The sequence below is a fragment of the Pelodiscus sinensis genome, chromosome 1 (assembly GCF_052426305.1).
Source record: "Pelodiscus sinensis isolate ZL-2025 chromosome 1, ASM5242630v1, whole genome shotgun sequence".
In the NCBI taxonomy this organism is placed as follows: Eukaryota; Metazoa; Chordata; order Testudines; family Trionychidae; genus Pelodiscus; species Pelodiscus sinensis.
The window spans coordinates 331,232,280-331,520,637 of NC_143052.1; the positions used below are offsets into that span (position 1 = coordinate 331,232,280).

General features: G+C 43.7%; 3 protein-coding genes across 12 annotated transcripts; 1 reads left to right on the top strand and 2 right to left on the bottom strand.

Annotated features, from left to right (window-relative positions):
- The first annotated feature begins 25,764 nt into the window (after positions 1 to 25,764).
- CHORDC1 (cysteine and histidine rich domain containing 1) lies at positions 25,765 to 56,570 on the top strand. The gene is made up of 11 exons (XM_075919381.2): positions 25,765 to 26,099; positions 33,222 to 33,271; positions 35,900 to 35,956; positions 36,673 to 36,833; positions 37,340 to 37,443; positions 40,859 to 40,917; positions 42,427 to 42,497; positions 43,024 to 43,129; positions 48,575 to 48,694; positions 49,344 to 49,406; positions 54,624 to 56,570. The coding sequence occupies exons 1-11, from the start codon at positions 25,826 to 25,828 to the stop codon at positions 54,774 to 54,776; spliced, it is 1,218 nt and encodes a 405-aa protein (XP_075775496.1). The 5' UTR covers positions 25,765 to 25,825; the 3' UTR covers positions 54,777 to 56,570.
- Positions 56,571 to 73,132: 16,562 nt separating this feature from the next.
- On the bottom strand, positions 73,133 to 136,480 carry LOC102456275 (N-acetylated-alpha-linked acidic dipeptidase 2). Of its 4 annotated transcripts, none has more exons than XM_075919382.2 (19): positions 132,917 to 136,480; positions 129,323 to 129,383; positions 123,853 to 124,039; positions 121,162 to 121,263; positions 120,154 to 120,279; positions 119,104 to 119,290; positions 118,343 to 118,436; positions 116,831 to 116,929; positions 110,255 to 110,340; positions 108,920 to 109,039; positions 108,328 to 108,410; positions 105,266 to 105,329; positions 95,960 to 96,027; positions 90,839 to 90,930; positions 87,694 to 87,784; positions 86,770 to 87,034; positions 78,991 to 79,072; positions 77,048 to 77,140; positions 73,133 to 75,673 (listed from the first exon to the last, which is right to left on the bottom strand). In XM_075919382.2, exons 1-19 carry the CDS (start codon positions 132,996 to 132,998, stop codon positions 75,484 to 75,486), a joined length of 2,172 nt encoding a protein of 723 aa, XP_075775497.2. In that variant the 5' UTR covers positions 132,999 to 136,480; the 3' UTR covers positions 73,133 to 75,483. The 4 variants fall into 4 exon arrangements, 2 of the variants coding, with proteins under 2 accessions (XP_075775497.2, XP_006118445.3); XM_006118383.5 differs by lacking the exon at positions 129,323 to 129,383 and adding an exon at positions 131,883 to 131,994 and having other exon boundaries at positions 132,917 to 136,479; XR_012900760.2 differs by lacking the exons at positions 73,133 to 75,673; positions 129,323 to 129,383 and adding exons at positions 77,369 to 77,516; positions 131,883 to 131,994 and having other exon boundaries at positions 132,917 to 136,479.
- Positions 136,481 to 138,192: 1,712 nt separating this feature from the next.
- Positions 138,193 to 191,774, bottom strand: LOC102455710 (Putative N-acetylated-alpha-linked acidic dipeptidase). 7 transcript variants are annotated; one of them, XM_089775760.1, is made up of 19 exons: positions 191,541 to 191,774; positions 189,752 to 189,860; positions 183,964 to 184,150; positions 182,786 to 182,887; positions 171,103 to 171,228; positions 168,155 to 168,341; positions 166,854 to 166,947; positions 162,595 to 162,693; positions 161,290 to 161,375; positions 159,638 to 159,757; positions 155,756 to 155,838; positions 152,596 to 152,659; positions 151,672 to 151,739; positions 147,256 to 147,347; positions 145,554 to 145,598; positions 144,717 to 144,811; positions 142,598 to 142,679; positions 140,293 to 140,385; positions 138,193 to 138,645 (listed from the first exon to the last, which is right to left on the bottom strand). In XM_089775760.1, the coding sequence occupies exons 1-19, from the start codon at positions 191,656 to 191,658 to the stop codon at positions 138,456 to 138,458; spliced, it is 2,040 nt and encodes a 679-aa protein (XP_089631886.1). In that variant the 5' UTR covers positions 191,659 to 191,774; the 3' UTR covers positions 138,193 to 138,455. The 7 variants fall into 7 exon arrangements, with proteins under 7 accessions (XP_089631886.1, XP_006118442.3, XP_075775502.2 ...); XM_006118380.5 differs by having other exon boundaries at positions 144,717 to 144,981; positions 145,554 to 145,644; positions 191,541 to 191,773; XM_075919387.2 differs by having other exon boundaries at positions 144,717 to 144,981; positions 145,554 to 145,644; positions 191,473 to 191,589.
- Positions 191,775 to 288,358: the final 96,584 nt, after the last annotated feature.

Consider the following 288,358-nt stretch of genomic DNA (forward strand, 5'->3'; position numbering starts at 1 on the left):
TCTTGAGTGGAAAAAGTTAGAAGGAACATCAGTCTCAGTGTGGGTATTTTATGTCTGTTTAAATATATTCAGTCATGTATTATTTTAAATAGAGCAGAGGGAGTTATTTATACTTCTTTAAATTCCATCGTAGCATATATGTCTGTATTTATTCCCAGAAATCATTGCACTTCATCACTGTTTTGGCTGGGGAACAGAAAAAGAGATTGCTATAGCTAATGCATATCTGTAAGTATACTACACATTATTCATTTGCATAATTTTCTTTTAATTACAATTATAGCTTTGCAGCTATCAGTTTCAGTCTTTCTTCTGTTTCTGTCCAGTTCTCTGAAAGCAAGACAGAGACATCTCCCTTCCCTGCTCTGCACAGCAAGCAGGAGGCTCAGGGAGGGTGGTGGAGGAGGGACAGCTCCAAGGCAAAGGGCAGGAGATGTGCAGCAATGGGGGAAGGGGCAGCTGAAGCTGTGCTTGATAGCATCGTGGCCAAACCAGTTAGGATCACGTGTCAGAGGCTCCAAAATCTACCAGTAGATCCTAATCTAGTGTCAGTGACCACTGAGCTAGGTTAAAGACAGCTTGGGTACGTCTACACAAGTGCAGACACAACCTATGATTGCAGTACAGACATGCCTTCATTGAAGATTTTATCCTCAAAATGGCTCTGTGAAGTAAGGAAGTATTATTTCAGTCCACAGGGGTGCGCAGAGGCACAAAAGAATTAGGGGTGACATTTTCAAAAGTGCCTATGTGACACAGGAGGTTAAATCCCAGTTTCAAAAGTGATTTAGGGACACAGACCTAGATTTTTAAAGGTATTCAGATGACTTGGGGTATGTCTACACTATCAAGTTTTGTCAACAAAATTTATGTGGACATCCAAATGTGAAAAAACAAAAATCACCAGGGGATGTTCAAAATTTCCCCCCTCTGTTGATAGATCATGTCCACACTGGAGGACATGTCCATCATCAGCAATGTGAGCAATGCACTGTGTATGTGTGCTGTGGGAATGTGGATCTGATCCCTGTGCATCTTGAGATTCCCCCGTAGTTCTCTGACAGCCTCTTCAGCTGCCGGGAGCAGCATCATGCATAGCTTTGTGAGGTCTCTGTGCTGAGGAATATCAAAGCAGCAAAGCAGCCTGTCCCACTTTCCCTGCAGCAGCAATTTGGCTGCTTCTGTATTCCCAGTGCAGGGCAGAAGAGAAGCAGTCCAATGATTTGCTTTTTGTTCCCCAAATGGAGCAACTTACTCAGCAGTCAGACACTTTGAAAGGGGAGGGGTTCATGCCTGCAGGGCAGCAGAGATCAAAGCTAAGCAGAGGCATCAGGGCAGGCATTGTGGGATACTGAGGGAAGCCAGTTCTGTCAACAAAACAAACAGGAGTGTCTACCCTGGCTCTTTGTCAACAATAAAGGGGAGGGGAAAGAAAAGTTTCTTAAGGGGTTGGAATTTTTTTATTGCTGAAACTGTGTGTTTTTCCCAACAAATGTCCCATTGCTATGTGTGTGTGTGGATGCGCTCACTGTTTTGTTGCCAAAAAGCAGGTTTTAATGATTAAACTCTGTAGTGTAAACAAAGCCTAGCTCTCACTGGCCTGCCTAATAAGCCACTTTTGAAAATGGGACCTAAGCTCTTAGGCTGTTTTGAAAGGTTTACCCTAAATCAGTGGTGTTCAACCTTTTTTAATTCGCGACCCCAAAGGCTGGGAAAATTTTGGTTGAGCAAAAAAAACCAAACCATTTTGTTGTGGCCCCTTTAATTTAAAGCACCAGTCCGCTCCGCTGCCACTCCCTTGCCATGCGTACGTTGGGAGCCGAGCCAGGAAAACAAAAAGGCGGCTGACACAGCGCTGCGACCCCCCCAGGAAGACAGCCGCGACCCTACGGGTTGCACATAGGGTTGCCACAGTCTGGTTTTTGAGCTTTCTGTCTGTGAAACAAATTGAGGAAATACTGGACATATAAATATCTGGTATTTTCTAATTAAGTGAGCTTTATTATTATCATGTGCATCGGTACGTAGTTGCATACTGCCTGGCTGGTTGACGCGCTCACGCTGCGTGAGTGTGTCGACCAGCCAGGCAGTACGCAACTACACAGTAGAGAAGAGAGGGGCGGGGGCGGGATGGAATCCCTGGGACCGGACTTGCCCGTGCACCCCCCTGGGACTGTAAACGGGACGGGCAGCACCCCGGGATCTGTGTGCACCCAGGCCAGCCCCGCTCCCTGCTGGCTGGTTCGCCCCCTCCAATCTCCCCCAGCCAGCCCTGCTCCCCCCGAACCCCTTCCGGCCAGCCCTGCTTTCTGCTGGCTGGTTCCCGCCCCTCTCCCAATCTCCACCGGTCAGCGCTGCTCCCCTCAACCCCCTCCCAGACAGCCTCTCTCCCCCCCCCATTCTGAGATCATGTGTGTCTGTTATTTTTTTGAAACCCATCTGGTAACCCTAGTTGTACACCACTGCCCTAAATGACTGTTTGAGGGTCACACTGGCCCCCCAAAAATCTATGGGGCAAAGTTAGGAACTGACCTACCACTTTCCTGAGTCACAGAGCAGCTCTTTAACACCAACCCCATCCTTCCCACTCAAAGCCAACCGGTGTTAGCATCAGGCATGGGGCATTTGAAACAAGACCTCGTTCCCCTCCCCCTAAGAAAAGCTGGCATTTTAGAAAATTGCACCAATCAATAGCAACCCCCCCTCCCCCCGAAAGTGACAACTCTTCTGAAAAGATCTGCTTCTCTCTGAGCTGTGACAGCTTCAAATGTTCTGCCTGTCAAGTCTGAGCACAGATGGTTGAGTTGGACAGTTTCTCACAAGCTCTACAGGTTTTAGAATCTCTTACCTTTCCAAGTATTTAAATTTTCCTTTCAAATCTCTCGTAAATATAACCTGATGTAGTTACAGCAGGAGAGATTCTTTTCTTAACACAGTTGAAAAATGCTAACAAACATTTATCTAGCTTGGTACTTACATGGCCCCCAATTACCATTCTATCGAAGCAGCCCCTGACAAACATTTGTGTGCTTATTCTGCCAACACTCCTGTGATGAAGGAAGCACAGATGAGGAACTGAAGCATAGAGAGAGTAAGGCCTAAATCCACAAAAGGACTTCAGCACCCAAGTCCAACACTTAGGGTATGTCTAGACTGCATCCCTCTGTCAGCAGAGGGATGCAGATTAGGCAGGTTGACATTGCAAATGAGGCAGGGATTTAAATATCCCATGGCTAATTTGCATTAAAATGGCTGCAGCGTTTTGCCAACTCAGCACTTTGACAAAAAGCAGCAGTCTAGAGGGGGATCTGTCGAGAAAGAAAGCCTTTTTCGACAGATCCCTTATGCCTCCTGCAAGGAGGTTTATAGGATCTGTCAAAAAAGACTTTCTTTCTCGACAGATCCCCCTCTAGACTGTCACTTTTTGCTGACAAAGTGCTGAGTCGGCAAAACGCCAAAGCCATTTTTATGCAAATTAGGCATGGGATATTTAAATCCCTGCCTCGTTTGCAATGTCAACCTCCCTGATCTGCATCCCTCTGCTGACAGAGGGATGTAGTCTAGACATACCCTTAAGGTGCATCTACACCGCACCCTAAACTCAAAATAAAATAGGCAATTTGCACTATGACTGCGCAAATTGCGTATCTCATTTTGAATCTATTTCAAAATAGCTTATTTTGAAATTTGGTGTGTCTACACAGTGCCAAATTTCAAAATAACACTATTTCGAGCCATCCCTTATCCTTCGTACCACGAGGTTTATCGGGATGGCAAAATAGCTCACCTGTTATTTTGAAAAATATTACAAAATAATGGGTGGATTGTGTCGATGTGGGGTAGAAATAGTCATGCAGAGTAGATGTAGCCTTAGGTGCCACTGAGATCCTCAGGCCACAACCCCTGCTCAGTAGTCAGTGCTGCCAATCCCTAGGTGCCTAAGTTTACACCATTAAAGTCTCCTAGGCACCTAAGTTTTCTGCCTATGACCATGTGCACAGCCAGTCAGGCCACTGATGGGCAGACATAAGGAACAAGTTGCCCCAGAAACAAGGGCTACAGGCCAATATTGCATGATCTTTAAACATTAATGGGCGTTAGGTGCCTAAATACATTTACAAATCTGGCGCTTAGACAGAATCATTCTATGAACATGAGAATAAATATCACCAGAGCAGTGTTTAAAAATAAAATCCAGGACATATTACTGGATGGGTTCTCAAACTGGACTTTTTTAGTCAGTCAAAATTCAAGTGGAAAGAGGCCCTTTAAATCTATGTAAACTAATATGTCCACTTGCAGTCATAATCATGAAACAAAATAATAGTAAAATAATTTATTGCAGAATATTTTGCTCTTGATGCACAGTCAGTGTCACTTGCCTCAGAATTTGACCACGTGTGCTAAGGAAATCAACATGTGAAATGCCAGCATACTATTGGCAATATATGCTATGTTTAAAGAGGTTTCATTTGAGAGAGAGAGTAGCCTGCATTAACCAATGCATTTGTCTTTATCCTTTAATATTTTAAAATTAACTCATCAGAAAGCACTAGAAAAACAATAATGTTTGAAAAAAAGAGTGCTAATAAGTGAAAAGAGTGGCTAGAGGGAAAGCAGGTGTATTGTTGCAGTCATCTGCTTTTTTATATTGCCACTGCATAGGATGAAGCAGGAAAATGTGGCCTACTGCTACTTATCTGAATATAACTGAATGCATGAATTTCAGTCTCTGATCACGTGAAGAGTTGATATATCATGCAAGCAAAGAACTAGTTGCATCTTTTCAGCTCCACAGATATCAATAGAAATGAATAGGTGAAACTGAGGGAGGTGGTACAAAAAATCATAGTTAAAACATTCATTAATCCTACCAAAATATGTACAATAAGAAGGATTTGTTTCTCAGCAGGACAATTTGAAACACTTGTTTTTCTGCTGTGTGTGGGTTTCCCTGGAAGTCAAGGTAACACTGACATGCTACAGCCCTCAATTACAGAATACTGGACCTATGGCAAGCCAATTTTCATTGTAGTTCATCTCCTGAGTTCATCATGTGTTTTAAGTCTATGAACAAAGTATCAGAAAGTTCAATGTTTGATGTATTCTCATAATATCATATATAGCTACATTTAAAAATATGTTAAAAGAATGTTACATTTCCAAAATCCAACACTCAAAAGCTAGGAAAAATGCCAAAAATTAACTTTGCCTGTGCAAACTTAATTTGACCCTATTGTGCACATAATCTTTCATTACATAATTATATCTTACTTTATCCACATGACCCCAGCCTCAATCAGTGCACAGAGTGGATCCGTCCTAAGAATTAATCCTGTGATTCTCCCACTCTCATGTCAGGTCCTAGGCTACAGCATTCTGTGATCAACTCTCCTTGCCTATTCCAACAGTTCCAACTGAGTTCACATTCTTGTAGCTCATTCCCTTGGGACCTGTGTTCAGTGGTCTATACAGTGATTCACGACTACACTTTTCATACCAATTACTGTGTTGTCTTAACATAGGAACAGAGCACAACAAATGGTTTTGAAAAAACAAAAAGTCTATTTGCATGTCCATTTCATGCTCATCCTACTTCATTGTGTTTCACATCAAGTCAATGTCATTATGCCTACGCAACCTTAATCAGACATGACGGGACATGAGCCGTGCCCACTTGATGATGTTGGTGTACCGTTGTAGTTGCTTGCAGGCAGCAGTGGCAGTTACAGAAAGCTATGTGCAAAATGCATTGTTTAAGTAATAATTTTTTTTGCAGTCTATCCGAAACAGAGATGACAAAAGACAAAGCAGCATGCACTCAGCAAGCCTGAGAGTAGCAGTCTCAGGAACAGTTGAAGGGCTGGCTAAAACCTGTTCAAGGAAATTGAAGACAGGCCTACCACAGTTACTGTAAAGCTGAACTGTCTGCCAAGGTGAGTGACATTAAAAAACACAGCCTTACCTCAAAATGTCTACAGGAGGTGCAGCCCTTTACAACTCAAAGAAAAGGCACATTAACGTCACATCTAAAGACAAAAAAAGTACCATCAACACATTGACTTGACGCCTGATGACAAACAAAAGGTACCATTATCGTAGAAGACAAACTTTCAGCGTTCATGGTGGGCTGCTCTATTTTGACATGTGATAATCTGAGCAATGTCTGCAAAAAAAGCATGTGGTGGCACAAAAGCAGCTCTCAGTTGACACTGCACTACATAAAATGTACAGAAATTAAAAAGGAAGTGCTGATGTTACACTTCAAATATGCTGTGCTAAGTGACTTAAGCAAAATAAAAAACAGCCTTATCCTGGATAAATCTACAGACATCAGAGTGTCAAAGCAATTAGGAGCAATGATGCGATATTTCAGTGAAAAGCAGGATAGAGTGGTCTCTACATTTCTGGAGCTTGTTTCATTACAATATAGTGATACAAAGGGCATCGATGTAACTGAAAAATCATAACTGATACTACAAAACCTTGCAGGAATTGGAACTGAGAAACCATCAGTGATGATGGGAGTGTACAACGGGGCTTTATGAAATACTGAAAGAGGAATATGGATTACCTCATCTAGTTTTCGTTTGCTGCATATATAATTCTTTTCAGCTTGAAAGGTCCCATGTACCTGAAGGGTCCTGTGAATTCCAATAAACGCCAAATTCCATCCAAAGCAGACATAAAATTGCTTTGCCTCATCACCCAGTCGACAAGAAGCATACTACCAGGTATATGAAACTATAAACTGCAGAGAAGAGCCTTTGAAGATTACCAAAATGTGCCCCACATGTTGGCTCTCTATCGAACCAGCCATAAGTAGGATTTTGAACCACTTCCAGGACTCTCAGAAGGATAGAAGCTACGTAGCTGAGATGCAGTTTTCCATGTGCAGTGATGAACACAACCACAAGTACTTAATTTACCTGAAGTCTCTTCTAGTGGAGGTGCAGCATGCAGTCAAGACATTCAAGGGTGAGACTATGGACCCCGCTCATCTTCTTGACATATTGATTGATCTCTAATTCTGTTTGTACAAAGGTTCTGATTCCTATGGCACAAATTGATGTTCTCACTACTTCCATCAAAAATCACTTGAATTCATCACCTTACTGAGGCTTCAGTTTTCAAAACTCAGTCATCACGTCCAGGCTCTCAGCAGAAAACTTCGATGTGCTCAGGAAAAGATGCATTGCCTTGACTGTCCAGCTCAGCACAAAACTTTGGAACTGTCTTCCACTGAACATGAAAATACTGCAAATAATGTCACTGCTGAGCTCTGAAAAGCACTTAAGACAAATAAAGGCATGCCGGATATAACTGATCTAGCCCAGTTCTTTGCATTCAGTTTCAAGGCCATTTACAGGGAGAGTTGTGACCCAGTGGAGAAATATACACTTCACCAGGTGGGAAAACACATCTCAAACCATTACTTTTGGGCCAAAGACAATACATTTAGTGATGCAGGAAACATAAATCCCTTTGCAGACCTTGCTCATTGGTGTTACTGGAACTTTCACTGTCTCATTCTAACGCTGAAGCTGAATGTCTGTTTAGTCTCATGGATGTTGTCACATTAAAACTGCATAACCATCTGGGCATAAACACAGTGAACATTATCCTGACTGAAAGGACTGAACTGGAACTGTTCAGAGAATCACGCTGCACTTACAACCTTCCTGATTCTGTTACAAGACAATTTGAAACAACTGCAACTCTTTTAAGCAAAACAGCCATCTAGCAGCAGTCAGAAATAGGAGCCAGGTACCAGTAATCAAGAGCCATTTATATCCAAAGAAGGTAATGGGACTGAGAGAAGGATACTTTGGAGATTTAGATATGCCCAGTGCTTAATTTGTGATGAAAGAGATGCCAAGGGGAATCAGCACTAGTAAGCCCCACACAAATTAAACACTACCCAGAGGCTTTGTCCTTGTCAAATATATCTGATTGGTGTGAGGGTCTCGCTGCTTTGAGGCTAATAAATATCCCCCTTTAATCTGAGTTTCGTTTATAAGCGACACTATGTTTTTGCAACTGTGAGGTTATTTTGTTTTGTTTTTAATTACAATTTGATCCAGAGGGGAAGTGGTTGAGGATTTACAAACCTCAACTGCAAGGACTTTGTTGTTTGTCTAATTGAGAGTTCATTTTCCACCTGCTTAAGGAGACCTGAAAGAACCTCCCCTGGCCTTGATTAAATGCTCTCCCCCTCTCCAAGGCTATTCAGCAGAACAAATTTTCCTCCAGTGATTCAGAAAGCTCAGCAGTGGCGAGGGGGGGAGGGAGCACTTGCTCCCGGGCGCCATGCTAGGGGGTACCAATTTAGTCCTCCTCTGCTCCCCCTGTCATCTCTCAGCTTCCTTGCTCCTCCCCCACCCACCGCCTCCTCCCTGCCTCCTCACTGCCAGCCCGACCCTAATCCATCTCCGCTGGCAGATTAGTACATGCAGGGGCCCGGACCCAAAATGGAGAGGGTGGGGGAAGACAAGGTACAAGCCCTTCCCCCCAGGTTCGGGGCCCTGCTGCACGGAGGGGGGGAGCACAAATTTTGCCTTTGCCCCCAAGCACGTAACACCCTTACTATGCTTCTGAAACTCAGTTCTTTTTCACTTGCAACTCCACTAACACTGCGTGGAAGCTGGCTTTGTATGTTTCTAAAATAAAGAGTAGGATTATCAAGGGGAACTTGGAAAGAGGGGAGAGAAACTTAGGCCCTGTGTATGCTATACAGTTTGGTCAAAAGTCAGGTTTCATCAACAAAACAGAAGAGGTGTACCGACATCATTTCTTCTCCCGCCACTTTAACTTTTCTGACATGCTGACATTGGCGTGTGCACGGGGTGTGCCAGGTGTGCCCAGGCACACCCTAATGTTTCAAAGGGCCGCCCTGGTGCACAGGGGAATGGACGCTGCGCAGGGTTTGTCACTCATGCGTGGTTAAACCCGGTGGGTCTTAGAACCCCACGGAAACAGGCGGCAGAGAGCAGAATCATCACCCCACCTCCTCAGCAAGTGAGGTAAGTTTAAACCCCGGGCGGGAAAGCGGGAGGTGTGCCCGCCTCCGGCAGGGGATGGGAGCAGCGTGGTTAGGCCAGGGGTCGGCGCGGCGCGGCTCAGGAGCAGCACAACTGGGGTTGGGTTGGGGCAGTGCGGCTGGGCTGGGCTGAGGGTGCTCGGGACCGGGAGCAGTGCAGGTGGCCCGGCCCGGCCTGGGGTTCAGGGGCAGCGCCGCTGGGTCGGGACAACGAGGCTGGCCGGGAGGGCTGTTGGGGGCAGCGTGGCTGGTCCCTGCCCCCCCCCCGGAGCTGCTTCGCATCCCCCTTTCCTCCCAGTCCCACGTTCCTCGACAGCCCCCCCCCCCCAGCTCTGCTTCCTGCATCTCCTTCCTCCCGGCCCTCCTTCCTCCCAGCCAGCCTTGCTGTCCCTGACCCCCGCCAGCTCTGCTTCCTGCCCTCCCCTTCCCCCTCCCCCACTAGAGGCTCCCAGTGCCGATTGCGCCCCACCTTCTAGTCATTCCCCCCGCCACTGCCAGGCTTCATTCTGGCGCCCAACCAGAAAACCAGGAAATACCAGACATTGAATGTGTCGGGTATTTTCTGGCTTTTTTTTTACCAGACAGAAGGCCCAAAAGTCGGACTGTCCGGTAGAAAACTGGACACCTGGCAACCCTATAAGTCGGACCTGGTGTGGGCACCAAGTGATGGGGAACCTGCCGGAACTTTGGGAACCAGAGACTGCGGAGTGGGTGTTTGTGGCCCAAGAGGGGGCTGAGAAACCTAAGAGAGGGTATGTCTACACTACAAAGTTAATTCGAACTAACAGACGTTAGTTCGAATTAACTTTGATAGGCGCTACACATGCAAACCGCTAGTTCAAACTTAATTCGAACTAGCGGAGCGCTTAATTCGAACTAGGTAAACCTCATTCCATGAGAACTAACGCCTAGTTCGAATTAACTAGTTCGAATTAAGGGCTGTGTAGCCACTTAATTCAAACTAGTGGGAGGCTAGCCCTCCCCAGCTTTCCCTGGTGGCCACTCTGGGCACCAAGAGGGAAACTCTTCTGCCTCCCTCCTGGCCCCGGACCCCTTAAAGGGGTTGAGCCAGCCACCCGCTGCCACCCAGCCCTCCGCCTCTTCCCGGGACCAGGCTGGCGGCTCCCGGGAGCCTGCACAGGTCCGCAAGAGGCGAGCGCCCGCCTGGTCTAGTGCGGACATCGTGGACCTCATCCACAACCTCCGCACTAGGCACAGGAAAGTGGCCATCTAGGGCAGGAGAGCTGCCAGCCTGGCCACCCAGGAACAGGTGTGCATGAAAATCAGGATGGTCCAGTGAGACCCCCAACCCTGAGCCCTGAGCTTACAATGGCTGTACTGGGTCAGACCAAAGGTCCCTCTAGCCCAATAGCCTGTCTGCCGACAGTGGCCAACACTAGGGACCCTGGAGGGGATGGACCGAAGACAATGACCAAGCCATTTGTCTCGTGCCATCCATCTCCAGCCTTCCACAAACAGAGGCCAGGGACACCATTTCTACCCCCTGGCTAATACCACTCCATGGACCCAACCTCCATGACTTGATCTCACTTCTCTTTAAACTCTGTTCTAGTTCTAGCCTTCACAGCCTCCTGCAGCAAGGAGTTCCACAGGTTGACTATTTGCTTTGTGAAGAAGAACTTTCTGTTATTAGTTTGAAGCCTGCTACCCATTCATTTCATTTGGTGTCCTCTAGTCCTTCTATTATGGGAACTAATGAAGAACTTTTCTTTATGCACCCTCTCCACACCACCTCTATCACCTCTTGGTCTCCTCTTTTCTAAGCTGAGAAGTCCCAGTCTCTTTAGCCTCTCTTTATATGGGACCTGTTTCAAACCCCTGATCATTTTAGTTGCCCTCCCCTCTCCCACCCTCTTTCTTCCCCTCTCCCATCTCCTTTTCCCAGTCTCCCCGAGTTTTGTTCAGTAAAGAGAGTTTCTATTTTTGAACACACGTGTCCTTTATTTTGTACATCAGGAAGGGGGATTAGGGAGGGATAAGTGGAAGGAGGTGAGGGAGGAATGGGTACGAGCCCCCAATGTGGAGGACTGGGGTGGCTCTGCGGGCTCCTCAGGGTGGAAGCTCTCCTGCAGCCCCCCGATTGACCCCCCCCCCCCCCCGGATGGCAGCCTGCGGCAAGTGCAGCCGGGCTGATGGCTGAGTGCTGTGATGTGCTGAGTGTGGACACTCAGGGCACTCCAAGCCAGGACTGCTTTGCAAGCGGGGAACCCCTGAGAACTGTCTGTCCGGGGTGGGGGTCGGGTCCCTTTAAGCACAGCCCTCGGCTAGCCTGAGACAGCAGCTCCATGCTTTAAGTCCTAACCTGATGCCCTGCCGGCACTGCTTCCGTCCATCCTTAACCTCAACCTCGGTTCAGGGTCCACTCTGTGTGGACATGCTAGTTCGAATTAGCAAAACGCTAATTCGAACTAGTTTTTAAGTCTAGATGCGCTAATTCAAATTAGCTTAGTTCGAATTAACTAATTTGAACTAAGTTAGTTTGAATTAGTGCTGTAGTGTAGACATACCCAGACAGAGTAGGGGGAACACCAGAAGGGTGACAGTCAGGGCGACCCTAGAACTCTGTTACAGACCAGCTGGCGACTGCTGGAGGAGGAGGAAAAAATAGGGGACAAGGGTCGGAGAGGAAGGGGCTTGTGCTGAGGGGCAGGTCAGGAGAAGAAAGGAGAAGGCACCAAGGGACGGAGTGGAGGAGAGAGACAAATGCCAGGGGGCCAAGTGGAGACAATGAGGAAAAGGGCAAGAGGGGAAGTGTCAGTGAGAGGGAGGACAGGATGATGCTAGGAGTAGAGAGGGGAAGGGCTTTGGGCAGTTTGAGGGGAAAAGGGGAGGTGCTGGGAGAAGGCTTGAAAGAAGGGGTGGGCATGAGGAAGGCAGGGATGGAGCAAGGCATGTGTGAGTGCACGTGGGAATGGGGGCAGAGAGTGGTGAGGGAGTGGGCATAAGGGAAAAAGAGGGCAAAGGGGGCAGGGGCAGTGAGGGAAGGGGGAGGCACCAGGAGGGTGCAGGGGTAAGGGAAGGTGCAGGTGCCAGGGAATTTTGGGGGTGAAGCAGAAGGGCAGACACCTGCAGGGAAGGGACCAGCACCAGTGGAGAGAGGCAGGACAGGTGTGTAGTGGGAGGTGTTAGGAGAGGGGATGAGGAGGGGTAGCTCACATGATCAGTATGGAGCTACTGGAGGAGTGGGCACAGGGAGGAGGAAAAGGCTGGTGGAGGGGGGCAGGTTGCAGGAGGGCTGAGGACAGTGAGAAGGGCAGGAGTCAGGACATCAGAAGTGGGTGAGGGGTTGGGGGGGGCCAGCAGGCACCAGGGGAGCTGATGGAGCAAGGGGAGGAGATATGGCAGCAGAGGGAAAGGGTAGAGGTTTATAAGGGTATGTCTACACTGCCACCCTAATTCGAACTAGGGTGGCTAATGTAGGCAATCGAAGTTGCAAATGAAGCCCGGGATTTAAATATCCCAGGCTTCATTTGCATCTTGCCGGGCGCCGTCATTTTTAAATCCCCGTTAGTGCGGACTCCGTGCCCGCGGCTACACGCGGCACAGAGTAGGTAATTCGAATTAGGCTTTCTAATTCAAACTACCGTAAGAAATTAGAAAGCCTAATTCGAACTACCTACTCCGTGCCGCGTGTAGCCGCGAGCACGGAGTCCGCACTAACGGGGATTTAAAAATGGCGGCGCCCGGCAAGATGCAAATGAAGCCCGGGATATTTAAATCCTGGGCTTCATTTGCAACTTCAATTGCCTACATTAGCCACCCTAGTTCAAACTAGGGTGGCAGTATAGACATACCGTAAGATACTTATTAATAACTTGGGTGCCACAGTGGCACATCCAAACAAGCCACAAACTCAGTACTGGTGCACAACTCAAAATTTATTGTGCTCATGGGAGGAAACTCTTAGAGGGGACACTTTCCCCAGCCTCTCCATACCCACACACCCCCGAGTTAATGTCACGCACATTGGGTTAAAGGAATTGCAGGATAGTTGTATGGGGGGGTTGGTGAGGGCCAAACTAATCCCTATTGGTAAGAAGATGGTGGACAAAGTTCTTGGGGGGGGGGGGGGTGTCACATGACACCTTTTATTTCTGGCCATGTGTCCAAATTTCCCCAAAAGTATTACCCCCAGAGGCTTGGCTAATGAGGGTCAGGGGGTGTGGCTAATGGGGGTCAAAGTACATTTAAAACAAATTCTTTGAGTGCACACGCTAATTAAATGTGCTGTGCATGCCTATGCATGCCGGCATAATAAAACCACCTTGAGGAGTGGCACAGACCTTCTTGTAATGAATTAAGAGTGAAGTAGGGTTAGTGTAGATAGTATGTTTGCTTATGTTACCCTAAGTGGCTCCAGGATGTGTCCCATAATGCCCATCGTGACAGCCCTGGAAAGCAATTTCTACTCAGCTGCTCTGCAGCCAGGTAAACAAGCATGTGCGCCTCTCCCTTAAATCCCTGGGAATTTTTAAAATTCTAGTTTCCTGTTTGTTTAGCATCGACAGCTCACATTGCATCATCCTAGCTGACCATGCTGGCTTTCTGCAATAAATATGCTCCCTCGGAAGTAGACCATAGTTGTTCCTTGCCGCTTCCTCCCTGTGGCTGCAGGCATGTGCATCCATGTGGCGGGATTGGGGCTCTCCTTGTGTTGCTCCATCAGCTGGAGCAGCACATAGCATGGAGACACTACCCCTACTTCCCCCGGCTGCTGAATGCACATGCTGGCAGCCATGAGAAGCAAATGGTAGGGAGCTGCTCTAATACTGCACCATTGGTGGTGGGGCCCTCTCGGACATTTTAAATCACCTGGGGATGGCAGGCAGAGCCACAGGAAGGGCAGGGGGAGTGCAGTGTGGCAGAGGGAGCATGCAGGGGCAGCAGCACCCAGAAACCCCCACCCTCCCAGGAACCATTGCCAGAGGGGGTTGTCCATAGGTAAGCATGGCACCTCCCATCAACTCCCCCCACATCCTCTTGTGCATCCCATTCCCTTCAGAGCCTGCACCCTACCCCCACTACCATCCTGCCCTCAACTTTCACGCCCCCTTCAGCCTCCAGGACCCCCAACCCCTGCCCCAGGCCAGAACCTGAACTCCAGACCTCCATCTGCAATCAAGCTTCCCTACCTCATCCCCTCTGACAGCCAAACTCCTTCTCAGAGCCTACACTCCCTTCTGCATGCCAGTCCCCTGCTCCATCCCAGAACCTGCACCTACCACCCAAATTCATAAGAACATAAGAATGGCCATAGTGGGTCAAACCAAAGGTCCATCCACATCCAACCCAGAATCCTCTCTGCCGACAGTGACCAATGCCAGGTGCTCCAGAGGGAGTGAACTGAACAGGTAATGATCAAGCGATTTCTCCCCTGCCATCCATCTCCTCCCTCTGATAAATAGAGGCTAGGGACACCATTCCTTACCCATCCTGGCTAATAGCCATTAATAGACTTAACTTCCATGAATTTATCTAGTTCTCTTTTAAACCCTATTATAGTCCTAGCCTTCACAACCTCCTCAGGCAAGGAGTTCCACGGGTTGACTATGCGCTGTGTGAAAAAGAACTTCCTTTTGTTTGTTTTAAACCTGCTCCCCTTTAACTTCATTTGGTGGCCCCTAGTTCTTATATTATGGCAACAAGTAAATAACTTTTCCTTCTTCATTTTCTCCACACCACTCATGATTTTATATACCTCTATCATATCCCCCCTCATCAACTCCCTCTCAGAGACTTAGGCAGGTGCAGGGGGAGAGTTTGGGTGGAGGATAGATGCAGGCTCTGGACATTCTGGGAACCACCAAAATTTCTGCAAACCTGCCATTACTGGTTGCTTCATCTGTTGGGTCTGCAAGCAGAGGAGGCTGTGCAGTTGCAGCTCCCATCCAGCTGCAGTAACTTTCATATCCAGGAACAGATTGCTTATTGCATGAATGAGATGGGGCATGACAAGGACACACACAATGTTATGTTAAGATCAAGGAGCTGAGGCAGGGACATCAGAAGGCAAAGGAGGCCAACCATCATTCGGGTGCAGCACTGAAAACATGCTGCTTTTACAAAGAGCTCCATGCCATTCTTGTCGATAATCCCACCTCCACCATCAAGAATCCTGTGGATATTTTGGGGAGACTGGAGGCAGTGACCAGTGGAGTCAATCCAGAGGACAAAGTGATGGATAAGGAGGTCAAGTTGGAGGATGGTGTGAGACAGAAGACAGGGATATCAAATGATGTGATGAGCCAGGACCTCTTTTTCATTTGGGGAGGAGATATCTAGCCAGTCCCAGGAGTTGGGCTTTGGTGCTCCTGAGATGGGATCTCCAGAATGAACTCATTTTGCTTTGGTACTGCATGGTGACATGAGACAGAAGTTTCCTTTAATTTGTTACATGGTGCACACGGGAAAAGGGATAGAAATAACAAGACTAAGCACCCTTGCATCCGCTTCTCGTTCCCTTGCGGTGCTGTACCGGTGGGCCCTGAGGAAAATTACTGTTAGAAGAACCAAAGCAGCACACAGAAGAGCAGCATATGAACCCAATCCGAAGCAACACACATTATAAAGATGCATGCAAGCATCTTTGGTTACCTGCAGTAGTGCGATTTGTTTTGCACACGCCCACCTATGAAAAATGGTGCCAGTATTCAGAATAGTGTCCCTAAGCACTTGTAGTGATTCTCTTCTGAAACCACACAGACCCTTTGCCCTGTCTTGCACCTTCCCACCCTGGGCCAAACTCCCCATGTTTGATGCTCTTTCTATATTGTGTACTAGCCAAGGAAAAGAGAGAAAGAGATGCATATAACTTTTGACGATTCGAGACAGAGAGTGCACACGCAACACTGATTTTGTGTACTGTGTTCTTTACTTGAAATAAGTGATGTGTATATATGGCCCATAACTTGAGCTATGTCTAGACTGCCCTCTCTTGTGCAAGAAAATATGCAAATAAAGTGAAGCGGTGAATATTGCTGCACCTCATTTGCATACTTAATGAGCCACCATTTTTGCACAAGGGGCTTTTGCACAAAAAGGATCTGTCTACACGGAAAACCCCCCTCTTGTGCAAGAGCCATTCTACCACTCTTTTTCAGGAAGAACGGCTCTTGCCCAAAAGTCCCTTGTGCAAATGGCGGCTCATTAAGTATGCAAATGAGGCATGGCGATATTCATTGCTTCGCTTCTTTTGCATATTTTCTTGCACAAGAGAGGGCAGTCTAGATGTAGCCTTGCAGTTGTCAAGTAAACTGAGGGAGCACAAAGCATCCAGCTTTAGCCCCTCCCCCCTCCATTCAGCCAATCAGCATTATAGTTCTGAGGGGTGGGAGGCTGAAGATTCTCTCCAGATGACCCAGAGGTGGCTCAGGTCACCAGTAGGGATCACTCTCAGAGCACTCTTCAAGTCCCATGTATTTTTGAGGGCCTCCTGCCCTGAGAGCTGGAGAGCAGCTCCTTCTGCACCAATTACAGGAAACCAAAAATGATAAGCCCCAGTGTCCCCAGTGAATGTAAGCAACAAAAGCTTCAATGGGAAAAATATTTTCCCACCTTCCATACCTAGAATTTAGCTGGCACGAGATGGATCAGGCTGAATAGGCACCAAACTTCTCTGAGACTCTTTCCCACAACTAATTTAGCTAGAAAACAGATGTCCTTGTGGAGAAGGAAAGTGGACAATTCCAAAGAGGGGCTTCCTTGCACTCATATTTGTGAATCTGATGGGTCTCTCAGTCCTCAAAGGGAGACCTCAAAATGGACACTGGCTGCAGCAAAGCCACAGGGATAGCTGAGATTGCCCCTGCCCTGCAACCTGTCCTGTCTAGCAGTTGTCATGGATTCTCTGTGAGGTCACCACCTCCCAACCTCCTTTGATTAATAAGGGGAGGTCCTTCAAAAGGCCCTTGTGATGTCACGGCCACACCCACCTATGCCTTGAAGAGGCAATGTCTTGGCCCTGGCTATCTCCTTTGCATGTTTCAGTTTCTCCCTCTGTATCATCCCTTTCACTCACTCTTAAATCTGGGGGTGAAGGAAGCTATACATGAAAATATTGGTGGCTGCTCACTGTGCTACACTCATGTTTTCATAGTGTTATAGCTGTAACCCTTCTGCCAGGTAGCATCAGTAGCAGCCAGGACAAAGTTCGATATCTAGGGGTGTGTCTAGACTACATGCCTCCTTCGACGGAGGCATGTAGATTAGCCAGATCGGAAGAGGGAAATGAAGCCGCGATTAAAATAATCGCGGCTTCATTTAAATTTAAATGGCTGCCCCGATCTGCCGATCAGCTGTTTGTCGGCAGATCGGGGGAGTCTGGACGCGATGCCCCGACAAAGAAGCCTTTCTTCATCGACACAGGTAAGCCTGGTTTCACGAGGCTTACCTGTGTCGATGAAGAAAGGCTTCTTTGTCGGGGCATCGCGTCCAGACTCCCCCGATCTGCCGACAAACAGCTGATCGGCAGATCAGGGCAGCCATTTAAATTTAAATGAAGCCGCGATTATTTTAATCGCGGCTTCATTTCCCTCTTCCGATCTGGCTAATCTACATGCCTCCGTCGAAGGAGGCATGTAGTCTAGACACACCCTAGGAGTTCCTCTCCATCCATCCAACACAGAACGGGTTCGAGTCCCCACCCAATAAGCTGGGCAATTCACACACACCCCTGGGTGCCTCTGGGAGGCAGTGCTTCCCCACTCACAAGCACAAAGTCTGAGTGTAGAAAATAAACATTTTATAAAAGGGGCAGGAAGTATCATGATCTGAATTTGGGGAAACACCACAAACAGAATTCAAAGAAAACACCACAAACAGAGTTCATTCCAAGCTGTTTTTGCACAAAACCCCCCTTTTTGTGCAAGATCCTTATGCCTCCCTGGGCAAAAACCCCTTGTGCAAAAATGGCTCAGAATAGATTATGCAAATGAAGTGCAACAATATGCTAATCAGCACTTCATTTGCATTGCCTCTTCCGGCAAAAGCCATAGTGTAGACATAGCCTCAGAAAGAGGCAGCAAGGGCGGGGAGAGGAGGGGGTACTTCAAAGCGGCAGCACTGCATGGAGCCTGAGGCTAGACTCCAGACTCCACGTGGCGCTGCCACTTTGCAACAGCATGTGCAGCCCGGGGCCAGCTGGCGTGTCCCCAGGGTGCATGTTGCATTTCAAAGAAGCAGTGCTGAATGGAGTTCGGGATCAGCTATGTTTCAAAGGGACAGCACCACACAGAGCCTGGGGGCAGTGTGTAAATCCCCAGCTGATCCCAAGCTCCCTGCAGCGCTGCCACTTTGAAATGCCGTGAGGAGCCAGACCTGGGCTCCCCCTGCAGCATTTTAAAGCAGCAGCACCACATGGAGACTGGGGTCAGCGGGGGAGTTCCCCCCGCTGATCCCAAGCTCCATGTGGAGCTGCTGCTTTGAAATCCCATGATGAGCCTGATGGCATTTCAAAGCGGCAGCATCACATGAAACCCGGGGTCAGTGGGGGAGTCACCAATTGACCCCAGGCTCCACAGGCACTTTCGCCTTTGAAGTGTAGCAATAGCCCAAGGGCTGTTGCTACACTTCAAAGGTGGAGGTGCCCTATCAAATAATTGAATAATCGATGCAAAATGCATTGACTATTCGATTAGTTAATTACTCGCAATTTAACATCCCTTGTTTTCATAATCTCTCATCCACATAAGGAGTAGGACTTATGGTGGCACAGGAGAACTGGAGTGACTGAGAAAATTTCTTGTATGGCTTCTTGTTAGTGTGGTGAAGAGAAGTGCTTTGTGGGGGAAGACCTTCAGGTTTGGGCTGTAAGTAGCCTTCTCCGTAAGCATTTTGCTCTGAATTGACACTCAATAGTGCCCCCAGAAAACCCACAACTGTTTTTTTTCTGGGGGTCAGTTGCCCCTGGTAGGAAAAAGGATCTCCAACCCCACTGTAAATAATTCTGGGACTTGATATGTGACTGGGATGTTTGGTGCACCGCTAAGACAAAAGGTTACCATCTTTCCCAATCCTTACACCAACAAAATAGGTTCACTAGTAATCAAGAAGGACTTTAAGCACTTACTTATTATAAACCCCTAATATGTGCTTTAAAAGGTGGTAATAATCATGCAAACTTAGGGCAGTGGACATTTAACCTGAATGTGGGCTCTTCCTAACATCATCCAACATGGGTTGGGACACATGAGTCATCGGTAACAAGCCAGTACCCCAGGGTAAAGAAAGATCTTATGGCCAAGATTTTAGGCAGTGTAAATGCAAAGTTAGGAAAACTCGTTGGAATTTATATGTTTCCAAACTGAAAATCTCTGGTAGGCAATGAAGGAGGGAAAGAGGGGAGCAGCTGGAATGGGAGGAACACTCCTTAACAATATTGATGGTGCTGATAAATAACATGAATGCAATTGGATCTCATATAAAAGATTTAGCTACTACACCTATCAACATATCATTTGGCCAATTAAGCTCTCTATAATACCAGGTGGCATGCATCCTACAATAGTGGGAGCCATCTCAAGAAAAAAAATGTTGCCTTTTGCCAACTATCACCACCCTTCAGGCTAATGTTTCTTTGGCTATTGTATGTATTCAAATACAAGTGTGGATAACTGATGTGGCAAAACATGTGATCTGTAATGGCATGAGTGGGGTACTCCCAACAGAAATCAAAAGCAGTAGTTGGGAAAATTCTACACAAACTGAAAGGTAGTTACAGTCCTGGTGGAAAACAGTACATTTTCCTATAACAAGGAATCAGAAAAAAATTACAGTCTTCGCTTTCCTAATGTCAGAAGCAGAAATAACATGGGTCTCCCCTTACAGCTTTAGATTTCAATATTAATCAGACTGTGATGGAGCCCATAAATCATAAGAATGTGGGTAGTAAAAGAGACCCAGTAATGGAATACAGTGGAATTATAATTGTTTAGAGGAACCTGGAATTGGATATGAATGCAACTAAAATGTCCTCCAGCCACAGGATGTGTGTTTGGAAACAACAAAGGGAAAATGCCATTATACTGTTACCCTATTTGCAAATAATGACTCTATGCTTCTGTGTATAGTCAGTCACTACATCTGTCTTAGAAGCTGATGACCTATGCTTCTTATGAAATACATGCATAAAGTAGCTCATGATTATCTTGGGAATACATTTTTGTACTGTGGTAGTGTTGGGCCCAGAAAAACAAGGCCTGGTCAACATTCTGCTAAGGAAAGTTAACAAAGGCTAATTTCATAGGCCTCTGAGTATTCTTGACCAGAACCAGGAAAGTGGTTCAGAGAGAGGCGTACCCTCCATGCTGGCTTAGGTTATAAAAGTAAGGTAAGTGATAAATTACATATTTGTACCTACTGCAGCTTGCTTTGGGAACTGGTCAGAAACTCCCTGTTTTTGTTCCCCTTCGCTAATCTTACCTCCCTATTTTTTGCCCTTTGTTTGTACTTGACTCTTTTTTCTCCTTGTTCCTGGTACCTGCCTTTTGTGATTGATAAGAAAGTTGCTGATGCGTTATGAAGCGCTTCTGGCCACAATGTATGGTTGGCTAAGATATGCATAGATGTTAATAGTTTCTAGAAAGGGGGGTAAGTGGCTTGGGTGAAGAGCTTATGACTCAACGGAACTGTCTTTATAAGCCTACCGGTTACTAAAATCAGGGCTGGTTCTCTTTGGAGACAGGCTGCTTTCTATTATTGTGTGCACTCTTCAATAAAGAGCTTGTGATTGGACTTTGCTGGTGTTGCCTGTCTCTTTGCGGTCAGACAACGAACAGAGCCGTCTGGGCTAGAGTCCCTGATAGTAGCAACTCAGGAATGAACTGAATTTCAAGAGCCTTAACTTAAATATAATCAGTTAAAAGTGACAAATTCTTGGTACCCTGCTAAAACACCTGTACCCCTTGTAATGGATTACCTGTCCTGTTTGCAGAATCAGGTGCACATGCCAAACAGGAATGGTGCAGAGTCATAGTTACTGTGCATCATAACATCAAAAATATTAAACAAGAGTTTATTTGCAAAAACTGGCCAGCACCTCACACACCACTGGTGAGAAGTGTTATTAGAATGGTCCCCCACTGCCACAAGAATCTTTGACCCTAAAGCCCACTGCAATAACTTAAGTGTTCCTAATAGTTGTCATTTTCTTTTCCAGTCTAATGACATGCTGAACTTGGTACAAAATTTGGCACTATAAGTCCCCCAACAGATAAGTTACTGGCTACTTCTACACTTAGAAAGGGAATATGTTGGATTTGCCACCCCACTCTCAAAGGGGTAAAGTTGAAACTTGTCTATTCTAATCTGGTGTGCTAAGTTTGTGGAATCCATCAAAATCATTTGCTTGGTCTCAGTGACAGACTTTAGTTTTTGTTGAATTGTAGCTCTGGTGCATCCAGTATGAGAGTGATGGTGGTAACAAAATGCCTGGCTGACTGCAGATAATCACAGTATCAGTTATCATGCTTATTGCCAAAAGCAGCTAATCAGTAGGTTGTAACATAACTGTGGGGACAGGCTTACATTCTGTGACCTAGAACTGCTGTGACTTCTTATTCTCCTAGTTGGTCAATATATTATTTACGTTTTGGCAAGCAACAGGTTGCAACAGTTACAGGATCTGTAAAAGCCTAGAGAAAAAGATAAGGTATGAGGAGAGGGGATGGAGCTGTACTTTATTACAGAATCTGGTCCTGTATAGTCACCATGGTATCCAATATGAGCCAGCATCTCCTACTCAGGTCTTGCTCACAGCCCATGGCTGCGTGACAGTTTTCAGACTCTGACTCAGCTATTTCCTACTGTGCTTCCTTCTCCCACCCTGCTTTTCCCTTTTGCTCCTCCATGCCCTGCCAGGGGAGCCTGCCGAACGTGGGGTGGGGTATCAGCCGACGGTCAGAGCAGTGTGTGCGTGTGTGTTATACACCCGAGACTTCAACTGCTGAGACCGGGGTCCCTTGCAGCGGGCAACCTGGAGGAGGTTGACGGGTGCCCCAATTCTGCCTACCGACGGTCAGGGCAGTGAGTGGTGTGTGTGTGTGCTATACACCCGAGACTTCAACTGCTGAGACCGGGGTCCCTTGCAGCGGGCAACCTGGAGGAGGTTGACGGGAACCCCAGTAAGTTTACAGGGAGAGCTTATAACACCTCAGATTTTAGCTGCTAGGATACAGAAATCCCTTCGCAGCGGGCAGCCTAGGGAGGCTGAGAGGTGCCCCAACGGATCTGTCCCCTGGAAGCGACACGATCCAAAATGTCCAAGCTCTCCCTATATCTGTCCCTTATGACTGGCTGAAGTTCTTTTAAAATTGTGCTTGGTTCTGTTACAGCAATTGAAGGAGTCAGGTTAAAGCTTAAACAGTTACTATTTTATTGTTACAGGGTAAACTTAGTTGTTAAATGCTACTACTGTGTTACAGATAACATAGCCACTACAAAGGACAGGACAGAAATTACACTAATAAGTCACTTATAGGTACCATGAAACCCCTTTGGTTCTCTGAGCTCTTATTAAATGCATGCAAATAAACACATAGCAGGTATATATTCTCACCCCTGCGTTCCAGACTTGGCGTGGCCAGCGTCTTTCTCTCAATCCCTCGGGAAGAAGTAGGACGAGGTTGGGCGTCCCACAGACCTCGGGAGACAATCAATACCTGCCAGCAGGTATAGATGATTGGAGCTCAAATGGGGTGGGCTACTAAACCCCTCTTTATACCCCTTGGGTCACGTAGGCTTCTTCCTGGTCTCAAGTGGCCAATTAGGAAAAATGGCTTTGAACGCCAAGTTTCCCACGAAGGGTGCAAAGCATAATTCACACCTGGGAAAATGCAGACAATGGGCACCTCTGGTATGTGATGGGCGAAGATTCCTCTCCTAGGACAGTGCAGGCGTGTCAATTACTGGTACTAGCCATCAGGGCGACGGGAGGCCCCGGGTCGTCAGATAGCCCATTTACTGTCTGGTTTCTGTTTATGGTAGAGTCAGGGACAGGCAGTACAACTGCGTTCCCAGGGCATCAAAGGCTGACTGCCTTTCTCTTGCTCTCTGGGGGGGAGGGGGGGTAAAAGATGGGGTTCGTGTCTGGCTACACGGGGCCAGGTAGGCAGGTAGCTGTCCCAAGCCAGGTAGATGTCTCCTAGACATCTTCCAAGCCCCTTCAGAACACTCCATTTTAAGGATGTTAAGACTAGTCAACTATCTGATAAGCAAATGATTATCAGATAGTCAGTTGACTAGTCGATAACTCCCAGCTGAGCATGGGATCAGCTGTGCAGTGCTGCCCCTTTGCAAAGCAGCAGCGCCACATGGAGCCCGGTGTCAGCTGGGGACTCCTGGGCTCCCCACAGCATTTCCGCGGAACCCAGGATCAACTAGGGAGTCCCCAGCTGACCCAGGGTTCTGGGGAAATGCCATGTGGAGCCCGGGATCAGTTGGGAGTCTCCAGTTGACCCTGAGCTCTACGTGGCATTTCAAATCGGCAGCACAACATAGATCCCAGGGTCAGCTGCCGTGCTGTGCTGCCGATTTGAAATGCATAAGAGCCCCCCACTGGGGACTCTTGTACATTTTAAAGCTGGCATGCCATGTGCAGCCCAGAGTCAGCGGGACATCCCACTGGCCCCAAGCTGCATGCAGTGTTCCGCATTCCTCCTTTGAAATGTACAAGAGCAGCGGTGGATATAGGACAGGGCGAGCGGGGCGGCTGCCTCGGGCCCTGCGCTTCAATAGGTCCCGGGCCAGCACCAGTGTTTTTTACATGGGCAGACTGGCCTAGCGGGATTCCGGGAATTTCCCGGTGGGCCGTCCGCTGAAGGGCCGGCTGGCGGCTGCTGGAGGAGGAGGGGGATTTGTGACAGGGCACCCCAGCCCCACACTTTAAATTCCCTGGCGCCGGCCATTATGGGGCACTGTAGGGCCAAGGGAGCGCATGTGCGGCGTGCTGAAACACCGTGCAACAGCTGGGAGGGGAGATGCCTGGGCGTGGTGTGATATCATGGCCCAGGACTTTAAAACCATGAGGCCCAGCATTGCACCACGCAGTCCGGCATGTGGGTCCGCAAACTGGAAGGCAGAAGGTGGGCTTGGGCTTAGGGGGCACCAAGGGACCACGTGGAGGAGAGACAAATGCTAGGGGGCTAAGTGGAGACAATGAGGAAAAGGGCACGAGGGGAAGTGTCAGTGGGAGGGGGGACAGGGTGATGCTGGGAGAGGAGAGGGGAAGGGCATTGGAGGCTGGAGGGGGAGGTGCTGGGATAAGGCTTGAAAGAAGGGATGGCATGAGGAAGGTGGGGATGGAGCAAGTCATGTGTGAGGGCTCAGAGGGGCATGAGAGGAACGGGGCAGAGGGTGGTGAGGGGGTGGGCATCAGGGAAAAAGAGGACAAAGGGGGAAGGGGCAGTGAGGAAATGGGGAGGCACCAGGAGAGTGCAGGGGTAAGGGAAGGTGCAAGTGCCAGGAGATTCTGGGGGTGAAGCAGAAGGGCAGATACTAGAACCAGAGGAGAGAGGCAGGGCAGGTATGTAGAGGGAGGTGTTAGGAGAGGGGATGAGGAGGGGTAGCTCACATAATCAGAGTGGTGCTATTGGAGGAGTGGGCACTCTAAATTGAATCTAATAAAGAATTACTTAAGATCTACTGTGAGCCAGGACCGTTTTGTAGGTCTTTCGATTATATTGATTGAAAACGACCTGTGTAAAGAAATGGACTTTCATGACATAATTGAAGAATGTGCTGCCAAAAGAGCTAGACCGCTATAGTAGACTTAAATACAAATGAAAATGTTTAATTATTAATGCAGAATTTTGTTTAAGAATTAATTACAATATAATTAAAATAAAATATAACTAAATTAAGTTTCTATTAAATTTACCCAATTCACATGTAATATGAAAATAGCCTTCAGTTATTTGATGCCTTTTTTCTATTTTTCTATTTTTCTATTTTTTTTCTCCGAAGGGGGGGGGGCGCAAAATTGTGCTGCCCGGGGCCCCAGAAAACTCTCATCTACCCCTATACAAAAGCCCCTGTGGGAAATTCCATTGACTAGTCAATTAACCAATATTTAACATAATTACTCCATTCCTCTAGCCAGTGTTTCTCACTGGGCATGCACTCTTTGTCCTCCTTGGAATGGCAAACTCTCCTTTCTCTTTGGCGACATCTACACTGCAGACTTCTTGTGCAAGAACTGTTTTGTGCAAGAGTGCTTGTGCAAAAGTTCTTGCACAAGAGAACATCCACACTGCCATGTCCTTTTGTGTAAGAGATGTGTTTTCGCGGAAGAAGGTCCATGGCAGTGTGGATGCTCTCTTGTACAAGAAAGCTCTGATGGCCATTTTAGCCATAGGGGTTTCTTGCCCAAGAAATTCATGTTGCCTGTCTACACTGCCTTCTTGTGGAAGAGCTCTTGCCCAAGAGGGCTTAATCCTCATGGGAAGAGGAATAACTCTTCCAGAAGAAGCCCTGTTTTCTGAAGCTGTACTATAAATTTACCTGCACAAGAACGCAGGTGCAGTGTAGACACCCAGCAAGTTCTTGCACAAGAACAGCTGTTCTTATGCAAAAAGCCTGCAGAGTAGAGGTATCCATCAAGTTCTAGCCCCGCCCTTTAAAATCCCCTCCCCCCAACCTTCAGAAGCTCCTCCTCCTTCGTTTGGATCCCGCCCTTTCTACTCCTGCGGGTGCCACACAGCACATGCGCACTTGTCCTCGTGGGCAAACGCCTCCGCCCGCTTCTCAGCCCCACGCCCGCGCCTCTGGGCTATGCAAATAGGCCAGCTACGCGTGCGCACCTTCGCCCCGCCCCGCGCTCGTACGCCTGCGCCCGGCCTCGGGGCCTGTCGGTTTGTCCCGAAGTTTCGCGAAGCTTCCCGCAGGCTCCGCTCGGCTTTTTCCGGGGAGACTCGAGAGCGAGGCTTCAGCGCTCCCGGCCGCTTCCTGTCTCCCGGCGCGTTGCTGTTCCCGGCTCCCGTCATGTCCCAGCTCTGCTACAACCGGGGCTGCGGCCAGCGCTTCGACCCCGCCTCCAACACGGAAGGTAGGCGCCGGGGGCAGGGGCTTGCGGCGGCTCCGAGGCGCCCCCCTGCCGGAGGGGCTGTGGCGGCGGTTGGCTCGTGCCGCGCATTGCCGGGCGGTGGGCTGGCCCGGGCTGCGCTGGCTGCGGGGTGTGTGCAAGGGCTGCGCTCGGGGGGGGGGGGGGGCGTGCTGATTGGGGGAGGGGGCAGGGCTGCCTCGATGTGAGGAGGGGCCTGCTCTGGGGGAGCAGCGTTTGCGCTGCCTGGGGGCCCCGGCAGGAGGCGGAGGGGCGAGGGGAGCCTGGCGGGGGGTGCGGCGGCGGAGGGATTGCGCTGACTTGGGGGGAAGCTGGGCTCTGGAGGGACAGCCCTTGTTTGGGAGTAGGGGGGGGGGGGGGGTGCAGGTCCGGATACCTGACAGCAGCGTTCGCCGTAAACGGAGTTTTTTGGCCACCCAAAAGAGGTTAAATGCCACCCCGTTAGTTGGCAGAGCACCCTCGGCCAGCAACATGTGGCTGTATGGATGGTGCCCCTCTGCACATGTCTCCGTGCAGGTAACACAGTTTATTCTGTACATGGATGGAAAAAGTTAGAGGGGCCGTTGCCTGGCAGGAGGGCTTGCTCCTGAGTGGGATCTGGCCAGAGTGAGGAGGGACTGTGCTGGTGGGGAGGAGCCTGTGAAGTGGGGGACTGTGCTGATGTCAGGAAGGGGGAGTTGCACTGATATGATGGGGTGGCTGTGCTGATATTGGGGGAAACTAACACAAGTGTATAAGGGCAAAATTAGATCAAGGCACAGAACAAGATGAAATTGGCTAGAGACAAATAGGGTAACAGACTATGAATCTGGTGGCACTTTAAAGCAGGGGTGGGGAACCTTTTTTGGGTCCGGGGGCCGCTGACCCACAGAAAAATCAGTCAGGAGTTGCACATAAGTGAGAAGTAAAGCGAGAAGCCCCTGACTGTGAAGAAAGACAGACACTCCCTACATTCCCCTTGACCACCAGAGCCTAGGAGGGCCCATACTAGTAGATTTTGTATGCTCCCGTCCTGCGGGTGGGTAGCAGGGGGCTGGAGCGTCAGCACAGGCTCCCTAATGCTGGGGTTTCCCACCCTTGCTTTAAAAAGTAACAAATTTATTAAGTTGTTAGGGCATGAACTTTTCTGAGCTACAACTCACTTTGTCAAATGCTGAAGAGAAAAGTATAGCACAACTTCACCAAATGTTCTACAGCAGTGAAGGTGCATTGGTACAACTATAGTGCTGTAGCACTGTGGGGTAGACTAGGGATGTTAAATTTAGATTAATGGGCTAATCGAATAGTCAATGCAGTTTGCATCGACTATTCAATTAGTCAGTAAGGGTGCCTCTGCCTTTGAAGGGTAGTAGCAGCCCTAGGGCTGTTGCTACCCTTCAAAGGCAAAAGCGCTGGCGCTGTGCTCCCCACAGCATTTCAAAGCAGCAGTGCCACATGGAGCCTGGGGTCCTTGCTGACCCTGGGCTGCATGTGATGCTGCCACTTTGAAACACTGCAGGGAGCCCAGCATCAGGCTCTACACGGCATTTCAAAGTGGCAGCACCGCTTAGAGCCCAAGGTCAGCATGGGAGTCCCCTGGAACCCCTATGCTCCACGTGGCACTACTGCTTTGAAACACCACAGGGAGCCACTTCCCCCCCGACGCTAGCTTTGTGGTATTGTGTCCCCCCCCCCCCCCGCCTCCCACCGGGTGCTGCTGTCTCTAAAGCAGCAGTGGCGGTGGAGGACAGTGGAGGCTGCCATGAAGCAGCCTCTGTCCATGGTGGCCTGAGTTCCCCGCGGAGCAACCTCTGTCTGTGGCAAGCCTGGTCCACAGCAGTAGCCCCTGTCCGTGGGGGGGTCCATGCTTCCAACAGACATGGGCTGTTGCAGTGGACCAGCATTTTGTTTGCGGGGAGCTCAGACTCCTGTGGACAGGGGCTGCTGCCTCTGTATCAGAGGCAACAGCGTGGGGTGGCAGGCAGACAATCTGTGCAGGAAGCTGGCTTTTAAATGGTCTCTCCTGATGGGCCAGCTCCTGCCTGCCACCCCATACTGCTCCCTCTGATATAGAGACAGCCGCATAGGGTGGCAGGGTGCTCCCCAGGAGTGGGGCCAGTAGCACACTGACAGCTGGCCCTACCCCAGGGACTATCAAATACTCATGTAACTGCTAAGATTCCATGTGGTTACATGAATATTCAATTACATGATATCTAACATCCCTAAGTAGGAAAAGACTTGATAACTGCTACTATGTGCACTGGATTAAATGGCCTAGAGAGGTTGTGGAATCTCCATCAGTAGAGATTTTTAAAGTAGTTAGACAAACACCTGTCTTGCATGGTGTAGATCAGGGTTACTCAACATGCAGCCCGCTTGTTTGTGGCCCACGGTGCAGTTTGGGTTTACACAGGGCTCAATATGGTGCCCATGGGTGGGATCTTTTGAACATGGCTTCCACTGGGAACACGCTCCACAACGGCGAGGCAAGTCCAAGGCGGGGTGAGCATTGAGAGGTGCAAGCAGACAGGCTGGCTAGAAAAGACAGGTACAGGGTGTTGGCATTTCTAGCCTCCAGGAAAGAGATGCCAGGAGCATTGGGGCGTTGTGGGAAGTGCTGACTGCTTAGCCTTGTGGGCAGAGCATGAGAGGTGGCTGGCTCAAACTGGCCGCATTGGGTCTGGCGCTACGGCCGGGCAGCCCTGCCTCTGTCCTTCACGGAGCGACGGACTCCCGTATGGGGATGTCAGCCCTGTTTGGAATCCAGGATGGAGCTCCCAGGTACCTGCCCTTTTTTGCCTCTAATGTCCGGCCTGACTTGCTCAGCTCCCCGCATGCTGCAGGTTGGAGTTCTCTGGCTTGGAAACTTTTCTTTTTACAGTAAAATCACTCCAAGAAATGCACAACCTGAAGCTTCAAGCTAAACATCCAAAACACTGGTATACAATTTTCTTTTTAATAAGAAGCATTAAAAATAGCAACAAAGAAGAGAGGCTTATTGGATGAACTCTGGGTTTTCAACTCTGTTTGGGAGAGGGAATTCACGTTTGTAGAGATAAATGGAAAACCAATGTGTCTTCTTTTAAAGAAAACAAATCTGCAACGGCACCATGAATCTTGTCATGCTGAGTTCAAAGACTTGTATCCACCTGACAGCAATTTAAGAAAAACAAAGATACGTTCCTTAAAGGAAGGTTAGTAGTTAAATTCCTGGACTGCAATTGGTCTTTAAAAGTGCTGTCATATGGGTGGAAATCAGGTAAATATTACATTTTACTAATATCAACAGAACTGACTTAAATGGGGCCTGCATGTTGTGTAGTCTTGCCTTAATCTTTGTATTCATACCCGTCAGTGTGAAAGAATCTATTTGCATATATATTTGCATGTATAGGCAACCACACTTAAGTTGGGGCCCTTGGCACATGTGAGTATCATTGTGGCCCCTGAGTCTTCTAAAGTTGAGTAGCCCTGGTGCAGACAGTACTTAGTCCTGCCATGAGTGAAAGGGACTGGACTAGATGACCTCTTGAGGTCCCTTCCAGTCCTATGATCGTAAGGCAGCTCACCCATCTTGTTTCTCTCATATAATGAGACCACATGGCTAAAATAACAGTGAATAATTACAGAGATCTACCCAGAGGTAATAAGTGGTAAATTATCACGACGATTCGATAGTTCCTGGAGATGGGGCTGGCAGCCAGTATACTTCTGGCCCCCTTCCTGGGGAGCTGCCTGCCACCCTGCGCTGCTGCCTTTGTATCAGAGGCAGCAGCATGGGATGCCATGTGGGAGCCAGTCTGTGACAGGAGGCTGCCTGCGGCCCCGTGCTGCTACCTCGGATACAAGGGTGGCAGTAGCCCCTCTTCATGGGGGGCCCGGGCTCCCTGCAGACAGAGACTGCACCAGGATCCCACAGAGCAGCCTCTGTCCACAACAGCATGGGCTTGCCATGGACTACATCGGCATCCCAGGGTCGGGATTCCTTATGGGAGGCAGCAAGGAGAGGGAGCCATGCAGCTCTGCAGAGCCAGCATGTGCCAAGAGCATGTGTTAAAAGCTGGTTAACAACATGTATCGGCTCCCCCCTCTCCCTTCCCCAGTCTATGCTGGTGCTTCCAATAGAGAGGCAGCAGTATGGGGGGGGGGGCAAGCAGCTGCACAGGAGACAATGCATGTGGGCAGCCTGCTTGAAAGCAGGCTTCCTGCATGTACTGGCTCCTGCCTGTCCTCTTAGCCCTCCACACTGCTGCCTCTGTATCACAGGCAGCAGCTTGGGATTGGAGGGGCAGGCGACTCCACGGGATCTGGTGCTCATGGACGCCAGCTCCCATCTCTTCCCCCCCCCGCCCTTGCTGCCTCTGATACAGAAGTTTGTGCAGCTGGGAAACTGATGCTTTATGCTATGATGGTTACGGTTTTGTCTCAGTTATTTTTAGGAAATGTCAAGGAGAGTCACAGACAACAAACAAAATGTCATTGAAGCTATGATCTGTGACTTACTAAAAATGGCATGAGTGGAAGGGAGAGATTGACTGCTGAGGTGGGGGAAGGGGGTGTCTAGCCACCTGTGGCTGATTTTACAAATATATTTTCTCTGCCATTATGTAAAGACAAGTGTACATGACAGCACTACATTGGTACAGCTGCACCAATTCACCTGCGCCTCTGTAGAACATCGTGTGCTATAACAAGACACAACTATGCAGCACTTTAAAGACTAACAAGATGGTTTATTAGGTGATGAGCTTTCACGTGTCAGGCCACTTCCTCAGATCAAATGGTTTTCTCTTCAGCATCTGAAACAAGTTGTAGCACTCAGCACATATCTGAATTTGAAGGTCTTTTGAAGTGATGGAATCCATGACCTTTATTACAAAATACTAGTGAAGAGTAAAGGGGCTGCTAGCATCCTGCCAGCAGTACTGAAGGACAGTGGTTCCTTCCAGACTACTGCAGCCTTTTCAAGAGTGTGATTTGTCTTGCATACCCCAAGTTTCACTTCATTTAAAAAAATACTTACATACCAAATTTGATATAAAAATACAAAAGTGTCAGAAAAATTGATGAAAAATTGCACACTTTCTCATTTTGCCATATAAATAAATCAATTGAAATATAAATATTATAACACTCGTGTAAGTACACTTGAGTGTGTGTTTCACCTGTGAGCCTTGTCTGAAGTGTGAGCCACAGTCTTGAGGCTGAAGCCTGTAACTTAGATCCATGGGGGGCCCTTCTGACATGGGAACCCACGCAGATGCCCTGCTTGCTGCCCCCTAATGGCATTTAATTTAAAAAAGGGGGAACTACACAAAAGTGAGGTTAAACAGAAATTAAAAGGTATAGTGCCAAAAGTAAGCTGCATGGAAACTTTTCAAAGACATGTTAATAGAGGCCCAACTTAAAAGTATACCCCAAATTAAAAAACAAAGGAAGAGAACCAAAAATTTGCCACCATGGCTTAACAACCAAGGAAAAGAAACAAGGAGAGATAAAAAGGCATCATTTTAAAAGTGTAAGTTAAATCCTAGTGAGGAAAATAGAAAGAAGCATAAACTCTGTCAAATTAAGTGTAAAAATATAATAAGAAAAGCCAAAAAGGTGTTTGAAGATCAGATGGCCAAAAACTCAAGAAGTAATATCAAAGTGTGTAAGTACATCAGAAGCAGGAAGCTTGCTAAACAACCAGTGGGGCCACTAGACGATCGAGATGCTAAAGGAGCACTGAAAGCCAATAAGGTCACTGCGGAGAAACTAATGAATTATTTGCTTCGGTCTTCACGGCTGAAGATGTTGGGGAGATTCTCAGACCTGAGCCATTCTTTTTAGGTGACAAATCTGAGGAATTGTCCGAGATTAAGTTGTCATTAGAGGACGTTTTGGAGTAAATTGATAAACTTAGTAGGTATGTTAAAATGGGGTTACATTCGTAATCGAGTAGCCAATAGAATTTTTTTTATTGGCTACTCAATTAGTTGAGAAGAGTAGGCAGTTCCAGCAGACAGTCTAGGTCCCAGCATAACCTTCCCTGCTGCTGCTGTGCATTATAAAGAACAGGGAAGTCGGCGTGCAAAGTTGCTGAGGCACTCCCTTGTCCTGTGGGGGTCTCATTCCTCAGCATAACTCCCCCTTCTGCTGCTCTGCATTATAAAGGGCAGGGAAGTTACAATCAAAATCCGGCGGCTCTTAACGTACAGTATTTAAAAGGCAGAGCCGCAGCGTAGTTAGCTCCTGGGGTTGGGAACGAACACTGCTGCGGCTCTGCAGTTTCCCCATTAGCTGATTAAATGCATTTCAACATCCTTACTCTGTAGTATAAAGCTAAGCTCGCAACACATGTAACCACTAAGATTTTTAGTAGTTACACGGTTACTCTATTACACAATTTTTAACATTCCTATTAACAAGTCCTCTACATTTCTTCTCTATCTTATTGATTGTGATCAAGCCACTTCTGAACTTTCTCTTTGTGGAGCAAAACATATGGAGTTTGAGTCTCTGGGTCTAAGGTATGCTTTGCAATCCTGTAATCAAGTTTATGAACATCAGATAAAGTTTAAGACAGTTTGGAACCTTTGGTGCCTTTGGCCAGGAGGCTTGAACACATCTCTCAAACTGCAAACAATTGAGTAATTGAGTGGAGTGCTGCAAAATTGAGTTGGCTATCAGATTGTCCTTCAAACGGACCAGGTGACACTTGTATCCAGTGAAAGGAGACCAGTTAAGGTTAGCTATATGTGAGTGCTGATCATGGCCTCCCAAAAGATCCCGTGATAAATTTAATAAGGGTAATTTTATTTATGGGCTTATATGCACTCAGTTGTGTATATGGAGAAAAAATAGGCTGTGCTTTAAAGAACTTAGTCAAAATAGGGTCTATGCTGCTTCATATATATTCTCTGAATGCTTATTCTGTCAAGTCTGAATGTGCTCTCCTGTGGAGTTTTCTTTGATTTAAAAGAGTGATGGGAAAAGGGTGGAAAGTCAATCTTATGTTTAATGTGAGATTTACATGTGTGCTGTTGTGACTGTAATTGTGTTTAGATTAATAGTTGCAAGGTAGGGTTTTTTGGTTCATTTAATTACATTCTCATTTAGTACAGCATTTTTCTTTGCTTTCAGATTCATGCACATATCATCCAGGTGTACCAGTTTTTCATGATGCTCTAAAGGTGAGTATGCCAGGATATAGCTAGTGAAAGGTTCTTTAAATCATTCAGTAGTGGTCCACCTTTGTTAATGATGTAGCAAATGTCTTCTCTCTGAAATGCAACCAAATGACTCCTGGAAATGGCATTTATGTAAAGTTGAAAGAAACTGAATGAATATTGGCTAGACTCAAGCAATAAGTATCAGGTATGTTATATGACCACTTACTGCAGCAATGATTATTTTTCTATTGGTAATCTCAAACCGAGCATGTTGTTTTAAGCATTACATATCCTCTATCGCTTTGTGGAAAATATAGTGCCTTGCCATAGCCATATAAAAAGCATTGAGTGTAGAACTGTTTTCAGTTATAGACATTTTAGAATTTCAGTACACAATCTTTGTTGTCTTTTTGCATTTTTAAAGGAAACTCAGTTTCAAGAATTGACTAATATACTTTGGAAAGGTTAGACTTTTTTCATAGTATTCTTACACCAGCAGCTCTTAAACTATGCTATCTGGATCATTGATGGTCTATTAAGTATTTGTTGATGACCTTCAGGGACCAGCAGCGAGGAGTCCTGTGGCACCTTATAGACTAACCGAAGCGTTGGAGCATAAGCTTTCGTGGGCAAAGACCCACTTCGTCAGATGCATGGGTCTTTGCCCACAAAAGCTTATACTGCAACACTTCGGTTAGTCTATAAGGTGCCACGGGACTCCTCGCCGCTTTTGCAGATTCACACTAACATGGCTCCCCCTCTGATTCAGGGACCAGGCTGATCCCGTGGTGTTGATTCTCAATTTTCTATACTAAGTTTAATTAAGACAGAGAAAATATATTAAATACTTCAGTTTGACCAGGTAAGCTATTGCTGTAGTTACCATGGAGATATGGTGTGGAAAAATCTGAAAATTCTTGGCATATGTACAGATCAAAGTCTTCAGGAATTATTCCTATCTGACTCTAAATGAGGCTAATGTGAAGTTTGGAAGTGGCAAAATAGTAACTTTAAAATATTGACTGCAAAAAATAAGGAATATTACATATGATGAGTATCTCAAACATGCAAAGTACATGAATTTGTGAGTGATTATTCAGTATGTGAGGGGACTTGAAAAGAAACTGCCTGGCATCAGCTTGATGTAAGTGTAGAGATCAGAAGTAAGTGGATTTGTTAGTCCACCTTCTGGCTTCTCTTCCTAGGACGAGTGGCATTTCCTCAAAACTTTCCTTCTTCCCAGTCTTGTGCTGACACACCATCAGAAACGGCCATGATTGATAAGGGAGAACTACTTATTGATAATGATAGGAATGAGCAGCACAGCTTCTTAGTTGGCTACGAATAGCTCTTGAAAAATTGGTTGTCTGAAACTGAACACCCAAATATCAGACAGAAATAATATTCAGAGTATTTACTAAGGGACAACTTGTCCTAAATTCTCAATTACTGAGGGGAAAATCTACACTCTCATTGCTGCATTTGCTTTTCACAAACTACTCTTAGTGTTTCTTTTTACAGGTGATGTACCCAAGTATTTGAATGCTAATATTTTTAATGTATTATTAAATTTCTTAGCTTTAATTTGGGGTATTGCAGATTACATATTATATATATTTTTATGACTTTAAACCCAACTTTGTACTTCAGGATAATTTAAGCTTTATACCCAAATGTATAGATACTCCTTCTTTAACCTGTGTATAAGATAATGTTAAAATTATCTTTAAGAAATTAAATGTGCTTTTATTACAGAACAACACATTCCATCTTAATTTTTTTGTCCCCTCATTTCCTGGTCTCTTTGAAAGTTATAGTGAGCCCGTTTGGGTGTAATTTTCCTTCTAATATGTGTCCTACATAAGCTAAATTATAAATGATCTTGTTTACAATATATTGGCTATGTAAAGAATGAACATTTAGAGGAAACAAGAAGCATTATGTTGCAGTAGTCTAAAGAGAGAATGTCTCATCATATCTTTTAGTTTGCTGCAGAAATACATTGTTTGTCAATGTCTTTTGTAATACCAAATTAAAGTCTGGCTCTTTGAGGTTTCCAGGTAAATTGTTTTGTGTGGTGAGGTAAGAGTCCTGATGCTAGAGAAACATCTATATCATCTGATAGAATAAATATTGGGTTTGAGTTGACCTTATTTAAGCAATTACTGTCTAAAGCAAACGACACCGGACAAGGGAAAATGAAGGAGGCTGATCTCAAATAAGTCTGTGACTTTCCAAAGATTAAAAAAAATTCTGTGCTATATTGCTCTTGAAAATAAGGACTGTGTCCATAGGATTAGCAGATTAACTCCACTTCAGAGATATCTATTTTAGTTACATTATTTTATCAGCTGTGTTAGTTTGCCTTTTTTCATATTGAATCAGCACCTCGAATAGCACGAGAGTATTGTTTCGGCAAGCTATGAAGGTGCTTTATGATGAAGTCAGCAAATGTGCAGTAGTGATGGCAGCTGTAGATGTTTTTATATTTTTCAAAATACAGAGATCAGCAACATCCAGAGAGAGGAGAGTGTTAAGACCATAAAGAAGCATATGCTCGAAAGAATTTTCATTAAGCTTTTGTTTCTCATGAACTTTATTGAACAGAGTGTTTGCATCTGTCTCATTATTCTTTTCCAAATTTTATAGGGCTGGTCATGCTGTAAGAGAAGGACAACAGACTTTTCTGACTTCTTGAGCATTGCGGTATGTTTTTTTTTTTTAATTAATACAATTCTGTATATCGTCTATTATGCTTTAAAAATCTTGCACAAAAAATCATAATTAACAGGGCTCGCCAAACTGCGGTGAGCCCTGCTCGCCAGCTGTGTTGTCTGGCGATCTGCACATGTGCAAATCGCCCGAACCCGGCTCCTCTGGGTTACAATCTACTCGCCATGGGCAAGTAGATTGTATTATTTGTTGATCCCTGATAATTAGATATTAAGTTATACTACTGCCATGTATTAAGCATATTTTAAATATGTCTTGTTAAACCAAAACCATTTTGAATCAAACATCGTAAAGACACTCCTTGTGGACTACATAGCATTTTATTAATTGGCTTTTTCAAAATGTGTTTGTTATATTGTTAATATGAGACTCATGGAAGAAGATGGTGTTTTTACACTCATTCGTCTAAATCATAAATAATTAAAGAGGTCTTCCTCAAACTTAAAAACCCCTCATAACAAGCACTGAACACTTAATTTAAGTGTTCCAGACAGTTTGTTTATATATTTGAATAATTTTTCAACCTTACAGCATGTGTCACTAGAACTCAGCAAAGGGAGAAAGGGAAAGGTGAAGAAATCAAATTGCATTAATTCATTAAACTTGGATAATATGTGGTTTGTTTTTGGACTTCATATATGAAGTGTTTTGTTTTTTTCATGTATGTTTTTGTTTGTTCTCTACAATAGGGCTGTACAAAGGGTCTCCATAATAGTGAGAAACCCCCAGAGCCTGTGAAACCTGAAGTGAAAACTACCTCTGAGCGGAAGGAGTTAGCTGATCTGAAACCTAAATTTCAGGAGCATATAATTCAAGCACCAAAACCAGTGGAAACGATTAATAGACCAAGGTACAGAATGCTGAATCAAATGTGTTTCTAATGATTAACTTCGATTTTTTTTTTTTTTTTTTTTTGCTTACTGTTGATTTTATGTTGAAGATACTATGGTGATGAACAGCTGCCTTAAACCTTAAGATAGAAGTCAAGTGTATTCTTTTTTCAAGTCTGGTATTGACAGTATTTAAATTACAAGCTCACCTGAGTTACAAACATCCAATTTACAAAAAACCCCACATACGAACGCTTACCTGCAGCCTGAGGAGAGGTGGCAAGAGGCACTGGTGGCAATGATCATGGGCTGGACGACTGGCAGGCTCTCCTTTGTCAATTTTTGGTCTGGCTTGAATTAATCCCCAGCCAGTTGTACAATTTCATAATGAAACTTCAATCTCTTCCTTGAAATTATTTTGCAGGTAAGGTATTTTATAGTGGCAGAAGAGGCCTGAGAGGTATCCTTTGTCATATTATATCATTTATTTTGACCAAGATAACATTCATGTATTTAAATATTTTAGCCCAGATGAGCCAATGACCAGTTTACAGCTGAAAGTATCAGCTTCTCTGAAACAAGCACTAGATAAACTGAAACTATCATCAGAGAATGAAGAAGAAAAAAAAGGTAAGAACCTGTAATGACACAAATTGAGATACCTAAGACACGCTTGTTGCCACATCTTTAGATAAATGATAGAATGTCTCAAACATTTCAGTGTTTGAGAATTAATAACTATGCAAAAATATTCAAGAACCAGATATTCTAGTAAAAATTTCCTTCCACAGAAGGAAACTAGCAATTAAATTGAAACTGACACATGGAGAGAGACATTTCCTTAAGCCAGGAGTTCCTAAACTCTTTGACACGGGGACCAGTAAATCCATTCACGAGCTTTTGGAGGACTGGTAACATTCATTTACATATTCGTTAATGATGAATATGCAAACAGGTTGTTTCTGGTCCTCCCAAAGCCCCCAGTGCCAGCTTTAGCAAAGCTTTTGATATGGTCACCCACAATATTCTTGCCAGCAAGCTAAGGGAATATGGATTGGATAAATGGACTGTAAGATGGATAGAAAGCTGTGGTTGTTGGTAAGAATCATCTTGAGGTTAGGTGGTTGTCTATAGGAGACTATGGGTCTGTCTACCAGAGCCTCTTGGAGTATGGTATCCTGTTCCAGTATAGGCTGTAGTTTATTGATAATGTGTTGGACAGGTTTAAGTTGGGGGTTGTAGGTGATGACAAGTGGTGTTCTATTGTTGGTTTTCTTGGGTCTGTCTTGAAGTAGATGGTTTCTAGGTATTTGTCTGGCTCTTTCAATTTGCTTTTTTATTTCTCCGGGTGGGTAGTTGAGGTTTATAAATGTTTGGTAGAGATCCTGAAGCTTCTGGTCTCTGTCAGTGGGATTAGAGCAGATGCGGTTGTATCGAAGGGCTTGGCTATAGACGATGGATCATATGGTGTGTTCTGGGTGGGAGCTGGAAGCATGTAGGTAACTGTATGAGTCGATGGGTTTTCTGTAGAGAGTGGTGTCTAATTTTCCATTGTTGATTTGTACTGTGGTGTCCAGGAAGTGGATCTCTCGTGTAGAATGGTCCAGGCTGAGGTTGATGGTGGGGTGTAGGTTGTTGAAATCTCTGTGGAATATCTCCAGTGTTTCTTGGCCATGCATCCAGATCATAAAGATGTCATCGATGTACCGTAGGTAGAGAAGGGGTAGAAGAGGATGGGAGTTGAGGAAACGTTGTTCTAGGTCAGCCATAAAGATGTTAGCATACTGTGGGGCCATGCGGGTACCCATGGCTGTGCCGCTGATCTGGAGGTATAAGTTGTTCTCAAACTGGAAATAATTGTGGGTGAGAACAAAGTTGCATAGGTCTGCTATCAGGTTGGCAGTGGTGTCCTCTGGGATAGTGTTTCTAATTGCTTGTAATCCGTCTTTATGTGGGATGTTGGTATATAGAGCTTCTACATCCATGGTGGCAAGGATGGTGTTATTGGGGAGGTTATCCATGTTTTGTAGTTTCCTTAGGAAGTCAGTAGTGTCTCGGAGATAGCTGGGGGTGTTGGTTGCAAAGGGTTTGAGAAGAGAGGCTACATAGCTGGATAGACCAGTAGTGAGCGTGCCAATACCAGAGATGATGGGACGTCCGGGGTGCCCAGGTTTATGGATCTTGGGAAGCAGATAGAACAATCCTGGTCGGGGGTCAGAAGGTGTTTCTGTGTGGATTTGTTCCCGAGTAGCTGTGGGGAGGCTTTTAAGGAGACAGTGTAGTTTCTTTTGGTATTCCAAGGTGGGATCAGGGGGAGAGGTTTGTAAAATGTGGTATTCGAGAGTTGTCTGGTTGCCTCCTGGTTATAGTCGGTCTTATTCATAATGACCACAGCACCCCCTTTATCAGCTGGTTTGATTATAATGTCCAGGTTGTTTTTGAGACTCTGGATGGCATGGTGTTCAGCGTGGCTAAGATTGTGTGTCGCTTGTTGTCGTTTGCGAATAATGTCAGTCTGTGCGTTGTTGCGGAAGCTTTGTATATAGAAATCCATATTGTAATTCCGACCGTCAGGGGGAGTCCATATAGAATTATTTTTCCTTTGGTGTTGATAGGGGGGATCTGGTAGGTCAGATTGATGTTCATTGGTGGTTTGGAAATATTTGCAGAGGCAGTGAAAAAAAGCCTCAAGGTCACCACAAAATTGTATCCAGTTTGTGCGGGACGTGGGGCAGAAAGAAAGACCCCGGGACAAGACAGACTCTTCTGCTGGATTGAGTTTGTAGCTGGAGAGGTTAACAATATTATCTGGTGGGTTGAGGTAGTTGCTGTTGCAACCAGTGGTATGGAGCAGGTTAGAAAATTTATTGTCTTTTCTTTGTTGTAGGGAATAGAAGTGTGTTGTTTAGTTTAGAAAAGAGAAGATCGGGAGGGTGGGGGGGGACACATGATGGCAGTTTTCAGATATCTAAAATAGTGTCATAAGGAGGAGGGAGAAAATGTGTTCATCTTGGCCTCTGAGGATAGAACAAGAAGCAATGGGCTTAAACTGCAGCAAAGGAGGTTTAGGTTGGACATTAGGAAAAAGTTCCTAGCTGTCAGGTTGGTCAAACACTGGAAAAAATTGCCCAGGGAGGTTGTGGAATCTCCATCTGTGGAGATATTTAAGAGTAGGTTAGATAAATGTCTATCAGGGATGATCTAGACAGTATTTGGTCCTGCCATGAGGGCAGGAGACTGGACTCGATGACCTCTCGAGGTCCCTTCTAGTTCTAGTATTCTATGATTCTATGATCTCTTTGATGTCCCATACTGTTTACTACAGAACTAAAGTCCTCTTTCCAAGGGAAATGGCCTTGGCTTTTAAAAAAACATATATTCATCGAAGTTCTAGTTCTCAATCTATCGCAATTAAATCATTGAATATATAAAAACAAGTTAATTGATCACTCCAAATTGGACTTATGCATTATATAATAGAATAGAGAACTTTCTTCTTTACATCAGCAAAAAGTATTCATTTATATACTGGAGAGTTTTAAATTCCCGGATCGTCCTGTATCAAGTAGTTATATTTCTAATGTGGTATCATGCTGTACAACATAATTAATTTTCAGAAAAAGGAGTTCATATTAAGGCATATGACCATTTTTTTCCTCCTAAAAATGCTGAGCATCAGCAGCTCCCAGTAACTTTTTCAGAACTGCATGAACTTTCCAGCATGCAAGGCGAGTGCACCCTCTGCTGTGCTCCCTTATATGGTGCACATTTCCCTCAGCATACCAGCTCAGTGTGCTTGAGGCTGAAGTGTATTGGAATCATGGTCCTGTGTTATCTCTGCTCACATTAGGGCACATAGAGGAAGTAGTTTCTCTGCATTTGACAGGCTTTTGTGTAGAGTGCAAAAAAATGAGGGATGCTCCTTGTACACTTCCCTCCTATAAACATATGGAAGAGTTTAAAACAACTGTTAGACTCTAGACTCTTAACTTTAAACTAAACATTTGATATTTATGAAAAACATCTGTATGGCTTCATTTTACAGAAGAGGATAATGATGAGATCAAAATTGGGACCTCATGTAAAAATGGAGGCTGTTCAAAGGTAAATAGCTGTTTTATTCCTTCTGTTTATATTGCACCTATAGAACTCTAAGAATATGAACAAGTCGCTATTTTAAAACGCATGTAATTCCAAGTTTGTAGGTCAACAAGTCTGAATAAATAGTTACACATTTCAGTGAATTCAAAAGGTCAACATGTAGGGTTTTTTGGACCAATGAGTTAGTAACCTTATATTGAGGCCCATTCCTGAGGTTTCTGGTGCGCAAATAAAAAAAAAAAAGTTTGAGCATCTCTGATATGTCAGTAGTTAAAAAATTAGGTGGAATGAGATGGTACCAAACTATGAAGGACTTTATTGTTAAATACTTCAAATTGCTTCTGGCAATTAGTGGTGTATTACGGCAGTCTGAAGTATGTACTAATCATCAAACAATCTGTGCTACTTACTGAGTAACACTGAAAAAGGGAGCACCCACATCTTACATTTTCAACCATGAGACCATTCTTCCACTATCGCCAACAATATCTCAGAACACATTCACTGCAGTTAAAAATCTTCAGCTAGCCTTTGCCAGCTGACTTGGGCTCAGGCTTAGGGGCTGTTAAATTGCTGGGCTTGGGCTGGAACCCACCTCTAGGATTCTGTGAGGTGGGAAGGCCCCAAAGGTCAAGATGCACCTAAAGAGAGAATGTCTACACAGCAATTAAACAGCCGTTTAGCCTGAGTCCTGTAAATCAGATTCAGCTGGTGTGGGCCACACACAGGAGTCTTTAATTGAAGTGTAGACATACTCCCACTTTCTCCCATGATAGCCTTCTACTGAATAGGAGGGATGTACACTAAAAATCTTTAGCACCCAGCAGGTCTGATGGATTTTGTTCTTTTGTCATTGAGGCTCCACTGGTGAAGATTGTGTTTGCACATGAGTTTTTGAGACCCTCTTAAGTGGATTGCATTAGTCCTGTTAGATTAAGAGGGACTGATATTACAATTAAGTGATAATAGATTCTTATAAAGCTAAACACTTAATACTGTATTGGGCTGCTTCCTTTTGATGACTTTTGTGAATGATCTCATTTTAACCTTGCAGTCTTTTAATTGTACATCAAATATATTACTTATTGCCTACGTGTGGGGGTGCGTGCGTGTGTGGGGGTGTTTATATATATTAATTAATTACACACACACACACATGCACACTTAATTTCATTGTGAGAAATGTGAACACAGAGTTGAATAGTTTTGGCTTTCTCTGTAAGAAGTCAAACTTGCCTTTAAGTACTGATAGTGATAGTATCCAGATATCTCACTGATTCACTATAAGGGATTCTTTTAAGGGTGTTGGAGGTGGCTCTTTTTAGGAATGAAGATTTAATATCTCTGAGCTTATTTTGCAGCATAGGGGAAGAAAGACCATTTTTGATTTGTTTCAAAATCATTAATATGTATTGGTCAGTGTTCTCAATCTGTTTTGATAATTTTCTGTGATAATAGCTTATTTTTATTTTTTTTAAAACAACACTTTAAGAAATTATTCTATTTCACCAGACATTTGAAGGACCACAGAGCACTGAAGAAATATGTATATACCATTCTGGTGTACCTATATTCCACGAAGGGTTAGTATTATGCAATTAATATTTCATTCCATGAGTTCTGTAAATCATTCTTTTTAAGTACTTGTTTGTTTGGTTATTTTTAAAGGGAAAAATGTTTATACTGTTAAAACTGTTGGAAATGATAAATTATTCCAAGTGTTTGAATTGTGTGTGTATTATGGCTAAGGTTAAGATTGTCGTGATTATTTCGAGTAAAAGACAGGGATTGGTCATGGGCAATAAACAAATTCATGGAAGCCTGTGACCTTTTCCTTACTTCTACTTAAGGAAACCCCCCCCCCCCCCCCACACACACACACACACACACACACAAACTGAACAAATGGGGGAGTTCCTGGATCTGCCTGTATGCTCCAGGGGCCTCCACCGACAAGTTCCAGGGTTTCCCTGTGGCAGCTGGGAGCTGCAGTGGAAAATGAGATCTCAAGGAAGTCTCTGGAAGTTATATATTCCACAACTTCCATGATGCAATTTTAGCCTCACTTATGGCTTTTTAAATTATTTTCTTTTCAAATTTCCTTCAAAGGATGAAGTACTGGAGTTGCTGTAAGAGAAAAACTTCTGATTTTAATACATTTTTGTCTCAAGAAGGCTGCACGACAGGAACACATGCATGGACTAAAAAGGATGCTGTAAGTAGTTTTATTGATTATGTACCTTCATGTAGCTTTGACTTTTAAAACAAACTTGGTGTTTGTGGAAAATCTAAGCACTATTCTCATATTTTAAAAAAAAAGGAGTATTTACAAACTTGTGTATTATGTAACGTTTTTAAGGGTGGCTTTAATACAATTTTTAACTTCGCCATTGGCTATTGATTGTCTTAAACTTCCCAGTCATTGAGAGAGTATGAAACTGGGCTGAATTCAATTTTAGTTACAGACAAATAATTCTCCTATTTCCTGAAGAATATAAATTCTCTAATGTAATGGAGCCTAAGATAATCTGAGTGAAATACTGTACTTCTCTGTACACAGTCACATTTTTTGAGGCATGTATTATGAAATAATATAATAAAATCTGTACACATCCAATAAATTTGTAAGGCTTATTGGGGGATAGACATCAGTACTTAGAAATGTTATACATATGCTAACAGAGTTCAAAAGATTTCACAGAGAAACATCTTCCTAAAACTAGGAAAGGAATACATTTAGATAGTCTAAAACAATCTTGCTTGACAAAATGTCATTCATACTAGATAACCCAGAAATAGTGAGTGTTCTTGAGGTAGGACTGATGGGAATACAGGCAGTCCCCAGGTTACGTACAAGATAGGGACTGTAGGTTTGTTCTTAAGTTGAATCTGTATGTAAGTCGGAACTGGTGTCCAGATTCAGCCATTGCTGAAACTGATCAGTTTCAACAGCGGCTGAATCTGGACGCCAGTTCTGACTTACATCCCCAAGTCAGCTGCTGCTGAAACTGATCAGCGGCTGATTCCAGGAAGCCCGGGGCAGGGGCTTCCTGTAGTCAGCCGCTGGTCAGTTTCAGCAGCGGCTGACTTGGGGTCACCTGGGGCAGAGCAGCTGGGGTGCTGCTGCATAAGTCGGATCTGCGTAACTTGGGGACTGCCTGTACTGCTTTTCTCACTACACCATTCTTCAAGTGAGATTTTCTTTGAACTAAAGCAGATTGTGTTGTGTAGTTTCATTATTTGTATATTAGGACACAATGTGCGTTTTGCTTATAGCTGTTCCATAGCAAAGCAATGAATAAACTAGACTGGTTAGTATGAACTTGTAAAACACAGGAAAATACTTACAATAAAATGTGAAGAGGCTCTCTGAGGATGCTACAAAACTAGAGTGACATTATACTAAAACAGTGATAGAGATGCAGCCGTGTTAGTCTGGTGTAGCTGAAACAAAAGACAGAACTATGTAGCACTTTAAAGACTAACAAGATGGTTTAATAGGTGATGAGCTTTCGTGGGCCAGACCCACTTCCTCAGATCAATATGTGGAAGAAAATTGGCACAACCATATATACCAAAGTGATAGAATTAAAAAAAAAAAAAGTGAACGCATGTGAAATTGACAAATCAAATTTTAGGACAGAGTGGGGGTGAGAGGGGAAGGTAAGTTTCTGTGAGGTAGTGACATAGGGGTGATAATTGGGGAAGCTATCTTTGTAATGGGTGAGATAATTAGAGTCTTTGTTTAAATCCATACATAAAGTGTCGAATTTAAGCATGAATGACAATTCTGAAGCTTCTTGTTGAAGTCTGGAGTTAGTCTCTTTGAAACAATATGCATATTTTAAGGTCATTAAGGGAATGATCAGTCTGGCTGAAATGGCAGGCAACAGCTTTCTTTCTGAGAGAGTCTTATATCTGTTTAGTGTGCATTGATTCTTTGGCGAAGTGTCTGAGACGTTTGTCCAATGTACATAGCAGGCACATATGGCATAAATTATATTTCTGGATGCGCAGGAATATGTGTTCTTGATCTTATAACTCACTTGGTTAGGTCCAATAATGGTATCAGCAGAATGAATATGTGGACAAAGCTGGCAACAGGGTTTGTTGCAAGGGAAGGTACCAGGGTTGGTATTAGTGTGGTATGTCCTGTGGTTGTTGGTAAGAATCATCTTGAGGTTAGGTGGTTGTCTATAGGGGTATGTCTACACTACCCTCCTAGTTCGAACTAGGAGGGTAATGTAGACATACCGCACTTGCAAATGAAGCCCGGGATTTGAATTTCCCGGGCTTCATTTGCATAAGCGGGGCTCCGCCATTTTTAAATCCCCGCTTGTTCGAACCCTGTGCCGCGCGGCTACACGCGGCACGAACTAGGTAGTTCGAAGTAGGAAGCCTAGTTCGAACTATCTAGTTCGTGCCGCGTGTAGCCGCGCGGCACAGGGTTCGAACGAGCGGGGATTTAAAAATGGCGGAGCCCCGCTTATGCAAATGAAGCCCGGGAAATTCAAATCCCGGGCTTCATTTGCAATTGCAGTATGCCTACATTACCCCGCTAGTTCGAACTAGCGGGGTAGTGTAGACATACCCTAGGAGACTATGGGTCTGTCTCTTGGAGGGTAGTATCCTGTTCCAGTTTAGGTTGTAGTTTATTGATAATGCGTTGAACGGGTTTAAGTTGGGGGCTATAGGTGATAAGTGGTGTTCTATTGTTGGTTTTCCTGGGTCTGTCTTTAAGTAGATGGTTTCTGGGTATTCATTTGGCTCTTTCAATTTTTTTTATTTCTCTGGGTGGGTAATTGAGGTTTATAAATGCTTGGTAGAGATCCTGAAGTTTCTGGTCTCTGTCAGTGGGATTAAAGCAGATGTGATTATATCTAAGGGCTTGGCTATAGACGATGGATCATATGGTGTGTTCTGGATGGGAGCTGGAGAACATACAATACAATCTATCGTCTATAGCCAAGAGACTTTAACTCCAGACTTCAACGAGAAGCTTCAGAACTGTCATTCATGCTTAAATTTGACTCTTTATTTATGGGTTTAAACAAAGACTCTAATTGTCTCACTCATTACAAAGATCGCTTCCCCAATTATCACCCATATGTCACAACCTCACAGAAACTCCCCTCCCCACTCCCACTCTGTTCTAAAATTTGATTTGTCAATTTCACGTGCGTTCACTTTTTTTATTGTATCACTTTGGTATATATAGTTGTGCCGATTTTCTTCCACATATTGATCTGAGGAAGTGGGTCTGGCCCACGAAAGCTCATCACCTAATAAACCATCTTGTTAGTCTCTAAAGTGCTACATAGTTCTGTCTTTTGTTTCATTATACTGAAACAATGTATCTGAGCATTTTCAATTTTAAAGATACTGTCTGATCACATTCTGCCTTTAGATGTGTATTGACAACTCTGTTGTCGAAATTTGTGTCCCTGACCTATAGAGTAATATCCATACAGCACATGTAGATTGTTAAAAGAAAGAAAAGAAGTGTAAATTCGTGCTATCTTTTCCTTGTATCATTTTTCCCCAACCTTGCATAGTTCTTTGGAAATACAAAATCCTTGTCAGTTCTATACCACTTCATGATTGTAACTGAATTTTTTCTTGAAGTAGAAAAATTAGAGTAAAAGCTACTAGAATGTGCATGCAGGGGGGTGGAGAAATCCCTTTAAAAGGGTTTTATTTTTTTTAATTTTAGTTGTAGCAACTTAACTAAAATACCTAACTGGCTGAAATGCTGCGTCACTAAAGTTTTCATATAGCCAAGCAACTGCCTCACTGAGTCAACCACGTTATATCAGTTGCTTTACAAGGTGGCTATGTGAATTGTGTTGAGATCTACTGGTCTGCAGTGCTGTGTTCAAACTTCTTTTCTCTTTCTTCCAGCAAAGTTTATGTACCTTTGCCCTGGGAATCTAGCATCCTCTGTTTGTTCTTTAACTTCACGCTCTCACAAAACAAGACAGATGACCCAGGGAAACATCTTGATTTTGTTTTTCACCTGATATCTCTTGCCACATCATTCCATCTCTCCCTGAGTAACTCTGGTTTTTTCTTTAGGAAAGGAATTGGACATCTGGTTTCCTATCCCACTGTCTAGAACTGAAAGTACGAGGTTCAGAGAGCCCAGACTTCTGTTTGTTTTTTGTATTGCCATTGAATGGATTTAATCTTTCTTCATTCCTGGACACTTCCTACCTTCCTTTGTCCTGTTCTCTGTACTCTTCCCAGCAGAGGCTGCTGTGCAGTCTTTTGTGGAATATTTGTAGCGGCAGTAACATGAAGCACTCTCGGGTGCTCTTTTGTTGCCTTGTTCAAGTTTAGACAACAGGCAGTTACTTTTGATTTCCTACTGTGAGATTTTTCTCATTCCCACTAATACTTCAAGCATTAGAGAGGGTATGAACCTGAGTGTCTGTCTGATTTTGCACTATGGCTAGTTCATAGATGATATAAAAAAATATCTCATCTGGTATCCTCTGCATATTCACAGTGTAGGAGATATGTCAATATACCTTGAACTGGTGGAACGTTCTAGTAGTGCTCATTGGAATGGCTCTTGTACCTCCTTTCTGTGACTTTGTGGCTCTAAACTTCTTGCACATCTGTTCTCAAATTGGGCCAGGACCTCATTTTAATGGCATTTTCAGGTCTGGCTCAGGCTTCCCCTTCCTCCCCCACACCCTGCCTGCGGCTCTGTATAATATTTGTTTTCAGAAGGTGGTATGCTGCAGTGAAGTTTCAGAACCTCTGTTCTAGAGGATGGACTATGAAAGGGATAGGGGTGATAGTCTATTTGGGTATGTCTCCACTACCACCTTAGTTCGAACTAGGGTGGTAATGTAGTTAATCGGAGTTGCAAATGAAGCCTGGGATTTGAATTTCCCAGGCTTCATTTGCACGAAGAGTAACGGTAGTTCAGAATAGGAAGCCTAGTCCGAACTACCTAGTTTGTGCCGCATGTAGCCGTGGGGCACGGAGTCCGAACTAGCAGACGTTTAAAAATGGCGGCGCCCGGCAACATGCAAATGAAGCCTGGGAAATTCAAATCCCGGGCTTCATTTGCAACTCCGGTTGACTACATTACGACCCTAGTTCGAACTAGGGTGGTAGTGTAAACATACCCTTAGTTTTAATTTCAGCCACTTCTATTTTGCTGAATGGGATGTCTCCTTAATAAAATAGGATGGAGATATTTGACAAAGCAAAACTGTATACATAGTTTTTCTTCACTTGTAATACCTGTCTCCTCTAATCTATAATCCTTGCTTTTGTGTATACATCTTTATATTGCTAATGTTACATTTTTAGTTTGCTTGTCAGGTGACTGAGTTAAGTGGCCCCTTGCTGAAGAGAGATTTCTCCATTGAGATTTTTTTACTTTTGCCTAGAAGGTTGATCTGTCATCTTTTGTGTATGGAATCTTATCCTGTAGGAGAGGAGAGGGCCTTCAAGCACATGCCATTATGTAATTTTATCTTAACATTAGTAGGATTTCTGTGCACATGTCTAAATGCAGAATGTAGTCTTGTACTAATTACATTTATCATTACAATGTTGTCCTACATGACAATTTTCAGAGCAGGTTTTTTTAAACCTGTATCGTGACTGTAGGATTTTTCAAGACGACACCTTTGTTTTTTAGGGGAAAAAAGTAGTTCCATGCAGGCATGATTGGCATCAAACTGGAGGTGAAGTGACTATTTCAATATATGCAAAAAATTCACTTCCTGAACTTAGCCATGTAGAAGCAAATAGTACTATGGTGAGTATCTGTGGCTTTTTTATTTTAAATAGATAAATATTTCATTTTGTGGCTAAACTTGATGCTTAAATATAGCAAAATAAGTCACTTTTGTGTGTAAATATTAAAATACGATCTTTTTGCTTTATTAAGAAAAAACACAAAGTAAAACAAGATAGCTGTCTTTGTGAGACATAATTCTTAATTGGTTCAGTTTTGGTAGATCTGCAGGCATTTTTTTTCCTTTTTTGTTCATTTAGACAAACTTTTTACGTTTAAACCTTTACAGAACTTTTTTAAAAGAACTTTATATAATTACATTACCAAAATATTATTGTTCGGTTTTTAAAAGTAAGCAGGCTCTCTCACCATATGTAACTTTGCAGAGATACTGTGCTATTACAGAGATTTTTAAAATGAAATATTCTAATTTCTGATTCTGTAAATACACATTTTGCAAAATTGAATAGCCTAGTACTGTTATCACAGGTAAAAAATGTTCACATTTAATTGAGATCCTCCATCTCCTAGGATCCATTTGTAGATTTGTGTGTTTGTGTGAAGTCCTGGTAACTTTAATGATGTAGGATTAGTGTACTAATGTCATAGTTTAAATTAAAAGTAAGTCACTTGACAATAATAAATCTCTTCTGTATTTTTTCTCATTTAGTTAAATATCCATATTATATTTGAAGGAGATAAAGAATTTGATCGCAGTGTGAAATTGTGGGGAGTAAGTATAACCTCCTGAATGTTTTGTTAAGACTTTTAGTTCACTTTACCCTCAGCCATAGCTTTTTCAGAATAGAATTAGGGGGTTTTTTCCCCCTAAAACTACCACATTTCTACAAGTCTGGATTATCAAGAGAAGTTAATTTGTGCAGGATTTACTAGTTTTATCATAATTGTAATCTGAATACTGTAAAAAATTTATATGCCATTAGAAAAGATCTGGCCTAGAATTGCATACACCAGACTTGTGCATTCATACAGTAACATGCGTATTGTACATGTATATGCACACCAGTTTTTCTCTTCATGGCTTAGAGGAGGAGTGCTTAATAGATGAACAACAGGTCAAATAAGTACAGCCACTCACAGCAGAATTAGGGCTTTAGCCTGATAAGTAATTAACTCTTCACTTACTCATCTTTTCATTTGTGGCTAAGCCATAGTTAGAGCACTACAGAATGCTGCATCTGATGTAACCCTGCTTAAAATACATGAAACTTTTCCATGATCTTCTCATGATACTCTTTGGTGCTTTTGGAAACTACAAGGATGCCTTCTGCATTACCAGAACTCACTGTATTCTGATTGGCCTGGGAGCAGGGAGAGCGCAGAGAGAGTCTTGCCCCCTTTCCTCGAATTGCCAGCTGTTTTAAAACAGCTGGCAGTTCTTTCTAGCCACCCCTTGCCCCGGGCAGGGGGGCGAGTGACTTGGCACACTCCCCCGCCCCCAGACCCTGATTGGACTGTGGGCAGGGGGAGTGTGAGAAGACTTCCTCCTGCTGCAGTGCCTAAAGGGAACGGCCAGCTGTTTTAAAACAGCTGGCAATTCTCTCTGGGAACAGGGGGGGGCAAGACTTCACGTACTCTGCCACCTCCAGGCCAATCAGGGTCTGTGGGCAGGAAAGCATGGGAAGTCTCCTGGCCTCATCCCTTCTACCTGAGGCCCTGTCCCTTCTGTGGCGGCCCACGGCCACTTCAGAAATGTATGAAGTGGCCCCCTTTTAAAAATTGCCAGCCCCTGTGTTACACAGTGATCTGGTCATGTCTACACCATAATCTCCTCTCTTCAAAACCAGGTTTCTCTGGTACTGTACCAACATTTTCTACACCACTCGCAGTTTTCCAGCAATGAGCACAACAGAGCTAAGGAGGTTCTTTCCTCTCACTCCCCTCCCCCCCCCTAGAACTCATTTAATAACAATACAAAACAGGTCTCAATCATCTTATGACATACCCCAGCAATTAGGAATAGGCAGTATAGGTACCAGCCATACCAACTCCCTTGGAGCCCCTCCTATCGTCAATGGAGGCCACATGAATGGCAACTGCAATGGCAAAGGCAAAAACAGCACTGACACCAGTCACCAACAGCAATATTCCAGCTTCTAACAATCAAATTTGAAACCTTAGTCAAGGATCTCCAAGATCTCCACCAGATCCAATGCTAGATACCAACATCCAACTCTTAGGAGGTTGTTTGCACCCTTTTTATAACAACTGAGCAGCTATAACCAACACATGGGTGCTAGATTTTATTCTCTTGGTATATACTAGCTCTTTCTTCTCCCTCCTCCACACTATTTTCTGGGACCCTTCTCACAAACTGCACTTTTATGTCCGAGACAGAACACTATCTCCAATTAGGAGTGGTGGAATCTGTTCCCAAACAGCACAGAGGCAAGGAGTTTTATTGCTGCTATTTTATTAACCCCACAAGAAAAGTGGAGGCTAGAGTCCCATCTTCTGTATCAGATGACTAAAATTTTTTTAAAGAAACAAAAATTTCAGATGGTCACTTGCCCAGATATCATACCAGTCAGATGGTCACTCTCACAAACAATCCACTGCTTCCACAAGATAGGCCTACAAAAAATACAGTGAAATCAATGATAGGACCTACACAGCTACAGTTTGTTGAAGCATATTTCAACTCCACAATGACTCGAGCATTCTTCTCACGCAGGTTTGGCTATATACAACTTTTAATTGCCTCAGTATGCAACTTCCCACAAATGAATATAATACTTGGGATGCATAGCGGTGTTCCCTTTCATTATGTAACACACACCTGCACATGCAAAGCAGCCCGTCCCCAGCAGCCAAGGCTGGCCTGAACACAGACTGCTCCAGTAGCGGTTCCATTCCCAGGGGGTGGGGAGTGTTTTCCAGCTCACCACTGGGACCTCCCTGTGCACAGGGGCTGTTGGACCTGGCACAAGCTGGGACAGAACAAGCCCGGCTTAGTCCTGGCTTGTGCCAGGTCCGGGACCTACCTCTGCTGCAGCTCTGCATTTTAAATGTAGTATGACCTGGGCTGTCTGTGTGCCTGGCTTCTACTACATTTAAACTGAAGAGCTGCAGCAGGGGTAGCTCCTGGTCCTGGCATAAGCTGGGTCAGAGCACCTTCCCTTATTGACCAGTCATGTAGTTGATATAAATTGTATTGACTACACAATTAGCCAGTTACCTGCCTCTTAACATCCTTACCCGAATCCCTCTTCCCCTACAATGGGACCTCCTAACTCAATGAATGGGGCAACTAAAACACCCTGGTCTACTATGACTTCAACTCAAGGAGAACAAGACTGCTCAGAACAGGTGCAACATATCTTACTCCAGAGCAGAGAACTCTCCACTCACTCTACCTGTACTCACAAATGGAAGTGGCGCAGGCCCCCTTCCCGCTTATCCTGGGTTACCTCTTGGTACTCAAACAATTGGGTCTTTCCATTACCGGTAGTTCTCTGAGGATACATCTTGCGGTAATTACCACTTTCCATTACCGGTAGTTCTCTGAGGATACATCTAGTGGTAATTACCACTTTCCATCACAGGATTAATAACACCTCACTCCTAGACTAACCCATCACAAATCAGTTTCTCAATTATATCAACATTTTCTACCCTGGCATAAGACCATGTGTCATAACACGCAAATTTTAAGTTTACTCCATGCCATTATCTAAATAATTGAAGATATTGAACAGAATTTGTCCCAAAATTAATCCCAGTGCAACCACACTTGTTATGCCCTTCTAGCATGACTGTGAACCATTGATAGCTACTTTCTGGGAGTGGTTATCTAACCAATTATGTACCCACCTTATAATGACCCCATCTAGGTAGTATTTCCCTAGTTTATTTATAAGAAGGCTGTGAGATTTTATCAAATGCTTTATTAAAGTCTAGATATACTACATCTGCTGCTTCCTCCTTATCTGTGAGGCTTGTGATATCCTATCAATCAAAAATATCAGGATAACCTGACATGATTTGTTCTTTACGAATCCATGCTGATTGTTACTTATCACATTATTATCTTCTAGGTGTTTTCAAATGGGTTCCTTAATCATTTCCTCCATTATCTTCCCTGGTACAGAAGTTAAGCTGACTAGTCTGTAGTTTCCTGGTCAGTTCTCATTTCCTTCTTTATAGATGGGCACTACATTTGCCCTTTTCCAGTCTTCTTTTACTTTTCAAAGTAAATAGCTATTGACTCAGATATCCCCTCAATCAACTCCTGGAGTATTCTGTAATGCATTTCATCTGTCCTGGGTCACTTGCGGGTATCTAACTTTTCTAAGTAATTTTTAACTTTTAACTATTTTAACTTTTGAACATACCTCATTTTCATCAGCATTCACTATGCTAGGCATACTGTCACCACCAACCTTGGTGAAAATAAGGAAGTCATTAAGCACCTCTGACATTTGTACATTTTCTGTTGCTGTTCTTCCCTCTTGATTAATGGTCCTATCCTGTCCTTCATCTTTCTCTTGCTTCTGATATATTTGAAGAATGTTTTCTTGTTAGAATTTATATCGCTCTAATTTGAGCTTTTGTGCCTTCACCTTTCTAATTTTTCCCTTTATATAATTTTGTTGTTTGTATTCATCCTGTATAATTTGACCTAGTTTCCACGTTTTGTAGAAATTGATGTTTGGATCATTCAGAATCCCCTGGCTAATCCAGGGTGGTCTATTGCCATACTTCCTCTCTTTCCTATGCAGTGGAATAGTTTGCTCTTGCACCCCTGATGTCTCTTTGGAAAACTGTCAAATGTATTTGGTTGTTTTTCCTCTTAGACTTGCTTCCTATGGGACCTTACCTATGAACTGTCCAAGTTAGCTAAAATCTTCCTTCTTGAAATCCATTGTCTTTATTTTTCTGTTCTTCCTCATACCATTCCTTAGAATCATGAACTCTATAATTTCATGATCACTTTCACTCAAGCTGACTTCCACCTTTAAATTCTCAACCAGTTCTGCCCTATTAGTTAAAAATCAAATCTAGAGTAGCCTCCTACTCCGTAACTTTCTCTACCTTCTAAAATAAAAAATTGTCTCCAGTACATTCCAAGAACTTGTTGGATAGTCTGTGTCCTGCTGTGTTATTTCCCAACAGTTGAAGTCTAGATAGTTGAAGTCCCCCAGTGCATTGGATGATTTTATTAGTTGCCAAAAAAAGCTTCATCCACCTCTTCTTCCTGCTTAGATTGTCTGTAGTACATCCCCCTACTGGCTGTGTCCAGACTCAAGGGTTTTTTCGAAAAAACTTCACTTGCGTCTAGACTACAGCTGCGTTCTTTCGAAATTAAATCGAAAGAACGCAGCTTTTCTTTCGATGGCGGTAAACCTAATTTCACGAGGAAGAACGCCTTTTTTTGAAAGTGCTCTTTTGAAAAAAGGCGTTCCTGAATGCAAACAGGGTGTTTTTGAAAGAGAGCATCCAGACTGCCTGGGTGCTTTCTTTCGAAAAAGTGGCTTGCTTTTTCTAAAGTACTGGTTGCAGTCTGGATGCTCTTTTTTGAAAGAGGCTTTTTCGAAAGATGCTTTCGAAAAAGCCTCTTTCGAAAGAGGCTTGCAGTCTAGACGTAGCCACTATGAGATCGCCCTTTGTCCTTCCCCAGAGACTCTCAACAAGTCTGTCTCCCATGTCTATCTGAACATCAGTCCAGGTGTACACATTTATAATATATAAGGCAATCTCTCCTCCCTTTTTCCCCCTGTCTATTCCTACTGAGCAAACTGTACCCTTCTATACCAATATTGTTGCAAATATTTGTGAATGGGGAAAACTCCATTCTATACTTTTGTCAAACTCAAATGTTTGGAGATTGCCAAACTCTCCTAAAGCATGTTGAGCATATTGTAATTGTTTACGCATGTCCAACATTCTTCCTTCTAAATTTAAGTGAAACATACTTACTCTGTTCCAGGTAATTGATGTGAAGAGGAGTTATGTAAACATGACAGCTACAAAGATTGAGCTCACTATGAGGAAAGCAGAGCCCATGTTATGGGCAAGCCTTGAACTACCAATGCCTAAGATACAGCAAAAACAAAATGAAGATATTACAGATCAAGAATGAAATCCTAAAGATATATAGACTGTTTCCTTATCATGAAGTGGTGACTTGCTACTGTAATGCATTTCTTTTTAAGACTTTTATTTTCTATAAGATCACTTTTTACAATAATTCTTGCATTCCAGATCAGGGCAAACAATCCATTGTGTGAAAACCTCATGCTTGATCTAATCAAGAGTGCAAGATTTATTGTAAATTTATTGAAGCTCAGTCCATACTGTACACTAATATTTTTCAAGCATCCTATTTAGACTGGAGCTACCAGAGTAATCGATGTTGGACTATACCTTTTTTTATCTTGTTTCCTGTAAGGGTACACGATATGAGTATGTGGAATGATAAACATGATTTCAGTGATTTAGAATACACAAATTTGATCTTCAGAAATCAGTAATAAATCCAGAGAGAAACTAGGCGCTATGCAGTTTCTTTCCTTTTACTTGTGACAGTAATGGCTGTATATTTTACTTGTACAATGGGTCACTAGTTTGTGAAGAACTTAGGTAATACTGGCTTTTTCACCATCTAGTTGTCTGGATTTGCTCTGAACAGTTTGAATGCATGTGGTAACAGTACTCATCCACTATCAACACTTGTTCTATTACCAGTAAAAGTGCAACAGCAGAAGACTTTCCAAAAATTTCCAAAGTAACCCAGAAGGGAAGAGGTTATTAAAATGTCCCTGCTCTATCCTTCTCATTTTGGTTTCTGAATTTTAAATAATCCTAAAACAAAAGGAATTGGATAAAGTGAAGCTACAAAAGCTTAGCCTCCCAGCTGTGGGGGAAAAAACAAACAGTCTCAAAACCACTAAGCCAGTTAATATGAAAATTTTGCAAGATACCTAATATATAACTATCCCTCCCTCAAATGCTCACAATTCTTAATCTTCCTCAAAGAGGGTAAATATTGAAGCAGGAGAGGATAATGTAGGTTGTGTTTGTGTCAGCTGGGCTGTGAGAAGATGATTAATGTTTCCATACAATATTTTTTTATTTCAAACCTTTTTAAATAAGGTTATTTAAATGTGTTTTTATTTTAACTTAATTTTCATCTGTATCAAAAAACAAAAAAAATCAACCTGTTTTTTATTTTCAGTTCAAGGTAGAGACCTTGCTGCCAAAAACTAGGGTATTGTGAAAATATGTGACTGAGTTCTAGGCCATAGCTGATGCAGTAATGCTTCTCGCCCTCACATCTCTAAAAGTAAGTTTGGGGCTGCAGCTGAAAAACACTCCCAAAAAAGTCTAAAGATATGTAGAGCACTATTCACATCCCCCTGTGTAGGCCAATTTCTACCTAATTAAAATTTACCATAGAAAACTTTAAAGTCCCAATTCATTTTACAGACCCAGGCTGTACATTGGAGCTGGAAGGTATAATGTACCAGAGGTCTGAGAAGACTGTAGTTGGTGTGGCTAGCTCTCCTCAGCCACAGCTACATTTCATGTGTGTATGTCAGTTCAAGCAAAAATCTAAACCTTCCATCTCCAGGATAGACATATTCTCTTTCATGCAGAGACAGACGTAGTTTGAGTTATATCACAGTTTCTTGATCCTTAGTCATTTTCCTGTCCTCAGAAGGAAGCCAAAAGAACGTTCACAGTTGGGAAGATGGGCATGTATCATGGGTTTGTATATAATAAGAGAAACAACTTCAGAACATAAAGACTAAAAGTAATTTAACCTTTAGAGTTTTGCAGCTGGGCTTAATTTATCTTTGTAGACTCGAGTTCAGGGTTCCATTTACAGCAATATTTAGACATAACTAAAGCTGACATGGATAAAAAAATAAAATAATACATATATACAGAAACACTGGCTTAGTGTTTGTCTGGGAATTTAAAGTCACTTAACTCCCATTGACTTAATGGGAATGTAACGGACTCCTTTAGGCTCCTTTGAAAGCTCCAGCTCTAGGTGCTTCACAAAACTGTGTAGTTTAAAACAAGGTGCAGATAAAAGAAATTTTATAATACTATTTAAAATGCCCTTATGGCTAGTATAACTTGTATACTCTTGAGCAGTGGCTTCCATCTTTTTGAGGATTTGGACCCCTTTTCAATCTATTAAAATGTTATGCGCCTCCTCTCCCCCCGACCCCAAACAATATAGCTGTGCCTGCAGCCTGCACATCCCTCCAGTTACGGTGCTTCCTGAATGGCGTCCCCCAGACAGCTGGGGAAGCAGCATGGGCTGAGGGACTTGCTGGTTGCTGACATGGGTCCTCAGAGGCTTCATGTCGGCAGTGAGCAAGTCCCTCAGCCCACGCTGCTTCCCCAGCTATCTGGGGGACGCCATTTAGGAAGCAGCATAAGCTGAGGGATATGCAGGCTGCAGTCACAACTATATGGTTTGGGGAGGGAGGGGACACATAACATTTTAATAGTGTAAAGGGGTCCAAATCTTCAAAAAGATGGGAGCCACTGCTCAAGAGTGTAGCCATTCCTTTGCAACTCTACCATCTTTGTTGCTTTGTGTATTACGAATATCTGTTTCTGCAGGACAGGCAGAATTCTGAACTTGGATACAAGGGCAAGCACAGTATAAATACTAAAATAAAATTCTGGTTTTGAAGGGTATGTCACTGGGCATCTATCTAATATTCTTATGCACATTCTGGTTAATTTTCTAAATCTTGAACACCTGAGATCATTTTTAAATCTTTGCATTTCATTTCAGTATCACTAGTTGATGCATCATGTCAAATCCATTTTAGGGACTTGTCAGCTAATTACAAGGCAAACATCAATCAATCTCCCACTGTAATGTGTGTCTAAGCAATTATCATCTTTACCCCAACCATGTTTATGATTTATGTTCTGGTAATACATAAAATAAGTTGGTGATAGTTATGTTTCAGAGTCTTATTATCAGGCTGAGTGCAAAACGGAAGCAGAGGTGGAATATTAATGGCTTGAGGGAAATGCTAAGAGGAAAGTTAGTAGTTTCTTGTATTCCAAGATTTAATAGGAAATTATAGATACTTTAGAGCTGCTTAACAAAAATCAAAGCTTTCCCAATAATATAGGAATCAGTTATTTAAAAAAAAAAATTGTTTAAAGAAGTTCAAACTTAGTTTCTTCTCTTACAATTAAAAACAATAACATTGTTTTATATATAAACATAGCTTTCATCTGGCCATGATGTAATATTTAAGAATAAAAGGGCCAAACTCTGTTGGCATAAATTGGCATAAGTTCATTAGTTTCTCTGAAGTTACACTAACTTACATCATCTGAAAATTCTGCTTTTTTTTCTCCCCTACTCTTCTGCACGATCACCCAGCAGTTTGTTTTAGAGAAATAAAAATATTTTGATCTATTGCTTGTTTTTATTAGTGAAATTCATTTTTAATTTGACACTGAACTGTCAGCAATTGAGGGCAGATGAATTGAGGCTACAAGTACTACAACTATTAGATTACACCTCAGAACGCTACATTTAGAGGGAGAAAAAACAAAGTTTGTAAAAGGTTGAAGAGGAATTATTTAACAATAAATTTTTAAATATATTGAACTTGTAAATATCTGCATAAAATAAACCAAAATCAGCTTGGTTTGAAAGATTTCTGGCAGTCAAACTTTCCATGTCTCATAGCTTCATTGTGCTACTTTTAATAGGTTCAATTGCCTCTTGCAACTTGCAGAAATTAGTTTATTTTTATAATACACAGAATTCTTACCAAACTATACTGTATTTATTGTATATTTGTCACAGACTTGGCTATCCAGTTGCTTGTAAAGCTATTTGCTTAAAAAATGACCACCACCACTATAGTATTCTTATAATTTCTCAAGTGTGATTTAAATTTTTCACAACTATTTTGCCTGCCCAATATTACATATGATTTCTGTTGTCTATTGAGTTTCAGAATATTCTCAACATCTGGTTGAGCTCTGGACCATTCAGTTAACATAACGTTTAATTCTACGGCATGTTAGTATAATTTTACGAAAAGTAGCCAATGAGAGTTTGTTTTAATACTTACCAAGTCACTGTTTTAGTTTAGTACTGTTTTGCTAGAAACTTTTTGCCTTTAAAAGGCATTCATGTATTCTGTGTAATGATGCAGTTCTTTGTGTTCTTAAATATGGCATGAGGATTGATAAATGTTATCTGTTAAATTCATTGTTTATTTTCTATTTTACTACTACAAATTGTACTTATCCATATTCAGAAAAATGATCTTTTACATTAATGAAGTTTTCAAGGTGTCTGGAACACAGTTATGATGGTAAATACATGCTTTTTGTAATGGCAAAATATTACTGTTTTGTCTGTTTTCTTCTGCAGGGGTGTCTCATTTCTTATTCATGTAAATTCTGGTTATGTAAACTTTTCTTGATATTCTCATGTCTTCATGCTCTAGTTTTCAATAAATTCTTACTACTGGCGGGGTTATACTTATGTTTCTGGTTACTCCTGTACAGAGGGAGAATTTTCTTTTGACTCTGCTGTAAGAGTATCCCAGTGAAGTATTTTTTTTTTTAGGTATTCAGAAGTTCAAGTGATTTTCCTCATGTCCATTCCACATGAAGTGTTTGTGCTTGCCACAAGCACTGTTGCCAGAAGTTTTTCTCTCTGGTACCGGTAGGGGAGCAGATCTGGTGCCCCCTTGAGTGCCACCTCCCATAGTGTGGTATAAGGCAGTGTTTCTCAACCTTACTTTTTTTTTTTTAAAGGGAGTAATTTATTTAAAAAAAAAATCCCCAGTACCTACAGTTTTCAGACACACAACTTTTTTTTCTCCCATTGCAACACATTTATTTAAACAGCTTAATTGTAGCTGGGCAAGCAATGAAATTTTTGGGTGTAAAAAGTACAAAAATAATAAAGTGCTGGAAAACTGAATTTTTTAGTTTTCCAATTTTCAGTTGTTGACATACATCTCAGATTTCTGTTGAATGCCCCAAGGTTACTCGTACCATTGGTTGAGAAACACTGGAGTAAGGGATGTTACACTCTTCCCACACGCTACCTTGTTTATAACTAATTTTTTTTTTTTTTTTTTTTGGTTAAAAGATCAGTATCACAGCAGTCATGAATACAGTTCTGAGATGGAGTTTTGTAGAAGTGGTGAGCTTTGCAGTTGCAAGTAGTTCTTCAAGTGCTGTCCCCCTGCGTGCTCCGCAGTTGGTGTCGGACTTGGCCCGGCACCACAGATCCGAGACTGTGAGAGCAGTGATTGGGCGGGCTGTGTATGCGCGAGCGGAGAGCGGTGCTCCCACCTTTGAAGGAGCGCACACAGCCCGCTTCTCCTCAGTTCCATCTTCACCGCCCTTGGCCACAGACAGAGCTCAATTCTCTCCTCCTCCATGCACTCTGCAAGACAAAGCAGAACCACTTTATCAGCATAGTTAGTCCTGAGGCGCTCAGGACACCCTTCTCTTTACACAGAAAACAAACAGAAAAAAGCTGCTGCCAGCCTTTACTGCCATACAGTGGCAAGCTGCAGCAAGCCAAAGAAAAGAAACAGGAACCAGCACCCCATGAAGAGTCAGCACTGCTTGTACAATTACAGCTACCTTCTGGAAGACATGCCAGACTTTCTTAAGGAGAAAAGATGTGGCAAATGCTGTGATGTCCACAGCGAATGTATATGCTGTTTGGGAGGACACATCTCAGAAATGTGTCCATTGCTATAACCTAACACAGTGGTCCTCAACCTTTAGAGGCTCCCGGAGGGTGGTGCCACTCATGTGCCGGGTGCCTGGGAGCGGGGCCGCGTGTCCGGGGGCACACCAGGGAACGGGGATGCCCTTGCACCCGGTGCCGCCATGTGCCCTGGGGCTAGGGCTGCCCGAGCACCTTGGGCTGTGGGCTCGGGGCCGGCGCCGCCGCCCCCGCCCAAGCTGCGTGCCTGGGGCCGGCACCAGCGCTGCATGCCCGCATATGCCCCGGGGCTAGGGCCGCCTGGGGTGGGCGTCTCCCATGCGCCGCACGCTGGGCCAGCCCAGGTTGTTGGCAGGCACGCACAAATGCCCCAGCAGGCGCCATGGTGCCCGCAGGCACCGCATTGGGGACCACTGGCCTAACACAAGAGCTCACAAAAAAAGGGAGGGAGCACACAGCATGCACATAGTCTATGGATAGAGCCTTGGACCCCTATAATTATCAAGGGGGCAATAAGGACTTGCGTGCAATTTCTCCTCAGAGCAAACCTCCAAGCCCTTCACCTCAAAAAGCATGCTCAGAAACTAGACCTTCACCAGCCTGCTCTCTCCCCTCAAGAATTAGCAAAGGAGATGAGCCAGGCACTTCAGGCACAGCAAAGTCTTGAGCCTCCTCAATAATGGGCTCAAAGCTGTGCTCGAAACAGCCCTCAAAATCAGCTACCACAAAAAGGGCCCATAACAAGGGCCCTGTGGTGACAGGCACCACCAGCATTAATGGCACCTGGCTTGCCACAGGCACACACTCAAGAGCCCCAGCACATTGCCAACCTACAGCACAACATTCACCTGTGGCACAGAAAAATGACCAGGCTAGCTCCAGCCTCCCACAGCACTTCACACTAATTCTAGGTCCCCTGGGTTCACTGCTATACACATGCCACCACCACAAGCACCAACCAGCGTGGCAGTGGGTCACAAGCCTGCATCCCACTGCTGTTCCTTGGGTCACAAAACACAAGTGCCACCAGGACATGACGGGGTACTGGGACCCTGTCCTGAGCCTTCACCATGACATGGTTCACGATCCCCACTACAAAGAAGGGGCTCGCCATGGTCACCGTCCTTATCAAAATTTAGTGCCTACCACACGGCTACAGGGAGCATGTTCTCCTCACAACACTCCTTCCTTGATAGGGAAAACGCACGTTATAGGGTATACAGACCACCATGTTATCAATATCCCCCGTGGCACACTGATTGGCATTACTATGATACTCATTGCAGCTGATGGTCCTCCTATTGTTACTGGGCACCATGACACACCTTCACTGCACCTTGTACGCTTGCACAATGGTGTCTGCCCTCTATGCACTCAGATACATCACATTCCCCATCTGAGGGCTTGGATCTAGAGGAAGGACAAATCGAGGATGACCCAACCGTCCACCGTTCTGATATAGCACAAATGATAATTCATCCTTCTCCTCCTAATGAAGTGGTTATTCCAAACGACCCAATACCCACTGATGATATCAAGTAATTCCAAGACCTATTTAAAAGGGTGGCTACCAGTTAGGAGGTAGTTTTATCAGAGGTCCAGGAGAAACAGCACAGACTCCTAAAGAATCTACAGCCCTCCCCAAAATCCAAAATCGCACTGCCTCTACATGAAACAATCCTCGAGGCAGCCGATGAAGTTTGGCAAATACCTGCCATGACCCCTCCAACTAACAAAAGGGCCGATAGGAAGTATTTTGTGCCATCTAAAGGCATGGACTTTCTCTACCTACACCCTCAGCCAAACTCCTTAGTGGTTGGTACTGCCAATCAAAGGTCCAAGAACCCACAACACAAAATACATACACAGGACAAGGACCACAAATGCCTGGATGTGTTTGGGAGAAAAGTGTACTCTTCATCAACCCTCCAGCTATACATAGATAACTATACAGCACTGCTTGCAAACCTCAGAGGCTCCATACACAGTTTTATTTAAGGACAAGGTGAAACTGTGCCCATATCCAGCGTTTTTGCCTACGGTGGTGTCTCAATTTCATGTAAACTTTCCATTTTTTCCCTTAAACCTCACAGTAATAAAGAATGAGCTCTCTACACTCTGGATGTGAAACATGTTTTAGCCTTTTATTTCAAGAGAACAAAACCCTTTTGATGCACTTAATCTAAGCTCTTCATGTCCACTGCTCCACAATCCCAGGAAAAAAAACATCTATAAGCAGACACTCTCTAAATGGGTCAGCGACTGCATGTTTTTGCTACTACCTGAAACAAGTCAAGCCTCCTGACTCTATCAGGACACATTCTACATGCTCTTTCTTTACATCTGCTGCCTTCCTATGTAATGTCCCGCTCGTTGACTTATGCAGGGCAGCCACATAGGCATTAATGTTTACTCAACATTACGTCCTGCTACAGGACACTGTATCTAATACCAGAATGGATCTGACACCAGAAAGAGCAGAGCCATTCTGTCTGCAGCCATCCTGCCTGATTTGAAGCCTCTACCTTTCTAGGGAATACTGCTTATAGTTACCTGAGTAACAGGGACATCTCTCGAAGAAGAGGAAGTTACTCACTATGCAGTAACTGGTGTGCTTTGAGATGGGTGTCCATGTGGGTGCACCACTCCCCACCTTCCTCCCCTCCACTTCGGATCTTAGACTCACCTGTTGTAAAGAAATTGAAGAGTCTTGGCCATGCACGAACAGAGAGATATCATGGGGCAATCACAGCATATGCGCCACCTGGAGGGGTACTGCTGTCAAAATCATAAGTGCTGGGACATACATTGACCTGAGTGGAACACCCACAGGGACACCCATCTCAAAGAATGTCAGTTAGTGCACAGGTGAATAACCTCCTCTTCTGCACAATGATTCTCTCCACTATGAGAATGCGGAGACACCAGTGAAAGCAGGAAGATGGCAGGAGACATACTGCCAGTTCACAGGGGAATTGTCGGGAGCTGGCCAAGAAAAGGAAGAAGTGGCTGAACTAGCCATATGCTGCAAGTAAAGGCATTGTGTCCTCCCTGCAAACTACTTAAAATCTATATTTGAAAAATTATCGTATGGTTAAATATCAGAATTGCAGACCTTGTTATTCAAAGCTGAATCTCAGCATAACCATACCTTTTACTTATTTCAAGTATTTTTTAGCACAAAGGTGTTTATTTTAGGAGAGTTTGGGCTTAGATAAACACATAGTAAAGTTAGAAAATTATAGTGATTTTGCTGCAAATATCAACTTAGTATAAAATGTTCCAAAACCTAACAACCAAATATAATCTATATAATTTTTTCTAGAGAAACTATAGTGATGTTTGTGTTCAAAAACAAAATAAGGCTTTCTGCTTTCAGGAGTTTCCTAAGTAGAGACTTTTTATAGCATCTAATGCTTTTTAAATACATTGAATGGTTTTTAATCAAATTATATTGTGCTTCATGGAGAAAACATTTTAACCAGAACTCTGTGTGTCTTTCATTACATTTCCTTTATGCCCATTTTTGTGAGAGTAATTCATATTAAGGACACCCACTAATGAAAATTACCTAGAGTAAAAGGTAATTTTACTTGGTTTAGAATTATTCTTTAATGATAATGGCACAAATTAAGAGGACGTCAGCACTTCCATTTTGAATTGCTGGCTTCCAAGGTTTACACATTGTAACGAAACACTTATTCCAGCCTGATAGCTGCAGTATTAACTTTTTTGGGTATGTGTATACATACCCCAAAATACCACATACACAAAATAGATATACAATTAGAATAATTTACCAAGAGTTGTGGTGGATTCGCCATTAGTGACAATTTTTAAATCAAAATAGAATTGGTTTCTAATAGCTCTACACAGCAGGTTGGCCTAGATAATCACAGTGGTCCCTTTTGGTCTTGGAATCCATTAACCTATTTTCAAACTTTAAGGACAAGGATTTTCAAGCATACAATGGAGCCTGAGAGGCTGTGTCTAGACTACATGCCTCTGTCGGCAGAGGCATGTAGATTAGGGTTGTAGGCAAAGGTAAATGAAGCCGCGATTTAAATGATCGCGGCTTCATTTACATTTACATGGCTGCCGCGCTGAGCCGACAAACAGCTGATCAGCTGTTTGTCAGCTCACCGCTAGTCTGGACGTTCCCCCTGTCGACATCAAAGCCCTTTGTCGGCAGCCCCGTTATTCCTTGTGGAATGAGGTTTACCGGGGCTGCCGACAAAGGGCTTTGATGTCGAAGGGGGAACGTCCAGACTAGCGGCAAGCCGACAAACAGCTGATCAGCTGTTTGTCAGCTCAGCGCGGCAGCCATGTAAATGTAAATGAAGCCGCGATCATTTAAATTGCGGCTTCATTTACCTTTGCTGAATAAACAAATCTACATGCCTCTGCCGACAGAGGCATGTAGTGTAGACGTACCCAGAGAGTGTGCCAATGTTCAAGGTTAATGCAATAGAATTCAAATGTTCCAGAAGGGAAAAAAATCTGAAGTTAAGGAACAGCAATACTTCAGTGATAGGTCAGGTCATACAAAACCATTCATAAAACTAAAACTCTTCTCTGTGTTGGTTGATATAGCTGCACAGCACTGCCACATGTATATGCATTGCATATGCACTTTTTAATATAATGATGCTACATTTTTTTGGATGTATGACCATTGGAACACTGAAGTGGGGATGGGCTAAGGAGTCTGCGTCTCTCAAAAAGCAAGAAATTGTGTCCAAATGTAAGCCTGCTCCATCTCCAGACAGTAAAAACAACAAAAAAAAGGTCAATTTTTTTGTAATCGTAAATTTAGGCAGTGAGCTAAAGTGACCACAGAATGAGTGTCCTTTCCTTTATCATTTCCTTCTCCTTTAGTCTTGTTATATTTTTAGCATGTGAGCTCTTTGGTCAGGGAATTCAGCTATATGTGTATTTTAAGTTTAATGCATACTTAATGGTGTATTTTATTACTCAACATTTATACTGAGAGAGAGGAAGGCCTTAACCATGTTGGGCCCAATATGCTAGTTAGAGTACAAATGTACATTTCACTGAACACAAAGTTAAGGTTGTAGTCAGCACCTCATACCTCAAAAAATGAGGAAGAACGGCTCTTGCGCAAAAGGGTTTTTTTGCGCAAAAAGGTGCCGCCTGCACTGCGCTTTTTTGCGCAAAAACCTCTTTGAGCAAAGGAAGAGGAAATGCAAATGAGAGTGCTCCATTTGCATTTCCTCTTGCAGAAGAGGCTCGTAGTTTAGACGTAGCCAAAGTGTGTTGTTCTTAAACCTTGGAAAACATAGAATAGAGGTATATTGGAGCAACCTTTACTTTGCCACCTAGAGTTGGCAAGAGCCACTGGAAGGCTACTTCTACATTGTGCTTTCTTGTTCAAGAACATATTGTGCCTCATTTGCATACTTAATGAGCCACCATTTTTGCTCAAGGGGCTTTTGCACAAGAAGGAGCAGTCTATACTGCTCCTTCTTGCACAAACCCTGCCTCCCTTGCACAAGAGCTGTTCTGTCACTTATTTTCAGGCAGAATGGCTCTTGTGCAAAAGCCCCTGGTGCAAAAATGGTGGCTCATTAAGTATGCAAATGAAGCGCAGCGATACTCATCACTGTGCTTCATTTGCATATGTTCTTGCACAAAAAAGTGCAATGTAGACATAGCTGAAGTGTACTAAATTATCATGCATCCAGACTGTGCTATATTAAGCAGACATGAGGAACGCTGAAGTACACACAGTCTGCCATTTTGTGTGGCATGTTGTCCCACAGAACCCTATTCTCTCATTCATTTGCAGGCACTCCATATGCTAGCAGCAGGTGTATTAAATGGTGCAAGGACTCATTGGGAGAAGGCTGTCCACAGCTCACATGCTGAGATAGGCATGTACCCCTCCTTTCTGTGTTGAGTTCTACCCATTGAGGAGCAAACAATCTATTCTTGACAGGGGACTTTATAGCATTCTGGTAACATAAGTGACAGTGCCCTGTGAGATAGATGTGCAGGTGCCATTTCAGGGGGAATCTTTGGGACAAGGGTTAAGGAGTGATAACATCTGGCAACACAGAGGACTTGTCTACACTTATAGCTGTGCCGCTGTAGCACTAACCCAGTGCAGCTGCATTGCTGCAGTGCTAAGTGACGTCAGCATAGGTACGCCTTCCCGAGTACTATCTACACTTGAGGTTATGTCATTTATAGCTGTGTCCCCCTGAGGAGTGGAATTTCTATCCCCCTGAGCAACATAGTGATACCAACATGAGATGGTAGCAAAGACTAAACCTAATGTGGTTTGTGTAAAGTAGCTCAAGTGGTTGAGTACGAACCAACGACTGTTCACTAGGCCTGCTCTGAGGACAACTTCTGAATTAATGAGCACAAAATCTGCCAGTTTCTCTTACAGTTCCCCATCTACTGAGTCACGGCAGTGCACTTATCCTCTGGAATGGCAGAGCTTTGTGATGATGGAATGGGCTGGGGAGTGACTCAAAATGCTTGCCTACCTTGCAAATGATGATATTGTGGCCTGGGTAGGTGACCAGTGCTAGCTGTAATGCAGGGCTACTCAAATTTGGAAGCCCCGGAGTCCACAATAATACTCACAACACATGCCAATGGCGGCAACTTAAGTGCGGTTGCATATACATGCAAATATATATGCAAATAGCTTCTTTCACACTGGCAGACATTAATACAAAGCACTTCCCACAATCCCTGGTGTTCCCGGCACCTCCTCCGTGGGGGGCTAGAAATGCTGACACCCTGCACCCATCTGTTCTAGCCAGCCCATCCGCTTGTATCTTTCTATGCTCACCCCACCTGGGAGATGCCTCGCCGTTGTGTAGCATGTTCCCAGTGGAAGCCATGTTCAGAGGATCCCATCTGTGGGCCACGTGTTGAGCCCCACATAAACCCAAACCGCACCGCAGGCTGCAAACATACATGTTGCGGTCCGCACATGGCCCATGGGCCGCGTGTTGATTAGCCCTGCTTTAATGTAATGGGTATGTGTGACAACAGTGAAGATGTGGCAGCACAGAATAGCCACCTGAGTAGTGCTGCCAAGAAGCTTGGGTATGCACATAGGTTGCTAGCTCATGTCTTTACTGCGATGGTTAGCTATGCCAGCTAGAGTAAAGCTAGCAAAGAATGTCTGCACATGCTACACTCAAACCTTCTATTTGCAGTGTAGACATCCCCAAAGAAGCTGGAGTTCAAGTTGAGGGTCATGATCATGACTAATGTGTTCATTAATATAAACCCCCCCGAAAATACTGAGATCAATTTGATGGGCTCTGTATATCTAGAACCTTTGCTTACACAACCTCAGATTTTAGATTACTCCCCCTACCCAGCCCTCTGTGAGGAACAGCAATATCCAAAACAATGCATGTGAATTTTGAAACAATTAAAAACAGCTGTTAAATTTCAACCTTAACTACAGTGGTATGACCCAATAATTAATGACAATTCCTGCTTCTAAGGGTGCGTCTAACACGGCACGGCTTAACTCAAAATAAGCTATGAAAATTGAGCTATGTCAATTGTGTCTCTTAGTTTGAAAAAGCTTATTTTGAAATAGGGAGCAGCTACACAGCACTTATTTCAAAATAGAGCACTCTTCTTCTGACTTCCCTTATTCCTCCTACAATGAGGGTTACAGGAGTCAGAGAAAGAAGTTCTCCAGCTTGACAGTATTTTGACACTATTTCGAAATAACTGCCTGCTGTGTAGATACAGACTAAGTTATTTTGGAATAGTTTTGCAATGTAGACGTATCCTAAGAGCTGACAGTCTGCAAGATCAAACAGATGAGCCAAACATGCAGACTTAGGTTACAGATGAGAAAAGGAAGACTTGGCAACAAATAAATAAAATAGCGATTATAAAAATAATGTACATAATTTTTATCGAAGCCGTAAGTATCGTTGGTCTCCGTTTGCTTAGCCAGGATGTAGTTTATTGGACACATTCTGGAAGAGCAAAGATGTGGGGAGCAACTTGGGAGGCAAGGTTGGTGGCTTTACAGATTCTGTCCTGGAGTTTTTCCCCCTTTATAAGCGGTGTTATAGGAAAAAGCATTTGTCAGAGAAGCAGGCAATCGAAGTTGCAAGTATATTGACTGGATGAGTGTGTCATTTGAATGTCCTCACTTGTGGGTCTTCTCAAAGTTGTAACAGATTGCATGGTTGGGAGGGATAGGCATTTCTCTTTGGTGTGTGTCACTGCTGCACCATCCATTGGCAAATGGAGTATTGCTAAAGGGAAACTTTGGGTCCTCCAATAGCCTCTCCTACACTAGCCTGAGGAGCCTGAGATCTGAACATGAGCTCTTGCCACACAGAGATGGCCCTTATGTTAATCTTCAGCATTATTTGAAAGTTTCCCACTAGAATTATATTAGTCAGCAGGACTGATCACTCTGGATCTTGTAATTGGCGGAAAACTGATGTACAAATTGTGTTGAGCACTACACCTACGAGGGAGCTGAACTGTATACAAGTGAAATGGGACTGATGGTTTTATCTGTGGTGAATATGTCTCTGCTTCTGTTTGGGACAACTACCAGCGCATCCATCACTGTAGTCCCAGTCTTTGGAAAGTAGAGTGCTAATAGCCACAAACTGAGAAACACACATAAAGCAATGTGGGAAACCTAAAACTTCCCCCTCAATTTGCTGCACCATTATTATTTGTTATATTTGTTGTAGAGCCCAGGATGTACTAGACACATTCCCATGCATATAATTGACAGTAAATGTGGGTCAGTGGAGATTTCACCTGCTTTTCATATAGTGTGTCTAGACTACCGAGTTTTGTCGACAAAAGTGGACTTTTGTCGACAAAACTATACCAGCGTCTACACTACTGCTGAGTTCTGTCGACATAATGTCGACAGAACTCAGCAGTTTTGTCAACGCTGGTATACCTCATTTTACGAGGCATAACACCTTCTGTCGACAGAGTTCTGTCGACAGACGGTATTATTGCCTGTAGGGTTGCGTCCAGACTACGGGGTTCTGTCGACAAAGCAGCTTGCTTTGTCGACAGAACTCAATGTGTCTGGACGCTCTTTGTCGACGGAAGTTTTGTCGACAGTATCTGTCGACAAAACTTCCGTCGACAAAACGCGGTAGTCTAGACGTACCCATAGGGGAATATGAAGTTGAGTTTAGGTTAGTTTATTCACTTTTGTTTTACCACTATACTACTGTGCTCTTCAGATGTACAAGAAGGAATGTTCCTACCACAATGAACTCACAATCTAAGGATGGACAAATAAGTGGGCAGAACTTGAGGAAGGGGAGCAATGAAAGAGTCTTATTATGTAATCAATAAGACAGTACTGTATAAGGAAGCACATATGAAATGGATTTTTATGGGCCTAAAAGTGGAAAGCATGGGTCTGAGTCTATGCCCAGTGTCTCGTTTATAAGAAGATTCTCTCCCTTCTTTCTCTCCACTCAGTGAAGAGCATTCTGATTTAAATATTAGTAAACCAAGTTAATTAGAGTGGGTTTTAACATCAAAAAGGAATGGGACAATTCATCAGTGTTGTAATCCACTAAAGTCAATGAAAGTATGCCAGTTTGATCTATTATTATTTCTCCCAAAGCTGCTCACAATTGTTGACTGACCTCCATACATCACTGAGTTAGAAATATATTAGTTTTTGACTGTCAACTGCTCTCAGATAACACACAGGCTTTAATGTCAGACTTTTTTCCTTGGGGCAGTAACAGCTGGTAGCAATTCTTTGCTACCCAGATGCCCTATGGGTTACGGGAAGTTGTACTGTATCAGTATTTAGCTGTGGCTCAGGTTTCACTTGAAAATATGGCCATGTTTAGAGATGATGAAAATGGCAACATAAATAACATGTCAGTGACTTTGTTTCCACTTACCAGATTAAGGCACTGCCACAGCAGAGCTTTAATGTGATAGTCTGGTTGCATGCTAGCGCTGGGAGAAAGTTCTCCTAGCACTTTAATAAAATTACCCCCACGAGGGATGTAGCTAACAGCACCGGACGCATGGCTCACAGCACTGGGCTCCTCTCTACATTGGTGCTTTACAGTGTTGAAATTTGCTCGGCTTGGGAGGGGTGTGTGTGTGATTTTTTCACCCCCCTGCATGGGAAAGTTTTCAAAGAAAATAGGTGCACCTTAGAGCAGTAGTGGGCAAAATACAGCCTGTAGGCTAGATCCAGCCCACCAAACATTTTCCTCCAGCCCACCATGAGCCTCCGTGCCGCAGCTGGAGTAAGATGTCCTGCAGTCCAGGGGCACTCAGGCAATCTTCCTGCTTGCTGTGGCCACAGCCAATGATGCTCCTGGAAGAGCTACGGCCAAGAGGCTGGTGGCAAGCGTGACTCTGTGTGCCCCAGGGGGGGAAGGGAGCAGCAGGTCTCCACTCTCTGCTCATGTTCCCAGCACCAGCCTCACAGCTTCCATTGCCTGAAAATTGGCCAATGGGAGCTGTGAGAGTGGTGTTTGAGGGTGTGGACAGCCTGAGGAAACCTGCTGGCTCCTTCCCTCAAGAGGTGCCCAGAGACATGCTTGCCAGCAGCAGCCAACAGCTTTGAATGGTGTAGGATGCAGGCAGCCTACCTTACTGAGTGCCCCACTCTGCTGCCTGCCAGGAGCCACCTGTGCTGGTAAACCTCTCCTGGCCAGAACCTGCACCTAGCACCCCCTCCTGCACTCCAAATCCCCTGCTCCAGGTCACAACCCTGTCTTGCACCCAAGCTCCCTCCCAGACCTTGCCCCCCTCCTACAGCCTTCTAAACCCAATCTCCCTCCCAGACCCCACATCCTCCATTAAATATAATAGAAAAATGCAGCCCTTGACCACTTACCAAAATTCTTGGAGTGCCCTCTTCTCCCCCCACTGTGAAACTTATTGGCCACCCCTGCTTTAGCGTGTGTCCTGGTGGCCAATAAAGTTAGCCTCTCACAGCCTACAGGAAACACTTCAATGTACAGAATTCATCCTGAGGAAAATCCCTTGCCAACAGCTCCCCACCCACCTTGAAACCAGCGCATCAGTAGGTCAGCAACCTGCCTCCATGGCTCAGCACTGGCCATATCAGGTACAGACACTTTGAGGTATGCAGGTCCAAACCCATTTAGGGCATGTAAGTTCCATCTGCTTAAATTTACTGTTGTAACTCACATTGCCTCTGTGTGGCATCAGGCCTGGTTCTGAGCTCTTACTAGATTTACTGTTGTGTCACTCCATTACTGTCAAGTATCAGAGGGGTAGCTGTGTTAGTCTGAATCTGCAAAAGCGGTGAGGAGTCCTGTGGCACCTTATAGACTAACCGAAGCGTTGGAGCATAAGCTTTCATGGGCAAAGACCCACTTCGTCAGATGCATTGTTTAGTCTATAAGGTGCCACAGGACTCCTCACCACTCCATTACTGTAATCGAGCTACTTTTGATTCTTATCTGTGTGAGACGGGAATGGTTTTAGGCTTACGACACAGTGGACTAATTTAATCACTGGTGAAATTTGTAGAGGCTTCTATGAAGTTGAACTAAGAATAAATTATTGCCCCATGTTCGTATGCATTACCATTTACCAGCTGATGTGCCATGGGAGACAGAAGTCACTCAAAAGATGCAACAATACCAGCAGCAACAACATTACAAATGAAATGCTCCTACTTTAAATATTATGTCTCATAGCTAAAGGGGTGAGTCTCTAACTTAGTTCAAGCTAGGGCCTCTTGTAAGGCTAAATAATAGAGATGGCAATTAAATGGTTGTTTTGCTACTTCTTTTTATGTTGATTCTTGTCCTATAGTCTACACTGCGACACTATTTCAAAATAACTAGCTCTATTCCAAAATAACTCTGTCTGCACAGCAGGAAGTTATTTTGAAATAATGTCAAAATACTGTCAAGATGGGAGACTTCTTACTCTGACTCCTGTAACCCTCATTGTACAAGGAATAAGGGAAGTCGGAGGAAGAGTGTTCTATTTCGAAATAAATGCTGTGTAGGCACTCCCTATTTCGAAATATGCGACACAATTGACGTAGCTCAATTTGTGTGGCTTATTTCGAGGTAAGGCCTGCAGTGAAGACACACCCTAGGTGGTTGATCACTGTCAACCTGGACTAGATTTGAACCTACTGTTTTACAATCCGCATCGACCCCATTAAGGCTGTGTCTAGACTACACCTCTCTGTCGACAGAAAGCTGTAGATTAGGCATGTCAACATTACTAATGACGTGCCTAATATCCCGTGCTTCATTAGCATAAACATGGCTGCTACTTTTTTTCGAAACAGAGCTTTTTTTAAAAAAAATGGCAGTCTAGACGCAGATCTATCGAAAATAAACCATTTTTCAAAAGATCCTGTAAACCTCATTTTTTGAGGAATACAGGATCTTTCAAAAAAGGGTTTATTTTCGACAGCTCCGTGTCTAGACTGCTGGGGGTTTTTTCCAAAAAAGCGCCATTTCGAAAAAAAGCAGTGGCCATGTTTATGCTAATGAAGCGTGGGATATTTAAATCCCTGCTTCATTAGCAATTTCAACGTGCCTAATCTACATCTCTCTTTGGACAGAGAGGTGTAGTCTAGACGTAGCTTAAGAGTAAGGCTCCTCCTATCTTGTTTCCACTGAAAATGTATTAAAAGGGCAGATGTACCCTATCTGGCAATGTTCCCCGAAGTTATTTTTCTGAGACATCTAGCAGACCAAACACAAGTTTCATCCAAGTTTAATTTTTTCAAACTGCTTTATTGTCCCCTTCTAAGCTTTAAATGCTGAGAGTCACAAACTTTAAGGCTACATGTCTCACAAATTGCTTCAGATTGGTTGAATAAATGGATCAAAGTGTAGGCACTGGATAAGTGGAGTTGTGAAGGGCAGTGTATATGATATTTAATATTATCCATTCATATTGACAGACTGATAAATCCCAAAATTCTTATCTGCAGTCAGAGTCACAGAAATATAGCCACCTCTGGGACCGAAGGTAACAATAATGTGCTATATTGCACACTCAGTGGAAAAGAAAAAATGTTGGTCAAGTCACGGAGGAAAATCCCTACTCCAAGCAACATTTGGTCCATTTTTAATATGCAGCATCTGGTTTCTGAGAAGCACTTCAATTCGCTTTTCATGTGGTCATTTTACTTTCTTCCTTCATCCTTGAATTTAAATTAACTTCTAAGGTGGCTGAAACTTGAGTTTTTGCAGGTAACATTAGAAGATAAAAATTGCGTCTACTTTAGTCCTCTAGAAGTTGAAGGAGAAATGCTGAGCATTCCATCCCTTCTACTCAGAACAGTAATTAATATCATTCTGGGAAAACATTTTTCACCTCTGTCACCAGACATCAGCTGGTGGGTGACGGCATGATATAAAATATCTTCCCCAATTAAAGAGGGCAGCTGTTACAAATGGAGCAGGTAGCTCATCACAGAAGGGACAGTGACATAAGCGCTAACTCTGTGGGTGCTCGCAGCTGTAGCACCCACAGGAAAAAAATAGTAGGCGTTCGGTGCCCACTGTCAGCAGAAACCTATATAGATAGAAATGTCTGCCCAGAGTCCTGTTGTGCCTGTCTTCCGCGGGTAGACATTTCTATCCATTTCTATCTATGGATCAGGGCCTCACCACACAGCGCTCTCTCCTGACGGCACTGCCTATAGATAGTGCTTTTCTACTGGCTCTTTTCCCTCTAAACACTACTGAATAGTGATCTTTTATAAATTGGGGTTTTGAAAAGGGAAATTTTAAAAGGGACTTTGGTGCTTAACTCTCCGTTCCCTTTGAAAATCTCGGCCTGAGGGCTTTCAAACTCCTGCACATAAAAATCTTTTTTTTTTTTTAGTATTTCATTTGATTATTAAAAATAGCATAAAAGCATCTGGACCTACAATGTCTAATGTTCACTGATGATGGGTGAGCAGCATGGGAGTCCTAGCGCTGGACTTTTCAGAGAAGGAGTGCATCCAATACCATGGAAGTAAGTTGGGACTGTGGTGCTCACCATCTCTTATAGACATAACCACAATCAAAGAGTATAGGTAAATCAGTCTCTATGAGGAGACAACTGTGAGTGTGTTGTACCTTTCTCTGAAGCATGTGGTGCTGATCACTGTCAGAAATGAACCATGGGTCTGATCCAGTACTGTGATTCTTATGCCCTAAATCACTGTACACACTAGAGGAACATTTATACTTAGCGCAAGATTGATGCTCCACAGGTCAATCTAGCATTCGATTTAGCGGGTCTAGTGTAGACCCATAAATCAAACACTGATACTCCTCCTTTTGCGAGGAGTAAGGGAAGCTGACAGGAGTGTTTTCTCTGGTTGGGCTTCCGTTGTGTGGACGCCACCAAGGCTCAGCGTAAGGTAAGCTGATTCCAGCTATACATTTTGCATAGCTGGATATGCATACATTAAGCCAACATTCCTGGTCTAGTATAGACCAGGCCTAGCAAAATTAAGTGATAGAGGAACCTAATGCACAAGATACCTCAGGGGTAGAAGCCCCAGTGCAGAGTTCAGAAGTTCTTACCATGTTGTTTAGTCCTGCTCAGAACACCCTTAAGTCTGATGGTGTTAAACCCCAGAACCCTGTCCGTATTATAGTTTCTACCACTCACAAAACTGCATCAATGGCAGGTTCTAGTTTCTCTAGTACACATGCACTTTAAGACCATGAATTTTTAGAAGTACTGGAAACCCAAAAAATGGAGGTTCCCAAAATTAGTGAATCCTTTGGACTATATAAGCCATGTTATTATATATTATATAACTGACATTATTCTCCAAAAAGGCAAAATTGATTTCTTTTTTTCCTTCTAGAGTCTTTTTCACTGTTGTTAACACAGCAGTTATGCCAGTTTCAGAGAACCAAGAGACAGGGAGTTATTTAACTATCAGTCCCATAACCACAGCTCTCACTAACTCCCATGGGATTTCTGTATGCACAAAATTGGTTAGATTGCAACCCTGGTAAATACTCTGCACAAAGCAGAAATGGCATCACTCTAGTGTGTTCACTTCCATTTTTTAAGAGTTAGCCATGTGGCCATGTCTGCTGGTGTCTTATTCCTATGCAACGTCCTTCAGAGTCCCAGCTGCAGCCTGCACAGTGAAGGCTGCAATGGAGATCTGCCTCTTTACTTCTTCCCAGGCTTTGCGCTGATCTGCTTTGTTTTCAATATCAAACATGGCATCATAGATCCCTGGGAATGACTCTCCAGCGTACTTATTGTGGCTGCTCGGAGCAAAAACAATGTGTCTGTGGAGAAAGAGAAAAAAAGCCTTAGGCAAGAAGGAGGGACAGGGAGAACAAGGGGAGCTACTGAAACATGTCTGAGGGGAATCCCTGAGAGAGCAAAAATTGTGCTGGAATGAGACTAAAAAAAGGTAATTTTCAGTGTATTTAATATCATTTGGCGTTTCCATACATTTTTATTTCAGTTTTAGGCCAAAATTAAAAACTTTTGGCTCCCCCTTTCATTGGGAGATGAAAAATGTTTGCCTCAAGTTTAATTTTTCTGCTTAGATGAAATAGCAGTACACTTTGAAATGATGCAAAAACCTGAGTTGTCCAAACAGCCACACAATGTGGGAGGAAGGGGGGGATGGTAATGTGACCAGCTCTAGCTGAAATCCTTGCAAGCATGGGGAAGGATTTAGTATTGGGAGGGTGAATGGTTGCTTCCTTGGAGGCTAGTGCACCTGAGGAGGCATGAATGCCCATTTAGCTCACAAAGAATTACAGACTGGCTTTGGATTTCTGTGCGCCCTGGGATTGAAATACATTTGATTTGACCAGGGGTCATATCACTGGCATCCTTTTTCTGAAGTAACTGGGTACTTCAATGAAACTGAAGCACTGAGGCAAAATGAGGTACAGCCATACGCTTTACACCAAAGAGGCAAACTGCTCCATCACTATAGGTACATGGCCATAAATGTTATAAGTACAATGTACCCTTCTTGTGAGACAGAATAGCATTACTGCACTCAAGTGTAAAATCCTTCAAGGGTATAATCAATCCTTACCATGTGATAAGAAGGATGGGCCAGTGGTTAGTGCAATAGCACCGGCATGGAGAAGAGATGGGTTCATTTGCTGTTTCACCACAGGTCCTGTGAGACACTGGACATGTCACTTAGCCTCTCTGTGTCTCAGTTTCCTTTTTGTAAAAATGGGGCAATAACAGTCTTTCCCTACTCATAGAGAGGTTGTGAGGATAAATGTGTTAAAGACTATGAAGTGCTTTGAAATCTAAGAACAAAATTCAGACACACTTAATACTACTAAAAACGCAGTCCTACATCCAACAATGGAAACTCAATAGCCCAAATGTGCTGTTGAGCTACATAAAGAATTGCAACCTCAGTGTTTTTTGGCACCCTCTTAGTCTCCCAAATCTGCTCCATCACCAGGTGGGATGGAATCAGCAGAACCATGTCCTCACTTCTGTAACCAGCACAGTTATTTTCATCTGACTGCTTTAAAACTGCCCTAGTTACTGTTTCTTGTAACCAAGCACTCTCAGTGACACAGTGAAGGTGTAGGAGGTGTTCACAAAAAGAGCTCTATTTTAGGAAGCTTGTTCACAATATGAAAATGTTCAAGAGCAGTCTGAATAACTTGTTTTACCTGTAAAATTTCCTGCCTGGTAAACCAAGAGGATCGATGAAAGCTCTTTCCACAAACATCAGCTGATCATTCATGATGCGCACAGCAAGTGGACTACAGGAGATAAAGAAAGAACCATTGCACGTGACAACAATGCACAAAAATGCATGAACCATATGGTTTCCTAATATAGCTGGCTGGGAATTTTTCAGTGTTGTTTTTGTAAGCAGAAAATGCTCATTAGGTGACAAATGTTTTTCAGGTGAAGTTTTTGTCAAAACCAGAGAGGGAGACACCTCCAAACTTCAGAATAGGCAACATCCTTGTGGTACGGACACTCACCTGGGATGTGGGAGTCCTGGGTTCAAATTTCTGTGCCAAATTAAGCAGAGCAGGGTCTTGAACAAGTTCTCTTGCCTCCCAGTTGAGTGTCCTGACTATGACACTATTGGTTTTTCATTGAAAAACTTCAAAAGGTCTCAGTTTCATCCTGATGCAGAACAATAAACATTTCTAAACTCTGAAAAATATTTCTGGGATAGACAAACCAGTGCCAGCCCTATTCTAGTTTACAAAGCACTAATCAAATAATAACTAGTTAACCTTCCCCATGCACTTGACTGGGCAAACAAGTATTATGATGTAAAAGAGGAAAATGACACCCAGGCATTGTATGTGTTGCCCAGTTGCCCGGTGCTAAGGAAAAAGATCGGTTCTAAACTGTTATTAGAATTCAAGAATTCTTGGATCATCACTATGTGCTCTACTAAACACATGGGCTACGTCTAGACTACATCCCTTTTTCGTAAAAGGGATGTAAATTAGACGTATCGCAATTGCTAATGAAGCGGGGATTTAAATCTCCCCTGCCTCATTAGCATAAAAATGGCTGCCGCTTTTTTTCTGCACGGAGCTTTGTCGGAAAAAAGCGTCAGTCTAAATGCTCTTGAAATAAGGGAAAAGGGATCTTTCGGAAAAGGCTTTATTTTCCACAAGATCAGTGTCTAGACTGGTGCTTTTCTCCAGCAAAGCTCCATGCGGAAAAAAAGCGGCAGCCATTTTTATGCTAATGAAGTGGGAGAGATTTAAATCCCCGCTTCCTTAGCAATTGCGATACGTCTAATTTACATCCCTTTTACGAAAAAGGGATGTAGTCTAGACATAGCCATGGTGTTTCAAACAAGGACAGCTGAATCCAGAAGACACTGCTTCAGACTGATTACTCTTCACACAAACTAGAAGAATAAAAACTGCATATTAGACTGGGGGGAACTTTCCATTATATAAACAACAAATCGAGAGGCCACCCTTTTAAGATCAATGGATACCTGTGTTTTATTAAACAGTACTAGAAAGAGCCCATCAAAGAAAGAAGACACTAGCTTTCCATTGGTCTCCGCTCTTTTACGTGAAAAATGTGTTCATTGTATTATGTAAGATAGTCATTAAAATGATCATAAAGTTCATATGTTCTTTAGTCAGTGTGCCCAAGAAACAGAATGTGCTGAGGCTCAAATCCTGCAGCTCTCGCTCAGGAAAACTCCTAGGGTAAATTTATACAGCACCATTATTTTGGAATAATTGATGTTATTTCGAAATAACAAAGTGCGTGTCTACACACAAGCAATTATTTCAACATAATTTTGAAATAATGTCCAGCCTTCTTACTCTGACTCCTGTAATCCTTGTGAGGTCAGAGGAAGTGTGCTCTATTTCAAAATAAGTACTCTGCAGACATGCCCAAATTCAAAGTAAGCTATTTCAACTTAAGCTATGCAAGTAGCGTAGCTCAAGTTGCGTAGCTTATTTTGAGTTTAGCCCAGCCTTGTAGACGTACCCTCACAGATTTCTACGAGAATTTTTTCTGGTTGAGGCTTCATTCAGGATTGCAGGACTTTGTCCTCATCAAACAAAGTTGAGCAACATGGAAGTGAATTTGTCACAACTATTTTTTTATAACTTACTTATTCACATCAAGCTCTTTGAGTCTTCTGTGAAAATCTGCAGCAGTTTCTGTGAAATTCATCACAGCAGAAAATAGGGGACCTAGAAATAGAAAGACCTTTTTTACTTCAGCTTCACACCAAGAGCTTTGAACAAAACACATTTCACTTACTGAGGAAAAACATGTATTTTTCTTTTTATTTGCCAATGAGAAATCCTTGGCTTTCCCATTTCTTCTGGATCTGACTTTTAAAGGGCTGTAGTGCCCTCTCATGACATGGAAAACCTATTTTATCCATGCCAGCAGTGCTGAGGAAAAGTGTCTAGTAACATTTCTACAGCAAAGGAATGAAACGAGTATTTAATGTAAAAATGCTGAAACCATTTCTTGGGGAACCTTCTGCAAAGGGGAAGTTCTGAGATTGGGGTGGATGGAGGGGAGGAAAACCCTGTATCTGCATTTTTAATTTTACTGCAGAGATTATATGACGAAGTGTGACATGTATCAAATTTCCTGCCCTTCTGCCTACCTGTGGAATGAGTGCATGGTTTTCACCTTAGGTGATTCTCCCCACCCTTTACTTGTTTTATGTGATCATTTTCTCCATCCACACTAAGACAAGCCTGGCTTAGTTTTTTTTACGAGGAGGATAAAAAGTTTTTTTACTAGGAGGGTGCTTCATCACCTTCTTAATTTTATTAGAAGGGTGGAGAAGCACTGGGAGAGGGGTCTGAAAAATGGGTGCCCCCACACCCTCACCTGGTCCACGTAGGGAGGTGGTGGAATCTCCATCCTTAGAGGTTTTAAGTCTCAGCTTCACAAAGTCTTGGCTCGGATGATTTAGTTAGGGTTGGTCCTGTTGTGGGCAGGCGGTTGGACTCGACCTCCTGAGGTCTCTCCCAATCCTATGATTCTAGTGAAATTCCAAGGGGGAAAACTTGCCCTGCCAAGGCGTAGAATGATGGTAAAGTCATTCTACAGACGCTACTCAACACCTGGATTGCCTCCCATTATGTGGGAGTCTAGGCCCATTGGATAATTGTAGTTGCAGAACACATATACATCCCCAAACTCCTCCTCACTTGTCCCTTAGCAACACATCCAAACCCTCTTAGCAGCTGCAGCAAAAATCCCAGAGGAACAGAGCTTTGTGGCATACAGGGTAGCCACGCCCTTGGGCAGGCTCTCCCTATGCAGCTGCAGAACTGTATTGGTTCTACGGCAGCCAGCATGGACAGGCCTTTGATAACAGTGTCTATTTCATTTCTACAGCTAATTTTCTTAAACCTTGACAAAATGAATGGTTCTGGGTCATTGAGTAATAGGGGCCAATTTGCAAAAAGGGTAAACTTCAGAACCTTGCAAAAAATACAATTTCTCTAGGCAAATAGGAAGCATCTAGAGTACTTCGTGTTTAACCGTGTGTTTCAGAAAACCCTGGCTAATCCAGAGTTGGTCCCTCCCTATAAGGCCATCTCCTCTCTAACTTGAATCACCTCTCTAAGGTCAAGTCTCTATGCTTGGCTGCCTCTGTGCAATGAATGGGAGTTATGTATGGCAAGGAATGAATGGCAAGGACAGAGTTTAGCCATCAGTGACATTATAGCCACCATTTAGCAACAGATCATGTTTCACAAACAGGAGATGGCCAAAGAGGAAAAAGGTCTCCTGAAAATATACACGTATATTTATCACAAACAAATCCAGTGCGGCTAACTCTAGTTCTTTTAAAAAAAATCATATTTACAATATTTGTTTCTTTAAGATCCACTTTTTGGAATCATGGGACATGGTGCTGAGGCATGGTGGTCAGAGGCCAGGATGGGGATATGGTGCTGTCTATGGCCCACCTGTAGTTGGGGAAGCCCACGGCAGCAAAGCCATCCACAATGGTGTCCATGTTGCCCAGAGTGACAACCCTCTATAGCAGCACGTGGTTGCTTGCCTTCGCTATTTGTATGAGCACAGCCCTGTCTGGGGATTTCCCCATGCCAAACTGGTTCCCCACGGAATGGTAGCTGTGCAGCGTGGTGAGCTTCCAGAGGGGGATGGCCATGTGTTTTGGCATGGGGGTGAGGGGTCTCAGTCAGGTGTCCTGTCGCCTGAGGCCAGAGGAGAGCCACTCGCAGAGCTCCAGGAAGGTGGCCTTCCGCATGCAGAAGTTCTGGAGCCACTGCTGGTCATCCCATAGTTGCAGGATGATCAGGTCCCACCAGTCCGAACTGGTCTCGTGCCACCAGAGGTGGTGTTCCACCGTGTCCAGAGGATTGAGGGGCATGAATAGCAGCAGAGCGCCAGGACCTAGGTGATAAGGGCCTGCGGTCTGGGCTGTTCCCCATCCTACTGGAGCAGTATGTGGGCAGTGTGGAAATACTGCGCCGTGAAGTGCAGCACGAGCCTCTTGAGCCTGGCACTGCTTTGCAGCAGCTTTGGCTCCATGGTGTGAGAGCTGTGGCATCCACTAAGGCCACCAGAGTACACTGCATCCATTTGGTGTCCCATGAGGGGGGAGGCAGTGGAGGAGTGGAATGTGAGGTGTGGCCATAGACAGGAGCCCCTGAAAGCACACACCACAGCTTGCCTGAGCAGCCTCAGGAAATCTCTGCCTTCCTGGTGTCCTCCCTTGAGTGCTTCCAGGGGCTCTAAGTCCCAGGCAGGCTCCAATCAGTGTGGACATGCTATTTCAAAACAATTCTGACTAATTTCAATGCTCCACCGTAGTGGGGACACACTATTTCGATTTTGTTATTTCAGGAGTTATTATTTTGATTTTACTTATTTTGAAATAGTTTTCTAGTGAGACATGTCCTAAGTGACTAGTCCAAGGGCGAACACAGCTGAGTCTGTAGTATAGCAAGGATGTAAAGCTGTATCTTTTCATTTCTAGGCTCTCATCACAACCACTAGACCATTCTTTGTCTACTGACGAAAGTATGATTCTGACCTAACAACACTTTGTCATATTAAGAAACTTCTTAGAGAGATTTTAAAATGAGTTGTTTTATTCTGCTACAAATCAACTCAAAGTTCAGTTTTATAAATATAAGTATTACCCTGGATTTTAGGGGTAGGTGTACAGCATAATTTGATCAAGCCAAATGCAACAAAATTATGTGCATTCAACCACCATAAATTAATAGAATAGAACACCACATAGTTAATTTTGAGTTATTTTGGTTAATTTGAAGTTTAAAGGTTAATTTGGAGTCAGATTTTCAGAAACAAGTTTCAGAAGCAACTAAGTACAGTCTCTGCTTATCAGATAGGAGGAGGAGAAATAAAGTGAACATCTGAGACAGAAAAAGTTGGTGGAAGGAAGACCTTAAGACTTCAAGTTTATAAAGAATTACAAGTTTATTAAAACTTAGAAAAAGTGATGATTTAGTAGGGGTCACTAAGGCCTATGTGTTTTATAGAATAATAGAACCATAGAGCTGAAGAGACCTCAGGAGGTCATCAAGTCTAGCCCCCTGCTCTAAGCAAGACCAATCACAACTAAATCAACCCGGCCAGGGCTTTGTCAAGCCGAGACTTTTTCTTTAATGGAGATTGCCTATCTCCTAGAACTGGAAGGGACCTTGCAAGGTCATCAAGTCCAGTCCCCTGCCTTCACAGCAGAATCAAGTACCATCCCTGACAAATTTTTGCCCCAAATCCCTAAATGGCCTCCACAAGGATTGAACTCACAACCCTGGGTTTAGCAGGCCACTGCTCAAACCACTGAGCTATCCCTCTCCCCAAAGAGGATGGAGAGAAGCTGTTCTCAGTAGTGACAGATGGCAGAACAAGGAGCAATGGTCTCAAGTTGCGGTGGGAGAGGTCCAGGTTGGCTATTAGGAAAAACTATTTCACTAGAAGAGTGGTAAAGCACTGGAATGGGTTACCGTGGGAAGTAGTGGAGTCTCCATCCCTAGAGGTGTTTAAGTCTCGGCTTGACAAAGCCCTGGCCGGGTTGATTTAGTTGGAATTGGTCCCTCCATCTTACCGTTCATTCATCCAATCCACATTCCCTTAACTCGCTGGCAAAAATATTGTGGGAGACCATTTCAAAAGCCTTGCTAAAGTCAAGGCTGACTTTCCCACGTCCACAAAGCTAGTTACCTCATCATAGAAACTAATCAGATTGGTCAGGCACGACTTGCCCTTTGTGAATCCATGCTGACTATTCCTAATCACTTTCCTCTCTTCCAAGTGCCTCAAAATGGATTCTTTAAGCATTCCTTCCATGATTTTCCCAGGAAACGAGGTAAGACTGACCGGCCTATAGTTCCCTGGATCATCCTTCTTCCCTTTTTTAAAGATGGGCTCTACATTTGCCTTTTTCCAATCATCCAGGATTTCTCCCGATCTCCATGACTTTTCAAAGATAATGGCCAAAGGCTCCTCAATGACATTTGCCAATTCCCTCAGTACTCTCAGATGCATTAAGTCCGGACCCATGGATTTGTGTACGTTTAGCTTTTCTAAATAGTTCCTAACCTGTTCTTTACCCACCAAGGGCTGTCCACCTTCATCCCATCTTGCGTCACTTAGTGCAATAGTCCGGGAGCCCACCTTGTCCGTGAATACAGAGACAAAGAAAGCATTGAGTACTTCAGCTTTCCCCACATCATCTGTCACTAGGTTACCTCCTTCATTCAATAGGGGCTGCACACCCTCTCTGATCACCTTCTTGTTAACATGCCTGTAGAAACCTTTCTTGTTATGCTTCACATCCTTAGCCAGTCGCAATTCCATTTGCGCTTTCGCCTTTCTGATAACCCCCCGACATTCTCTAGTTATACATTTAAACCCCTCTCTGGTCATTTGTCCAAGTTTCCACTTTTTGTAAGCTTCCTTTTTGTGCTTAAGTTCACCAAGTATTTCCCCTGTAAGCCAATCCGGACTCCTATCATATTTGCCTCTCTTGCTTCGTGTTGGGATGGTTTCCTTCTGTGCCTTCAATAAGACTTCTTTAAAATACTGCCAGCTGTCCTGGACTCCTTTCCCCTTCATGTTAGCATCCCAGGGGAGTCTGCCCATCAGGTCTCTGAGGGAGTCAAAATCTGCTTTTTTGAAGTCCAAGATGTGTATTTTACTACTCTCTTTTCTTCCTTTGGTCAGGATCCTGAAATCTACCATCTCATGATCACTGCTTCCCAAGTTGTCATCCCTCTACTTCCCCTATTAGTTCTTCCCTGTTTGTGAGCTGAAGGTCAAGCTGCGCAAGGCCCCTGGTCATATCCTTCAGCACTTGTGTCAAGAAGTTATCCCCAACATTCTCCAAAAGCTTCCTGTATTTCCTGTGTACTGCCGTATTGGTTTCCCAACAGATGTAAGGGTGATTAAAGTCCCCCACAAGAACCAGGGCCTGCGATCTGGAAGCTTCTCTCAGTTGTCCAAAGAAAGCCTCATCTACCTCATCCATTTGATTCGGTGGCCTGTAGCAGACACCAACCACAACACCACTGCTGTTGTTTGCTCCTTTAAACTTAACCCATAGACTCTCAACAGGTTTTTCTCCCTCTTTATATTGGAGTTCAGAGCAATCATAGTGCTTGCTTACATACAGTGCAACTCCTCCTCCTTTTCTCTCCTGCCTGTTCTTCCTTAACAGTCTATATCTTTCCATGACAGCGCTCCAGTCATACGAGTCATCCCACGAAGTCTCTGTTATCCCAATTAAATCATATTTCCTGGTCTGAGCCAGGGCCTCCAGTTCTTCCTGTTTGTTGCCCAGGCTTCTCGCATTAGTGTACAAACACCTCAGGTAACCAGTTCATCGCCCTATCTTCTTCATTTGAATCAGTTGTCCTCCTTTCTTGCTCATTCCTCTCTGCATTTCTTCCCGGTGTCCGACTTTCCCACTCCTCTCAGAGTTTTGGTCATCATCCCCCAATGAATCTAGTTTAAAGCCCTCCTCACTAGGTTTGCAAGCCTGCCCGCGAAGATGCTCCTTCCTCTCTTCGTTAGGTGGATCCCATCTCTTCCTAACAATCCTTGTGCCCAGAACAGAGTCCCACATCGAAGAAACCAAAGTCCTCTCTGCGACACCACCTGCGCAACCACGCATTTACGTCCTCAATTCGATGATCCCTGCCCAGTCCTTTCCCTTCAACAGGGAGGATGGACGAGAATACCACTTGCACTCCAAATTCTTGGATCCTTCTTCCCAGCGCTACGTAATCCGCAGTAACCGGCTCAAGGTCATTGTTGGCCATATCGTTAGTTCCCACGTGGAGAAGCAGGAAGGGGTAGCTATCCAAAGGTTTGATCAGTTTGGTAAGCCTCTCAGTGACATCCTGAATGCGAGCTCCCGGTACGCAGCACACCTCTCGAGATTCCAGGTCCGGAAGGCAGATGGATGGCTCAGTCCCTCTTAGGAGGGAGTCCCCAACCAGCACCACCTGTCGTTTTCTTTTGGGGGTGGTTTCCATGGAACCCCCATCCCTAGGACTATGCATCCCATGCCTTGCAGTAGATGGTGTTCCCTTCCGGTTTCTTCCTTGTGAGGTCCCTTCCAAAGCATTCAGCACTGTAGAGCCTACTTACCTCTATAGCATCGGGGGATTCCCATGCTGGCCTTCCCCCCCTTCTAGAAGTTACATGCTGCCAGTTATCTGCCTGGTCACTGGCTCCTCCGTCTGCCGTGCTTGAAGGATTAAACGCTGCCTTCTATCGAGGAAGTCTTCATCCTCTCTAATCGAGTGTAGGGTCGATACTTGGGCCTCCAGTCTTCTAATTTATTCTTCCAAAATGTCGACCAGCTTGCACTTTGTGCAGATGAAATCCGTTCTTTCTTCTGGGAGGAAGACAAACATGGCACATGCTGCGCAGGTAACAACAGCAGACCTATCACCATCCATAGCTGCTGTCCTGGAGAAGGGATTTTAAAAGAAAAGCACGAGACCCTCGCCCCCTTCCCTCTCCCCTTCCAAACTCCCTCTCTAAACTCTCTGTTAGCACTCACCTGTTTGGAAGCTCATTGGTCGCTTACCCACTGCCTTATAAGGCCCTGGAGTGCCTGAAAGTCCCTCCCCCTACTAAGGCTCAGCCAATCAGCAGAGGCTTCTAGAATTCAAACTTTAATTAGAAGCCAACAGCTTTCACCTGCCAATGAAGGGGAGGGGGAGGGCAAAGGGGAAGTAAGGGGGAAAAAATAAGCCTCACTCTCAAACACAGGGGAAAAAACAAACAAAACAAAAAAAGAACACACACCAACCCTCACTCACAACCACAAGCTCAGCATACAGCAAGAATGCCCCAAACACAATACACGCTTCCCTCAAGAGTGCTGTATCTGCTTCTCCTCTACCTGGAGGACTCCCACTCTAAAGCCTCACTCAAAAACACAGAAAGAAAAAAAGAAGTTAGTTATAAAAGATTAGCTAATAGAGTGTACTTTGGAGCAATCTTCTGAAGCCATCTTGCACAATGTTTTTCCTGACATCTTTTCTCTTTGTTAGGTGAGCAGCTGGCCACTGAGAATTTGCTGTTAATTACTCAATACTGTTCCAGAATTTAAGTAAACATCTGGGATATTCTAAACTTACAGTTTATCTCTGTGTGTACTTAAATCTAATAAATTGCACTGTTAAACAAAACCACGCTTACTTGCATTTAATCTCTGATCAGATGGAATTGCTGTGTTCCCATTGAATTATTCTTTACACCACCTGTAATGAAATAATTAAGTTGCCTCTGCTGGGGGTTCTGAAAACCCTGGGTAACACAAGAATGAATATTTTCCCCTCTGTGTTTTTCTAATTGATGCACTCAGGATATGAAAATGTTTAATGGCTGCACGGTCATTACTCACCAAATGACACTCCATAAGTCTCTATCTGTTCTTCATATTTCTTAGCCAAATTATAGATTCTATTTGTATATGTCCTTAAGGCTTCTCCATAATCTTGGCAGTTGAAAGGAATCACCTGGGAATCAGCAAGTTCATACACAAGTCCTCCTCGTAACTGGGCAACAGCAAGCTGTTTCATGAACGTGGGGTCATAAAATCGTTCTACTAACTCAAAGGTCTCATATGTGGTATGGTAAACTGGGTAACTGCTGAACTTGTCTGCTCTCTGAAAGAGAATAAACAATTGTTCTAAATAAAGCCAATTTGAGGAATGAAATTGGTCAGACAATGGCCAACATAGATTGCTACAACTTTCACATCATGACAGCTCTTTTCCAGACACAGACGAATTCTCCTATCAGGCAAAAAGCAATCAGATTTTGTGACGTACTATGGAGGAACAAAAGTTGCATAGCAATTTTTACATTCTGTCTGTAGCGGCCAGAAAGAGGCCCCATCCTGAGCTCCAATACCACTGACTCATTGCCAAAAAAGTTAAACAATCTGGTAGCACGCATGCAGCACACGAGTCCCACTGGATCTTGTGCTATACAGCCACCTCCTACACCTCTTCCCTCATTTCCTCCTCATCTTGCCACAGACTATAATCTTCCCATTGTCTATTCTTATCCAGAAGCTGATTCTACCTACACTTCATTGAGGTCCCTCTTTGTGTAAATATAGGTTTTAGAATACACACATCACCAGCATGCGTGATGTATTCCTTCAGGTTTTGTTGTTTCACAAATTCCAAAATTGCATTTCTGTGCACACAGGAATAACACTTTGTAAAATTACTGTTGAACATGCCAGCTGTAGAGTAACTGTTCTCAAATAAAGTCAGACCTTGGTATCAACTGCTTTCAGGAACACTGGATGGCTTACCCTATTCTTGGTATAACGGACTCTGGCTGATGTGATTCCCAGCCGCTGAAAATAAGCTTCAAAATCACTGCCTGATCCCAGTTTGTTTATTCTACAAGCAGGAAAGAAAAAAATATCAAAATGAGGCTACAGTTAGACCCGGTATGAATGCTTACATAAGGAGTTGCTAGCAGTGTTTCCAAAGTTTTGTGAGCAAGACTTTTGATAAGTAAGGGTATGTCTACACTACAGCGCTAATTCGAACTAACTTAGTTCGAATTAGTTAATTCGAACTAAGCTAATTCGAACTATCACATCCAGACTAAAAAACTAGTTCGAATTAGCGTTTTGCTAATTCGAACTAGCGTGTCCACACAGAGTGGACCCTGAACCAGGGTTAAGGATGGCTGGAAGCAGTGCCGGCAGGGCATCAGATGAGGACTTAGGGCGTGGAGATGCTGTCTCAGGCTAGCCGAGGGCTCTGCTTAAAGGGACCCGACCACCACCCCGGACAGACAGTTCTCAGGGGTGCCCCGCTTGCAAAGCAGTCCTGGCTTGGATTGCCCGGAGTACCCACACTGGGCACATCACAGCACTCGGCCATCAGCCCGGCTGCACTTGCCGCAGGCTGACATCTGAGGAGAGGGAGCAACTGGGGGGCTGCAGGAGAGGTTCCACCCCCAGAAACCCGCAGAGCCAGCCCAGTCCTCCCCATCGGGGGCTCGTACCCCATTCCTCCCTCACCTCCTTCCACTAACCCCTCCCTAGTCCCCCTTCCTGATGTACAAAATAAAGGACAATTGTGTTCAAAACTAGAATCTCTCTTTATTGAACAAAACTGGGGGAGACTGGGAAAAGGAGGTGGGAGAGGGGAAGAGAGAGGCTGGGAGAGGGGAGAGCAACTAAAATGATCAGGGGTTGGGAACAGGTCCCATATGAAGACAGGCTAAAGAGACTGGGACTTTTCAGCTTAGAAAAGAGGAGATGGAGGGGGATATGATAGAGGTCTATAAAAGCACGAGTGGGGTGGAGAGGATGCATACAGAAAAGTTCTTCATTAGTTCCCATAGTAGAAGGACTAGAGGACACCAAAGGAAAGGAATGGGTAGCAGGCTTCAAACAAATAACAGAAAGTTGTTCTTCACAAAGCAAATAGTCAACCTGTGGAACTCCTTGCTGCAGGAGGCTGTGAAGGCTACAACTGGAACAGAGTTTAAAGGGAAGTGAGATCAAGTCATGGAGGCTGGGTCCATGGAGTGGTATTAGCCAGGGGGTAGGAGTGGTGTCCCTGCCCGAAGTTTGTGGAAGGCTGGAGAGGGATGGCACAAGACAAATGGCTTGGTCACTGTCTTTGGTCCATCCCCTCCAGGGTCCCTAGGGTTGGCCGCTGTCGGCAGACAGGCTACTGGGCTAGATGGACCTTTGGTCTGACCCAGTACGGCCATTCTAAGCTCAGGGCTCAGGGTCGGGAATCTCAGTGGACCACCTTGATTTTCATGCAAACCTGCTCCTGGGTGGCCAGGCTGGCAGCTCTCCTGCCCTAGACGGCTGCTTTCCTGTGCCTAGTGTGGAGGTCATGGACGAGGTCCACGATGTCTGTACTGGACCAGGCGGGTGCCCGCCTCTTGCGGTCCTGGGCAAGCTCCCGGGAGCCGCCAGCCTGGTCCCGGGAAGAGGGGGAGGGCTGGGGGGCATCGGGTGGCTGGCTCGAGCTGTGCCAGGTGCAGGGTCTCCTGGCTGGGTGCTGGCAGGCTTGCACCTGGCATGGGCACCGTAGCCAGCCCGTGCCCCTTTAAGGGGTCCGGGACCGGGAGGGGGGCAATAGAGTTTCCCTGGTGTTGGCCAGAGTGGCCACCAGGGAAAGCTGGGGAGGGCTAGCCTCCCACTAGTTCGAATTAAGGGGCTACACACTAGTAAGTTTGAACTAGGCTTAGTCCTCGTACAATGAGGTTTACCTAGTTCGAACTAAGCGCTGCGCTAGTTCGAATTAAGTTCGAACTAGCGGAGCGCTAGTGTAGCGCCTATCAATGTTAATTTGAACTAACGGACATTAGTTCGAATTAACTTTGTAGTGTAGACATACCCTAAGGTCATAACTGTGAGGTAAGGCTATTAAGATGTAGACTCTACTGGAAAAGGTGACACATGGAGCCTGATGTGAGAGAGCTGAAGAATGGCACCTGGGGCATCTTGATGATCTCAAACATTAATAATCTACTGTTGACTGAAATCATTTGGGAGACTCTATATTAAGATGTGTTTATATGTAACAGACCACTGTATAATCAGTCTTGCAAATAGTTTCCATTGCAGAAGTAGCTGTTTGCTGGCATTAATTTCAAGTGAATATTGCCATCTGCTGGGCCGAAACAGCAACACAGAGGAAAGGAATAGCATACATAAACAAGTATATAGAGAAGGGAGAAAGCATGACAGTCTGTGTCATGCTTATGTATTTGCAAGTGTACATGCTTCTAGGAAATTAAATCTAATACAGGCCAGCTCTTCAAATTGCTTAAGTCAATAAAACTATATGTTATCGGTGGAGGAGCTGCTCATCAGTGGAGAGCAGGGGCTGCAAGACAACAGATTTAGGACAGATGACTCAAGTAACATTAGGGGCCAAATTCCATTTACTTTGCTGACATGATTAGTCCCATCTTGCGAGAAAGAATTTTGACAGGCAGAAGCATGCAAACAACTGTATAATTTCCACAGAAATGTTTTAGTTTAGATAGCAAAATGTACTGTGTATTTAAAGGAATTTAAGTATACACGTATATGCATTTGTCATTACATTTAAGAGTCAACATAATCAAAAAAGCATGATTAGTGCAAGAGCAACCCTCCCTCTTAATTACTGTTGCTGTTTCTTTTAATGAAATATTTGTTCATCCTAACAAGAATCTAACACTAGATTATTTTCCAAAGTGTTCACAGGGCATTTAATTTTTTGTCTAGCAATTGGCAGAGGTTATCCCCCATGTGGATTTGTAAAAAACTTTTCCTAAAGTCATAGATACTGCTAGCTACTCACCTGCTACCAGACAATTTTGTATCATCACGATCAATGGTAATGATGATTTTAAAAATAACACATAGTGATGCATTTGAAACACTGCCTAGGGAGAAGGAACAAAATCCTCACAAACATTAATGAACTTGCCTGGGTTGACTTTTACGTTCTGTCGAAGGGTCCTTTTCAAGCCAGCTCTCATAGAGAGTCTTGCCTTCATAACCCTCGTCAGGGCTTGCAATCTGGGTAAGCAAAGCACACAAGGAGACACATACTGATAATCTGCATTATTCTTGATTTCAAATGTTAACATACGTGGCTTTACATGTGTCATTTACTATCTATGGGTCACAATCCTGAGTCACAAACATCATGTACTTGGAACAACTCAAAGGGGTGGGGCTCCTTGACCCCAGTCCAATGCTGGTACTGATCAGGGCATAGTCCAATCACTGGTGTAAATTAAAACAATGCTGAGGGTAGCTCTGACTTTTGCCCATAGGACTGTTGCCCTTACGGATGCTCTGAGTGGCAGGCTGGGATGCCTCACCACACTCCCTTCCCCTTGAGAATGACCCCTTTGCTAGGAGGAGACAGATGACTCAAGTTTTCCCCAGCCAGGAGTGATATTCCTCCTGCACACATACTGGCTGAGCCTGCATTATGGCTGCTTTGTGTTATTGGAGGAGTGAAAAGCAAATGCACAGTAAGGCAGGATCTGGACCATAATAATAACCATAAGGGTAATGCCTTGAAGTTTTGATTGAGATTGAGGCTCCATTATACACAACATTGTATATAAACATAGTAAGAGTCTTTAAAATATTTGCAATCTAAATTGACCGGACAGACAAAGTCAGCATTATTATCCTCATTATACAGAGGGGGAACAGAGAAATTAAATGACTTGCTAGAGGTCAAATGGGGTGTCTGTGGCAGAGCTGATAACTGAACCCAGGTTCCCAATCACAAGAACGTTCTTCAAGAGTGAGAGGTAGATGGAATCCTGTATATTTAAATTCCTGTCTAAAACCAAGGTGACTGACAAGCAAAGTATGCAAAAGCAGATTAAACACATTTACCTAGAAAGCTGGAGATTTCACAAACCCAAGCATTATGAGGCTGGGAGTGAACTGTTTCAGAATACTCAAGGGGCTCACTTTCTGCATTGAATATACAGTATATATCTCCGAACTGTATGTGTAAGCGTGTACGCACACACACTCCAAACTGAGACTCTTTAGGGTTCTGAGCTCTGAGATTGTGCCTGCAGTTTACAGAAAAACAACACACTTGTGAAATAATTGCCTGGTTGCTATCATTTCCTTAAAATGAGGGATAAGGGATCTTTCGGAAAAGGCTTTATTTTCCGAAAGATCCGCGTCTAGACTGGCGCTTTTTTCCGGCAAAGCTCCGAGCCGGAAAAAAGCGGCAGCCATTTTTATGCAAATGAAGCGGGGGGATTTAAATCCCCGCTTCATTTGCAATTGCGATGTGTCTAATTTGCATCCCTTTTACGGATGTAAAAGTTATTTTGGGGAGTAGTTATTTTGAAATAGCAGCAATGGAGTATCCACACTACTACTATTTTAAAATAAAAGTTATTCCTCGTAGAAAGCAGGAGTTATTATTTCAAAATAACCAGGCCTTTATTTCGAAATAATGGGCTTGGTAGTGTGGATGCTCCACTTGTTATTCAAAATAAGGGGAATTATTTCAAAATAACTCTCTAGTGTAGACCAGGGCAGAGAGAGGAGTGAGTAAATAAGGATCTCACTTGCATACTGAGGATCATGCTTAAGCCTATCCCTCTTCCAAAACTTCCACTCCTGCATGATACCCTTCCTTACAGCCTGCTCTCTTGGGTGTAAGGGACAGGGGTAAAGGGGCCTTAGACTCATTTTAACTCAGCATAATTGGCGGACTTGTTGCATCAAGACCTTGTGGTACATTTTCTTGGTTCTCAATTATTTTCCCCAAAAGAATGATATTTCAATTAAAATTTCAATACTGACAAATCTACTCGTTCTGCATCCCAATTATCTATACCTTTGAGGAAAGCTTCCATTGACTTCCATTTTCCAACCACTACCCAAGTGATTCCTTTACAACTCAAAGTACAACATGCACTGTTATCAGAGAGACAGAACATAAGAATATGAGAACACCCATATTAGGTCAGACTAAAGATCCATCTATCCCAGTATCCTATCTTTCTACTGGGGCCCATGTCAAATGCCCCAGAGGGAATGAATAGAACAGGGAATCATCAAGTGATTCCTCTCCAGTCGTCCATTCCCAGCCTCTGACAAACAGGCTAAGGACACATATTATTCCTACCCATCCTGCCTAATAACCATTGATTAAAATATAAACCAACAAACAAACGAACGAATGAATTCATACCAAAATGTTTTGATTTTTCAGTTTAAAGCATCTTTGTTTCTAAATTTATTTTAATTTTATCAGTCTAAATGGTTATTTTCAGTTCCAATGAAACCCGCTGTTAGATTTAAACAGACTTTTTATTTTCTTAAAATTGCCGGTGAACTGAAAAATCCATTATTCACACATTATTCTACTCCTGGTTACTTGGTGAACTTTTTCCACTTTAAAAGAAGATCTTAGACTACCTTTGGAAGAGAAGGCATCCTAAAGGAGCATGTAGAGGAAAGTGCCTTTGTGCATCTGTCTAGGTTTGATTTAGGACTGTCTGTGGCTCTTTGACCTCTCTGGTTGTAATGGACTCAAGCCCCTTTCCTGTGCTGATTTTCACCAGCCCTGCCCTGAGGAGGATGAAGAAATGAAAATGTGTTCCTCCACAAGCCACACAAGGTTTTGCCAGTTCCTTCCTGAGGAATTTATGAAGGTAAACAATCAGCTCAAGGACATAAAGGGTATGTCTACACTGCATGCTTATTTTGAAATAAGCTATTCCAGAAGAAATACTCTGAAATAGCTTATTTCAAAATAGCATGTCTACACTACAGGGAAGCCTCAAAATTAGTCTGAGGCAGGCTTCCCTAATGTGGATGTGTTACCTCAATTTAGAGCCCCAGGAGACATTGGGGAGTAATTACTTTGAATGACTCTGGGGAGAAGCTATTCCAAAATAGCAGCAGTGGAGCGTCCACACTACTGCTATTACGGAATAGCTATTTTGGAATAAGTGTTATTCCTTGTGGAAAGGGGTTTACAGTTTTTGAAATAAGCCATCCATTATTTCAAACTTATTTCAAAATAACGGAATTGCTATGTAGACGCTCGCACTGTTATTTTGAAATAATGGCCATTATTTTGAAATAACTGTGCTGTATAGATGCACCCAAAAAGACAACTGCTCTAATTAGGGTTCTATTAGCTTTAGCTGCACTGGAGGAATAAACACATCAGAGATCAGAATCTTCTGTTCCCTCAAGAATGATGAGGATATGCTTAAACAAAGCAAGAAGAAAGTGAAAGAAATAGAAAATGAACCATCTCAGGTCAAAATAGCAGGAAAAAAAACCCTGGAGAAACTGCTCTTTGCTGCTCTTTGAAGAAAAAAAGAGAAAGGAACAGAATCAGAATAATGCTGTGTCTTCATCTACAAACTAATTTAAAAATAAACCCAGATCATTTCAAGATCGATTTCAAACAGCTCTGAGAATACACAAAGTTTTCCAATTATTATAAGCACATCCCCAAGATAAATGAAGTATTGGAGAATGTGAATGAATATAATGTAGTACAGGGAATTCCCTGATACCGAGAGCATTCAATTACCTAGTGCTTCTGAGACCCTCTGTTTTTCTATGCTACACGTATGTATTATTCAAGCTGTTAACAAGAGCATGGGGGCTTTTTCCAAAAGAAGACATGCTCGTGTCCCACAAGCATTTGATGATATTTAGATGGAAGTTATCTACCCAAAGCCAAAGCTGACTAAATGCAAACACCTAACTTAGGTGTGGTGTGTAATGGTGGATGCACTAAGTTTTTCAACCAAAGCATTTTTAACCACTTCTCTTTGCAGATGGCTCCTTGGGTGAAAGAGGAAAGAAAGTAATCCTAATCTGGTTCTTTGGGCAGTTGGATTGTTTGCAAGTGAAACAGACTTTTCTTCATTGTGTGAAGTGTCACTGCTATGCTGATGGCCTCACAAACACTTCCCTTTCCTCCCAGAGAGAGAGAGAGAAAGAGAGAGAAATAGGAAAAGAACGCACAAGGAAACACAAAGTTGAAAGTGTTGAGGACAAAGAAGCACACATCTTGGAATCCTTGTGCATTACTGTGTCCACAAAGAAGTGTGACATATGCTTAAAAACAACCCAGAATGTGAAGAGTCTTTCATAGCATGGAATGCTGGATATTTCAGTGGGGTCTAATTTTTATGTCTGTGCCAACAGTTGACAACCACTGGAGGGACCAGTGAGTGGTGGTCTCAGTCCATTTCAGAAGTCCCTCAGAAATGTCAAAGACTGGAGATGGAAAATGAATTAAACCTTCTGCCTGTGGAGGTGGCTCAGGATAAGGCACTTTGTTGACTAAATTTCACTATTCGCCAGCCCAGAATTCATACAAAAGACACTTGTATGGCAAGATAAATCTTGCTCTAGTTAACTGAAAACTATTTATTCTCATTCTTAAGAATAGAGAGTAGAATGCATTCTCCCAAAAAGCCACATTTTATGTGTGTTCAGGCAAAAGCATCCTTTAATGTGCCTGCCACCTACAATAACAGAAGAGTTAAATGAGCATTATAAATACTGAAAGAGAAAAGGGTAGATAGCAGGAACACCAATTTTATAAAATGGGTGCATCTGACCCATTGGAAGAAATAATTTAATCCTTAGATAAATAATAAGGCATTTGGGAGGTGAGAAAAGATTTAGGGAGATAAGCTGAAAAGAAAAGAGGATACCATGCCAATTTGTTGAACTTAGATCTTTTACATTCTCAGGATTTCTTCTCAAATACCATTTTTATTTGTTTTCCACCTTCCTGGAGTCTATATACCACTTTTCCAATAATCTAGCTTTTAATGGGTCTTCTCAGTATTGTTTTAAATATACGCTGTAATACAGTTTTATTTGCTTTAGTAATACTCTTCATCTTTCACTGACCACAGAAGAGCAACTGTGGGCCTCAATCATGTTCTAATGAATGCAAGTTTGCTGTTGATGTTCTCAGGAGTACGATCAATGTCTCTGTAGACTACAAACTATCTGCAATAAGTCTGAGACTTCAATTATCAGAAAGTCATGTATTGTAAACATTCCACTTTTGTACCTCTTCTGTCCGATTATACACCAATTTGTAGAGAAGGGGGCTGCAGTCAACTCTTAGAGTGTAGTTGCCTGAAAACCAAACACAGACAGGGAAATCTTTTTAAAGTGTCTTTGACTCCCTGCTAATGGAGCAAACCCTGATGTCCTTACCTGGACAAAGCTCTCCTTGACTCCAAGAGGAATTTTGTCTAGGCAAGACGGCAGGAGTTTGCACAAAGCACTTACAAACACAGATTGTCGAGTTAGATTTGAAATACATACAGCACTTCTCCTAAACTCATCTTTATGACAGATTCCAAACACAATCATAAAAATGAGATCTGCCATTGGTCTTCAGGCTCAACACCCCTAAAATATACACACTCTTACCACACATATTCTTGTTTGGTTCTTTCCCTAAAGCCTGTCTGTGCGAACAGATGCACACTGCAATATGTCCTGAAAAATGAGCAAATCTGTGCTGTTTTGGAGAGGGAGGAGGGAAAATGAGTTCTAATGTGAAAGTTCCCTCACAAAAGAAATCCTGCCAGCAGCTGCTTTCTCCTATAGTGAGGGATTTAGTGTTTGTCATATAATGAGACTTCGTTGACTACAACTGTAACAGTGAGACACTATGAGATAGACCATCACTCTAAGAAGTGATCCCTGGACAACGTAGAATTTTATATGTAAAAATTAAGATGCTAATCTTCACCCAGAAAACAGCAGTGCTCTGTGATCTGCGCTGGCTGTCTGTTGTGTTCTTTCCACAAAATTCACTTCCTAACAAGAAGGTGACTGCAGGGGTGGACTGGCCCGGCAGGATACTGGGAATTTCCCAGTAGGCTGTCCTCCGAAGGGCCGGCCGAAGGGCCAGCTGGCGGCTGCTGGAGGAGGAGGGGGATTATGACGGGACACCGCAGCCCTGCACTTTAAATTTCCCAGTGCCGGCCATGTACAGGGCACGGTGGGGCCGAGGGAGTGCATGTGCAGCGTGCTCAAATGCCGCGCAACAGCTGAGAGGGGAGACACCTGGGTAGCATGGCCTGGGACTTTAAAACTGCCTAGCCCAGAGTTGCACCGTGCGACCCAGTTCCAGGCCTGGCAAGTGGTCTGGAGCCCCAGAAGCAGCTGGGGCCACAGCTGTAGTAGGAGACATGGCAGCAGAGGGAAAAGGTCAAGGTTTATAAGATATTTATTAATAACTTGGGTGGCGCATCCAAACAAGCCACATGAACTCAGTACTGGTGCACAACACAAAATTCATTCTGCTCATGGGAGGGAACACAATTCATTCTGCTTAGAGGGAACACTTCCCCCAGCCTCTCCACCCCCTCCACCCCTGAGTTAATGTCACACATATAGGGTTAATGCAATTGCAGGATAGTTGAATGAGGTGGGTTTGGTGGGGGCCAAACTAATCCCTATTGGTAGGAGGACGGTGGGAAAAGTCCTTAGAGAGGGGTCACATGACACCTTTTACTTCTGGTCATGTGTCCATCTTGCCCCAAGAGTGTTACTTCCAGAGGCCTGGATAATGAGAGTCAGTGGGTGTGGCTAATGGGGGTCAGGGGCGTGGTTAACAGGGGTCAGATGTGTGGCTAATGGAGGTCAAAGAGTAAATTTAAAAAAAATTCTTTAATGTGAAACAATGGGCCATTCTCAACCCATTTCCCGGGCCTATTTTGATTGCCAGTCCGCCCCTGCTCCTACATTCTACCCTACTGTCAGTCTGCAAGTTAATTTAAGTCAAGACAGACCACACTACAGCAAGCCAGTATCTGGGTGGCAGAGATATAGATTATGACAGCAAGGTCCAGAGGAAAAATAAATCAGAAATGATCTTCTAATCAGAAAAAAAGTACATAATGGCTTTCTTAGAAAATGTTAACATCAGCTGAGAAGCCAATAATACCCACAGACTGTAAATTCTAACAACAAATGGTAGGTACACAGGGATATATAAGGACTCTGCTGTATCTGATAGTTTATGTTTTGTTAGAACTATTAGCAGATTTTGATACTATTTTAGATACTGTGTTGTTTCTGGCTGAAGAGACATATGACATTCAACTACATTAAAGCTATAATGGAAAAGAACACTTGGTTGGTTACATTAGCTAAAGCAGCCAAGGTATTTGTCTATTTAGCAACTGGAAATCAGATGCAAGACAATGTTCACAAAGGACACCAACCCTTTTCTGTGCTAAAGGACAATGGAGAAAATAAATATGCTATGCTATACAAGGCACAGTGCAGAATGTACTTTGATGTACTAACTGATTCCTCCAAGGAATATAGATGCTATCACACCATTGGGGATTTATATGCCTGATGTCAGGAGAAAGAAAGCTAATATACTTAAAACAGAGCAGTGAAGCGTGGCACCAGTTTTGCTTATGATATGTTTCACAATGCTTTACTTTCATATTTCACTTTGATACGCAGACAAAGGCATCACTGCATAATCCAGTTTTGGAAGCAAATTGGCATTGAATGAGCATTTTGGCTCCAATTCGTCTCCAATAAATTTGTTACAATACACACTGCGAATATGAAGTACAGATAAAGCTGTTATTTCAGCAGCAAGATCATCTGTAGGCGTGAAATGTAGGCTAAAAGCCTGCTCTATTTTTTACACAGCATGCAGGCTCTGTAACTGAAGCAAAAGCTCTGATTTCTGCCCCGGTCCCCAATTCTACAGAGCATTCAGAAAGCAGGGTTGGGTTTTGGTTTCCAATTATTATGGGACAAAGAGAATTCTCAGTTGACAAAAACAAAACTAAACTATTAAATATTTATGGTGAAAGCTACTTCACTCATGCAAAGAATCCAGAGTAATTGGGTTTACATAGACAAAGTGCAAATAGAACCAGGAAGGAATCCTCTAACAAACTGAGGCTATGGTGCAGCAGAGCACCCACTCCCCACTGGCTGCTACCCCAGGTATAGAAAGGTGACACTGATCTCTGGGATGTGCTTGGGTTTTGACTCCCTCCTAAGAGGGACTGCGTCATCAATTGCCATCCAGACCTGCAATCTTGAGACGTGTGCTGCTTACCAGGAGCTCGCATTCAAGATGTGATTTAGAGTCTTCCGAAAGTGATTAAACCTTTGGATCACTACCCCTTCCTGCTTCTCCATTTAGGAACTAACGATACGAACAAGAATGACCTTGAGCGGGTCATAGCAGATTATGTAGCAGATTATTATAGCAGGAATTTGAAGCTCAAGTGGTGTTCTCGTCCATCCTTCTGGTTGAAGGAAAAGGTCCAGATAGGGACTGTCAAATTGAGGAAATAAATGCGTGGTTCTGCAGGTAGTATCGGAGAGAGGGCTTTAGTTTCTTCGACCATGGGACTCTGTTCCGAGCACAAGGATTGTTAGGAAGAGATGGGATCCCCCTAACCAAGAAAGGAAAGAGCATCTTCGCGGGCAGGCTTGCAAACCTAGTGAGGAGGGCTTTCAACTAGGTTCGTTGGGGGACGGTGACCAAAGCCCAAAGGTAAGTGAGGAAGTTGGATACCGGGAAGAAACACAAGGAGGAACGAGCAACAAAGGAGGACCCCTGATTTAGCTGGAGAAGGTAGGGCAATCAACTGGTTATCTAAGGTGTTTGTACACAAATGCAAGAAGCCTGGGAAACAAAAAGAAGAATTAGAAGCCCTGGCCCAGTCAATGAACTATGATTTGATTGGAATAACGGAGACTTGATGGGATGACTTCCATGATTGGAGCATTGTCATGGAAGGGTATAAACTGTTCAGGAAGAACAGGTGGAAGAGAAAAGGAGGAGCAATTGTATTGTATGTAAGAGAGCAGTATGATTGCTCAGAGCTCCAGTATTTAGAGGGAGAAAAGACTGTTGAGAGACTATGGTTTAAGTTTAGAGGTGGAAGCAACAGGAATGATGTTGTGATTGGTGTCTGCTGTAGACCACCGGATCAGGTGGATGAGGTAGACGAGGCTTTCTTCGGACAACTGAGAGAAGCCTGCAGATCACAGGCCCTGGTTCTCATGGGGGACATTAATCCCCCTGACATCTGTTGGAAGACTAATGCAGCAGTACACAGACAATCCAGAAAGTTTTTGGAGAATGTTGAGGATAACTTCTTGGTACAAGTGCTGAAGGAACCAACCAGGGGCCATGAGCAGCTTGACCTACTGCTCACAAACAGGGAGGAACTAATAGGGGAAGTAGAGGTGGGAGACAACCTGAGAAGCAGTGATCATAAGATGGTAGATTTCAGGATCCTGACCAAAGGAAGAAAGGAGAGTAGCAAAGTATACACCCTAGACTTCAGAAAAACAGACTTTGACTCTCTCAGAGAACTGATGGGCAGGATTCCCTGGGCTGCTTACATCAGGGGTGTCCAAACTTTTTTCAAAGAGGGCCAGATTTGATTAAGTGAACATGCGTGAGGGCCGACCATTTTGCCTGACATTCTTTGAACCATTAAAATTAAATGCAAATTAACTATTTTATGCAAAGTTTATTGCAAACAGCATACTTTTCATTTCGTCACATGGATGACATATCTAAACAGGTGTTAAATCACTCTGCCTTTCTGAAGGCCAGATGAAAAAAAAATCCAAGAAGCTGAAATATATGTCAGGAACATTGTAAAGTACATTACATATTATTGGTAATAAAGGTTGTCTGTCAACTTTTAAGTTTAAAAAATATGAACAGGAACATAACACCAAGTATACGTGTTGTGTCCAAATATATTTATAATTGATTTAGACCAACTGACATTAACTGAGATTTTACAATGTATTCATCTCAATACATATGGATTCGTTGGGGGCCATAAAAGATAGATATTGCCAAATTACCTGTGGGGCCGTATTTAAACCGGAACACGGGCCGCAATTGGCCCGCGGGCCGGACTTTGGACATGCCTGGCTTACATGAAGAGGAAAGGAGTCCAGGAGAGCTGGCAGTATTTTAAATAAGCCTTATTAAAGGCACAGGAAGAAACCATCCCAATGCGCAGCACGACAAGCAAATATGGTAGGCAACCAGATTGGCTTACCAGGGACATACCTGGTGAGCTTTAACACAAAAAGGAAGCTTACAAGAAGTGGAAACTTGGACAGATGACTAGGGAGGAGTATAAACATATTGCTCGAGAATGCAGGGGAGTTATCAGGAAGGCAAAAGCGCAACTGGAATTGCAGCTAGCAAGAGATGTAAAGGATAACAAGAAAGGTTTCTATGGGCATGTTAGCAATTAGAGGGTCATTAGAGAGCGTGTGGGGTCCTTACTGGACCAGGGAGGTAACCTAGTGACAGATGATGTGGGAAAAGCTGAAGTACTCAGTGCTTTCATTGCCTCTGTCTTCACAGACAAGATCAGCTCCCAGACTAATGCACAAGGCAATGCAGTATGGGAAAGAGGTGGACAGCCCTTGGTGGGGAAAGAAAAAGTTAGGAACTATTTAGAAAAGCTAAACACACACAAATCCATGGGCCCAGATTTAATGCATCCGAGAGTACTGAGGGAGTTGGCAAATGTCATTGTGGAGCCTTTGTCCATTATCTTTGAAAACTTGTGAATATCGGGAGAGCGGATGATTGGGAAAAGGCAAATGTAGTGCCCAACTTTAAAAAATGGAAGAAGGACAATCCAGCCTTACCTTAATCCCCAGAAAAATCAAGGAGGGGATTCTCAAGAAATCCATTTTGAAGCACTTGGAAGAGGGGAAAGTGATCAGGAATAGTCAACATGGATTCACGAAGGGCAAGTCGTGCTTCAACAATCTGATTAGCTTCTGTGATGAAGTGTTAGTACCTTGCTGGTTGCTGTGCTTGGGTTTGGGCTGTCGATGACCACTACTGGCTTCTGTCTGTAAGCACTGCCCAGCGGGGGGCTTCTTGAGGGCCCCCATGCCAGTGACCGAACTGGTTCTACCAGTTAAGGGAAGGGATGGAACAAAAGAAGTGAGTGTTGGGGGAAGAGGTAGTCTTGGGCTGGAACCATGAAGGAAACAGACTAAGGAGGGGGCTGGAATCTAGGGGCCCAGGGACCCCATCTCAAAGGGGCTGAGGCATCCTGGCCCAGACTCCTGTAGACACATCACATCTATGCTGTGCTGTATCCTGGAGAAGCAATAAACGCCTTCTATTCTACTGGCTGGTGGAGTCTGCTCTTGCTGCTACAGGGCTGCTGGATTGAGGGGAACCCCAACTGTGCCGTCACAGCTTCTATGATGAGGTAACTGGCTCTGTGGATATGGGAAGGTCAGTGGCTGTGACATACCTTGACTTTAGCAAAACTTTTGATATGGTCTCCCACAATATTCTTGCCAGCAAGTTACGGGAATGTGGATTGGATAAATGGACTGTAAGATGGATAGAAAGCTGGCTAGACTGTCGGGCCCAACGGGTAATGATCAACAGCTCGATGTCAGATTGGCGGTCAGTTTCTAGTGTAGTGCCCCAAGGATTGTTCTAGGGCTGGTTTTGTTCAACATCTTTATTAATGACCTGGATGAGGGGATGGATTACACCCTCAGCAAGTTCTCAAATGACACTAAGTTAGGGGGAGAGATAGATGAGCTGGAGGGCAGGGATAGGATCCAGAGTGACCTGGACAGATTAGAGGATTGGGCCAAAAGAAATCTGATGAAGTTCAACAAGGACAAGTGTAGAGTCCTGCACTTGGGATGGAAGAATCCCAAGCATTGTTACAGGCTGGGGACTGACTGGCTAAGTAGCAGTTCTGTAGAAAAGGATCTGGAGATTACAGTGGATGAGAAGCTGGATATGAGTCAACAGTGTGTCCTTGTAGCCAAGAAGGCCAATGGCATATTAGGGTGCATTAGGAGCATTGCCAGGAGATCTAGAGAAGAGATTATTCCTCTTTACTCGGCTCTGGTGCGGCCATATCTGGAGTATTGTGTCCAGTTCTGGGCCCCCCACTATAGAAAGGATGTGGACGCATTCGAGAGGATCCACATTTTGAAGGGAGACCAAAATGATTAGGGGGCTGGAGCGCATGACCTATGAGGAGAGACTGAGGGATTTAGGTTTGTTTAGTCTGCAGAAGAGAAGAGTGAGGGGAGATTTGATAGAAGCCTTCAACTTCCTGAAGGGAGGTTCCAAAGAGGATGGAGAGGCTGTTCTCAGTAGTGACGGATGGCAGAAGGAACAATGGTCTCAGGTTACAGTGGAGGAGGTTTAGGTTGGATATTAGGAAAAACTATTTCACTTAGGCTACATCTAGACTGCAAGCCTCTTTCGAAAGAGGCTTTTTCGAAAGATACTTTCGAAAAAGCTTCTTTTGAAAAAGAGCATCTAGACTACAATCAGTACTTTCAAAAAAGCAAGCTGCTTTTCCGAAAGAGAGCACCCAGGCAGTCTGGATGCTCTCTTTCGAAAAAGCACAGTTTGCATTACATAGTGCCTTTTTTCGAAAAAGCACTTTCGAAAAAAGGCGTTATTCCTCGTGAAATGAGGAGTACAGCCGTTGAAAGAAAAGCCGCGTTCTTTCAATTTAATTTCGAAAGAACACGGCTGTAATCTAGACGCAGGTGAAGTTTTTTGTCTAGACACAGCCTAAGAGGGTAGTAAAGCACTGGAGTGGGTTACCTAGGGAGGTGGTGCAATCTCCATCCCTAGAGGTTTTTAATTCTCGGCTTGACAAAACCCTGGCTGGGTTGATTTAGTTGAGATTGGTCCTGCCTTGGGCAAGGGGCTGGACTTGATGTCCTCCTGAGGTTTCTTCCAGCTCTATGATTCTATGATTTATAACCCTGACTGATATCACATGGCTAGGGGCCTGCAAATAAAGTTTAGCATCAGCATTCCAGTGTGTCACAACCTTAATACACCCTTCACAGCACCTGAGTGGTGTGGTATGGTCTTCTGAACCATGCAGATGTGCATCACTCTCTCTCTGGGCCACTCTCAAAACCCTCCCTTGTTGCTGACATAGGGATCCCACCCCAGCACATACAGAGCAGAGGGTGCCTATGCAACTGCTCCACTTGCACATCTCTGCACAGACAAAACACTGAGCATAGCTCATTGCAGTAGTCTGTGGCAGCAGGGTGAACTACATCCCCAGTGACATTAAATCGATAATATGAGTTGTTATGTGCTGCCTTAATTCATTACATAATATGTCCATATCGATCTATAATACAGTCTAATCATGAGACATTGTAAAAAGAGTCAATCTAGTACAGTGAACATTGTCTTCCATAAACTATATAGCAAAGCAAACTGTATATCGAAGCAAATGTAGTTCTGAAATAGATTAAAATCCAAGTTAAACTGTTGAATTCATTAGCATATTTTAAGCATATTTATATTATCACTTATCTTTGGTCTAAAGGTCTCTACCCTACTACATAGCTCATTATGGTGCTATTTGTTGTGGGAAAATAATATGAAATCTGAGTTGGATTCTCTCTCCACTGTCCTCGACATTTGCCTCTGCCCCATGTATTCTCAATACAGGCAGTCCCCGGGTTACGTACAAGATAGGGACTGTAGGTTTGTTCTTAAGTAGAATCTGTATGTAAGTCGGAACTGGCGTCCAGATTCAGCTGCTGTTGAAACTGACCAGCGGCTGACTACAGGAAGCCCGAGGCACAGTTGCTCTGCCCCGGGCTTCCTGGAATCAGCCGCTGATCAGTTTCAACAGGCTGAATCTGGACGCCAGTTCTGACTTACATACAGATTCAACTTAAGACCCTAGGCATCCCCAAGTCAGCTGCTGCTGAAATTGATCAGCGGCTGATTCCAGAAAGCCTGGGGCAGAGCAGCTCTGCCTCGGGCTTCCTGTAGTCAGCCGCTGGTCAGTTTCAGCAGCGGCTGACTTGGGGCCGCCTGGGGCAGAGCAGCTGGGGTGCTGCTCTGCCCCAGGAGTCCTGATTCAGCTGCTGCTGAAACTTTCCAGCAGCGGCTGAATCAGGATGCCTGGGGCAGAGCAGCTGGGGTGCTGCCGGGTTGGTCCAGTAGCGCCCAGAGCGGCGCTGCGGGACCAACCGGCAGCGCCCCAGCTGCTCTACCACAGGCGTCGGCCTCCCCCCCCCCAGCAGACCAGGGAGACACGGAGCAGCTTTTCTCGCCCCGGAGGACGCGGGCGGCGGGACCGTGGCGCAACTGGGCGTCCCGCCGCTCCTGTCCTCCGGGGCGAGAAAAGCACCGTTCGTGTCTGCGGATCCGACATAAGTCGGATCCGCGTAACTCGGGGACTGCCTGTATCCTGTTAGGTACCTTTCATCACAAGTCCTTGATGCAGTAATAAATATGCAGCAAAATGTTTACCTACATCTAAGAAGCCAATAGAGTTTAAAATATTATTAAACACACCTTCTATAGAAGAATCTGTGTTGATGTAAGCAACAGCCCGCTCCTGAAGAACTTTAGCATTCTCCTGTAGTTGTGAAAAGGGAAACACATCTGCTTTACTGATAATATGTGATTATGTGATATTGCAACATGATTACTATAAATAAAAAAGGGGTTCTGGACCAGTCAAAGTGAGAGATACTATTAAATACCTAACTATGTTAATGAATAAGATGGACCAGTGGTCTGGCATGAAATTGAGCCGTGTTCGTTGCGTTTTTTTAATGTTGATCTTCAAGCCATTCATAAAGTATTATGGGGCAAGTTGCAAGTGCATGAGAAGACACATGGTGTGCCGAGGCTATTGGTGGTAATATTATATGCATAGTGTTGTTACAGACTTGAGTTAAGGCTGTATGAGTGCCTTAATTGTGCATTTCCATGGCTTGATATGTCTGGATTACTTTCAAGGTCAATATTAAATCTGAATTTTGGGCTTCGCAACACTTGGTTTTGGAATAATTACAATATCCCTGTCCTGTATCTTACCCTGAATTATAGATATGGACTCTCAGCCTTAATGCCATTTTAACGAGAGCTTTTGAAATTTGGAATTTCTATGCCACAGAAAATGCTAACATTTAAAAAAAATCTGAATTGGAATGAAAAGTCAAAATGTTGAAGTTTCACAAGAAATAAAATTTCCAAGAAAGTTTGTTTCAAATAAACAAAACATTTAATTCTGGTCTGGACTATTTAAATGTAATTACTTTTACTTTACAAACTGGAAATTGATTTTAAAATTGGTATTCTGATTGTACCAATCTGCTAGTAGTTTAGTACTTCGAATTCTAATTGGTTTGATAATCGGTACTGGTCAATTGATAGTCTAACTTGTCTTTTGTAATCATGATACTTGGTAATTTTCTATTGTAAATTAGTATACAGGCAGTCCCCGGGTTACATACAAGATAGGGACTATAGGTTTGTTCTTAAGTTGAATTTGTATGTAAGTCGGAACTGGCTCCAGATTCAGCTGCTGCCACTGAAACTGACCAGGGGCTGACTACAGAAAGCCGGAGGCAGAGTTGCTCTGCCCCCAGCTTCCTGGAATCAGCCTGATCAGTTTCAACAGCGGCTGAATCTGGAGCCTGGGACAGAACAGCTGGGGCGCTGCCCGGTAGGTTCCCACAGGACCAACCCGGCAGCACCCCAGCTGCTCTACCCGAGGCGTCCCGCAACAAAAGCCTGGTCTGCTGGGGGCGGAGCGCACTAGCTGCGCCCCCTCCCCCTCCAGCAGACCAGGGAGACCCGAGCAAAGCCGCACAGGCGGAGGGACCCTGCCGCCCGTGTGGCTTTGCTCCTTTGCCCCCGAGCAAAGCCGCACAGGCGGCGGGATGCTGCCTGTGCGGCTTTGCTCCTGTCTCCCTGATCTGCTGGGGGGGGTCCAGCAAAGCCGCTGGACCCCCCCAGCAGACCAGGGACACCCAGCAAAGCCACTGGACCTCCCCAGCAGACCAGGGGGACAGGAGCAAAGCCGCCGAGGCGGTGGGAGTCCCGCTGCCTGGGCGGCTTTGCTCCCGGGCAAACGAGCAAAGCCGCCCAGGCGGTGGCTTTGCTCGAGTGTCCCTGGTCTGCTGAGGGGGTCCAACGGCTTTGCTGGATCCCCCCAGCAGACCAGGGAGACCGGGAGAAGCTTTTCTCGCCCCGGAGGACACAGGCGGCAACCCACCGCCCATGAGCTCCGGGGCGAGAAAAGCCCCATTCATAAGTGCGGATCCGACATAAGTCGGATCCGCGTAAGTCTGGGACTGCCTGTAATATAAAAATGATTGAAGAATCAAATGTAAATCAAATATGAATCACATGTGTGTATGTGTGTGAGAGTGGGGGTGAGGAAAGGAAGAGACAGTGTCCATGGAAAAAAGAGAGAGAAGAGGCCTGAGTGTGTGTGATATATTTAATTTAATGTAAAACTTGAAAATATCTATCTATCTATAGATACATGTAGCTATACATAGGCAGTTCACTAGCCACTTGATTTGAATTAATCACTTCAACTATGAACAAATGTTTCCAGAAGTATGAAGTGCTGATACATTTTCAGAGATTGTGGTTACATCCCTGACCTAATGAGCAAAGGGTTAATTTTCCTCAAGATTTAGTGGATGAAAAATTAATCAGGTAAATTGCTGCAGAGAACCTTTAACTGAGCATTGACTAAAGTCAGTCTAATCCAGGATTCAGAAGGAGGGATGTATGGCACCAAAATGAAGCTAAAAGATAATTACATAGAGACACTAGGGCTAAAGTCTGAGAGGTTGTTATAGTCCAGAGATTCAGTATGACTCTGCCATTTAGGGTTGCCAGATACTTTCACAAAAAATCCTGAACATGGCAGGGAAAAAAATTGGTTGACCACTCTGCTCCTCACCCCCCAAAAAGGGAGACGCTGTGCCTTTAAATTCCCACAGTCCCAGCTGGCCTTCCGTCCGAGAAAGACAGAAAATACTCACTTACACTTAAAGAATACATTTGCTTTATATATCCGGTATTTTCTGGTTTTTTTTACTGGACAGATTTTGAAATAGGTTGCGTCTACACAGCTCTTATTTTGAAATAGAGCACATGGTGTTGATTTCCACATGCAGAGGTCCCAATGGGTGCCTATGGATCACCATGACATGATTTGGCGCTCAATTTTTGGAGGCCATTTTGCTTGCTGAAAAAACGTATTTTCAAACAGGACAGTAATTTACCATACTCTTCCTTAGTGTATTTGATTTAAAGCTGACATTCCTGTAGTCTTTACATCTTTAGAGGAATTACTGTGTGCATACCATTGTTATTAGCTAGCATTTATATTATGGTAGTATCTAGGAGCCCTAGTTAGGACCCTGCTGTGCTACAAACAACTGTACCCTAATCCTACAATGAGAACAGTATAGACAGACCTCCTCCCTAAATCTGCTTCAAGCTCCATTAATTTAAACAGGGTATGTCCACACAGAATTAGGCCCATAGAGGGAAACACAGAGCCACACATGTTCATCATTTATGCTTTTGTACTATTCTTTATTTACCTCGGCCCACTCTGTGGAACCTAATAGTCCAAATTCTTCTGCATCCCAGCTAGCAAAAATAATAGTTCTCTTAGGTCTCCAACCTGTAATCACACAGTTAAATTTGATTTAAGGAGAAAAATTCAAATAGAGATTGCCACCATTGACTGAGTCACTTTAAAAAAAACCCTTAGTACACCACAGAAAATTATGCATAATATGTATCAGTGAAATTCTTCCCCCCAAATTCTGTAGATCCCCCCAAATTCTGTAGACCACTACAATATTTTTATTATAAAGGCAAAATCCCAGAGTCACAACTGAGTGACTTATTTTACACAGACAATGAAGGCAGAAATTCAAGCAGTTCACATTATCTGCCATGTTAAGTTAATTGCAGATATATCCATGTTTAGGAGCTCTCTAGGTGCCTCACTCACATTCATGTGTATGCACGTTACAAGTTGCAAGGCCTATTATGTGAAATTCAATCCTATGCATAGCACCAACATAAGGTATATGCATCTGCTTACTGGTAAAGTCCACTTGATTCCTCCAAATAGTGTTTTTCATAGCCCTTGAGTTTCACCTTCTCCAGTTACAATAATGTTACCTTCCATCATCATTTTGCCAAAACTCCGAGCAACTTCTTGAAGAACAGCTGTACCAGTGGTTGGATCAATCCCACCAAATACCCAGGAATCTCTATGTCCTCCCAGAATAATATATCTGTCTGGGAACAAAGATACAGAATCAGTCTCTAATTCAGAATACACTCGGGGTACCTATAATTCAGTCTTTTCCTTTAATTTCATTCCCAACTTTCCCAAACTATAATGAAAACTAATCACAGCAGACTTCCGATAATCTGGCACCTTTTGGACCTAATTGGTGCCAGATTATCAGATTTGCCGGAGAATCAGGAGGTCTGGTACAGCTGCATGGCTTAACAGCTGGCCAAGACACAATCTCCCTCCCTCTCTGCTCCCTTTTCCTCTTCGGGTCTCCTCTGTGCTGTAACCTGATCCTCCTCCCTCTCCCCTCCCCTTTCCCTTTCGCTGAAGCAAAACGCTCTTCTCCATACTTTAACAAGATCCCACTCCCCGTATGCTCCCTCTGGTTACAGCCAGCAAGTGTGCTGAGTGGCAGGCTTTTTAATCATCTGGTCAGGAGCACTTGGCATGTTGATGCTGGAGTATTGGGAGTGCCGAACAGCTGGATGCCGGACTATCGGAGTTTTACTGTACAATGGTTTTTAAAAGCCCATGCTATAATTCCCTACTGATTGTGTTGCAGTTTACAATCTGACACAAATATTTTTTATTTGTTTTCCAGTTTATAACCTTTGTTCCTATGTAGATTTGTTTTAATAATCTTTTCATTCCTTATCTTGGAAATATGGTTAGAATAAAACTACCCACATCTAACTGTCTGATCAATCATAATTTTAGCAATTTTAGATTCTGTGTTATTGTGATGTAACCTAGGTGCAGAATTCAAATCAGGATACATAGTCAAATACCAAATATCCCAAAGTTTGTATGCAGGGTTTCCATTTAAGCCCCTATAAAGATACAAGCAACTGACAAATGAGGATGTAGACTTTGATTCAGATCCTGTATTTCCAAGTTCTGAATCCCACAACATCCTCAACTTTGTCTAGCTTATCACTAGTCCATTATACTTTGTGTTGTGTTAGAACATGCTGGTGTAAGATTGTACAGATGATATGATAGAGGTCCTACAGAAAATGAGATGTCCTACGCAAGGCTGGCCCAGTGAGTTTATTGTAGCATTCTCATCTATATACCACTTAACAGTTCTCTTAGAGGAACACTGTGATGGCAAGGACAAAATGACCTAATAAGCCTTTTCCAGTTCTGATTCTCTCAGAAACATTAAACCTCATGCTATTTAAGAACAACTTCACCAAATGAAAAAAAATCACCTGGCTCCACGGCTCCATGGATAGTGCCAATGACATTGTAAATTCGTGTTATTTTGCTGTTTGTGTGGACATGCATTCTGACCTTTCTGAAACAAAAGTGAAATGAAGTTGATATCTATGACTTGAGGAGGTTTTTACTAGGGTAGGAGCAGTGCTAGATGAACCAATTTTAAACACATTATACGAACACCAGTAGAAGAAGCCCTTGCACTTGCTATAATAGCTATTTAAATATCATAATAAAATGAGGCTGGCTTAGCACCCACCAAAGGATTAAGTCAGGGGTGGGCAATAATTTTTGATGAGGGGCCACTCCAAAAATTTGGAAAGTGGTCGATAGCCTCACTCTTCCATGATATTAATGGAGGAGGTGCGGGATCTGGGATGGAGGTTTGGTGCAAAAGGGAGCTTGGCGTAAGAAAGGCAGTTTAGGTGAAGGGGGCAGTTGTGACCTGGGGCACTGGACTGAGGTAGAGGGGGTTGGCCTGTGACTTAGGGCAGGTCATTGAGGTACAGGAGGGGGTGGTGCAGGGATTTGGGTTGTGAGCTAGGACAGGAGGGGACTGTGTTCTGGGGCAGGTGATTGGGGTGCTGGATCTGGGAGGGGATATGGGTGCAGAAGAGGGTCAGAGGATTTGGGTATGTTGAGTAGGGGGCAGAGGGTTGGGGAAGGAAGGGACTCAGGTGCCAGAGGTAGGCTTTGCCAGGAGACTTGCCAGCCAGCAGCAGTTCCTGAATCAGCCTCCCTGCCTACCCTGCCTGCCCTGCCCCGATACAGGCAGCAGCCATGTGCTCTGGAGCCCCTTGTGCTTCATGGCTGCCTGTTATTGAAACAGGCAGGTTCCATTGGCCAGTCTCTGGCCAGAAACTGCCCAATAGGATAGTGCTGGGGGCGGGAGCAGTTCCTAAAGCTTTCCCCTTCCTTCCAGACTCACAGTTTAAAAAAAAATCCCACAGCTGCGTTTCTGAGTGGCATGCGGGTGGGGCAAGGCAAGCAGGGAGCCTGCTTGAGGCTCCCTGCAGCATCTGCGGGCCGGATCTGGTGGCTTGGTAAGCTGCATTCAGTTCGCGGGCCATATTTTGCCCAGGCCTGGGTTAAGATGTTGTAGCTTACCTCCATGTAGAGGGGATGAATTGCATTTCAATCCCCTCTTTACTTCCCCAATATAAATGTAGTTTTTGCAGACAGGAATGAATAAGGCCAAGATAAGAAAAAAATGTGAAACAATGCTCTTGATGGCAAAATATTTAAAAGTTAATTAAAATGACTAATTACCAGGGCTCAACAAACTATGAAATCTACTCGCCCGTGGCAAACAGATTGCAACCCAGAAGAGCTGGGTTCGGGCGATCTGTGCATGCGCAGATCGCCAGACAGCACGGCTGGCGAGCGGGACTCACCACGGCTTGGCGAGCCCTGCTAATTACCAATGTCAAAGTATCAAGAAAACTGTGAATGAAACTTAAAATAAAAAGGTGAGAACACAATCCATATATACAATTTTACTTTAATATTATAATCCAACAACACAGGGCAACCAATTCCCAGCACTGCTACTGGCTTGATACGTGACCTCATCTGACATTTCAACTTCCCCATCATATAGCAGGAATAATGAAACTTTATTTCTGAAATAAACTGTTTTGCAATCTATGAATGAAATTACATCTACATGGCCAATGTGCTAAGCATGATTATACATCTTATTGGACTGCAGTCATTTCCTTATATTTATTTGAAACTGAAGGATGATAAAGAAAAATTCCACCAAACACACAAATTCGTTGACTTTCAAAGTTATTTATGAAATTTGTCACAATACTTTCAAAGAGAGTCATGCCAATAATATTTCCTTTCAACACTTTTAAGACAGGATAGATTAACAACAGACCCACAGATCACAATAAAAAGAAAAATAGTAAATGAAAGTATATTAAATATTGACCCCAAATGATAGGACAATATTTAATTATGGAAATGTGTTTTTAAAAATCTCATAAGAACATGATGCTTTTCTTTATAGAAAAATAATAAGTAAGTCTGATTAAATGGTAATTGGAGAAATGGTCATTTAAATTGCATGAAACAACTGAACAGTGAAAACATAGGAATAAACTGTTTTTAATTCTCCAAGGACATAAAGACAGCAGATCAGAGGGTACGTCTACATTACAGTGTTATTTCAGAATGTATTATTTAGAAATATTTAATACGTCTATACACAAAATGCATTTCGAAATAGCGTTTTTCTATTTCGAAATAGCAAGTCCACAGTGATTGGATGCTGAATCGCATTTAAGGCCAGCTGAAACCAGTTCCAGCAGGGCATCAGTTCAGTAGTTATGGCAGTCTCTATCCACTGTGCTGGGGGGGGGGGGCAAGGAAGGGATGGGCTGCCCCAGGGAAAAGGGGGGGAGGTGGTGCAAGTCCCCTCCCCGGGAGGGTTTGTTCTGTCCCAGCCGCACTATGGATTGCCCGCGGTGGCCAGGATTGCAGAAGGGGTTGCTCCTGGGGGGAGGGATGTGGGGCAGTGGTGGGGAAGGAGCACTCTCAGCCACCATGGCACCCCAGTGACTTTCGATTTTGTGTGTCCCTCTGCAGGTGGTCAAGATCATCAGTAGAGTGCTGCTCCACAGAGTCATCCACCTCACTGAAATGGACGTGGTCATCGAGGGCTTTGGCGCCCTGGGCTTCCCCAATTGCAGGGCGGCAATCGATGGGACGCACATCCCCATCCGTGCTCCAGACCACCAGGCCTCCCTGTACATAAACCAGAAGGGATACTTCTCAGTCATCCTGCAAGCTGTGTCTAACCACCGGGGCCACTTCCTTTGTAGGGGGACATTAACGTGGGCTGGTCCAGCAAAGCACACGACATGCGGGTGTACCGCAGTTCCTCCGTGTGCCAGAGGCTGCATGCCGGGACTTTATTCCCCGACCACCACATCAGGGTCGGGGACATGGACATTCCTGTGTACCTGGTGAGGGATGTGGCCTACCCACTACAACCCTGGCTCATGAAGCCCTACACGGGACACCTCAACCCCTCCCAGCAGGTCTTTAATGCCAGGCTCAGCAGGGCCCACATCATGGTGGAGGGTGCCTTTGGCTGGCTGAAGGCCTGATTTAGATGCCACTCACCCGCCTGGACCTCTCCAAGAGAAATATTCTGCACATGGTGGCAGCATGCTGTGTGCTACACAATTTGTGTGAAAGGAAGGGGGAGGCTTTCCTGCCAGGCTGGATGGCAGAGGCCACTTGGCTGGCCTGTAGGTGCAGCCCCATATGGCTGCCAGCCAGGAGGCCCATCAGGGGGCTGTCAATATCCAGGAGGCCCTGCGGAAGAGCTTCCAGACAGAGGAGGAGTGAAGTCTCCCTGGCATGCTCTACTGGGGCCATGTGCCTTATTCCATCCTCACGTCCTTCCACTTTCTCCTCCCTAACCCCCCTTCCTGATGTAAAATAAAAACTTGTGTGTTGCCAAAAACAAACTCTTTTTATTGAACATAACGGGGGGGGGGGGGGGGGATGAGGGTGGGAGAGGGGAGGGATAAACCTGGGAGGGGGAGGCAAGGGGAGGAAGGGGGAGGAGAATCTCAGGGTTGGGGGTCTTGATGGTCCACCTCTCTCCCAGCACTGTGGGTGTGGGGGCCTCAGCATCCCCGGGGGAGTGGGTACAGAGGGTGAGGTGGGTGGGAAGGAGGGGAGGAAGAGGCGGGAGGGGAAGGAGGAGCAATAGCTGGGGCTGCATCTGGGGCTGGAGTGGCAGGAAGCAGCAATCTCTGCACCAGGGTCTGCAGGTGGTCGTAGATGGCACTGCCCTGAGAAAGCAGCTCCTGCAAGCTCTCCCACCACAGCTGCAGGTCTTCATGCACCCAGTGCTCCAGGATGCGTACCTGCCTTTGCAGGATCCCTAGGTACTGCCGATGGTACTCCTTCTGGTTCCGGGTCACCCAGCTGGCTCAGGTGCAGGAGGATGTCCTTTGCGGGTGGTGCGCCCTGCACTCGCAGCTGCTGCGGCTGTGGAGAAACAAGAGAAGTGGTCAGTTCTCCCTAGGGACACAATGGGTGAAGCCCAACCCCCCTCTGCAAGGCAAGGACGGCAGGTCTCCGCACCATTAAAGCGGATTTGCTTGCACACAGGCCATGTTTGGCATGTCCTGCTATCCCTGGGAGTGTGTGCTGGCCCGGGACTGCACCCTTGCCCCTATGCTGTATATAGTGTGGGTATGGGTGTGGGGGAGGGGAGATGTGCCCTGCTTCTGCGTTGGGGGGGGATTGTGGAGAGAGGGCAACATGCAGTGTCCCTCCCCGGGGTCAGGAGCATGTCATGTGCCTTCATACATACACACATGTGGGTAACAGGCCAGGGCCCCTGTATGGCAGCTAGCCGGGGCCATGTGCCCAGAGTGGCACGGCACATGCACAGGTTGCTGCATGCTCCGTTGTCAGCAAGGCTCACACGCGTGGTCCCTGGTCTCCCTCTCCGCCTCCCCTGACCCGCTCCACATAAGGGGACAGTGATGGTACTCACATGTTGAGGCCTCTCCAGCCTCGGACAACACCGGTGACATGGCTGCTGTGATGCCTCGGGGGTCCTGGGTGAGTGCCACGCTTCCTCCAGGCTATTGCGACTCCCGGCCATCGTCCTCCTCCTCCTCCTCCACCTCCTCCATGCCCTGGTCAGGACCTTCTGCCCCAGGGTCGATGAGCACCTTGGGGGCACAGACTGTCTGACGCCCCAGGATGCGGTCCAGGGCATCATAATAGGGGCAGGGGTCTGGGTTTTATGGCTCCTGGCAGGCCCTGGGAGCTGGCAGACTGCTCCTGGGGAGCGGTGGAGGCAGGGGCGGCCTGTGGCTATAGGCGGACTCGGCCACCGCCTAGGGTGCCGCTGCCTGGGGTGCCCGATGATGACATTAGTCCACTGACGGTCCTGCAGGCAGGGGCGCTAATCGCGTGTTCCGCCTGGGGCGCCAGCTGCCGCAGCCGGCCTCGGGCTGCTCCTGGGTGGAGGTTTGAGTGTCAGTGAGTTGCTGGCTCATGGTGGGCCAGGGGCAGCAACTGCTGGCTCTGTGCTGGCAGGCTTGCAGCTGGCACAGGCACTATGGCCAGAGTCTACCCCTTTAAGGGCTCCAGGGCTGCGGGGAAGGAGAGGAGTTTTCCTGGTTTGGGCCAGAGTGGCCAGCAGGGCACCCTGGGAAGGCCCCTATTTCGAAATAAGCATCTACACAGCTCTTATTTTGAATTAGCTATTTTGAATTTGGCATTATTCCTCGTGGAATGAGGTTTACCAAATTCGAAATAAGCGCTCTGCTATTTCGAATTAATTTCAAAACAGCGGTTTGGCTGTGTAGACGCTAGTAAAGTTATTTCAAAATAACGGCTGTTATTTTGAAATAACTTTGCTGTGGAGACATACTCAAAGTGATCAAGCTTCGCCAGAGCATAAAAAAAAATCATTCACTATTTAGGAACTCAGCAAAAGACAAAGAATATCCAGTCCTCTCTTTCTTTGTGAAACAAAAAACACATTTGTCTGCCCTGGGCAAAAATCCAACCAGGTCTCATTGGAAGTTATTTTCTCAGTGGCAAAGCTCTCTAGCTGTCAAAACCAATATCTTCTTCAGCACAACTAATGGACTGTTGCCCAGAAGAGATGGTAAACCCAAGGCTTTGAGCCTGCAAAAAGTTAAACATGTAACAATCCCATTGGACTCAATAGGACTATTCCCATCCATAAAGTTTACTCTGGTGCACAAAAGCTTGCAGGTTCATTGCCCTGAGCCTGTAACGTGGTGAAGCCATAGGAGCTTCTCCAATAACTGATTTATAAGGATACTGTAACGGGTGTCAAAAATCCTATGAATAAATAAGTAATCAAGAAATGTAATTAGCAACCTAATACATGTTCTGTCCATTTTAATATTGTTTTCCTCTCATTATACAGTTTATTGCTCTCCAGTGTGTTCAACACATTTTGGATCAGATCCTCAAAAGATTTTAGGTATCTAACTCGCACAGATTTCTATGGGAGATAAGAGCCTAGCTATCTTAAGGATCTTGGCTTTTGGAATCCTTGGCTTAAGGAATCCTTGGTGTTCCTCATTAAAAAAAAATATTGTTTGGTGTTCCTCGGTCTTAAAAAGTTTAGAAAACACTACCTTAGTCTTTAGAAAAAGAACTGAAGAAAAAGAAAGAGAAAGGTTTTAAAACATTTGCTTTTCTCTAGACATGGGGAAAAGTTAATAAAAAGGCTAGTTACTCTTGACCAATGTTAAATTTTGAAACTGTCAAGAAAATATTGACTGAAACTTAATGTAAGAGCAGAGTTGGGAGATATACATGGCTTTTATGTATATATGCCTGTTCAATAGCAGTCTTCTCATTGTCATGCAGGAGGCCCATTGTTTTGACATAGGATTTAAAGATTGTCATCCAGCTATACTGCCGTTTCATAGGGAAGTTAATTTCTCTGCTAAGCTCCAAGATGAAATATTCCTCAGACTCCTATCCTGAAAGGTTTTACTTGGTTTTGCAATGTTCAATAAATAGTTAAAAGTGTTCAAACAAACCTTGTAGAATAGCTGCCTGCAAATCCAGGACCAATGTTGTAAGACACATTGATGCTTCCCCTCCAGCTACTGTCTGGTGCTGCAGGTCCTCCCAGGAAGCTGTTAAGTTAAAACCAAGACAAAAACAGTTAGCCAATGGGCTAAGAGTCGAAGTCTCTCCACAGAAGTAACACACTTGAAAATGAGTATGAGGAAGGATTACAAAGCTCTAGATGATTGTGTTGAACAAACTGTATGTGCAATTATTTACTATTTGCTAAGAGGGCCTGTGAATTAGCATAAATTCTTTAAAAATGCTTAGAGATATTCATACACTAAAATGAGGATAGAGTTAAGTAGAAAGACTAATAAAATAAACTTCTAGTCTTGTATCTCTTTTGGGGAAAATCTACAGAATAAAATTGTTCCCCATTTTGTCTTTCAGTAAAAGATTTACAGAGAACAATTGTTTGTATTTCTGCAGCATATTTAATGTGGATAAGTGTAAAGTAATGCACGTTGGAAAAAATAACCCCAACTATACGTACAGTATGATGGGGACTAATTTGGCTATGACAATTCAGGAAAGAGCTCTTGGAGTTATCGTGGATAGTTCTCTGAAAACTTCCACACAGTGTGCAGCGGCGGTCAAAAAGGCAAATAGGATATTAGGAATTATTAAGAAAGGGAAAGAAAATAAGACAGAATATCTCACTACCCCTGTATAAAACTATGGTACGCCCACATCTTGAATACTGTTTACAGATGTGGTCTCCTCACCTCAAAAAAGATATTTTGGCCTTAGAAAGGGTTCAGAAAAGGGCAACTAAAATGATTAGGGGTTTGGAACGGGTCCCATATAAAGAGAGGTTAAAGTGACTGGGGCTTTTTAGTTTAGAAAAGAGGAGACTTAGGGGGGATATGATAGAGGTATATAAAACCATGAGTGGTGTGGAGAGAGTGAATAAAGAAAAGTTATTTATTAGTTCCCATAATAGAAGAACTAGAAGACACCAAATGAAGTTAATGGGTAGCACGTTTAAAACTAATAAAAGAACGTTCTTCTTCACACAGCACGTAGTCTACCTGTGGAACTCCTTGCCAGAGGAGGCTGTGAAGGCTAGGACTATAACAGAGTTTAAAGAGAAGCTAGATAATTTAATGGAGGTTAGGTCCATAAAAGGCTATTAGCCAGAGGATAGAAATGGTGCCCCTGGCCTCTGTTTGTCAGAGGCTGGAGAAGGATGGCAGGAGACAAATCACTTGATCATTGTCTTCGGTCCACCCTCTCTGTGGCACCTGGTGCTGGCCACTGTCGGCAGACAGGCTACTGAGCTAGATGGACCTTTGTTCTGACCAAGTACGGCCATTCTTATGTTCTTATGTTTTTATATGTATACTCGAGTGTGTATGTGTGTAACAGGCAGAAGCAATAAAAAGGGCATCAATTTACTAACTTTCAATGCAGAAAAGACTTTTTGCAGTGTGAACATGAATACTGAACCCAAGTACAAAGGATTGATCTCTACCTACTGTAATAGTATTTCTGCATCATGATATCCAATGGGGTGAACTGGAATTTTGGGAATTCCTACTCCTTCGTCAATATTGGACCTGAAGGTATATTCTGAAAAACCAAGAATATATTGGAATATCAGGTTTCCCGTCCTCATCAGTTTGTCTTTTAATTGAAATGGTTTTTGTAAAAAAGAGTCCAACAGTTGCATCTAGGATCAACGTACACTGATCCCTGATATATAACCTTTAATCACCTACCATTTTATCACACATCAGGGATTAATTCTACTGACTCCAGTAGCAATTGCTAGTTTTAAAGTAGAAATTTCAATCCATATGAACATAAACTGATGTTTTTCTGCTTGGCATTTATGATCAGCAAAGAAATATACATCCAAGCAAGATTATTTCTCCTCTTTGATGGTAGGCTATAATCCAGTTTCAGTTGGTCCTCTTGAGAAACATAGTTCCTTGCAAATCTCAGTAAATCCAAACTCATTTTTAATGCGTGGTCTATGCACATTCTGTTTTATAAGTACTGTAAATGCTGGATAATATGCAGAGAGATATTTGCCAGGAAATGTTTTTACTTGAGGAAGGCCAGTTGGAATGAAAACGTGTTCCACCCTAGGAAAATAAACTCTTGTTGGAAATCCTCTTAAACAGCAGGACTTTTTTGATGAGTATGAACAACAGTTTAATCACTAGTGACAAGATCCTTTTCAACACCAGTTCAGAAAGTGTCCGATGTTTAGAGCTACAAATCTGTCACTCACCTTTTGCTGGATAACCTGGTGTGAGAGGATCCCCTGCCCCATTCAGATTTAAAACATTTCCACGCTGGGCTCCACCTCCAGGAAGATTCCAGCCAGATGGATAAGGATCTACTCCAGGGGCACAGTAGTCAGCAGGGTCTGAATACAGTATAATCCCTTTGGCACCAGCTAATATGGCATTTTTAACCTGCAAAATTATTTGTTTTTAAGAAATGTCAAAATATGTGTATTTGGCTATGATATTCTAGGGCTTTGCAACACATCATCAATCAGGAGACACGTCAGAATTTTTATGTGGAATTATTAACTCAAGGGAAACGTATGTCAAAATGCAGCATGATCTCAAGCATGAAGCATAAGTCTGAGGCAGGAGAACAAGGTACTATTGTCAACACAGCTAAATTTGCTGTATGACCTTAGACAAGTCATTTAACCTCCATGACTCAGTTTTTCCAGGTGTCGAAATGGGACAATACCTACTCCTTGAAAATGTTTTGAGATCTATGGATGGAAAGAGGCAGTAATGTTTACTGGTTGTATGGGCTAATAAATCCTCTTAAACTAATCTTTTGCAAGCACCTTCTGAGAGTGAATTCATCTCAGTCACAATTTCAGTACTCCAAACCAGCCGTCTCACTTTCCTGTTTTTCAAGTCATTATTAATACACATTATGAGCATACACTGCAGGCCTGATTCTTGGATCAGAATTGGCTCACATGTTCTAGTTTACAGTAAAACATTTACTTCATGGTATAAAGGAATAAAAATCTCTCTTTGGAAGGAACAACAGGATAGTCAACAGGGTCTGAATACAGTATAATCCCATTGGCTCCAGCTAATATGGCATTTTTAACCTGCAAAATTATTTGCTTTTGAGAAATGTCAAATTTTTTGCATTTGGCTATGACATTCTTGGGCTTCTGTAGCGAGGGCTTAATGTTCAATGTAAGCGGCGTCAGACCTTTAATTTGCTGATCTAATTATGATTTGAGAGAGAAAGAAAGAAAGAGAAATGAACACTACCATCCTACCCCAACCCTACAACTTACTTTGTTTCCTCTGAAGATTTTCCCATATCTGGCAATAACAATCTTTCCAGTACAGTTAATTCCCATTTCTCGCTCTAGCTTGAAAAAGTCTTCGGTACGGCCATAGTTCACATACATCAAATCTCCCTGTCCGGGGAAAAAAGAAGGCCAGAAATTAGAAATTATTCTGTTTTAGCCTTATAAACTATCTGTTTTTAAAATCACACAACTTTATTTATTGAACATCTCTTATACAGTACACACAGTATATACAGTTCTACACGCTTGATCCAGTGCCCACTAAAATGAATGGCAAAATTCTCCCAAATTATTTGATAGAAAGGCTTGTTTCAATTCTTTACATAAACCCATGGTTAGAAGCATCCTCATTATCTGATGTTGAATACTACAGTACTCGATTGTTCTTCTGGCAAAGCACGCGCAAACTGTTTATGGCATGAGTGCAGAAAAAATTGCTATTCCTAATACGCTGCTACTCAATAGACAGACTTCCTATTTTACTTATTTTAGTCCACTCATGAGAGGCAACATGTGTGTTGAATGTTTTCTGGTATTATTCCCCACAGAAGAATCAATCACATTAACTTTAGGAAGTATGGCCTTTCATAGCATGTGTGTGCTTCAGATTTAAAACAAACGAGAATTCTTAATGAATAAAGCAGATAAATTTCAGAGTACTTCCTGCCACCCTATGTCCTAGGTTTCCCCAGTAGAAGGAACGATATGAGCCTTACCTAGACAATGAAGTATCTTTCTAAATAGAAATTGTAATATCTGATTTGAATAATTTTAGAACATTTTTTGTTAAATGGGTAACTTCTAGACTGTATTGTATTCAGCACAAACTGTAGCTGTTCGTTAAGCTATAGCATAATGAACTTCAGTATTCACCTTACCTAACTGAGCTCTCTGCAAAAATATGCTAAGAAGTCAGAACAACAGATCGACAGTGACTCTTTCCCAAAATACGGTTTCAGCCCTCAGGATTCATAAGAATTATTTTCCTACCTCTGGTATTCCTTGTGCAGAAAAAGCATTATATGGTGGCAGCACACCAGTAATGTTTTCATATCCCTGAGGAGGCGGCTCAAACAATGATGTATTGAAAATCTACCAAAAGAGCCAAGAAGAATAAACAGTTACTTTAATAAAAATTATATGGGAAATTCTCTCTCTGGGCAAGTTCAGTGAAGTCTTGGCAAAATTTTGTGCACTAAATTTAGTTATTAAAACAGAACACCATTTTAGATGAAAATAGCAAAAAATAAATCATGTGTAATGAAGTGAGAAAGGTATACATAGTTAGAACTTCATAACTGAATGAGAGTAGATAGATAGATAGATATAGGTGTGAATATAAGGTTTTATGACTCCTCTGAATCCAAACAGAGGAATAACTAAAGATTGCTGAAAATGAATGACAATTAGTTTGTGTCTGTTTTTATAGAGACTTTTTGTAATTTACTGGTGGCTTCCACTTATATTATTGCTCCCTCCTATTATTTCAGTAGTTAATCTATTCTCTGATTAGGTTAAGAACTTTTGTTACTATTCAGAATACTCCCATATATCTAAAGCCCATTCTACTCTCATTCATACACTGAAGCACTACTCAGTGTTAATAAGCGTAGAAGGATAAGGCGTTTAATTTGGATCTGATCATTATTATGTAAATATTTTATGTATTCATCTGTTTATTTATTTATTTGTGTATTTAAACAAAATTAGTCCATGAATTTTTCAGGGTATGTTACTTTGAGACTGGTTGTCCACTTAGCAGAATAGTGGGATTTTCATGTGCACACACTAAGGTTGCAAAGTCAAGTACCCGAAAGGTAGGAAATGCCAGAGAATATGTGAACATACAATTAAAGCATGAGCACAATGGGGCTGAATTAACAATACGCAGGCAATCTTAATTCTGGCATTTCCTGTCTTTTCAGTGCTTGACTCTAAAACCTTAATAATGTTATTTTATCCTAACTTGTGTGTGTGTAATTTCATAGACTGGAGGGGATAGTGCTCTAGTGGCCACAAACTGTCCTAACCATTTACTCCAAATTTCACCCTTACTCCCCTTCACCCTCCAGCCTATACCTGTCTTAGTCCTGCCTCTTCCTCACCCAGGCTCCTTATCCCTGTCCCATTTTCCTCATCTAGCCAGTCCCAGTTTCTACTCCACATGATTCTCATTTCAATCCCCATTCCTGTGCCAGCCACTTCTAATCTTCTCACTTGGAGTTTCTATCCCACTGTCCCTACGCTCCAGTGTTCCTTTCCCATCACTAATTATGCCAGGGTCATGCCCAATGCTTCCCTCACAGCATGGTTCTTTGTTTGAATTGTCTTCCCTTCCACTTCACTTGCTGCCAGTCCCAGTCTTCCTTACCTCCAACTCCTCAATTCACCTCAACTGCCCCCAACCTTAGTTCCCAGGACCAGTTTTCCCTACCCCCACAGGCTCCTTGTCCCAATCTCCTCTCCCTGTCCTCACCCTGGTCTGGCTCGTGTCCTCTCTCCATGCCATCCATGTGGCTTTCTTTTTTCCCCAGTTTGGAAGTCAACAGAGGGGGCTCTGTGAGCACAGGGGAGGCAGCTGCCCTACTTTCAGTCTCAAAGCCCAGCGTGCAGCATCCCAAAGTCCAGGAAACTCCTGCTCAGCCCTAGGCTGGAGCATGCTCCATGGATACAAAGTCTTCATGGACTTTAACTGTGAAGATATACCAAGTAGTTACTGATCATGTGTAAACCTCAATTCCTCAAAGGCTTATAACTTGAGCAAATCTAGATATATTTTTCACAGGGATAAGAAAAGGCACATCCCTGACACAAAGCAATCTCTGCCAAAGCCCCTCTTCCAAATATAGGGGTTTCAGAGCTTCTTAGAAAAAAGGTCATTAGAATTTAACATGGGCAAAACAATATACTTGTTCAGCAGAAATTTTAAAAAAAAATATTCCGCATGAGGCAGACACCCAGCATGGAAAATTTCAGTCTAAATGTTTATAGTGTGGCAATGGCATAAGTGACTGAAAAGAGGATCCTAGAATGGAAACTGTTAGACAACCTTAATTATGGCAGTGCTACTTGCCCCTTCTCTAACATATAAATGGAATAAACAAAGATTTCACTTTCATTTGAATGGTTATTTTATATTTCATATTATTTTCCAAACTCTTAATTCTGCAAGACTATTGTAGCTCCTCCATGATATTATTGTATTCTGCAGAGAAGGCAGGCATGTAATGCATTCATATGTTATTACATCTACTTCGGTGCGCTAGACACTTTTAAGAGGGGAAGCCAGAAAAAAACCCTAATCATATGGAGGTGTCAAAATTGTATGTGAAAAGCAGGGAAATATTGACATTGGATCTTAGGGTAGGGTTGGCTTTACCACACACAAAACCAGCCTTGTGCTTGGTTTGTTGCACAGCAACACAAAAAGGGTGCAATAAGCCAGTGGACAACTTTCATGTGTTTGCAGGATATAAGCAATCTCCACTGATTTGTCCTGGCAGAAATCATTTCTAGTCATTAGTCCAAGAGACCTGGCCAATAGCGGACTTTCCTTTTTAAGGTTGAGAGTTTTCTTCAGATTATAAAACACAATGAAGATGTACAGGTATATATGTGGGTACTATCTGACCCTGTTTCTTTAAACAGCTATTCAACATATAGTTATTAAAATAAGATCACCTCATGCCCTTGATCATCAATAATTGAGACATAGTTGGGCTGAGTTTCATTTGGGTAAGAAAGGAGGACATCATAATGAACCAGCTCTGCTGAATCCAATCCAAATTCTTTCCACTGGGCTTGAATTTGCTTAGCTAGGTGAAAGTTCTGTTCTGTTCCTGCCAGGTGAGGGAGCTTTGTGAATAAACTAAAACAAAACAAAGTCATGGGTAAGCAGAGTTCAGAAAAGCAATTGACAGAAGAGTCAATAATCTTCACAACACATGCAAGGAGTAAATTGCTATGGTTAAGTCTCTTAAATGAAACACTGAGCAGCACAAGACAGTTATCAGAACCTGATGTAGGGTAAAGTGCAGAAATCTTTCCTAAGATTAATCAGCTCAATTTTTCATTCTGAGTAACTTCCACAAGTGTTATGCCACTTTCCTAAGGAGGAGACTGCCTGCTGAAATCCTTTCTGCCCTTCTGACAAAGACGGGGGATTTTAACCAGGGTCTCCCATATTCTGGGTGAGTGCTCTAACCATTGTGATAAATATTATGAGATTGGCTGCACTGCCACCTGCCAAATTTTGAATGAGGTCTCATTTAGGAGGCAGACATTAATCATATGTACTATATTGAGCTCTGCTTCCAACTTAAGTGGATGAATGCATGTGTTCTGAACTGCTATAAGGCATAGGTGGGAGCCAGTTGGCCCAATGCCTGGAGGGAGGAGCAACATGCTTGCTGAGAGGCAGAAACTTAGGCACAGAGTAAATTTAGATGCCTACAAGTTTAGGGAGCAGTTTTGTGGATCACTGTGGAGACAAAACTGAAGTTGAGGCACCTAAATCATAGAATCATAGAACTGGAAGAGACTCAGAAGGTCATCAAGTCCAGCCCCCTGCTGTAGGAAGGACCAATTCCAACTAAATCAACCCAGCCAGGGCTTTGTCAAGCCGAGACTTAAACACCTCTAGGGATGGAGACTCCACTACTTCCCTAGGTAACCCATTCCAGTGCTTCACCACCCTCCTAGTGAAATAGTTTTTCCTAATATCCAATCTGGACCTCTCCCACCACAACTTGAGACCATTGCTCCTTGTTCTGCCATCTGTCACTACTGAGAACAGCCTCTCTCCATCCTCGTTGGAACCTCCCTTCAGGAAGTTGAAGGGTGCTATCAAATCCCCCCTCACTCTTCGCTTCTGCAGACTAAACAGACCCAACTCCCTCAGCCTCTCCTCATAAGTCATATGCTCCAGCCCCTAATCATTTTGGTTGCCCTCCGCTGGACCCTCTCCAATGCGTCCACATCCTTTTTGTAGTGGGGGGCCCAGAACTGGACACAATACTCCAGATGCAGCCTCACCAAAGCCGAATAAAGGGGAATGATGACATCTCTGGATCTGCTGGCAATGCTCCTCTTAATGTAACCTAATATGCCATTAGCCTTCTTGGCTACAAGGGCACACTGTTGACTCATATCTAGCTTCTCATCCACTGTAACCCCCAGGTCCTTTTCTGCAGAACTACTACTTAACCGGTTGGTCCCCAGCTTGTAACTATGCTTGGGATTCTTCCGTCCCAAGTGCAGGACTCTACACTTGTCCTCGTTGAACCTCATCAGATTTCTTGTGGCCCAATCCCCCAATTTGTCTAAGTCATTCTGTACCCTATCTCTGCCCTTAAGCATATCTCTCTCTCCCCCCAGCTTAGTGTCATCCGCAAACTTGCTGAGGGTGCAATCCATCCCCTCATCCAGATCATTAATAAAGATATTGAACAAAACCGGTTCTAGAACCGAACCTTGGGGAATTCTGCTAGAAACCGACTGCCATCCTGACATCGAGCCATTGATCACTACCCGCTGGGTCCGGCCTTCTAACCATCTTTCTATCCATCTTACCGTCCATTTATCCAATCCACAATCCCTTAACTTGTTGGCAAGAATATTGTGGGAGACCGTATCAAAAGCCTTGCTAAAGTCAAGGTATATAACATCCACTGACTTCCCTATGTCCACAGAGCCAGTTACCTCATCATAGAAGCTAATCAGATTGGTCAGGCACGACTTGCCCTTTGTGAATCCATGCTGACTATTCCTAATCACTTTCCTCTCATCCAAGTGCCTCAGTATTGATTTCTTAAGGATCCCTTCCATGATTTTTCCAGGAACCAAGGTAAGACTGACCGGCCTATAGTTCCCTGGATCATCCTTCTTCCCTTTTTTGAAGATGGGCTCTACATTTGCCTTTTTCCAGTCATCCGGGATTTCTCCCGATCTCCACGACTTTTCAAAGATAATGGCCAAAGGCTCCACAATGACATTTGCCAACTCCCTCAGTAGCCTCAGATGCACTAAGTCCGGACCCATGGATTTATGTACGTTTAGCTTTTCTAAATAGTTCCTAACCTGTTCTTTACCCACCACGGGCTGTTCATTTTCATCCCATCTTGCGTCACTTGGCGCAGAAGTCCAGGAGCCGAACTTGTCCGTGAATACAGAGGCAAATAAAGCATTGAGTACTTCAGCTTTCCCCACATCATCTGTCACTAGGTTACCTCCTTCATCCATTAGGGGCTGCACACCCTCTCTGATCACCTTCTTGTTAACATGCCTGTAGAAACCTTTCTTGTTATCCTTCACATACTTAGCCAGTCGCAATTCCATTTGCGCTTTCGCCTTCCTGATAACCCTCCGGGATTCTCGAGCTATACCTTTAAACTCCTCCCTGGTCATTTGTCCAAGTTTCCACTCTTTGTAAGCTTCCTTTTTGTGCTTAAGTTCACCAAGGATTTCCCCTGTAAGCCAGTCCGGTCTCCTACCATGTTTGCCTCTCTTGCTACGTGTCAGGATGGTTTCTTTCTGTGCCTTCAATAAGGCTTCTTTAAAATACTGCCAGCTGTCCTGGACTCCTTTCCCCTTCATGTTAACATCCCAGGGGATTCTGCCCATCAGATCTCGGAGGGAGTCAAAATCTGCTTTTTTGAAGTCCAAGGTGTGTATTTTACTAGTCTCTTTTCTTCCTTTGGTCAGGATCCTGAAATCTACCATCTCATGATCACTGCTTCCCTGGTTGTCACCCACCTCCACTTCCCCTATTAGTTCCTCCCTGTTTGTGAGCAGAAGGTCAAGCTGCGCACGGTCCCTGGTCGGATCCTTCAGTACCTGTGTCAAGAAGTTATCCCCAACATTCTCCAAAAACTTCCTGGATTGCCTGTGTACTGCCGTATAGGTTTCCCAGCAGACGTCAGGGTGATTAAAGTCTCCCACGAGAACCAGGGCCTGCGATCTGGAAGCTTCGCTCAGTTGTCCGAAGAAAGCCTCATCTACCTCATCCACCTGATTCGGTGGCCTGTAGCAAACACCATCCACAATATCAATGCTGTTGTTTGCTCCTTTCAACTTAACCCATAGACTCTCAACAGGTTTTTCTCCCCCTTTATACTGGAGTTCAGAACAATCGTAGAGCTCTCTTACATATAGTGCAACTCCTCCTCCTTTTCTCTCCTGCCTGTTGTTCCTGAACAGTCTATACCCTTCCATGACAGCGCTCAAGTCATGCGAGTCATCCCACCAAGTCTCTGTTATCCCAATTAAATCATATTTCTTGGTCTGAGCCAGGGCCTCCAGTTCTTCCTGTTTGTTGCCCAGGCTTCTCGCATTAGTGTACAAACACTTCAGGTAACCAGTTGATCGTCCTATCTTCTCCATTCGAAACATGGGTCCTTCTTTCTTGCCCCTTCCTCTCTGCATTTCTTCCCGGTATCCGACTTTCCCACTCCCCTCAGGGTTTTGGTCACCGCGCCCTGACAAACCTAGTTTAAAGCCCTCCTCACTAGGTTTGCAAGCCTGCCCACAAAGATGCTCCTTCCTCTCTTCGTTAGGTGGATCCCATCTCTTCCTAGCAATCCTTGCGCCCAGAACAGAGTCCCATTGTCGAAGAAACCAAGGCTCTCTCTGCGACACCATCTGTACAACCACTCATTTACATCCTCAATTCGACGATCCCTGCCCAGTCCTTTCCCTTCAACAGGGAGGATGGAGGAGAATACAACTTGTGCTCCAAATTCTTGGATCCTTCTTCCTAGCGCTACATAATCCGCAGTAACACGCTCAAGATCATTCTTGGCCGTATCATTAGTTCCCACATGGAGAAGCAGAAAGGGGTAGTGATCCGAAGGTTTGATCAGCTTGGTAAGCCTCTCAGTGACATCTTGAATGCGAGCTCCTGGTAAGCAGCACACCTCTCGAGATTCCAGGTCCAGACGGCAGAGGGATGGCTCAGTCCCTCTTAGGAGGGAGTCCCCGACCACCACCATCCGTCGTTTCCTTTTGGGGGGGGTGGCCGTGGAACCCCCATCTGTAGGACTACGCATCCCATGCCTTCCAGTAGATGGTGTTCCCTTCTGGTTTCTTCCTTGTGAGGTCCCTTCCAGAGCTTTCAGCACTGCAGAGCCTGCGGAGAAAGCTTGAAAGCGATTGCTTACCTCTATAGCATCGGGGGATTCCTGTGCTGGCCTTTCTCTCCTTCTAGAAGTTACATGCTGCCAGTTCTCTTCTTGGTCACATACTGCCCTCTCTGGCTCTTCTGCCTGCCGTGCTTGAAGGATTAAATGCTGCCTTCTATCGAGGAAGTCTTCATCGTCTCTGATCAAGCGTAGGGTCGACACTTGGGCCTCCAGTCCTCTAATTTTTTCTTCCAAAATGTCAACCAGCTTGCACTTGGTGCAGATGAAATCCATTCTTTCTTCCGGGAGGAAGACAAACATGGCACACGCTGTGCAGGTAACAACAGCAGACCCATCACCAACCATCGCTGCTGTCCTGGAAAAGGGATTTAAAAAGAAAGGCAAGAGACCCTCGCCCCCTTCCCTCTCCCCTTCCAAACTCCCTCTCAAAACTCCCTGTTAGCACTTACCTGTTTGCAAGCTCATTGGTCGCTTGCCCACTGCCTTGTAAAGCCCCTCCCCCTACCAAGGCTCAGCCAATCAGCAGAGGCTTCTAGAATTCAAACTTTAATTAGAAGCCAACAGTTTCCACCTGCCAATCACAGCCAATCACAGCACAAACTCCATCAAGGGGAGGAGGAGGGCAGAGGGGAGGTGGGGAAAAGAAAAAAAAAAGCCTCACTCTCAAACACAGGGGAAAAATAAATAAATAAATAAATAAACAAAAAACAAAAAAGAACACACACCGACCCTCACTCACAAACACAAGCCCAGCACACAGCAAGAAAACCCCAAACACAACACCCACTTCCCTCAAGACTCCTGTATCTGCTTCTTCTCTACCTGGAGAACTCCCTCTCTGAAGCCTCACTCAAACAGGGGGGAAAAAAACCACACCAGCACACACCAAACAAACACAAGCTCAGCTCACAGGTAGAAAGCCCCAATAACAAAACACACTTCCCTCAAGAGTTCTGTATCTGCTTCTCCTTCACCTGGAGAACTCCCTCTCAAAACTCCCTGTTAGTACTCACCTGTTCAAATCCAAGGGGGTTAGATGCTTATATACCTTTACGGATATGGGATACCGATATTCTAAACAAAATATATTAAATTAAGTTACATATCAGTAATGTAGGGTTATCCCCTCCCCCCCAAAAAAATAATGCCAGAAACTTCAAAGTTAAAAGAAATCCATATGTTAAGGTATAGAAATGCACCTACATAAGCACCCAAAGGCTCCATGCAATATCCATACAATTATGGTTGCTCTATGTTAATGCTGGGAAATGAGAAAATATGACATACCCAAACTATCTCCATCCCATACAGCGTGCCTCAGAAAAATCCTCTGTTATCTTTTTGACCCAAAACAATCTCAAACCAATATCGATTGACACTGTGCAGCCAAGAGGATATGAGCACCCTCATTTCCAGAAAGCAATAGAGATGGACTGGCCACGTGCTCCCCCTACCTAGTCCAGGGACCTAGAAAAGCAGTTGGCTTAAACACCAGAGTCATAATGGGAACACAATGATGAAGATGATATTAATGCTTTTGGTCATATATTAAAATGATTTTTAAAGGTATATTAGAGTTCACTTCATGTTTTTTTTTTTTTGTGGTGTCACTCTCCCCAGAGCAGTGATCAAATGCGTGCATCTTTTAGGTTATATGATATAGGAGTTATTACTTTTACCTCCACATTTCCTGGTTTTCTGATGCTGAAGTTTTGCTTTTCCCACCCGATGCAGGCTGACTGAATAGCTTCAGGGAATGAGGGTGTAATGTGGAAGCCTTAATTTTGTATTTAATTTACAACACAGTTAAAACAGTCTTTGGATAGTGAATTAACATAAACATTTCTGCAATTCCTGCTTTTTAGTTTGATTTAGCAAAAATGTATAGAAGGTTTTCTGGCATGATGAAAGTAAGCAGACTAGATACTGATCATCCTCTGTGCCCAAAAGACTTCAGCATAATTACAGAGAAATTCCACACTGTTTTTTGGGTGTATACTTCTAAGACTTTTGTATGCTCTCCCTTCCTCCTCCTTTCTTTCTCACTTAGAAATTGAACTTTCAAGTTTACTGTGAGCAACAACAAGACAAGGTCTAAATTATGTATTTAATGGGCTCTAATTCATGTAAGAAGGAAAAGCACTTAAGTATAAAATAAATACATGTTTAGAAATCAAAATAGTCATGAGTTGTCATGAGCTACATCCTCACAGTCTTAACATATGTTACTAACCAAAGTTGATTTACATTGGCCTTTGGGATATGTTCGATTACATTATCTGAAAGTAAATATGTGCAAGAGCCATTGTATTCATTTCCAGTGACATTCCTGACAGATGTAAAGGCTACTGATGTGTCTTTTGCTCTTCACATAACAAACTTAGCATGAAGGAAGCACACAGCACCATGGGATCCAAATAATCCAGCTTACTAATGATGCACAATATGCAAGACCTAGTTACATATGCTCCAACAAGGGTACTGTGTCCTGTTGGCTTTTGAAACACGAAAGACATGGAAGTAGGGCTGCCAGATGTCCAATTTTGAACCGGACAGTCCAGTATTTGAGCTTTCTGTTCTGGAAACAAATTGAGAAAATATAAATGTTCGGTATTTTCTAAATAAGACGTAATGTAGATTGTGATGTAATGTCAAGTGTGTCCTGTATTTTTGTTGAACCATCTGGCAACCCTACATGGAAGGCCACTAAAGGGCTCACCCACCATTTAAAGGGATACCATCCAGCCCCTATATACAGAGTACTTGTATAGAAAGTTAAATTTCATTTTTCCATGGTTAATATATTCCTATCTGATGAATTGCTTTCTACTTTGTCCTAATTGGATCACTGGATGTCGAAACACAGAGATTAATGAATCACTAGCTATATTACTTATCAAGTAATAGCTATCCATCTGCAACACATAAAACATTTTCTTTTTCCAGGGCATATGACTGAGACTAAAGCAGTGTTCTTTATTGATGGTAGGACTTAAGTAATGTAAGGTACAGAGGGAAATGTTATACTGGCTGGAGTTCCGGTAATGGAAAAGCTTTCGTATAAAAAATAGAGAACTTACAGACATGCATAGATGATCTTAATAAAAGCAACATAACTAACAGCATGAATTTTTAATGAGAAAATGGTATTGTTCAAACCAGAGATTTTTCAATACTCTGGGTGTATATAAGTTTTGTCTTTGCGGTCATTCAAATATATGTATATCTTTAAAATATACATTTATTTAGCAAGTATATCACAAAAAAACCTTTTACATGTGTAAATGGAGATTTTTATATATAAAATCATATTCTCTACTTCACAAGCTTCATCCATCTAATTTGAGGAAAGGACACTTCGGTGTATAATAATTTCTAAAACATCAACTTTGAAAAAACATTGTAATGAGATCATGTGTTCTGTTTCTTTTTTCAATACTGTGCACAAACCAAGTAATCCCAAAACATAAAAGATGTAATAACACAGCCAACTAATGCTCTAGGGCTACTGTTACAATTTATGGCTTTTGTGGTTGATATAATTATTTGAAAACCAAAAAGTGCAAAGTTTACCGAAGAAACTGCTTGATGTTTTCTGCTTTCATTTCAGTCACAAGTTTCTGTCTCACATTTCGATAGGCATCTGTTGAACTAGTTGTTTTTTTAGTGGGTTTCATTAACCAGCCTGAAAAATATCATTAAAGGCTGATATTTACTAAGCCCTATAATGCTCAAGTACTTGTGAATATGCTTAACTTTAAACACAAGTAATCCCATTACAGTCAGTGGAACTATTCAAATGCTTACATTTTAACAGATGCCTAAGTGTTTGCTGGACTGTGGCCTAAAACATATAAAAGCATCTAGAAAGTAAAGTATTTATTGTTACTTTATCATGATGAAGTGGTAAGTCTCTCCTGTATTGATAAGAGCACGCACTGGTCAATATAGAATATCACTTAACAACATTCTTCTGTTAGTAATTTTAGACCTGTAGTGAGAGAGACTAACCCCTACCTAGAGAAACTGCCCATGTAATTAATGTGAAGCATACACATGTTCAGGATGAGAGCCTAGGATTCCATCATCTCTTGCCAGCCCCACAATAGTTATTGGGTGTTCAGAGGAGGAGGAGGGAGAGGAGGAAAGTTAAAAGTATTTTCAAGTAATGCACTGTCAAACAGTTACTTCTTGTAAATGTTTGTGGTGTTGCTCCTGTGTAGCAAAAAAACTCACAACGACGGGGAAATGACTGCAATTAAACTGACAATCCACAACAGTGATGTCAAGTGCACAATGGAAAACTGTGCATCTTTCAATAATAGTAGTCCATAGAGTAGGGTATAAAAAAGTTTCTTGTGAAAAGCTCCCCCCCCCCACACACACACACACAGGGGGTGTGGGCTGGTGGAGGAGCGGTGTGCAGGGGGCGCTGTGCGTGTGGAGGGACCAAGGGGCTCAGCGCAAACGGTCTGTCACTCCCCGGTCCCACGCCTGCCTGAGCACTGGGGGCCCCACCGGGTGTCTGTCTCCTGCTCCCCAGCCGGAGCTGCCGGCCCTGCGGGCGGAGGGTTCCTGCCCAGCCGCGCGGGGCGCTGCGTACTCACCGCCCAGGAAGCCCAGCAGGAAGAGAGCCAGCAGCAGGGTGCAGCCCAGCCCGGTGCGCAGCGCGCCCTGCCTGCCGCCCATGGCTCCGGCCCGCAGGCGCTACGCGGGGCCGGGCTCCGCTCTGCCCGCAGAGCGCGCAGTGGTGCCCTGTCGGAGCAAAGCACAAGCCCGTGTGTGTGTGTGTGATGGGTCACGCGGAGGCCGCTGCCTGCTGGCCCGTCCCCTTTGGTCCCTCCTTGTTCCCGCTGGCCCCGCAGCGTGCCAAGGGAGGCTGGGCGGCAGGGCGCGGCTGCTCCACCAAGAGAGGCGCTGGGAGGAAATTCTTGCGGTGGCTTTGGGGGCTGTTTCTGTGATAAGGCTTAGTGGCGCCTTTGATCGAGCCCCTCAATCTGCTCCCCTCCAGCAGGGAATCTATCGCCCCCACAGGTGGGGAAATGGAGGTAGGGCGAGATTAAATGATGCCCAAGGCTGGACTGTAAGTGGCAGCACCAAGGATGCAGCCTGGTTCCCTTACATCTCTGCCCCCCGGTTCCTTTTAAAACTTGGAGGCAAAATGTATTCCTTTATGGACATTTAAGATCAAACAAGTGTATTTCTTTCACATTCACAGACCAGAAAATAGTAGCAAGAAAAATACTCAGGGAGACACAAAGGTCCATCAGACAATTTGTGTACCTTTTCTCCCCGGCTTTTATTTAAAAGTTGCTTGTTTCTATATTCATTTGCCATTTGTTGTAGTGGAATGGGTTGTAACAGGAGATGAGGTTGATGAAGTTTATGTTGCAAGGGGAGAAAAGGCTGCCTCGTATGGTTTAGAGAAAACATTAAGGACTGTTACTGATTCTTTGTTATTTATCATCAGATTATCGCCAAGCATGTTATCAAACAGTTGTCCAGCTCTAAGTACAATGGAGTTCTGCTGTGAATAGTTGCAAAACTCATCCAATAAAGTTGAGTGAAACCAAAAGTTTCAAAATTGTTGCTTACAATCTGCAGTCCATGCATCATATCATGCATGATTGATTCTAAAGGCTCTTCCAACCAAATCTTGAAGTTTTTACTTAGCCAGATCTCCTATAGACTTGTTCCTATGTATGTGTGCAACTAGGTATAACATGCTGTTAGATAGGACCAGGGATCCAGACACATTGCCTAAGGTAAGTGGAAGAGTTTCTAGCCAATTGCACACTTTCCCTTTAAAGCATTTTAGGGCCCTGCTCCTAAAGGTGAACTCCTGTATTCATGCAGAGTCTCACTGAAGCTAAGAGATGCAAAGACCTAACCACACTGGATCCAGTTATTGTATGAGGTTACATGTTAAGGTTGATGGTGTGAAAGCTTCCTGGAGACCCCTGGACATGGCCTGTCACCACCACATAGAAGGGGTGAGCCCAGCCAGGAACATTAAAAGAAATGGCTGGGCTCCAAGTCTCACTCCTTCCTCAAGCACAGGCAGCTGAGCTGAAGACATTGAAAAGCAGGTGGAAGATCTGATTAATGTTCATATCACTTCCCAGGGACTCAGCAGTTCCTCTGCAGAACAATGATTACAGTTATATCACTTGGAGACTGTGGTCTCAATCACTCCATGGCTTTAACCCATCTTAGATCGTGGCTGGTTTTCTTGAACACATGAGAAACATGTCTAGTTTTGCAATTACTTATCATTGTTTGTAACCACTTGATGACAGCCTGCAAAGCTCCCTCCAGAAGTCAGAGCAGAGAAACCTTCATTTGAGATGCCAGCTGAAATTCCACCTACAGAAAGTAAAGGGATGGCATCACATGGTGTATTATTAGCGTATATGTAGCACCACAGGTGCCTGGGTGGCATTTAACAGACAGCATGCTAACAGATTTCTGCTTTTAGGCGTTTATAATTGAAGTCCATAATCCTCATGTGATGATGAGCAAGGAAGTGGGAGGGGAGGATGAGAATAGCAGTATCAACAGTTAGAAAGTACAACATGAATTTATTGCTATGTCTGGGTCTGTTCAGTGTCACAACCAATAGCAGGGGTCAACAATGGAGACTAAATCTTGAAGACCAGGTATAAAAGCAGCTCTTCCACTTCAGCTAGTCTTAATTCCTTTATCTGACAGTGAGAGTAGACTCTAATCCAGTGTTTCTTAAACTGTGTTCTGTGGCACACTGGTGTGCCGTGGAGAACAGAGTTCAAAATGGCCACCCTTAAAGATGCAGGTGACCTTTTTTGGCTCAATAACTTCCCCCCCGACCTTTTCTTTCTTTTGCTCAACAAAAAAATCCTTGGTGTTCTTCATAAAAAAAATTGTTTGGTGTTCCTCGGTCTTAAAAAGTTTAAGAAACACTGCTCTAATCTGTAGACTAGCCAATAGAAGGCCACAGACTCTTTAGCCATTTATTTATTAGTATAATATATTAAAATATTGTCCTGTGACTATAATAAAGGGTGAGGTGGAGATTGGTGTAAGGAGAGTTCCCCACCAAGCATCTATCTCACTCTCTCTCACACACACACATAGCTTTTATAATCAAGAGACCATACATGTTACTGCTGATGTAAAAAAACCCTCACAATATTAACAGGGATGTTTTGTTAAGTGTTTGCTAATTATTTACATCCCTTGCTTGGCCTGCTGTAACTAGATGGCTCCATTAACTGGAACAAGTCAAATATTAAGCCTTGCTTCACTTTTTGTTTATAAATGCCCAATGTTATACTTATTCTTTCCATTTAAATTGTAATGCTGGAAAAGGAGGCAAACTGTAGAAAGTTATTCAGCACACTCGCCCCTATTCCTGGTTGTTCCTAAGCCTCACGCATCAGCATCAGCATTCAACAGCATGTGTAAAGGAACTTCCAAACCAAAGAGTTATTCAGGCAGCTAGGCACAAGCTGGCTATGAAGGGAAGAGGAGCCACTGCTCTGCTCTTGTGTGCCAATAATGCCACTGTTCACACTAGCCTGAAGCAGCCACGGAAGGAAAGCAAGGATTGTGTTGTGATTGTCCAGTTTCTGTGTGATGATGGAAGCAAGAAGCAATTTAGAAAGAGGCCAACTCTTTGTATACTCTCCTCCATTTTCCCCTGAGACGTAATCTGATCTTTACAGGACTAGACATAATCTGACCTTTTACTTTTAAAAAAAATGTTGTTCAGGCACATCAGACAGTCTAAGGAATCAATTTCATTTTCCTGTGCTCACACAGCTGAGACCACTATAGAGAGCTGAGGTGAGGAGGGGGGAGAGCAGGAGGAAAACCCAGGACAGAGAAAAGGAATGCTCAGTAAACCACAGCTTTAGATAAACATCAGATACAGAAAAGCAGCTGGATGATATAATGTGCCAGACCTACTCCATTATTTTTAGCTACACAATCTGAGGGCCTCATTTATGAAGAAAGACTAAGAGCTAAGTATGCACAGCAGGGCTAAAAGGTAACTGTAGGTAGGGGATAACTATGTAACCAAAGGGTGCAAACATGAAGGAGTGAGAGGAATAGTTTATGGCGCAACAAAGAGTTTGAAATTGGGGGAATGTCATAGAATCATAGAATCATAGAATAATAGGACTGGAAGGGACCTCGAGAGGTCATCGAGTCCAGCCCCCCGCCCTCAAGGCAGGATCAAGCTCCGTCTACAAGTGAGATACTAAATATGGAAGAATCTTCCCAAGAGACCTGTTGGACACCTCATTTCCTGGGTCATTTAAAATTGGCATGTCAAAGGACAAGGAACAACCCCCTAAAGAGAAATCCAAGAGGCAGGCAATGGGTGAGGTGACATAACTTTAAAAGTGTTTCTCCCTCTGACTTGAGTTGGAACTACAGCTGCTGATCATATGAGCAAGCTGCATACCAGAATCATACACGTTTAAATTTCTGCTTTCTTCTTGAAATCAATTTTTTTCTTTTTCTTCAAATTTCACAGCAAGCAAGTGTGCTGTACTTAGAGCAAAATTTGAAAGGTGTATCTAAGGAAAACAGTAATAATTTGGCCTTTTCAATGTCATCTGTATTTAGGGTTGCCAGATGGTCTCCCAAAAAATACTGGACACATGGTATCTTTTGGTCAAGGAAAAAAGAAAAAAAAGGAACGCGGGATAAGCGGCGATCGCAACACCCCCGCCTCCCAGCTGGGACTCCCAGGCTGGGAGGCAGGGCCACTATCAGCGCTGGGAGCCTGTGACTGTGCAGAAGCCTTGCGGGGGCAGAATCCCAGCCACTCCCCCCGCCAGGCTTCTGAGCAATCAAAGGCTCCCAGCACCAATGGCAGCCCTGTCTCCCAGCCTGTGAGTCCCAGCTGGGAGGCGGGGCCGCGATCGCTGCTCTGGGCATTTCAGAAACCTAGACAGGGCGGGGGCGAGTGGCTGGGACTCCCAGGCTGGGAGGCGGGGCCGCAATGGTTCTGGGAGCCTGTGATTGCGCAGAAGCCTGGCGGGGGTGGAGGGAGTGGCTGGGACTCCCAGCCACTCCCTCTGCCCCCGCCAGGCTTCTGCACAATCACAGGCTCCTAGTGCCGATCGTGGTCCCGCCTTCCAGCCACTCCACCCGCCCACGCCAAGCTTCTGTTCGGAGCGCAGCCAGAAAAATCAGAGACTACCGGACATTGCACATGTCCGGTATTCTCTGATTTTTTTACCGGACAAAGCGCACAAATACCGGACTATCCGGTAGAATACCAGACACCGGGCAACCCTATGTATTGCCTTTGCTTCTAATTGCTGGCACATGAGAAATACCTTGAAAAGAGCCATACAAATGCATTTAGGTAGAAATATCTTTTGCATAGATCAACAGTTTATCATCTTCAGACTGAAAGCCTATTTTTGTTAGGCATTTCACGGCTGACATTTATTGCTCTGACCCACCTTTTTATTAATAGTGCCTGGCAGGTTTCTTGTTTAATCTTTTTTGAATGGCTTCCAGATGTTAAGAGAAAAGTAACCTAGATGAGACACCTGAGGTCTCAGCTCAGAACTCTCCATGATCACTTCCATTCACCTTGCCATCTGTGACATGGTTTCAAGAAGACAGTTCCATCTCATTGAGTGACTCCTTTTGTAATAGAGGAGTGGAAGGGGCATCTCCTATAGGATATTTATGTAACCCTACAGGAAATTCTAGAAAGTTAACTGATATGTTACAAAGTGCTGGAAATAAGCATGACTGTTCTGTCTTTATAGATCAGGCCTATAAACTAAATTAATTATATTGCACAACTATGAGACTAAAATAATTGTGATTTCTGCATTTTAAGTAGAGAGGAAAACAAGGGGGGGATGCATGTGGCTATTTGAAATGAATGTCTTTTAATTAGTAGTTCACTTCAACAATGATTTCAACTCCCCTCTCTCCTAACAGTTTCAAAGGAATCATATCTTATTAATATTGTTAAAGGTAATGAAAGTGAGTGAGGGAGACTGTCTGGAGTGTATTATTTTCAAAGAATGAGGTTTTTAACATAATTCTGCTCATGTCTCTAAATGCTCTGTTTCTGAGGACTCCACAGCTGTCAACTCCAGTCTTTCCTTTTTGATTATGTTGCTGATATGTCTATACTACTTCCTTCAGAGTCCCAGCTGCAGCCTGCACAGTGAAGGTTGCAATGGAGATCTGCCTCTTTACTTCTTCCCAGGCTTTGTGCTGATCCTCATGGTGGTCAATATCAAACATGGCATCATAGATCCCTGGGAATGACTCTCCAGCGTACTTGTTGTGGCTGCTCGGAGCAAAAACAATGTGTCTGTGGGGGAAGAGAAAAAATACTGCAAATTATGAAAACATAACAAAAGTTTGTTTTATGAATCAATCCTTATCCAACAAATGTATCAGCTTTCAAAGCAAATCCTTGGTAGCAGGGATGCAGATAAATATCCTTGTGGCAATGATGCCCTACACTGCAAAAAGCAAGAATACAAATATTTAAGTACATCCACAAATGCACTAAATTAGTCCATGTGAACGCCAGTGTTGCAGAGGAGCAGAGATACAAATTATAAATGTTTTTTTTCTTCCCCAGTGTTTTTGATTAAAGGGAAAAAACAACCAACCAATCACAGTTGCTGGCAGCTCAAGAATACTTTGAGTTAGGAAGGCTGATGCTTAAAGGGTCAATAAACTGGCCTTCACAGATATTGTTGCTAACAGAGGTTGTTAAAATACAAGGATTGTAAATCTTAATCTCAGTTTTCTCTTGCCAGGCTGCTTGTTTCAAGAAAAGTGAATGTTCTGCACTGTGCTGAAGTGGGAGAAAAATAGAGAAGGTTTTAACTAGTCTGCCCACAAAAAAAATTCAACAGTTCTGTTCAAATGTTAGAGATCAGCAAATATATTTTCCTACTTCTGCAATGCTTGTGCTTTTGTAACTGCCACCAAGCAGATTTGAACCAGGGACCTTTGGAGTTTAATAGAGGAGTTCCTACAGCCTGAGCTATAAAATCAGCAGAGCTCAGACCATCCTGTAGAGGTCTCTTGGTCTTACCTGTTGCTGTGGTCTAGGTGCCACTGCATGAGATAGTGAAACACACCAGCTAGGCTACATCTACACTGCAGGCTTCTTGCGCAAGAACTTTTTGTGGAAGAGATGTTCTACAACAAGTTCTTCTGCAAGAACGCGTCCACACTGCCATATGCTTTTGCACAAGAGATGTGCTTTTGTGCAAAAGAGTGTTCACACTGCTATGGACGCTCTTGCTTAAGAAAGCTCTGATGGCCATTCACAGAGCACCTGGGCTTTTTCCTGTTGTCTGTCCACACACGCCTTTTTGCACAAGAGGTCTTGCACAAAAAGGCTTATTCTCATAGAAAGAGGAATAACTCTTCCACAAAAAGCCCTGTCTTTTGATGATCTACTATACTTTTTCTTGCGCAAAAATGCGCTTGTAGTGTGGAGGCTCTGTGAGTTTTTGTGCAAAACCAGCTGGTTTTGTGCAAAAACTCTGCAGTATAGATGTAGCCTCGGTGTGAGTTATACTTTCACTATATTTTGTACTACTATGATCGGCCTAATGCTAACTGTTCCAAGTGTTAGAGCATGATCCACTTTTTTTTTTAAAGAGAATGTTAAGGCTTGAGACTACATTGCTTTGAAGTTTTGGAGTGGACTTTAATGGGAACAGGAATAAATGCTCAGGACTTGATCCACTGAAATCAGTGCAAGCACTCCTATTAACTTTAACAGTCTTTGGATCAGGCTGAATTTTACCCCAATATTCCCTTTCTTTTTCATTATCCTGTTAGTCTTATTTATGTCCCCTTTTCCCATACTAAATAATACCTCTTCTTTCTTTTTCCCATTCTTCAGATAACTGTAAATCATTAATGGTTGACATTTTTCAGAATTCTTAGGCAAAAGAACAAGTAAAGTTTGATGTAGATAATGTTTTCCTACCTGTAAAAGGGCCTGCCAGGTAAACCCAGAGGATCAATAAAGGCCCTTTCTAAAAACATGAGCTGATCATTCAATGACCTTATTGTTACTGGGCTGAAAAGAAAACAATAGATTGTCTTAGCTCCACAGTACTCTGTATATGCACATCCTAGACTAAAATTTCCACAGCTTCAGATGTACAATATATATCTAAAAACAGTGTGCAGAATGTAATGAGTTTAACATCTGTGAAGTCAATCACAGTTAAGTCAATGGACCTACCTTAATTTACCCTGATGATCTGACAAATAATGTGGAGGTTCTGTAAGGCTATTCTTAGGTGCTAAGGAATGTGTTGTAAGAAGGACTGGAAAACTAAATGTTTTCTCCCACACTGCCCCTTATACCAGAAACTTTCTTCTCCCATCAAGACAACTCCCTTGCCGTACAATTCCTTTTTTAATACTCATTTATTCCATGAACACTGTCAAAATCAAGCAACTTCAGAAAAAATGCATGTGTTTTTACTCCAATGAACTTCTCAACACCAAAAAAATGAAGTTAGAAAATTTTTGGGGTTGGTATGTGAATTGTGTTGCCTGAATTGTTCTCTGTGTTTATTTATAATGCAAATTTCTTACAGCAGACACCATGGTTACCAGTGTGCTTTGTACAGCAACAAGCACTCTACTGATGCTTAACAAACAATAGATAATGTATTTACCTATGGTACAGGAAAACAGTGTACAATGTGACATACTGCTGACCTTTGCAGTGGAATCCTTAGGGCAAAATCTTAGCTACCACAGCATAAAGCTGGAATTACTCCACTGTAATCACCTCCAAATGTACATCAGTTAAAACAAAAACAGAATTTGGTCACTGATTAACTTCAACTCAACTTCTGTTAATATAATTGCTCTTGGACTGATGTGTCCCGTTTGGCATGTGTTGCAACATACAACCCATTACAAATCTTTTGCTGTATGGAATGGTCAAGGTTAATAGTATTTGATCTTAAAAAAGACACCAAATGTCTCTTTAAAAAAAAACACTGAAATGAAGTTTAGCTAGAGTCCATTTGTTTCTACTATATTTCATTGGTTCCAGAAAATAAAACAGAGGAAAGCAAAACCAACCATTCTGCTAAATAAAAACATCCCAGTTGTTTACAAATGGTAAACCTTAAATGTAAGCCTTGTGACTGATAATGAACAGTAATTCATGTTCCTAGCATTAGGGAGAGGGGCTGCAAAAATCAAAATAAGTAGAAAAAGAGACAAGAAAACATCCTGTTATGTCCAAATAGGATGTAAAACAAACAGCTGACCTACTGCACAACCAGCTTTAATGTTAGGACTGGTTTAGGCTAGGACTGTCAAGCAATTAAAAAATGTAATTGCGATTAATTGCACAATTAATCGCATGCGCCTCCTCTTTGAAACGCTGCAGTGGCGTTTCAACAGGGCAGCGCTGCATGAAGCCTGGGATCATCTGGAGTCCCCAGCTGCCTCCTGGCTCCATGCAACGCTGCCCCCTGGAAGCGCCGCGGCAGTGTTTCCAAGGGGCAGTGCATTAGGAACCTGGGATCAGCTGGGGACTCAAGCTGATCTCTGGCTCCAATATTGCAAAGTCCCTTTGGGGCGGCACTTCAAAGGGGCTTTGCAACAGCAGAGCCGGGGATCAGCTGGAGTCCCCAGCTGATCCCAGCTCCATGTTGCAAAGCCCCTTTGAAGTGCCGCTCCAGCACTTCAAAGGGGCAGCTCAGCATTAATGCCTGCGATTAACGCATTACAAAAATTAACGTGTTAATCCTGTCTTGCGTTAATCGCAGGTCAATTGAGAGGCCTAGTTTAGACTATTAAAATCAGCAGCCTTTTAGAATTAATATGTTGCACCATCAGCACTCTGAGCAGCCCTAGTACCAAAGAGATAATCACACAAATTAGTCAAATTAGTTAAATTCAGAATAGCCACGATTAGAAGGCCAACAGCTATCCTAGATCTATTTCTACCACTAATTCTAGTAGTAAGGTCCTTTCCACCACTCTAGCTGTGGGTCATAAAATGAGATCATGCAAGTGTAAATAAGAATCTGGCACTCTTAATACAACCAAAAACTGGATCTACATTTGTGCTTGAATGGTGGTGACCCAATTATTTCAAGCCTTAAAAGGACCCAATTGGTATTACCCTCCCTTCTATTAATGAGCACTTGTCAATGAGATAGTTCATGCAAGTGTTCACAGCAGGAGTGAGGGCTGCCCAATTAGGCCAAAATAATTTAATTATTTGTTTTGATGGCTAAGGAACCTGTAGAACTTACTTATTGATGTCTGCTTGCTGCAGTCTTCTGTGAAAGTCAGTGGCTGCTTCCGAAAAATTCTTCACAGCAGAAAAGAGAGAGTCTGGAGAGATGGAGAAGGAATAGCTTGACTGTGAAGCAGTATTCCCTGTAAGTTGCATGCTTTTGTGGCTGCTCAGGAGAGATTCTAATGGTGCCTAGCCAATTAGCAGAACATCTGCAGCTAGGTTTTTTGTTCTACTGGTAGTGCACATTCCTCAGTTCACATAACAAAATTTATTCTGCACACTGATGGAAAACTCAGCATATGGATGAAAAAGATTAGAGAGAACATCGCCTTGAAGTCTGTTTAGCTTTGGCCAATGAACCAACAACATGATCATCCTAATTCTAATAAAACAAAAGGCAACATAAAGCATGCCTGCAGTTCATACACTCCCATGTCAAACATCAAAAAAGCCCTCATACTCTCATGATTGCATGAGATGGTGAGAGCTGACAGAGCTTGCATGAAGGTGCCTTTTTTTTTTTTTTTTTTTTTTTTAAAGTGATCGGTTTTTTGAAGAATGATTTAAAAATAAAGAAGGCCTGGCCTACACTCATTTTTTATACCAGTACAAGTCCTAGTGGAGACATGATTATACCAGTAAAAAGGTGCCCTATACTAGGGATGTGAAGGAGTAGTCAACCACCCGATAACCAGGAGTTTATCAGGTAGCACTATCGAATACTGTATCACTCCCTCTCTCTTCCCCCAACCCCCACTCTTAAAGGGACTAGGAGGAGCCAGTGTGCAAAGATGCTGGCTCATTCTCTGGTTCCCCGCCAGGTCTCAGGACAACCCTCACGTTTCCACTCTGCATTTTTAAAAAGGATGCAGCAGCAGCAGCCCCCCGCCATTCCCCGACCTCCCTGACGCTGGCCCCTGCATTGTTAAAGGGATGCAGCAGCGGCAGCCTGTCCGCTTGTCTGTGTCAGTGCAAGCCAGCTGCTGATGCTGTGTCCGTTTTAAAAATGCAGAGGGGAAGGTTGACGGGAGTCAGGGGGCCAGCTGCTGCTGCCGTGTCCCTTTAAAAATGCAGACTGGCAGCGTGGAAGTTGTCCTGAGACTCGGCGGGGGACCAGAGAATGAGCCGGCATCTCAGCATGGATGCATGTCCACTAGAATAGTGGTTGAAACATGAAGGGACATACGAATTTTTAATGCATTTGGCATGTAAATATATTGAGACACCAGCTACAACAGTGCAATGCAAACACCTATAATCACTTTCAGGTGACATTGTGAACAAGAAGCGGGGGGCAGCATTATCCCTTACAAATGTAAACAAACTTGTTGGTCTTAGCGATTATCTGAACAAGAAATAGAACGGAGTGGACTTGTGCAGTCTGTCTTACTTTTGAATAATATTATTTTTTGTACATAATTCTATCTTTGCAAGTTCAACTTTCACGATAAAGAGATTGTACTACAGCATTTGTATTAGGTAAATTGAAAAATACTCTATTTTTACAGTGCAAAATATTGGTAATAAAAATATAAAATGAGCACTATACGTTTTGAATCCTGTGTTGTAACTGAAATCAATATATTTAAAAACAAGAAAATGAAATATTTAAATAGAGGGTATTTTATTATTGTTTCAGTGTGGGTAATCATGATTAATTTTTGAATTGCTTGACAATCTTGGTTTTTTTAAAGCAGCCAATTTTTGTATCTGCTTTGTTTTCTGGTGTTTGAGCCTTTAGTAATAGATTATTCTAAGCTTGTCCCTTCAACCAGCAGGACTAAAGATTTAATTTTTGTTTTAAATTAAAGCTAAGGTTTCCTCCACTGTCAGGCTTGTACAGTTACATATTGCAATTGCCAATTAGGTTGGGCTTTCTGCATTATAACAGGTTTATTTCAAGTGATATTCAAGGGCCTACAGAAATTAGGTACTTGGTTGCTTTTTTAAAAATAAACTGAAATAAAATCATTATTTTAATTAGATTTGTAATTTTCTGGGGGGCAGGGATTGTTTTGTTCTGTTTATGCAGCACCTATCACAGTGGTTCATGACTAGGGATTCTACTTGCTATTCCAAAACAAGTAATGAATAATAATAATAAGAGTGATCTGGCAGAGGGTTATACATACCAAATGACACACTGTATGTTGTCATTTCTGTTTGATGATTCTTTGACACATTATAGACAATTTCAGCATAGTTCCTTAAAGCCTCTGCATAATATCTGCAGTCAAAGGGAAGGACCACAGAGTCAGCCAGTTCAAACACCAGACCTCCTCGCACCTTTGCTACTGTCAGGTGATTCTTAAAAGTTGGATCATAAAATCTCTCCACGATCTCATAGGTCTCATAGACACTGTGGTAAACTGGGTAGTTACTGTATTTTTCCACTCTCTGAAAAAAAAAAAGAATTAAAAAAACCTGTTACTTATAATGCTGGTTTGGACAGCTTCACTATGCTGCAAAACATTTACGCTTGTGTGTCTGGATCACAGCCATCCTCTTTGTTTATATTTTCAATATTTCTCTTCATAGGGGAAGACCTTGTTAAATAGACTGTGATTTGTTATATTATTGCAGTTGTGCACGTCCCTCAATGAGGGCACACAAGAATCAAAACAATCATGGTTATAAAGAACCACCACTTCAGCATTCAATGATTCTTAGAACACCTAGCCATAAGCAATTCTGTGTCATTACCCTGTCATTTACTTTGAACTAAGTCCCCTTAACGTTTCAGTTAGTTGATGTCACAATTATTATCATCACAATGTATGAATTGTTGGGGTAACAGCTAGGTGCCTCACTCCTGGGGCAAGACCCCATTGTGGTAGATACTATACAAATGAAGAGCAAAAAAGCAGGCTCAACTCCAAAGAGCTGATAGTCTAAGTTGTTGACTCTCAGCTGATGGTATTCAGAATGTCACAAAGGACAGTGATGAGATGGTGGGACGACAGACTTACCCAGTTTTTGCTGTAACGTGCTCTGCCTGAAGCAATGCCAATCCGCTGAAAAAAGACTTCAAAGTCATTGCCAGAACCCAGCTTATTTATTCTTTTGACAAGAAAAAGGAACAGATCTTGAGTAAAATATTTGAATACAATTTTTAGTATGTTTCCAAGCCATGTATTAATGAACTCCTGTCTTGTCTCCTGCCAATTCTATCCCCTCTAGCCCACTTCAGGTCATTTCCCAGTACGCTCTTCCTCCAAACATCTCCTTAACATAATCTCTGACACTCCTGAGTCATCGATCACCCATCAACACTGCTGTTTACAGTGGACTAGACTCACCACATGGCACTTAGTGGAGTTAGTGCAGGGAAGAATTGTACAGTATGCATCTTCCTTACTCTTGCTCACTTAGGAGACTTTTTGACATGGAATCCTAGTCAAGCCCTGCCTCTCATCTGAGGGGGATACAACAGCACAGACAGGGCTGTTGATTAATGGGAGGAGGGGCATTTGCCTCAGAGCTGGGCAATTTAAAAGGCTCCAAGCCACCACTGCTGCAGTGGCAGCCGGAGCCCCAACCCTTTAAATCACAGACTGAGCCCCACGTACCAAGATTCAGACAGCCTCAAGAGCTGGCTGGGGGAGGTGCGGCGTGGTTAAGGTAGTGCCGCGGGCTGGTTGTCCTAGCACCGCTACTTCTTCCTGAAGCCCTGCCCCTTTCCAGGGGGCCCAGAGTCAAGCTCTCCCCCCACACACACACGTTGCCCAGAGCCTGGCAATGTCTGTCATCAGCACTGGGCACAGAGCGGGAATCTACAGAGAGCATCTGACAGATCGTGGGGAACAGACTCACCACTCAGAACCCCCTAGTCATGACTTACAGTATTGACATTTTATGTTATGAGGGGCAATCCTTGGTGATCTGAAGGGAGATAGTGCTATAAAAAGCATCCCTGTCCCATTCTATAGATTTCTATACCTCCCCAGAGATCTGCAGAGATCTTTACAGAGACAATTATGGGAGGTTATAGTGCTTGGGTCTTGTCTTTCAGAGACGCAGAAACAAATGGTGAAGTGAGAAAGATGAAAAATTGTTGAGGTGACCAGACCGAAGAAAACAACATAAAAAACCAAACACCAGTTCCAAAACATTTTGGCTAATTTTACTTCCTCCAGGCACCTAATAAAATGCAGACTTCCAAGTGCTGCAGCCTATTGCATTAAGGACCACTGTTTTCTTTCCACACACTGGTTATGTTTTCTCAGAAATAAGGCTAAATTGACAATAAAACTCTGCTTCCTACTTCTAACCATAGAACCAGAACAAATAGGCCTAATTTCAACCACAGATGGGCTATGTCGTAATTGAAACCATACCCACAAATGTTTTGGAAACAGACAATCCCATTTTAGCTGTGGTATCTTAGGGAGCTATGCAAATCCTAGAAGCTATGAGAAATTGTGCGGCTAAAGCCCTGCTGTACTGACAATTTATTCTGTCATACGTAATATCTCCAATTCTGAATACTTGGACAGATCCACACCTGGTGTAAATTATCACAAGTCCACGAATCTTGAACAATTACACCAATTCAAAGGATCTGCCCCACGGCTTCTATTAAGAGCTCAGCTTTCCATGTGGCTAAAAATACAAAGAAAAAACCTATGCTACAACCAGAAGTATCTTTTGAACCTATCCTTTGTCACTTACCTGGGGACATCTTTATATTCTGTTGATGGATTTTTTTCATTCCAGCTCTCATAAAGAGATTTGCCTTCAAACCCCTCATCCGGACTTGGTATCTAGAGACATTCATTTAAGAAAAAAGGACAGAGATACACCATTTTAAGTATTAGTAAGCAAAAAATTCAATCTATGAAGTCAACTAGTTAGAACAATGACTAAGTCACTACTTAGGTGCATTGGGCAAATCACTAAACTTTTCTGCACTTCTTTTTACTAATTTGAAAAATGGTTGTAATAATAGTGATCTTATCTTACAACAGTGCAGTGGGTCCTAATTACTGTTTGCACAGTAGATTGTGGTGCTCAGATGAAAGTCACTACAGATACATATAAATATTAGAAATAATTATGCTCATGTCATACTTCTATTTTTAGTGTGTCCTCTGACTTACTCTGAAGTTTCAACAGCTGAAGGTATATTTTTCTGAAAGATTGTTAAGTTTTATTTCTTTAAGTAATTACCCAACAATAATAATCCAGTACAGAAAAAGGCATTTGCATTGATCTCTTTAAGTCAAGATTCTTCATGGAGTAATATTGCGAAAGCATGTTGTCACACATTGGCCCAGGACAGGCGCGGTGTTAGTCCAGTATTGCTCAGATATTAGAAACCAATAGGTAGTGGTTGTACTACTGATCCTGTGTACTTGCACATGGTACTCAGTTTGAGTAGGAGTTGTCAGATCAGGTTCATTGTTAGGTAATTGGGCCAGCAGCTTCAAAAGTGTTCTGGGGGCTCAATTTGAATTGCCTTTGATCTGATTTGTAGAGGTGTTGAATGTTTACAGTTTCCATTGGCTTTAACCGGAGCTGTAGATGAGCCATACCAATGATACTGAGGCCAGAGCTGTCTCCAGTTGAGTACCCAAAAAGTGTGGCACCTAGCATTAGCAGGCTCTTTTGAAAATTTGGGCCACTGCAAATTGTGTCAGTTGTTAGCAAAGACTATGTTGACTTGTCTGATGGCGTGTACAAACCCCACACTGGCCTGGAAAGGGTTAATGAGCTGTGGTGGGCACTAGGGATGTAATAGTGTATTTGATTAATCAATAAGCAAAAGCTTATCGGTTAATGCTATTGACAACACGCATTTAAATTCAGAGCCGCAGCGGGTGACCTACTGGTGGGCAGGCAGCCCAGCTTAGTTCTGGCTCGCACTGGGTCCCGGACCTACTCCCACTGAGGCTCTGCATTTAAAACATAGTAGGAACAGGATGGGCAGGCAGCCCAGCTTAGTTCCAGCTCATGCCGGGTCTGGGACCTACTCCCACCGAGGCTCTGCATGTTAAATGTAGTAAGAGCCAGGCGGGCAGGCAACCTGACTCATGCCAGGTCCAGAAGCTACCCCCGCTGCAGCTCTGCATTTTTAATATATCAGGAGCCAGGCTGCCTGCCCACCTGGCTCTTACTACATCTGAAATGCAGAACCACAGTGGAGGTAACTCCCAGACCAAGCGTGAGCCGGGACTGAGCACTTTAACTGCCTTCCCTTAATGACTAATCCTGTAGTCAATAAAAATTCTATCAACTACACAATTAGCGAATTACCCACTTCTTAACATCCCTAGTGGTCACAGTCATCCCTGCCCCGCTACACTTTGGAGGGAGGAGCTACAAAGGGAAACACAACCTAGCTGGAAACTAGATGGGAGGGAGAGCAGGAAGGCTTGGATGGGGTCAGAGACTGGCTAGAGGGAAAGCAGCTCTGAGGTGGGACTATTATTTTGATTTACTACCAGTGACTTGCTGAGTCAGAGTGCTGATAACAGCCAAATAAAGCCCTTTATCTTTTCATCCAGCTGGAGAAATAGCAGTTGGTTGTTGCAAGACCAGGAGCAACCTAGTCACAAGTTGATTTTCCCTTTGCATGCTCTTCCGAGATGCGGCAGCATATTGAATGAGAGATTCTTGGTCAAAAAGGGCAGATGGACATTCTACAAGTATCCATAAATATCCTGGGCTTTATTTGCATGTTCTAGTCCGGTCGCCATTTTGAAATTCCACTAGCCCGAAGTAACTGCCGCGCGGCTGCACGCAGCAGTGAAACGGTAATTCAAACTAACTCCTTAGTTCGAATTAACTGTTATTCCTAGGAAACCCAAAGGTTTCCTTTTACCTCTTCTGTGCCACACAGGAGTTTTCTGCTCCCTCAGGGTATGTCTACACTACAGCGCTAACTCGAACTAACTTAATTCGAATTAGTTAATTCGAACTAAGCTAATTCGAACTAACGCATCCAGACTAAAAAACTAGTTCGAATTAGAATTTTGCTAATTCGAACTAGCATGTCCACATTAAGTGGACCCTGAACCAGGGTTAAGGATGGCCGGAAGCAATGCCAGCAGGGCATCAGATGAGGACTTAGAGCGTGGAGCTGCTGCCTCAGGCTAGCCGAGGGCTGTGCTTAAAGGGACCCGACCCCCACCCCGGACAGACAGTTCTCAGGGGTGCCCCGCTTGCAAAGCAGTCCTGTCTTGGAGTGCCCTGAGTGCCCACACTGGGCACATCACAGCACACGGCCATCAGACCGGCTGCACTTGCCGCAGGCTGCCATCTGGGGAGGGGGGGAAATTGGGGGGCTGCAGGAGAGCTTCCACCCCCAGAAGCCCGCAGAGCCAGCCCAGTCCTCCCCATCGGGGGCTCGTACCCCATTCCTCCCTCACCTCCTTCCACTTACCCTTCCCTAGCCCCCCTTCCTCATGTACAAAATAAAGAAAACATGTGGTCAAAAATAGAATCTCTCTTTATTGAACAAAACTCGGGGAGACTGGGAAAAGGAGGTGGGAGAGGGGAAGAGAGAGGGTGGGAGAGGGGAGGGCAACTACAATGATCAGAGGTTTGGAACAGGTCCCATATGAAGAGAGGCTAAAGAGACTGGGACTTTTCAGTTTAGAAAAGAGGAGACTGAGGGGGGATAGGATAGAGGTCTATAAAAGCATGAATGGGGTGGAGAGGTTGCATAAAGAAAAGTTCTTCATTAGTTCCCATAATAGAAGGACTAGAGGACACCAAAGGAAAGGAATGGGTAGCAGGCTTCAAACTAGTAACAGAAAGTTGTTCTTCACAAAGCAAAGAGTCAACCTGTTGAACTCCTTGCTGCAGGAGGCTGTGAAGGCTACAACTAGAATAGGGTTTAAAGAGAAGTGAGATAAAGTGATGGAGGTTGGGTCCATGGAGTGGTATTAGCCAGGGGGTAGGAGTGGTGTCTCTGCCCAAAGTTTGTGGAAGGCTGGAGAGGGATGGCACGAGATAAATGGCTTGGTCACTGTCTTCGGTCCATCCCCTCCAGAGTCCCTAGGGTTGGCCGCTGTCGGCAGACAGGCTACTGGGCTAGATGGACCTTTGGTCTGACCCAGTACGGCCATTGTAAGCTCAGGGCTCAGGGTCGGGGGTCTCAGTGGACCCCCTTGATTTTCATGCACACCTGCTCCTGGGTGGCCAGGCTGGCAGGTCTCCTGCCCTAGACGGACACTTTCCTGTGCCTAGTGCGGAGGTCGTGGACAAGGTCCACGATGTCCGCACTAGACCAGGCGGGTGCCCGCCTCTTACGGTCCCGGGCAAGCTCCTGGGAGCCACCAGCCTGGTCCCGGGAAGAGGGGCAGGGTTGGGGGGCATCGGGTGGCTGGCTCGAGCCGTGCCAGGTGCAGGGTCTGCTAGCTGGGTGCTGGCAGGCATGCACCTGGCACGGGCATCGTAGCCAGCCCGTGCCCCTTTAAGGGGTCTGGGGCCGGGAGGGGGGCAATAGAGTTTCCCTGGTGTTGGCCAGAGTGGCCACCAGGGAAAGCTGGGGAGGGCTAGCCTCCCACTAGTTCGAACTAGGCTTAGTCCTCGTAGAATGAGGTTTACCTAGTTGGAACTAAGTGCTCCGCTAGTTCGAATTAAGTTCGAGCTAGTTCGAATTAAGTTCTCACTAGCGGAGCGCTAGTGTAGCGCCTATCAAAGTTAATTCGAACTAACATCCGTTAGTTCGAATTAACTTTGTAGTGTAGACATACCCTCACACATGTTTCAAGGTAAAATCTCAACACAACCTTAACTATGGATTCACTATTGAGCCCTCCATAGTACCATTATGTAAGAAATAAGATTGAATGGGTAACTGAACACTTGATGGGCAAATTTTACTCTCATTACACCTGGGCAATCCCAATGGTGTCTAGGGTAGAACTGAGGTAAATGAGAGTGGTATTTGGCCGTTGAGGTTCAACTCTCTGATATGCAAAGAACAGATTTTATTACAATCAACAGAAGCCCTGACAACAGGGCACAATTTTGGCCAAAGTCTCTTTGTAACAAAAACAGTTTCACATTCAGTAGAATAACCAGCTCCTGTGGGTAGTTACTGTGGCTAGACTAGTTGATATATTAGTGTGTTTTTACCTCTTTGGTCAAGTTGTACACCAGGCTGTACATCAGCGGAGTACAATCAATTCTCAGAGTGTAGTTACCTGAAATACAAGGTCAGTGTTTAGAATAGAAAACCAAGTATGCCCTGTGTCTTTGTGGTGGGAGGAGGTACGTCTGTAATAAGAGGAGACATCAAGGCTAGGTCAACACTACACCCATCTGTCGGCAGAGGGATGTAAATAAAGCACATCAAAAGTGCAAATGAAGCGGGGATTTAAATATCCTGTGCTTCATTTGCATAATCACATTCTGGCGCTGTTTCGAACAAGCGCCATTTTGAAACTGGAACCGCAGTTTAGACGCGGTTCTGCCAACAGCGCGGTGATTTTTTGACAGATCCTGTACTCCTCATCCCCGCTTCATTTGCACTTTTGATGTGCTTTATTTACATCCCTCTGCCAACAGAGGATTATAGCGTTGACCTAGCCCAAGAAGGAAAAACAGGATCTCCAAAGTAGAGAGGGTTACCAACTGTAGGCTGCTCAGTGCATTCACATTGGGCTTAGGATTTGGGCTGAATCATGCTCCAACTAGCACAACAGCACAGGATCCTGCCTTGTGTCCCTGTGCAAGCTACACGTCACTGCTAGCCGCACAGGAGAGGATACTGACACTTCAGGGAGGGGTCAGGTCCCTGGTTCTAACCCCCATTTCCCCTTCCTCACATCACGTAACAGGTAGCATAGTTATATGGCCAACATAGCGTGCACGTCTCTGAAGCAGGAAAGCAAGTGTATTTCTGGGTTTATCATCTCCCTCCCACACTGCGCTCCTGGGTGAACATAACAGTGCTCTTTTCTCAGGGCTCATGGCAAAGCCAGCACTGAGCTTCAAGTGAAGCTGTTTCAATTTCATCTATGTCCCACCTGCCACTGCCATAGAAACACAAGTATACACCTTCGACTGCAGAATCTGCATTGATATACGCCACTCCACGGGCTTGTAATAGTTTGGCATTTTCCTGCAATGGAAAGGAAAAAAAAACCCAAATTGATTAACTTTTCCCACAAAATAACATTGTCAACTTTAACTTTAACCTGCAGTTTTCTAAATTATCACAATCCAGTCCACCTGGTTCACATGTCAGTCTTGTCTCCCAAAACAAATGGACTGACTGATACTTGAATCAGCTTCTTTCGGAGCAAGGTGAATTGCATACATGGGTTTTTGGACAAGTATTTAAAGGTGGCACTTGGGACCCATCCCAACCAAACACCGGGTTTTATTTAGTTAAACAGAGCAGGTTATCTAAACCACTACAGGTGGCCCCATCATGCCTTCTTTACTGTTAGGAACATATGAATGGACGTACTCAAATGGCCTCATTCCACACTTCACCATCAACACTGGCTAGTAACAATTAACTTAGGGGAAAGTGCAAGCCTCGTAATCCCAATAGTCAGAGGTTTGCTTATGACATACATGTTGGTAGTATTTATGTGCCTTCCAAAAATCTTGCTTCTTTGATATTTACTATTACAGCTCTGTAGCAGAATCTGTTAAACTTCTGGCCTCAGCAGTTTCATGCTGCAATGAGTTCCATAGGATAACTGTGTGCCATCTACTGTATATTTGAAATAAATTGTTTGTGAGTGACTGAGACAGTCTGTCTGTTCAAGAACTCCTCTGAAATGGTAAGAGCTAGTATCACCAACTTCCTCTTTCATAACTTAAAGGAAGATAAGGATTTGGTCATATAGGAGGAGGCTGAAGGCCCCCCATAAATATGGGGATGCATAAAACCATACAGAAAAAGAGATAGAACCATTAGGCAGGTGAAAGGGTCTGGCTGGGAGTGCAAGCCCCCCATGTAGGACTGCCCCAGCCCTGTGCCTCCCGCCTCACTGACACCCTTTAGGGCAGGCTATGGGAGAGGAAGATTCCCACCCCTATTCATATGGGAATATTGCTAGCTGTTCCCCTTTGTAAGGGAGCAAGGGAAAAGTGCACAATTTGCTCAATTCCTCATTCTGGCTTGTCCTCACTCCCTTTTTTGAGTTAAGGGCCCAGGCAATGCTGGGTAAATGTTCTAGCATGAAAATAAGTCATTCTATTAGTTTTGAATTTCCCACCTTTCATTTGCATTGAGTACAGCAGACTTCCGATAATCCGGCACCTTTTGGACCTAGGTGGTGCTGGATTATCAGATTTGCCGGAGAATCGGGAGGTCAGGTACAGCTGCACGGCTTAACAGCTGGCCAGGACACAATCTCCCTCCCTCTCCCCTCCCCTTTCCTCTTCTGGTCTCCTCTGTGCTGTAACCTGATCCTCCTCCCTCTCCCTTCCCCTTTCCCCTTCACTGAAGCAAAACGCTCTTCTCCATACTGTAACAAGATACTCCATACCGTAACACGATATGCTCCATCTGGTTACAGCCAGCATGAGTGCTGAGTGGCAGGCTTCTTAATTAGCTGGTCAGGAGCGCTTGGCATTTTGATGCCGGAGTATCGGGAATGCCGAACAGTTGGATGCCGGACTATCCGAGTTTTACTGTAGCTCCTTGTTCTCATGTTATGAGACAGGGAGAACAGAAGTTCCCAATCTCCCTTTTCTAGCTCATTCATTATTTATAATTACCATATCATCCAAGAGAGAATAAGAAGATTTTGCAGTAAGGTAAACTGTGGATGATAAAACTGCAAGCCAGTCATGCTGAAAAGGAATCTCCATGCAAGATTTATAGGCCTTTGGAATGATCTCAGTTAGAACAGACTCTAGTTTGACCTGGTGGATGCTTTTAAAGTCTATGAATTGGTAATTTCCTAGAAGTGGTTGTACAGAGAAATGATGCCCTCAATTCTGAATATTATTAATGCAGATGGATTTATGACACAGGGTATTTCCTCTCTCAGTACAGATCAAGTACATGGGGCAGAAGTCCCTCTTATACGCAACCATCAAAACCACAGACCTGATTCTGACAATGCTTACAGCAGTGTAAATCTCAAGCTGCTCTATGGAAATCAATGGAATTAAACTTATTTAAAAGCTCAGTGTCTCCATCTGGCAGGGTCACTACATACAAGTATAGGCGGGTACAGTAAAACTCCATTAGTCAGGCATCCAATGCTCCGGGACTCATGATGGTCCGGCACCATCAGGAACCCGGAAGTGCTGGGGCAGCCAGACAGGCTTCCCCCATTCAGCTGCTGCTGAAACTGACCAGAAGCTGAATCAGGGAAGCTGGGAGCAGAGCAGCTGGGGTGCTGCCGGGTTGGTCTCGTAGCGCTGCCCTTCGGGGCTGCGGGACCAACCCGGCAGCACCCCAGCTGCTCTATTGCAGGCATCCCCGATTCAGCTGCTGCTGAAATTGACCAGCAGCGGCTGAATCAGGGACGCCTGGGGTAGAGCCGGACTATCATAAGGGGGGGGCTATGAGGTATCTGGAGTGGCATCCCCTCTCACCCCACTCCAGACCCCTCATAGCCCTCCCTTCTGATAGTCCGGCATATCTGATAATCTGGCACCCCCTGGGTCCTAAAGGTGCCGGATTATCGGAAGTTTACCATATATTCTCAGACACACTTTGTTTTGAGATTTAGTATTGTTACTTTGGTTGTACAATAAGTAGCACATGTGGTCTCTTCAGATAAAATTCACACGGAGGTTGCTCATTGCTAAAGCCCAGAATAACATAATGTTGTTCGCAATACAACGTTGGATACTTTCTCATGTGTTTGTGTGTCTGAACATGCTTCACTGGAGCAGGTTCTAAAACGTGAGGGAAACTGTGCAGAACTCTCTTAGATCACTTAGGCCTGGTCTACACTCGACCTGGAGGGTTGGTTTAAAGTATGCAACTCCAGCTATGTAAATAATGTAGCTGGAGTTGGCGTACCTTAAGCCAAACTAGGTGCCATCTTCACAGTGGAACGCTGATGGGAGCAAACACTTCTATTGGCTTCCCTTATTCCTCACGGCTGCAAGGAGTACCGGTGCTGACTAGAGCCACCCTCAGCATTTGATTTAGCAAATCTTAACTAGACCCACTAAATCAAATGTGAGAGGACAGATCTCTGGGGCTGCAAGCATAGGTGTGGCCATATTCTTGATTTACCTCAGCCCATTCTGTAGATCCGAGCAAGCCAAATTCCTCTGCATCCCAGCTCGCAAATATCATTGTTCTTCTGGGTCTCCATCCTACAATGATTCAAGATGTAAAGCACCAGGAGAATTACTCTAGAGAAATATACCGTGACTGTGTATCAAACTGAAAATAAATTTTACTGTGAATACCACCACTTTGGCCTCAGCTGCAAGAGTGATGTATGGTGCAAAAGGTGCAATTGGGGAATCTACCCCGAAATGCTTTTGTAACTTTACTCATCGTTTGCAATACTATGCCTGATGCAGATTTTTGTCTCTGCTGAATGCCTGAGGAGATTGACATTTTCCTGAATTCAACATTTTGGCAGATAACTAGTGAAAATTTTTTGCAAAAATGTTTTTTTTAATTTTTTTTACAACCAACTCCACTCAATACAACTATTAAATTACCGCTGTCTTTAATTTAAATGTGCATCCTAGCACTTCTAATGCCAAAAGTGCTTTCCCTGACCCTCCTCCCGAACACTAACTCTCAAATACTGAGGAATCCCCTCGGTGATTTTGATAGATCCATTTCTAAACAAAGATATTTCACTCTAAAAAGCTTTGCATGTGACTAGAAGCCATGGTAAACTGGAGCAGAGTATATTGCAATGTGTTTTTTTCCTGTATCTACTTTATCCAAGCTCTCCTTCATGCCACTACTATTACTCCCCTTCCTGTTTGGCTTCACTAAGCATTGTTTCATAATATGTTTGGTAACTAGGCAGTGAAAGAAACAAAATTAACCTCAAACAGATTTTAAATGCTGTGGTTGGACAAAGAAAGCTACCATAGCACAGTGTCCGGGTTATGTCAGGACCTCTGTTTCCAGGACTTCAAACTCAATAAAAAGAGACTCCATGTGTTCTGGAGGTTGACTTTCAATAGTGATGATGTTCCTCGCTACACTTCAATGTAATTAGGAAATATGTATTTTTAAATTTGTTCTCCCATTGATTTTCCACAGTGTATCCCTGTATGTATTATGAGTCCCATTCACACCAGCTTAATGCTAACGTACATATAACAGATTTGGGAGTTATAAATGTTGCCTTCTCAGATGCTTCCTCACTCTGTTATGCAGGGGTGGGCAAAAGAACCTCCACGGGCTGGATTTGGCCCACGAAGCGCGTTGATCTGGCCTGCAGATATTCTGCCACTCCCCCGCCCCCAGGCCAATCAGGACCTAGGGATGGGGGCACACGCAGCATTTAGAGTCAATCCTGGTGGTTGACTCTAAGGGCTATGCACCAAAGGACAGAAAGCAAGAGACTTCACACTCCTTCCACCCCCAGGCCAATCAGGTATGGGGGTGGTGGGAAGCACACAAAGTCTCCTTAAGTCCTGCAAGGGGCTCCGCACTTATACTCAACTGCCAGCTTCTGCTCAGCTGGCAGGTGATTCTAAGCACAGCACTTCCTTGCAGGGTGGGGGTAGAATTTGCATGCTCCCCCTGACTTCTAGGCCCTGACTGACCTGATGGCAGGAGGGGAGCACACAAAGTCTCCTCACACTGCCAGGGGCATAGGCACCTCGAGGGAACCGTCCACTGTTGAGAACAGCTAGCAATTTTCTCTGAGGAGGGTGGGGGCAAATACTTCACATGCTCCCCCACCCACAGACCAATCAGAAGTGTCCCAGCCCTGCCCCTTATGCCTGAGGCCCCTCTCCTTCTAGGGTTGCCCCCGGTCAAAAATTATTGCCCATCCCTGATGTTATGGCATAATTACATAGATTTTTTTAAGGCCATAAGATGATCCAGTCAGACCTCTTGTTATCAAAGACCACAGAATTTTAAGCAGTTACCCCACTAGTCATATTACAACAACATTCAACATATGATTCTATGATAAGGGGATGGTTGGATGAAATAACATGATCTTGGTAACTAACTGACCATTCATTATCAGTTGGAAATAGGTCAATGGAGGGATGATAGGAGTTGCTATAGGGAACTTTCTGGGTGTCTGGCTGGTGAGTCTTGCCCACATGCTCAGGGTTTAGCTGATCGCCATATTTGGGGTCAGGAAGGAATTTTCCTCTAGGGTAGATTGGCAGAGGCCCTGGAGGTTTTTCGCCTTCCTCTGTAGCATTGGGCACAGATCACAGCTGAAGGACTCTCTGCATGTTGGGGCCTTCAAAGTATTTGAAGGCTTCAATATCTGAGACATAGGTGAGAGGATTATTCTAAGAGGGGTGGCCGAGATTCTGTGGCCTGCACTGTGCAGGGGGTCAGACTAGATGATCATAATGGTCCCTTCTGACCTTAAAGTCTATGAGTCTATGACCACTACTCTTTGAGGCCAATCCACCGGCAGTCGATTTAGAGGGTCTACTGAAGTCCTGCAAAATCAACCACAGTTCGCTTTCTGGTTGACCATGCTACTCTACCCTGGATGACAAAATAAGAGAAGTCAACGGATTTTCTTACATCAATCTCCGACCCCTACTCCCTCCCCCCGCCCCGCCACACACACAGTGTAGACCCCATGGTAACTCAATGTTGACTTCAGCTATGTTATTAACATAGCTGTAGTTGTGTACCTTGAGTCAACTTTTTGTAACAGTAGCCTTACTTCCGCATCTTCCACACATTCCCATTTTTTTCCCCAGATAAAACCTCCCACACCCCTCACAACCTTGGGGACCAAGGATGCCATAACATCAGAAATTTGATTAATTAATTAATTAAGATAAGTGAGTAACCGTTGCAAAGCAGTGTAAAGACAAAAGTTGCTGTATAGGAGTTCAGTCATTTCTATAATTAGATACTTTAATTCCTTGCCAAAGTAAATTTGCCATACTGTGAACAACAGAGGCACACAGGCCAAGATCTACAAAGGAACTTAGGTACTGCAACATAGACCATGTCTTCTGATTCAGACTCCTGCACACAATTTAGGTAGCTGAATGAGTAACTACTGTGGTTTGTGAATCGTCCTGAGGCTCAGGAAGGAGCTAGGAACCTGGGCACCTAAAGTGAAGCTACAGGGTGCATGCTCATAAGCAAAATCATAGGACCTGAGAGAATATAGGCACCTATAGGATTAAGTGGAAGCTGATGGCCAGTTTTGTGGATTGCAATGGTGCCTAAAAATGGAATTTAGGATACCTTTGGACACCATAAGTGTCTCTGAAACATCTATAATAGATAACTGAAGAGTAGACTGCTCATTCCAAATATCAAGGACTAAGGCCTTGAATTACCAGAGATCTTAAGCCCGTACTTAACTATAAGGACATGCTCAAGTCACACTAGGGTTGCCAGGTGTTCAGTATTGACCCGGACAGTCCGGTAGTTTCACCTTCTGTCTGGTAAAAAAAAAAATTTCAGAAAATACTGGACACCTGAAATGCCCGGTATTTTCTGTGTTTTTCCCCTGCCAGGAGGCGAAAATACCATATACCTGGCAACCCTAAGACACACTCGACAACTAGGCCCAGCCCCCGCCCCCACCCCCTGGACCACCTGCTTACCTGGGGGGGAGGGGAGGGAGAAGGGGCTTGATCAAGAAAACAAGATGGCTACCAGCAAAAAGACCTGAAGTAAAGGGAAGCAATGTCTTCCCTAGGTCTTAGTGCTCAACCTCTCCCCTCTTGCACTTAAAGGGGCCATGCATTTTTTTTGCCTTTTTTTTTTTTGGCTCAACAACTTTGGTCCCCCCCCCTTTTTTTTTCTTTTTCCCCAGTGGTTTTTTTTGGGGGGTGGGGATGTTGAATATTTTTGGTTAAACCATCTGGCAACCCTAAGTCTCACTGAAGAAAATAAGTGCAACAGAGAAGAAATTTGACTCTTAGTTTAAAATAAATTGGTAAATGGCTCTGTTTGCTTTATTCTTTAGTCACATACCTTCCTTCTTCAATTTCCCATAACTTCGTACAATCTCGTGAACCACAGCTGCTCCGCTCTGTGGATCAATTCCACCAAAAACCCAAGAGTCACGGTGGCCTCCCAGGATGATGAATCTGTCTGGAGATATTAAGTTTGGGGGTCCATTTAAACGATTTATTTCCTGCAGTGATAGCATCAATGGAGAGTAGCTATGAATTCTATGTAGGTTTGCTGACAACCAATACACCACTTTAACAGCTTACTTCCTCTGTGGCAGAATGGGAAGAGTCACTGTAAATCTCTATAGAAAAAAAATCAGGAAAGTTTATTGCTAAACTGCAGGTAGTTTGTCATTTATTTATATTAGCACCTGTAGAAGTTTTAAGCTTAGTAGCACTTTAATCCTTCAGGATGTTTATAAGACACACTATAACAATAATTAGTTCCAACTGAAGTCTAAGTTTTTAAAGTTGATGGAATTATAAAACCTTTTCTGACATGCATCATTTTCCAATATATTCATCATTCAGGCTTTTGATTGTTCTGCTTCTTTCGCTGCTGGGATGGACACTGGGAAAAGATGTAGAATCCTGGCAGCTCCTCTGGCTGCCTTACTGCTCCCAGCCCCAGCCCTCAGCCCCGTACACAGAGACACGGCAGCTAATGGAGGCGGTGGGGATGGTGGGCAGGGAGTCTTTCCAGTACACTGTACTGTCTGAAAATAACTTGCCAGTATGGCGTAATGGACTGTAGTGGTCCACTAGCACCACTGCCTGGTGTTTATATTTCTATATCATAAATGTTCTTCACAAGTTTTAAAATCACTGAAGTATATTTTCTTGCACTAGGTGATAGGTACATTACAATGATTAACCAAGTCACAACGGAAGATGTAGCTGACATGATATGGCATCCAAAATAATAAAATCCTGCTGTCTTGCTTGCAATGTTCCCTTTAATCGTTTTCATCCATGCGTGTCTTTCATGTGCACCGAGGCATTTGCAAATGTGCACCACCAGCAAAAGCATAAAACTGACCTGTGGGTGCTCTGCTAATCAGTTGGGTGGCATTTGCATCTCTCCTGAGCAGACACACAAGCACCCAGCTTACAGGGAACACTGCTTGCTTGATGTTGTAATTATGATTCAGCCCAAAAGTGGCTATATGTGATTGCAGATGTAGTGATCTTACTTCCCTATAAATATCTGTAAAGTAGTTTAGGGGCTTTCAGATCATGCTGGATAAAAGATGCCATAATACAATGCAAATAAAACATTATGAGGTTAAGTGATTTCATTGACAAGAACATGAATGTCTTTTCAAACTCAGAAAGATCTAAGCTTTCATTTATTATTTAATTCCCACAACTCTCCCATTTAAAAAAATCCATCAGAGAATGTACTTGCAATATTACTTGCCTGGATGCAAGTGTTTATGGCTAGATTATGTTCCACTTGGAAAATCAGTTTTATAATGAAAGTGCTGACGTAACTTAGAACTGTGCGAGTGCTGCTGTAGGAAATCCCTAATGTGTATGAATAGACATGCTCAGCAAGTAGAATACAAAGAAAACCCCTTTTCTCATCCTCCCTTTGCAATTACAATGCTTAATTAGGTGTATCTGCAGTTCACTGCACCCACAGACAATTTATAAGACAAACGGCTTTACCTGGTTCTGTTGCTCCTCTGATGGTTCCAATCACATTGTAAATTCTTGTCACTTTATTGTTACTGTGAACATGCATTTTCACCTTCCTAATGCATTGGAAAGCAAATTGAAAGAGAGACCTCATCAGATTACTTAATAAAATATTATATGCTTAAAAACGTGTAAAATTAAAAATACATTGTTTATAGCGAGAGATTAGGGAATGAATTTTGTTCTCAGTTAAACAAACCTGGTAAGAATCCAGTGATGTTGCTCTGGATTTATAGTGTTAATATTTGGGACACAATTTGGCACTAGAAAGTTACGTAATCCCATTGTGTGTGTCAAATTGGTAAGGTTATTTTTACTGGTTGGTGCTATGATTTATACTGGTAACAAACTAAAAGCTCTGAACTTAAAAGAATGCTCTGAAAGCAGCTGTTTTTAATGTTGGGAAGGAGAAAGGAAAAATAATGCATTTTATAAATATTTTTACTAAATATAGGATTACTCTCTCACTTAGCCAGTGTAATTCCATGGTAAATTTATTGTAGTTAATGAAATCTCAAGGACAGGAGTCAATGGAATATCAGGCCCCAAAACAACAGGAGACATTTTAAGTTGTAACACAAAAATGTCTTTTATTCACTTATGTGCCAGCCACCTTGGGACAGTGTCTAGCTCTCTGTGAAGTCCTATGGATTTTTTTTTTAGTTTAATTTTCCTGATAATTTGACTATGAAGGAAGTCAAATGGTTCATCTGAGGTCATTGTAATAGCTCAGCTTGAATGAGAACTCCAGGATGCATGTGGATTCTCATTGTTGGTTGTAATTCTCTAGCTCGCATGGCCTCAGTCACATGAAGCAAAAATTAGGCCTTGCTATTTAAAGAACACACTGAATTAGAATTTTCAGAACTATGCAAACTTGAGGTTAATATTTTCCCTAGGTTATATGATGCAATAAGTGGTCCAAAAGCTGAAGACAGTTTAGCTCAAAATAGAACTGCATGCAACTTTTATTATGAGGCCTTTGACTTTGCCCAGAATGACCCGAGAGTTTGCTAAGATTGGAACCTTTCAAATGAAAATGGGTCATGGTTTGCTTGGAACTTGAGCAATGTGTGGATTTGCAACAAAACAGGGTTAAACTCAGCTGATGTTTTGCTTAGTCCAGAAGAAACAAGGTCATATGCCTTGATGCCAAGGAAAAAACAAAGAGCTCTAGTTCAAAGATTTCATCAACTGTCATTATATTTCCTTAGTTATATGTAATGCAATATATACGTAATGCAATGTAATTGCTTTATGTAATGCAAAACTGACCTTGTAGAGTAACTGTTTATGAAACCAGGCCCAATGTTGTAAGACACATTCAGGCTTCCTTTCCAGCTGCTGTCAGGTGGGGAAGGTCCTCCCATGTTACTGTTATAAAAAAACCCTCTGTTTTTATTTATTTATTATTTCCGTAAGTATAGTGCCTAGGAACCACAGTCATGGATCAAGCCCTCATTGTGCTAAATGCTGTAAAACCCAGCAATTTCCTCAAAAAGCTTACCAATCTAAACTTTATCAGAAAATGTATCAAATGGGCCTCTAAAACTGAGGGGAACTTGGACTGTATGCACCAAGTGATCTTTTCTTGCACCACTGCCTATGGGCTAGATCTTGGTCTTAGTTACACCATTGTAAATCCAGAATAACTCCAAGCATTTGCATCAGTGCTGGATACACTAAACTGACCCTTCAGCCATACAACTGAAATTTAAATGTAACATTTCAGTGATAAACATGGACTTGTGACAAATGGTAAGAGGTAGTTAATTTAGCTTTAAAACCTGCAAGGGTCTTGGGAAAAAAATAAACACAGACTAGACCAGACTTTACTCTAAATGGCGAATAATTGAAAGCCCTCAGTTAAGTCAATAAAAATCAATGCCTGCTTAGCAGTCTGTTTGAATAGATGCCTTTCCAGCATTCTAGCCATTTTTTTTTTATTATTAATATATTTTGTTGAATGCTTATAAGAATTAGGGTAATTGTCAGGGTCTATGAATGTCAGAAGGTGACCTCAGTTTTGGTATTCTGGCCCCAAATCTGTGTAACATTCAAGTGCATCCATATTCACAAAGCTATTAAACATATGCATTATGCCCAAGAGCCTATTGGATTGAAAATCTATACAGGTTGGATTTCCCTGGTCTGCCACCCTTGGGACCTGACTGGTCCCAGATGAGGGATTTTTCCGGACCAGGGGAAGTCATTTCAGGCCCCCTGCTGCTCCCTGCCTGCCTCTCTCCCCCAGGACTTGCTGGCTCCTTCCCCAGTCCAGCTGAGCTGCACACCAGCTCCCTCCACCTGGCCCTGCAGCCCAGCTGAGCCACGCTGGTCATCCCACAGCTCCATGACCAGCAGGTCCCACCAGTTGGAACTGGTGTCCAGCCTCCAGAAACACCTCTCCCCTGAGGGTTGTGGTTGCAAGGGTATTGCTACTGAACCCAGGGAGAGGATCCCCAGAATGAGCTCGGGGTTGAGCTCAGTCAGGACCAGGAAGGCAGCCGGCACAAAGTGCTGCAGAAACTGCAGCATGGCCGTGTGGGGCCATCACATGCCCAGGGGCAGCTCTGGCTCCATGTCACAAAGGAAAAAGCTGTGGTGTCCACAAAAACTGGGCAACCACAGCAGGTACGGCAAGAGCTTTGCTGTCCTTCGAGGAGGTACGCAAGCACACAGCAGAAGCAGAGAAACGATTGTCCAGAGAGGTCCCTTTAAGTGCGTGTCTCTACAAGGGCTCTGGCACCAGCATTCAGAAGGAAGTGGTGACCTAAAGCCCTGCCTGAAGTGGTTCTGGGTGGCCTTTTATGTGAGAGTGCGCCCAAATAGTCTGGATGCTATCTTTTGCAAAAGTACATCGCTTTTTCCATGCGCTTTTGTGCGTGGACATGTTCTTGCACAAGAAGTTTTTTCGGAAGATCTCTTCTGGAAAAGCTTCTTCCGGAAAAGCTTCTTCCGAAAGAAACCTTCAGTCTAGACATGGCCTCAGACACAATTAAAGGTAAATGACTATGTATGCTATATTGCCAACTACCTACTGGCTCATCGAATCATAAAAATAATGTTTTGAAACTTGAATCACTTTTTTATGAAAGAAGCATAAAACTGTGGGAAAATGATTTGCGAATACAGTATTCCTTAGCAGGTTGGCTTGAACTATATCCCTATATGAGGAACGGAGCAGTGAAAGCTAGGGAGAGACTAATTTTTAACTTCATGCAAAGAGGGCCTAATGTAGGTAGATAGCTCCTATTTGCTTCAGGGTAAGATGTGCACATACAGGTAGGGACAGAATTGAGTGCAGGAAGAACGCCTAAAATAAATTCGAAGACCAGTTATAAGCAAATTGTATGTAAACCCGAGACTGGCAGTGGCAATTATGCACATTATATGGAATTGCCATACATTTTGGATTTTTGTAGCTTTTAACATTGTATCTTAGATGGCTTAAATAGATGTAAAATTAAATATATGGGAGTTTCCCTGTCAGAAGCCAGGAAGTGTTATATCCATTGGATGTACAAAGGATGTACAAAGCAGAAAAGCAGCAATAACAACAACAACAAATGTGTGGGATTTTCAAAAGCAGTTATGTAACTTTGGAGCCCATGTCCTATTCCAATCAATGGACACTAAGTCACTTAGACACTTCTGAATTAAAAAAAAAGACAAGTAAAAAGAGAAGTTTATGATGCAAATTCAAAATATCTATTTGTTTCTTTAAAAATAGAAACAAATAGCTTCCATTATGATACACCAAATATCAAAGGTTACTGAACACGGGAGACAGGGAAGGAGGAAGGGAACACACAACTTTACAATACTTCCAGGGCTCTAGAATTTGCATGTCAGCCTTGCCCATAATGACCCCAATGTTCTAATTTTTCAAATACTCTTGCCAAGGTATTTGTCAATGTGATCTTGGACCTTTGTGTTCTCAACTCTGAACACTAGCTTATTTTTGGCTCAAAGATTTCTGCAAGAAGGGGGAGGGAGGCGACAGAGAGAAGGGGGGGAAACTGTCGAGCAGGGAAATACAAGAAAAAGACTGAAGAACTTGTACCAGCACACAGTGTCCCCTTCACCACTGCTCACTTGAATGATCTCTGATGCCCAACCCATGTTAGAAGCTATTGTTTTACGATTACTAAGGCTTAGAATTCACAAATTAATTTTCATAAAGCTTGTAAGACAGACAGATACACAGACTTATTATACAGACACTGTAAGCTCTTTCAGGGCATAGATTTTGTTCACCTTTATTTTTCTGATCCTAAATATGCTTACACATGAGTCAGTTTATGTGAGTAGACCCATTGAGTTCAACAGGATTATTTATGTACATAAAGTTACTTGTGTGTGTTTGCAGGACCGAGGCTTGTTAGTACAATACACAGCACTACCAGACTCTGAGCACAATCATAATCAATATTAAATAATAACAAGAACGATAGCAATTCACATCCTACCAAAATCTGAAAGCAAAAGCTGATTGTTAGAGTATGTCTACACTGCAAGCTTATTTCAAAATAGAGCGTCCACACTACAGGGAAGCCTCAAAATTAATCCGAGGCAGGATCCCCTAATGTGGACATGCTATCTCGATTTAGAGCCCCAGGAGGCACTAGGGAGGAATAACTTAGAATGGCCCTGGTGAGGACCTATTTCGATATGGCAGCAGTGAAGCGTCCACACACACCCTCTTCCAAAATAGCTTTTTTGAAAGAGGTTTTATTCCTTGTGGAATGAGGTTTACCAACATCAGAAAAAGCCCTCCATTATTTCGATTTTCTTTTGAAATAATGCGATTGCTGTGTGGATGCTAGTGTTTTTTTCTGGAATAATGGCCATTATTCCGGAATAATGGTGCAGTGTAGACGCACCCTTAGACACATCCCAGGATCTGACCTCAGGGCAAATGAATGAACATCATGGAGAATTTATTTGATTAAACAAGGAATCCAATGGCCACTAGCTCTGACTATGTATTTGCAAACTGAGTACAACTTATCTGATAGTTTCCAGACTGAACCTAACAACAGTTGACTCTTGCCTTACAAAAAAATGTCTACACAGACATTTTACTGAATGACTGAGAAATTCTAGATGAAAACTGGGTCCAAGTTCTAGCAGATTAGCATCATTTCACATTTAGCTGATTTAATACACTGTAGGAGAGTGCCTGCAGCTAGCAACTCAGCTGGGGGACCCACCATTCAAATGTAGGTGACTTGACAGCCCTGCTAATTATTGCACTTTGATTACTTATTCAAATTAAGGTACATTTTATAGCTTCAATTAAACATATATTTATTCTGATTTATTTAAAATGCTCTGGGCACATGTCCAACATATACTTAATCTAATAAAAGGCTTCCTATGGTTTTTTTCCCCTTGAGGTTCCCATATCAGACCACTTTACTAAGCGTGCCAGAGAACAGTATGAATTATTTTCTCTCTTTCTTTCAAATACCTTCATGGATTTCACAAGACACACTAATGAAGCTTCTCCTTGTCCTCCATTTACTTACCGTAAAAACTGTTCAGCATCATTGTAGCCAATGGGATGGACTGGAATTTTTGGAAGACCTACAGCTCTGGCCTCCTCGTATCGATAGGCGTACTCTGGAGGTAGAAGACTGGTGTTTATTTTTATATTACTTTTAAGAGTGGGTGATACATTATGGAGCACAGCTCTACACAGACATCAAGAATAATACTCTGTTGTTCTAAAATGAGGCTAAGATTTCTCCAAGAACACTGTTCTCTACGTGGCAGAAAGACAGTGTCAGAGAGGCCTCAACTCACCCTCTTTCGGTGTCCACATCCCTGCATCTCCGATCAGCTGTGTGTACAAAATTCCACGTTTGGAAACCATTTCTCACTAGCAGGGGCAGATGACCATTTTGCGGGGCCCAGGGCAGCCCAATTTCGCGGGGGCCCCCGCTTGCCACGGTGCATGCGCAGCTTCTTGAAGCGCAAGGCTCGGGGCGGCCGCCCCACTCTCCCTGCCCTATATCCGCCCCTGCTCGATAGGGTTCCTTTGTTGGATGGCAGAGAGAAGGACTACCTTAACATGGGAGTGGGAGGAACCTTTGCTCGGGTAAAGGGCAGATGAAGCTTTCATGCAGATAGGATCACTGGGTCTTGTACAGAGGTGGTGCCTGATCTCCTGCTTTCTCCCCACTATCTTTTCCTGCAGCACTGAAAGGCACAACAGTAGGGCCACGAGGAGAAAGGGCCACAAACAGCTCTCCCGATAAGTGGTGCACCATCTAAGGGCCCAGTGGTTGAAAAGGGAAACAAACTCAGCCTTGTAGAGCTGCAGAGCTCAAGATTCCAATCCCTTTCAGGGGGATTATGCAGCTGGGCTCAGGCCACTCTCAGTGTGCAGAAATGAAGGGGAAGAGAGAGAAGTTTTAATACGTACACACACATGTACACATATTGTCCTTACAAATCATGTGCACGTTGCCCTGTGACAGCTGGCCCCAGTGAGCTAGGAGTTGAACCCAGAGTTGAGCACAGAGCGTGTCCCCTACCAGTCCAGTGCTGCAGCTGTTGAGCATACCCTCAGCATTAACCCTTGCAGACTGATCTCTCCATGTGACAATACTTGGAGTTTCAAAAGCACAACACTGCCCACTCTGAATCCTCTGTCACCATCCTGCTTCCTCTTGTGAGTCCCATGCAGCTGCACTCTGTGAAGGAGGAGCCCAAAACTGCTTCCTCCATACAATGGCAAGACCAGGTGAGTTTAGACCTCTTTGGGACCAGCTGGATCTCATCAAAGCTTGCTCTATGACAATGGCTTCTTCTCAATGTCACTTACCTGTTGCTGGGTAACCTGGTGTGAGAGGATCCCCGGCCCCATTCAGATTTAACACATTCCCGCGCTGGGCTCCACCTCCAGGAAGGTTCCAGCCTTTTGGAAAGGGATCTACCCCAGTGGCACAGTAGTCAGCAGGGTCTGAATACAGAATAACTCCCTTGGCACCAGCCAACTCAGCATTCTTCACCTAAAAAGCAAATCCCTTTTCCTTATTCATTGCTTGACAGCCTGAACTCTCAAGGCCATCATCCCAAAGCAAGGGGAGGGTACCAAGCACATCACAGAATAGATTCTTTGACTCTTTGCACTGAAGGAATGGTTAAAGCAGTATTCCCTTTTAGTCTCCTCAATGGTAGGCTGACAATGGTGACAAGTCCTAGCACCAGAATCTTGTTTATTACCACTCTGGCACTGCAAAGGGCTATAAATTACATGGACACCCACTTTAAGGCTCTTTGACACCACCCAAATGGTTTAAAAGGATTTTGGTGAAAATAAGAAACTGGCTCATAATTATTCTTGTCACATGCAATTTTCTGGCACTAGCAGATTTGGTATCCTACTGAGAAACCTGATATAACATGTGAATAAAGGACTTAGCACTACTTAGAATCCGAGGCAGGATATATATGCAAGAACATGGAAGAGCCATTTACAGAGTACAGGCTGAAACTCTCTTAACCAGAATTCTCTGGTCTGGCAACATCCATAGTCTGGCATGCATGGGAGTTGACAATGGGGCCGGCCAGTGCATGGCAGTGGGACTGCCCAGTGGGGCTGGGAGCACTGGGGCAGGGCTGTCCAGGAAACCCCAGCGTCTGACATGTGGGGCTGCTCATGAAGCCCCGGCATGGCGTGCACAGCTGATCAGGAAGCCTCAATGCCTAGCACACAGTTCTGCCCAGGGAGCCCCAGCACGCATGCAGCTGCCTGGAAGAGCCACAGCAGTGATGGCTGCCCAGCAGGTCAGCGGGATCAGCAGCATGTGGGGAGCTGTCTGGGAGGCCAGCGGGGCCGGTGACAGGAGTACAAAAATGACCTCCCCTGGTTTGGCAAAATCCCTCATCCAGGACAGGGTACTGAACCAGGGCGGTCTAACCTGTACTACTGTGCCAAGTGTAATTCTAGTTTGTGTCTGTCACTCAGACAAAAGTAAGCAGCTGATTACTGAAATATTCAGTGTACACTCTAAAAATCTTACAAGTGTTAACACCACTTGAAAGGTTAGTTGCTAAGTGAGAGATTTACACTGAAGATCCAGCAGGTTTCAGAACTGGAAATCTCATGAGATGGAAGAATGCGTTACTCCGGGATGTGAATCTTCCATTTGTTTGAACATATACATAAAGCCAAAGAGCAACAGTTTATCTTTAAGCTGACAGGGCAGCAGAAAAGCTCTGAGCTGTTTTGACAAAGAGAAAGTTTTTCATAACTCTGTTTCTGGCAAACAAAATCAGTGTTTAACTCTGGCCCCATGGATAGTGCTTTGAAATACTATAGCTCTCATTCTGGCTTCCTAATCTTCTTCTCCTTTTTTTTTCAGGTAAAACAGAACAGTATAGTAAGAGAGAGGCAAATAATCTTCAGTTCAGGTTGTAATGTCCAGATAAACATAGTCAAAATGTACTACAGCGATTCCTAGGGCATACAATATTTGCCTTCATCCTATATCCTATGCAATTGTATAAGGAAATTTAATATAATCCACCAGACCAATTCACTGGGCCAGATATTTCTGGTCTAATTTGTCAGTAGGAATGCAATACTTCCAATAAAAACATGAATAAATGTGTGTGGTGTTCCTTTTAGTGAAAATTACTCCATGTTACTGCCAAGTCTTAGGAATGCAGCATGCTACAGGGGAATGCTACAAAACATGGGAATTCTCTCTCTCATTTTCCTGAGCCTTTCCTATCCAGATGGATTCTTGGTCATTTGGGGTACATCTGCACAGCAGTGTTATTTCAGTGTAACTGATGTTATTCCAAAATAACATCGTGCGTGTCTACACTATAAGCGTTTATTTCAAAATTATGTTGAGCTGGAGGATTTCTTACTCCAACTCATGGTAACCCTCATTTCACAAGGAGTAAGGGAAGTCGAAGGAAGAGTGTTTTTCCTTCGACTTCCTGCTGTGTAGATAGCACCAAAAGTCGAGTGAAGCTATTTTGACTTAAGCTCCACCATTGACGTAGCTGAAGTTGCATAGCTTAATTTGACGTTAGTCCTGCTGTGTAGACGTACCCTTGGTGATCTAGAAACAATTCAGCAAGATAGATTAATATGCATATTATTTCTCATTTATGAAAATGATACATATGAGTTAGTTGTCCCTCCAGAAAATATTCCTCAAAAGAATATCACAAATCTAAGTATCCCTAATAAAAGATTCAGCATTTGGATCGCCAAGTTAATGGTAAACTGTAAAATTAAATGTAAGGTCTAATCTTATTCAAATTGAAGTCAATTGGATTTTTAAGAGAAATATGACTACGGACATATTCATGTTTTCTATGGACTATGACCATGATTGAGGAAAGAAAGCACTCAAGCATGTTCTTAAAATTAAGTATATGTTTATGAACTTTCCTGAATCTGGACTTAAACTACTTGAGGAAATTCATAGGCTTTTAACTAAAACACCCTCTGTTGGGTTACTCCCTAACCAATTTAAAGAAATCTTTAAACAGCAACATAGTAGATGTAATTTAAACAGCAGCCGACTCTGCAGAAAATGAGTAATTTTAAACAAATTGATTTAATTATTTACACTGTCATAGATGTGCTAGGATATCTCCTAGTCATGAAATATCTTTGAGCATAGTTTGATAAACAACTCAATTATGCTAAGGTTGCCAAAAGATTCTAAATAAGGCCATCAATTATAGAAAAGGCATATCTTAACCACAAACTGAGACTATATCTCAGTTGTAGAGTAGACACATTACCTTATTTCCTCTGAAGATTTTCCCGTATCTGGCAATGACAATTTTTCCAGTGCAGTTAATTCCCATCTCTCTCTTCAGTTTGAAAAAATCTTCAGTGCGGCCATAGTTGACATACACCAACTCACCCTAGTAGACGAAAGGTCCAGTGAGAACAGAGATATCAATGAGCCTAAGGAATGAGATGTACTCTAATGAGCGGTCAACCTGGGAGCACGAAACTCAAGTTATAAACCTGGGAATGATATGGATTGCCTCAGTGGTCACAGTCAAGTGACAGATGCCTTTAACCTGAAAAGTTTTGAGTACCCTCAATTCCCATTCAAGGTAATAATAGTAGAGAGGTAGCCGTGTTAGTCTGATCTTGCTAAAACAAAAGGAAAAACTACGTAGCACTTTAAAGACTAACAAGAATATGATCAGAGGAAGTGGGTCTGGCCCACAAAAGCTCATCACCTATTAAACCATCTTCTTAGTCTTTAAAGTGCTACATAGTTTTTCCTTTCATTCAAGGTAATGGGAGATAAAAGTGCTCAGGCAGCTTGCAGACTCAGGCTCTTTATCTTCCTAGTCCTGTGCCCAGTGAAGCCAATAGCAAAGCTTCCAAAGACCATGCCTGAAACCCACCAGTCTCCCCATCTGTAAAGCAGGGACAGTAATTAGCTACTTCACTGGGGTGCTAGGAGTCTTAATACATGAAGAACAAAAGCACAGCATAAGCATTTCTAGGTATGATTTTTTACTAAAGTAATGCCTTTGGCTTTGCTCCAGTAATTAGAGTATCTCTCATAAAGACTTCAGAAGAGATTAGTTCTGTGGGTGGATTGATAAAATGCTTGAAATCTTTTCCCCAAAGCTATTGGAACATCGCAGCAATTCCTCCTTTTCAATGAAATCTAGAAGAACATGGATTTGCTACGGATCTATTAGTAGTAGATTCATATTACTTTTACACTCACAGAAAATGAGGAGTCGATGCAAGACGCTGATAACTTTGAGGCCATATGTAAGTGGGCTTGTGGCAAAATGGACACAGTATATTTATTCTGAAGCAAAATGCAGGACTATGTAGCACTTTAAAGACTAACAAGATGGTTTATTAGATGATGAGCTTTCGTGGGCCAGACCCACTTCCTCAGATCAAATAGTGGAAGAAAATAGTCACAACCATATATACCAAAGGATACAATTAAAAAAAATGAACACACATGAAAAGGACAAATCACATTACAGAACAGAAGGGGGATGTAGGGGCGGGGGAAGGAAGGTAAATGTCTGTGAGTTAATGATATTAGAGGTGATAATTGGGAAAGCTATCTTTGTAATGGGTATGGTAGTTGGTGTCTTTGTTCAATCCCCCCCGGAGAGTGTCGAATTTTAGCATGAATGACAGTTCAGAGGATTCCCTTTCAAGTGCAGATGTAAAAGGTCTTTGTAGCAGAATGCAGGTATATTTATTCTGGGGAGCCTGGAAATCTTTATGTTGTTATTTTGGCTTGGTCTGCCCTGAAAAGTTGTGTAGGCATAGCTGCAAAGGTCAGGGGTGTGAAAATCTAACCCCTCTAACTCAGGGGTGCTCAACCTTTTTCTCCCTTAGTCCTCTCTGTCCCACCACGCTATACAAACTCCAGTGCCACAACTACTTTTCTGTATGTAAAAGCCAGGGCCAGTGTTAGGAGATAGCAAGCAGTGCAGCTGCTTGGGACCCATGCCACAGGGGGCTCCTGTGAAGCTAAATTGCTCAGAGTTCAGATTCAGTCCCAGATGACAGACTTTTTGGCCCTAGGCTCCAGCCCCATGCGGTGGGGTTTTGGCTTTCTGTCCTGGGCCGTAGCAAGTATAATGCTAGCCCTGCTTGGCAGACCCCCTGAAAGCAGGTAGCACCCCTCCCCGCCGGGGACCCTGGACTCGTGGTTGAGAACCTCTGCTCTGACATAGCTATACCGACAGAAGCAGCTCTGTTGGTGAATGAGTGCACCTGTCAATGTAGTCAATGTAGTTCAGGGAGGCGATGTTCCTACACCAACAGCAACGCTGCTTCTGTTGGCAAAGGCTGAACTGATGCTAGGAGGCTGTGCTGGTACAGGCTCCAAATGGACTGAGTCAAGTTGAGTTTCTTTGTATATAATTTGAGAGACTGAATTGCACGTTAGTTTATTATTATTATGCTCCTAAGCACCCCAGGATACTAGATGCTCTACACATACTTGAGCAGTCACGTCTGCTCCAAACTGCTTACAATCTAATGAGGCACAAAGGTAGGTGCGACAAACAGCAGGCGGGAGGGACTAGGGACGACACAGCTAACTATTCTATATTATTTCTGTAATTTGAGCTGTGTGACAGGCACGTTTCAGACACTGGGTTAGATCCTTGGCAGCTCTACATAGGCATAACTCCAATGACGTCTACTGAAGTCAGGTCTGCACTAGACCTGAAAGGTTGGGATAAGGTACGCAACTCCAGCTATGTAAAATACGTAGTTGGAGTTGGCTGACCTTAAGCTGAGCTTGGTGTCATCATCACAGAGGGAGGCCAATGGGAGCATTAGCTCCCATTGGCTTCCCTTACTCCTCAAGACTCCGAGGAGTACAGTGCCAACCAGAGCCACCCTCAACATTAGATTTAGTGGGTTTAACTAAATGCCTGAAGATCAATACTGGGCACAGCAAGTAGAGACTGAGCTATGGCCTGAGCTATGACTCACCTGCTAAGTATCTGGTCCTGGTTACTGCCTGAAACTCATAGCCCAGATAGATATCACACAAATATGGAAATAAAGGAAGGAAGATGCCACGATGATGGAACATTGAGGCCAGTCCCTACTTTCTCCTTCTGGTGCTTACCACCCAGGATCTACCAATAGGGAACAGACTGCCAGAGGATGTTGTAAAAAACAGAACTTATACAGCAGTGGTCACCAACCTTTTGGGGCTGCCAGGAGCTGGGCCACTCACACGCCGGGCACCCGGGGGCAGGGCCACACATGCGCCCGGGGGAAGGGCTGCGCATGCTCCTGGGGGCAGGACCACCCATACGCTGCGTGCCCGGAGCTGGCGCCACCCATGCACTGTACTCCCTGGGCTGGCGCCACAACTGTGCTGCATGCCTAGGGGTGGGGCTGCCCATACGCCGCACGCCCGGGGCCGGAACAGCCCATCTTCCGTGCTCCCGGGGCAGGGCCGCCACTGCCCATACGCTGCATGCCCAGAGCCGGCGCCTGTGTCACACGCCCAGGAGCCGGCAGCGCCCATGCGCCCCGCTTGTCCGGTGGCGGTGCTGCCCATCAGCTGCAAGCCCGGAGCCGTCACAGCTCTTGCACCGCTCACCCAGGGGCGGGGCCGCTCATGTGCTGTGCGCCCAGGGCCGGCACAGACCTCGTGCTGCGCACCCGGAGGTGGGGCCAGCTAACCGCTGTACGCCCATGGCCGGCATTGACCATGTGCTGTGCACCCGGGCCCAGCGCCGCTCATGCGCCCAGGGGCCGGCACTGCCCATGTACCACGTGCCCGGGGCCTGCCCCGATCACTCCGCGAGCGCATAGAAATGGCCCAGTGGGCGCCCTCGCGCCCACAGGCACCACGTTGGGGACCACTGTTATACACGGTTCAAAAAAGAACTAAATAAATTCATGGAGGATAGGCCCATCAATACTTCTTAGCCAGGATGGGTAGGAAGGGTGACCAATCTCAACTTTTTTGGGGGGGAAGTGGCATCTGACTCCTTTGCTCTTGTAATTAGAACTGAGTGAATAATTGTTCTGGGGGAAAAACCTGGTTTTATTTAAACCAAAATAATTTTTTTGAAAATGTTCATGGAATTGAAAAAATTTGAAATAAAAAAAATTAAATGTTTTGAAACATTAAAAATATTTTTAGAATATTTTCCCAGAAACTAATTGTTGAATGCAACCCAAATTAAGAATTCCAAAGACTATAAAATGAATTTTCAGCAGTTTCTAGTCCCTCCAAAAATTTCACCCAGATTTATTGACCACAAACACGACTCAAAATCTAATGCAGCCAAAGACAGTTGTGTTTAAAAATGTAAATGGTCATGGCACTAGTTGATTCTTAAAAACTTAACATTTAAAAACACTAGAACAGATAAAAGCAATAATCTTACCCCTTCCTTACACCCATTGTATATACTTAAGTATTTTCTTTCTTTTTTTATTTTCTTGTATTCTACAGTACTTCCTCTCTTCAGATCTCCTTAGGTCTAGGCTACATTACTGCAGCTGTCAATCTAAGTTATACAACTTCAGCTTCATGAATAATGCACTGCACTTCACTGCAGTAAATCAATATGCGATGCTCTCCCATCGATTCCTCCTATATTTCTCATTCTACTAAAGTATCGGACTCAATGGGAGAACACTAAGTGGTCAATCTGGCAGGTAGTGAAGACATATCCTTAAATGTGCAATGCTGTTACTTAGAGCAAGTCTACACTACACATTTAGGTTGACTTAAATTACATTAACAGATTTGATTACACATCCACACTATTCTCCTTGTGACAGTGGTGTACTTCCTCATCAAGAGTGCTTGCACCAATTTAACTCCGGTGTGGAGCATTGTGGGACAGTTTCTGAAAACTGATAAAAATGATGCAATTTCTACATTGACACTGCATCGACCTAACTATATCAACTTAAGTGCTACATCTCCTGCAGAGATGGAATTATTAAGTTCGTATAGTGGGCAAGTTGCATGGATGGAGTGACATTTTAGTGTAGATACCTACACAGTTAACTTGACAAAAGCAGCATACATCAACCTAATTTTGTAGGATAAAGCAGGCCTCAGAGAAGGCCTTTTCTAAGGGTGCATCTACACAGCAGGGCTTAACTCGAAAGAAGATATGCAAATTGGGCTACGTCAATTGTGTAGATTATTTTGAAATATCTCATTTTGAAATTGGGAGCATCTTCACAGCACTTATTTCGAAATAGAGCACTCTTCCTTCAACTTCCTTCTCGTACAATGAGGGTTACAGGAGTCAGAGTAAAGAAGTCATCCACCTTGACAGTATTTCACCATTATTTCAAAAGAACTGCCTGCTGTGTAGGCAGAGATTAAGTTATTTCAAAATAATGCTAGTTATTTCAAAATACTGTTGCTGTATAGACGTCCCCTAAGAGGTGGTTCTTGCACCTAGACCTGAATGTGGTCAGAAAAGCTAACAAGATGTTAGGCTGCATAATGAATAGAATGGTGAATAATAGGGAGACTATTACAATGTCTTTGTATAAATCAAGGGTGTGGGCTCATCTGAAATACTGTGTGCAGAACTGGAGTGATAAGGGTGATTAAAGGTGTGGAGAAACTGTGAAGACAGACGGAACAGATTGCAATCATTTACCTTAGAAAGCAGACAAATAAGAGGGAACCACGACAAAAGTAAATGAACTAATGAATGGTCTAGAGAAGGGAGACTGGGAACTTCTGTCCTCCTTGGAACACAACAGCAAGGGAACAATCAATGAAATTCAAAGGTGGGAAACACACGAAATATTTTGTACGTGATTTTTTGCACAGTTAAACTGTGGAAACCATTGCCACAGGAAGTCATTGAGATAGAGCATTTTCTAAGGTTTAAAAGGAAACTGGATTTTTATCTGGATAACAAGAATACTCAGAGTTATGATTAATAACTAAAACTTTGGAAACCTAAAGCTTTGACATATAAGCCAGTCACTAACTATTCAAAAGAACATAAGAACGGCTGTACTGGGTCAGACCAAAGGTCCATCTAGCCCAGTATCCTGTCTACCGACAGTGGCCAGCACCAAGTGCCCCAGAGAGGGTGGACCGAAGACAATGATCAAGCGATTTGTCTCCTGCCATCCCTCTCCAGCCTCTGACAAACAGAGGCCAAGGACACCATTTTATCCCCTGGCTAATAGCCTTTTATGGACCTAACCTCCATGAATATATCCAGCTTCTCTTTAAATTCTATTATAGTCCTAGCCTTCACAGCCTCCTCTGGCAAGGAGTTCCACAGGCTGACAACACGCTGTGTAAAGAAGAACTTTCTTTTATTAGTTTTAAACCTGCTACCCATTAATTTCATTTGGTGTCCTCTAGTTCTTCTATTATGGGAACTAATAAATAACTTTTCTTTATCAGCCCTCTCCACACCACTCATGATTTTATAGACCTCTATCATATCCCCCCTCAGTCTCCTCTTTTCTAAAATGAAAAGTCCCAGTCTCTTTAGCCTCTCCTCATATGGGACCTGTTCCAAACCCCTAATCATTTTAGTTGCCCTTTTCTGAACCCTTTCCAAGGCCAAAATATCTTTTTTGAGGTGAGGAGACCACATCTGTACACAGTATTCAAGATGTGGGCGTACCATAGTTTTATACAGGGGCAGTAAGATATTCTGGGTCTTATTTTCTATCCCTTTCCTAATAATTCCTAGCATCCTATTTGCCTTTTTGACCGCCACTGCACACTGCGTAGAAGTTTTCAGAGAACTGTCCACGATAACTCCAAGATCTCTTTCCTGATTTGTTGTAGCCAAATTAGCCCCCATCATACTGTACGTATAGTTGGGGTTATTTTTCCCAATGTGCATTACTTTACACTTATCCACATTAAATTTCATTTGCCATTTTGTTGCCCAATCACTCAGTTTGGTGAGATCTTCGTGGAGTCCCTCACAGTCTGCTTCTGTCTTGACTATCCTAAACAGTTTGGTATCATCTGCAAACTTTACTACCTCACTGCTTACACCTTTCTCCAGATCATTTATGAATAAGTTGAGAAGGATTGGTCCCAGGACTGACCCTTGGGGGACACCACTAGTTACCCCTCTCCAATCTGAAAATTTACCATTTATTCCTACCCTTTGTTTCCTGCCTTTTAACCAGTTCTCCATCCAAGAAAGGACCTTCCCTCTTATCCCATGGCCATGTAATTTACACAAGAGCCTTTGGTGAGGGACCTTGTCAAAGGCTTTCTGAAAATCCAAGTATACTATATCTACTGGATCCCCCTTGTCCACATGTTTGTTAACCCCTTCAAAGAACTCTAATAGATTAGTAAGACAGGATTTCCCTTTACAGAAACCATGTTGACTTTTGTCCAACAAATTATGTTCTGGGTGAGATTTATGGGTGAGGGCGCAGATTATCCCACATCAGTCTACTGAAGGGTTCTTGCACCTTCCTCTGATGTATCTAGTATTGGCCACTACCTGAGACAGGACACTGGAATAGATGGAATTAGGTCTGATCCCCTATGACAATTCCCATGATCTCCTCTGTTCCATAGCTGCAGTTCGGACACTGAACGCTTTGTCTGCACATAAAAGCCTTATTGTGTGCCAGGCTAGTTGTGTTGTCGCAGTAAAGCACAGCTGTGTTAGAGGTCATGAATGGTTGTCTTTGAGGTAGCTTGCACTCATCCCATTAAGTGCCTTGTGGACAAGGAACTTAGTCACTCCCACGACAGAGAGGTTAGCTGTGGAGCACTCAGCACAGCACTATGATGTGTCCTTACCTGCATTTGTTGGATGGGGGAGTGCTGCTCCAAGCTGCAGGAGCTTCTGTTTCCCGCTAGAAGTCACATTTATACCTACAAAGGGCAAGTTGCCATCTTTTTCTTCAGTGCGCAGACCCGCTGACAGGGGGAGGGGAGGACAAAGGGGACTGCTGCCCTGAGGCCTGGCAATTCCAAGGGGCCTGGAGCTCCCAGCTACTGCCATTGCTACAGCGGCAGTGGCGAGAGCCCATCCACGCCTTTTAAATCACTATCTGGAGTTCTGCACTATGACACGTGCTCCAGGCAGCTCTGAGCACTGGGGATGAGGTGTGCCATGCTCCAGGTGGCATTGAGGGCTGGCTGCCCTGGCCCAGCCCTTCCTGGAGTGCACACACACACACCCCTTGCCCAGAGGCTTGCAGAGGCTATCCGTACCTCTGGCAGTGTGTATGGGGCCAAATACACTGCTAGCATAAACTTCCGCATCAGAAATATTTGTATGTGCCCTAGGTATGCACCAGCCCTGATGGGGTATCAAGAGAAGGGAGAATTCTGTCAGAAACAAGGCAGTCACCCCAACCATTCTTTCATTTCAGTAACAGGATTGAAACGTGCTCCCTAGACCATGCCAAGGAAAAACCGCAAGCAGGATTTGGCCCCTGATTAAAATGAACTTGTAATGGGGTGGGGATCCCTAGCAAAAAAAGGACTCTTTGTCTTGTGCAGCTGTACCAACATTGCCCCTCCTAAAGGAGCCCGCATAATGTTTCGTGACTGATACAAAAACGATCAGTGATGGTATTGAGACTAATAAGGAACTCATTTGCCTTGGCAAGGAAGAACTTGTGGCTGGGGCACTAGAGTGGGACTCACAAAACCTGAGTTTTAATTCCTGATGGTCACAGACTTGCTGTGGACCCTCAGCCATGTCACTCCCTTCTGTGTATCAGTGCCCCACCTGTGACTGGGGTTAATACTTCCTCTCTCCTACTTTCTGTCTGCTCAGATTGTAAGGGTATGTCTACACTAGCCCCCTAGATCGATCTACGGAGGCTAATGAGGGTGACAAATTGCAAATGAAGCGCGGGATTTAACTATCCCGTGCTTGATTTGCATGTTCCCGGCCAGTCGCCATTTTAGAAATTGACTAGCCTGAAGTAACTGCCCGCGTCTACACGCGGCAGTGAAACGGGATTCTGAAATAAAGCCCTAACTCGAATTAGCTGATATTCCTCCTGCAATGAGGTTTACCAGCTAATTCGAGTTAGGGCTTTATTTCAGAATCCCGTTTCACTGCCGCGTGTAGACGTGGGCAGTTACTTCGGGCTAGTCAATTTCTAAAATGGCGACCGGCCGGGAACATGCAAATCAAGCGTGGGATTTGCAATTTCGGTTGCCCTCATTAGCCTCCCTGGATCGATCTGAGGGCTAGTGTAGACATACCCTAAGATTGCTGGGACTGGGACTGCCTCTTGTTAGGTGTCTGGGGTCCCTACATTGTATGATTATACACATAATGAATACCAGGGTGAGGCAGTTTTCATGGAAGGAGATTGTACTGCTCTGGTTGCATGGGAAAACTAGAGATTTCAAGTTTCCAGGACTGCTAATCCTGGACTTCTCACAAAAGCTAAAACAAACAGTGTGAGGACTAGGGGGTAAAAGCAAATAATTATTATAAAAAGAAAATCCAACATCTGGAATTTTCTGATATGTAATGGAGCAGCCCATTGGAATACTTCATTGTTGACAGCACCAGCTAGCTGTATGAAGATTCTGCCAACAGTGTGACCACGAGTAAGGAACATTTAGCATCTTGTTCTGAAAAGAGACAGTCTGGTGTCTCTCAGGCATCATTTTTTTCCCCCTCAGATAGCATTCATTTTAATTAGTTTTTTGAAAAGGAGGCTTCAGCCTTTCAGAACTATTTGTATTAGTCCCCTATTTCCTATCAGCTATTGTGGCTCCCCAGAAAACAAATAAAATGGCACAGCCATAGTGTTTTTCTCAGGATACTATTTTATGATAGATCATAATCCATGAGTGTTCCCATATATCTTGCTCTAAATGTCCTGCTGTCGCTCTAAAAATGTCATTAACTGAAAATACCCTGCTGAATAGAGATTATCTGGTCTGATTTCCCATCCTGAATATTAAACCAAACTCTGAGCAGGGTTCCTTTAATTTTCGAGACTTGTGCAGCCTATTGCTAAACTACACACGAAAACATCACAGTAATTAACAGCCTGAATTAAATAGTTAAGAAAGGTACTGTGCTCACATAAATCTTTTCTAAGCTTACAAACTGGTGACTAAATCCACTTATACGTAGTAAGGATACAACAAAGGAAAGCAACTGCTATATAGACCAGTTTTACAAGGAACCTTCTGTCCTTTGGAACCCTCTGCAAAATAGGAGGCACCAAAAATAACACTCCATGGAATGTGCTGAAGTGCCAATATCCATTAACTCGGGAACACTGGGATTTAACAAAAACTAGACTGTGCCTAACGCATGTGCAGGGGGCAGGGAAAGAGACAAAAAAAAACTTTTCTGAACTCTTCTGCAATGGGCAGCTGAACTGACTGAATGTAGAGGGTAGCATGATACTTCAGCCTAAGAGGTAGTGCTGTAAGAACAACCCACCATACACACTTATTTCCAGAGCCCTTTGGCATGGTCAGTGCCCTCACCCTGACAAGGATAATTTGCCAAAATTGTTTGCAACCAAAACTTCTCACACCACATAGAGGTCTGAGCCTTCATTCCTTTACACTCCAGCCACAGTCAATGGGAGTTCTGGTCACATAAGAAATGAAGAAGCCAGACCACGATGCGTGCCAAATGCCGTTTCATCATTCCTAGAAATGTGGTGCTTTCTTAGAATAACCTGGCAGTGAGATAGAAATGTAGCCGTGTTAGTCTGGTGTAGCTGGAACAAAAAACAGGACTATGTACCACTTTAAAGACTATCAAGATGGTTTATTAGGTGATGAGCTTTCGTGGGCCAGACCCACTTCCTCAGATCAAATAGATCCAAGGAAGTGGGTCTGGCCCACGAAAGCTCATCACCTAATAAACCATCTTGTTAGTCTTTAAAGTGCTACATAGTCCTGTTATTTGTTCTGGCAGTGAGAGACACACAAGATATTGCTGTGCTGGCACTATGGCAATGTTGTGGTTCACTGTCCCACATAGTGGTACTTAGACCATTTGCAGGAGAGAAAGAATGAGTTTGGTCTATGGCCTTGAGAGACAGCTGGCTTTTAGCTCAAGCTGTTGAGGTTCATGCACTAAGCTCCTGAGAGCCCAGGTTCGGTTCCCCTGGCAGCATTCACCGAAATACTGGCACTTTCGGAAACAGCCCAACAGTAAGGTACCTACATTCGTCTATAGGTTGTGTGATAGTATAGCCACAGAGACACTCATGTGTACCCAGCCTTTCATCACCAGCTAATACTTCATATAAATATATTTTGAAGAACCTTGGGTTGGACTAAACATGCATGGCTCATAATAAGGCTTGTGTCTATTGGGAAAATACATTGTATTAGAAAAGATTAAATTCATATCACTTAGATAATGTGATGTTAATCATTTTTATTTTTACCTTGAGAGGCCACGGGGTAGATTTTTAGAAGAACAAAGAGCACTTAACTTTTATTGAATTTCAATGGGAGCTAGAGACCAATATGCCACGTGACCCTTTAAAAAAATCTACCCACCATGTGTACCTTAGGAAAAGTATTCATTTTAACATGTCCTAGCTGATGTTCCCTCTTTTTCCATCCATGGGTGGAACAAATTTTGTTATGTGGACTGAGGCATGTGCAGATGTGCACCATCAATATAAACACATGCTGTGGGTGCTCTGCTAATCAGCTGGGTAGCATTTAATTTCTCCTGGCTGGCCACCCAAGCACACAGTTTACAGGGAACACGGGTGCTAGCTATCACATTAAAATGTAATATACATTAGTCCACTGTGCTTGCTGGTTAAGCTAATGTGTTTTGAAACATGACTGTTCTTGTCTACATGAAGGAAAAATTAGCATTTAACACTTCAACAGGGCCAGGATATCTTATGTTTATATGACATATTTATATGGCCATGTTCTGAGATATTGAAGCTAAACTGGCAACCCTGATGTAGGGCTGGAAGCCTGGAATGTCAGAGTTCTAATCTCTTTACCTCTGGTACCCCTTGAGCTGAGAAAGCACTGTAGGGAGGCACAACATCTGTAACCATCTCATATCCTGGAGGGGGAGGCTCAAATAATGATGTATTGAAGACCTAGTTTGAAAGAGGAAAAAAGAGACATAATATTAGAAAGAGGCCCAGTCCATATTTCTCAGGTAGTTATGGTTCAGAATTGAATCTAGTTCTATAGTTAAGACAGAGTTCCTCCTGACCTGTGATTCATGTTGCAGGCTTAGGCCCTGATCTTGGAAAGAGAGCAGATGGACCCAACCCATGCACCAGCATGAAGCCCCAATAAAATATGCATGGGCATGGTGGCCCACGCATGTGGCTCTCTTTGCACAATAGGTAACCAAGGGTTAGACAACACGATGGTAAAAGTGCCTGAGTTTTATATACATCACAGCTTCCACCAGTAAAGATGCTGCACTGGTGATGAACTACATATCCAGTTTTTTTGTATAGCTAGAGCCTTAGTCCCACACTCTAGCCCTAGAAACACATTGCCAGCCTTAAAGCTGCTAAGTCTGAACACCACATAATTACAAGTACTGTGAGTCATGATGCTGAACACAACTTTTTTCTCATGGCAGTTTAAAAATAAAGCAGTAATAATAAGCAGTTATGTAGTACTTCTTCCATCCGTTCTCAACACATTCGAAAAATATGGATAAGTGTTATCACTGACGATAAACAGTAGGGAAAATTAAGGTACAAACAAATTAAGGTCTTAGTTTTTCCCCCAGAGTCTGCTGACGTCAGTGACCATCTCTAATTACTGACTTCAATGAGCTCTGAATTGGCTCCAGTGTGATTTTCATACAGTAAATCATTAGTGCAACAAAGGTTAGATTCTCCCTCCTTGCATCTACAGTTTCTTATCCCAAGGTATCTGAAAGTGAGTTTTTCTTCTTAGGGCTTGTTTATGAAGAGCTAATCCTGATTAATTATCTCTGTGAACACTCTTATTTTGAATAGTTTTAATCCACTTCATCTTTCAATGGATTAAGATAATTAAGAATAAAGCACTCCTAATCCAGAATAAGGGCATCCACAAACAGAGTTAATAAGGATTAACTATTCCACTTTAGAGTCACATCCTACTCTAATCCAAATCAACTTTCCTGTATACACAACCCCTGAGTTGCAAAACTTTATGTTTTCTTTACCTCATTTCCATGCTCATCAATAATTGAGATGTAGTTGGGATTACTCCCATTAGGGTAGGACAACAGGACATCATAGGAAACCAGCTCAGCCAAATCCAATCCAAATTCCTTCCACTGGGCTTGGATTTGCTGTGCAAAGTGCAGGTTCTCATCTGTGCCTGCGAGATGAGGGCGCCGTGTAAAATTACTGAGGGAAAGAAATGGGCATTTAATACTAGGAAGTGGAGTTTGTAATTAGAAGTAACCTTCTTGGTCTAAATGGGAAGTACATTTTACAACATATTAAAAGCCAACAGAACTACCCAGAATAAACCAGCTCCCTAATCAACCCTGAACTTTTAGTTTTACATCAGTTTCATAAACATATATATCAAAGACTTCAAGTTCCCCTTAACTATTATGATCATCCCCTTCTGGGAAGCAGTATTACCTAGTGCACAGAACACTGCACTGAAACTCAGGAGACCTGGGTTCTATTTCCAGCTTTGCCATTGGCCTCCTGGAAGAGTCCTTTCACTGCTTTGTGATTACGTTTTCCCATCTCTAACATGGGGATGGATAATGATACCAACTTCCTTTGCAATGAATAAGAGTGTTCATAGAGATAATTAAGAACTAGATATAATAATTATTCCCCTGTACTACAGCCCAACACTGAAGAAACTAATTTACAAATGTACTGAAAATCTGATCTCTAAATTTGATTTGTTACTGTTCATGAGGTCACATTATAGGCAACATCCATGATGGTCATCCCAAGTCTTCACGAATTTTAGCACTAATGATTATTTGTCCAAAAAGCTCATACTGTAAATTGACTATTACTCCTTGTCTCTTTAAAAAGATTCAGTCATCCAATCAGAGATCAAAACCAGTACTTTGTGATTTAGATGACTCACCACATATCATGAATAATTAACAGCGAATAGACAGAGAGAACAGTCTGCAAAAAGGTTGTGAACAACCATAGTTCAAAAACATTATTTATGGAGAGTACTGAGGCTTTGTGGTTAGGGCACTGGAAAGAGACAGTAGCTCTGCTACAGATTTGGGCAAGTCACTTAACATCAGATTTTTGTCTGTGTATAAACAGAGGAAAAGCACTTCCACAGAGCACAGAGGAGTTGTGGGTACAAACTCATCTACTGTTTGTGAGGCACTCAGATACTATCGGGGGGGGGGGGGGGGAATACAAGTATCCAGATCTTAATTTGGCTAGTATTTATAACAAATCCACATGAAGAAATCACTATCAGCTTGATAGTGATTCACAAACAGAAACAATAAGTAAAGGCAAAAATTTCTAAAAAAAACTGTGCTAGGATCCTAAGTTCCATTTTCATATGACTGAAGCCAAAATATTGAAGGTATTAAGACACTTAAAATGCCTAGTGAAATTTTTCAAAATCACCTAGAAGCCTACCTCCCATTGATTTCAATGGAAGTTAGGTACCTAGGCACTTTTGAAAAAACCTGTCTGGATTTTTAGGGGCTTAAATATTTTTAGAATTCTGGCACCTAGGAGCCTAATTCGTATTAACTTTCAGTGACACTTAGGAACCTAAGTCACTTTTGAAAATGGGATTTTTAAGGGCCTAAGTAATTTAGGCACTTCAGAAATGTTTACCCTCTGTAACTAGTTCAAACAGTTCTGCTCTTCTCACTGCTTCTGCAGAGTGTTTCATGCAGCCCTCCTTTACCCTTCTTTGGGTGCACACAAATGATATGAGACCTCAGATCAGTCCACTACCAGGGTGTGGAACCTAAGGACCAGGAACTGGATGTGGCCCCCTGCTTGCATGAATCTGGCCCTCAGTGCTCCCCACCCAGCACTGGGGAGCCCATGCTGGTGCTGCACCCCTCCCCCCTCCCCCGACCCACACTCCAATTCTCTGTGGGGCTGGATTACACACTATCTAGTAGCCAGGCCCCCCAGGCTCTGGTGTGCAAAGGGAATTTCTGCGTCTCAGCTGGAGGCCACGTCAGTGAGGTTTTGTTTTTGGTGGTTTTGCTCATCACTTTGCTCCTCTTTGTGTGTGGCCCCCAACTGATTTTTCTGTAAGTCAGTGGCCCCCAATCCAAAAAAGGTTCCTCGCTCCTGCACTAAACTGAAAGGTCTGCAGCTTTTTCCTCCTGTCTTGAAAACGTAAAATGTTGCTCATGTAACATTCAATGTAGATTTTTATTTAACTTTTACAAAAGTATAGTAGTATGAGAAGCTATTTATTAATGTGTATACATATCTAATGTTTCCTTCATTTTATATCACTTGATTAAATACTTATTTTTAACTAGATCTACCTGGCATTGCTCAGGACTGGTGGCTGTAACCAAACTTTATGGGACCACAGGAAACTTGGCCACATCCATAAGTAGACATCCAGCTAACTAAAGTCATGCAGGACCAGGGATGTTGCTGGACCAGAAAGTGCCAGACTAGAGAGGTTCAACCTGATTAGACTGATGTTGCTTTTTGAAAATACTAGATTAAGTACTTGTAAATACATTTCACATTTAGGGCATCCTTGTGCGCACTAGAATTTGAACCCTAATCTAGAGAGAATACCAGACATTCTAGCATTCTGGTGACAAAGAGGCAATTGAACTTTTATAGAGAGCAGTTACTAGCCAAGTCCTAGAGTCACTATATTAGTCAGTAATTCAATGTTATGTGAACTACAGAGATACAATGGTGATCAACTCTGGCCCTGGCTTCCTAGATCAGTGAAAAAATCTTTGCTCCTCTACTTTTGTCAAAACACTGTGGTGGGGTGACTGTTTTGATGAAGGTGTCAACTCCTGGATGACATGCAGAATTTAGACCCTGACCATATGTTATCATTAAAGATTCAATGGCAATTTATATTAAAGATTGGAACCTTTAAGTCTGCATCTTGGTTAAGGTCCATTTCAAGCAACCGAATTCTCTATCTTTACATTCCCTTTGCTGTTTTAATTGGATGTTGGATTCAATTTCCCACTTCAATTTGCTGTACAGTATTACTATTGTGTATCTACCCTAGTCTACCCCAGCTGCCTGTGTTTCACACACTGAGGCAGCAATGTTTGCTCTGGACATAAAGGTGAGGGTATTCTGGTGGCAGAAAACAATCCTACGAAAATGATTATTAGCAACCATATTACTTTGATAATAAACAAATCCTGGTTTAAAATGTTATTGGCTGTACAATCCTTTAGTCCAATTTATGGTCATTACTTAGTAAAAAAGGAGCAGCTTCAGGGTAATTTAATAACTGCAATGAAAACATCCACTCAAAGTACAGCAGCAGTCAAAAAAGCAAACAGAATGTTATGAATTGTTTCAAAAAGGGACAGTGAATAAAACAGATAATATCTTATTGCCTCTGTATAAATCCATGTTATGCCCACTTCTTGAAATGGTATCCCTAGCCTCTGTTTGCCAGAGGCTGGGAATGGGTAACAGGGGAGGGATCACTTTATGACTGCCTATTTTGTTCAGTTTCTCTGAGGCACCTGGCATTGTTCACCGTCGGAAGACAGAATACTGGATTAGATGGACCTTGGGTCTCACCCAGTATGGTCATTCTTAAATTATTATGTCTGTGGCAAACACATTTCTTACTATACCTATAAAATGTGTTTCCTGTGGGACAACAGTGACATCATCACTTCACTGTGCATCCCATAGGAACATGCCCTGCCCTCCCCCCACCTGACCCTTCCCAGTACCCATGTGGAGGATTGGGGCTACTTACAGCCCAACCCTTCCCTCCCTTTCCCAGTGGCCAGGCCCAGCCCCTCCTGGAGTGAAAACAGGGCTGGTACAGTTTGGGTCTGGCCCTTCCTGGAGCACAGGGGGAAAACTGGGCCTGGCTGCTGAGGTTAGAGCCAGGCCTGGTGCATGCTGCTGGCCAGCCACTAGAATTATGGATTGGACACGGTGGGGGGTGAGGAGAGACAAGAGACCCTGGCTGGCAGGGAGCTGAGGGGGGAGGGAGAAGGGACCCCGGCTGGTGGGGGGAGGGAGAAGGGGACCCTAGCTGGCTGAGGTGGGAGGGGGCAGGGAGAAGGGGGCCCTGGTTGGTAAGAGGAGAGAACGGGGCTGGCGAAGGGGGGAAGGGGAGTGAGGCACCAAGATGGTGTGGCTGCAACACGGCCTTCCCCGGTGGCTGGTGGGAGCATTGGATTGCCTGCCCCCCGTGACAGGAGGGTTGTCAAGTGCAGTGAGCAGGGGGCACAGCCCCCTAGTAATATCATTTCAGTGGAATTGCCATGGACTCACCAAGTGAGAGCTTTTCTAAGAACATTTGCACCTAGGTACACCATGTTAAAAGGTTGGGACTTAAGGGATTTGGCTTTGTATTTAATTACTCTGAAATCACTGATACTTTTTTATGCTGAAGGTTAATTACCAGCAATAAACAAAGGTTTCTGGGCAGTTCCTGACTGGAATTAAGAATATAATTACTAACAATCAATGGATTTCATCAAAAGAATTTACCCAACTGCCTCACATAGATTACTAAATGTGTCTCAACTTTTCCCAAGTCAAAATTTCAAAAATAAATTATGGAAATTAAGGACTATTATGAGATTTTTTTATAATCTATGTTCCTCCCTTTTACAATTGTCTGAATTTTCAGGAGATGCAACGGCCTTCTAGCTAGGGCTTCAACACAGGGACAAGATTATTTTAAGAATTTTGGACCAGATCCTGAAACCAGTGGGAGCTAGGTGTCTACATACCATAGAGGACCTAGGCCTCTCTTCTTAGGTAGCATGGTTTGGAATGGGTGAGTGGAATAAGCCTTTTCCCCTTTGGATTAAACATATCCTTAAGAAAGAACTTGAAGGTGAGAGATCCACAGACCTAATTTTTGATAAGTGATCAGTTTTTAAATTGGCCTGCTGGTATCTACCCCATTTCCACATGCCCATATAAATAATTCTCATTACAAAAGATTAGAGTTTGGAGGCATGTCAAAGAGAGGATTCCAGGCATGGGATCCACATGGAAGGAGTTGCCAGACAAAAATGAGAAGGCCATGTGATTTTTGACATAACAAATGGTAATATGAGGCCAGAGCAGAAAGCGAGGGGAAGCTAACCTGCAAATAATCTAGAAGTCAAGAACCTGCTATCTAGTTCTCCTCTCATTTACGCTGATGTAACTCCGCTAACTTCAGTGGAGTGAAACCAGATTTAGGACCCCAATCTACTTTTATCTCTCTCTTTGAAGTAAGAGCATTGCCTGAAAATTGGTGCAGGGTAAACGCTTCCCTAAAAATGGAAACTGATTGAGGTAGGAAAGGCTGGGCTCTGATTCGGTGGCAGCATTAACCTCTAAGGCCTCTAAAATTGTTCACAACCCCAAAGAAGCACAGAGTGAGGGTCTGACCACACTGAAATCATTGAACCTTGCTCACTGTAGAGGAACCTTGTTTTCCACAAAAATTAAGAAGTGACAGGAGGCGCTGCGATGGATTCCACCATCAAGCATGGCTCTCAGACACTGTTGCCTCTAATCTTTTCATCCATGTGCAGATTTTTTCCTTATTGCACCAAGGCATATGCAAATATGCACCACCAGTAGCAACAAAAAACCTCACTTTGGGCATTCTGCTGATCTGCTGGGGGGGCATTTGAATCTCCCGAGTGGCTGCACAAGCGTGCGGCTTGCAAGGAACACTACTCACAGGGCTATTTTCAACACAGGTTACAACCCCAAGTCTGTTCACAAACCTAGTCATTGTGCCAGTTAATCACAAGTAAATTTCGTGGACAGATAAATACAAATTTCACTTACTATAGAAACTGCTTGATATTTTCAGCTTTCAACTCAGCCATAAATGCCTTCTTCACTTTTTCATGAGAACTAGTGGCTGTCACCTCAACAGTAGGTTTTGCAAACCAGCCTGCAAAATATAATAACAACAGCACTAGGAAAACATTATTTCTATGGTCCATGACAATCTTTTTTAGTATCATTTCAAGATTTTATCATGCCTTTTATTAGTGGTTTTATTACACTAGTGTTTAGAGGCCCCAACGAAGATCAAAGTCTGACATGCTGGGCATTGAAGCAACACAAAGTAAGAAAGTTTATAGCCTAGATAGGTAGGATAGACTAGGAATGGAGGGGAGGGGAGGGAAGGGGAGGTAACATCTCTATTCATCAGTGCAACCCTACTTGACTGTGGATTTTGAAGAGTTCCGTGTACCTTTCCATAAGCACCAAGCCACCAAATTACTGAGCACTTCAATGTGTATTGGTTCAATTCACATCAGACAGCATTTGCAGAAAGATGCACAGAACTGAAAAAGGATGTGGGTTGCACATTCATAGAGTGACATGTAAATCTGTGACAGTGGGTTCTGCATACTCTGGAATTTTCTTCTATGAAATATTTATTATAACATCACCTTAAACAAAAGCTAATAGTTGTAGTGATTCTTGTTTTTTTGATATTTACAGGGCAAGGATTTGTAGACTCATTCAAACTTCCTAAATAAACATTTTTTGGGGGGGGAGGGGATCAGATAAAACAGTAAAGATTGAGGCTTTGACCCACCAAGGCCACCTGTAATAGAAAATACAATTTTAATAGTTCTGAGTTCCATTTTTAAAATGGCATCTCCATCCCCAGAGTTTTCTGTGTTAATAAAGCAGAGATTACATCTATAATTTCAAGATGTAATACTCCTGTCATCTGAAGAAGTGGATTGCGCCCACAAAAGCCCATGATACCATCTACATGTTTTGTTAGTCTTTAAGGTGCTACCAGTCTATTTGTTGTTTTTTAAGTTTTTCCTGTTACAGACTAACTCGGCTACCCCTCTGAAGTTTTAAAAATTTAGAAAGGGGAATATGAGGGGGGCAGGCTACTCAGTAGTGCAACCTGATACAGATTTCATATTTTTGTGAGCAGGGAACAATTCAGTCAAGGCTTTCTATTGACACAAACCATGACTACATAGAAAAAAAAAAAAAACTCCCAAGATTAAAGGCAGGACTTGTCTTTAGGATTTTCTTATGCCTTTTCCCATTACTACTTTCCTCTAACCTGTGGAACTCGGAGTGGGGAAAAGGAAATGGAAGATTCCTGTTGAAAACTGCTCAGTTCAGCAGTGGGGCAGACAAGTTAAAATAAAAATCTCCTGCTAGAAGAAAAAGCAGGTGCTCTCTAACAACAGGTCTGCAGCTATGCACCTGGGGCATGTGGTTTCAGTCTGTCAGCCTCCCTGTCTTGTCCCTGCAGTTCCTCTCCACGGCTCACTGTAAAACAACCTCCCTCCCAAACACACACACAAAACCACGCGGTTTAAAACTCCGGACTATTTCTGTCTCTCTTCCCCCGCTTGCTTGTGAGCACAGCTGCCGCGAATCAGGGCTGCTGGTCCGGGGGACTGCAAAGCCGAGCGGGCTTGATCTCCGAGACAAACCCAAACCCGACCTCATCTGAAGTGGCTCACTCCCTTTGTGGGCCCGGAGGAAACCCTGATCCCCCCCCCCGTTCCGCTACTGACCCCCACCCCAAGTCTGGCTCCGGGCACGCAGCGGGATGGAGAGAAGCAGCCCAGCCCAGCCACAGTACCGATGAGAAACCCGAGTAGTAGTAGCCCGGCCGCTGCCGCCAGGCTCAGGGCATAGAGGCGACCCCTGCTGCCCCACGGCGAGCTCCGCTCTGCGCCGCTCCGGAGCGCGGTCCACATGCTGGCCCTGCCGGCCTACACCCCGCGGTGCGGCCCCAGAGTCTCAGCGCCGGGGCGAAGTCCTCTTCGCTCCAGCAGGCAGGGAAGGGAGATCACGGACTACGCCCCCCCCCCCTTGAACCCAGCCCGAGCCCGGCCCCTCTCTCTGCGTAGCGCACGCACGGCGACTTCCCGGCTAGGCAGCTGAGCTAGTTCCCGGCCCGTTAAAGAAGCAGGATTTTGCACCGTCTTTCGATTAGAGAAGGGCTCAGATTTAATAGCCCCGTGAGATCAGGATCCCGAGTCAGACTTTGAGAAGTAAAAAGAAGCTGGGATTGATTTTCTAGTGGGAGGCACACATGGGAGAGGGAGAAGATGGTCTGACTAGGGTTTGGGGGAATGGCACTGTGCGAAGCCAGCGTAGCCCAGGGGCATTTTCTATTCCCTGCTTCCCCTCTTGCTTGCTTGCTCTTATGCCCCTATGTTTAAACCTGTCCACTCAGCTGGTGCAGACAGGCTTCGTTTCTGCCTCTTTGCTCACTGCTATACATTTACTTGCAGTATATTAATCAGCTGCTTATGTCTTTGTGTGCACTCAGGATTTCCATACTGGGCATATAGTCCCTGGTAAACAAAGGGGAATAAACTGGGACTCAAGCTGTGTGGAAATCTGGGTAGCTGCAATTGTGTTCTTTACTGAGTCCCCTCATGTTTGGGACCCTGGATTTCAGATATCATGGCATTCTCACCCTCATACCTCCATAGTGTTATAGAGTATCCTCCATTATCAGATTACTGAGGCTATGTCTACATTTCCAGGTTATTTCAAAATAATGATAACTCCCAAAATAACTATTTTGAAATAAGCTTATTCCTCTTCACAAGCAGGAGTTATTTCAAAATAACAAGCCCATTATTTTGAAATAATAGTCTTGGTAGTGTGGACACTTGCCTTGTTATTTTGAAACAAGGAGAGTTCTTTCAAAACAACTCACCAGAGTAGACATGCCCTGAGCTTCAACCCTCAAAAAGAGCTGTTTATTTAACACACAGAGGCAGAACTGAACCTAGAACCTGTAGGCTCTGTCTACACTGTGAGTTTTCTCTGAAAGAAATATGCTAATGAGGGACTCATTTGCATGAGTCGTGATCTCATTTGCATATTTTCTGCAGATCCATTTTTGCACTAGGTGTTTTACGCAAAAACAATCAGTATGGATGTTTTCTTTTTGCATAAAAACCCTTTTTCCCCACAAGATACTTATGCCCCAAAAAAGATGGTTTACCAATCGTGCGGGAAAAGTGTTTTTTGAAATGTCCATGCTGCTTGTTTTTGCTCAAAAACACCTAGGCTGTGTCTAGACTGCATCCCTTTTCTGTAAAAGGGATGCAAATTAGACACATTGCAATTGCAAATGAAGCCGGGATTTAAATCCCCTCCGCTTCATTTGCATGAACATGGCTGCCACTTTTTTCCAGCTCGGAGCTTTGCCGGAAAAAAGCGCCAGTCTAGACGGGGATCTTTCGGAAAATAAAGCTTTTTCCGAAAGATCCCTTATTTCTTTTTTTAAGAGGAATAAGGGATCTTTCGGAAAAGGCTTTATTTTCCAAAAGATCCCCGTCTAGACTGGTGCTTTTTTCCGGCAAAGCTCTGAGCCGGAAAAAAGCAGCAGCTGTATTTATGCAAATGAAGTGGGGGGGATTTAAATCCCCACTTCATTTGCAATTGCGATATGTCTAATTTGCATCCCTTTTACGGAAAAGGGATGCAGTCTAGACACAGCCCTAGTGCAAAAATGGATTGTCAAAAAATATGCAAATGAGATTGTGACTCGTGCAAATGAGTCCCTTATTAGCATATATTTTGCCAAGAAAACTCATACTGTAGGGCTGCTTCTAGTCTGTCACGTTTTTCCGCAAAAGCAGCCGCTTTTGAGGAAAAACTTGCCAGCTGTCTACACTGGCCGCTTGAATTTGCACAAGAGCACTGACGATCTGATGTAAGATTGTCAGTGTTCTTCCACAAATACTATGATGCTCCCCTTCGGGAAAAAGCCCTCTTGTGCAACAGTATTTGTGCAAGAGGGCCAGTGTAGACAGTTCAGGACTGTTTTGCGCAAAAAAACCCCGATGGTGAAAATGGCGATCGGGGCTTTCTTGTGCAAAACTGCGTCTAGATAGGCACGGATGCTTTTCTGCAAAAAGTGCTTTTGCGCAAAAGCGTCCGTGCCAATCTAGACGCTCTTTTCCGCAAATTCTTTTAACGGAAAAACTTTTACGTTAAAAGCATGTGCAGAAAATCGTGCCAATCTAGACGTAGCCTAGATGTAGCTGTAGAGCTTTTGTAACCCACATACCTAGGATGGTCTTCTGTCTCATGTAGTGGCCCTTAGACCACTTACAGCAGGAGATAAGAAGAAGGGCACTCTACAGCCTAAGCTAAGCGCCAGCAAGCTTTTTAGCTCAAGCTCTAGAGGCTCCTATACTAAGCTTCAGAGGTCCCAGGTTCAAATCTGCCTTGTAGCAGTTACGTGTAGTATATGACCCTGTACTGCTTGAGTTAAAAGCCAGCTGGCTCTCAGCTCAGATTGTAGAAGAAACTTATTCTTTTGTTCTGTATGGGTGTGTCTAGACTACATGGCTCTGTCGACGGAGCCATGTAAATTAGTTTATTCGGCATAGTCAAAGAAGCGGGGATTTAAATAATCCCCACTTCATTAAAATAAACATGGCTGCTGCACTGTGCCGACGAACAGCTAATCCGGTACAGCATGGCAGTCTAGACGTGCCGCGGTCGACAAGGGAAGCCTTTGTCAACCGCTCCGGTATGCCTTGTTCACGGTATGCCTGTTTTATATCCAATTTTGTGATGGGTCTAGAGGCATAGAGAGGCGCAGTGACCAAACCTGACTAAACAAAATAAGTGGACCACAGGGACATTATGAGCTTAATTCAATCATATTTGTCTTGCACTTGTAGGCTCCTAAGCAGAAGGTGTTATGTGAGTGCAAAGTATTACACAGGATTACAGAGTTTCTTTGTGAAATCATGTAGCTAATTGGATATGTGGCTAAGGTGGGAAGTTATTATTTCTTTTCCACCTGTGATTTAGTGGAGAACTAAAGAGGAGTCCACCAGCTATTCTAATTCGTTAGTGAAACATTTGGGGTAGACACAGAATTATGTTTTTTTCTTTTTTTTTTCAAATGTGAATAGTTTGAAAGGCAAAAAACAAGCAAGCAAACAAACAAACAAACAAACAAACCTTCTGTCTGTTAAGTTGCAGGACACAGATAATCTCTTAATCATTCAGTCCAGTGTCATGCGGCGTGATAAAGTTTTCCCTAGTAAAAATAAAATCACTTCTGGTTTTATTATTTATATTGCATATCATCTAGGACCCTAGGTTTGCCAGGAAAACGGGACGTGTCATTTTCCATAACATGGAAAGGGAGGAGGCAGAGAAGAGGGACACAATACCGAGAGTGGCCACTGGGGGCAGTGAGAGCAGGGGAGAGCTATACTTCAGAGTGACCACTTGAGGCAGCCTCACCACCAAGAGAGTGGCGAGCAAGGCTGGAGATTGCCATCTTGTCTGCCACCGGACCAAGTAGGTAGATCCCCTGACCCAAACCTCTCCCGCCCATACCAGCCTTGGCTGCAGCACTGGAGGAGGGGAGAGAAAAGGCTTCTGGTGGCTGAGGGGTAGAGAAGGGCCCTGGTGACTGAGGAGGAGTTGGCGGGAGGGAGAGAGAATGCCCTTGGCAGCCGGAAGGCCTGGGGGGAGAGGGGGGCAGAGGATCCCTGGCAGCCAGTGGTGGGGGACGGGAGAAGGCCCACGTGGTCAGATGGGCTGGGGGAGAGAGAAAGCCCTGCTGAATGGGACCCCCTGCTCTGAGCCCCTCCTCAACCCCCAACACTCACTCTGACATTCCCATGCCCCCAGCCTCCTGCCCTACACTCCCCCAGCACTCCAAGGCTCTGCCCTCTTACACCTACCAGGCCCTGCCCCATAGGACCTGGGCAATGCTGGGTAAGTCTTCTAGTCTACTATATATTTGAGAGGATTTATCTGTAAGCGAGTAAGTCTGTCTGTCCCTTTATTCAAGGACTTCTCCTAAATGGTAAGAGCTAGGACTACCAAATCTGGTATCCAGCGTCCTCTTATTCTAATTTAAAGAAAGGCTAGGGTTTGGTTGGGGGGTGGGGAGGAATGCAGAGGCTGAAGCTCCCCAGCCTGATTCATAAAGTGATGCATAAAAAGAACACCTGATAAATGGCAAGAGCTAGGATCAGCAAATTCATTATACAGCTTCCTCTTATCATAAACCAAGGTAAGGGGGAGCAGGGCTGACGCTCCCTCCTCAATGTGTACAATGGATGCATAAAATCATACAGAAAAGAGAGACTCACCAGGCAGCTGAAAGAGGCTGGTTGGGGGCACCCTTTCCCCCATTCGGGACTGCCCCAGTCTTAAGCCTCCTGTTCCCCAGGCACCTGTGAGGGAGATGATGGGGACTACAGCCCTTCCCCTCCCAAATTCATTGCTGGCTGTTCCCCTTTGTCAGGGAGCAAGGGGAAAGTGCACAGTTTGCTCCATTCCTTGATCTGACTGGAGAGTGAAGGGGGCAGATGAACATGCACTCCTCCCCCAGCTGTGCTGGTTGGAACTGCCACGGCCAATGAGAGGTGCCTCTCACCTGGTCCCAAGCTGCTGCAGTGAGAAAGAGCTGAGGTGGTCCTCTCTCCCCAGAGCAGCCTGCATACTGAACCCCTCAGCCCCATCCCAGAGCAATGATTTAAATGAAGAAAAATAAAAAATAATTGAGTTAAGGACTGGAGCAACGCCAGTAAAACTTCTAGTTAATTCCAAGTGTGCAGTTTCCCTTTGCAGTAGCTGTGGAGCTTCTAGTTCAATCTCTGGTAGCAGTTGAGGCTGTAAGCATGTCTGCATTCATTTACTCTGAATATAGTCCATGAATGTTTGCTCTCTGGGGGCTCTCTGAAAGTCCATCTACACTGCGGGGCTATTTCAGGATACTTCCAGTATCCTGAAATAGCTATTCTGCATCTTTTAAACAAGCCTGTTATTTCAAAATAATGGGCTCGCTGTTCCAATATCCCTGTAAACCTTGTTCCGGAATAGCAGTTTATTTCAAAATACACTTGAAATAAGCTACAGAATTTGCTTAGCTCAAAATGTGTAGCTTATTTCAAGCTACGGGTGCAGTGTAGACACACCTTGACAACCTGGAGATGGTGACTAATGCAAAATGCTCTAGAATTCCTCCACAGAAATGCCAGATAGGCCTGAGACACAGCCTAAGATGATGAGCCTGCCTTGCAGCCTATTTGAGGAAGAGTAAATGGTTACACTGCATTTAAACAGCCCCTAGCCTGAGTCAGCTGGCAGGTGCCAGCACTGGGTGTCTAATTGCAGAGGAGGCATACCCTTTATTGACTGCCTGGCAGCTGGGTATGGAGACAGGAGGTTGTCTTAGGAGCCTGGGAAGGTTTATTCTGCCCTAACAAACAAATCAGTTCAAGAGGCAGTGAGTTTGTTTTTGTTATCTACGTCTCATTCATAGTTTCTCTAGTAGGTCCATTCACTTCTGTGGGTCAACTTATGGGGTAAATTTGTACCACCACTAATTTGCAGTTAGGATCAGTAGCTAGCCCTGAATCCCTAGGTATAAAAAGACAAGTGTTTTCACATCCGATCTCCCACGGGTGTTGGGAAGAGATTAAATGTACTTTGCAAATGTAAGTGCCAAGTATTATTCTAAAGAGCCTATTAATTAAACCTGACAATTAAACCTCTGGAAGATCGTTTATTATTACACGCTTATATGAATTAAAGGAGGCATATACAGATTGTGTCAATAGGAGAGCAGGAAATGAGACGTAAGGGATGCATTCTCCTATCCTCCTTCCACCAAATTTGAATGATCCACCTACCATTTTGTACCTGTCAACACAAAGTACTGAAGCAACTTGTGTCTTATTTTTCACATGCAGGAGTTATTTCACTCCATCTCCCTTTCCTGATGTATTTGTAATGCCAACAGGTGGAACCAAATCTGGGACTTCTGGAGCTTAGTGCATGAATCTCTAGCACTTCAGCTAGAGTTAGGGGTTTACTTCGAACTCCCATTTCACTGCCGCGTATAGATGCGGGCAGTTATTCCGGGCTAATCAGTTTCCAAAATGGCGACCGCCCAGGAACATGCTAATGAAGTGCGGGATATTTAAATCCCACACTTCATTTGCAATTTTGGTCATCCTCATTAGCTTCCCTAGTTCGAACTAGGGGGCGAGTGTAGACGTACCCTCAGTGAAGTCAATTGAAGGCTTATAGTGGACTCCAACGACAGCCACAATGAACTGACCTCATAGATGTATTCTTGCACATAGCTTCAAAGACCATTTCAACAGCTGCACACCCCCAATTCCTCTCCTTTTCAACTCTTAGCCTGTATCTAGATTACAAAATACTATCGGAAAAAGATACACAAATTGCAAACTGCAATTTGCATATCTTTTTCTGCTTTTCTTCCGAAAGAGGCTTTTCCAACAATTCCCGTCTACACTGGGCCAAATGTCGGCAAAAAGCCTCTTTCAGAACATCCCTTCTTCCTCATAGAAAGAGGTTTACAGGGATGCTGAAAAAACACATTTGCTTTTCTGAATTTTTTTTCTGGAAAAGCAGACGCTTTCCTTGGACATGGCAAAGCTTTTCCGGGACGTACCCTCACTTGCATTTGGTATCATTAGCCTTTGTTTAATAAACAATGTTCAAGTTAGGGTGACCTGCTGAATTAGGGCTAGCTAAGTACACTGCCCCTCCCTCATACAATAAGGATAACAACATTTCATTACCCCTACATTCAATAGTAAAATGAGTCACAAACCAAAACAGCCCAAACTGATCACTTTGGCAATGCAGATCTATCCCTAAGCAAAGTAAATGTGTCTATGAAAATACATCACAAGGGTAGCCATGTTAGTCTGTAACTTTAAAAGCAACTAGTAGTGTTATGGCACTTAGAGACTAACAAAAATATATAGAATCATAGCTTTCATGGGCAAAACCCGCTTCTTCATATGATGAAAATGCAGTCTGCTCCTGAGAACTTTCCTCTAGTCCAGGTCTGGGCAAAATACAGCCCGTGGGCCAGATGTGGCCCACCAAGCCATGGGATCTGGCCCATGAATGCTGTGGGGAGCCCAAGGAAGGCTTCCCTGCTTGTCCCTCAGCCTTGCACACTGCTCAGAAAAGTGGGTGAGAGGCCATTTCTCTTTAAAAACTGTGAGGGGGAGAAGGCTTCAGGGATAACTTCTGCCCCCAGCACAATTCCATTGGCCAGAAGCCGGCTAGAAACTGACCAATGGGAGCTGTCTGTTTGAATAACAGGCAGCCATGAATCACTAGTTCCCTCCCCTCCATCTTAGTTATTCACACAAGCACATGGCCAGGCAGCCTGTGCAGGTGTGGGGCAGGCAGGCAGAGAAACTTTTTATGTTCTTCAAGCATTTAGCCTGGCAGGCAGGCAGGCAAGCTGGTTGGGCTGCTGGCTGGTAAGTCTCCTGACTAGAGCCTGCCCCTGACACTCCAGCCACTCTCTTTCCCAATCCTCTGCGTAGGGCTGCCAGGTGTTCTGTTTTGAACCAGACAGTCCGGTATTTGAGCTTTCTGTCTGGGAAACAAATTCAGAAAATATTGGACATATAAATGTCCGGTATTTTCTAATTAAGTTTTTATTATTATCATGAGTATCAGTATGTAGTTGCGTATTGCCTGGCTGAGTGAGCGTGTCTACCAGCCGGGCAGTATGCAACTACTCAGTAGAGAGGAGGGAGGCGGGAGTGGGGCGGGATGGAATCCCCGGGGCCAGACTCACCCATGAGCCCTGCCAGGACCATGGACGGCAGTACCCCGGGATCTGTGTACGCCTGGGCCAACCCCGCTCCCTGCTGGCTGGTTCTCTCTTCCCCCAGCTCCTCTCCTGACCAGCCCCTCTCCCTGGTGTCCAGTTCCCCCCCAGCCAGCCCTGCTCACTCCAATCCCCACCCAGCCATGCCTGCGTCCTGGCAGCTGGTTTCCTCCCCCCTGGCCAGCACCACACCCCCCAACCTTCTCCCAGCCAGCCCTGCTTCCCAGCGGCTGGTTCTCCTGCGGCCAGCCCCGTTCCCCCTGACCTCCTCCCAGCCAGCCCTGCTTCCTGCCGGTCGCTCCCCCCCCCCCCCCGATCTCTCCCGGACAGCCCCGCTCCCCCCAACCCCCACCCGGCCAGCCCCGCTCTCTTCCCGGCTGGTCTCCCCTCCCTCCCCCGATCTGAGATCAAGTGTGTCCAGTATTTTTTTAAACCATCTGGTGACCCTACCTTTGCCCCCCCCCCCACTCAACACACCCTGTGTCCTCCTACTGAACCCATACACTCTCCTAGATCTGGCATCCAAATCTCGTACCCAGATCACAATCCCCTTTTTCCCTAAGTCACAAACCAAACCCCTACCCTAGGTCACAATCCCAGTTCCCTGCCCTAAGTCACATTCCAAAACCCTGCACCCCAGTCTCCTGCCTTAGGTCACAACTATTTCCTTCCCAAACTCCCTCCCAGACTCCACTCTCACTCCTGTGCCTCAGTCACTTATCTCCAAGCTCCCTTCTGTACCCAACCTCCATCTCAGACCCCTCACCGCCTCCATTAATATCATGGCCCTCAACCACTTTCCAAAATCTTGGAGTGGCTCCCAGTCAAAATTATTGCCCGCCCTGTCCTAGTCCATCACTAGATGTCAGAAGATAGCTCATTCAAATCCTGCTTACATATATATTAGCTAGTGTACTACCTGCATGATTAGTGCCTTCCTATGTGTTTAACGAGTGTCTCTGATATCAAACATTTTCCCTCTGAAATCTTCCACTCAAAGGGTTCACAGTCTGAGCAGCTTTGATGCATTTCCTCAGAAGCACAGATCTGCTGCTATACCAAAGAACAAGGCATTAAAATTGAAAACAAGTTAAAATGTATTAAACTTTAAACTTTCATTTTATTTTGAGGTGTGATTGCAATCTAATGTGACATTAGGAATTTTTTTCAAACCTTCTTCAATATTTCAAAGCAAAGACGATACATGTGAATGGAATTATACGTGGTCAGCATGGTAAATACTCTTCAAAAGGAGTATTTGTTCCTTCAGTCTTACTTTTTCCTGAATTCAGGAGCAGGCCATAGGTTGAGACTATTAGTGTGTCTGTAGTTTGAAAAGTGACTGTGAGTAATTCTATTCAGTGTAACTCTCTTCAGCCATCTGTCTTGAAACAACATGAAGGAGGGCACTTGTTTCATTTTCAACTGAGTTTGAGGCACAGTTACAGCAAATTGTTAAAGGTCTCAGAGAAGGTCATTGAGAACTAGGACTAGAACCCAGCTTTCTGGTTGCCAGGCCTATGTCGGATTCACAAGACCACGACTCCTTTCCTTGTGTATCAGTCTGCTTCCCTTACTTGTTAAATTGCCCGAGAAACTGGTTGTTGTGATTGTTGTTGTAGAGACAGGACAGCTCGGGAAAAGTGAGTTGAGTTCTCTTTGTACTCATGCACTGGCAACACCACTTCCAGCAATGTTCCAGCTGCTGGAATTTCATTTCTGAGAGAGCGAGTTCAGCCTTTGGTATTAGGATGAGTTTACAGAGTTACAGGGAAAAAAACCATTATTTTCCCTGACAACTGAACTCATTTGACACATCTGAAGTTATTGTATCAGACTACCAAAAACTTCAAGGGATATAGAGGCATCTAATGGTATCTAACTAGAGGCCTGATCTCACACCCATTGAAATAGGTGGCAAATTTACATGGATTTAAGACCAAATAGTATTGGTTCCACATGTTTGGTAAGGATGGGTCCAGAATGGGAGATGGGATCCAAATAATACTCCCCAATTGGGAGAAGTTCCAATCTGGATCCAAACGCCATGACATAGAAACCTGTCTAGAATGGCCTGAACTGTTAGCAGGAATCTGAATACTTTAGGGAGTTTCCTTTCCAGCTCCAGGTCTGTACATTAGGGCCTGATCCACTGCTGCATGACTCCAATTTTATTCTCGTGTAGCTTCTTTCAGATCAAGGCAATTGCACTGCAATGGTAAATTCTTGGACTTCGTGGCTTTGTGTAATAAGTAGACTGGTACAACCAGACAAACTTGCAACCTGTTGAGTTAAAAAACAAAACAAAACAATTTGCTCCTCCTGCCTTTGGTGCAGTCTAGGAGTTTGAGCTCTGGGTTCTCCCTGGACAGTAACTGAAAGGCAAAAGCTGTACAAATCTGACAATAATGCAGCTATATCGGTAGAATTATTGTATTTAGGCCCACCAATGAGGTGTTGGGGCAGGGGTGGGGGGGAAGAATGCAGTTGCCCCAGGGCTCTCGGCTGCTGCTGCTACTGAAGCAGCAGCTGGAGCCCTGAGCCCTTTAAATTGCCAATGGAGTACCATGGTATATGGCTCTGAAAGCTGGGGGGGGGGCGGGGATGGCAGCAATGTGGAGGGCTAGCTCCCCCAGCTCCACCCCTTCGATCCAAAGCCCTGCCTTTTCCAGGAGTGTGGATCCAGCGTCTGCCCCCCCACACACACCTTGCTTAAGAGTCCTTGGAGGCGGTCAGCACCTCTGGATGTATTTAGATATTAAGTGATGGAGGGAACAGAAATCCTCAGCTGCACAATCACACAGGATGCTGTGTTCAAAAGTTGGAGGAAGTACTTTCTGCTGAGCCTTGAAAGGCACACAGTTAGCCTACAGCAGCAGTGAATCGAGCAATAAAGCAAATTGATTGAAATACAGTGCAGGGAGATTGCAGGCTGATTGGAAATCAGTTCCTCTTCTGGGTCCTCTTTTTCCCTTAATCACTGCAAGATGAATCACTTCAGATGTAGATGGTTCTCTCACGCTTGCTGTGAGCAAGGAAGCTGTTCAGAGAAGAGAAGAGAAGAGAAGAGAAGAGAAGAGAAGAGAAGAGAAGAGAAGGTTTTATGTTGCCAGCTCTGCTGAGGGTCAGTAAGACAGCTGAATCTACTGTTGTCCATCTCTCTGCCTCCAGTGAAGGTCAGTGCACACTGGTGATTATGCAGAGTCTTAAATATTCCTACTTTCCTTCTGTGATATGCAAGGCAGGCGCAATGGTTCAGAGCTACTATCCTATTTCACTTTCAAGTAGGAAATCACTGCCAAAGGTGTCCTTTCCAGCTGCTCCTATTGCTATGCAAGAGACATAAGGCTTGATCCGGCTCCCACTGAAGTCAATGACCAGATCAATACTATGATCAATGACTGAGGCTATGTCTAGACTGCAGAGCTTTTCCAAAATACCTCTGGTATCCCAGAAAAGCTCTGCCGTGTCCAAGGAACACGTCTGTTTTTTCAGAACAGTTTCCAAAACAGCGGACGTGTTCTTTTGGCCTCCCTGTATTTCTCTCGGTGAGAGGAATAAGGGATGTTCTGAAAGAGGAGATTTTTCTGAAATTTGGCCCTGTGTAGATGTGAGTGTGCCCCCACCGGCCGTGTGCCCTCCCTGGCCAGCCACTCCCCGCCCTTCCGTGCGCCCTCCCCACAACTTCCCCTCCTCCGCCCTTCCCCCCCCCCACGCCTGGCTTGTGTTCCCCTGCCCACTGTCCTGCGATCCTTCCCTCTCCCACGCCTCCCCTGGCTCGTCCTCTGCCCAGCAACCTCACTTCCTGGCCCACTGCAACCCTGCTGGGACCCCGTCTCCTCTTCTGCCCCACCCCTCCCCCCGCCTCCCACCTGGATCCCCATCTCCTGTCTGGTTCTCTAAACAATCTCTCCTCCCCCTACTCTCTGGGCCTAACCCTAACCCTCCCTCCCACACCCTGCCCAGGAACCCAGCCCCCTTGTGTTGTGTCCTGACAACCTCACACCTGCCTGGGACTCAGGTGATTCTCCCTATCCCTTTGTCTGAGGAAGGGGAACTCTGGTGTGCCCATGTCCTCAAGTCCCTTCCTGTCTGGGCAGGAGAGCTTTATTAAAATTGGAATTGTGATCCCATTTCAATAGGCTTTGTTTTAAATAATATACCTTTAAAATTAAATTAAAAATTGTTATGGACTAAATTTATCATAACCTATTTAAATAGCTTATGAATTAAATTTAAACATTAAATAGAACATGTCTCCTGTCAACTTGTAAAGAAATTCTACCAGTTCACTGGTGTAAGTACCCAGAACCACTGTTTACATTCTGTTTACAACAGGACTCCTTGTCGCTTGTGTCTTGTTCTGGACAGTTGAGCTGGGGAGTTGAAACAAAAGTTCTCTGAATCCCTTTGAACTGTTTCATTCTATAGGGAGGCTGATTCTTGCCCATGGACACCAAGAGTTGGACAGCTTATGGGTTGGGGTTGGAGTCTGAGTGATTATAAGGCTTCTAATAATAAAATCCCTTTGCAGAGTGAGGAGTGGGACCGAGACTCCAGCACTAGGTGATGTGAACAGCTGCATGCTTTGGAAGTCTTTAACTGACTTGCTGTGGATGAACCTGCCCTCCCATTGTCCTCACGTGGGGAGTCTCTGGCGCTCTCCTAGGACATGAAGATGCCCCAGGTTTTGGGCTCCCCCTGAAGCGTGCGCCTCACCCCTAGGAAGCTGCACAAGCTGCATTTTTCACTCACACCCCCAACAAGCCGTGCAAGCTGCGTTTGGGCACGGACCTTACCCGGACAAAAAGGGGGGGGAGGCGGCCAAAAATGTTTTGCTTGGGGTGGCAAAAAACCTAGAGCTGGCCCTGGCTTAGTGGTGTGTTCAGTGCTCCATTGTTGGCAGTGCAAGTCAAGGCTGAATATGTGTTTCACATGGAAGTGTAGCACAAATAGAAGTTGTGAGCTGGATACAGAAAATACTGGGTTAGGATCTTTTACTTCTACTTTGTGAATGGAGGAGTTTAGATAAGCATAAATCTGTAAGGATTGACAGTGCCTAGTAAAGCAGTAACTGCTTCCACATACCGATTAGAAAGATAATGATAATCTTGTACATTGAGACTCGAAATGACTGAAAATAAAACAGTTTATAACTACCCTTATAGAAAACTCCTAGAATTTAAGAGAACATATTTTTGAAACTGTTCTATGGAATTCATTACAGGATTCTTTCGTTGCTATAGAATTCCATGCACGTGTAGTAAACCCCAACATACCTACCACAACCATCCTTGCTCATAATACCCGCACACAGCAACTGCAACATCCCCTTACTCTGTAAGCCCCACTATCAACTAGTATTTGCCAACTACCTAGTACTCCAAAGCTACGTCTCTTTACCCACAGCCAGTCAATACTCCTGGCTCATAGTAAATGGGCAATGGTATGTATACGGGTTTCAGGATGGAAGTTATGGCAAGAAAAGAGCCCTGGTGGAGCATCTTGAGAACAAGTGGAAAAATGGCAATGTTTCCTGGGAACAACTGAAGCCATAAAATGAGAAAGTCAGTGTTCTTGATCAAAAGATTTGTAAATAAGATAATTTATTAGACTCTCAGGTGCAACAGGACTGCTTGTTTTTTTTATTTTGTTTTGTTTTAAGTTACAAACTAACACTGCTCTCCCTCTGTATTTCTTATTTGTTGCTAGTACTCATATTAAGCACCAGATGGCATCAGTAGACTACAAACTGAACTGACTTTCTATATCTCCAATGTAATCAGTTTGACCTGAGAGGAGAAATATGGAGTTTCTTTTCCTTCAAGGACCTCTACAAAGAAAAATGTTACTGTAAAATGAACAAAGTGAACCAGGTTCTGTTCTCATTTATACTGTGTCTATACTGTAGCTACTCCACTGTTTACACCTGAGTAGGATCAGGCCTGTCTGTGTAAAGAAATCTTAATGGAATGAGCTTAAGCCTAAATGAGTAAAGCCATTCAGAGTTGAGGTTATGATTGAGTTTTTCATGTACCTTTTTTATAAAGTGCAAATTGACAAAGCTCTGCATTCTCTTATACCAGCCAAGAATCAGGAGCTAGATTTCCAGGACGCTGTGATCAGTGTGACCTGTATTATATGCCCCAACACAAATGGCTGAATTGGCAATTCTTAATTTCTCTTAATTTCTCTAATTTTGTGACTTAACTGTATTGCCAGAAACCCCCCAAGGCTCCACCAGAGACAGGGTCTTATTGTACTAGGCATCCTACATGCTTATAGCAAGAGATAGCCCCTGCCATGAACAGTCTACACAGACTACAGGTGGATGCAGGAAAACCAAGGCAGGGAAGTGACTTGTCCAAGGTCACATGATAAGTCAGTAGCAGAAGGAACACTAGGCTGCACTGCCTCAGTTGAACTTGGATCTTTAACAGCTTATTAAACAAAACATTTAGTCCTATTGTTTTCCTAAGCTCTGTAACTCTACTGTAGCTCCAGTGCAGCCAGATATTAATATAGAAATTATTCAGCTGGGCAACCGCAACCACAAGAATAACAAAGCCAGGGAGCAGAGTTTCCCCATGAGTCTGCTGATGTGTGATTTCTGCTTGGGGTTGGTTCTGCCTGTCTGCTCTATTTTTCTGAGCATACAAAAAAATTGAAATTTTAATCCCCAACCTTCCCAAAGGATGGCAGTGTGGGAAGGCAATGTATTATAGACACAGATGAAAGTTCAAATGAGACCAAACTACACAAGTGTAAATCGAGGGCAACTCCATTTTGGTTCATAGAGTGACTCTGGATTTATATAGAGGGAAATATAAACCCAGTTAGAGTCCAATCAGCTTCAGCAGTCTAAGAACAGTTTTATTTCTTAAAAATAAAAAAGCTTTCAATGGAAGTCTGAAGTACTTCTCTCAGTGGGCCTCACCTAACACTAGTCTTTCCATTGACTTCAATGGACTTCAGTCTGGCCTGTATTGTAGGGGGGTTCCTTCATGAGTGGATACTAAGCATGTGAAAGGTTAATCAGTTACTTGGTTAACCAGTAAGCATCACCTATAATGGGTAATGCTTGCCAGTTCCAGTTAACCAATAACCAGTGGGGACTGGAGCAGCTCCCTGCCTGCCGCAGACAAGGGTCTTCTCTCACCTCGCAGGGAGCCCATCGCAGACGGGGGCTGCTCCAGTATCTGGAACAGCCTCTATGCATGGAGAGCCTGGGCACCCTGCAGGCAGAGGCTGCTCTTGCATTTGGAGCAGCCTCTATTCACAGGGAACCTGGGCCTGCTGCAGACAAGGGCTAATATGACAGGGACTAGGAGCCAGCAGCAGCTCCAGCCCCAGTGTGAGGGTGGGGATGGGATCCCCACAGACTGGAGGCTGCTCTAGCCAGGCTGGAGTGGTTCCCTCACTCAGATCCTGCTTAGTTAGTTAACTGGTTAAATGTTAGAGTAAACTAATGTCTAACTGGTTAACTGGGTTAATCGGGATTTTACATCCCTAGTGGATACACACATTAGTTCAGTTACAGGTTCATCCTGCGAATGTGAACATAGTGACTATGGAATACTCTAAATCTGGGGTTATCAAACTTCACCAGGGTGGGTGAGGCTAAGCCAACGCCTCAGCCCCACTGTTCCACCAAAGCGCAAAGATTTCAGCCCCATGCAGGGGGTCTGTAATCAGAGTCCCTCTGTCCAGGGCTGAAGCTCTGGGGCTTTGGCTTTCACCCCACATGCTGGAGCTCAGACTTCAACCCCAGGTCCGAGCAAGTGTAAGGCAGCCTTGGGAAGCCCATTAAAACTGTGAGAACTGCTGCACTGGGTTTAGTTCTGTTGAAAGGTGCCATATTGACAGCCATAAAGACTTCAGTTCTCTACAAAAGAGGTTCAGTACCAGTAACAGAGATGCAAGTTTCTGCAGTGAGCCCCACCTCCACCCAAAGGGGCCCTTGCTAAGGAAGGGAACGTGTCAACAGACATCAGTAATGGGGATAGCATGGGATAAAAATCTAGAGGAAATTATTTTCCTGTTAACTGGTTTTTAAATTGGGCAAAATTTGGGCTCCCTCTCTAAAATGTCACATGCCCAATTAAATCCAAGAGAATTTGAATTTTCTCAAATAAATAAAGGTATTTTGTTGTGTACATCACAGTGGAAATCCAGATTGCTGCTACACTGGCAAGTGAAGACTATGAAAAACTAAGGTTTAAGAAGTATTTTATTAAAGCTAATGTTTTGAATCAAGTTCACTATGATACAAACTTAAAAGGAAGTCATTGTATAGCTGAGGTCAAGCTTGGGTTATGAGGAATTACAAATATTGATTTATACAGTTAATGAAATACTTGGTGAACATAACAAGCATTGTCCTAGATTAAGCTGGGTGAGTTTTTGAAGGGTCAGTGAATAAGTGTTCTTGAGATGCCATTCATAGAGGGCATAGTGTGAGTCCGTGGCAGTAAAGTGCATGGACATATGGATGGAGGGTGTGTCTCGATCTGTTGGTGTCTGGTGGGTCTTCCATAAAAAGGATATAGTCTGTCAGGAAAGACAGTGGATTATTTCCCTGACTGTCTCTCTTGTTGGCGGTCTTGTTCATTCATCTTGGTACTGATGGTGGCATAGGACATGCTCCATGTAGATGTCTCTGGACCACCAAATACTGTTGGACAACATCAGCTATCTCATGAGTGGGGTGAAGTGCCAACTGACACCGCATGTCCACAGCACTAGCTCATCATGGAAGTCACACATGCCCAGGGCTCCCACAATCAGGGCATGGACCTGTACCTTGTAGCCTTGCATTCTGAGGGTGTTCACTAGTGGGATGTACTTCTCTACCTTAGAATAATAGAATAATAGAACACTAGAACTGGAAGGGACACCGAGAGATCATCAAGTCCAGTCCCCTGTCCTCATGGCAGGACCAAGCATGGACTATTTAATCCCTGATAGATGTCTGTCTAACCTGCTCTAAAATATCTCCAGTGATGGAGATTCCACAACCTCCCTAGGCAATTTATTCCAGTGTTTAACCACCCTGACAGTTAGGAAGATTTTCCTAATGTCCAACCTAAATCCCCCTTGCTGCAGTTTAAGCCCATTGCTTCTTATCCTATCATCAGAGGCCAAGGAGAACAATTTTCTCCCCTCCTCCCTGTGACACTCTTTTAGATACCGGAAAACTGCTAATATGTCCCATCTCTGTCTTCTCTTTTTTAAACTAACAAGCCTTGCCTCATAGCTCATGTTTTCTAGACCTTTAATCATTTTTGATGCAATTCTCTGGACCTTTTCCAATTTCTCTGCATCTTTCTTGAAATGTGGTGCCCAGAACTGGAAACAATACTCCAACTGAGGCCTAATCAGCACAGAGTAGAGCGAAAGAATGACTTCTCGTGTCTTGCTCATAACACTGCTGTTAATGCATCCCTGAGTCATGTTTACTTTTTTGGCAACCGTGTCACACTGTTGACTCATATTTAGCTTGTGGTCCACTATGACCCCTAGATACCTTTCTGAAGTACTCCTTCCTAGACAGTCACTTTCCATTCTGTATGTGTGAAATAGATTGTTCCTTCCTAAGTGGAGTACTTTGCATTTGTCCTTATTAAAGTTCATCCTATTTATCTCAGACCATTTCTCCAATTTGTCCAGATAATTTTGACCCTATCCTCCAAAGCAGTTGCAACCCCTCCCAGTTTGGTATCATCTGCAAACTCAATAAGCGTATACTCTATGCCATCATCTAAATCATTGATGAAGATATTGAACAGAACCGGTCCCAAAACGAACCCCTGCAGAACCCCACTTGTTATGCCCTTGTTATGTTATGTCTTCTGAGCTCAGGCACCATGGATGGCTGGGGTCCTGTTCCCAAAGAGCACCATGATATCCATCATGATGACCCCTTCTGTTCCTCATTGCTCACAATGATGTCGGGTATCAGCATGATGTCCATTCTGGGGACAACAAAGTTGACAGTAACGCTCCCCAGGGTCAGTGGGATAGCTTTGACCATATGGTCCTCAATGATGTTGTGGCAGAGCTGTACCTCCTGCACTGCTTGTTATGATCCCTCTGGTGGAGGGCCCTGTTGAGGGGAATGCAATTGAACCTGGTAGATGAAATGCTAGTTGAAGTGGATGAAGTTGCCCCTGGGAAGGAAGTGGTTGCTAGCATCTCACTTGCTGGTGACTTTGAACACCTTGCCCTAGTCTGGCTTCCACTTGAGGTTCTGTGTGTAGTGGCAGTGGATGTCATCTTTCAGGTTCCTGTCCAGCATGGTTCTGGTTCAGGCCTGGGATGCTGCAGGAAGGCCCAGGCCGACTCCGGACTTGCCCCACAAACTGGTCAGAAAAGCGACTGCAGGGCTGTTTCTCTTTCAAAACTGTGAGCCTGGAGGGGAGGAAGGGAGGCTTCAGGTGCTGCTCTTGCCCCCAGCAAAATCCCACTGTCTGGTTTCAGGTCAGAAACCAGCCAATGGGAGCTGCCTGTTTGAATAACAGGCAGCCACAAAGAACCATGCCTCTTCCCTTCTGGAGCTCATAATTGCACACACACATGGCCCTGCAGCTTGTGTGGGGATAGGGCATACTCCCTGCATGCCTGAGAAATGTGCTTGGCTGCTGGCTGGGAGTCACTCAGGTAAGTCTTCTTTCCAGAGCCTGCCTCTGGCACTCCAGCTCCGAGTTAGTCTGTAACGGGAAAAACTTTAAAAACAACAAAGAGACTAGTAGCACCTTAAAGACTAACAAAGCACGTAGATGGTATCATGAGCTTTCATGCCCATGAAAGCTCATGATACCATCTACGTGCTTTGTTAGTCTTTAAGGTGCTACTAGTCTCTTTGTTGTTTTTAAAGTTTTTCTTGTAATATGCATTTGTTATCCATTGTTCAGTGTTATGGCCCTTCTCCTGCTCTGCATGTAACCCAAAGAGAATGTCTGCTACAGCCCTTCCATCTGTGCTGTAGGTCTGATCCTGCAATGAATTGTATGCAGGTAAATCTTTGCATTTGTACAGGGCTCCATTGGCTTCAGTGGGGCTCTATATGGGCATGAGGCCAGCAGGATGAGGATCCAGGCCTAAAGTCCTGAGGTTCAATCTCTAAATTCTGGCTGATAAAACCATGACAATGCCAAAGATTATCAGTTAGTATCTGTCCAAGATGTTCCCAATTTCCAGAAAATGGAAAAATGTAAATTTGTAAAATGTACCGCCCTGGACTTTGAAACAACATCAGTATTCATAGCGTGTCTCTGATTAAAATGAAGATAGTACCACCTAAAGAAGTGATGGAAAATAATATATAGGTATATTTTAATCAGGCACCATATATATGTATGCACCTAAAATGCTTTTCTTTGATTTATAGCCCTCTAATGGCTGTTCTACTGCAGAGTTCTTTGACTTTCATTAGTCAGATACTTAGGACAGGAGCTGAGCATGCTATGATGCTATTACTGTAAGGAACTCAAATTATATAGCACACTGGGAACACTAAATCATTTCCCTAAATGATCTCTCCTCCTTGCTTATTCATGGCTGGTTGCAAAGCCAAACCTAACAAGAAGATTACCATATGGTACTACAGTAAATGCTCCATAGGGCTGGCCTAACCATGAGGTGAACTGAGGCGGCCACCTCAGGTGCCAGACTGTGAGGGGGCGCCACTAGGACCCAGAATGTAGAAAATTGTGTCTGCTGCTGGTGCATATGTATTCTCTCTGCTCTAGAGTAGAACAGGAAGAAGGCAGAATTGAGACCTTTCAAAGCTTTGGCCTTTCAAAGTTTTGACCTTTCAAAGTGAGGGGGCATGGGAGCATCATTTGAGCTCCCTGCCTCAGGTGCCAAAATATTGTGGGCTGGCCCTGATGATCCTTCTACATTTAGGAAAAGTCCTCTCAATTGCTTATGTGTATTTATCATTGTACATTATTAGTTAAACTCATAGGGACAAAAAAACACTCTTGTAATTTTTTTTGTATCTGATCATAGGCTGCTGGGATATTACGTACTCATAAAAGGACATAGGGTTGCTGGTGGGGGGTGAGTACAGCTGTTAGCAGTAGTGCTCAGGAAAACAATTGCTTCTAACAGAGGAGTCCTTGCAGGGCAGTTTGAATTTTGTCCACATCTGCTATTTTGGGGCCTGATCCTGCCATCCTTACTCATATAAGCAGCCCTATTTGTGTCCTTGGGATTATTCACATAACTAAAGGTTGCAGGATGGGATCCTTTTGTGTGTGGCGTGGTAAGAAGGTTGTGGGAACATCGGACACTAACAGAGGAAAACAAGTGGTTATTTTTACCAGATGTTAGATGGAATTTCCTTGTGTTATATTCTTGCATATCAGTTTTTTTTTTAAATAATAGAAGGCTAGGATGTTTCTGTTAGAGAAGATTTCTGTTTGTTTTCCAGAAGAGTAATATATTAGTGCTATTGCTTGGGTAGCACATTAAAATGACTCTTGTTTTAAAGCAGTGCTAATAGACTTTCTACATTATGTGCTGCTACTTATTACATATGTAATTCTCAGCTGCTACATGTTGCAACTGCTACATCATTGTCTGTTGGACAGAGCAGTATCATTGAGTCATTGGTCAAGAATATGAAAAGTAACTTATGATTTGGGAGCATAATTTGAGGCACCACAAAAGGGCATGGTTTTTTGACAGTGCCAAGCATTTGCCTTCTGAAAATTAGGCCCTTTTACAGTGATTTAGATCAGGTATGCAAAATCATGCTAAATCTTCGCACTTATTCCTTGCTATGTTCGCAGCTCTGACACTGACTTTCTGGGGGAACCTAATTTTCATTTGTCTTTTTTTGATAACTCATCTGTAGTATGGGTTTAATATCTAATTATCTCAGAAAGGTATTGAGAGTGCATGGACCTTTGTAAAACATTTTTGAGGGTTTTTTCCAGCTGAAAATCACAATATCATAGTAGCAATTAAACAGGCTCAATTCTCTACACCATTAAATAGGTGTAATATCATTGATTTTAATGGTGATCAAGGCCTAGTATACGGGCGGGCAATAATATTTGATGGGGGGAGCCAAGCCAAGATTTTGGAAAGTGGTCAAGTCCTCATTCTTCCATGATATTAATGGAGGAGGAGCGGGGTCTGTGATGGAGATTGGATGCAGAAGGGAGCTTGTGGAAAGGGACTTGGGTGCAGAAGGGAGTGTGGGTTCTGGGAGAGAGTTTGGATGAAGGAGGGAATTGTGATCTGGGGCAGAGGACTGGCCAACTACTCATTAGATGATTTAAAGTAACTTTAATTCAGAGAAGTGTCTGAGTGGACAAATAAGGGGCTGTGGGTTTCTGACCACTGAGAGCTCTTGCATATATGGATGCAGGAGTGGGGGCAGATGGTTTGGGTTATGTAGGGTAGTGGGGCAGGAATGTGTGTGGGGGGGGGGAGGGAGGGAGATTGGGGAAGGCAGGGCCTGAGGTGCCAGAGGCAGGTTCTGTCCAGGAGTCTTATCTGAGTGACTCCCAGCCAGAAGCAAAGCACATTTTTCAAGCAGGCAGGGAGCCTGCTCCCTCCCGTACCCCCTCCTCCCACAGGCTGCAGGGCCATGTGCGTGTGTAAGTATGAGCTCCGAAGGGGTGGGGGCATGGTACTTCGTGGCTGCCTGTTATTCTGGCCTGAAACCGGACCAAGGGGTTGTGCTGGGGGTGGGATCACAGTTTTGAAAGAAAAATGGCCGTGTGTGTGTGTGTGTGTGTGTGTGTGTGTGTGTGTGTGTGTGTGTGTGTGTGTGTGTGTGTGATTAACTACAAACCCCAAAGGGGAAGGGGCATGGTGCTTCGTTTCTGCCTGTTATTCAAACAGGTAGCTCCCATTGGCCAGGGAGGTACGGGGCTGATAGCATGGATTAAGTGAGGAAAGAAGGGAGGGTGGGTGCTGGTATCTCTGCAGTGAGGTGTAGGCAAGGGGAAGTTTGTTTGGGGATATCTGGCTCACTTGCTATATAGCCCTCTATGGCTGGGTTGAGTGGGGGCAGGCTGCATGTTGTGTGTGTGATGTACCAAGAGGACATTTGCATGATTCAGTTTCAAACAAAATGTATCCAAGTGTTAATGGCTAAAGGTAAGAAAGAAAAAGATTCTTTTAAGAGAATTTTTTTGGAGTGTTGCGGATATCTAAAACTCTGATCTTAATGATTGTATTAAATCTTGTGATACTAATTAATACATAGTATATTGTATTGCATTAAGGCCATACCTTTGCTATGTGGTAGAGTTCTGGCTCTTATGAGTCAGAAGTAGCAAGTACTAGCTGTTAGAAAGGTTGATACATGCACTCCAAGGGTAGTGTTAATTTTCTTTTTTATTTGATTTCATATTAAATACCATAAGCACTGCTTCTTATTAAATGTCCCTTGTTTTAATATATTTTTCTTCCACACGTGTGGACTGCTTACAATGACAAGTGTGTGTGTGTATGTGTTTTGTTTGTATTGTTGATGCACATCTGTGCACATCCACACACATACACTATCTCAGTATTGGGGTGCACATAAGATATTTCAATCTTCCCAAAAGAAAATATATATCAGACATATAGAAGAAACACTCCTCTGACCTCAATGCCAATGTATACAAAGAACACTGTGTGTCATGTCTTACAGAGCTTCACCCAGGGTACAATGTCTGCCTGTCTGCAGTGTCTTTCTAATTGATGCACATGTTGGTATTGAAGCACAAGGCGTCATTAATGAGAAAATAGGCAAATGGAAAAATGAACAGGTAAGGTATCTGTAATGGACATATAACCCATGTAGAGGTAAATCAGACCTACACTCAGTCACTCATACATCTAAACACACAGCTACCCACATCCCAAAGTGTAAAGATTCCATGATGGAATACGGTACATTAAAACAAAGTAACATTCATTAGACAAGTATTAAATTACATCATGTGGGATTGTACCTGAAGGATGATAAAGGTGCAGGTGAAATGCTTCCAGAAAGTCTAACTTGCTTCTCTTTTTACACTGTTGACTGTTCCCAGAAAGGAGCATATTGACTCAGAGACTTGTCTCTGGAAGCACTTTTGATGTGGATGGCCAACCCTACTCTTTCTTCAGTGTGCCCCAAAATTGAGCAAGCCAACATCTCCATATTATGTCCTTCCCATTAAGTTCCCAACCTGGCCCTCTGAGGTTAAGTGTATTTTTTGTCTGATTTATCGATTTTTCTGGTAAGCAGATTAAATATAATTTGTTATATCCTTTTTGTTGAATGTGCTCCTGGGCCCCATATATATCAATATTGGGGCCTCTAGTACAATTTCTATCAGTGATAGAAATGTAGCCATGTTAGTCTGGTGTTGCTGAAACAAAATATAGGACTATGTAGCACTTTAAAGACAAACAAGATGGTTTATTAGATGATGAGCTTTCGTGGGCCAGACCCACTTCCTCAGATCAAATAGTGGAAGAAAATAGTCACAACCATATATACCAAAGGATACAATTGAAAAAAAGGAACACATATGAAAAGGACAAATCAAATTTCAGAACAGAAGGGGGATGCGGGGTGGGGGAAGGTAAATGTCTGTGAGCTAATGGTATTAGAGGTGATAATTGGGAAAGCTATCTTTGTAATGGATAAGATAACTGGGGTCTTTGTTGAGACCCACGCGTAGAGTGTCGAATTTTAGCATGTATGACAGTTCAGAGGATTCCCTTTCAAGTACAGATTTTGATGATTTTACATTAGATTGTCAGTGCTTTTCCGGAAATTCAAGCAGCCAGTGTAGACAGCTGGCAAGTTTTTCCGGAAAAGCGGCTGATTTTCCATAATAACTTGCCAGTGTAGACACAGCCACTTGGTTTCCCTTTGATCCATCCTGCATTCCTACAAACAACATTAACAGAATCTTCTCTTTCCTGTAAAGGGACAAACAGTATTCTTTGAACTTATTCTATTATTACAGTATAATTCATCTTTCTCTTACAATATAATTCTTTCTACTTTCACAGGCATGAATAGTTCAGTTGAGCTACTCATGCTATAAACTGAGCATGTGCTTAGCTCCCAGGGGTATGTCTACACTGCCACCCTAGTTCGAACTAGGGTGGCTAAAGTAGGCATTTGAACTTGCAAATGAAGCCCGGGATTTAAATATCTCGGGCTTCATTTGCATGTTCACGGCACGGACTAGATAGTTTGAATTAAAGCTCCTAATTCGAACTACCGTTAAACCTCCTTGCAGATGGAATAACGGTAGTTCAAATTAGGAGCTTTAATTCGAATTACCTAGTCTGTGCTGCGTGTAGCTGTGGGCAGGTAGTTTGAACTACGGGCATTTAAAATGGCGCCCGCCCGGGAACATGCAAATGAAGCCCGGGATATTTAAATCCCGGGCTTCATTTGCAAGTTCGAATGCCTACATTAGCCACCCTAGTTCGAACCAGGGTGGCAGTGTAGACATATCCTAGGTTATCAGACACTTTGAGTGACTTTTTTATGCAAATATAGTTTGTTGGGTAATTTATTTTCAATGAACACTTGAGCCAGTTTAGTACTTAGTACTATTTCCAGGGGAGCTAACACATCACAGTATTTGTAGGGTGCGTTATTTACACTCCAGTCAATACTTGCCTGAACAAGGACTGCAGGATTGGGACCCATTTTAAGTAGTAGGCTGGAAAATTCACCAGCCTAGCTTTCTCATTCATGTTTAGATTCTCCTAGTTTCAGCTGAGCTGGAAATATCCCAGCTCAGCCTCTTGCATGATATTTTTGTCATAGGCATTTCCTGTCTGTCTGGTGCTTTCAAATGTGAGTTTTGGATGAAGATTTGTGTCTCTTAAAATCTAAATTGATTCACCTACTTGAGCCAAAACACTCTTTTTGTGTATCAGCCTCATCCACACTGGAAGTGTGACTTTGGCTGGCTACTCTTTCTAAATCAGTAGGACTTTACACTGTCACTACCACTACCAGAAAACACTGTCAGGGCCAGATGCAGACAGGTGTGATCAGATCCCAAGGAAGCCCCACTGGAGTTACTCAGCTAAGATAAACTGCAAAGAAAGGGACAAACAATCCCCAAATCTGGTGGATATTCCAATATGTAGATTTAGCAAGTCAGCACAAAACAGCTTCTATAACATTTTTCTGCTTACCCTGAAGCCAGCACCACATTTCCCTTAAAGCAACACTGACTTAGGCCTTCACCCAAGTCAAATATGATAAGGATCACTGATAATCTTATTAATCATATAAGAAAGTGCTAGTAATCCCAAAGGATAAGACATACTACCTCCCAGGTTAATTACTATTCCAGGTTTTATCCAAATATACGTGTACAGCTAATCCTTATTAATTAAGCTACAATTTACTAAAAAAGAAAAGAGAGCATATTGGTTAAAAGATCAGCATACATACAGACATTAATGCAGTTCTGAAATCAGGTTCATAGGAGAGATGGTGAGCTTTGTAGTTGCAAAGCATTCTTTCAGAATTAGTCCATAGGTTATATAGTCCAATGTTCATATTCAGGGTAAATCCAGGTAGGCCTAGAGATCTTAGCTTTATGGATTAAGCTTCCCCTGCATGAAGCATCAAACAGATCTGAAATGAAAAGATCATGTCCCCAGAGTCTTTTATACAGTTTTCTAGCAACCTCTTGACCTTACAGTCCTGGGTGAATAATAGGCTTTTGATATAACCTTCTGGTTCCCAAACACCATGGTTATTAATTACATGGCTTAACATGCTTTATCACAAACTTTAAAGAGACATATAGATGATGAAATTAATCTAAGATTCATCTAAATGTTGTTTTTCCCTTTTGATCTTTTTATATGGCTAACATTCAACAGGATATAAGTAAACACATAATTAGCATCACCTCTAGTTCTCTAACAATACAGATTTACATTTCAGAGTTCTAACCTACCTAATATGGAATGGCTGAACATAGAACATACTATTCTATGATCTCTTTAATGGCAGTCTCTGGGTCAATTATCCTGCAGAATGCTTAACCCTTTCTGGCCATACATCACACTTTGTATCAGATGTATTGCATTTTATATAACAATGGTAGCAATACTGATTTGCATGGTCATATTTTAATAAGATAACATCACAACAGGTAACAGAGGAATTTTCAAAAATGATTAAGCAGCATCTTGTCTGTTTTCAATGCTGGTGAAAATCCCACTAGATACTGAGCAGCAGCTTTTGATACCTTTGAAAATTTGGTCTTAAGAGACTTGCCCAAGGTCCAACAGGAAGTCTATGGCAGAGAAGAGTTGAACCTATGTCTACCAAGTCCTTGGGAACTGACATGACTAGCTTTCTCTCATTTAGCTATATAGATTCACTTTGATGAGGATGAACAATTACTACAGAGTGGGATGAGATCTCCAGAATTGTGTTGGTCTGTCCAAATACACAATCCAGCCCTCATTGATTGTTGACAATGATTTGTGCTGTACAAAATAGGATGTGGTCTTTGTCAAAGGAATGTGCAATCTAAGCCCTGAAATAATATAGTTTCAACAAAAACGATGCATCAGGTAATCAGAATGAGATTTATCATTAAGGGAGTTTAAATAAAATGGATAGAGTCAATAATATTAAATATCAAGGCTTCTATCAGTCTAAAGATTGATCAAATTTAGTCCTTAAACCTTTGACAAAAGTCCTAATTAAATGCATGAAATCATATTTCAAGAAAACTATCTTTGGTTCACTAGTTTGACCACATATGGAAGTGAAAAGCCTGTGCAGATATTTTGAGTAGGCATCTATTTCAGCACCCAGTGCAGTTACTTTTTCTTGTCAGCCTGTCACTTGTACAATAGAAAGATAGACATTCCTGGGGTCTTTGAACTAATGGTGGCAATACCATTACCGGCTGCATTTCATCATGGCTATCTGCACAATAGATGCTGTCATCTTTCCACATTAGCCGGGCACTGAGGAATATATTTTTCTGGTCATTATGTACATGTAACCCATATTGGACAGTTTGTTAACTTCACCACTCATTGATCAAGCAGTAATACAAGACTGCTGGCTGTCTACCCTGGAAATGTAATCATTAAGGGTATGTCTACACTACAGCACTAATTCGAACTAACTTAATTCGAATTAGTTAATTCAAACTAAGCTAATTCGAACTAGTGCATCTAGACCTAAAAACTAGTTCGAATTAGCGTTTTGCTAATTCGAACTAGCATGTCCACATTGAGTGGACCCTGAACCGAGGTTGAGGATGGCTGGAAGCAGTGCCGGCAGGGCATCAGGACTTAGAGTGTGGAGCTGCTGTCTCAGGCTAGCCGAGGGCTGTGCTTAAAGGGACCCGACCCCCACCCCGGACAGACAGTTCTCAGGGGTTCCCTGCTCGCTTGTCTAACTCGATGAGGGACAGCAAAGCAGTCCTGGCTTGGAGTGCCCTGAATGCCCACACTCGGCACATCACAGCATTCGGCCATCAGTCTGGCTGCACTTGCCGCAGGCTGCCATTCGGGGGAGGGGGTCAATCGGGAGGCTGCAGGAGAGATTCCACCCCGAGGAGCTCACAGAGCCACCCCAGTCCTCCCCATCAGGGGCTCGTACCCCATTCCTCCCTCACCTCCTTCCACTTACACCTCCCTAGCCCCCCTTCCTCATGTACAAAATAAAGGACACGTATGTTCAAAAATAGAAACTCTTTATTGAACAAAACTGGGGGAGACTGGGAAAAAGAGGTGGGAGAGGGGAAGAGAGAGGGTGGGAGAGGGGAGGGCAACTAAAATGATCAGGGGTTTGGAACAGGTCCCATATGAAGAGAGGCTAGAGACTGGAACTTTTCAGCTTAGAAAAGAGGAGACTGAGTGAGGAAATGATAGAGGTCTATAAAAGCATGAGTGTTGTGGAAAGGGTGCATAAAGAAAAGTTCTTCATTAGTTCCCATAATAGAAGGACTAGAGGACACCAAATGAAATCAATGGGTAGCAGGCTTCAAACTAGTAACAGAAAGTTGTTCTTCACAAAGCAAAGAGTCAACCTGTGGAACTCCTTGCTGCAGGAGGCTGTGAAGGCTACAACTAGAACAGAGTTTAAAGAGAAGTGAGATAAATTCATGGAGGTTGGGTCCATGGAGTGGTATTAGCCAGGGGGTAGAAATGGTGTCCCTGGCCTCTGTTTGTGGAAGGCTGGAGATGGATGGCACGAGACAAATGGCTTGGTCATTGTCTTCAGTCCATCCCCTCCAGGGTACCTAGTGTTGGCTGCTGTTGGCAGACAGGCTACTGGGCTAGATGGACCTTTGGTCTGACCCAGTATGGCCATTCTAAGCTTAGGGCTCAGGGTCGGGGGTCTCAGTGGACCACCTTGATTTTCATGCAAACCTGCTCCTGGGTGGCCAGGCTGGCAGCTATCCTGCCCTAGACGGACACTTTCCTGTGCCTTGTGCGGAGGTCGTGGATGAGGTCCAAGATGTCTGCACTAGACCAGGCGGGCGCCCTCCTCTTGCAGACCTGGGCAGGCTCCCGGGAGCCACCAGCTTGGTCCTGGGAAGAGGTGGAGGGCTGTGTGGCAACGGGTGGCTCGCTTGAGCCGTGCCAGGTGCAGGGTCTGCTGGCTGGGTGCTGGTAGGCTTGCACCTGGCACGGGCACCGTAGACAGACCGTGCCCCTTTAAGGGCTCCGGGGCCAGGAGGGGGGCAGACGAGTTTCCCTGGTGTTGGCCAGAGTGGCCACCAGGGAAAATTGGGGAGGGCTAGCCTCCCACTAGTTCGAATTAAGAGGCTACACAGCCCTTAATTCGAACTAGTTAATTTGAACCAGGCGTTAGTCCTCGTGGAATGAGGTTTATCTAGTTCGAATTAAGTGCTCCGCTAGTTCGAATTAAGTTCGAACTAGCGGTTCGCGTGTGTAGCGCCTATCAAAGTTAATTCGAACTAACGGCTGTTAGTTCGAATTAACTTTGTAGTGTAGACATACCCTAACTGTCTAAATTGGTACTTTTTCAAAGGAAAGATCTACAGTAGCCCTGGAATGACTTGCTTTCCCCCTTTGGTTGGAAATTGCTATTAGGATGTTAAATATCAGTTCTGAATTCATTGCTGAGTTTCAGCAATCATATTGCCTAACTTTGCTGGCTTCATGTGGTTCTTTTGTGGGTTATATTTCTCTACGGTATCTGAGGTGATGATCCTCTCTATCGGCAACAGAAGGCTTCAGATAAACCAGTTTCCTGGGTTGCCTCTCAATATCTTCTATAATGGAGTCATTCCTCAGCTCTGCTGCCAAGAGGCAGTTGGTTTTAAACTGCAAAGTTGGTTTTAAACTGATAGTCAGAAATTAATCATAATTTGCTCTTGTCATCCCAGGGTCTTAAGTCACTTCTAAATATTAATTAGGGAAGACACAAAACACAACTGTAGCAGGTAAGTATAAATACTAGAGCAGGTTTAAATTTCCTATAACAAATTCTAATTCAGATAAAATTTCAGATTACAAATGCAATATTTCTATTCCTTTAGGCCTGGTCTACAGTACAAGAGAAAGTCGAAGTAAAATACGCAACTCCAGCTATGTAAATTATGTACAGGGAAAATGATGCACAGTGAGGTTAAATAGTTTAGTTAATTGCAGAACTGGGAATGAAACCCAGTTCCATCTTCTAATGTCCAGATAAGGCTCCCTCCTCAAATGTCCTGGAATGCCCAATCTGATAGTAACAAAAACTGTTTTGGGGGTGGGGAGGTTGTCATTTCAGTGGTAAAAGCCCAAGAGACTGAAAAGATTAAGCATTGATGGTGGAAGATGCGAGTGCAACATGTTTTTCTTGATTTAGTGAAATTCTGCACACTTGATTCTCCATGTCCTCCTAGAGGAACTGTTGTGGCTCCTGAATTTAGGAATTGCTTGGGATCAACACAAATTATGGACCTATACACTGGTAAAGGTTCTGACAGTGCAGGACGGATTCAGATTCAGGTGTATGTATGGTTGAAATGAATGCACTATCAGCGGCTGCACTCCATCAGTCCAGCTAGCTGTCATGCTGAGGTTCACCAAAGCATAGATCATCTAGGGCTGTCAATCACTGTCAGACAACTGGATCAGTCTATGTCTGGGTTTTAAATATGAGGCTCTGGTCCATCATGATCTTGAATTCTCAATTACTGAGGCTAGATTCTGCCCTGACTTTACCAAATGGTATCCCACTGACTTCAGTAAGTTGTTTGGGATGTAAGTTAAAATAAAGTTTGGTCCTTCGATGTTGAAGATATAAACTAAGGTCTAGACAGGTGCAGTTGGCTGTCATTCAGATTGAAAAAACAGTTAGTCCCAGTTAGCAGGGATGCTGTGCTGTAGGCTTGACTTTGATAGGCAGGATGATTGATAACTTATCTGTGAATTAATTAAAACCAAAATGTTTGTGATATACCAGCCACAGTAGGGGTGCTGCAGAACCTCTTTTTCTTGGCATAGATTCAGAATTCCCTCAAGCATAAACAATATGTATGTCATAGTGGACAGTATTATGCCAAATTTAGCCTCTATGCCTAGGGAAAAATAAGTTTCATAACCCACAAGAGGGCTTAATCTCTTATGAGTCATCGTTTCTTCCCTTTCTGAGGTAAATTAATACTGTACATTTACATATAGGAGATTGTACCATTTGTTTCACATGTGGAAATCTTTTTAGAGACTTTTGCTATTTGGGAGTGGGGGTTTATTGCTTGCATGGAACAAATCAGCCAACATGAGTATTACAGTGCAGGGTTCAAGGGGAGAAAAGTAGTCTAATATATTTGAGAAATTTCTGGTATTTATGTGTACGTAAGATGATGGGAAAAGATTGCATAATGCAATATTGTATTCCAGTATTAATTCATTAACCATGTTTATTATGGAAATGCCTGAGAGCCAACAAAGAATGAGGCTCCCTTGTGCTAGGTACTGTACTGACAGAGTATCTGATGGTTCTGGCCCCCAAAGAATTTACAATCTAAATTGACAAGACAAAGGATGGGGGAATGGGTCTGGGTCTAATACACAAGCTGAAGAAACACAGCGATGGTGGTGAACACTGTTAGTTCTATGGTATTTTTGGTGGGAGGGTGAGTTTGGTTAAAAGGGGTCTATCTTCTATTGCATGGCAATGAGGTGATTAGTAACACTCAGGCACATTTCACATTGGTAAATATACTGTGAGATTGACAAATCGATGGACATTTGTTGTGTTAATCAATCTCCTGTAACAGGAGCACCATGTGAAAAGAGCTACATGGAAAGAAAAGGGAAGGGAGCGTCAGGGGTAGGTGTAGAGTGAGATTCTGAGGGAGGTGGAAGGAGCATCAGTCACCCAGCAGAGGGCAGATCAAGACCAGTCAAGCTATAGCAAGTGCTCTGAATATCCAGGTGCCTGCTTTGTCTGCTTCTGTTCCTACGACTGGAGTCTCTCCGATTCTCTCTGCAGTTTTTTTCCCAAGGCTGCAGGGCAGTGGGAAGGAGAGGAGGTACCAGGCACACCAACATGAGGGGAGGGGGGAAGAGGCAATTGCCTCTGGAGCCTGGTTATTGTAAAGAGTCCAGGGCTCCTAGATGATGCTGCTATCGTGGCAGCAGCAATGCCCAGAACCCCAGACCCTTTAAATTGTTTCTGGAGTGCCACGCCACATGCTCCGGGTAGTTCTAAGGGCTGGCTGTCCCTCTCCCTCCCCTTCTACCCAAGTCCCTGCCCTTTCTGAGAGTGCGGAGCCAGCTCCCCCTGCTTGCCCATGGACCTAGCATGGCTGTCAGCTCGCCTGGGAGGAACCACTTGAGTTCTAGTGCTTTTAGAGTGGAAGGATTCTACAAGGACAGATTTAGGAACAGGAGACCACTGGGGTACCTGGCATTGGTTGTTATTTTCATTATTAGCAATACAATAGAAAAGAGAACATGTGAAGTAACATGTTTCAGATACTCTGTATGTGGATTCATTTTTCACTAGCCTCCTAGAATGTTCTGGAGCTTTGCAGTATCTTGTGAAACCATCCAGACCTTCTGAGAATTACATGTTCTTCAAATCACCTAGAACTAGGGTGGCCAGGTGCCGGGTTTTGAACCGGATGGTCCAATATTTGAACTTTCTGTTCGGGAAACAAATTGAGAAAATATAAATGAGAAAATATAAATGTCCAGTATTTTCTAAATGAGATGTAATATAGATTGTAATGTAATGTCAAGTGTGTCTGGTATTTTTGTTGAAACCATCTGGCAGCCCTACCTAGAACAATGGTGGGCAACCTGCAGCCCATGGCTCATCAAGGTCATTGGATTGCCGGCCATGAGACATTTTGATTATTTTGATCATCTGCAGGCACTCCCCACCCCCTTTTTCCAGTGGCTGCAGTTTTCTGTTCCAGACAATGGAAGCTATGAGGTAAACAGGGCCACAGGGTTGTGCATGTTGCAGCTTCCCACAGGAACAACGAGCCACGGCCACTGGAAGTTGTGGAGGGCAGTGCCTATGGACAGTCAATGTCAGCAAAATGTCTCATGTCCCACAATCAGATTACCTCGATGAGCTGCATGCAGCCTGTGGACTGCAGGTTAACCACCACTGACCTAGGTTTGTCACCCATGCGAGTATAAAGGGGCAGGATATTGCCAATTAGTCAGTGAGAGATAAGAATGAAGTGAACTGAGAGCCCAGCTGAGATACTATGAGCCTTCTTCTATTGTGTAACAGTGAAAGCGTGCTTGTGTTTAAAGACGTGAAGCGTGTAAGTAGTGACTAATAACGAACATATTTAATGAGATGTCACAGGTAGATAGCAGTTCAATAGCTATGAAACAGTTTTAAAAATACAGTTTCTTACTTTACAATGCTTAATTTAGAATGTTTAATGACTTTCTAAAACCGTGAAACATAGCCTTTTACTCTCCATAATGCGGTCTGTTTTCCACCTTAGAAAATAAAAGATGCCCCCATGCAAATGGTGCAACAAAGCCATGAAGTGCAATACAAATGGGAAAAAAATAAAAAAAGCCAAAAGTTTATCAAAAAAAGGGAGTCACCATTTGGAATAGAGTTGTCCTCGGGTTTATGGGTCCAACGGGATGGTGAGGAGAAGGGTGGCTGTGACTAAGACCCATTCCCTCACCACTCCTCTCATGCTGCAGTCCCTGCTTTGGCTGTTTCAGCTTGTGAAGAAGCGTGTGATCATATGTTTGACGATTCTTGAAATGTATCTCTACAAGGGAGCAGAGTTAAACATGTATGTGTAAACTTCAGCATGGCTGGTTTGGAATGTCTGACCTTTTACACACTGTAAACTGTATATTACTTTATATAGCGCACACGGCTCTTTATTATGTTTGCATATGAAACTGAGTGCCCATAGGCAACTAGACTTCACGTTATATTGTAAAATATTTTGTTTTTCTAGAAACTAATGACCTCCTAGAAATATGAAGGAACATTTATGCCTTTAATATGAGAGTGACAGTACTGCCCGAGGCCTGCTTTAATATAGATATTTCTCTACTGCTGTTTGTTGAGCTTTGACTGCAGTGTTTTCTGCTTTATTTCTGTTAGCTCAGTTAGAGGACTTGCTAAGGTTACTTATGTGGAATGGGTTTACAATAATTACCCCTCAGCTCAATTAATCTTTTTGCTTCCTTATTTTAAACTACTAGGATTATCTTTTTATTGTGTCAATCGGTCTTGGTTAATCTTTGTCTGCTTGTCCTCAGGTTACCTAGTATTGTTTCCCTTAATTCAAAAGAAAATCTATCAGCATTCGCTGTCACTCCCGTAGCATTCTATTAGAAAGTGTGTTGATGAAGTATGGCTGATGAATTCCTAGCACCAGCTGTTCTTTCCAACTGCTGCTGGATAAATGAGAACCATACACAAATACGTTGCACAGTAATCATTGTGAACTAGCAACATCTGGCCCATTTGCAGGTGCCCTCTACTGCCCTCATGACAAGGTAATTAAGGCATGCATTTTGTATTGTACCCAGGAAAAAATAGTTGATTCCATGGAAACCATTGTTTGATGAAGGGAAGTGACTAAAAATAAATGAGCTTATTTTGCTGTTGTTTCAGACCCAGATTTCAGATAATTGGGGTCTGGCCAAATGGAGTTTTTCTCTCTCTGTTTTTGTGCAAAGGAAAGTGTTTTGCTTTGAATTCCTTGATTTAATAACTACTGGCAATGAAGTCACAACTATGAGTCTTCTACTCTACATTTGTGGAAACTCTTAGACTTTTCAAAGCTCATCCTATCCCTGAATAGGAGAGGCCAGGCTATACCATTGTAAACTTGGAATAATATCATTGATGTCTCTGCATCTACACTGGTATAGTATCAGATTTGCATATGAGTTCTAGCTCTGCAGTTTTATGCTGAAGTCTGTTTTTTACAGTTTTTCATAAAAAACCTTCAGCCAAAAATACTTCAAAAACAGAATTCAGCATTTAACTGCAGAGCTGGAACTCATATGCAAATTTGACACTGAGGCTGCGTCTAGACTGGCAAGATTTTGCACAAATACTTTTAACGAAAAGGTTTTTCCGTTAAAAGTATTTGCGCAAGAGAGCGTCTACACTGGCACGGATGCTTTTGCGCAAAAGACATCTTTTGTGTAAAAGCATCCGTGCCAGTGTAGACGATCTCATGCGCAAGAAAGCTCCGATGGCCATTTTAGCCATCGGACTTTCTTGCGCAAGAAATTAACTTGGTTGTCTACATTGGCCCTCTTGCACAAGAATACTTGCGCAAGAGGGCTTATCCCTGAGCGGGAGCGTCGGAGTATTTGCGCAAGAACCACTGATTTTGTACAGTACAAAGTCAGTGTTCTTGTGCAAATACTCGTGGCCAGTGTAGACAGGCAGCAAGATTTTGCACATAAGCGGCCACTTCTGCGCAAAATCTTGCCAGTCTAGATGCAGCCTAACAGGCTGGGTCTGCAATGGAGACTGGGAGTGGCTATCTTACCACAAGTAGTAATTTTCCTTCTTTTGGCATTTACACCTTCTCATCAGCTGTTAGGAATGGGCCCCATCCATCCTGATTGAATTGATCTTAGCACTGGTTTTCACTTAAAACCCATTTATCCTGCCTCTTTGTTCTGTGTTTGAACTCAGGGTGTAGGGATTCTCATGACAAAATTTTGATGGCCTCAGAGTATGGCAACAAAGTCTTGCTAGTGGCCACTCTGACAATTTTTCCTAAAATACTTAATTAACTCTAGGGAAAAACCCCAAATAAATATGCACATGTACATGTTCAACTCATTGTAATTTATGTATTACAGGGTCAGAGCAGAAGGCTATAAAAAAGTAGGGGAGGGGTAATCTATAAGCCTCAAACTGAGGAGATCTCTGTTCCCAGTGTAACAGGGAGGGGCTGGTTTAGAACCAGAAGAGGCAATCTGGGCAGTAGAACACCTGGGGCTAATTGACGAGGCCTGCAGAGTCAGGCCAGCCTAGGTTAATTAGGACACCTGGAGGTAATTAAGAAAGCCAGTTCAGACTGGCTATAAAAAAAGCTTTGCTATAATTGGGGCACACTTGTAGCTGAGAGGCCAGAAGAGAACACCACTGGGAGTATGAGGAAAGGAGACAACAACTGAACACTAGGAGGATGAACTGGAGAGAAAGAAGGTGCTGTGGAAGGTGTGGGGAAGTAGCCCAGAGGTCTTGGAGCTGTCTTACAGCATGTGTCGGATTCACACAGTAGCTACTATTACAGGGCTCAGGGCTGGAACCCGGAATAGAGGGTGGGTCCGGGTTCTCCCGCAATCCCCACCTCCTCTTTTCCACTCAGGGAAGAAGATTGTGGAGTTTATTCTCTGTTTTACTATATGCTGGCCAATGATGAAAAGAGCTCAACAAACTAATGCCGGGGGCATGGTACCCAAAACTGTGGGCTGTTGTGAGCCTCTGAGGCAAGCAAAATCCACCAGGAAGCACAGGACCCACCAAGTTTCAATAGGAATTTTGTCACAGTATGTAGAGGTTTTTTGGCAAACTTAATAGTACAACTATTGTAGAGTTGTCTGTATCGGACCTAAGCAGAATAGAAATAGAAATGAAGTGTTTTGCACATTCTCATCTTTTGTTGCTGCTGCTGTCTCTTTTGCTTTTTGCTTGCATTTTTTCAAAAAGATGTGTTAGTAAATCTGCTGCTGCATAAAGTAATATTTGTATGTTTGGTTTTTTTCACAGCAAACTTACTAGATAGTTGTGAGGCTGTGAAAAGTGATATTAACAAGCATACAAATATCAGTTTTCAATACCAATAACAGTTTTCACTGCAGACTAAGCCCTGGATGGGGGAGTGGGTAGAAGAAAATAAGGGCAACTTTTTAAGAGCAGCATCTAGTTTTTGGGTGCTTCTGTTCATGTGGTGCTCCAGGCGATTTTAGGCTCATTTCAACAGGTGCTGAGCTCTCACGGTTTCTGTTGACTTCGAGTGGATTTAGCTGAAATCAACTCTGAAAAGCAGGCACTCAAAATTACACACCGCTCTTAGTAATTTTGACCTTGGAGTCTAAAGGTGCATCTATGCTGCAGGACTTAACTTGAAATAAGCTACGTAAATTGAGCTACGTCAATTGCACAGCTTATTTTGAAATTGGGAGTGTCTACACAGCACTTATTTTGAAATGGAGCACTCATCTCCCAGCTTCCCTTACTCCTCGTACAACGAGGGTTACAGGAGTCAGAGCAAGCAGCCCTCCAGTTTGACAGTATTTCGACATTATTTTGAAATAAATGCTGGCAGTGTAGACACAGACATACCCTAAGACTCTAAAATCTCACTTAGCATTCTCATTTACTGCAGTGTTACTGCTCATGTTAAACACATGCCTAAGTGGCCGATGGATCATGGCATAATGGCCCATGCTTGCTCCCATTGAACACAATAGAAGATTCTTCATTATTTTCAATAGGAGCAGGCCCTCGTAGAGTAAAGACTTGCTTTAAAACATGGGTTTTATTTTGTTTTTTATTCAGTGATAATATTTTTTGCAAGGTACTTGATGCATGAAGACACAGAATAGTAGTATATATAGATATGCTTTATCAGAGGGTTTCTGCAGTTTAGTTCTAGGGAAACATTCTCTTATGTTTGCTTGATTCTAAATTATTTCTGGATAATTAGGCAATTAATGAAGCAAAAGTTCTAGACAGTTTTTACCTAATTACCTTTGTAATATCTCTATTTGCAAATTGCATTGAGACTGTTTCATCATACTGTCATTAAACCAAAACCTTTCTGAGTTTGCACCCTGCACATGTGCAGGCACTGAATTTTTTCTTCCTTTATTTTTATCACTGAATTCCAGAGAGATAAGGACTCCTTGTAGAGCCAGTGCCACCTAGACCAGTCCCCTTGAGTACGTCATTAATGTGGTCTGGCTGGATATTCAGTTTCTGTCCATCACTGACAGTCTTGTTCCACCCCTGAAGCTATTAGCAACCTCATGCTTACGGTGTCCGGGTGGCCAGTTTTGAATTGGACATTCCAGTATTTGAGCTTTCTGTTCGGGAAACAAATTGAGAAAATATAAATGAGAAAATATAAATGTCAGGTATTTTCTAAATAAGATGTAATATAGATTGTGACATAATATCAAGTGTGTCTGGTATTTTTGTTGAAACCATATGGAAACCCTATCATGATTGCTAGCCATGTAGTGGCATTCGTTGATTCACATGCTTCAGAATTCATTAGTCTTCCATTCTAATAATAAATCCATATAAAAAAGCCACAAAAACCAAACCACGGCTAATGGAACTGGTGATGAAGTACCATTTTCCTCATTTTGACAAGAAAGGGCAGCTTTAGCTGTTTCAGGTAATGTTTCAATATCCTAAACAACAGTTTAATATTTGCCATCAATGCACAGGGATGGTCCTTTCACAAAGTTCCCTGGGTTATTTTCACCCCAGCGGCAGTGAAGTTCTTGGCAATTTCTGCTAACAGGACCATTGGCCAGCTTGTTGTAGGTGGTGAGTTTCAGTATAAAAGACCTTGTGATGTGAACACACTGACTCCAAAGGCGTCCTTTATGTTTCTGCAGGCAGAGAAATAAAATATAAAATATAAAAAAATAAAATATAAAACATAAATCAAGGATGCTTGCAACAAGCTGACAGCAAAAAAGCAAGAGAATGAATTACATACATACAAAAACTTTCAAATTTATAATTAAAATAAATATCCACAAAACATTGGGTTACACATTCTTATATTGTGCAATCATCCTATAATAATCTTAAAATTTAGCATGCAAACTATGCAAAATGACTAACTGATATTTTATGTTTTTTCTGACCATGGGATATACACCTTCATTGATGACTGAACTACTTTGATCAGTTTTTTTATCATTAAAAATGCTAGTTTCTTTCAGATGAAAAATGCTCACTATAGATCTTGGAGCACTTTGTAAAACAATGTAAGTGTCATTTTATAGATGATAAAATGGATGCCTACAGGGGATGAGTGACTTGTGCAAGCTCATGCAGGAAGTTAGTATAAGAGTTACAAAAAGAAATAAGATCTCCTGGCTCCACCCTGCCTCTATATGAGATCATGGGCATGCACATTCCCACTTGCCTAAATCACACACTGCTTTCACACAAGCCTTTCGCTACAGCAGATGCTTTCTAATTGAGGGCTGTGCCCTCTTAGGGTGGCACAGAGGAACACTTGGCAGTGGGCAGGCCAAGAGTGTAGCCAACTCTGCATGGCAGGACTCGAGTGAGTGGCAACACCAAGTGAGACTTGGAGAGGGAGTGCCACTGTCACCCCCAACTCCCCTCAGCAGTCTATGCAGCATTGCATGTGTTTATTTGTGTCAGTGTTGCAGGGGCAACCAAAACCTGTACCAAAAGCAGGGATCAGCTCAAAAAGTTTGAAAACTACTGCGATGAAGGCTAATATCATATGCTTTACAGGAACTTCAGTTGCAGACCCATAACTTCATCCAGTGAGTCAGAAGCCATTCATATTTTACATGGTTTGCTTCACATCACTCCTGCTCTGCTGCACCTGCAAGGTGAATGATTTGGCTGTGGTTTAAAAGCAAAGGAGCGAGAGGCAGAATACCAGGGCTCTGGGGTTGGCTTTTCTCCAGCTCATTTTATCTTTTGTGCCTCTGTTTCAGCAACTTGCAGGATCAAGCTTTTATGGGAGCTGGCTTAATTCTATAAGTCCGAGAATGTAAGAATGGCTCAGTGGCTAGCCTGTGTTCTGGGCAGCTAAGATTCAATTCCTGCTCTACCAGATTTCCTGTGTGATCTGGATCAACTCCTTTAGTCTGTGCCACTGTCAGATGAGGATGATAATTATTTCCCTACCTCACTGGAGTGTTGTGAGGATACATATATCAGACACTGAGGAATACTATGTTTCTATGGCAGTGCTTCCCAATTTTATTTGGCCACAGCACCCTTTTAAACTCGAAAGAATTTCGCAGAACTACGAATAACAGTGTAATATATGGAGCTGAAAAAGTAGACCACAAATACGTAAGGATAATAATAAGCAAATGCTAAACAAGGTCATGAGATCAACATTTAGTTTAATTGCACATATTTAAAAACAAAAATAACATAATATGAATTATTTTTTTTTTTAAACCAAAGAAATGTTTTTGTAATGGAATTTTCTTGCTGAACCCTTATTTTCACTTCGCGGAATCCCATTTGAGAAATACTGTTCTATGGTAAGACTGGGCCATACCTATGCCTAGATTGTGTTTACTAGTACAGGGTTGCAAGTGTAACCCATGTACTTAGTGGGTGTGATTATCTGTCCCATGTAGTGGCACTAGGACCGGTCATAGTGGAAAAAGACTCTGTGGCCTTAGCTGAGAGCTAGCTGGGTTTTAGCTCAAGCAATAGAGGCTCATGCACTAAGCTGCAGAGGTTCCAGATTCAGTTCTGCCTATTGGCATTACACACGCTCTCATTTTATCTTGAATTGCATAATATTTGGTGTTTTTCATAAAGTCTCAACTCCTGGTGTCAAATTATTATGTGAATTCTTTGTTTCCAATCTATAAACGTGTTTCTAGTCTTTATGGTTGCAGCGAAAAACTTTAATACATGAGTACTATGTGCCTTAGAAGCTCAAAAAAACCCAGAAGACCAACCAAAAGGGTTCTAGGTTCATTATTTAATCAAAAATCTCATTGATTTGAAGCCAATCCCATGAGATTTTGGGATCTGATTTAGGATTTTTTTAATGTTTGGGGATTTCACTACTGCTTATTGTAAAGAACCTAAAAAAAGTTTGCAAATTTTGTTTAAAAGTGGCATAGAAATTTTCAGAAGTGAAATAAAGAAACAAATGATTTTGCTAAAAAGTGAAAATAGTGCACTATGTAGCAATGGAATGTTAAAATTACACTCTGCTACATGCTATAGAAGTAGACAGATTTAGAGCCATATTTCTCAGGTGTCCTGGAAGAATTTGGATCCACTTTGCAATGTGTTCATAAACTGTCTACTGTGGAATTAGACCCTAGGCAAAGTGATATTTTACTTCAATATGTGTTAAAAGGCAAGGGAATTTGGTTTTGTTACTGATTTATCTTAGAAATTCTGCAGTCTGATCAGATGCATCCCACTCAGGGGAGAAGAACTCTTTTGATCTGCAATAATTACTTATTAATTTGGTTGAATTAACAAGAAAAACTGAGAAGCTGCTAAATTTCCACATACAATGGAACAAGTGGCAGTTTGATCTCTGAAGCTCAAATTGGGATGTTCTCTCCTCTGAGTCAAGAGTGAATCTATCTGGAATTCATTTGAGTCACATGGAACATCTGGGGTCTGATTCTTCTCATACATTGGTGTAAGTGTGGGAGTCATTCAACTGAGCCTAATGGGGAAATATCCATGGAAAACTGGTAAGAAGGGTAATTAGTATCTTGACAAGGTAGAGAAGCTTCAGCCTGTGAAGGATTAACAGGTCCCAGCCAGTCACATGCTTAGGACAAAGATTAAGCAGTGCTCTTTCTCCTACTGATTCCTGGACCAAGGGTAAACAGGAAACAATAATTTTGTTAAAAAAAACACCTTAGAATTTTGAATTCAGTTTTTATTCTGCATCAGAATGAAAATGATTATTTGATAGGGGAGGGGAGGGGAAGGTGAAATGAAAAAGAGACCAACAATGACCTTCACCCCCAGAAAAGCTAGTGAGACTATCACCTATGCAGTGACAGGGCATGGGCTAGAACCCAGGTTTTCTACTGTGCCCTCATGCTCAGCCTATTGAGACAGTCTCTATGGCCTAATGAATATTAACTTCATAAATAAGGGGAGCAATTCAGCATAAGAGAGTGAACAATAGGTCCATCAATGGCTATTAGCCAGAATGGGAAATTTTGGATGATGTCCCTAAGTTGTATTGCCAAAAGCTGGGAATGGATGACTGGGGAGGGATCGCTTGATTCCCTGTTCTATTCATTTCCTCTGGGGCACCTGACATTCACCACTATTGGAAGACAGATACTAGAATAGATGGACCTTTGGTCTGACCTAGAATGGCCACTCATATATGTTATTTTATGATTCTATTGTTGAAGTCAGCATTCTACCTGAGGTGGTGTAAACAAAAGATTTTGCTTTTAGCTGCTCTGGAAAAGCCTTGCCACACCTTGGAGGGAAACTGAAAAAGGAGTTTAAACACTGTAACATTTCACCTCTCCAGATTGGCACAACAAGGGTACGTCTAGACTACAGGCTTCTGTTGACAAAGAGCGTCTACACTACATTCAGTTCTGTCGACAAAGCAAGCTGCTTTGTCGACATGGTAGTGTAGACGCAAAGGACAGTTTACATGCAATAACACCTTCTGTCAACAGAAACTCTGTTGACAGAAGGCGTTATGCCTCGTAAAATGAGGTTTACCAGCGTCGACGAAACTGCTGAGTTCTGTCGACGTTATGTCAACAGAACTCAGCGGTAGTGTAGACGCAGGTATAGTTTTGTCGACAAAAGTCCACTTTTGTCGACAAAACCCTGTAGTCTAGACACACCCCAACAGTGGTGACCGTATCAAAATGCTTTGACTTTGACAGAACAACCATTTGTTTTAGGATTAAGGCTTTATATAAGACAGGGCTACTCAACACGTGGCCCGTGGGTGGGAGCCAAACCGAAAAAGTCAATATAATAGTCTTCTGTTGATATGCATTTTAGTAGTTTAATTCTTGGACTGTCACTGCTCATTAAAAGTGTTGTCATATGCATGGAAATCGGGAAAATATTGCATTTTATTAATATCAGCAGTATTTACTTAAATGGGGCCTGTGTGTTGTGTAATCTTGCATTAATCTTTGTATTCATGCCCATCAGTGTGAAAGAAACTATTTGCAACCACACTTAAGTTGCGGCCCTCGACATCTGCTGTATCATTGTGGCCCCTGGAGCTTCCAAATTTGAGTAGTTTGTGTAATGGGCTCTATGAACCTGTATGTCTTACGCATCATGTATAATCTATGCATGCTATGTTTCCTCGATTGCCTGTGTCTTTTTAAAATTGTATTATGCCATTTTAAATGCTATGGCATTTAGAACATGATGTATCTTTCTTTCTTTATTAAATATATTGTAATTGCTTATTTCCTTCACATAAACAATACTTTGTTTTTGAAGAATTACTGTTTGCATATCACTCCTTCAAGAGGAGAGCTGTATGCATGTCTTTCCAAGGGTTAGCGGGATTAGCCTGCTCTGGGGGATCCTCTCTAGGATGGAGACAAGGCCCTGGTAATACACTGGCAATTCTCTTAGGGAGGGACCACCACCTTACTGCTTTGGATGGAGTAAATTCCATTATTGTAAACAAACCATTATTGGAGTACTTGAGCTCCAAATTGTGGGCAATTTGAGCTGGAACTTGAACCTGGGTTTCTCACTTCCCAGGTGAATGATCTAATTTCCAGGACTATTGATCATTCAGGATTGTGTGGGAGGTCTAGATTGGATGTTAGGAAAAGCTATTTCACTAGGAGGGTGAAGAAGCACTGGAATGGGTTACCTAGAGAGGTGTGGAATCGCCATCCCTAGAGGTTTCTAAGACCTGGCTTGACAAAGCCCAGACTGGGATGGTTTAGTTGGGATTGGTACTACTTTTAGCAGGGGAGTGGACTCGATGACCTCCTGAGAGTCCCCCTCTCTCACATCAGAAATTCCATCCCGTACCTACAAAATTCTCAACAGAAAGTTTGTCAGAATAACGCACTTCAGCCAAAAGGTTTGTTTTTAACAGAGGCATTTTCATATGAAAATTTGTGGGAAAAAAATCCCAATTAGAGCCAGAATGGCCCATGTAAAAATTGGATTCAATACAGCCTTTCATCTAGTGTAGCTCAGGCAATCGATGTTTATGCTTTTTAGATCCTGAGTTTCAATGGCAGCTGTTGATAATTCCCCCAGGGGTATTTTGTTACATGAACTTACAAAAAAATGTGGATCCAAATCAGTTTATTATTCTACCTGATTTGTGGCCATACTCACAAAACCAGTTGAGAATGAAGGTCTTGAAAACATCTTTTTGAATCAACATAAAATACAATGGACACTGTCTGATTTTTTAATCTACGGTAGCTGAATGCAAACTGTGTACATTATTCTTTGTCCAAACTGAGATGGGCAAAAGACCTCACCTGTAGTAATAATTCCATAGCAAGCTCCCATGGTGACATTCACCTGCTACAGAGAAGCATAAAGTCTGTATGTGACTGCCTTCATTATTAATGATGGCACTGAACTGTCACAATGGTCTCATTTACATTGATGAAAATCTAGACAGAGTAACTGTATTGTTACACCATGATAACTGAGACCAGAATTTGCCCATATAAATATTTTCCTACTTACATGAAACAGGTGTTTTCTCTAGTGCTTCTGCATGATTGCATTTGAAGACAATGGAAATTAATTAGATAGTTATGTGCTGAAATTCGTGGCTATTATTCAGACTGGCCCCCTGTTAACAGACATTTACTCACACTGTCTCGTTCCTTCACTCATGGGGAGTCTTGAAATCAGAGCCACAACATTAAATTACACTTTGAATGGAGCACTATTGTTGCTGCTGGCTTGGTGCCAATTAAATCAAGCTGTACACATAAATAGTCCCAAGGGTACTTTGTTGTTGTTGCTATAATTAATGTAAGCTATTAACTTGAAGTCACAATAGGGATAACTGTATAAGTACTCCAGTACTATGTTAGGCTTTTTTTTGTGAACCTCTTATTTTGAACAATCTTAAGAAACGTAGGTGATGTTCTCTAATCCCACATGTAGGTCCTGTGCTACATTTGCTTTCTGTCCTACAAGAAAACTTCTGTTAGCTCAAAAACTTGTCTCTTTCATAAACAGAAGTTGGTCCAAGAAACGCTACTGCTTCACCCACCTTGTCTTTATAGTTTCCTGGGACGAACACAGGTAAAATAGTACTACAAACTCCAATGACAGTACACGTTACAGTACACGTTCTTGTTTTACTTTTACTAACTGTAAAACATAGGATTTATAGAGGCTTAAAAATAAGCCACTTTGTTTCAGTGGAAATCTCTATTAAGCATTGTCTCTTACTTAAGCTATAGAGAATGAAGACTACTTCATTACAAATTTGTAAGGAGTTTAAAAGAGGATAACAGTACTTCACTGTATGTCTGCAAAATGTTGAGCAGACTCACTTCCTTTTTCTAGACAAAGATTGATTTATCCTCGAGTAAATTGCTCTGTATGCTCTTTCATGCACCTATTATCTACTCTTCTGCCCTGTGCGCCACTCATATACAGGCAGTCCCCGAGTTACGCGGATCCGACTTATGTCGGATCTGCAGTTACGAACAGGGCTTTTCTCGCCCCGGAGGACGCGGGCGGTGGGACGCCCAGATGCGCCGCGGTCCCACCGCCCACATCCTCCGGGGTGAGAGAAACTGCTCCGCATTTCCCTGGTCTGCTGGGGGGAGCCCCCCCCCATCAGATGAGGGAGACGCGGAGCAAAGCCGCGGAGGATGCAGGCGGGACTGCGGAGCGTCTTGGCAGTCCCACCACCCGCATCTCCCTGGTCTGCTGGGGGGGGGTGCAACTAGTGCGCCCCCCCCAGCAGACCAGGCTTTTCTCACCGACGACACCTGGGGTAGAGCAGCTGGGGTGCTGCCGGGTTGGTCCCGCAGTGCCGCTCCTTGGCGCTACTGGACCAACCCAGCAGCACCCCAGCTGCTCTGCCCCAGGCTTCCTGGAATCAGCCGCTGATCAGTTTCAGCAGCAGCTGACTTGGGGACACCTGGGGTAGAGCAGCTGGGGTGCTGCCGGGTTGGTCCCCGCAGCACATAGGTGCGGCGCTGCGGGGACCTACCCGGCAGCATCCCAGCTGCTCTGTCCCAGGCATCCAAATTCAGCCACTGTTGAAACTGATCAGCGGCTGATTCCAGGAAGCCCAGGGCAGACCAACTCTGCCTCAGGCTTCCTGTAGTCAGCCGCAGGTCAGTTTCAGCAGCGGCTGAATCTGGACGCCAGTTCCGACTTACATACAGATTCAACTTAAGAACAAACCTACAGTCCCTATCTTGTACGTAACCCGGGGACTGCCTGTACCAGCACAATGACATATGGTTTGTAATGGTGAGGGTAATGATACTGGTAGTGTGAGAAGAGGGTAATATCCCATTCCTTACTGTGTCTCACCAACCCTGGTGAACGTGCTGCTAAGGAAATTAAACTAGTGGGACCAATGAATGTGCACAGTAAATGCATGCACTAAGCACTGATAATGGTGAAAATGGTACACCCAAAGATGCCTTCTCTAGTGAACCTGGATGAAATTCTGACCCCACTGAAGTCAATGGGAGCTTTGCCATGGCTTTTCTCCAGATTTTATTAGTTATATGAAGGGGGTTTAGAATGGGGTATGCACATCATTACCTTGCCGTGTTGTTTCCACAAATGCTGCCAAAGTGACAGCCTGGCAAAGCAAATATACACGTCACATGTTAGTACCTAAGGTTGCTATCCCTTTTCCATCTGTGGGTGCAAGAAAAGCACACAACCTTTACCTGTGGAAGCAATTTGTGTTTGCAAATTTTTACATGCTTAAATAGAGGCCAGAGTGAAAATTAGGGCTTAGTATGTCAGCAAGCGAAAGCTTGTTTTGGTAAGAAATTGAATGCTGGAGTCTACTTTGCTTTATCTGCCTTCAAGGTGTCAACTGTCTCTAAACAGAATGCACCATATTGTCAGTAGCACTAATATAGCACAGAGAATGCAATATAATTACAGAACAGAGATTTGGGTCGTGTTTGTGGTATATCTTGTGAATATATGTATTCTCTCTCTCTCATATGTCCCTACATACAGGAATTACAAGATAAAATTCTGTGCAGGAATTTGGACAAGATGTATTATATTTATTCCTTCTGTCTTTAAAGATGTAGATAAAGAGGATTCTTATTTCTCACTAGGGGAAGTGGGCAGAGAGATATTCTTGCTGGGCACCAGGCTGTATATTTCTGTGGGCTCAACAAGGATGATTGGTTCCTATTCCATTAGGTGCCAAAAGTTTGTCTTGGACAAAGGTTGGTTGAATCACAAGGTATCAATAAAAATCTTTTCACTTCAACCTCTGACTCATGATTCTACAGCTAAGGAAAATATTTCCTCCTTAGATTATGCTCACATTTTAAAGAAAGGAAATAACAAAGCTGAAGCCTTGTCTACTGTCATGATCAGAAGAAGTGCTGATCAGTACCCAGTGACTAAGGGGTTAACTCATGTACCTAGCAAAGGTGTCAGCGGGGGAAGAGGGGAGGGAAAATGTGGGCAGTCAGCCAATAACAATGCAGGTAGGAATTTCAAACTGGAAAAGAGGGTTTTTTCTCTCTTCTGTTTGAGATCAGAGCAGTTTCTCCCAGGTATTGAGGGCAATGGGAGACGCGTTCCCTTTCCAAGAATGGACTTCTTGAAATGTGTAGGTAGGGAAAAGTTTAGATAATCCATCAGGGTTTATTGTTTTCCTTGTTTGGGGGTTTGGAAATCATGTCTAAGCTGGCTAATTGTTTTTCTCTTTTGTAACTAAGGATTACAGCCCAGGGACTTTCCCTGAGTATATATGACAAATTGTGACTATTTACCATCTAGCCGATTTACTATGCTTGTGACAGTAGTTTTGTATTGTTAATAAAAGAGTTTTCTTTTTATTCTAATTAACTGGTATTGGTTGATTATTGTGGGTTTAGGAGTAAGTGCCTAGTTACAAGGGCAGAGTCTACATGGCTGCAGAGCAGCAGAGTTCAAACAGGTAAATAGAAATGCGATCCTTCCCCGGGCAAGCCCTGAGAACTTTAAAATCCATTTCATGCTGGGTGGCTCACTGTAGAATGCTCCTCATGGTGTCTTCTCAGGGAAACAGGGTGGCTATTGCTTAAGATGCTTTCCTGCTTGGAGCACTGCAGAGCTATTGGATCTTATCAGTGTGTGGGCTGAAGAATCAGTGCAATCACAGCTGCGAATGACCCATAGAAACTGGGAAATGTGAGGTCACATTTCTCGAGTCCTATGTGAGAAGGGGTATGAGCGAGACACCCTACAATGCAGAGTTAAGATAAAGGAACTCTGTCAGTCATACAAGAAGGTTGAGGCAAATCGGTGGTCTGGTGCTTCACCCAAGACATACCACTTTTATGAAGAACTAGACACCATCTTGGGTGGGGACTCCATGTCCACAGGCAAGGAATCTGTGGATACTTCCCATAGCACAAGAGTCACCAGAAACAGGATTTCACCCAGTGGAAGAAGTTCTTGATGCAGAGGTAGGAGCGGGTAAGGAGACGGGGTTCAATATGGGATCACCTGGGGCGGTAGGCAGCCAAGAACTGCTCTCAAGTCCCAAGGCTCAAGTTGAGTCTCAGCAGCTGGAAGTGAAGCATGAAACAAGGGAAGAGATGCAGGGTAAGTAACTCTACTGCACCAGGAAGTGGAAGGGGGACTTTGGCGTATGGTGACTGGAGGCTTTGTTTCAATGAGCTGGATATGCCCTGCCTGGTTCAGCATTACATCCAAACAGGGCATTGAAGAACACAAAGATATCAATAGAATCTTTCATGAAGATGGTGTAGAATCTTTTCCTTGTCTACATATTAATTTCCCCGTCCCCGTGGTACAACACTCTCCCAAACCATTCCTCAATCTGTGCTGCTGGTACCAAGGCATGAGCACTCCCTGACAGTGTTCCCTGTAAGCTGAGTGCTTGGATCCTGCTCAAGAGAAATTCAAATGTTGCTTCCCTGCTGACAGGCTCCTTCGAGACTCAAAAAAAATATGGAGGACCTAGTGCAAGATGATTTGCAACATTCAGTGTTCCAATTTGAAAAAAAGAGAGGCAAGGTTGGCTAAGGATATGAAAGCAAGAACTGAAGCTACTGACCACATGCTAAAGCTCATGGAAGATGAACTGAGATGCTGAAGTGACTAATTAAGATGCAGAGTGAACAGAACCAAAGGTCTTCCTGTCAGCACATTTGACAGCTGGACGTTAACACAATTTTGAGGGTTTCTGTGATGGGGCGCCGAGACCCTGCACTGAGCCCTAGAGGGCAAGTGCCTTAGTGACGCTGCCGGGGACCGCCTACCGGCCATGCGTCGGGTGCTCCCGGGACGCAGCGCGACTGGGGAATGCCAGGGCGGCCACTGGAAGGGGGAGGAATGGACTACCCGGAACGCCGGCATAGAGGGCGGGGCTTATGCCGGTGATGTCAGGGGGACGCCCAGCCGGCATTCGGGTGGCGGGGGATTTAAAACCCGCCCGGGCGGCAGAGAGGGAGGAAGTCGGCGAGGGGGAGTTGACCCGCGACGAGGGTGGGTAGGCACCTGGGAGACGCCTCACAGGAGGGATTGGAAGAGCCGGTAAGGCTCCTCACAGAGGGACAGGGAGGGGAAAGGAAGTAGCCCAGGGCAGGGCGGTAAACCAAGCCCAGGGGCTGGCGCATTTAGGGTCGCAACCCAGTCAGCTGGACTGAGACTGCGCGGTAGTCTAAGTCCTTAGGGCCCTGGGCTGGGGCCCGCGAGTGAGGGCGGGCCCAGGCCCCCCTTTCCCCTCCTTCTTGGGTGGAGACCAGACTCTGCGGACTAGCTGGACAAACAACGAAAGTCCACGGCCAGGCTTAAGAGGGCCGGATGCCCGGAAACTGGGTGGAGGGAGTGGAGGACCGGCAGACGCCGGGACCAACCCCCAGGGGCACGGTCACAGTTTCCAATAACCCTAACCTTCCCTTACCAACAAGCATTCACCCTGTATATGTGACCATGATTGAAAGGGATCAATAAAGATAAATCTGATTCAGATTTCAATGAGTTTATTTTGTATGACACAACCCTATGTTATGCTACGTTGTGCATTCCCACAGTGCTTAGTGACTGAAGGTGGTGTCAGGCACTGTGGGATGCATACCAATATTACTTTGCTCTTTTTGCACACAAATTCCCTTATTCCCTTTTCCTGCCTCCACAATGGGCTGGTCTACCAATGTGGCCATGATGTGTTGATAGAGGGTAGCAGTGTAAACATGATTTGGCAACGTTCTTTTTGGCAACTTTTTCATGTTAACAGCACTTCCATTCTCAAACCTTTCCAATGTAGACATAGTATTCTGTTTTCATTTTGAGTAATACAGTGGAACCTCAGAATTACAAACACCTCAGGAAGAGAGGTTGTTTGTCACTCTGAGCTGTTCATAACTGTGAACAAATGTTATGGTTGTTCTTTCAAAACTTCACAATGGAACATTGACTTAATAGAACTTTGAAACTTTACTGTGCAGAATTAAAATTCTGCTTTCCCTTTATTTTTAGTAGTTTATGTTTAACACAACCTTGTATTATTTTCACTTAATTTTTTTAGGCTGTTGCCTGGTTGTGTGCTTCTGGTTCCAAATGAGGTGTGTAGCTGACTGGTTGGTTCATAACTTTGGTGTTCGTTAATTTGAGGTTCTTCTATAGGCCAAACATATCCTTGTTGGAACTCCATTGTATTTGTGGCAACAAGGATGAATTTACATGAATGAGAAAAAGGGAAATGACATAACAGTGAGAAAGTAGGGTCCAGCTAGTTGGATGGTCTGTTTTTGCTAGTACTCTGCAAAATGCAGAAACATTTATGTCTGCACTCGTGTATCTCACTCAGGGAGGCACATGTTGTCGTTGTTTTTCTTAGGTTGATATTCCAATATTTTAAAAAATCTGAACACACTATGCCACACTTACATCACTACTTTGATCTAAATATCTTGAGGCATGTTACAGCTATGAAATAATCCAATCTTGCTTCCTTATTAAAAATGGTGTTTTACATTCTTTACAGATAGGTAAACTGAGGCTTGGTGGTTAGGTGAGTCACTCAAGGACACAAAGCCAGGAAGAGAGCCAATTACTTCTCATGCTTTGCTTGAATCATTATCTCCCTGTCTGAATAGCCCATCTGGAGACTAGCAGCAGATGAAGAACTGAGAAGATCTGCAGAGCCTGTGTGATCAGTCAGTCAAATGGACTCTGAATGTCATGTAGGCTAATGATATACTGCCCACTCAGGACTACAGATTGCCCGTTAAGGAGAGCTAATTGGATAATGATTTAAGATGTGTGTTTATGGGCAGAGTGGAGCACAGAAGTCAGTGGTACCATCAAGAGCCTTTCCCACTGAGTAGATTAATATAACACACAATATTTTTTTTTCCTCAGCAAGACCTCTCAGAACTGGCTGAGAAATACCATCTGAAACCCCTCAGTCAGATTTGGACAGCTGTACTCCACTGTTGAGTCATCGGCAAGAACACACATTTTGTTGGCTGCTTTCTACACCATGAGTAGCTCAGAGGCTGCATTGAGAGGATGTAGCATCATTATCAAGCTTGATTTTCCACTTTCTTCACCACTTCTCATGCTTCACAGTGCTACTGAATGCTAATGAGAACATTTTGTTCAATGCCAATTGACAAATGTTAAGTAATTTGGTCATGGAACCGAATAATCATCAAATTATTTTAAACAGAAAGTGGTCCCAACCAGCCTCCCTATCCAGGAAGTCATGAACCTGACAAACTAGATCAAGCCAGACCTTCATGGTTCGATCCATGTCTAAGATAGCTTTTAGACAAAAGCAGTCAGAGGATGATATGTAGGGTTTGTAATTATATGATAAGTATTGAATGCAACGTATGGTTGTCTTGAGTTCATTTTCATTTTACATTCATATTTTCAGAGATTAAAAACTTATTCTGGGCATTTTGAGGAAAGCAGTAGCGTGTGCCATATAATGACCAAGCAATGAAAGAATGCCCTCTAATCATACCACGTAATGGTTTTCTTGCATGTAGAATTAGACATGCTTTGGAAACATTACTTTATTGATTATTACAGTAATGCCTAGAGGCCCCACTGAAATCAGGATCCCATTGTGCTAGGCATTATGCAAATGTGTAGTGAACAATGGTCCCTGCCCCACAGAGCTTACTGTCTAAGTACACCAGATGGGCAAAGGGTAGAGAAAAGGGATGCATTAACAGCAGTGTCATATGTAAAACACAGGAGGTAATTATTCCACTCTTCTTGGCAGTGGTGAAGCCTCAGCTGGGTTAGTATTTCCAATTCTGGCCCACTGTACTTTAAGATAGAAGAGAAAGTACAAAAGAGAGCTATAAAAATGATAAACGGCTTAGTGAACCTGACCTGTGATGAAAGGTTAAATAAACTGAGGATATTTAGTCCTGAGAGAAGGAGACTGAGGAGGGACATGATAATCTTTGGCTATGATGAGTGATGTTATAAAGAGGAAAATGATCAATTGTTCTCCTTCTTCACTGAAGGTAGGACAAGAAGTAACGGGGTTTAATTTGCAGTAACTGCAGTTTATGTTAGACATTTGGAATAACATAATTAATCTCTGGAATAGGCTTCCAAGAGAATCCTCATCATGGTGCTTGGTCCTCCAATGAGTGTAGGGGACTGGACTTGATGACCTCTTGAGGTCCCTTCCAGTTCTATGATTCTGTGATCATTAAAGGCTTTTAAAAACAGGTGAGACAAATACCCATCAGGATAGTGTAGGTTTACTTGGTCCTGTGTCAGTGCAGGGAATGGATTTAGTGACTTCAAGACTTTTCTAGATATTTCTGGTTCTATGGAAACACCAAGGGAATGATGAGATGACTGTCAAGGGTCATGTTAGCACCTTAATTTTAATATTCTTTGTTTTAAATAATGAATCCTCAAATTGCTCCCATGGGGAAGTCAAGCACTAGGATAGTCCTTCTCCATACTGGAAAATGGAGGCATGGCAGAGAAGTGATTTGCCTAAGCTAATAGGAAGTTGGAGTGAGGAGTTTGAATTAGTCGGGTGAAATGTTTTGGACAAATAGTTTACTTTAGGACACTTTGAAGTCAAAACCAGGAAGGAGGTGAAAATTCATGTATCACACAGTGGGACAGATAGGTTGAATGCTGCTATTGTAATGGAATCTTCTTTGGTTTTCTGTAATTTCTGATGTAGAAGAACTAGCACAGGAGTAGTGGTGCAAAACTTGTGCATCAGGAAATAGAACTTCTTGGAGCTCTGTGAGGCACCTGCGCCAGCCCTCCAGTATCAGAACAGTCGATTCAGGGCATAAGAAACACATCTGAACAAATAACTGGTTTTCAGAGGTTGGTGTTCACAAACTGGGCAGCAGTCATACATGGCGCTCAGGTGTTCACAGTTTGTCTGCTTTAAGGGCTGAGTGTAAGAGCCTGCAGGGCTGGAATCTGAGGCTATAATGTTTTCCGCTGTTAATACTGCCACATCATCAGTGAAGGCTTAGGATAGATTCCCACAGCAGGACCTTGTTATGCTGGGCTTCACAGGAAGTATGACCCAGCAGGACTTGAGTGGCAGCTCATTGGAGCCCATTGACTGCTTGGTACCAGTATAAGTCATGATGGGAAGCTGTGTGAGCAACAATGCAGACTACCTGCCTGTCTCTGCTCTAGACCCTGCTTACAGTAAAGGCGGGCAGGTGACGGAAGCAGGGTTGGGGGCAGCGGGGTTGTCCAGCAGAAATCGGGGAGGGCAGGCAGCGGAACCAGGGCTGGACGCGGGGCGGAGGGGCTGGCCAGGGGAGAACAGGAGGAAGAGGACGGGAGAACCAGCTGCGGGAAGCAGGGCTGGACGGGGGCAGCTGGGCTGGTTGGGGGGGTTGTTGGGGGAGCAGGGCTGACGGGGGAGATTGGTGGGAGGTGGGGGGAACTGGCCGCTGGAAGCAGGGCTAGACGGGGGCAGCAGGGCTTGACTGGGAGATCAGGAGGAGAAGGGGGGGGGGAGCGGGACTGACCTGGGCACATGCAGACCCTGGCAGAGGAGTGAGTCTGCCTGGGGATTCCATTTTGCCCCCTACCCCACCACATACCCTCCCTCGAGTAGTTGCGAACTGCCTGGCAGGTAGACACTCAGGCAGCCTGAGCACATCTACTATTCAGGCACTTCACAGCTAAGGACCGATACACCTAATTATAATAAAACTTACCTAATTAGGAAATACCAGACATTTTATATGTCTGGTAATTTCTCAATTTGTTTCTCAGACAAAACCCTCAAATACCAGATTGTCTGGTACAAAACTGGACACCTGGCAACCCTACACCTCCTTGCACCCTCCCTCCTAGACAGCTACCCTACCCCAATACTGCTCCTGCTCCCACCTCCTGGAGTGCCCATGCAGCGCCGGGTCCCCCAAGCCCTGGCCCAGTCTGGGTGGAGAATGCAGCCAGGTGAAAACTGAAAAATTATTCACTTTTCTTTTTTTTTTTTTTGGTATGTGTGTTTTATATTTTGGGGCTGCAAAAAACAGTACTAAAAAACCCAGGTTCCAACTAAAGTAAAAAGTTAGGGAAACTCTGATCTAGCCAGCTTTCTATCCATCTTACAGTCCATTTATCCAATCCATATTCCTTTAACTTGCTGGCAAGAATATTGTGGGTAACTGTATCAAAAACTTTGCTAACGCTGGCACTGGGGGCTTTGGGAGGATCAGAAACAACTTATTTGAATATTCATCATTTGCTTAATGAATATGCAAATATGCAAATGAATGTTACTGGTTCTCCAAAAGCTCGTGAATGGATTTTCTGGTCCCCGTGTCAAAAAGTTTGAGAACTCCTGATGTAGTTGGTCAAATGTGTTTATACAAACAAGTACAAGAACCTCTGTGCAATTCAATCTTAACAGATAGAGGATATCACAGTATCACACAAACACATAGATATCCCAGTGGCAGCAAAATATTTCTCAAGGCACCATATTAAAAACAACAACAACAACAAAACAGCTCCCCCAGCACAAGAAGTCAAGAGTCTGAGATCTGTTATGTTGCTTCGTTTCCAAGAGGAAAAATATCAACTGAGACTTGCACTGAAATTTTAATCTCTTTGAACAGTTAACCTCCTACTCAGTTGGCAGAGCAGTGAGGCAGGATAGCTCTAGGAGTCACAGCCACATTTCTCTGAAAAGGGACTGCAGTGGCTGGTAACTGCAAATTTCCCATCACATCTGCAGGCCCAGCATTGTTCCCCTGCCTGGTCAGGGGGCTATTGGGTTACAGAACTGCCAGTGTAACTGTACTATGAGTTGCAACTGAAGGAGGATGACGAAGTGGCTCGCAAGCTGATCCTGGGGCCTCAGAAGGCAAATGCTGTACTCTATTAGGCTATGTCTACACTACAAAGTTAGTTCGAACTAACTTTCATAGGCACTACACTAGCGCTCCGTTAGTTCGAACTTAATTCGAACTAACGGAGCGCTTAGTTCGAACTAGGAAAACCTCATTCCACGAGGATTAAGCCTAGTTCAAACTAGCTAGTTCGAATTAAGGGGTGTGTAGCCCCTTAATTCGAACTAGTGGGAAGCTAGCCCTCCCCAGGTTTCCCTGGTGGCCACTCTGGCCAACACCAGGGAAACTCTACTGCCCCCCTCCCGGCCCCGGACCTCTTAAAGGGGCACAGGCTGGCTACGGTGCCCGTGCCAGGTGCAAGCCTGCCAGCACCCAGCCAGCAGACCCTGCACCTGGCACGGCACAGAGCCACCCACCCGATGTCCCCCAGCCCACCCCCTCTTCCCGGGACCAGGCTGGCGGCTCCCGGGAGCTTGCCTGGGACCGCAAGAGGCAGGCACCCGCCTGGGCTAGTGCGGACATCGTGGACCTCGTCCACGATCTCCGCACTAGGCACAGGAAAGTGGCCGGCTTGGGCAGAAGAGCTGCCAGCCTGACCACGCAGGAGCAGGTGTGCAAGAGAATCAAGGGGGTCCACTGAGACCCCCGACCCTGAGCCCTGAGCTTACAATGGCCGTACTGGGTCAGACTAAAGGTCCATCTAGCCCAGTAGCCTGTCTGCCGACAGCGGCCAACACTAGGGACCCTGGAGGGGATGGACCGAAGACAGTGACCAAGCCATTTGTCTCATGCCATCCCTCTCCAGCCTTCCACAAACCTTGGGCAGGGACACCACTCCTACCCCCTGGCTAATAGCACTCCATAGACCCAACCTCCATGACGTGACCTCACTTCCCTTTAAACTCTGTTCCAGTTCTAGCCTTCACAGCCTCCCGCAGCAAGGAGTTCCACAAGTTGACTCTTTGCTTTGTGAAGAAGAACTTTCTGTTATTAGTTTGAAGCCTGCTACCCATTCCTTTCATTTGGTGTCCTCTAGTCCTTCTTTATGGGAACTAATGAAGAACTTTTCTGTATGCACCCTCTCCACCCAACTCCTGCTTTTAGAGACCTCTATCCTGTCCCCCCTCCATCTCCTCTTTTCTAAACTGAAAAGTCCCAGTCTCTTTAGCCTCTCTTCATATGTTCCCAGCCCCTGATCATTTTAGTTGCTCTCCTCTCTCCCAGCCTCTCTCTTCCCCTCTCCCACCTCCTTTTCCCAGTCTCCCCCAGTTTTGTTCAATAAAGACAGATTCCATTTTGGAAGACACGTTATCTTTATTTTGTACATCAAGAAGAGGGGCTAGGGAAGGGTAAGTGGAAGGTGAGGGAGGAATGGGGCACGAGCCCCCGATGGGGAGGACTGGGCTGGCTCTGTGGGCTTCTGGGGGTGGAAGCTCTCCTGCAGCCCTCCAATTCCCCCCTCTCCCCAGATGGCAGCCTGCGGCAAGTGCAGCCGGGCTGATGGCCAAGTGCTGTGATGTGCCCAGTGTGGGCACTCAGGGCACTCCAAGCCAGGACTGCTTTGCAAGCAAGGCACCCCTGAGAACTGTCTGTCCGGGGTGGGGGTCGGGACCCTTTAAGCACAGCCCTCGGCTAGCCTGAGACAGCATCTCCACGCTCTAAGTCCTCCTATGATGCCCTGCAGGCACTGCTTCCGGCCATCCTTAACCTGGTTCAGGGTCCACTTAATGTGGACGCGCTAGTTAGAATTAGCAAAACGCTAATTCAAACTAGTTTTTAGTTCTAGATGCGTTAGTTCGAATTAGCTTAGTTCGAATTAACTTTGTAGTGTTGACGTACCCTTAGATACCAGTACAATTAACCATGACATGTACGTTCCCATTCTTAATGGGGCCCCTCCTCTTCCAGAACCAAAAGCTGCTTCTACAGAACTTGCTTCTCTTGCCTTCAAGAATTTAAACCACTCCTGATTTCTTTGCTCTATCACAGCAAATGTGACCCTTCTATGCCATCTTCTCCCACCTCTGGGGTTCTGCAGCTACCCTCTTGTTGGGATGGTTTCACTCTTAGGAGTTGAGGATCCTGCCAGTTTAATAATGAGGAGAGCATTATATTTTGGGCTTTGGGAACATCTAAAGACTTTCTCCAACATCATATAACTTTGCTTTAGAAAGCCACAGTTTTGATGCTTTTAAACATTTAAGGAATGTAACCCGCCTCCACAATCTGTGCCCTGGGCCTTAGAAAGCTGTTACTGCTCATGAGACACAAACTCACTGCATTTTTAACAAATTAAAACATTAACTATACACCAGGGAGTGGTGGTGGTGCTGAGCTGAAGCGTGGGGGCAGTAATTCCTTCCTGCAGCTCTGTTGCCAGTTACATTTTTTGTCCCTATAAGGCTGTTGGAGGACATTGTGTTACTTCTAGTACCTGAATGGGAAACAGAAGTGGCTGTTCAATCCCGTTGAGGGGATGCCCCAATCTGTGCCAGGGACATGTTTGTGAGAGTGGTCACTTCACTGCACATGAAAGAATGGAGAGGTCTGGGTTATAAAGGTGCCCAAACTGTTTTGTCCTCCCATTGAACCACAAGGACCACGCAGAGTACATGCTGAATGAAAATTTGCTTGATAACACTTCCAGGACTGGGAGAAAAATAGAATGGAAATCAACATAATTCTGAATTAGGGTAGAGAGCTCTCATCCAAGGGCTGACTTTGCCCACACCCTATCTCCACCCATCCTCAAAAGCCCTGCCTAGGCATCTGACTGACTATTGTAAAAATGGAGAGGCAAGAAGAGAGATGCTGTAACTTTTCTGGGTCCCAGGACAATTAAGATAGTACCGTGACAACTTTAAAGGTAGTCTACCCTGTTTCCTGTTCCCCTGTGAGATTGGACCATAACTCCCTTCCTCCATGTGGCCCCAGATGCCTGCCACACTGATAGGAAGGAAAGGGAAGAGTAGGTCACTGTCACTTTACTAACTTTCCTGTGACCCAAAATTGCTGTGGAAATCTCTCCTTCAGCTAACTGTAATCTCCCCCCCCATACACACACACACACTCATCTGTGACAGTTGCTGCCTCACGGGTGGCTGAGAAATGGACAGGCGCAGGATCATACTGATTTTGTTTTTCCTTTCCAAAGTGATTCAATAATGTGGCATGCAAGGTAAGCCACATTGCCTGTAATTGTGGTTCTTCAGAAATCAGTTCCATTGATGTTTGAGAAACCTGTCTTGCTGGAGGACCATGTTAGGGCCAGGTGTACCAGGTGCTGATTGAAGGGGAAATGCTGCAGGAGGTCTCTAGAGGATTGGGTGGGACAGTGGTGTGGCTTCTTCATTTTACTGCACACACATAGGGGCACAGAGCAATGCATGGCATATTATCCAGGGAGGAAAAATATGTGCCCATACATTCAGATGCCCTTGGTTTTACCAGTGTGAGGTGGTGGTTCCTGCTAAGGCTAAACTAGTCTAAGGTGAAATACAAAATTATATTTTATTTCAAACTTCAATTTATTTCAATTGTCATTGAAAGATAGAGGGGAAAGTTGAAAATTTTGAACAAAATAAACACTTGTTACTGCGATGGATGAGGGGGGATGACAACTCAGCTCTGTTCAGTTTTCATCCCTTCTGTTCTTTTTCATCCTATCAGGGCACATTTAAAATATGCTTAAGATTTGTTCTAGTTTGGTCCAATGTCTCCAGATCCCTTTCATGTCTTTTTCCTTTCCTAACTACCCTCTAAAAAGGAACTTTTAAATTGTTTTAAAAAGGAAATGCATGAAAATGAAAGAATGAGAAATAACATCTGACATCCAAAAGGTTTCCAGGCATTAGGCCTGTATTTTCAAAAGGGACTAATGATTTTTTGGGGAGGGTTCTCAGTTTCTTGGGTGCCCAACTGGACCACTGTAAAAGTTGTGATTCCAGAGGGCAGGTACTCAACACTTTCTGAAAGTCAGAATCTCCAGGAAGAAACATCTTAAGGAGACTACTAACTCAGCCAAAATCACTAGTCATGCCTTCAAAAAAAAAAAGTCTTAAATGTTTAGTGAAGATCAGCAAAAGAAAAGAACTGTACATCACAAATACCAAGTGAAACAGCTGTGATAACATCTGCTGTATTTTTCATGTGGGCATCTCAAAAAGCATTTCATAGCCATTAATTAAATCTACCAAGATTCTTGTCAGATGACTTAGGCACAGGGAAACTAAACGTCTTGGACAAGGTCATGTAGCAAATCTGTGGTGAGAGGCAGGAGTCTCTGCATTCCAACAGCTACATTCCCTGCTGGTGTAAGAAGCAACAAAGCTTTTGATTAATAGGTGTTGGCATGGTGTCCCCTGTTCTATCCTCTATAAATTGCACAAGTCTAATCTTTGGTAAATAAAAAGTTTTTCTTAGATCTGATCAAGTATCTGATTTCAGCTGCAGGCTCTGATCACCAGGGTGTGTTTATGATTCCTAAGGAAGGGTCATGTCCTTTGAGGAGTGTTTCTTGGTCTATTGGAAAAATGTGTAGAGGAAAGTTTAGAGATGTTGCATGCTTACAGAACAACAAACTGGAGAGAAGAAGGGGGTTAATGGAGTAGCCTCTTATGAACTGTGTTTAGACTTGAAATTGGGCTTTCTTCATTTGTAATCTGACATCTTTGAGTCTCACTGTTACGCTGTTGTTATCGCTTCTTGGTTTAAATCACATAGAAAGAGCTTGCAGATGATGAAAATTGTTTTCTTCCCCACAACTGAGGCAGCAGGTTTGTTCTTAAATATGACTGTAGTTTGTTGCAGATCTTTCATTAGTGACCATTCCGCATCCAGTGTTCCTTCCAAAGAGTTTGCAGATATATTTAATTGGAGCGGTGTCCCTCAGCAATGGTAAGCCTTAGCAGAGTGTACATCTTTAGATATTTGTATTAATTTTAGAATGCTTTATGAGTTGGTATGAAAACATTGATATCTTCCTTCTGTAAACTGGCAGAAACTATAGTGAGTTCAGTGTATACATTTGGGGATCAGATATCAGTTGAGAAAGAATCATTCCTTTATCAACAATGACCTATTTGCTGAAGCAAATTGATTATAGTATTGTTTTAAAACATGCTACTAGATCTCATAATTCCTTGTTTGAATGGCTTGTTTTAGTAATCTAAATTATAGTGACTCCTGGTAATGCTTGTTTGTGCCAGAACAGTCAGTAAAAACTGGACAAGAAATGGGAGAAGAGGAAAAGGCATTTGGGGAGTTCAAACTGCCATTCAAAAAGTTGTCAGTGTTACAGTGTGAATTAAAAATGGGAAATTTGCCAATGAAAAGATTTTCTTTAGAGACTTAATTAGTTGACATGACTTGATTCTTTCCTCCTCCTGTGAAATAGCTGCTAATGAATCTCTTGAATGAATAGAGCACTTAGCCATTTAGTTTTGTTCATGCCATATGCCACTGTCTGTAAATCCAGAATCTTTCACAGCCTAATTCTCTGTTTATAGTTATTGTTCTTTCCATACACCTTCAGCTGTAGTAGTAATCAACCAGGGAACATAGTAAAGAAATAGATTTTCACCCATCTTGTCCTGAGACATTCTGGTTAGAAATGGCATCAGCTGTGTCTGAACCTTAGGTAGTAGAAGCACTAGAGACTTCAGTTAGATGGGTTCATGAGAGGTGCATGCCATTAGAGCATTATAGCCAGCAATCCTATTCGCCTTGTTTTGTCATTATGGTGTCATCTGTGTAATATTAGATGAGCACAGAGGCCATTGTTTGTCACTGTGTTATTCCAGTGAGATCTATAGAGTGACACTGGAAAAATGGAATCAAATGGTAGTGAATCAGGCTCTTTTCTATGGGGTTTAAGTCAGTCCTTAGTGAAGTGGCATGTATTTATTTTTATTTATTAGATTTAAAATAAACTGTCTCTCTAAGGCTCTATGCACCTTAACATGCAATGAATTTAAATACATTTAGTCTCAGCAGCATTACAAATCTGTTCCATAGGAACTGAACCAGCCAGTTATTCCTCCCAGCCAATATCATCTTATCTAGGGAGTACACCCTCACCCTTTTCCAGAGACTCTTCCATGCAAATGTTTTCCACAGTATTCACAGAAAGTCACCAAATGTGGGATATTTCAGACCGGGGGTGGGAGGGTGGGGGGTGGCGTCAGAATTTGTAGAACCTTGGAATCCTCACAGAGAAAGCCCTGCCAGCTTCCCCCTCTCTTTTATAACGGGGGGCGGGGAGGCAACTGAGGTCCCCCTGCTGAGTACAGCCATGGCAGTATGGCATGGGGAGAGTAGTGGCCCTTAGATAGGCCAGCTCTTGGCTATTTATGGTTTACCATATCTAACACCCAGAACTATGCCCAGAGACCAACAGGCAGTAGTGGTTATAGTTGGGTGGGAAATGGTTCTCCAGTCCCAAGAATATTTTTGAGATTTCAAACATTACCATGGTCCACAACTGGGGCCAGACAAAGAAATACCAATCTATCCCAAAATAACCCAGTGGATGGGGCATCCAGCTGGTATGAGAGACATTCAGGTTAAGTAATCCCTCCTTTGCCTGATAGGAGCTGGCATTTGAGCACTTCATCCCCAGTGAGCCTATGTAAACATATTTTGTAGAAAAATTCCCTATTAAAATTGACTCCAGGCCCATTCTCAGTCGATCTGTGCCCTCTCTTTGCTTATTCTTTCACTTTGTAAACTTCAAGAGCCAACAAAGTTTCTGAACAGTGAGCTGGAGTCTCTTCTCTTTTTGAACATTAAGAAAATTATGTACATTAGAACCTCAGAGTGGGAAACATGAGAGTTGACTGGTTCACGACACGCCTTGTTTGGAACCAGAAGTATGCAAATAGGCAGCAGAGACAAAAAAGCAAATATTTACAGCACTGTCTTAAAAGGAAACTACTAAAAAAAGGAGAAAGTAAAAATAAAAATGTCACGGGAAGGAAACTGAGAATGTGCTTGTTTATTTCAAATGAAGATGTTAAAAAGCAGCATTTTCCTTCTGAATCAAATCAATATTCAGCTGTTAACTTCTGAAAGAACAAACATAATGTTTTGTTCAGAGTCAGAGTTCCAAACAACCTCCACCAAAGTGTTCACAACTCTGAGGTGCTACTCTACTGAGCTTTGATTACATCTATGCAAAGAACAATAGGGTTTCACAGGCATTACCAAGGGCTGATTTGACCTGTAAAATGTTTAATAGTCTGTCATGGACCTGCAGTGTGAAGTCACTTCACCTTTCTTTCTGTTTCCCTTCTCAGTCCTTGTCTATTTAACAGTAAGTTCTTTATGTTTTGCTCCATATTTGTGCAGCTCAGGGTAATGGGGTCCCACAATACAAATAATGTTTTGCTTTGAAATAACCACTTAGGAGATTCCACCATTAAACTCAAGGAACACACAATTTAAAAATTCTAAGAGATCTCAGCCCATTGTGACTTCCTCTTAATTATGCAACCAAAATTTCTTTAACTACTGTATTGTAGATGTGGTGGACCACTCTATTATCTGCCTAGCAAAAAGTTGCCTGCTTGTTCCATCTAACAGTAGATTAGTCCATTACTCAGGAATTATCCTGTACTTTTTGCAGTTTAGAGTAGTGCCTTGCACATTCATTTTAATGTCAAGTTTTCATTAAAATTATGCAATTGCTTCACTGAATTTAGGAAATGATTCTCTTCAGTCTCCATTTTTATAATATTTAAAGATCTGACAATTTACTAGCATTACACAGAAGGTATTTTAAATGTGTGAGCAGTGTTCAATATCATTAACATCTATTTTAGGAAAGTATAAATTGCTAATTATGTGTATAAATTACTCTAGCCCACAGATTCTCTTCCTACAAAATGGTATGAGAGGAGAAACTAATGTATGACAGTTAGAATCTGCTACCCATCACCTCCCAGTTCCATGAGACCCAGGGATGTGGTGTAATCCAGGGACAAGGTTTAGTAAGACAATGAGGGTCTACCTTTGCCTGTGGAACATAGTCAGTAGCACAGAGGGATTATTTCTCTGCACTTCACCTAGGGTTGCCAGGTGTCCGGTTTTCACCCAGACAGTCCATTATTTCTGGCCCCTGTCTGGTTAAAAAAAAAAAAAAAAAAAAAAACAGAAAATACCGGACATGTAAAATGTCCAGTATTTTCTGTTTTTCTTGGATGGCAGGCCGGCGGAGACATTCTTCCACTGCCGCCTCTGGTGGGGGCAAGGGAAGCAAAGAGTATGGGGTTTCTTAGAGGCTCAGCGACATTTTATTTGTTCTCCCATTGTTGGGGTGGGTTTTTTTGGTTTTTGGGGGTTTTGTGCTCAACCAATTTTTTTTGGTGAAAGCATCTGCAAGCCTATATCACTATGTTAATCTGTTCTTACCTGCACAGCACAAGTAACTGTGCTGCTAATAGTCACCAATCTCTAGCTGTGCTCTGCGATGCTGTAGAGGTGAGTCAGAGGGTACATCTACACAACAACTGTAATTTCCAGCTTCGGTACCTTAATTCTGTGGCTTAATTCTATTTGAATTAGCACGCCAAAATAGCAGTGTGCCCATGGCAGCATAGACAGTGCTTTGAACTAGCTGCCCACACCTGTTCCCCAAGGATTGGGGGGATTCTATTCAGACAGGTTGCCCAAGCTGTAGCCTGGGCCACCAGAGCCACACTGTTGTTTTTAGCACAGTCACTCGAGTAGAGCTAGCATGTATATCTCTGCCTGAGCTGGGAATCATGCCTGTCAGCTGCTGTGAAGACATGCCAAGAGAGTATTCAGTAGATGTCAGTGCCAGTTTGGGGGTTTTCCACAGACTTTTATTTATCATTCAACCCCAGTTTTGGGGCAGAACACTGACCCTTTTCCTGCATGGCATGCATTTTGCAGAGTGGGGAAGACACGATAGTGGCATAGGATGGACACAAAGAGGAAACAATTCCTTTCAGATACTTTCCCCTTCCATGTGTCCATGGTATTGTTTTTCTGTGGATTTTCTTTTTTATATGAACATGTGAGCCCCAATCCTGAAGTTCTAACTCAAGAGAAGACTTCCACTGGAATATCTTTCCAACCAAATCACCTGAGAGCAAAAGTACAAAGTAATGCCAAGGGAGCAATCAATACTTAACTTTGCTCCTTTCCAGAATAAACTACAGAGAAGGAACTACACATCTTCTTGATCCTAGCAGAGTGTCTGGACCCAAACCAAAGGTATGAACATTTTATGTCTTTCTGGCTCTCAGTCGGTGCCTTTTTGTACACCCTTCATCCCAACTCCTGGCCAGAGAGGGAACAAAGAAAGGACACAACAGCCAAGCACCAGGGTCTTTTTATCCTGAGCCTAATCTACTATATAATTTAGAGAGTTTGTGCATCTGTCTGTCTCTCTGTCTGTGTGTCTTTCTGTCCATCTCTGAGTCATTTGTTAGGAACTCCTCCTAAACGGTAAGAGCTAGGACTACCACATTTGGTATGCAGCTTCCTCTTATCATAACTTAAAGCAAGGTCAGGGTTTGGTTGGGCCAGGACAGTGGGATGTTCTTGGAATGTGATTTTCTCATCAAACAGAAAGGGAAGGGTATAATAACAGGGACGGTTATACCTCAGAATGACCACAGGCGGCAGCAATCATGGAGGACAGTTATACCCCAGAATGACCACAAAGGGCTAGCAAGTATCCTAACTTTAGGCAGCAACTGTTGGCCAACCACGCAACTTGCTGCACCCAGGCTAGCCACAGGGAGAAGCCAGTGGGCGGACCCACCCCCTGCTCTGAATCCCAAACCCCTTCCCTGAGTCTTTGCCCTAAGTCCCCCACATCCCCAAGCTCCTGCCCTGACTCCTGCATCCCCCATAGCCTGCTGTCCTGAGCCCCTCCTTAATGACCCCAATAACGCTGGGAAGATTTGCTAGAATATCATATTTATTTCTTAATTGTCACAAATTCTCCATTGTTTGTGCTCCATATGATCCTTTGTGTATCTCTTTGATCTGATCTTTTGTATATAACTATGTTAATGAAGGACATAATATTTATCTATTAGTGAGACAATGAAATAGTTCCTTTTGTTTTGACACAATTATACTGATACAAAGGTGCTTTGTACCTGTACAGCTTATTTCCCTTTCTGTTCAGGAACCCACTACACTAGTATAAATACATATATATCAATATAATCTCATTTATATCAGTGCAACTTAGTGGTCATATTACTTTAACAAAGCCTGTAACTCTTTTGTATGGACATGTTCTTTCTATAAAAGGCTTCTGCATCAGCAGTGTCATATATGGGTACATCTAGACTACAGGCTTTTGTCGACAGAGGCTTTGTCGACAGATACTGTCGACAAAGCTTCTTTTGACAAAGAGAGTCTAGACTATATCCAGTTCTGTCAACAAAGCAAGCCTCTTTGTCCACATGAGAGTGTAGACACAAAGGATAGTGCAGTTGCAATAATGCCTTCTGTCGACAGAACTCTGTTGACAAAAGGCATTATTCTTCATAGAATAAGGTTTACCGCCTTCGGCAGAACTCGGCAGTAATGTAGATGCAGGTATAGTTTTGTTGACAAACCCCTGTAGTCTAAACACATCCATAGTGTTCCTAACACTGTGGATGCTGTGTGAAACCTAACAAATGCTGGGTTAGTCCATTTAACATAGTTTGCATTTCCTGATGACAATATAGCATGTTCTTCCTTTAATGATGCATGCTACCAACAGATGATCAAAGATTTTTGGAGAGTCACTAATATCTTCCCTTGGATTTTGAATTAACTGTCAGTGTTACAAATTTATTCAGCATATATAAATATACTTTACCTGTTGTTCTTTTTATTGTTGGTGGAACATACTGAATTTCAGTAAAACCATGCTGTTGGGGTTTTCTCTTTTGCTCAATATGCAAGCACATGGGGGTAAGATTTCAGTCATGATAAATGTAAATTTTTTATTTTTTTAAATTCATGAACCAGAAGACTTGGATGCATAAAAGAGATCAGAATGAGAAAGAGATAACATTCACTATCACATTTTTTGGTGTTTTGCAGCTGGCAAGATTTCTACATAAGCCCTATGGCCTGAACCTCACAAGGGATAGGGTATCTCTGCTCTCGTTTGTTAGTGAGCAAATGGAAGGACTGCCAGACAGCTCTTTCATCTACATAAGCTACTTAGCTAGCCATAGAGAAGCTCCAGAGGTAGGGTCTTTCTATCACAGTTTATTAGTGAATGGGGGCATCAGGAATTGGGCTATGGGTAGTTAGGTTCAGTGGGTAGAGTCATAGGTAATTGGTACTGTGGTGTTGAGCCAGAGTTGGTAGATGGTATCCAGAACCAAGGGACATACCAGGGTCAATGGTTATGGACCGGAACTAAGGGTCAGGCCAAAGTCAATAATTAGCAACCTAGAGGTTTTTAAGTCTTGGTTTGACAAAGCCCTGGCTGAGTGGTCCTGCCTTGGGCAGGGGGCTGGACTTGATGACCTCCTGAGGTCTCTTCCAGCTCTATGATTCTATGTGAGGAGGCAAGAACAAAGAGCAAGGCAGAGTGTGTCTCAGCAGCAGGGCAGGGATCTGCCTTGTTGCACATATGACTTCCTGATTCTCCCTCCTGGCCCTAATAGTACCAAATGGATGTCATGGGACGGGCTGCTGATCATCTCTACCATGGGCAGCACTTCCTGCAATGATTGTCTCCCAGAAAGTATGTTGCCCAGGCTGCTTGCTAGCAGTGTGGTAGTGCTGCAGTTCAAGACTTACAAATCCTCCTCGGGCTGGGGAAATATGACTCCAGAGAGAGAGCTTCATACATCTAAACTTTCTGACTAGAATTCCTGCAATAAGACTTGGGAAGTCACCATGGGTATGTCTACACTACAGCGCTAATTCGAATTAACTTATTTCGAATTAGTTAATTCGAACTAAGCTAATTCGAACTAACGCATCCAGACTAAAAAACTAGTTCGAATTAGCGTTTTGCTAATTTGAACTAGCATGTCCACACAGAGTGGACCCTGAACCGGGGTTAAGGATGGCCGGAAGCAGTGCTGGCAGGGCATCAGATGAGGACTTAGAGCGTGGAGCTGCTGTCTCAGGCTAGCCGAGGGCTGTGCTTAAAGGAACCTGACCCCCACCCCAGACAGACAGTTCTCAGGGGTGCCCCGCTTGCAAAGCAGTCCTGGCTTGGATTGCCCGAAGTACCCACACTGGACACATCACAGCACTCGGCCATCAGCCCGGCTGCACTTGCCGCAGGCTGCCATCTGGGGAGAGGGGGCAATTGGGGGGCTGCAGGAGAGCTTCCACCCCCAGAAGCCCGCAGAGCCAGCCCAGTCCTCCCCATCGGGGGCTCGTACTCCATTCCTCCCTCACCTCCTTCCACTTACCCCTCTCTAGCCCCCCTTCCTGATGTACAAAATAAAGGACAATTGTGTTCAAAAATAGAATCTCTCTTTATTGAACAAAACTGGGGGAGACTGGGAAAAGGAGGTGGGAGAGGGGAAGAGAGAGGGTGGGAGAGGGGAGGGCAACTACAATGATCAGGGGTTTGGAACAGGTCCCAAATGAAGAGAGGCTAAAGAGACTGGGACTTTTCAGCTTAGAAAAGAGGAGATGGAGGGGGGATATGATAGAGGTCTATAAAAGCACGAGTGGGGTGGAGAGGGTACATACAGAAAAGTTCTTCATTAGTTCCCATAATAGAAGGACTAGAGGACACCAAAGGAAAGGAATAGGTAGCAGGCTTCAAACTAATAACAGAAAGTTCTTCTTCACAAAGCAAAGAGTCAACCTGTGGAACTCCTTGCTGCAGGAGGCTGTGAAGGCTAGAACTGGAACAGAGATTAAAGAGAAGTGAGATAAAGTGATGGAGGTTGGGTCCATGGAGTGGTATTAGCCAGGGGGTAGGAGTGGTGTCCCTGCCCGAAGTTTGTGGAAGGCTGGAGAGGGATGGCACGAGACAAATGGCTTGGTCACTGTCTTTGGTCCATCCCCTCCAGGATCGCTAGGGTTGGCCGCTGTCGGCAGACAGGCTACTGGGCTAGATGGACCTTTGGTCTGACCCAGTACGGCCATTCTAAGCTCAGGGCTCAGGGTCGGGGGTCTCAGTGGACCACCTTGATTTTCATGCAAACCTGCTCCTGGGTGGCCAGGCTGGCAGCTCTCCTGCCCTAGACGGCTGCTTTCCTGTGCCTAGTGTGGTGGTCGTGGTCGAGGTCCACGATGTCTGCACTGGACCAGGCGGGTGCCCGCCTCTTGCGGTCCTGTGCAAGCTTCCGGGAGCCGCCAACCTGGTCCTGGGAAGAGGGGGAGGGCTGGGGGGCATCGGGTGGGTGGCTCGAGCCATGCCAGGTGCAGGGTCTGCTGGCTCGGTGCTGGCAGGCTTGCACCGGGCACGGGCACCGTAGCCAGCCCGTGCCCCTTTAAGGGCTCCGGCGCCGGGATGGGGGCATACGAGTTTCCCTGGTGTTGGCCAGAGTTGCCACCAGGGAAAGCTGGGGAGGGCTAGCCTCCCACTAGTTCGAATTAAGGGGCTACACAGCCCTTAATTCGAACTAGTAAGTTTGAACTAGGCTTAGTCCTCGTGGAATGAGGTTTACCTAGTTCGAACTAAGCGCTCCGCTAGTTCGAATTAAGTTCGAACTAGCAGAGCACTAGTGTAGCGCCTATCAAAGTTAATTCGAACTAACGTCCGTTAGTTCGAATTAACTTTGTAGTGTAGACATACCCCATCACTGTGTACGCAGTCTGAAATGGTGGGGTAGTGGTATTAAAATGGGGGTGAAGTGAATGCTCCAATAAGGGCTCTGCATTCCACTAGTGCTTCTCCCTGGAGCATCCAGCCCTTTTCCAAGAACTCTGTGTGGACAGACGAGTAGACTGAGCAAAATGCAGGACAATGTAGCACTTTAAAGACTAACAAGATGGTTTATTAGATGATGAGCTTTCGTGGGCCAGACCCACTTCCTCAGATCAACACGGCTACATTTCTATCACTATTCGAGTAGACTGAGGACTTTGTTGTGAGCACTTCTGAGATGATGCAATAGAGAGTTCTTCATCAAAGCCACAGAGGACATCAGCAGAGCTGAATGAACCCTGGTGAGGCTTCTCCTACCCAGCCTCTAAATAAAAATAAAATTACTATTTCTGAGCAGGTGGTGGAGTCTCAGGGCAGAAGCAGGCAGTGTTTTCCAAGGGCCTGGAGACAGGCCTGCTAGAGTGACCCTCACAAGTCTGTGTCTATGCTACCCACTCACGCCAAAAGTTGAATGGGGTTTACTGTATGGCAGAGAGAGAAGACATGTGGAAAAAGGACATTTACTTATTGGATGTTCACTCCAGAGGATGGCAAACAGTACTGATTGACTAATGTTAAATTTACCATAGAGAAGTCTATCTTTCAGATAGAAATATTGTTGCTGTATTTTCCCAGGCTGGTGGTGTTGTGTTTTCTTTCTCCCAATAGACTTTGCCTTGTTTCATATGCAGAATTGGTGCTTTTGAATGGAGAAGAACTGTGTATTCCCTAAGATTTAGCTGCCTATTCATTCAGTTAAACAGAACGGGGGAAATATCTGTAATAGGGCCATCTAGTGCCTCCAAATAACATTATGGATTAATCACTTGGGCAATCAATTTCCTTCTCACTTCTGCTCTGTTTGTCAAATCCCTGATTTTTCAAGGTACAGGCAGTCCCCGGGTTTCATGGATCCGACTTACATCGGATCCCTACTTACAAACGGCGTGAGGCAACCCCGCACTAGCTGCTTCCCCCCAGCAGACCAGGGAGACGCGAAGCTAGCGCCCCCCCTCCCACCTCCCAGCAGACCAGGGAGATGCGGAGCGGCTTTTCTCAGCAGACACCTCAGCTTGAGAAAAAAGGACTGAGGGAAGTGAGGTGTGGCAGAATAAAACTGAGCTCTGGAGAAATGTTTGGCTAGAGTTTCCCCTACAATATGTACCAGTTCCAACTTACATACAAATTCAACTTAAGAACAAACCTACAGTCCCTATCTTGTACGTAACCCGGGGACTGCCTGTACTCAGACATGTGCCTAATTGGAAGCACCATTTATAAACAATCTGTAATTTCAGTGGAACATCTTAAATCCTTCAAGCTTAACTACCTGGCTAACCTGGAACTTAAAGGCTACTTATTCTATCTATCAATGTATCGCAGAAAACAGCCTATAAGAACTATGCATTCACATTCTAAGACAAGTATTGAATCTTCAGAAAGTACGGTGGTAATGAGCCTTCTGCAAGGAAACATTCTGTAGATTGTATCACAGGATGTTTTCTTTATTGCCAATCAACCATCGATAGTCCGTCATCTCTTGCTATATTCTCTTTGGGATGGCATGGTAGGCAGTGGCTATACCACCATGACAAAGTGGTATGTATAAGACAATTGCACAATTCTTAAATCTAGTTTTTTAATAATTTTATTGTAAGAGAATCAACTATCCATGTGAAAACCTCAGACTGTTAACATCTGACTGTGATTATAGCCTCACATACTTTCCCTAGAAAGTCACCTAACTCAATTATGTTTAATAAAGCATTAGTCAGTAACCACAACAAAAAGTATGTATGTATGTGTGTGTGTGAAAGAGAGAGTTTTAGGGCGGTTGAAGTAAATATGGAAGATATTAACCATGACAATAACACTGAGGCACCGTTTGGTGACAAGGCACTTTGGAATGAAGGTGTCCCTAGCAGACGTTACCACTCTTGCAATTAGTGTGAATGAACTTGTGGGAGCTTTCTAACAAAAGAGGTCAAAGCTTGAACAGAGAGTAACTCCAAGTGATGTTCTCTGCTACTCTGCACTGAGGGTCAGGGTCACTGAGGGTATCTCCACACAGCAAAATTATTTTGAAATAACAGCCGTTATTTCAAAATAACTTTACTAGTGTCTACACAGCCAAACTGCTATTTCGAAATTAATTCGAAATAGCGGAGAGCTTATTTCGAATTTGGTAAACCTCATTCCACGAGGAATAACGCCAAATTTGAAATAGCTAAATCAAAATAAGCACTGTGTAGACGCTTATTTCGAAATAGGGCACCTTCCTGGTCTAGTGCAGAGATCGTGGATCTCATTGAGGTTTGGGGGAGGCCTCCAATGTCCACGATCTCCACACTAGACAAAGGAACACGATTGTCTACAGGCGGATGGCTGACAGCCTGGCCACCAAAGGCCACATGAGCACCCAGGAGCAGGTGCCCATGAAAATAAAAGAACTGTGGCAGGCCTATGCCAGGGCCTCAGGGGGTAGCTCCCAACCAGGACCACATCCTGGGGGGGTCAGATGGCCCATGTCCCCCAGGCGGTCATTGACCCTGGGGCAGAGGGCTCTGCCCATGACACTGAGGAGGAGGAGGAATAGGAGGATGGTCAGGAGCCACGATTCCCCACCACTGCTCTGACGTTGGATCTCCCCATGCCGAACTGGTTCACCATAGATCAGTAGCTATCTTGCATGGAGAGTTTCCAGAGGGTGATGGCCACATACTTGTGGAGGGGAATGGCGGGCCTCATGTGCATGTCCTGTCACCACAGAGCAGGGGCGAGCCACTCTCAGAGCTCCAGGAAGGTGTCCTTCTTCATCCTGAAGTTCTGGGTCCATTGTTGGTCTCCCCGGTGCTCCAAGACGATGTGGTCCCACCAGTTGCTGCTGGTGTCCAGACACCTGATGCGGTGGAGCACGCTGATGTCCAGACACTACTGCTGCTCCTCCCTGGCCCCCAGGGGAGTTGGGAAGAGGGCCTGGGGTTTGGGCTGTAGCAGATGCTGCCAGGCAGTCTCCGACAATTGCAGCCAGGCTTGCAGCAATGCATCCAAAATGAGCACCAGAGTGCCATGGGGCAGCTCCTGCTCCGTGGTGCCGAGTGCTGTGGTGTCCCTAGTCAGGGCAACCAAAGCAGACAGAGAGAAAAATGCTTTGCTGTCCCTCAGGCAAGCAAGCAGGGAAAGCTGAGAACCAGCTGTCCAGAAGGGTCCCTTTAAGCACAAGCCTCAGATAGCCTCAGGCAGCAGCCACACAAAGTAACTACTGAACGGATGCCCTGAAGGAACCAGTTTCAGCTGCCCTTAAATGCGATTCAGCGTCCAATCAGTGTGGACATGCTATTTCAAAATAGCAAAACGCTATTTCGAATACATTTTGTATTTAAACGTGTAAGTTCAAAATAACTTATTTTGAATTAATTATTTCGAAATAAGATATTTTGAAAAAACACTGTAGTGTAGACATACCCTGATAGACCAGTTGAAGAAGCACCTCGAGGCTTTTCTTGCTTATTTGCCTAGGTGTTTAGGTGGTCATCATCACTATATTGTCTGATTTTGCATTGTATCGTTATCACTCATGGATTGACCTTTGTTATTCTCAATAGAAAGCATCTAGTACTGCCCTATCTCAAAGGTGTTGGTAGGATACCTATATTGAAGCGCTCAGATACTACAGTAAGGGAGGTGATATTAAAACCTTAGAGCAATGTTTCTCAAAGTGGGCCATGGTCCCACTTTCAGAAAACCGCTAATGGGCCACTCCACTGTATGTATCTAAAGGCTGTATAGCCATGGAGCCTAGTGGCTCCTATTGGCTCCAGTTCAGCATTAGCTGGAAACAATGAATGAAAGCTAATGAGAACTGCTAAGCTCTGTGGCTACAGCGCCTTTAGATAAACAAAGCAGAGTGGCCTATTAGCAGCTTTCCCAAAGTGGGCCCACAGCCTATTTTGAGAAACATTGCCTTAGAAAGAAGTAATGTGCCCATTTTACAGATGGAGAATTTAGCAGACTTGCCCAAAATCTCAAGAGAAATCGGCAGCAGAGCCAGGAATTAAACCCACGTCTTATCCCAGTGCTTCAGTTGCAATAGTATCCAGTATTTTGGTGAGAGAAGAGCAAATGACAACATAATGAATACCCAAGTCCTGATTCCTTTGAATGTTCCTTGAGGGGGCCCTCCAGACTGGGCCCAAAGAAAATGTACTGCTTCAGTGGAATTCTATTAGATCGTGAGGAAAAAAAATGTGTAAAACTTTACTGCTGCTTTGGAAGGTAGAGGATAGATGAACCTAACTGTGATTAGCTCCAGGCCCAAGTAATTGCCCAGTGAAATTGTGTAAGTGGACTCGGAGTGAATTAAGTACCTAACTAAATAGTTTTAATCCAAATATTAACAGACCTCTTCAGAAAATGAACCACTTACCCTAATGGTGGGGCTTTTTTGTTTTTCTCCAGATCACTAAAATATACCACTATCTTTTGTGGGGGTACTTAATGGAATTCCTAATGTTCAAAAGCTTTTGATTTATTAATCAAATATAAAAATCTGTTCTCCCCATCCCATCCCCCACCACCTGAACAAAAATCCTCAGTTATGTCATAGAATCATAGAAGATTAGCGTTGGAAAAGAACTTAGGAGGTGTAATGTATCAGGTGTGTCTGGGCACAGCTGAGAGGGTCAAATCAGCATGAATTTCTCAGAACCAGGGCTACTTATAGCCCGAGACTGGGGTCCTTCCCACTGAACCAGTCACACAGAGCACTTCAGCTGCCGCTCAGGCCAGCAAGAAGCCTCACAAGTAAAACCCCTTAAACACCCCAGCGTTCCCTGTGCCACAACCACACGCACACATTATACAGGTGAGAGGTTATAAAACACAATATCCCCAACTCCGAACAGTTTCTCCCAGCCCCAAATTACCAGCCACTGTTCCAGGTCAATTTATACCTCGGATCTTACGAAAAAGAGTATGCTGTGCCAATCCTTTGGAATTCAAAATCTAAAGGTTTATTAAGAAAAGGAAGGAAGGGGTTGAGAGTAAGATGTTAAAGAGAATACATTACATACATCAATCATCAAGTTCTTGATATAGGTTCTTAGATGTAACAAATTCCCAACTTAAAAGTCTCTGGTGTAAATCATACAGGTATATGAGTAGCATACATAGAATATGTTTTCATTAGACACTCCACTTGGCCCACTTTGCACAAAATTTGGGGCAACCATATGACAGTGGGTGCAACAATGACCTGCAGTTTCCTATTACAACCCAATAACATGACAGGAGGTCAACTAGTACAATCCCTCTTCCAAGCAGGACCAACCCCAACTTAATCATTCCACCCAAGGCTTTGTCAAGCCTGGCCTTAAAAACCTCTAAGGATGGAGATTCCGTCACCTGCCTAGACAACCCACTCCAGTGCTTCACCACCCTCCTAGTGAAACAGTTTTTCCTAATATTCAACCTAGACTCCCACACACTGCAGTTTGAGAATATTACTTTTTGTTCTGTCATCTGCCCCTATTGGGAATAGCCTAGCTTCATCCTCTGGAATCCCCTTCAAATATCTGAAGGCGGCTATCAAATCCCCCCATCATTTTTCTCTTTAGCAGACTAAAAAAGCCCAGTTTCCTTAGCTTCTCCTCATAAGTAATGGTCTCTAGCTTCCTAATTGTTTATGTTGTCCTCTGCTAGACTCTTTCCAATTTGGCCACATCTTTTCTGTAGTGGGGGACACAAAACTAGACACAATACTCCAGATGTGACCTCACCAGTGCTGAATAGAGGGGAATATGCTCTTCCCTTGATCTGTTGGCAATGGTTCAGCTAATGCAACTCAATGTGCTGTTTGGCTTCTTGGCATCAAGGGTACACTGTTGACTCTTATCCAGCTTCTCATCCACAATAATTCCCCAGTCTTTTTCTGCAGACCTGCCACTTAGCAGTTGGTCCCTAGCCTGTAGCAGTACATGGGATTCTTCTGTCTCAAATACAGTATTCTGCACTTGTCCTTGTTGAACCTCATCAGATTTTCTTTTGGCACAAACTTTCCATATCTCTAGGTTACTCAGGACCCTATCACTACTTTCCCTTATATCTATACTCCCCCCCCCCCCAGCTTTGTGTCATCCACAAACTTGCTCAGGGTGCAATCCATCCCATCATCTAGATCATTAATTAAGATGTTGAACAAAACCAGCCCCAGGATTGACCCCTGGGATGCTCCACTTGATACCTACTGTCAACCAGACATCAAGCTGTTGATTGCTTCCTATTGAGCCTGAAGGTCTAGCCAGCTTTCCATCCACCTAATAGTGCATTTATCCAATTCATGGTTCCTTAACTTGCTGGCAAGAATGCTGTGGGAGACTGTATCAAACACTTTGCTAAAGTGAAGGCATATCTGGTCCACCACCTTCCCCATATCCATAGAGCCAGTTGTCTCATCATAGAAGGCAAATAGGTTGGTCAGGCATGCCTTGCCCTTGCCAAATCCATATTGACTGTTCCTGATCACCTTCCACAACTCCAAGTGCTTCAAAATGGATTCCTTGAGGACATGCTCCATTATTTTTCCAGGGACTGAGGTGAGGCCGACCAGCCTGTAGTTCCCTGGATTCTACTTCTTCCTTTTTTGAAAAAATGAGCACCGCATTTGCCTTTTTCAGTCATCTGGGACCTCCCCCAATTGTCACATGTTTTTCAAAGATAATGGCCAATGACTCCGTAACCACATCAACCAACTTTCTCAGCATTACATGTCCAGCTTTTCTAAATAGCCCTTAACCTGTTCTTTCACTATTGAGGGATCCTACCCATACCATACTGTCCAGTGCAGCACTCTGGGAGCTGATCTTGCCTGTGAAGACTTAGGCAAAGAAAGCATTGAGTACTTCAGCATTTTCCACATCATCTGTCCACTCAGTTGCCTTCCCCACTGAGTAAGTTTCCTTCCCACACTTTCACTGTCCACCTTTTTGTTGCTAACATACCTGTAGAAACTTAAAAAACAACAAATAGTCTGGTAGCACTTTATAGACTAACAAAACATGTAGATGGTATCATGAGCTTTCGTGGGTACAACCCACTTCTTCAGATGACCTCCTCACTAGGTTAGCAAGCCTGCCATCAAAGATTTCTCTCTTCATTATGTGGATACCATCTCTTCCTAGAAATCCTTCTCCCTGGAACAATATTCCAAGGTCAACAAATCCAAAGCCTGGTCTCTAACACCACCTATGCAACCACACCTTTGCTTCCATAATTTGAGGATCCCTGTCTGGGTCTTTTCCTTCAACAAGGAGGAGGGACAAGAACATGACTTGTACCTCAGGTTCCATTATCCTTCTTCCCAGAGCTTTGTAGTCTGTAGTGACCTGCTCAAGGTAGTATCATTGATGCCCATGTGAAGAAGTAGGAAGGGGTAGTGGTCTGCTGACCACCTAATGTTTACACCTAAAGCCAGCTTTCACTGATTTTAGTGTAGTAGTATGGTAATTTAGCCTTCTTCATATATTGCTTCCCCTTTGCAAATCTTAACAATTCAGACAAGTAAATTGTATGACATGTTGTTTATACAGGTGTCATCAGTGCTTTTTTTGTGATTGTACTACCTGGTAAGCAGTACCGGCACCTCCAGTCAGAGCTCAACAACTTTTCCCCTGAAGTACTGGCATCTTTTTTTTTCTTTTTTTTTTTTTTTTACCAAAAAAGCACTGGGTGTCATGATACATAGGCCTGCCACATTCCCCCAAATCATGCTGAAGAGGCAGGAGTAAGACAGGAAGTATAAAAAGAGATCCTGCAGCTCAGTTGTGGCTAAGCCAGAGAAGGAGACAAATATCTGGGGTATGTCTAGACTGCATCCCTCTTTTGGCAGAGGGATGCAGATTAGGCAGATCGACACTGCAAATGAGGCAGGGATTTAAATATCCCATGCCTAATTTGCATAAAAATGGCCTCTGAGTTTTGCCAACTCAGCATTTTGTCAGCAAAAAGTGGCAGTCTAGAGGGGGATCTGAAGAGAAAGAAAGCCTTTTTCGACAGATCCTTTATGCCTCCTGCAGTCTAGACATACCTGGAACTCTCTGCAGGATTCCATAGCAGGCACCAAGCTGTGCCAATTCCTTCCACCATGGAAGACCAAGAAAGAACACAGACTGGCTAACCTTGTGAGGAGGGCTTTAAACTAGGTTTGTTGGGGGCAGGTGAGCAAAGCCCACAGGTAAGTGCTGCATGTGTGGGACTGGGAGATGGGTTGGAAATGGGGGGGACTACAGCCTATAATGGCAAGGAGAAAGGAGGGTCAGGGCACAACAGGGAGGCAAGATCAAATCAGTATCTTAGATGCCTATATACAAATGCGAGAAGTATGGGTAATAAGCAGGAAGAACTGGAATTGCTAACCAATACATACAACTATGATATCATTGGTATTACAGAAACCTGGTGGGATGGGACGCATGATTGGAATGTTGGTATGGAAGGGTACGGCTTGCTCAGGAAGGACAGACAGGGAAAAAAGGGAGGAGGGGTTGCCTTGTATATTAAAAATGTACACACTTGGACTGAAGTGGAGATGAATGTAGGAGATAGCTGTGTAGAGAGTCTCTGGGTTAAGCTAAAAGGGGTAAAAAACGAGGGTGATATCATGCTAGGAGTCTACTACAGGCCACCTAGCCAGGTGGAAGAGGTGGATGAGGCCTTTTTTAAACAATTAACAAAACTATCCAAAGCCCAAGATTTGGTGGTGATGGGGGACTTCAACTATCCAGACATTTGTTGGGAAACTAACACAGCGAGGCACAGGCTATCCAATAAGTTTCTGGACTGCATTGGAGACAACTTTCTGTTTCAGAAGGTTGAAAAAGCTACCAGAGGAGAAGCTGTTCTGGATTTGGTTTTAACAAATAGGGAGGAACTAGTTGAGAACTTGAAAGTGGAAGACAGTATAGGGGACAGTGATCACGAAATAATAGAGTTCATGATCTTAAGGAAAGGTAGAAGGGAGACCAGCACAATTGAGGTAATGGATTTCAGGAAGGCAGATTTTGATAAGCTCAGAGAACTTGTAGGTAAGGTCCCATGGGAAGCAAGACTGAAGGGAAAAACAACTGAGGAGAGTTGGAAGTATTTCAAAGGGACGTTGTTAAGGGCCCAAAAGCAAACAATTCCGCTGTGTAGGAAAGATAGAAAATATGGCAAAAGACCAGCTTGGCTTAACAAGGAGATCTTGCACGATCTCAAAATAAAAAAGGAGTCATATAAAAAATGGAAACTAGGACAACTAACAAAGGATGAATATAGACAAGCAACACGGGAATGCAGGGGCAAGATTAGAAAGGCAAAGGCACAAAATGAGATCAAACTAGCTACAGGCATAAAGGGAAACAAGAAGACTTTTTATAAATACATTAAAAGCAAGAGGAAGACCAAGGACAGGGTAGGCCCACTGCTTAGTGAGGAGGGAGAAGCAGTAACAGGAAACTTGGAAATGGCGGAGATGCTCAATAACTTCTTTGTTTCGGTCTTCACCGAGAAGTCTGGAGGTGTGCCTAACGTAGTGAATACAAGCAGAGAGAGGGTAGGTTTAGAAGATAGGATTCACAAAGAACAAGTTAAAAGTCACTTAGGAAAGTTAGATGTCAGCAAGTCACCAGGTCCTGATGAAATGCATCCCAGGATACTCAAGGAGCTGATAGAGGAGGTATCTGAGCCTTTAGCTATGATCTTTGAAAAATCATGGCAGACAGGGGAGATTCCAGAAGACTGGAAAAGGGCAAATATTGTGCCCATCTATAAAAAGGGGAATAAGAACAACCCAGGAAACTACAGACCGGTCAGTTTAACGTCTGTCCCAGGGAAGATAATGGAGCAGGTAATTAAGGAAATCCTATGCAAACACTTGGAAGGTAATAAAGTGATAGGGAATAGCCAGCATGGGTTTGTGAAGAACAAGTCATGCCAAACTAATCTGATAGCTTTCTTTGATAAGATAACGAGCCTTGTGGATAAGGGAGAAGCGGTGGATGTCATATACCTAGACTTTAGTAAGGCATTTGATACGGTCTCGCATGATATTCTTATTGATAAACTAGGCAAATATAACTTAGATAGGGCCACGATAAGGTGGGTGCATAATTGGCTGGATAACCGTAGTCAGAGAGTTGTTGTTAACGGTTCTAAATCCTGCTGGAAAGGGATAACAAGTGGAGTTCCGCAAGGGTCTGTTTTGGGACCCGTACTGTTCAATATCTTCATCAATGATGTAGATATTGGGATAGAGAGTACGCTTATTAAGTTTGCGGATGATACCAAACTGGGTGGGGTTGCGACTTCTTTGGAGGATAGGGACATAATTCAAAATGACCTTAGCAAGTTAGAGAAATGGTCAGAGGTAAACAGGATGAGGTTTAATAAAGAGAAATGCAAAGTGCTCCACTTAGGAAGGAACAATCAGTTCCATACATACAAGATGGGAAGCGACTGTCTAGGAAGGAGCATGGCAGAAAGGGATCTAGGGGTCATAGTGGACCACAAGTTGAATATGAGTCAACAGTGTGATGCTGTTGCCAAAAAAGCAAATATGATTCTAGGTTGTATCAACAGGTGTGTTGTAAGCAAAACTCGTGAAGTCATTCTGCCGCTCTACTCTGCACTAGTTAGGCCTCAGCTGGAGTACTGTGTCCAGTTCTGGGCGCCACATTTCAAGAAAGATGTGGAGAAATTGGAAAGGGTACAGAGAAGAGCGACAAGAATGATTAAAGGTCTAGAGAACATGACCTATGAAGCCAGGCTTCATGAACTGGGCTTGTTTAGTTTGGAAAAAAGAAGATTAAGGGGGGACATGATAGCGGTTTTCAAATATCTAAAAGGGTGTCACAAGGAGGAAGGAGAAAATTTGTTCCTCTTGGTTTCTGAGGACAGGACAAGGAGTAATGGGCTTAAAGTGCAGCAAGGGAGGTTTAGATTGGACATTAGGAAAAAATTCCTAACTGTCAGGATGGTCAAATATTGGAATAAATTGCCAAGGGAGGTGGTGGAATCTCCCTCTCTGGAGATATTTAAGAACACGTTAGATAGACATCTGTCAGGGATGGTGTAGGTGGAGCTTGGTCCTGCCTTGAGGGCAGGGGGCTGGACTCGATGACCTCTTGAGGTCCCTTCCAGTCCTATTATTCTATGATTCTATGAAGAAAAGGAGTTACCAGGAATGCTGACCTCAAAGTCACCGTGGACTCACTATCTATGAAGCAATGCTTATGGATGGTGATAGGAAGTAGAGCAAAGGAACTAAACCTTCATCAGGTTATGATGACAGGAAATGCGGCAGTGGAGTTTAGCTTGATCACTAGTCCAGTGGTGCTTGGTCTGGGACCTGGTGGAGTAGGGTAGATCGGGGTCCCCCAACCCTTTCTCCTTTGTCACCAAACCCACAGATGGGGATTGCTGCACACTCGTAGTAGGCCCTTAGTAAGCTAAGGACTGCTGACTGCTCTGCCCTAGCCTGTGGGTTGGAGGCAGAGCTACTTAGACCACTATACTAGGTCATCAATAGATACTGAAGGCTGGGGCCTGTGTTGGTGTGCTAGGGTGGAGCAGAAAATTTATCCCCATCATTTGTTTCCTGTTGTCAGAGGCGGCCATGATTATGCTGGGGCCATGCATGAAATTACTGCTGTCAATGGCACCAGCTTCCCCAAATGGATGCTCTGAAGCTATAATATAAGCTTATTCCCTTTATACTTTTCAGTAGAGCCAGGTCAATGGCACAGGCTTTATCTTTATCTATTAGCACAAGCTTTATCTTTTGAAAGCGTACTTCATTTCCCCAGAGCGTCTGCAAGAATTCCCGTAAATCAGCCAGAACTTCCATTACCCCTGTCTGCCTCATTCCCCGCCCCACAGAACAAGGTCAGTGCCTTATAGTCACAATCTGAACCCAGATTTTTCAAATGAATAATGTCAATTTAAACATGGATTTTTCTGACATTGATTGGGTGTGTCTGAGACTCTATGCACTTTAGACTGATACCTACATGTAGTATGAAAATAATAATAATCTCTCTCTATAAAAAACCTTTTTCTTTGGGATGACAGAGTGATGTCATCACCTCACTCTGCATCCCCAGGAGCACTAACCACATGACTGATCTGTGAAATGGGGGTGGAGGGCTTGGCTCCTTGGATCAGTGTCCGCCTGCCTCTGGACCCCTTCTTCAGCCTGCCCAGCACACATGCCTGCCATGTGGCTTTGCTTTGTGTGGCCAGGCCCACCACAGCACTTGGGAACCATGTTGCAGGTCTCCCCCCAAGCAAGCGGCTCTGGTGTGTGCAGTGACCCAGGCCAGGCCCTTGGCTGAGGCGTGCTCTCTCGGGAGCTCCGTCTCCATGCACCCCCTGGAGCAGCATCCGCCTACCTCTGGGGCCAGACATGTGCCTGCCATGTGGCTTTGCTCTGTGTGGCCCCGCCCAGCCATAGTCTTTGGGGCCATGCTGTCCCAGGTCTGCCACAAACTGGGGAGGTCTTGCACCCCCGGCCACTTCCCCAGGTCTCTGGAGTGGCCACTCTGTGCTTTGGGCTCCCTGGCCTCACCACAGAGCAAAACTGCCCCAACAGGCCCATGCGGAAAGGCTGGTTCGAAGGCAGGCTGGGGCTCCTGCTGAGGTGGCTGGGGCTGTGCTGCCTGGCCCGGTGGTGCTCCTGGGGGGGAGAGGTGGCAGCTTGATGAATTTGTGGGAGGGCCAGGGTGTGTGTAGGGAGGGAGGAGCAGGGGTAGGTTGTATGTGGGGATGGGTGGTGCGATAAGGGGGAATGGTGGAGCTGAGGGGGATATAGGAATGGAGGCAGGAGAATGGGCAGTGTGGAGAGGGAGAGGGGTTAGGGAAGGATGGGGGATTAGGAGTGGAGGAAGGAGGTGGGAGTGGGAGTAGGAGTAGGCAGTGTGGGGGAGGGAGGAGCTGGAGGGGATGGTGAGTGCAGGAATGGAGACGGGGATCAAATTGAAGAACAGGTTGCTGGCGGAGATGGAGTGAAGCTGGGGCTGGCCTGGCCTTGGCTCTGCTCAGTGGCTGGGGTGGTGGGAGAGCTGGGGCTGGCCCAGGCTTGGCCTGGTGGCTGGGGGAGGGGACAGGCTGGGCTGCCACACCTCGGCCCAGCTATGCTTTGTGGCCGGGGGGAAGAGCTGGGGCTGCCTAGCCCCAGAGAAAGAGGGGTTGGTGAGCGTAGTGAGCAGGAGGCACAGTCTCCTAGTAAATAATGATAATAAATAAATATACTAAGCAGTTACAGCATTTGTCACTGTTAGAACTGAAGGTGAGTTTAAATGAGGGTAACTGTCATCAGTCTCATCTTGACAGAAAGAAACCCAGGCACAGAAAGAGGAAATAATTTCCCTACAGTCCACAGAGAGTCAGTGGCAGATCTGGGCAGAGAACCAAGCCCTATGTGTTCCTAGCCCAGTCTTCTGCCCACCTGGCTTTGCTGCCTTGTATCGCTGTGTATCCTTCTTACACACAGCTGGAGCTTCCTTCTTTGAAATACTGTAACAATATTAAAACTTAAGCAAAGCAAAATTAAAGACCTCCACAGCCACACAAAATGCCCTTTGCCTGTAGTTAAAATCAGCTCACAAGTAACTGGCAGCTGCTGCTGATACTGCAGTGAATTTTTGTTGTTGTTAAATATTCTGAGGTCAAGTACAAATACCTATCTGGATGCCAAGAGAAATCACATTATATGCCCATATAAGTCAACAGGGACATCTTTACTGAAGAGAAAGTTGAATTTCACTTTGTTCATACAAATATTTTTTCTTCAAATATTTAGTATTTAAGAAACATGACACAATTCGAGAATTTACTATAGGAAAAATATTACTTGAGCCTTTATTAAAATATACAATACTGATCTGACCCAGCCATTCTTGTACACTCTAAACTCTTAACAACTTGGGCTTGGTGCAGAAGAAATGAAGAATAGAGCCTAAAACTTATTGTTATAATTGAAAAGATCTGGTTCCCCCTAGGGAGAGTAATCTGTACCAGCTACATACTGAGGTAGATATTGCCCCTCTGCCCGCCCTGGCTCCACTGCTCTGGATTATGTGTTATGGACTGAGAAATGGAAACCAGGCCTCTGTCTACCCCCACCTCTCTCCAATCTGTATGCACAAAAGATTGGTGGTAGGCCTCTGGATTACATGCTTCTTATGATACAGGTAGCCCAGGAAGGGGACTAAGTCAGAAACTTCCACCTCCTTCCTCTGACTGCATAATTGTACAGAGGAGTAAGTGACAATCTCTCCATAATTATATAATTAACAATAAGTCTACAGTTGAGTGAAAATAATTATATATACACTTGCATTCATTCAGCTTCATAGTCCTCCTGTGTAGTGTTTGTCCTTTTAATCTATAACAGTATAAATTATGCAATCCTAAATGAATCTATTGTTTTCCTATTTCTAAAGAATCTTCATCCTTACATCTTTTCAGCACAGCTGTTCCCTTTTTGAGGCTGCTGTAAGCAGTGTTTTTCTTTCCTTTTGTGACTTACCAGGGTTGTTATATAGTCTTTCTGGCAAAAGCACGTTAAAATATAATCTATAGGCTTGCACTTGTTTAACTGCTCTTTACATTGGCACTGGAAGGAAACATTCATCCATTATGTTTTATAGCCGTCTAGGTGAATTTAGGGATGTTCAGTATCAGTTAATTGAATAGTTGATTCACCTCATTAATTCTTAGCACTCCCAAGGAGATCCCTGCCACTCCATGCTGCTGCCTCTGTATCAGAGGCAGCAATGCAGGGTATGAGGCTCCATGAGCTGGTCCATGAGGGGAGCCAGTTAAAAAAACAGCTCCCCTTGCAGATGGGCTGCCTGTTGCCCTGTGCTGTTGCCTTTGGTTATGTTTAGACTACAGAGCTTTTCTGGGATACTGGAGGTATCCCGGAAAAGCTCTGCTGCATCCAATGAACGCGTCTCCTTTTCTGAACATTTTTTTTGAAAAGAAGATGTGTTTTTTCTGCATCCCTGTAAACCTCGTTCTACGAGGAAGAAGGGATGTTCCAAAAGAGGGGTTTTTTCTGACATTTGGCACCGTGTAGATGGGCCAAATGTCAGAAAAGCCTCTTTCAGAAGAAAAGCCGAAAAAGATATGCAAATTGCAGTACGCAAATTGCAATTCGCAATTTGAGTATCTTTTCCCAAATTTTCTTTGTGGTATAGACATAGCCTCTGATACAGAGAAGCCCTTTTCTGAGGAGGAGGGGAGCTGAGCTCCTGCACCTGGTGTGAGCCAGGACTGAGGAGGGCTGCCTGCCCACCTGGCTCCTAATACACTTTAAATGTAGAGCTACAGTGGGGGTGAGTTGCAGACCCAATTGAGCCAGGACTGAGCCAGGCTGCTGGCCAGCTTGCTAAAAAATTTACTGGCAAGATGCTGGGGGAGGGGAGGAATGCATGTTGCCTATAGCATTAACCTATAAGCTTTTGCTTATCAGTTAATCTGTTAATTGACTACACTGTTATATCCTTAGGTGATTTACTTCAGTGAAGCAATGGTCACTGCCACTGCTGAACTGGTGTAACCTAGAAATTTCACGTGAAACATAAAGCTCTTCCATTAAAGTTGGCTGTGACGCCATGCCCCATATTCTTTATAGAGATATTGATATGATACAATTATAGCATAATTAGGATGTATTTTATATGAGATTGATATCTCCCATGACCTTTGAAAAGGTTATGTTTTACTGAATATGATTATCCTATTTTTATGCATGCATCATATTTGTATCAGAAGTTAGGAATATTGTCTATGCCTTTAGACAGTTTACATCTGGGCAATGCCTGCTTGTCAGAATGCAATCAACCTAGATATCTGGCTGGAAAGGGCCATTAGGAGGAGCTATAGGTTTTAGAAGATGCTAATTCCCCACTGGAAAGCCTTGCTGAGGATACCATAAACAGCCTCCAAACTATTGCTTCTGTGGCCCTACAGAGACATGTGTCCAAGTCACCTAATACTGGACTCCATCTTTGAGTATTAGTGCTTTTCTACTGTAAAGTGTGAGAATTAAAACAGGGAGGCAAGGTTTCCCAAGATACGCAAAAGCTATTTAAGGGGAGTGACATCATTGTGCTTCTTCTTCACTGACTCTTTACGCAAAGGAGATGCTTGCAAACTCCTGAGAAACAAGGATTAACCTAGGGGAGAAGGATTGAACCCAGCTCTGTGACTGGAATACCTGGGATTTTTAGATGCAACCAAAAGCAGTTTACCCTCAGGTAATCTCTGCAAACTGCCTAAAACATTTAGGGTGAGAATGTGCTACTCATATTAAATGTCTTTAGCATATTAAGCTTAGATTGTATTTTTGTTTTATTTGATAGGTAATCTGCTATGATCTGTTTGCTATCCATTACAATCACTTAAAATCCATCTTTTGTAGTTAATAAATTTGTTTTTGTCAATTACCAGTGTGTAAATCATAACTAGTGGAAAAGGGCCGTTGCATATCTTCCTCCACATTGAAAGAGGGTTGAATTTCATTAGCTTATGCTGTAGTTAGTTCACTGTATAGCACAAAACTGTAAATTTTGGGTTTACCCTGCAAAATAGGGGTGCAACTATGAAGCCTGTTAGCACCATAGTTGTATAGTCTTCCTTTTCAGGGACTGGTCAGAAACCCTGTCTGCATGTTATTACAGCTAGGGGGTCCCTACCTGTATGCTGGTGCAAATGTGAGACCAGGAGTTTCCAGATTCACAGCATTACAGGGTGAATTGGAGTCCAGTTGGAGCATGCAGTGGTACCCCAATTACAGGCAGCACCCAAGGGGAGAGGGCTGACCCATCACATAGATATCTGGCTTCATTAATGGAGAAGAGAATAAGATGTGAGATTTTTACAATTTCAGGGTAATTTTTTCAAATGCTATATACAGCATTGTTGTAGCCATGGTTTCTGCAGAACTGAAAGAAATTGGTCAACCTTTCTTCTACCCCACTGGTGTTCACAGCCAAAACAATAGAAACAGGTCACTTAAGTTAGTGCGTATGCATCTGTGTGACAAGAAGGAGCGTATGTATTGTATCACTATATGCTAGAGTATGTATTCATTTCAGGCCAGGAATCTTTCAAGGTGGGAAGAAGAAACACAGTGAGTCCCAGTGATGGGAAAGGGAAAAGCCCTCTGTTGGACTGATCATAAGTGACTAGAAGGAAAGAAGCTACCTGGTGAATCAAGTTACTGTAACTTCCCCCGCTGACTATTTCTGTTGAGAATGTTGTGTAATCACCTCCCAAATCACTGTAAAGTGGTCTGGAGTGAACAAAGTGGGCTGAAAAGTTTGCTATTGGAGGTGGTGGATATATTGGCAGAGTGCTTGCAGAAGTGGAAGAGAGAAATTGTTTGAGACACGTTGCTGCTGGTGGAGGTGATGGGAAGCAAATGAGTCAGGATTTGGAGGTGTTTCTCCCCAGAAGATTGGGATTCTGATCAGGGACCTCAACCAAGAATTATGAGAAAAATTGGTTTGAGACTCTGGAGAAAAAGGGACAAACGAGGAGGCTGGATGTTGACTGATTTTTGATGCCTTGGGATAGCAACCTGGGAAAATGAGAGGATAAGACACAAAGAATACACTCAATGACAGACTGAAAGAGATGAAACAAAAGACAGGACTATGTAGCACTTTAAAGACTAAAAAGATGGTTTATTAGGTGATAAGCTTTCCTGGGCCAGACCTACTTCCTCAGATCAATATGTGGAAGAAAATTGGCACAACCATATATACCAAAGTGATACAATCAAAAAAAAGTGAACACACATAAAATTGATGAATCAGATTTAAAAACAGAGGAGGGGTGAGTGGGGAAGGTTATTGTCTGTGAGATAATGACATTCGGGGTGATAATTAGGGAAGCTATCTTTGTAATGGGTGAGATAATTAGCATCTTTGTTAAGACCCATACGCAAAGTGTCAAATTTAAGCATGAATGACAGGTCTGAGCCTTCTCTTTGAAGTCTGGAGTTAAAATCTCTTTTAAGCAATATGCATGTTTAAGGTTATTGAGAGAATGGTCAGTCTGGTTAAAATGGCAAGCAACAGTTTTCTCTCTGTGAGAGAGCCTGATGTCTGTTTTATGTGCATTGATTCTTTGGTGAAGTGTCTGAGAAGTTTGTCCAATATATATAGCAGATGGACACTTTAGGCACATGATGGCATAAATTATATTTCTAGATGAACAGGAATATGTGTGTTCTTGATCTTGTAACTGGCTTGGTTAGGTCCAATAATGGTGTCAGCAGAGTAAATATGTGGACAAAGCTGGCAACGGGGTTTGTTGCAAGGGAAAGTTCCAGGGTTGGTATTAGTGTGGTATGTCCTGTGGTTGTTGGTAAGAATCATCCTGAGGTTAGGTGGTTGTCTATAGGAGACTATGGGTCTGTCTCCCAGAGCCTCTTGAAGGGTAGTATCCTGATCCAGTATAGGTTGTAGTTTATTGATAATGCGTTGGACATAGAGATGAACTAGTTAGAACAGAAGTTTCAGATCAATATACTGATCCTTTCTTTTTTTCCCATGTTAAAAGTTTTAGTCCCCTTTTTTTAAAGATAAAAGTAAATTAAAATCCAATTGAGAATTTACCTAAAGCAAAAAGCCATTCATAAGTGAACTTGTCTCATCGCTCATGCTTCCTGAAGTATTCTGAATAACTTCTCATTGCTGGTAAATGTGTGCTTTGATACAAATATCTGTAAGTAGCTAATACTCTATGGGCAAGGTAACATGATATTTTTCTAACTCTTGTGCATTTAAATGCTAAATATCCCCATTGTTGTTAACATGTGGGAGGGTAGTTGCATTGCCTCTACTTCTTTTTTAGATTATGTACAAGATGCTCAAATGTGGCATGTGACTGGGATTCATCAAATTTTGTCTGTTGGTTGGATCGTTAGTTTCTGTGATCCGAGCTGGGTGCTGATGGGGAGTATAATGTGAACATTGATCCACATTCCCCCATTGCCTAATGAATTAGTCAATTCTTGGATGAATCTCTGGAGTAGGTTCATAGCTAGCTGACTTCTTAGAAATAACCAAGTAATGCAAAAATCATGTGAGGTCATTGTTTCCAGTGTCTGAACATTCTATGCTGTGCTACTGTTCTGGGCACATCCTCTCCTTCCTTAGGGACATTCTAGCCACATCCAGACAGGCAAATATTTTTTTAAAGAAACTCAACAACTTGATCCAGAAAAAAAAAAACCCAAAGAAGCAGCCAGGAAAAAATAAATCAGAGTTTATATCAATCCAGACTATTTATTTCTGTTGGAGTGGTTGGCAGTTGTTTTTCTTCTGTTCTTTGACTATTTCTTCTCAAGAAGCTTGAATTCCGAAACTTCCTGAAGCACAAACTGTGATAGTAATAATAGCTATGCAACTTAAATTCCTTAGCTACAGCTACTTACAATACTAAGATTATTATTAAAAAAGCCCAGTACCAGTTCACCATTTCAATTTTCCTCTGAATTACTGGGTGCCTGCTATTTTAAATCACTTTTAATGTATTGTTAAATATTTATGGTTTGATGATGGCTAGAGTGCGAGCTCTCCACAGTCTGAAAGTGAAATTTTCTCTTATTTTAGGCTTTGTCTACACTGGCAATTGATTGGTAAAGATTTGGTTAGTTCACAGGTGCTTAAGCCCCTCTCCCCCTTGAATAACCAAAGCTTTGGTATGGCAAGTAACTAGTGTAAACTGTGCTTTGTTGACAAAACCAACAACCCTCATAGAGAGTGGAAGACCTTTGTACACAAAAGTGCTGAGTGTTAACACTTTCTGATTTTTAGCAATATGGCTTTGACACAGCTGTCACTGACTGAGGTCGATTGTTTAGCATTTGATTTAACATGTCTAGTGTAGACCCTCAAATTGAATGCTGAGGGCAACCGCCGCAGGCATCCTGTATTCCTCATTCTGTGAGGCGTAAGGGAAGCTGACAGGAGTGTGTGCTCCCGTCAGCCTTCTGCAGTGTAGAAGCTGTGGTGGCTCAGCTTAAGGTAAGCTGAATCCAGCTATGCATTTTGCATAGCTAGATGGCGTACCTTAAGCCAACCTGCCTAGTCTAGAGTAAATGAAGCCTTAGTGATTGCCATTAAAAAGGCAATATGTACCAACCACTATTACAAACTTTCCCTATACCTAGAATAGGAAATACCTGCTGATTGTTGAATGACTTGCTAATGGTACCCTCCCTTTGGGGATGTAACTATTAAGAGTACTATCCTGCTTCCTTTCCAATAAAGAGTGAAATTTTCATTGGTTTAAAAGGTTTAAAAGCAGGCCGTAAATGGAAGGAGCTAACTCTAGAAGGTGCCTTATAGTAAAGAGTAACAAAATCCATCTGACTGGACAACATTCATGTAACAGACAGTGGGGAAAGCGATGGCTCCACAAAGCAACACAAATGGTAAAAGAACATGGGATCAGATTTTTAAAGGTATTTAGGTGTCCAAGTGCCTAGCTACATCTTGGGATGTTTAAATTCCTAAAAACATCTGATTATGTGTCTGATATTTTGAAAAAGCAAATGCACTCCTGCTTCACTGCAGTGTGTCTCCTCTCTGTTCCATAGATATCCTTTGAAATATGATGGGTGCTCTTGATCTGGAAATTCCTTGTGAGGTTATATTCGGGGGCTGAACCTCTTCTCCTAACTCATCATAAAATCTTATTAATTCTATCTGGAGTGTTAAGTGTGGCAGTTTAGCTCTTTGTTTTGTTATTTTGGTTTATAGTACTGTCTACGTCCTATGTACATTGCACAGGTTAAAATAAATGTAAAACTGGGTCTAAGTGATCAGTTGTCATGATGATACTTTTAGGTTACTAAGGTTGGGAGTTTTACACACTTAGTTTCTTGTGTGATTCACACACACATCACTGCTTTGTGGAGGCAGCCACTTCCACCACACCAGGCAGGTGAGTCATCCTCAGTGAGCTGACCAGAGGTGCTCAGTTGGGGCTACATCCACACTGCAGGCTTCTTGCGCAAGAACTGTTTTGTGCAAGAGTTCTTGTGCAAAAGGTCTTGCACGAGAGCACGTTCACACTGCAATGTGCTTTTGCACAAGAGCATCCATGGCAGTGGGGATGCTCTCTTGTGCAAGAAGCCCTCTGTTCCGATGCTTTACTGTAAATTTACTTGCGCAAGAACACGTGTGCAGTGTAGATGCTCCGCCAGTTTTTGCGCAAGAAGCCTGCAGTGTAGACATAGCCCTGGTGTGATAAAGGGGTGAAACAGATTAGAGTTTAGAGCTAACAACTGGGATTCAGATTCAACCCCCTTTCTTTCAAGCCCATTTCCCATGCTGGCACTTTAGACTTCTATATTTAAAGTCTAAAGTGCCAGCAACTTGTATGCCCATAGAGAAAAGTTTTTGAAGCAGAACCTCTTGATATTCTGAACCAATCATTCCCTCTAAGTTTGTTCCATGCATGGCTTTCCTTTTAACTCTAACGTCTAGACTGCATTGCTTTTTCAGGATACTGGAAGTATCCCTAAAAAGCAACGCTGCATCCAAGGAATGTGTCTGCTTTTTCAAAAAAAATTTTAAATGAACAGTCATGCTCTTTCACCATCCCTATAAAACTCATTCTATAAGGAATAAGGTATGGCTCGACAGAGCACTTTCCTTCGCAATTTGGCACTGTGTAGACGTGCCAAATTATGAAAAAGCCTCTTTCTAAAGTAAATCAAAGTTACTTTAGAAAGTTATCTTTTTTTGATTTAATAGTGCAGTCTAGACATAGCCGAATAAGTGAGATGCTCTTTGTTTTTTCTTGATCACTTTTGGCCATTGCAAGAACCTTTATGTATATCTTTGTGGATTTCTGTAGTGGCCTGGTGATTATTTTCACTCATTCTGCGGATTGCTTCTTACAGTTTCATGTCTTGTTCAGCTACCCATAACTAGTTTATTTTTTGTAAGTTACAGAGACTGGAAGCTCTTCCTTTTGTTATTTCCCAGGGTCTGCTCTTCCAGTACTTTCCATTTACCATTTTCCACAGTTTCTTTCTAAGTAACCTCACCTTCTTTCAAATGACCTTTCTGCTATTTCTCTGTAACTGGTTAAATATGAGTTGTGTTGTGATAATTATCATTCTTCTTTTCCTTTCTCCCATTCTGTCTTTTAGGTTAGCTTTGTGCTCAGCAACCATGTGACCTGAGTCTTTGTGTAGTTGCAGCTACCTGACTGGCAATCAAATATGTTTCTGACATCTCTTTACAGAATATTTCTTCAGGTTCTTTTGGGGATCCCTGATGGATTCTTTCCCCTCCTAAAATACATCTTCTTGAAATTTTAGTATCTTGCTTCTCAGATATCCTTTGATATCAATTTTTCTTTCTGAAGCTACATTTTTTCCCTTCTCCCTGTGTTTGTTCTCCCAGTAGGTCATATAGTGCCCTCAATTATGAAATAGGATTCTTCACTGGAATAAATGGGAAATTCAGTGGCATGGTATAGCCCAGTGTTGTTGTTACTGGGGATTTTTAGCTAAGTATTTTTCTACTTGCTAATTAATATAAGCTAATCTTTCTTTTGAGCACTGGCTGCTTGCAATTATCATAGTGATCATATGTTTTTTCAAGTTCAGCCTTAATTTTCTTCAAAGTAGGTCTTTACTTCCGGTTGTTTCTTGGTCTTTTCTTTGAATTAAGCACTTGCATGAAGTTCTTCCTCAGAATCTTGAACACTTGGGGTGTGTCTAGACTATGGAGTTTTTTCAAAAAAAGTGGCCTTTTTTGAAAAAAAATGTCCCCTGCATTTAGATTGCCGTTGCGGTTTTTTTTAATTAAATCAAAAGAACGTGGTGTTTTTTTCAAAATTGGTAAACCTACTTTTACAAGGAAGAACACCTTTTTTCGAAAGAGCTCTTTCGAAAAAAGGCATTCTTGAATGCCAACGGGGCTTTTTCGAAAGAAAGCATCCAGATTGCCTGGGTGCTCTCTTTTGAAAAAGCGGATCACCTTTTCAAAAGTCTTGTAGCTGTCTAGATAATTTCTTTCAAAAGAGGCTTTTTCTTTCGAAAAGGCTTGTAGTCTAAACGTATCCTTTCTTATTTACTGCAGTACACTTCCCTGAATCACCATTTCTCTTTTGTTTGTTTCATTTATCTCCTAACTGGGATAGGATATCTGTAAGATAGAAGTTTAGTTTATCTTTTTCTGATATTTTCTTCTGGAAGAGTTCATTGTTGACTTTCTTAATTGCTAATATTTTCTTTCACAGCTTACCAGTGCCTTCTCATTTTGACCAAACCTTGTAATTTGTCTTTGCTTGATTTTACATTTCATGTCACATGTGTCACTTTCTACATACTTGATTTAAATGTCTGAACTGTATTATCGTTTTAATTACAATTACAGAATCTCCTGTAGGACCCAATCAAAATCAAAATCGTTGTGTTACTTACTGTTCATTCATATATAGATACTTTTATATTCTTTCACCAACTTCACTTTATGTCAGCTCATTTATACATCACAAAAGTACCTCACATGGTAGCTTAAAACCCCTTTTTCATCACTATTCTCTCAAGTATGTTTGGAGAGCCAGGTGACTCCAGAAATGTGTGCCATGATTGTCTGCATTGCAGCTCCCTGACTTTCTCCAGTAGCTGCATGTACACTTGGCAAGAGAAGGGTGTGAGCCACAACATGGAAATCCATGTTTGAACAGCACAAATTTTGGAGGAATTTGAATCCAAGATTTTTGTTTGATCTACTATAGATATAGGAATTGACGCAAAATTCAAGTCTGGATGCTGGATTGGGTTCCATAAGCTGATGTACAAATACAGATTGGACCTCTCTTGTCCGGCACCCTCGGGACCAGACCGGTCCCAGATGAGGGAATTTGCCAGACAACAGAAGGTCCCTTGATATCAGTCCCTCAGCCTGGCTCCTTCAGCCCAGCTGGGCTGTTGTGGGCCAGGCCCAGCTCTGGCTCTGCTGCTGGCTGGCTGGGCAGCTCCAGCCCCACTGCTGGAACAGCATGTTGATCGATTGGGCTGCAGCAACCTCAGCCCCACTGCCAGGTGGCACGTAGTCTCAGCCATGCTGATTTTGTCAAGCTGCCATGGATAGCTTCCCTCCTGGGTTGCTGTGGCCACAGCCCTGGCTCTGATGCTGGGCAGCAGGCAGTCCCAGTCCTACTGCCACCACCACCAGCACTGCTGCCACGGCTGCTGAAGCCCTGCTGCTTCCCAGGCTGATGTGGCCCACCCAGGCTTCCCCTCTTGGAATGCTGTGGTCCCAGCTGCACTACCAGGTGGCAGACAGTCCCAATTGTGCTTCGCTAATGCTGCTGCAGCCCTCTGCTAGCAGACTTGCAGGGTTGCACCAGGCTCCTAGCTGCTGCCCCAGGGCACTCTCATCCAGGAACATCCATTTTTCAAAGGGACAGTATTAAGGGCCCAAAAGCAAACCATTCCACTGCATAGGAAAGATAGAAAGTATGGTAAGAGACCACTTTCGCATAACTAGGAGATCTTACATGATCTAAAATTAAAAAAGGAGTCATATAAAAAGTGGAAACTAGGTCAAATTACAAAGGATGAATATAAACAAACAACACAGGTACGCAGGGGCAAGATTAGAAAGGCGAAGGCACAGAATGAGCTCAATCTAGCTAAAGACATAAAGGATAACAAGAAGACATTCTACAAATATATTGGAAGCAAGAGAAAGACCTAGGACAGGGTAGGCCCATTGCTCAGTGAAGAGGGAGAAACAATATCAGGAAACTTGGAAATGGGAGAGGAGCCTAATGACTTGTTTCGATTTTTGTCAAGAAGATTGATGACAACAGGATGCCTAACATAGTGAAGGCTAATGGAAATGGGGAAGGTTTAGACTTTAAAATGAAAAAAGAACAATTTAAAAATTACTTAGAAAAGGTAGATGTTTTCAAGTCTCCAGGGTGTGATGAAATGTATCCTAGAATACTCAAGGAGCAGATAAAGTTTTAGCTATCATCTTTGAAAAATCATGGAAGTTGGGAGGGATTCCAGAAGACTGGAAAAGAGCAAATATAATGCCCAAGTACAAAAAGGGAAATAAGAACAACCTAGGAAACTAAAGACCAGTCAGTTTAACTTCTGTGGCAGGGAAGATAATGGAACAAGTAATTAAGGAATTAATCTGCAAACAACTGGAAGATAATAAGGTGATAGGTAACAGCCAGCATGGATTTGTAAAAAACAAATCATGTCAAACCAATCTGATAGCTCTCTTTGATTGAATAAAAAGTCTTGTGGATCAGGGAGAAGTGGTGGATGTGGTATACCTAGACTTTAGTAAGGCATTTGATACCATCTTGTACGACCTTCTTATCAATAAACTAGGGAAATATAACCTAAATGGGGCTATTATAAGGTGGTGCATATTTGGCTGGATAACTGGTCTCAGAGAGTAGTTAACAGTTCACAATCATGTTGGAAGGGCATAACAAGTGGGGTTTTGCATATGTTTGGTTTGGGATCAGTTCTGTTCAATATCTTCATCAACGATTTAGATGATGGCATAGAGAGTTATCTTATTAAGTATGCAGATGATACCAAGCTGGGAGGGGTTGCAATTGCTTTGGAGGATAGAGTCAAAATTGAAAATGATCTGGACAAACTGGAGAAATGGTCTCAAGTAAATAGGATGAAGATTAATAAGGACAAATGAGTTCAAATAAGAGCAACAAGAATGATTAAAGGTCTAGAGAACATGACCTATGAAGGAAGGCGGAAAGAATTGGGTTTGTTTAGTTTGGAAAAGAGAAGATTGAGGGGGGACATGATAGCCGTTTTCAGGTATCTAAAAGGGTGTCATAAGGAAGAGGGAGAGAACTTGTTCATCTTGGCCTCTGAGGATAGAACAAGCAGCAACGGGCTTAAACTGCAGCAAAGGAAGTTTAGGTTGGATATTAGGAAAAAGTTCCTAACTGTCAGGGTACTCAAACACTGGAATAAATTGCCCAGGGAGATTGTTGAATCTCTATCTCTGGGGATATTTAAGACTAGGTTAGATAAATGTCTATCAGGGATGGTCTAGACAGTATTTGGTCCTGCCATGAGGGCAGGGGACTGGACTTGATGACCTCTCAAGGTCCCTTCCAGTCCTACTATTCTATGATTCTATGACATGCAAAGCACTCCACTTAGGAAGGAACAATCCATTTCACACATACAGAATGGGAAGTGTCTGTCTAGAAAGGAGTACTGAAGAAAGGGATCTAGGGGTCATAGTGGACCACAAGTGGAATATGAGTCAACAGTGTGACACTGTTGCAAAAAAAGCAAACATGATTCTGGGATGCATTAACAGAGATGTTGTTAGCAAGACATGAGAAGTCATTCTTTTGCTCTAATCTGCACTGATTAGACCTCAGTTGGAGTATTGTGTCCAATTCTGTGCATCACATTTCAAGAAAGATGTGGAAAAATTGGAGAAGATCCAGAGAAGAGCAACAAAAATGATTAAAGGTCTAGAAAACATGAGCTATGAGGCAAGGCTGAAGGAATTGGGCTTGTTTAGTTTGAAAAAGAGAAGACCAAGAGGGGACATGATAGTGGTTTTCAGATATGAAAGGGTGTCAGAGGGAGGAGGGAGATAAATTGTTCTCCTTGGCCTCTGAGGATAGGACAAGACGCAACGGTCTTAAACTGCAGCAAGGGAGGTTTAGGTTGGACATTAGGAAAAAGTTCCTAACTGTCAGGGTGGTTAAACACTGGAATAAATTGCCTAGATAGGTTGTGGAATCTCCATCACTGTATATATTTAAGAGCAGGTTGGATAGACATCTATCAGGGATAATCAAGGCGGTGCTTGGTTCTGCCGTGAGGGCAGGAGACTGGACTTGATGATCTCTCAAGGTCCCTTCCAGTTCTAGTGTTCTATGGTTCTATCCATGGTGATGCTGGACCATGTATGTTGCTAGATGAGAGAATCCAAGATTTGGAGGTCGCAACCTGTAGAACAAAAAAGCTTATAGTATAAATACAAAGAAAAGAGGCAACAGATGGACACAGACAGGGAAGTGCAAGGAAACAATGAGAATATTAGTAAGCATGATAGACAGTAGTCACAACATACTTATTGCCTAACTATTGTCAAGTTTTGTAGGCAACACAGCAGAGTGATTTGAGGCAGCTTTGTGGATGATTACTGGGAACTCTTCCTTCCTGAACATGAGAAGCAGCATGGGGAAAGCATGAAGAGGCTTGTTTGAATGTTAACAGGTGGGTGATAGAAGTTGGCATAATGGGTCCATCAGAGGCAGGAGCCAACATCTCAGCAGTGAATGGGAGATTATAGGTTGGGTGTGGGTCAATGTTCCATCCTTGTTTGGATTTTTTTCCCATCTATGTGCAAAATAAATTGTTTATGTGCACCAAGGCACACGCGAATGTGCACCACCAGTAAAAACAAAAAAAGCCTAGTTGTGGGTGCTCTGCTAATCAGCTGGGCATCATTTGACTCCAGACCGTGTGGCAAAAGGCTCTAGCAGAGACTTAAAAATGCCTGAAGTTCCAGCTGCTACCGTGGCTGTGGTGGTGGCAGCAGCGGCCAGGAGCCCCAGGCCCTGGGGCAACTACTTGTTTACTATCCCTACTCCTCTTCAGTGGCAGCCCTGCCCAGAGTAGATGAGGCTACCTCAATGGAAGAATGCTTCTGTGGACCTAGCAACCATTGTTCACACAGGTGGTGGTCCTCTGGTGATGGAAAAACCTCTCCTGTCATTGTAAAATGGGGAGAACAATGCTTGATGTCCTTACATACTGCTTTAAAAAACTGAACATTATTATGTTATTAATTTCCTTTCCAGACAATATACTCTGGGGATTACACACCCATCCGGGGATTACAGACCCATCCAGTGAAGCCATCCCTCACCAATTGCTGGATGTTCCATTCTCTGTTTTTGTTCTCTCACAGGTACAGATAGGCCCTCTACAATCAGACAAATATTAAAAACTCAACAATTTGGTACAAAACAACAAAAATATTAAACTTGGCCAAGATAGCAAAGAAATTAGTCTGCATAATCCAGTATCTGTTTATCTCAGTTGGAAAGGCTGTCGCTGGTTGATTATCTTTTTGTTTATTTGGCTGCTGCTTCTTCTCAAGGACCCTGAGTTAAAAAAATGATCAAATCTAAACTATTGTGGTGA

Bases quoted from the DNA above. Each gene is read 5' to 3' on its own strand.
- CHORDC1 (XM_075919381.2), top strand. From the start codon at position 25,826: ATGCAAATAGGCCAGCTACGCGTGCGCACCTTCGCCCCGCCCCGCGCT. The intron at 33,272-35,899 runs GTGAGTATGCCA...CAAATTTTATAG, and splicing joins TTTTTCATGATGCTCTAAAG to GGCTGGTCATGCTGTAAGAG. The intron at 35,957-36,672 runs GTATGTTTTTTT...TCTCTACAATAG, and splicing joins CTGACTTCTTGAGCATTGCG to GGCTGTACAAAGGGTCTCCA.
- LOC102456275 (XM_006118383.5), bottom strand. From the start codon at position 132,998: ATGGGCGGCAGGCAGGGCGCGCTGCGCACCGGGCTGGGCTGCACCCTG. The intron at 109,040-110,254 runs GTGATTTTTTTT...CTTTGTTCCCAG, and splicing joins CCATGGAGCCGTGGAGCCAG to ACAGATATATTATTCTGGGA. The intron at 105,330-108,327 runs GTAAATAAAGAA...TCACAACTACAG, and splicing joins GTTCCACAGAGTGGGCCGAG to GAGAATGCTAAAGTTCTTCA.
- LOC102455710 (XM_006118380.5), bottom strand. From the start codon at position 191,658: ATGTGGACCGCGCTCCGGAGCGGCGCAGAGCGGAGCTCGCCGTGGGGC. The intron at 162,694-166,853 runs GTAAGTAAATGG...TTTTTATAACAG, and splicing joins GATGCTGAACAGTTTTTACG to TAACATGGGAGGACCTTCCC. The intron at 138,646-140,292 runs GTAGGAAAACAT...CTTCCCCCACAG, and splicing joins CCTGGCAGGCCCTTTTACAG to ACACATTGTTTTTGCTCCGA.